Here is a 288,358-nt window from a genome sequence, read left to right as displayed (position 1 = left end):
AACCTCCCTCCAGCCTGAAAGTTCACATTTCAGCATGGCTCATTGTAGTCTCCCCTTTAACCAGGTCCTTATCCAGATAGGTAAGGACCTGTACAGCCTTGAAAAATGCCAGTCAGGAGGGAGTGAGATGTGGGTCTCTGCCTAAGAGAGGTGATGGCTGAGTAGCCAGGAACCTATAGTGGGTGCCCATGGTGGACCACAGAGTGGAAAATACAGGTGCAGTTGACCTGAACTGTCACGTATAAATTTTAAAAACTGTTTTACAAATAACCCTTTTAGAGACTAGTATTATTTTCCTATTCAGTAATAGGCAAATATTGGTTTGATCCCAAAGTTAACATCAAAATCCAAATGTCACCAATAACCTGGAGTTTTGATTTGTATGAATCACTAGTAGCAAGGGCTCCATCCAGTAGCATATGGTTATTATATCTCATTTTCCTTGGGGCTGCCCAGGTATACAGTCCAGTCCTTGTGTTGGCAAAATTTCCATTCAAGTGAATGGTAGTTTTGCCTAAACAAAGGACTTATGGATTGGGGTACGAAAGGCTCTGAGATAATGTATCACAATAAAACAGTGTTAAAGTCTGATAGATTTGTAAACACTCGTATATGTTTCATTTTGGGAAGAAACATTTGGCATTCTCAGCACCCCTATTCAGAACTCCAGACTAATTCTCTATTATGTACAGTGATGTTTTTAATGGATTTCAGAAACTAGGACGTGGACCTTGAGAGTTTATAAAGACACAAACTGTAAGCACTATCAAAATTACAGCAATTAGCAAACAATTACCATATGCTGGTATCTGAAGTACCACAGTCTTTCTCTATCCTGGAACAGGTAATTAGTGGGGAATCTGTGGAGTTTATTTTGGCAGCTGACTTAAAAGAAGACCTTGGTAGTCTTTTATCTGGGATAAGATTAGAAAGGTCTATAGTCTAAGCGTAAAAGTGACAAACCTAGTAGGTCCCCCAGTGTTGCCTCCAAGTATGTGTCTTCTTCCACTCTATATGGAGCCACATAATGTTTCAAACTTCTTGGGAAAAGTGACTGGACAGTACGCGACTCATTTTCAGGGCACTCAGAGCTCCAGCTGAAGTTAACAAGAGTGGCGAGTGCTGAAAATCAAGCCTTTAGAGGCTATAAATGCAAAAGCCCTTACCCAAATCTCATTTTTACCTTTATTTCTGACATGAACTTTAATGGATCCAAAACACCACATTGTTGGAGCATTAGAATGACCCTTCCACACATACTAGACTTCAAGCATTTTAATAAGTGTAAATTCTTATGATGTTTTCTTGCTTGGATGTGTTTTTAATAAGTTTTCTTTAAGAGCCATATCTGTACCCTTCTGACACTGAATATTTGCATTACTCTGTGTGTGGTCCCACTGAATGGATTAAATTGCATCCCAAAGACTCAGCCAATAGCAAGGGACAGCACCTTGCCACTTCACCTCCAGAGCATCCGAAAGAAGGAACTGTGGCCCAGTGAGCCACAATTTCTTCCTTTCTTCCCCCTTGCTGATAGTAATTTCCTACTAGCCCATACCAACAGCAAATTCCTACCACTATACCCATCCCTAAGCCTGCACAACTTCCCCAATTCTCTCCCAATCCCTGCCCACATAGTTTGGAGAGCTGGGGATGGGCAATGGAGGATGGATCAATTGATGATTATCTGTTCTGTTAAATTTCCTCTGAAGCACCCGGCATTAGCCACTGTTGGAAGATAGGATACTGGGCTAGATGGACCATTGGTCTGACTCAGTATGGCCATTCTTATGTACAAAGCATTCCTCTCTGCATATTCAGACCCTAGTGCAGGAAGGATGTCCAAGTTCATAAGACATAGAGGAAAACGTATGCCCCTTCATGAGACATCCTGCGTAAGTCAAAACGTAGTCCAGTGAAACTATTCACAGATTAAAGGTACTACTTAGTCTGAGTTAGGATGCCAGAATCTAGTCCTCAGACTGAGTTTCTAGGGGCAGAGCATGTTTTCTATTGCATCTTGTCCAGTGTTAATCACATTTCTAGTTCTTAACAATTAATAATAACTTGGTAAAGTAGTTGAAAGTCATTATTAAGGAAAAGAGGAAGTAGACAATCATGAACTGCTCACATATTCCAAAATGTATACTGACTGTGGTAATTAAGAATGCAGAAGATGTTAAGATTATGATATTACTTGTACTAAGGGGTGATCAGATTTTGTTGGAGGGGGAGGCAGTGCTTTGTTTTGATTTGGAACAAGCACATATTATCAATTTTTAGGCTAGCTACTGGTGTATCTTAAAAATACAGAGACAGAAGTGTGATAGACTAATCCAGATTCTACAAAAGACATGCCACAATAGCATATTCAAAGTGCACAGAAAAATGAACGTGAGCAGTGCAATTAAAAGACAGCATTTTTAGAATTGTTAATTGTATGGTAATTGGAAGTCAAAGCAGAGTCTATTTAAAAATCCAAGAAGTCTATTAGGAGTCCACAGAACCAACAGCATGTCAACAAAAATTAGAAAAGGAGACCAGATTTTAATTGTAAATGGGATACTAATCATCAGCAGTAAAGTTTCCCAAGTGTAAGTCAGAGGTAGTTGTTTGACATTTTACATTTTATTCTTCATTTTAAAAAAAGCACACAAGTGGCCTGCTGATGGGCAGGTTTCTGTTAATTGGTAGCTAATATACAGTGAACCCAGATAAGGTAAGAACAAATAGGGCCAAATTTTCAGTGTGGCCTTTGATTGCGTACATCCAAATGCTATAATCAGGGACATCATTGCATATTGCATGAGTTTGGAAGCATGCAGTCAGAAGCCCTTATTAAATCCAGGTGCAGATTTTTAACCCACACCCCACCCCAAGAGCCATAGGCAGGGACTAATGTATTGTGTAACACACTGGACCTTAGGTTCCACAATGAGAAAGTCTTCTTTTTAGTTAACTTTCAGATATTCATCTAGGTAAGGTGCAGACTCAGAAATGATTTAAGGTTGTCAGATTAGGCAAGAATACATTCCTGCATTACAAAAGTGTTCAGAATAATGACGTTTCTTGGTAAAGGTTACCATATGAGCACTTTGTATACCACATTAGTCTTCTGTAATAATCACCTCAATAAAGATGTTGCTTCTCAGCTGCTAACGTATTTTCGGCACACGTAATGACTTCCCATGTGGTTATCAGCAGGGTTTGAACCCAGGACCTTCAACGCTATGGCACAGACTACTGCCACTTCAACCAAGTGAACAATTCCATTAACTTACAACAGTAGCAAGCTGCTAGCTTTGATATTGGTTAACATTAACTAAAACCCACTTTGCCGTTCTAGGCAGCTGGCTGGGGATGATTCTTAACCCGTTTTTTTCTTCTACTTGGCAGGTCCTAGTTTAACCTGTGAACCAGGAGCATCTTTTGTGGGTGTGCAGTCCTTAAAAGGTTATTCCCAAGCTGCTTGTCAGTTTGCTGGAGAGAACTGACCCTTCTCTAGACCTCATGTAGGGGCCAGGGCCGGCTCTACGGGTTTTCCCACCCCAAGCTGTGAAAAAACCTCTCACCGCCGAATTGACACCGCGGATGGCAGGGGAGAGAGAAACTGTTGCTGAATTGCTGCCACCACTGGCGGAGCAGAGAAGCTGCTGCCGAATTGCCGCTGCCGTGGAAACTCTGCCGCCCCTTTCTGACTGCCGCCCTGAGCACCTGCTTGGAACACTGGTGCCTGGAGCCGGCCCTGGTACGGACTAAGCATATCATTTCTTCCTCATTGTCAGACCCAGTGCCTGGTCAGGGCAGTTTGGGACTTCGGCTCTGAGTAGAGGGCAGAGGTTGAGACAGGTACTTAGGGCTCACACCGCTGACCCTTAGGAAGAAATCCTTATCAGATTCACTTAGGCTTATGTCCATCCAGACAATCCAGCTCCAGTAGGCTCAGACCTCAGAGGCTGCAGGGCTGAGAATTTGTTCCTGCACCTGGAAAATCTAGCCAGACCATGAAGCTTCAGCAGACTTCACACCACAAAGCCATAAATGGTAAGGATTGCACCACCAAACACTTACATAGCTAGCCACACATTTTTTTCTAAGGCGGCGTTATAGCTCTTGCTTCTGCAGCTTGGCTGATGTACCATCAAAGTAGTGTATATGGATCATTCATTTGCTCAGCTTCCATTTGGCTGCACAGATCCATCTACCTATATTGAGCCTATTCACAAACATTTGGGCAAAAGGGATTGTAATGCTGATGGTTCTGGGGGAAGGAAGGCTGTTAGCAGCCACAGAGATTGCACCTACATCCTCTAGATTTTAGTACTTGAGCTTCTACTGCCTGAGCTAAAAGACCAACCTGTTTCAGCCAAGGTTGTAGCAAGCACATCAATCTCGTAAGACAGAGCACCACGTCACCTGGTCATGGCTTATTTACTCCCCATAGCTGGGTGAAGTGCACGGCAAGCCTCAGATGTTTCCCAGTTCAATTCCCCATGCAGAACACCACCACCCTGTACGTGTAGTTGGCAGCAGGATCTAACTTGGCACCTCAAGATCTTAATGCATGAGCCTCTATTGCATAAACTAAAAGACACAGCTCTCTCAGCCAAGAGTGTAGCAGACTCATCAACCTCTTTGTGGCTGAGCCATCACTAGATGGATACATCATGCCAAGTGGGTGTGGTTTTTGGATTTTGTTCCCTATGAACATTTGAGGAATGGCTGGCCTTCATACAAATAGCTATCTTCACATGCTAACAAAGGAATATGTGCGCAAACAATAATCATCATATTCAATATCTGCTATTTATCATTTGTACCTCTCCTGTCCAAAATGTTTGAGTCATGTAATCATGAGACATAGGTGACCAGTCACACAGCACATATAGTGAATAGTCAAAGGCAAGCCTTACAGATCATGAACACATTTGAAAGCCACTGCCTAACACAACTGAGCACTGATCCTGGACGGAGGTTCCTAGGCATTACAGTAGTACAAAGGATGATAATAGACGTCAGGATTGGCTTGAGAACAAGTCTGCAGACCAAAAAAAGGACTGCATTCATCAAATAACTGATTCCAAATGAAAAATTGGAATCGGTCGCACTATCCTTTTTGTAATTGGCTTGTTTGTATAAGTGAGATATGTTTGCTTTCTTATTTCAAGTAAATTCTCTTAATAAAGTGAGTTATAGAGAAGTGAATACAATATTTCAAACATGTGAGGAATGGGTTCAAGATGTAGACCTTTAAAATGTAATACTAATTTTGAATACTTCATACTTAAACCAAAATTTTAAAAGATGGGTGCCTAAAGCTAGGCTCTTAGGTTCTGGTTTAGACACCTAAATATGTGACCTTATTCGTATAGGTGCTGAGTATCCTACAGCTCCCAAATGAAATCAGTAGGAGCCGGTAGGTGCTCAGTACATTTGAAGATAAGTCAAAAAAATTGGTTTAGGAGCCTAACTTTAGGTTCCCATTTTGAAAATCTTATCCTGAGTAAACGTCTGGAAACTGGCTGTGACCTAAAATGTAAGATCTAAAGAGTGCAAAACCCTGACCAGATTTCTAAGGCATGAGTACCCATGTCAAAACTAGCAAGAGAGAACAGAACAGCAGTAGAGCAAATGGAATGAACCAGTTCTAAGAGATAAGGCTGATGGAATCCAGTGCGGTTCTAATATATCCTAATCTACGCAGTCATAGAAATGAGGTGCTGTAAGGAATGTTTGTGATCACATGTGTCAAAAGCACAATACATACTGAGTCACACAGGAAAGCTGCCATGTATTAAGAAGAAATTGTATGACTATAAATAGCCCTATAAAACCAGATCAGGGCAGAATGCAATAAGAGATATTTGTGTGGATGCTTCCTTCACAATATATAAAACTAACACACCATCTGTTTCTTTGGCTAATAGTGATAAGAATCTGTGATTCAGTTTAAAAGGTGACTTTCAAAAATATTTAGAAGGAGGAAATGTCTTTGAGAGCTAGTGTCTATCTTCCAGAGTTATTAAATTTGCTATGTTAGGCTGTTGCATGGCCTCCACAGTCATCCAAAGAGGCAAATGTTTCCCAGAATTCCTAGGGAAAGCTGACATACTGGACTAATCTTTAATTTATTGATGTACTACTTCGCTGAGAGATGTAGTATATCAATAAATGGCTTTAGTTAAGAAGCTCAGGGCTAAGAAGAAGTGGTAGGAGCTTGCAAAAGTACATCAGGACTTGCAGAAAATAAAATCAAGAGCTGGTGGGAGAAAACTGATGTCTGAGAAGGACACAAGACCAAACAAATAGCACAAACTTTTCAGATCCACAATAATGGTTTTCTATAAGCCAGTGCTGTTGGGAATTTAAAACGTTACATTCTTTCATTCTTTTACATCCTTATCAATTGTCCTGCTGCTGCGAAAATATTATCATGGATTAATTAACAAGCCAACTGTTGTCACACCACAAAACAGGAAATAACTGCAGCACCAAGGACAATGTGGTGTGGTTAATGGTAGCTATTTAATGGTGGCCATTGGTGCATTACTCAATTGTTAACATCACGCCACAATTGGCAGCACTTAGCAGCACCCTTGTTTGACTTGGTAACTGGCTCGGCAGAAAGGGCAAAGGTTAAGAGCAAATCTGAGCTCACATATTTGAGCACATAGGACAATACTTGTGATTACACTGTTGTCCCTTCATTTAAAAAAAAAAGTAGTGAGGGGCAAAAATAGATGAAAATTCAGAGATGCATCCACAGAAACAATAGGAAAAGGCAAATGCTAGGGTGACAAGGACTGTTCAAGGGCTTACATCTTTGCATTAACCTGAATTGTCATGAAACTCAGGAGACAGTCAGGATACATTGAGGAACCCAGTGCCACAGCAGCAGTTGTGGGACTCAGGACACCAGCTAATTATTGTGCAAATCAACAAAGGACACATAGTAATGCATAGGATGGCCAAGGACATATCTATCCTGTGCACAAACGTGGGGAAGGGGCTGTCATGAGTCGATAGCATTGGTCTGTGTTTTCTGGGGAAGTCAGTTTAACTTCCCTCAGAATAGTACACACACAGAGGTCAACAGAATGGCTTAGCACTGGGATGGTCCATAGTTGCCAACAGGCCAAAAATTTTACCAAAGACACTTCTCAAAATAAGGCAGAAGTCTGGAGGCCATCAGGCTCCCACCCACAGTATGGTCTTATATTCACCCTGGGAAATTTTAGGTTATTATCTGAGAAAGGTGAGAAAAAAATAAACAGAGAAGAATGACCTAAAATTCCTCCACAATGGGCATAGACTGTCCAGACTCCTGGCTTATTTGAAAAAAAATAATGCCCCCTCATCTCCTGTGATGACTCTCATGCTTTCCATGGCTCCTGCTATGCCCTTTATGATTTTTTGAATTTCCCCTTGCATTCTTCCCTATTACACATAGCTTCTTCCCCCAGAACTAACCACTTGCTGGATGCTCAATGGACTCTCTCCCTGCCCCTTAAAGTTCCTTCTCTATTAGCAGCCAACTTCAGGTTGCCTCCAAAACAACAATTCCAAACGCATCAGCCAAGTGGGAAAGATTGTATGTTTGTCCCTACATGCCCCTTAAAAAAGGCTTGGCAGTGTGCCCTTGCAATATAGCTGGAGTGAGGAAGGCTCATCCATGGTAACTGCTACTGGTGCAAATTCTGACACACACTGTTTACACTCCAATGATTTCTTGAGCCCAGATATGATCATTTAAAAATTCCTTGGTAGGTGCATTTTACAGGCTATGCACATCTTGACAAATGCAACTCACTTGCTCCCAGTTGCATTCTCCTTTGAAAATACTCAGCAGATGCAAACTCCGCTTATGCATAACTGGTTTCAGAGTAACAGCCGTGTTAGTCTGTATTTGCAAAAAGAAAAGGAGTACTTGTGGCACCTTAGAGACTATAGTATTACTATATTATATTATTACTACATTATTGCGAATACAGACTAACACGGCTGTTACTCTGAAACCTGTCATTATCCAAGGCACTGCATTTAGCCATATGGAATGGAAAGTTAAATTGGTTAGTCTCTAAGGTGCCACAAGTACTCCTTTTCTTTATGCATAACTGTTATTGCCCATACTACAACCTGAATTAGTGTTGCAAATTCTTTGAAAATGTAGCCCTACATGGGCATGGACAGTGGACTTCCCTTTTCACCCCATGGGTGGTCCGTCCATAACAAGACTGAGGCAATTGGTAAGACAGGAAGCTTGCTGTTAAAACAACACAAAGCAGCATGTGGAAGCTTGCTACTTTATGTTGTACTTGCCCTGTGGATAAAAAAGTACTTTGAGCTCCCAAGCTATCATACACCTTTCTTAAGTACTAAATTCATTTTAATTGTATCTGAACTCATTTTATCACTTTAAATCATTCCAACAATTAACATGTAGTGCTAATTTGTACTAACTATAGGTTCTTCACAATAGAGCCCCAACCTGGTACTTACTCAGATAAAAGTGCCCCTAAAGCCAATGAGAGATTTGCCTGAGTAATGAGTATCAGACTAGGGTCTAGGTTAATAAAATCATTGCTGAAGAAAGACGACAATAACCAAGTAGATACAGCACTCCTGTTAGCTCCCTGTCAGAAGATTAAATATTTTATACCGTAGGTCTTTTAATAAAGCCCCCTAGCTTATAATTTTTTCTGTAAAACAATCACAGGTTTAATTTGGCTTTTAAAAGAACAACAAAGAGGAAACTTTCAGCATCAGAGCCGTTTCTGAAAGGTATATTAAACAGAACAAATCTGAATCTTTCTAGTTCAGCCTTGACTGGGGATCTGATTCCAAATCAGCAAGTATTTCAGAGAACTCATATTCTGCTATTTCCTCCAAATGTTATGGTTTTAATCTCAGATTCCTCCACTAGCCTCTTCTATCCCCTACTCCTTGCTTCTCACTTGCGGTCAGTGTTTCTGTCTGATTCCATTCACAGACAACACTTGAGAAGTTTCAAGTCTGTGTTGAGATTTCTCAGTACAGCCTCAAAGCCAGAAGTCTTAATATAACCTGGAATCCGAGCAAAGGCAGCTGTGAGTGATTGCAAGAGAAAAAAGCACTGACTGTGAGCACTGAGGACTCATTATATATTTTATAGTTGGTGTGCTAACCACAGCTGTAGTAAAAAGTGACCTGCAAAGAGGAGGAAAATGGGTTTGTATCTTTATTTGCTTCTTTATGGTGTGCAAAGTAGGCCTGAAAATCTTCTATGTTATTTAAATTTGCAGAGTGGGGGAGAGGTCTTCTTATTTTTTACATTAGAAATGGAGCCATGTTTTTCCGGGAAGACTTTATGAATGACTGAAGAGCTAGTAGGTCACAGGTTCCAAAGAAGTGAAATTGAGCAATTAAGAGTGAGAAGGATTTTTAGTCAGACTATTTCAAGTGTTTTAGTTTTCTGTTTTTATTAAAAGCTATTTACCATGACTTAAGTGCCTGATGAAAAGTTGGGAGAAAAGATCTCTTTGTTAAAGCGTTGTTCAATTAAGTGCTGAGAACTATGCCACTGTTCTACATAGGCCTTCTAAGGAAACTCCAGCACAAATTAGGATTTTATACTACTGACATTTTTAAGAACGAGCAAAATAATATGGGAGGAATAAGAAAAACCAAGATTTTCCATTTATTCTTTATACTCTATACATCATAAAGAAGACCACAACCTTGCTCTTTCCATTTTGCAGGTCGCCTTTAAGGATGCCAAAACATTTCCATTTAAAACGCCCGGTTTTCAATCACTCATCATTTTTTGAAGGGAGCAGGTAGAATTTTTCCAGGCTTTGTCTGCTGAGAAGTGAAAGTCTGAGCAAAGCCCATTCTGATTTTTTGTGACAAGGTTAGTGGAAAACAATATATTTTCCCTATTATAAAAATAAATAAATAATGGGACCTTTATTTTTGGAACAGCTCTACCACTGAAATGACTGGGAAAGAAAGCCAAAATCCAGAGTCCTGCTTGAGAAGTGCCTATGAGTGTCTGCTGAGAAATGGTGGAAATTTGAATAATACTGCACATATACTGCGTGAGCAGTAAATGTTTAACAACAATAGTGATCTGCCAGCATTCAGTAAGGTAGGATGCACTGTGCATCCCGGCCAGTGAATGTCCGCATCCCCTGAAGTCACAAAAGGAGTGGGCCAGGGCTCAGAGTGATGTGCTTTAAGTAACCCAGACACAGACAGGCTGTCTTGAGGAAGGTAGCTCAATGTTGTGGACATTCATTATTTTGCCTCTCTGCTCAGGCTGTCTACAAAGGTTCCAGTTCTTATTCGGGCTTTTGTTTTTTTATTATATGGAAACTAGTCCAGTTTGAGTTGACCCAAGGAGGGGAGTAGATGGCTCAGATATTTGGTAAAAGCCCATAGAACATTTTGTGTGGTGGGTCCTGGTTACATCCAGTCCACATAGACAGTCAGTGAATGATATCAACTATTTTATAGATGTTTAGCAGCTTTACAAAATGAGTAGGTGATGGTCTCAGTGGTCCCAGTTCCTTCTGGAGACACCTGAGTGTCCATATATTAAAATGCCACCCCATTTTGTGGTCACAGCAAGAGAGGCCAAAGACTGAAGGGGATTAAACAATGAGCTTTCTTTGGAGCTAGAAGTGGTCTCTTCATGTCAAAGTTGAGGTACATCTCCAGAGTATTGAACATAAGAATGGCCATACTGGGTCAGACCAATCCTCCATCTAGCCCAGTATCCTGTCTTCTGACAGTATCCAGTGCCAGATGCTTCAGCAGGAATGAACAGAACAGGGCAATTAGTAAGTAATCCACTCTCTGTCGGCCCCTCCCAGCTTCTGGCAGTCAAAGGCTTAGGGACCCAGAGCATGAGGTTGCGTCTCTGACCATCTTACCTAATAGCCATTGATGGACCTATTCTCCAGGAACTTATTTAATTCTTTTTTTAACCCAGTTATACTTTTGGCCATCACAACATCCCCTGGCAACACATTCCACAGGTTGACTGTGCGTTGTGACCAGAAGTACTTCCTTTCGTTTGTCTTAAACCTGCTGCCTATTAATTTTATTGGGTGACCCCTGGATCTTGCGTTATTTGAAGGGATAAAGAACACTTCTTTATTCATTTTCTCCACACCATCTGCAAATTTAAATAATAATTTTAAATTCAAATTTCAAGTCCATCGTATTCCCCCTTAGTTGTCTCTTTTCTAAGATGAACAGTCCTGGTCTTTTTAAACTCTCCTTATATGGAAACTGTTCCATATCCTTAATATTTTTTGTAGCCTTTCTCTGTACTTTTTGAATTCTAATATATCTTTTTTGAAATGGGGCAACCAGAACTGCATGTAGTACTCAAGGTGTGGGTGTACCATGGATTTATATGGTGTCATTCTGATATTTACTGTTTTCTTATATATCCCTTTCCTAATGTAGTGCCAATCTTTAAAAAAGGGAAGAAGGAGGATCCTGGGAACTACAGGCCAGTCAGCCTCACTTCAGTCCCTGGAAAAATCATGGAGCAGGTCCTCAAAGAATCAATCCTGAAGCACTTGCATGAGAGGAAAGTGATCAGGAACAGCCAGCATGGATTCACCAAGGGAAGGTCATGCCTGACTAATCTAATCGCCTTTTATGATGAGATTACTGGTTCTGTGGATGAAGGGAAAGCAGTGGATGTATTGTTTCTTGACTTTAGCAAAGCTTTTGACACGGTCTCCCACAGTATTCTTGTCAGCAAGTTAAGGAAGTATGGGCTGGATGAATGCACTACAAGGTGGGTAGAAAGCTGGCTAGATTGTCGGGCTCAACGGGTAGTGATCAATGGCTCCGTATCTAGTTGGCAGCCGGTATCAAGTGGAGTACCCCAAGGGTCGGTCCTGGGGCCGGTTTTGTTCAATATCTTCATAAATGATCTGGAGGATGGTGTGGATTGCACTCTCAGCAAATTTGCGGATGGAGGAGGAGTGGTAGATACGCTGGGATAAACTGGGAGGAGTGGTAGATACGCTGGAGGGGAGGGATAGGATACAGAAAGACCTAGACAAATTGGAGGATTGGGCCAAAAGAAATCTGATGAGGTTCAATAAGGATAAGTGCAGGGTCCTGCACTTAGGACGGAAGAACCCAATGCACAGCTACAGACTAGGGACCGAATGGCTAGGCAGCAGTTCTGCGGAAAAGGACCTAGGGGTGACAGTGGACGAGAAGCTGGATATGAGTCAGCAGTGTGCCCTTGTTGCCAAGAAGGCCAATGGCATTTTGGGATGTATAAGTAGGGGCATAGCGAGCAGATCGAGGGACGTGATCATTCCCCTCTATTCGACATTGGTGAGGCCTCATCTGGAGTACTGTGTCCAGTTTTGGGCCCCACACTTCAAGAAGGATGTGGATAAATTGGAGAGAGTCCAGTGAAGGGCAACAAAAATGATTAGGGGACTGGAACACATGAGTTATGAGGAGAGGCTGAGGGAGCTGGGATTGTTTAGCCTGCAGAAGAGAAGAATGAGGGGGGATCTGATAGCTGCTTTCAACTACCTGAAAGGGGGTTCCAAAGAGGATGGCTCTAGACTGTTCTCAATGGTAGCAGATGACAGAACGAGGAGTAATGGTCTCAAGTTGCAGTGGGGGAGGTTTAGATTGGATATTAGGAAAAACTTTTTCACTAAGAGGGTGGTGAAACACTGGAATGCGTTACCTAGGGAGGTGGTAGAATCTCCTTCCTTAGAGGTTTTTAAGGTCAGGCTTGACAAAGCCCTGGCTGGGATGATTTAACTGGGAATTGGTCCTGCTTTGAGCAGGGGGTTGGACTAGATGACCTTCTGGGGTCCCTTCCAACCCTGATATTCTATGATTCTATGATTCTAATGAGTCCTGACATTCTGTTAGCTTTTTTGACTGCTGCTGCACATTGAGCAGCTGTGTTCAGAGAACTAGCCACAATGACTCCAAGATCTCTTTTTTGGGTGGTAACAGCTAATTTTGACCCCATCATTTTGTATGCATAGTTGGGATTATATTTTCCAATATGCAATACTTGCATTTATCAACATTAAATTTCATCTGCCATTTTGTTGCCCAGTCACCCGGTTTTGTAAGATTCCTTTGTAAATTTTCACAGTCAGCTTTGGACTTAACTCTCCTGAGTAATTCTGTATCATCTGCAAACTTTGCCACCTCACTGTTTACCCCTTTGTCCTGGTCACTGATGAATATGTTGACCAGAACTAGTCTAGTGCAGATCCTTGGGGGAACCCGCTATTTACCCCTCCATTGTGAAAACTGACCATTTATTCCTATCCTTTGTTTTGTGTCTTTTAACTAGTAACTGATCCAGGAGAGGACCTTCTTCGTTATCCCATTACTGCTTAGTTTGCTTAAGAGCGTTTGGTGAGGGACCTTGTCCAAGGCTTTCTGAAAGTCCAAGTACACTATATGCATTGACTCGTCCTTGTCCACCCCTGTAGACCCACACTCAAAGAATTCTAATAGTTTAGTGAGGTATGATTTTCCTTTACAAAAGCCATGTCAACACTTCCCCAGCAAATTATGTTCATCTATGTATCTGATAATTCTCCACATCATCTGCAAATTTAAATAATAATTTTAAATTCAAATTTCAAGTCCATCGTATTCCCCCTTAGTTGTCTCTTTTCTACAGTTTCAACCAATTTGCCCATTCCTGAAGTTAGGCTTACTACTCTGTAATTGCCAGGATCACTTCTGGAGCCTTTTTTAAAAATCGGTGTTACATTAGCTATCCTCGTTATTGTGGGGAGACTTATACTGCTTGGGCTGTACTGTTCTCGGGCTGTCAATATCACATGCTTTTCAAATTCTAAAAATGTTACACTATAAATATACTTATATATTTTTGCAGTAGGAGCTGGAGTTTTTACAATTATTTCTCTCTTATGTGGAACATGCTTCCTACTTATTCAGAATTCTCAGCCTGGTTCAGTAATTAAAGAAGTTAAAAGGTTTTTTGGGGAAGAGGGGGTTGTTTTGTTTTCAGGAGGAGGGATTTCTGTTGAGTTTGCTTTTAATCACTGATACTTTATATTGCTATATGGTACAGTCTCTTGCTCTACAACATTGCCAGGAATTATGCTTTGTTGGCTCGATTCTTTGTCCCCATTTTTAAGACAGAACTAGATGAAGGCAACCAAACAACCATCAGATGGCAACTCGTTCAGAAAAAAAGCAAATCTGGTCAGTCTTGAGTCAGAAGCGTAAAGCTCTCTGGCCCACAGCTTCAAAAGTATTTAGATGCCTAATTCCCATGGAAGTTGGGTGCCTAAACACCTTTGAGGATCCGCAGTCTTGAGCACAAGGGGCCAAATCCTAGTCCCACAAGCAAAGTAAATCTGTGTCCCCAAGGCTGTCCCAAGCTATTCTGGGGCCCTACGCAGCCCCCCCTCCATGGGGGGAGAGGGGCAGGCCTCTGCAGGGGGGGCGGAGCTGGCTTGGGGGCGCAAGGGGGAACCACTCCCCAGCACTCACCTGCAGCACGGCTGGGGCCGGGTTGCTGCACTTCCCGCCACAGGTGAGTGCAGGCCCAGCCCTGCCGCAGAGCTCAGGGGAGTGGGGGTGGGGCTGGAGCGGAGCAGGGGCGGGAAGAGGCGGGGCGGGGTGGAGCAGAGGCGGGGGCCTGGGGAAGAGCCAGAGCAGGGGCTGGAGCAGCACGCAGCTGTGGAGGGCACCCGGAAATTTGGTGCCCCAAATTTTCTGGTGTCCTATGCAACTGTGTACTTTGCATATGGGTAAGGACGGCCCTGTTTGTCCCTTTCACCTCCTACCTGTAAGTAGGAAAGAGGGAACCAGCACAACTATGCTCCATAGCTATGTGCTATGGGCAGGAGTGGAACTTGTAGCCTTTTGCACCTACTTCATGCAGTTTTTGTGAGCTGGTCGTTCTGTGCTTTGTGCCATATCTCCATTCCAGCTTGAAAAATCCCTTGACAGTCATGTGCAGACAGCCAGGGTGCAGCTTGGGTCCATGGCACACAGAGAAGGGTGGACATTTGCTCAATGTCTCTGTTGACTGTCCCCTTTCATAAATAAAAAAAAAGTGTTTCCATTATATGTTGGTCCATATTATAGGTGAGGAGCTGCTTATTATCAAGACTACCCTACATGTCCCATTATAAGACACTGTTTTCAGTTGCTTATAACTTTGCCAAACTTTAACCATTTGGACTAAAATGTTCCACGATGGGTGTCTGCCTTTGGCTGATTATGAATTATGAATTATTAATTATTATTTTAACCAAAACAGTTCCATTGTTCCAAGAATGACAGGGAAAAATATGTTTTGCCCATGTTAAAAAATATTGGCAACTTTTTCTTTGAAATGTTCCAGCATTTCTGTGGTTTGGAGCATGGACTTGACCTTTGTGTCAAAGATGCACATTTTGCCTTCCCCATAAAAATCCCCCAAATGCAGCAAAGTTATAAGCCTTTGCAAAATTGCAGTTCATACATGCTCTGTAGAGACTTGCTAGACCATAGCTGCTAAAATCTCCAAAGATTCCACCCTCACTGAGCATACTATTTATTAAAGCTGGAAGAGCACAAGTCCATGGGGCCGGATGCACTGCATCCGAGAGTGCTAAAGGAGTTGGTGGATGTGATTGCAGAGCCATTGGCCATTATCTTTGAAAACTCATGGCGATTGGGGGAGGTCCCGGACAACTGGAAAAAGGCTAATTAGTGCCCATATTTAAAAAAGGGAAGAAGGAGGATCCTGGGATCTACAGGCCAGTCAGCCTCACCTCAGTCCCTGGAAAAATCATGGAGCAGTTCCTCAAGGAATCAATTCTGAAGCACTTAGAGGAGAGGAAAGTGATCAGGAACAGTTAGCACGGATTCATCAAGGGCAAGTCATGCCTGACTAATCTAATTGCCTTCTATGACGAGATAACTGGCTCTGTGGATGAGGGGAAAGCAGTGGATGTGTTGTTTCTTGACTTTAGCAAAGCTTTTGACATGGTCTCCCATAGTTTTCTTGCCAGTAAGTTAAAGAAGTATGGGCTGGATGAATGGACTATAAGGTGGATAGAAAACTGGCTAGATTATCGGGCTCAATGGGTAGTGATCAATGGCTCCATGTCTAGCTGGCAGCCGGTATCAAGTGGAGTGCCCCAAGGGTCGGTCCTCGGGCCGGTTTTGTTCAATATCTTCCTTATGATCTGGAGGATGGTGTGGATTGCACCCTCAGCAAGTTTGCAGATGACACTAAACTGGGAGGAGAGGTAGATACACTGGAGGGTAGGGATAGGATACAGAGGGACCTAGACAAATTAGAGGATCGGGCCAAAAGAAATCTGATGAGGTTCAACAAGGACAAATGCAGAGTCCTGCACTTAGGACGGAAGAACCCAATGCACAGCTACAGACTAGGGACCGAATGGCTAGGCAGCAGTTCTGCGGAAAAGGACCTAGGGGTTACAGTGGACGAGAAGCTGGATATGAGTCAACAGTGTGCCCTTGTTTCCAACAAGGCCAATGGCATTTTGAGCTGTATAAGTAGGGGCATTGCCAGCAGATCGAGGGACATGATCATTCCCCTCTGTTCGACATTGGTGAGGCCTCATCTGGAGTACTGTGTCCAGTTTTGGGCCCCGCACTACAAGAAGGATGTGGAAAAATTGGAAAATGTCCAGCGGAGGGCAACAAAAATGATTAGGGGACTGGAACACATGACTTATGAGGAGAGGCTGAGGAAACTGGGATTGTTTAGTCTGCGGAAGAGAAGAATGAGGGGGGATTTGATAGCTGCTTTCAACTATCTGAAAGGGGGTTCCAAAGAGGATGGCTCTAGACTGTTCTCAGTGGTAGCGGATGACAGAACGAGGAGTAATGGTCTCAAGTTGCAGTGGGGGAGGTTTAGGTTGGATATTAGGAAAAACTTTTTCACTAGGAAGGTGGTGAAATACTGGAATGCGTTACCTAGGGAGGTGGTGGAATCTCCTTCCTTAGAAGTTTTTAAGGTCAGGCGTGACAAAGCCCTGGCTGGGATAATTTAGTTGGGGATTGGTCCTGCTTTGAGAAGGGGGTTGGACTAGATGACCTCCTGAGGTCCCTTCCAACCTTGATATTCTATAATTCTACTCAAGTGTCTCACAGCTCCTAGTGCTGACCAGACTGAGCATGTGCCAAACTCACAGAGCAACTGAGTATGCCCCAGCTCAGAGCTACAGAGAGCTCAGTAGGACTTTCCCTGTAATTTGTGAGACTGGGAACTGGAATGTAGAGCAGAGAGTCGTGCTCTCAATGACCCATCACCCTGCTGGCACCCAGGCAGCTGTGCCATAATGCATATGCACGGGGGGCCCAAATTAAAAAAAAAATTATTTCTAGGGTGACCTAGACAGGCCAGGACAGTCCCTTTTTTAAGCCCTGTCCTGGCCATCCTGACTTTTTGGCAAAAGTGAGCATTTGCCAAAAAGCAGGGTGCAGAGAAATGTGCAGGGTGGGGACAAGTGGTGACACAGCCCCGCACAGGTGTGGCAGGGGGTTTCAGGTGAGCAGCTGGAGCCAGACCAGCATCGGGGGTGGGGGGGCCTCAGGCTAGCCCCACATGGTGTCCCATTTTCTCTTTGGGAAATATGGTCACCCTATTTATTTCTCAACTTCTGAGTGCTTGACTTTGCAACTTAATAATCTTCTTTTAATGTAGTTTTTTGTGTGTAACAGTATTTATTCTGTATTACATTAACATCTAGAGCAGGGGCGGACAAACTTTTTGGCCTGAGGGCCATACCAGGTTTCCGAAATTGTATGGAGGGCCGGTTAGCCAGGCGTGGCCCAACCCCTGCCCCCTATCCTACCCCCCCCCCCGCTTCTTGTCCCGTGACAGCCCTCCCAGGACCCTTGCCCCATCCACACACACCCCGCTCCCTGTCTCCTGACCGCCCCCGGACCCCCTGCCCCAACTGCCCCCCCCACCCCATCCAAACCTCCCTCTCCTTTCTGATGGCCCCCCCGGGACCTCTGCCCCCATTCAACCCCCCTGTTCCCCACCCTCTGACCACCTCAACCCCTATCCACACCCCCGCCCTCTGACCACCACCCCAGACTCCCCTGCCCTGTATCCAACCCCACTGCTCCCTGCCCCCTTACCGCGCTGCCTGGACCATCAGTGGCTGCCGGCGCTACAGCCGCACCGCCCAGAGCACCAGGACAGGCAGCCGCGCCGCCCGGCTGGAGCCAGCCATGCCACCGCGCAGCACAGAGCATTGGGTCGGGTCGCGGTCTGCAGCTGTGCTGCCCAGCAAGAACTCTCAGCTCACTGCACTGCCGGTGCAATGCTTTGGGTGGAGGCTGAAGGGGAGGGGGAACAGCAAGGGAAGGGTCGGGGGCTAGCCTCCTGGGCCAGGAGCTCAGGGGCCAGGCAGGAGGGTCCCGCGGGCTGGTTGTGGCCCACGGGCCGTAGTTTGCCCACCTCTGGCCTAGATGGTAAGTTTTCTCCTGGTTTCTTTCTTGCATCTGGGCATACTTCAAAGATGGATTTAATATTGATATTTTTGTAACTGAGACACATCAAACCAAATCTGATGATGATGGATAGGGCATGGCCTAAGCCTAGAGTATTCAAAAGGAAACAAATCAGAAGGAAACCTTGTTGAAGCTCTTCTTTCAGTGTGTTCATTTCTGCAGCTGTAAAGTAGGTTAACGAACTAACTGAACCTATGACCTAGCAGTTTGTCAGTGGAGATGAGGTGGATGAGATGGAAGTAGAGCAAAACCTGAAAGTTAAACTTGAAATTATATTAACGATGATAATACTTTGCATTCCTATCGTGCTTTTATTTTTTTAACCCCTGGCTCTCAATGTCCTTTAAATCCCGGTGGCATGGAAAAGTATTATCCTCCTCATTTTTCAGATGAGGAAACCGAAGTGCCCAGAACTTCTGGTACTTGCTCAAATATACATAGGCAGTCAGTGGCAAAAAAGGGGACCACAACCCAGACATCATTGTAACCCACTGTTGAGTTACGCATCTCTCTCCCTCCCCACCTGCAGCTGATGCACAGAGGATAGCAACCTGCTACTGCTCCCTGCTAATGGCCTTTCACTCCAGTGGTAGAAGTTTGCACTACAGCACCAACCATCCCAGGATTCAAGCCCTGCCATCAGCTTGTGGTGCAGGTTGTTACCTGATCATCAGAGTCACATTTTAAGTGGGAGCGTGTGAAACAAAAGTCTTTCCCCCAAGCCAAGAGTGATCAGGAAAAACATCCAGGGTGTTCTACAGGAGCCATGCAGTGGAGTTCCAGGAATAGCTCGTTAAAGAGCTGACTTAGTAACTGGTGCAGGTTTTCTCTTGAGGGGCTCGAGGGAAGGATCTTCTTATGTTCCTTTTGAAGGAGGAACAAAATTCTAAATAATGTTAAGAACATTTAGGTGTCCCCATTAGAAAATGAGGAGTGAAGTATTTAAGCGTCCCGCTTCAGTGCTTTGTATATCGAGGAGGAAGAGAGTTGGGATTGTTTTTTGGAAGACAGTTATTCAATACTCTTACGCTAACAGCTTGCTGTTCCAGAGAAAATCTTGGGAGACAGGAGAAGATGCAGAAAGACCAGCAGCGAGTGTGCTCGCAACAGGCTACTTACGTCTTGCTGACAGTTTTTTGGAAAAGCAAAAGACTATCAGGGGTTAGAATGTCATCAGCTATTTCTGTTTGTTTATTTATTTATTTATTTGTTTTCATTTTTGCATTTTGAACAAGGAGAGAGAATAACAGGGTCTCGTTATATACTACATTTTTAGTGCTGTCATGTCCTCAACTCAGGCTAACCATTAACAAGAGCAGTGTGCATAAATTCCCTTCCCTGTACCACACTCAAACTCTGCTCTTCTACAAGAGACACTGTTGCTGGGAGGCGCGTATTATTGGCGGGGTGGGGTGGCGGGGGGATAGTGGCAGTTTTTCCAGGGGAGAGATGATATGAGTTTGCCCCCCCCCATTTGATTGGCATTGACTGACCTCCCATTGACCTTGTTGCGGAGTTGCAGACCCACCGCTGAGATATACAAAGTCACCCTTCAAAATAAGACCACTTGAACACTGTTTGGAGAAGATCTCTGGAGGGAAAAAAATCACTGCTTGTCAGATTTTAACATTTTACAAACTTGCTAGAACAAAAAGAGAGGGAGTGTGTCAGGCTGGTTTTTGTTTCCAAGCTCAACATGTATTATTTCTTAGTTAGCTTTTTAGTGTAAACTTAAAAAGAAAACAGTATTTTTCCAAAAATGAGATGGAAATTCCAGAGAAACCGAGGAATCATTTAGTCATTGATAGCACTCAGCAAAACGGAGCATTCTTTTAAACTTAAATTTTTGCAACAGAGTTCACAGAATCACTTGTCCTTACACAAAGTCTGGACAGACATGCTGACTGATCATTTTTTTCCCATACTGCCCAAGATAAATTTGTTCACTCATTGAAGCCAATTGGAGCTCTGTCACGCTGAATTTGGTCCTCTGTATCTTAAAGCATCAGTTTCTCCCTTCCATAATAGTAGACCAGTATTCCCTGAATGACTGTCTCTTTTTAAACACCTGTTCTAGACAGCTTTATATGAAAATGTATTATTTTATAATACCTTTGAATAGTTCCCCTCCCCCTCATTTCACACACACCCTGATTCACTTTTCTGATAGCCAGGGACAAAGTGAGACAAATGTACTGAGCATATAGATGCCCAGGAAATAGTTTCTATAGCAACAGCAACTCCATTAAAGCATTCTGAACTTTCTTCCTACTCATGATATTTTAAGGTTGCAAATATTACAATTATTGATACCAGACAAACTCGATGCCCTTTAGACAGCTCTCTGCCCTACTCATACACTGAGGCAAATTCTGCTTATTTACAGCACTGTCAATTCAAAGTCCATTGATTGTAGTTGACAGCAGCATACTGAGAGCAGAATTTGATCCCTTGCTTCTGAACTATAAGACATCAAGTTACAGTTAGACTATTGTTAGAACAACACTTCTTTGCAGTGCCAAGGATGGCTGCTGTTTCTGGTGTTGCAGCGAGGTTGCAATGTATGTGTAGTGTGCAAATATTACAGCGAAATTTAGTGGACCAGATATAAGACTGCTTTGTAAGCAGTTACCCTACTCTGTCTGCAATTTCTCTTGTTCACTGAGAGCCTACATTCTTTTCAAGCATCTCAGGCCATTTCTATGGGGGTGTCATAAATATAAAGGGAAGGGTAACCACCTTTCTGTATGCAGTGCTACAAAATCCCTCCTGGCCAGAGGCAACATCCTGTTACCTGTAAAGGGTTAAGAAGCTCAGCTAACCTGGCTGGCACCTGACCCAAAGGACCAATAAGGAGACAAGATACTTTCAAATCTTGGAAGCGGGGGAAGGCGTTTGTTTGTGCTCTTTGTTTACGTGGTTGTTCTCTCTTGGGACTGAGAGAGGCCAGACAGAAATCCATCTTCTCCAACCCATCCTAATCCAAGTCTCCAATATTACAGCCAGTATAGGTAAGCCAGGCAAGGCGGATTAGTTTATCTTTTGTTTTATGTGAATTTTCCCTGTGTTAAGAGGGCGGTTTATTCCTGTTTTCTGTAACTTTAAGGTTTTGCCCAGAAGGGGATCCTCTGTGTTTTGACTCTGAATACCCTGTAAAGTATTTTCCATCCGGATTTTACAGAGATGATTTTTACCTTTCTTTTTTTTAAATAAAATCCTTCTTTTAAGAAACTGACTGATTTTTCCATTGTTCCAAGACCCAGGGGTTTGGGTCTTTGATGATTTTGTAACCAATTGGTTAGGATATTATTCTCAAGCCTCCCCAGGAAAGGGAGTGTGTAAGGCGTGGGGGGATATTTTGCGGGAAGACATCTCCAAGTGGTCTCTTTCGCTGTTCTTTGTTTAAAACGCTTGGTGGTGGCAGCATACTGTTCAAGGACAAGGCAAAGTTTGTACCTTGGGGAAGTTTTTAACCTAAGCTGGTAAGAATAAGCTTAGGGCATCTTTCATGCGGGTCCCCCCATCTGTACCCTAGAGTTCAGAGTGGGGAAGGAACCCTGACAGGGGATATCTACTTCTGCCACCTGCAAATGTTCATTTGCAATGTTAAGGAGCTAGAGGAAGGAGAATTATTAAAGGTGATAACTAGGAATAGTGACAATTAAACTCTAAAAAGGAAAATTTAAGCTGAAATATCAGGAAAAAGTTCCCCAAAATTGAGAGCTAATAGGTCATGAAAGATTCCCAAGGAGAAATGGTAGAAATCTCATCACTTGGGACATTTAAAATCAGATTTGATAAAAAATACCAGTAAATATACAAGAGGGAACAATTCTGCCTGGGTGGGAGCATGGGGCAGTAGATTAGAACAAGCCAAGCAATATATTACGTCTTGGGGTCCTGTGATTTACTAAAAGGCTAATGTTATTTGAAAATGCCCCATACTCCAGCCTGAATCTTCTAAGGAAAAAGAAAGAATGGGCATTTGTGTAACTTAATATCTTACATTTGCTTACCATGGGTTTTTATTTAAATACTTTATTGTTCCACCTGTTTAGTAGCTGTACTGTATACGACAGACTAATAAACACAAAATAATACAAAAATGGGTACTTTATGTGGCATCCTCCTCCTTCAAAATCTTGCAGATGTTTGGGTCCCAGTGATATTTCTTACAGGATGAAGTTTGCAACTGCTATAATTAAGCAATACAGTACCATTAAGTCACTCGAGAGGAAATTAGGAACTAAACTAGCGCTATGTGCCCAAGAAGCCAAGCTTGTGAGCTGAGATCTTTATTCAGTACATGAAAGTCTGCTCCTTTCAAGTTTATTTTAAGATAGAAGGTGTTACTCCTATTACACACCATCAGAAGATGTAAAAAGTGAATTAAATCAGTATTCAATGTTTATTTTACATGTAAGTTGGGATCCTAAATTGTGGGAAAAGATGTTTTTTGTCAACAGTGCTCTCTGTTTTGGTATAAGTTTTTAGCGGGCAGGAGAAATGTGCAGATTTGCAGTTTTTCCAGGGATTTGGATGTATTCCACTGAATCAGCACTGAGTTAAAAGAAAAAGATCTTAGTCCTTCTTATTGCAATAAGAACCGGATAAAGGTAATGTCACTTCTCTGAGTTGTGCTTGCAAAACTCCATCTAGAGAGATGCAGTTAGACCAAAACAATCACAGTACGCTATGTGGAAATGATATATGATAGCATATGGACTCCCAGTACCCTGCATAGAACACTGATACGAATACTCTTTATAAAAGTCAGTTTCACCAGCAAATATTCCAACAGGGTCAGACGTGTTGTATCTAATGGAACCAATGACTGTCTTACAGATACCACGGAATGATGAGATCTCGGATAATCCACTATCACAAGTGCCTCACATCAGAGAGACTGCTAGACCATATGGAGATTTACAAAGCCAAGAAAAGCTGTTCTGATTACTGTTTCTTCACCTTTGATTTCATCTGCTTTAAGATAAAGGGGGTAGCCCACCGTCACACAGACCTGTCTATTCACTCCCCTCTGCTTCATATCAACAGTACAGCATCCCTGCTATATGACCATTTTCCACCTTATCCACTGCCTGTATCTCCTTCAAGGTTTTTGTTTTGCTTTGGTTTTGGCTGACACTGGGCCATTTGTCAAATGAAGCTTTGACTTTGAAGATGTTTCTGTCCCTCAAAAGTCACACACTATTTTGGCAGACTCCAAGAAGTCTTTGAAGACATTGACTTGTCAAAAAGTATTGAATTTCCTCTCTTCGTTTCAGATGAGCTGCCTTTACTCAGCTCTGTACTGAAACGTCAACAAGATATTGATGTTGTATGTTTTCAATTTAGCCGTTAGACTAATCTTTCTGCACTTGAATTGCTGCTTCAATGAATTGCTCTTCTCCCCAATCCTGACATGTGTCTCCCCTGATCTCACAATCTGCTGCGTTTTGGCAGCCCTAGTAGATGAAGTTTTCTATTCTTCCAGTTTCTCTTCTACCCATATTGCTCTTTTTCCCTCCAATTATCTAGCTTTAATCAGTTTTGATCTGGTAGGACTTACAGGGAGGGGATGTTATCAGTTGTCCTGTAACTGCAAAGCCAATAAATTATTCCATTTTAATCTAAGTAATTCCAAATTTTTTTTATTTAACCATCCGCTGCCTTTGTCATAGACCACTCATTAACACACCATAACAAGACAATAGTTTACAGGATGCACCTCATTGGCTTACTGGTCCTGAGATCAGACTTCAAGCTTGCTCTATTTTAGTAGTAGTAGTAGCACCTAGAGGACCTAATTCAGATTGTTCCATTGTGTTCAGTCCTGAAGACCTTGCCATCTAAATTGACAAGACCGATGAAGGGTGGCAGAAAGGGAGTATTGTTTCCCCCACTTTACAGAGGGGAAACGGAGGCACCAACAGATTAAGTGAGTTGCTCAGGACCACACAATGAATCTGTAACAGAGCTAGGGATGGAACCCATGTTTCCTAAGTCTCAGTGCAGTCCCTTAATCACAAGGCCACCCTTCCTCTCATCTTAGAGGGTATATTCATTTCAACTTCAAAAGAAAATAAAAACGTGTTGCTCATATTCTGCCATGCATGAGAGAATACAAACTACTGATTTTTTTGGGGGGGTGGGGAGGAACGTAGATTAATCACATCAGTGATTGGAATGCCAGACACCGCTCAGAGATTCTCGAAAGGCCCAGATCTGCTTTGGGTCTTTGCAAATTCTCTGCAAGAAAAAAAAAAGGCGTCTGTTTGTCAGCTGCCTCCGTGATTGTGTTCAATATGAGTACACAAGGATGGTTTATTTTCGTGAGGCAATTTCTGTGTTGCTATGACTTCCCTAATCTTCAGTCCATAAATCATTTGAGTCAACAACACACGAACAAGCTGAATTCCAGAGGAAATTTCTCCAAGGCTACTTTTTTTCATCTTTCTATCTCCATTCAGAACTCAAGAGGTTCTGCCTACATGGGGTGTCACCATCAGCGAAAGCTTCTGAACGTTTCCCAGATATCGCCTTAAATCATATCATTAAGTGAAGATTTTAAGTGAATCAGGAATAGTGCTCTGTGGTCAGATTAATCTTTTCATTCTGTTCCCTCTTGACCCTTACATGAGGATCCTTCTGTTGACAAGAGGATCTCAGTTTCTCTTCCCACTTCAAAAGCCTTCCTCCTAGCAACAGGAAAACTATTGACATGCAGAGGCTTTTAAGGCAGCCCAAGGCTGTGCTGTCTTGAATGTCAAAAGGGGTATGGATCACAACTACAAATCAACCGTCATTTTAGTTAATAATATATTTCCTAGTGGTCTCAATCTAGTCTGGGTTGTACACTTGCCCATATATGCTCCAGGGCTTTAAGTAAAATGGCTGGCCAGTGCCAATAACTCTGGGATTGTGCAAACATGCACCAGCTTCATATCACAACTTAAAGTACAGTTATCTCGGGGCAAAGTGGGAGGTCAGAGGGAACAGGTTATAGGAATCAAAAGGTGGTGGGGGAAAGAGCATGCAGAGATTTAACACAGTGATCTGTGAAGTGGGCCTAATTATCTATAGCCTTACACCTTCTGTGCCATCGACAGTTGTTCAAAGTGAGTTCAAATCACCTGTAAAATAGTACCATATCAGAAGAGTATGGTTTTATGCTCACTTTGCCCAAGTGTGTATGATTATACAAGGTATAGGGAAGTGAATAATCAGGCCCAGTATAAATACCTAGCTACGTGATGGACTGAGGTGCAGAAAGTCTGGTTCAAGGCTGCCAGTTACACTTTCGAATTCCTCCATGCTCTCTGGTGTGGATTATATATTGCCATTTTATCATTTACATTCCCAGAAAAGAGATCTCTTTTATCTGTACACAATGTGTAAATTGGCAGGAAGGGACTGTGTCTGATGATTAGAGTGTGGGATTGAGAGTCAGGACTCTTAGAATTTGTGGTTGGCTCTGCCACAGATTCACTGCGTGATCTTGGCTCTCTGCACTTTACCTGTCTGTAAAATGGTGTTACAACTACTCATTGGGAAGCCTAATAAATAACATTTTTCTAGATAAAGTGGATCATGTTTTACTTTTGTTCCCAATAGTTTTGGTAGAAAATACTCTGTAGATATAATGACAGGTTTCAGAGGAGCAACCGTGTTAGTCTGTATCCGCAAAAAGAACAGGGGTACTTGTGGCTTCTTAGAGACTAACAAATTTATTTGAGCATAAGCTTTCATGAGCTACAGCTCACTTCATCAGATGCATTCAGTGGAAAATACAGTGGGGAGATTTATATACACAGAGAACATGAAACAATGGGTGTTACCATACACACTGTAACGAGAGTGATCAGGTAAGGTGAGCTATTACCAGCGGGGGTGGGGGGGGGGAACTTTTGTAGTGATAATCAAGGTGGGCCATTTCCAGCAGTTGACAAGAACGTCCGAGGAAGGGGGGGGGGAATAAACATAGGGAAATAGTTTTACTTTGTGTAATGACCCATCCACTCCCAGTCTTTATTCAAGCCTAAGTTAATTGTATCCAGTTTGCAAATTAATTCCAATTCAGCAGTCTCTCCTTGGAGTCTCTCTCTGGAGTCAGAGGCTCATTCACCTGCGCATCTATCAATGTGATATATGCCATCATGTGCCAGCAATGCCCCTCTGCCATGTACATTGGCCAAACCGGACAGTCTCTACGTAAAAGAATAAATGGACACAAATCAGACGTCAAGAATTATAACATTCAAAAACCAGTCGAACACTTCAATCTTTTTGGTCACTCGATTACAGACTTAAAAGTGGCAATTCTTCAACAAAATAACTTCAAAAACAGACTCCAATAAGAGACGGCTGAATTGGAATTAATTTGCAAACTGGATACAATTAACATAGGCTTGAATAAAGACTGGGAGTGGATGGGTCATTACACAAAATAAAAGTATTTCCCCATGTTTATTCTCCCCCTTCCCCCCCCCCCCCCCACTGTTCCTCAGACGTTCTTGTCAACTTCTGGAAATGGCCCACCTTGATTATACTACAAAAGGTTTTTTCCCCCCTGCTCTCCTGCTGGTAATAGTTCACCTTACCTCATCACTCTCGTTACAGTCTGTATGGTAACACCCATTGTTTCATGTTCTCTGTGTAAATAAATCTTCCCACTGATGAAGTGAGCTGCAGCTCATGAAAGCTTATGCTCAAATAAATTGGTTAGTCTCCAAGGTGCCACAAGTACTCCTTTTCTTTTTGCGAATACAGACTAACATGGCTGTTACTCTGAAACCTGACCTACACTGGATCCCCAGTTACTCATATTACAGGACCAGACCTGTCCATTTTCTTAGCAGCCTGTTAAAGCTTTGGTGCAGCAGGCAACAGCCTCAGAGGTGATGTTTGAAAGCTTTTGTTTTCTCCTACTCTGCTTGCATCCATGGCTCAAAAGTCCCTTCATTCTCTGGTATAAATTCTTGTTTTTCTTCAACATGGCTTCAGCCTTCCCATTCAGAGGTGTAGAGACTTTCCGGTTTGTCAGTTTTAGTGAGAATTTGCTCACGTATCCTTGAGAGATTATTCACTTCATTCTTGTCACGGAGAGGAATTCCCCATGCATGACAGTTCCAAGGACAGTAACACGGTGGAGACCAATGTTGCAGACGCTCTAGTTTTTAAAAAGCCACAAAACACCAATCTCTGGTTTGGATTTACTTTTAGGCTTAGATCCACTTTACTTCCTTTATTACATTGCTATCCTTCTTTAACATATGAGATGATCTCGCAGGTCAAATGTTCTTTAAACTATCATCTGACGTTCGTGCATCTCCTGTTGACTACACCCAATGGCAGAATTCGGTGCCACATTTATTATCTTCCTCCTTTGCCCACATATTAAACTGTTGAGCAGTTGTGAAATAAAGGTCCAACATTTTCAAGGTGCTTTATGAAAGTGAGTAAGCATTACTAGTTCCACTTTACACATGGGGAACCAAGAGGTTAAGGTGCTTAGCTGAGGCCATACGACAAGCCTGCGGGAGGGCTGGAGCTAGAACCCACATCTGGCGCCCCGTCCTGTGCTACAACCATTAGATCGCCATCAAGTCTACATATTACACAAGTGTGAGTAGGAAAAGTGAAGATCCAGGCCCAGATCCTCAAAGGAATTTAGGTTCAGGAAGCTAGGAGCCTAAATACCTCTGAGGATCTGGACCTCAGCCCTTAAATGTTAACCTTGCAGGTCACAACAATGTTCTTGGAATCAGATGATTCTTCAGTACTGTCACAAGTTCTCTCTCTCTTCATTCACGAATATGAGACTGCATTGATTGAGTTGCTCATTATGATTTTGGGAAGATATTTCATTGAAACTTTCTTTTACTAGAGTCATCATTCTGTTTCTCTGAAAATGTCCCAATAGAATCACCTCTTTTGCATATGGTAAGTCTTCTGTTGCAGGAAACTTTGCAGCTAAGCTCAAACAGAGTTCTGTGCAGCCTCTCCTAGGGAGTCAGTATAAAAGAAAATGTAAACAGAATTATAATATTTAGACAGACTTCCTGCATCAGTAAAACTAAGGAAGAAATTAAGATTTAGATAAAAAGGTCTAACATTAACAATATTGTTTTGCAAAAAGAAAAGGAGTACTTGTGGCAACCAATTTATTTGAGCATAAGCTTTCGTGAGCTACAAGTGAGCTGTAGCTCATGAAAGCTTATGCTCAAATAAATTGGTTAGTCTCTAAGGTGCCACGAGTCCTCCTTTTCTTTTTGCGAATACAGACTAACACGGCTGTTACTCTGAAATATCGTTTTGGAGCACTCTGTGTACTTTGTACATCTTATATACCCTTTCCTTGATCTCTCTCACCTACTTCCTGATTCCCCAAGCTTCTGCCTCCCCCACCAAAATACGCAGTTTAAAAGCAAATTATCTCCTGCCAGAGAAATGACAACGGATACATTCACAACACCCCCCAACAAATAATATCACAACATTGTGATAAAAGACATGCATAATGATCAGCTTCAGAAAAGTCTAAATAAAAGTATTTTTCTACTTTAAAACAAACTGTCCAACCTTTAGGCTAGACATGTAAAATATTTAGTTTATTGTTTCTGTAAGTAATATAGACTTTGATCTGCTCCACCACCAGTTTGGCACTGATATAATTCCATTCAGGTGAAAAATGAAAAAAAAAACTCTCACAAAAAATTCATATGTTGTATAGATTTTTTAAATAATTTTCTATTAAATGTTTATCCAAAAAATTGTTTATTTTCTGTTTTCAAAATGAATTTTCAAAAATGAAAATTTTAACATTTTTTTTAAAACCACCATGTGATTAAGAACAATTCATTCATTTTTGAGTGTCTTATTTCAAAACTAGAAAATAAGCAAAGAAATGATGAAAAAAAACTAAAAATCAAGAAACTTTTTTATTCTAATTTTTAAAATGAACAATACGCTAAATGAAAATTTGATAAAAATGATAATTTTTTAAATAAAATTTTGCCCAACACTGTTAAAACCAACTGTGACTTTCCCCTCTGGTGTTATCCGGACCTGTGCTCTGGTAGGTCACTACAAACCTTGACTCTGGGAGCCAGCCTTAGACTGCTCTGCTGTGAGGACTCCCACTCCTGGGCTGTTCACACACAGCCTCTGGCATGTAAGCTGCTCCCAGCTACTTGCAACTGAATGATGCTAGCCAATATCTCTGGTCCCAGACACAACCCTAGGAACCTCCGTCTTGAAGGGTCCAGTTATGCCTGCTGGACGCTATAAACTTATATGAGTTTGTCAATTTAACAAAGAAATTGATATGTACCAGGCTTGTTATCCCAAGGAGAGTCTCTGACACACTTCAAATCAAATGCACTGCTTCAGGTAGAATAAACAAACAGATTTATAAACCATAAAGATAGATTTTAAGTAATTATAAGTCAAAAGAAAAATCCGATTTGATCAAATGAAATAAAAGCAAAACGCATTCTAAGCTGATCTCAACACTTTCAGTGTCTTTACAAACTTAGATGCTTCTCACCACAGGCTGGCTTCTTGTCCTTCAGCCAGAATCTCCCCTTTGATCAGCACTTCAGTCGCTTGGTGTGGTGTCTGTAGATTTAGGTGGAAGAGAGAGGATGAGCATGGCAAATGTCTCTCCCTTTTATCATATCCTTTCTTCCCTCTTGGCTTTGCCCCTCATCCTTCAGAGTCAGGTGAGCATTACTTCATCGCAGTTCCAAACTGACCAAAGGAAGGGGGGTGACTCCCTCAAGAGTCCAACAGATTCTTTTGTTGCTGTCTAGGCCAGCGTCCTTTATTCCTGTGAGGCTGGGCTGGGTTTGTCCCATACATGCCCTGATGAGGTGTGAACTGCCTCTCAGCTCTTGGAGAGTTTTTGCCTGGACTTATTTTAAGCCATGAGGATACATTTTCAGCCTCATAACTATATACATGAAATTACAACCTATAACATTACTATAACTATACTGTAACAATAATGCTCAGTGCATCATAAGCCTTCTGAAGACACCCGACATGACAAACTTTGCATTGGATACCACACAATCATTTTACAAGGATGAACGTGGGGGTGCTGTGTGTTCCTCTGAGGTACACCAACATTTTTAAATGAAAATATTGACAAATAAAAAAGACATTTTACAACAAAAAATTATTCAAAAAACTTTCAGCCAGCTCTCCTAAGTACTGATTTACACTGGTGTAAGTAAAATCAGACCCACAGCCACTGAAAGTTTGATTCACATAGAAAGTTAGGGTTGGAAGGGACCTCAGTAGGTCATCTAGTCCAACCCCCTGCTTGAAGGGGCACCAATCCCCAATTTTTGCCCCAGATCCCTAAATGGCCCCCTCAAGGATTGAACTCACAACCCTGGGTTTAGGAGGCCAATGCTCAAACCACTGAGCTAGATTCCTTTACAGCAGTAGTTATCCTTATTCAAGCTAATGTGGCTTTTTAGTATTTGTTGTTTACACAATCCTATTAGGTGTACACAGTGATTTACTGTTGGTCAAATGTGCCCACGAACAACTATGAGCAACCATTGAAATCAGTAGCATGATTACTTAGGGTAGTAAAGTTAAGCGTGTGTGCGTTTGCCTGAGGGCCCACTTCAGGAAAGCATATTCTCAACAAAAGTTAAGTCTTAAGCTTAACTTTAGACACATGTTATAATGAAATTTAAGCACATGCCTAAAGGTAAGCACATACTGAAGTGTGTGTTGAATTGGGGCCCAAATAGCAGTAGATGGCACAATATACCATACAAATAGTATGGCTTAAAAAACAATTGCTGTGAAGGCTAACAGAGAGTGGTGAGCAATCACTGGCTTATAAAGTGTCTTTAACTGTATCAAAAATTTGTATAAACTAAACATAAGCACTGGAAACAATGGGCCTGATCCAAAGTTCATGCAAGTCAGTTGGAGGACTCCCACTAAATTTAAATGAGCTCTAAATTAGCAACTAAAAAAACCAAACACTGAAAACAATATTAAAAGTACTAAGAGAATTACAGATCTGAAGATTGAATGGAAAGGCATTCCACCAGCTGGGAGCCAAAATCAAGAAAGCTCTGGCCTTGGATGTCATGCAGGATTCAGGTGGCATAATATGAAGTAGTTATCAAACATGCCCTTTGGTTGTACAACAGAATGACACACACATGCTTCACAAAGAATGACAGTGTTCTGCTCGGTATGCTCCAAAATTCCTTGCATGCCTATACAGTCCTAATAAAAGCAGTCTCCAATCTGCTTTTTTAAAAAGCTATCCATGCATCAAGAATAGTTTCTGTTATTAGGTATGCCAACTTTCTAAAGGCTCAAAAACCAAACACCCCTGCCCTGCTCTTTCCCCGAGGCCCCACCCCTGCCCTGCCCCTTCTCTGAGGCCCCGCCCCTGCTCACTCCATTTCCCCTCCCTCCATCACTCTCTCTCCCCCACCCTCACTCATTTTCACTGGGCTGGGGCAGGGGGCTGGGTGCAGGAGGGGGTAAGGGCTCCAGCTGGGGATGAGGGCTCTGGGGTGAGGCCAGAGATGAGGGGTTTGGGGTGCAGGAGAGGGCTCTGGGCTGGGAAGGAGGTTGGGATGCGGGGGAGGGGTGTTGGGCTCCAGGCTGGGGGTGAAGACTCTGGGTGGGGCCAGAAATGAGGGGTTCAGGGTGCGGGAGAGTGCTCTGGACTGGGGCAGTGGGTTGGAGTGTGCGGGGTGTGGGCTCCAGCTGAGGGTGTGGGCTCTGGGGTGGGGCCATGGATGAGGGATTTGGCGTGAAGGAGCTGGCTCAGGGCCAGGGCAGGGGATTGGGGTGTAGGAGGCATGGGGTGCGGGCTCTGGGAGGGAGTTTGGGTGTGGAAGGGGACTCAGGGCTGAGGCAGGGGATTGGGGTGCGAGAGGGGAGTCGGGGTCCCAGCAGTGCTTAGTCCCAGCAGCTGCCAGGTCCCTGCAGCCCTTAGGTGCATGGGTGGCCAGGGAGGCTCTGTGCACTGCCCTCGCGCCCACAGGCGCCACCCCCACAGCTCCCATTGGTCACAGTTCCTGGCCAATGGGAGCTGCAGAGCTGGCACTCTGGGCGGAGGCAGCATGCGGAGCCTTGCTGGCTGCCCATGTGCCATGGAGCCACAAGGACCTGGCAGCCACTTTCAGGAGCTGCACGGAGGTAGGGAAGGCAGGGAGCCTGCCTTAGCCCCAGGCCCCTGCTGCACCGCTGACCAGACTTTTAACAGCCCCATCGGTAGTGCCAACTGGAGCCACCATGGTCCCTTTTCGACCAGGCGTTCCGGTCGAAAACTGGATGCCTGGAAGCCCTAACTGTTATTGATTGTTTACAGGGTACCGTAAGTATACATGGCACTTCCCAAAACCTATAATTATGACAAAGGCCCATATTTCTAAAGGTATTTAGGCGTTCCTATGCTCAGTGTTGCAATCCCTGACTGGTTTAGGAGCCAAAATCTCATTTTTCAGAACTGATTTAGGCACTTAGGAGCCTAAATCCATCAATTGTCAATGGAATTTTGGCTCCTAAATGCCAAAATCCCTTTTGAAAATGAAATTTAGGCTCCCAAATCAGTTAGGTGTTGCAACGCTGAACACAACAATACCTAAATACCTTTAAAATCTGGGCCAACATCCCTGACCCACAAAGCTTGGCCACACAAATTCAGTACACAAGATGAAAAAACACAGAATTCAAATGGCAGAGGCAGTGGGGAACCTGGGCCAGATTCTGGGTTGCACTTTTCATGCAGCACACTACAAAAAGCAGAACCAGGGAAGAAGGGACCATAGCTGGCTTTACACTGCCTTTGTGCAGCCCCTGCTAAGTTAGAGCAGCAGCCATGTGTTGCCCCTGTGCAGGAGGAATTCCCCTGCTGGCTGCTTCGTTCACTTTACAGCCCTGGTCACTGCTGGAGTGGTATCAAGGGGGCATGGCTGGGGCCAGAACCTTGCCCATTGTTGGTGATTAGTTCACTGCAGGAAATAAATGGCATTTAAAGGATTGGAATACTTGTGGCATCTTAGAGACTAACCAATTTATTTGAGCATAAGCTTTCGTGAGCTACAGCTCACTTCATCAGATGCATACTGTGGAAAATACAGAAGATGTTTGTTTTTATACACACAAATCATGAAAAAATGGGTGTTTATCACTACAAAAGGTTTTCTCTTCCCCCACCCCACTCTTCTGCTGGTAATAGCTTATGTAAAGTGATCACTCTCCTTACAATGTGTATGATAATCAAGGTGGGCCATTTCCAGCACAAATCCAGGGTTTAACAAGAACTTCTGAGGAAGGGGTGGGGGGGCGGTTAGGAAAACAAGGGGAAATAGGTTACCTTGCATAATGACTTAGCCACTCCCAGTCTCTATTCAAGCCTAAGTTAATTGTATCCAATTTGCAAACGAATTCCAATTCAGCAGTCTCTCGCTGGAATCTGGATCTGAAGTTTTTCTGTTGTAATATCGCAGCTTTCATGTCTGTAATCGCATGACCAGAGAGATTGAAGTGTTCTCCGACTGGTTTATGAATGTTATAATTCTTGACATCTGATTTGTGTCCATTTATTCTTTTACGGAGAGACTGTCCAGTTTGACCAATGTACATGGCAGAGGGGCATTGCTGGCACATGATGGCATATATCACATTGGTAAATGTGCAGGTGAACGAGCCTCTGACAGTGTGGCTGATGTTATTAGGCCCTGCGATGGTGTCCCCTGAATAGATATGTGGGCACAGTTGGCAACGGGCTTTGTTGCAAGGATAGGGTTCCTGGGTTAGTGGTTCTGTTGTGCGGTATGTGGTTGCTGGTGAGTATTCGCTTCAGGTTGGGGGGCTGTCTGTAGGCAAGGACTGGCCTGTCTCCCAAGATTTGTGAGAGCGATGGGTCATCCTTCAGGATAGGTTGTAGATCCTTGATGATGCGTTGGAGGGGTTTTAGTTGGGGGCTGAAGGTGATGGCTAGTGGTGTTCTGTTATTTTCTTTGTTAGGCCTGTCCTGTAGTAGGTGACTTCTGGGAACTCTTCTGGCTCTATCAATCTGTTTCTTCACTTCCGCAGGTGGGTATTGTAGTTGTAAGAATGCTTGATAGAGATCTTGTAGATGTTTGTCTCTGTCTGAAGGGTTGGAGCAAATGCGGTTGTATCGCAGACCTTGGCTGTAGACGATGGATCGTGTGGTGTGGTCAGGGTGAAAGCTGGAGGCATGTAGGTAGGAATAGCGGTCAGTAGATTTCTGGTATAGGGTGGTGTTTATGTGACCATCGTTTATTAGCACTGTAGTGTCCAGGAAGTGGATCTCTTATGTGAACTGGACCAGGCTGAGGTTGACGGTGGGATGGAAATTGTTGAAATCATGGTGGAATTCCTCAAGAGCTTCTTTTCCATGGGTCCAGATGATGAAGATGTCATCAATATAGCGCAAGTAGAGTAGGGGCGTTAGGGGACGAGAGCTGAGGAAGCGTTGTTCTAAGTCAGCCATAAAAATGTTGGCATACAATATTGTTAACCTATCCAACTATACTCTTAGCCCAGCAGAAGCAGCTGTCCTATCTCGGGGCCTCTCCTTCTGCCCCTCCACCCCCATGAACATGATACAGTTCTGTGGTGACCTAGAATCCTATTTTCGACGTCTCTGACTCAAGGAATATTTCCAACACACCTCTGAACAACATACTAATCCACAGAGACCTCCCTACCAACTCTACAAAAAGAAGGATTCTAGGTGGACTCCTCCTGAAGGTCGAGACAGCAGACTCGACTTCTACACAGAGTGCTTCTGCCGACGTGCACGGGCTGAAATTGTGGAAAAGCAGCATCACTTTCCCCACAACCTCAGCCATGCAGGATACAATGCCATCCACAGCCTCAGAAACAACTCTGACATCATAATCAAAAAGGCTGACAAAGGACGTGCTGTTGTCATCATGAATAGGTCGGAATATGAACAAGAGGCTGCTCGGCAGCTCTCCAACACCACTTTCTACAAGCCATTACCCTCTGATCCCACTGAGAGTTACCAAAAGAAACTACAGCATTTGCTCAAGAAACTCCCTGAAAAAGCACAAGATCAAATCCGCACAGACACACCCCTGGAATCCCGACCTGGGATATTCTATCTACTACCCAAGATCCATAAACCTGGAAATCCTGGGTGCCCCATCATCTCAGGCATTGGCACCCTGACAGCAGGATAGTCTGGCTATGTGGACTCCCTCCTCAGGCCCTACGCTACCAGCATTCCCAGCTATCTTCGAGACACCACTGACTTCCTGAGGAAACTACAATCCATCGGTGATCTTCCTGATAACACCATCCTGGCCACTATGGATGTAGAAGCCCTCTACACCAACATTCCACACAAAGATGGACTACAAGCCGTCAAGAACACTATCCCCGATAATGTCACGGCTAACCTGGTGGCTGAACTTTGTGATTTTGTCCTTACCCATAACTATTTTACATTTGGAGACAATGTATACCTTCAAATCAGCTGCACTGCTATGGGTACCCGCATGGCCCCACAGTATGCCAACATTTTTAGGGCTGACTTAGAACAACGCTTCCTCAGCTCTCATCCCCTAACGCCCCTACTCTACTTGCACTATATTGATGACATCATCATCATCTGGACCCACGGAAAAGAAGCTCTTGAGGAATTCCACCATGATTTCAACAATTTCCATCCCACCATCAACCTCAGCCTGGTCCTGTCTACACAAGAGATCCACTTCCTGGACACTACAGTGCTAATAAACGATGGTCACATAACCACCACCCTATACCGGAAACTTACTGACCGCTATTCCTACCTACATGCCTCCAGCTTTCACCCTGACCACACCACACGATCCATCGTCTACCGCCAAGGTCTGCGATACAACCGCATTTGCTCCAACCCCTCAGACAAAGACAAACACCTACAAGATCTCTATCAAGCATTCTTACAACTACAATACCCACCTGCGGAAGTGAAGAAACAGATTGATAGAGCCAGAAGAGTTCCCAGAAGTCACCTACTACAGGACAGGCCTAACAAAGAAAATAACAGAACACCACTAGCCGTCACCTTCAGCCCCCAACTAAAACCCCTCCAACGCATTATCAAGGATCTACAACCTATCCTGAAGCATGACCCATCGCTCTCACAAATCTTGGGAGACAGGCCAGTCCTTGCCTACAGACAGCCCCCTAACCTGAAGCGAATACTCACCAGCAATCACATACCACACAACAGAACCACTAACCCAGGAACCTATCCTTGCAACAAAGCCCGTTGCCAACTGTGCCCACATACCTATTCAGGGAACACCATCACAGGACCTAATAACATCAGCCACACTATCAGAGGCTCGTTCACCTGCATATCTACCAATGTGATATATGCCATCATGTGCCAGCAATGCCCCTCTGCCATGTACATTGGTCAAACTGGACAGTCTCTCCGTAAAAGAATAAATGGACACAAATCAGATGTCAAGAATTATAACATTCATAAACCAGTCGGAGAACACTTCAATCTCTCTGGTCATGCGATTACAAACAGAAAACCTTCAGATCCAGATTCCAGCAAGATACTGCTGAATTGGAATTTGTTTGCAAATTGGATACAATTAACTTAGGCTTGAATAGAGACTGGGAGTGGCTAAGTCATTATGCAAGGTAACCTATTTCCCCTTGTTTTCCTAACCGCCCCTCCCACCCTTCCTCAGAAGTTCTTGTTAAACCCTGGATTTGTGCTGGAAATGGCCCACCTTGATTATCATACACATTGTAAGGAGAGTGATCACTTTAGATAAGCTATTACCAACAGGAGAGTGGGTTTGTGGGGGGGGGGGGAGGAGAAAACCTGGATTTGTGCTGGAAATGGCCCACCTTGTATATCATACACATTGTAAGGAGAGTGTAAATGGCCCACCTTGATTATCATACACATTGTAAGGAGAGTGATCACTTTAGATAAGCTATTACCAACAGGAGAGTGGGTTTGTGGGGGGGGGGAGGAGAAAACCTGGATTTGTGCTGGAAATGGCCCACCTTGTATATCATACACATTCTAATGAGAGTGTAAATGGCCCACCTTGATTATCATACACATTGTAAGGAGAGTGATCACTTTAGATAAGCTATTACCAACAGGAGAGTGGGTTTGTGGGGGGGGGGAGGAGAAAACCTGGATTTGTGCTGGAAATGGCCCACCTTGTATATCATACACATTCTAATGAGAGTGTAAATGGCCCACCTTGATTATCATACACATTGTAAGGAGAGTGATCACTTTACATAAGCTATTACCAGCAGGAGAGTGGGGTGGGGGGAGAGAAAACCTTTTGTAGTGATAAACACCCATTTTTTCATGATTTGTGTGTATAAAAACAAACATCTTCTGTATTTTCCACGGTATGCATCCGATGAAGTGAGCTGTAACTCACGAAAGCTTATGCTCAAATAAATTGGTTAGTCTCTAAGGTGCCACAAGTACTCCTTTTCTTTTTGAGAATACAGACTAACACGGCTGTTACTCTGAAATCTGTCATTATTTAAAGGATTGTACTGCTCAACAGCTTTATTGCTTAAGCAGTCTCTAACAGATGACTCTGCTGCAGGCTGCAGGACAGGTAGTAACTCTACCGAAGACAGTTAAACAATGCCAGTGTGAAACTGGTCCAGGGCCTTGCTGTCCAAAAGGTCAAACATTGTTCCAGAATGCTCAGAAGGCTGAAGCTTCACCTGCACTGAGTTTAAACTCTAACCCACCCTCCCGTTCCCGATCTTGGCCAGAGACCATAACCTGCTTCTCTAACCAATTAGGCTGGCTGCAGCAGCCATTTGTTGCCTCATCTCTTCCCTTCCCTTCTCTTCTCTTCCCTTCCTTCCCTGGGGAGAAACAGGTGGCATAGGACTCCTCTCTGTCAGTGGGAATCCTCTGCTACCCATTTAAGCCAGCAAACCAGCCAGATCCTGGGAGAGATTGAGCACCCCGCCTTTTTAAAGTAACACCTTCAAAGACGTGCCATTTTCAAAAGTGATTGAGGAACCCAGCCTCTTCAATGTGACTTAGGCTGAAAATTAGAATCATAGAACCACAGGGTTAGAAGGGACCACAAGGGTCATCTAGTTTAACCCTCTGCCAAGCTGCAGCATTTGTTGTGTCCAAAATTCCATCCTAGCTATCTGCAGTCTCACTGCAAAACTCTGGTTAGTCATAAGGCACTACCACACAAGGCACTTTACCCTTCAGATTGGGAGGGGCATTGCCAGATTTCTGCTGAACTGCACTATTTCAGCTTTGTTTCACTCGGAGGCCCATTGGTCCTCACAAAAAGTAAATTCAGATGGTGCGAGAGAAACTAAAGAGCAGATGGCAGGCAATAGTCTGTAGAGGAAAATACAATAATTCATTCTAGTCTAGAAGGAAAAATACTGGTATAGGATTTGGCAAATAGAATTGCGGTAAACTAGGACAATTAACTTCTGTGTGGACCAATTTTGGGGAAACTGGAATAAAGATTTTTTTTTAAAGATCATTAGTGGAATCCTACCATTCCCTAGCTGGCTGCTGCACCTGGAGAAACTTCCTGATATTAAAGATAATCACTTAGTCTCCTGGAGAATGAGAGTACTGAGAGTGAGGCCTTGTATAACCTTAGCAAACTGAAATCAATCTCTCAAGTAATGGTTTTCCTAACTCTCCACTTTTGGTCCTCTCCAACTCAGAGTGCCTCTTTAAACCAATGTAAGAGGATATCATATCTAAGTCCCGTAGGACAGGCATTTCATAAATGTATTTGTAATTAAAAATTTGTCCAGATTTTATAAAAGCCTGTGGCATAGCCCTACCCCCACCCAAATGACTATAGGAATGATTACGTCACATACTGGTTTTACAACTGATGTAACTACATTCACTTCAGTGGAAGTTGTGTGCGCTCAGCGCTTCTGAAAACCAAGCCATCTTTTTTTAGATGCCTACATATGGAATTAGGTGTGTAACTTTACACGACCCAGTTTCAAGATTTAGGGCCATTCTGTTTTCAATCTGAATGAACACATTCTAAAATAATGGAAATAGACTATGTGTTGAATGATGTCCTTTGCCCATAGCTGAGGTCCTGGATTTAAGCGCCTACTAATGTACATTTTTTGATGTAGCCAAGTGTTGTAGGATTCAATGGTCAAAAAAGTCGATTTTCATTCACTGTTTGACTTCCCTTCATGAAGTCCCGTGATGGCTCAACCCTGCCATAATTCAAACACGAACTATTCCCCCCCCCACACACACACACACACAAAAACTTCATTCAGATGAGCTTAAAGCTGCAGGTGTATAATATATTGTATATTGGCTCTGCACAGCTCCAGGAAGCAGCCGGCATGTCCAGCCCCTGATGGAGCCCACATCCCCCCCAGCTGGAGCCCACACCCCCTCCCACACCCTAACCTCTGCCCCAGCCCAGTGAAAGTGACTGAGGGTGGGGGAGAGCAAGCGACCGACGGAGGGGGGATGGAATGAGCAGGGGTGGGGCCTCAGGGCAGGGGTGGGGCAAGCATATTTGGTTTTGTGCAATTAGAAAGTTGGCAACCCTAATTAAACTTTTGGGCACTCAATAAATAAATAAATACTATGGTATACTCTGCCACTGCTTAGGGCAGCAGAGGGAAGACCAGACTCCCAGCTGCTAGCAAATGCATGTGTGAACCCAGACTTGCCTGATTTTGAGAATCTACCACCATTGTGGAAAGGAAGTGGGGGCAGATGTTAGTTGGTACCCTCAGTGGCAATCTCTCCTCCTACTGCAGTCTCTCTAACCTTTCCCCAGCCAGCAGGCCAGAGCCTGGGAGAGAGAAGCTCCTGTTCCCTCAGAATGTCCCTCCTACATCCACCTAGTCTGGCTTCATTTCATGCACGCAGCTTCACTAGTGGGCAGTATATAACCCTTAAAATATGTCACTGTTAAAGGTCCGCTGCTGCCTGTGGGAAGTCTTGAAAAAATATTCTTCCGAGAAGCAATTTTGCTCCCATATCATATTAGCTGTATTTCCTGTCTGTGAGTGCTGTTCACAAGGATATTGACATATACATTCCTGTTTGTTTTGTTGAAATCCTCTCCTGTTGCTACTTTTTCCCCCATCTGAACTCACTAGATGAACAACTTGCACTGAACAGTGCATGTGACTAATTTACTTTTCACAAACAAACAATCTATGAATGGACTTCCGTTTTTTAAACTTTGTTCATTATCAGCATTCTTTGCCAAACTCTTTCTCATGATATTTCAGCCTACAGATTGCTTCCAATCTGTTTGTTATTATTTAATTTTGCTTTTGTTCTTCTAATTTGTGTCAATGGCTCCTGGAGTTCTGAATAGGCAGCCCTTCGTATCATTGCATAAATCTAAAGAAAAATTATTATTTATTTGCACAGTGGTAGTGCCTAGGAGTCCTAGCCATGGACCAGGACCCCATTGTGTTAGGTCTTGTGCCAGCATAGAGCAAGAAGACAGTTCCTACACCAAGGAGTTTACAATCTAAGTATAAGGCAAGAGACAGCAGATGGATACAGAGAGACAGGGAAGCACAAGGAAACAGTGAGACAATATTGGTGGCATTCTGCCTAAGGCACATTGCGCATACACTCAGAAGAACCACCACACCAGCAGCCTAACCGCTGTCAAGTTCTTTTGTAGGTCTCATGGCAAAGGAGACTTTTAAGGGGGGGGAAGTGGAAAAGAACAGGTAGCTTATATAAATAAATAAAATAAATATTGCTATGAGTATAATTCATTACTCATCTTATGTGACTGGTCACCTAAATCACATGGTACTGGTTTGTGCACCCAAGACCTTTCCAAATGGCCATGGAAACACTTCTCACATCAACTCACAAGCCAAAAAAAAAAAAAAAAAACCCGACAAATATTTCTGATACTCTTTAACAATTTTTAGAATAATATTTGCAGAAAGTGAAAAAGGATACAAATATAATCAAAGCAAATGTGCAAGGATTTTTGCTCAAAGGAAGTTTTTAGAAACAATTTTGCAGTATTTGCTCACCACTCATTCTCATAGCAGCCCTGATGTCACAGAAGGCTGTGGCTGTACCTCCTGTTAAAAAAGCAAAGTGTCTGTTTTCATACAAAATATCCTCAGCAACAAAGACAGTTTAAGGAAAGGTTCTGAACACATAGAAAAATGTTTTCCATAACTTTCTAAGAAGCGGCAATTCAATATATAAAATCCAACTTCAGCAGAAGGAGACCAGAACATATAATATGCGGCTGTTGGGATTATATAATGGAGAAGCTCGCATTGATTTTTTTATGAAGTATTGAATCCTGGAGATTTTAAAATTAGGCACTGAGGTTGACCCAGTTTGGGTGGAAAAAGCTTATAGAATCCCAGGAAAGAACACAGCCCAAGGAAAAGTCTCTGGAGATACAGTTATTTTTAACCTTTCAGACCTTCACGGCAAAGAGTGAATTCTGAAAACTGAGAGTACAAAAGAGAGATTTAGTTTAGGAATGTTAGAATCCTTTCCCCTCAGAACTGCCCTGGCACAGAACTTGTAAGGCAAACTTTACTTCAGATTAAGCAGGAATTTTTGGACTATGAGATCAAAGATGCCATTTTATTCCCAGCAAAACAGTGTGAGAGACCAAAGTAAAATGGATGTCATGGGCCATGGCTCAGCTGACAAATAGCTGGACCAGATCAAGAATACAAAGATAGAAGGTAAAAAACAATGATCTAAGATCAAGACATTTGAGATGAAAAAGTCTTCAGTTGAGATTGTAATCGAATTTGCCTTCAACCAATTGCATGTTACAGCTTTTTTTAATATATGTAAAAAGCCCAATGGCTAGAGAGATTTCATGATACCTGTTGGAGAGCATTTCAGATACATTGGTGGAGCAATACTAAACAGACTTCCCAATATTAACGGGGAGATAGGGTGCTTACACTGGTACCTGATCTTATCATATTGCCACAAATATTTTCACTTGCTGTGCGAAATGCCAGGAGAGTGGAGTATGAATTGTTTTGATGTCTATATAAGGTACCTGACTCTTATGGGGTGTGATCCTCACTCTCACTTTGGCTCCTTCATGCCAGGTTAAAGGACTGGAGTTGTTAAAAGGCTCTAAAAGCCCTTGATCTGGCCCCGGGTGGGGGTTCTCCCAACACAGCACTGTAGAAGACAGACATAAGGTTGCCTTCTGAGGGCCTCCTCAAGCACCCTGGCATAGGTAGAGCCGAGGCAAGGGAGATGTGTCTCCCCTTAGGCTGTAAGTGTTGTGCTGCACCATCACAGAATCTCATCCACAGATTTTAAGTCGGCCTTCCCTTTGGTGGGTACAGCAACTTTGCAGTACAGGGCTTTGTATTACTTCCACTGGCATGTCCAATTGCAACTAGGAAAAGTACACCTGGGTAATGAGTTCTTACCTTGTGTGTTCCTCTCTGAGTCTCTCTTGCACCGTGCCCCTTAGGAAGTGGGCAGATTGTAATATTAGTACACAGCATAAGAGCGGCTGTGCTGCGTAGAAAAAGAGCCTGTATCACAAAGCTTTGCATAATAATCTCTGTGGTAAAACCGGGGGTGTATTTGTGAGAAGAATCGCTGCTATTATTTATTCATATTACGATCATTCCTAGAGGCTCCGCCCCTTTGGGCTGGACATGGTGTGAACACATATTAAGAAATAGTCCTCACTCCAAAGAGCTTATAACCTAAAGAGACGAGGCAGAGTGGGTGTGAGGGGAAACAATCACAGCAGGTTAAGGGCAGAGGTACTGAACAAACAAGTCTCCTGTGTCCCAGTCCAGTGCCCTGTCCACTGGACTATGCTGCCTTCCAAATAATATAGCCAGTGTTTCAGCTTTAAAAATCAATAAATAACTAACGTTAACCCATGAAACCCTCACCTGTAACTGCTGAAGAAGCATATAGAGCCTAAGTAAGCCACCATGCAGTATCTATATAACTCATTCTCTCTTCGTCTGTCCCCACCTCTGCCATTTGTCCTCCTTGTTCTGTTTTCTTTACACTTAGATTGTAATCTCTTGAATGCAGGAACCAGCGCTTCTCTGTGTTCTGTGCAGTACCTAGCACAAATTGGGGTGCTTCGAAAGCAACGCATGATGTCTCAACATTAGGTCTGTCAAGCAATTTAAAAAATTAATTGCGATTGATCGCACTGTTAAACAAGAATAGAATACCATTTATTTAAATATTTTCGGATGTTTTCTACAGTTTCAAATATACTGATTTCAATTACAACACAGAATACAAAGTGTACAGTGCTCACTTTATATTTATTTTTGATTACAAATATTAGCACTGTAAGAAACAAAAGAAATAGTATATTTCAATTCACCTAATATAAGTACAGTAACTCCTCACTTAACGTCGTCCCGGTTAATGTTGTTCTGTTGCTGATCAATTAGAGAACATGCTCGTTTAAAGTTGTGCAATGCTTCCTTATAACCATATTTGGTAACCACCTGAATTGTCCACTGCTTGCAGAAAGAGCAGCCGTTGGAGCTAGCTGGTGGGGGCTTGGAACCCGGGTGGACTGGCAGCCCCACCATCAGCTCCCCTAAGTTCCCTGTGCGCAGCCACTCAGCAGGCTATCAATTGCCGGCAGTTCAGCTGTCCCTCCCCCCCACTGCCCTGTGCTGCTCCTGCCCTCCGCCTTGGAGCTGCTCCCGGGAACCCCCTTCTTGCTGTGCAAGGGGGTGGGGGAAGAGGGGTGCTAATGTCAAGGTGTCCCCTCCCCCTGCTCCTGCCCCCCACTGCTGTACCCTATCTCCCCAGAGCAGGAAGGGACAGGGCTCAGGACTGAGGGAGCTTGCTGGCAGCAGCTGCTGTCTCAACTTGCTGATCTACTTAAAAAGGCAGTGTACTTAGAGTGGGGTCAGTGTACTTAAGGGGCAATGCGTGTCTCTCTCATGCACAGGGTGTGTGTCTCTGTCTTTCTCTGCCATGCTGTCTCCCCTCCCTCCATTCCTGCTGCCTTGTAGAGTGTGAGGCTACATTAACAGCAATGTGTTAACCCTTGAGGGCTCAGCCAAGTGCTAGTTCATCATTTAGCAGTAAGGCATTCCCTGGGAAATATCCCACCTTCTTCCACCCTCTGACTTCACCACCTCAACCAAGCTTCACAATCATCATTGCTGTGTACAGTATTAAATTGTTTAAAACTTATACTGTGTATATGTGTGTATATATATATATATATATATATATATATACATATATATACACACACACACACACACACACATATACACAGTATAAGTGTAACCCTTCTGCCCGTCAGAGTTGGCAGCAACAAGGGCCGGGTTCAATATCTAGGGGTTCCATTCCAATAACACAATGCAAACCGGCTCGAGCCCCCACCCAGTGACCTGGGACAAATATATACCACCCCCGCTGGGCACCTCCAAGAGGCAATACTTCCCCTCTCGCAAGCACAGAGTCTGAGTGTAGCAAAAGTCTTTTAATAACAGAGAGAAACAATGTGGCATTATGTTGGGGAAACACCACCAACAGGATTCATAACACAACCCATGAGCAAAAACAACCCCACCCCAGGCAAATTGGGGCATGCCCTTTTCCCTTTGGTTCTTGAGTCCAGCAACCCCAAATCACCCAAAGTCCCAAAAGTCCAATGCCCCAAAAGTCTCTGTCCCTGGTCAGGGCAGCCCCAGAGTTCAAAAGTTTATCGGCGGAGCTTTACCTCCCAACCTGGGTGGAAATGGGACGGGGGTAAGAGGCACCTTACGTGATCTGAAGCTGACCGCTCCATAGCGGCGCTCCACTCCGCCAGCCGCCCCACGAACTCCTTCGCTCAGCTGCGCTCCGCTCAGCCACATGAACTCCTTCACTCAGCTCCACGGCCCACAAGCAGCTCCTGCCATCCACACACTGCTCCGCGTCGAACTGCTTCACCAGCCGTCCCGCAAACTGCTCCACAATATATCTTCAGGCTCCCCCACTACTTAACACAACACTCAGTGATTTCAGCTCTTAGGTGAATTCAGCTTATAGTAGGGGAGCCCCAGTGCTGGTGCACTGTCAGCCCAAAGTGAGCTCAGCAGCCTATAACTAGACTTCTAATGAAATCAAAATTAGCTCTGATATTCCACAGTGGAGAGAGGAGGAAGTGCAATCAGCATGTAAGGCCCTCACCAAGGGGCCCATGCCACCAAGTATTAATACTTGTCCCCAGCCTCTCTCCATTCACACAGTTTTGGAACCCATGACCCTTGCCTAGCGAGTGCTACTTAGTGGATGGTGAATCCCTCCATTATAACAAAAGGCCACGTACAGTTCCAAGCACAGTTCCCATAATCAGGGTAATAATTTATTCTTCCTGCCCCAATAACAGAGACACTGGGGATCTCACAGCAGCCAAAGTGACCATTTGGGCAGCTATGGTCTCATTCTAGGCGTGGTGGGTGTGCCTATGCAAATGAGATCAGCCCCTGAAGTTCTTTTCCACAACTTGCCACACCTCACCACCAGATGTCAGGGTGGAGCTCATCCTGACACTGCTTACATCAGTTTTAAACAATTTAATACTGTATTAATAGACACACATTGCCCCTTTAAGTATATATATAAAATAGTCTTTTGTCTGGTGAAAAAAATTTCCCTGGAACCTTACCCCCCTCATTTACATTAATTTTTATGGGGAAATTGGATTCCCTTAACATTGTTTCGCTTAAAGTAGCATTTTTCAGGAACATAACTACAACGTTAAGTGAAGAGTTACTGTACTGTAGTGCAGTCTCTTTGTCATGAAAGTTGAACTTACAAATGTAGAATTATGTACAAAAAAACTGCATTCAAAAATAGAACAATGTAAAACTTTAAAGCTGACAAGTCCACTTGGTCCTACTTCAGCCAAATCAATCAGACAACAGGTTTTGTTACATTTGCAGAAGATAATGCTGCCCGCTTCTTGTTTACAATGTCACCTGAAAGTGAGAACAGGTGTTTGCATGGCACTGTTGTAACCAGCGTTGCAAGGTATTTGCATGCCATATGGGCTAAAGATTCATATGTCCCTTCATGCTTCAACCACCATTCCAGAATACATGCGTCCATGCTGATGACGAGTTCTGATCGATAATGATCCAAAGCAGATTGGACCGACGCATGTTCATTTTCATCATCTGAGTCAGATGCCACCAGCAGAAGGTTAGTTTTCTTTTTTGGTGGTTCGGGTTCTGTAGTTTCTGCATCAAAATGTTGCTCTTTTAAGACTTCTGAAAGCATGCTCCACACCTCGTCCCTCTCAGATTTTGGAAGGCACTTCAGATTCTTAAACCTTGGGTCGAGTGCTGTAGCTATCTTTAGAAATCTCACATTGATGCCTTCTTTGTGTTTTGTCAAATCTGCAATGACAGTGTTCGTAAATCAAACAACCTGTGCTGGGTCATCATCTGAGACTTCTATAACATGAAATATATGGCAGAATGCATAAAACAGAGCAGGGGACGTACAATTCTCCCCCAAGGAGTTCAGTCAAATTTAAGTAACATACTAATTTTTTAACATTATCAGCTTGGAAGCATGTCTTCTGGAATGGTAGCTGAAGCATGAAGGGGTATACGAATGTTTAGCATATCTGGCACGTAAATACCTTGCAATGCCGGCTACACATGCCATGCAAAAGCCTATTCTCACTTTCAGGTGACATTGTAAATAAGAAGCAGGCAGCAGTATCTTCCATAAATGTAAACAAACTTGTTTGTCTTAGCGATCGGCTGAAGTAGGACTGAATGGACTTGTAGGCTCTAAAGTTTTACATTGTTTTATTTTTGAATGCAGTTATGTAACAAAAAAAAAAAATCTACATTTGTAAGTTACACTTTCATGATAGAGATTGCACTACAGTACTTGTATGAGGCGAATTGAAAAATAATATTTCTTTTATCATTTTTACAGTGCAAATATTTGTAATAAAAACAAATATAAAGTGAGCACTGTACACTTTGTATTCTGTGCTGTAATAGAAATCAATATATTTGAAAATGTAGAAAAACATCCAAAAATATTTAATAAATTTCAATTGGTATTAAGGGTGCAACTAATCGCAATTAATTGTTTTAATCGCAGTTAATTTTTTTGAGTTAATCGCGTGAGTTAACTGTGATTAATCAACAGCCCTATTCAACATATATATAATATTCCCAAGGGAGTCCTGCGGGCAACATAATTTGGCTTTGCAGAGGTTGATCTAAAACAATATTTGGGCCTGCTATTGTATTTTCTGCCCTCAGAGAACAACTTAGTCCTTATCATGATGGCATCACTTCACAACCATTATCTAATTAATCCTCACAAAACCTCTACAAAGTCGCTAAAGGCCTGATCTACAGCCCATGGAAGTCAATGAGTGCAGGTCCCAGGTATGAAACATTGACTTCCCATTTTATAGATGGGAAACTGATGCAAAGAGGTTAAGTGACTTGTCCGAGAGCACACATGAAGCCACTGTCAGAGCTGGGATTAGCATTCTGATTCCCCCACCCTGTGCACTGGCAACTGGACCATGGCTCTCTCCATATTAAATTGAACAAGAATCATCCTGGTTTGGTGTCTTAGAAATTAAAATACAGATATCATGAAAATTATAATACCTAGCTCTTGTATAGCTCTTTTCCTCCATTGATCTCAAAGTGCAACATTCATGAAACAGAGAAAATTGCAATCCTTTTAATACCCAATCCCACCTGATACCCAAACTCATTCCATTGAAGATATTTGGAAGACTATCATGATACACACCACATGACCACAAAAACGAGCTTGGGCAGATTTCATTTGGAGGCATGAAAAGGAATCAAGTTGCATTGATCTACAACCTCACACTCACCTCTTGCAAAAAGAACAAGGCATTTATCACCTTTTAAAAATCCAGGCTAGGTTTAGTCTTTTTGTTGCATAAATCAGTCTCTCAGAATAACCTGAGAGTTGTGAATAAAGAAAAACTTTGGTGTGTTTATTTAGAGAATCTAACCCCTTGAAGCCAGAGTATACACGAACGCATTTTACATTAGTGGGCGGCATCAGAAAATCCTGATTTTTAGAGCCAAGGGGGTAATTAATATCAGATCATGTTTGCAAAATGGTTGTGTTTATGTGGGAACGAGGACTAAGAGCTAACTTGTAGGGTTTGATGTATTCAACTTTGCTGTGGAGCTAGAGCTGGCTAAAGAGTGAAATACTGAAAATAAGGGACAGGAGGTAGGATTTCTATGGCTAGAAAATGCATTGCTACTGAAGGAGGTGTCAGCCTTGGTGCTCTGCTCTTTCCCTAGGGATCTTGTATTCATAGAGGAATGGTAGGTAGAAGCTAGAAAATGGTTCATGGTTTTTTGCTTTTGTGACCTTCAGGAGTCCCATGAAGCAGCTACATTTGTCTACTATGATTCTTTCCTAGAGTGTCACCTTACAGTATGCTGTTTTCCAAGTCTGCATGCTTATTGTCCAGCCAACATCAATATATGCTCAGAATATATTTCTTTTCTCACACGTAACTGGAAAAGTGGTTGCTTGGGTATGAACAATGTGCATTGCCATACTGTATAGGCATGGGGAAAACCCAGCCTTCTGTGTGATCTGATTCAGACACTGAAGAAAGTACTCTCAACAAGGCATTGCTCTGAACTGAAACATGCCTCTGTTTATATCTCCTAAAGTTTATAACAAACTGAACTAGGAACCTCAACTCAACTTCCTAACACCAAACATTAGGTTAAGAGCTGCTCAGTCCTTGTTTCAGAGGACCAGTTGTGCTTGGAATACAGAAGTGCCTGCCTTTAGTGCCTCTGTCCCTCAGAAATACACCCATCGCTGCCTTCTTACCCAGTCCAATCCTGGTGATGCCATCCTCCACAGACCCCATTCCTAAAGGAAACATCTGCTTCCATTCCCTGGAGCCCACAGCCTTGCCTCCCTTGTCTCTCTCCACATACTGCCAGTGTTCCCAGGAAAACACACCCTCAGCTCCAAATCTATCCCTTCTCAGTTACACTCTTCAGGAATAACTCTATCCCCTCAAGTCCCTCCTCCATCTGCCACTATTCCCCAGCACTGCCCCCCAAATCAATTAAAGCCTTTTACTGAGCCCCCACAATCTCCCTGAAATTAATTGCTGCCACCCCTACTTCTTTTTGTGGGGCTGCTGCTGCCCCTCTTCCTAGTGATCTCTGTCCCAGGCGCCCCAGCTCCTTCTCAACTAGCTGCTGTGCTGTTTGATTGGTCCCACCCCCCGCCCCCACCATGAAGACTACATGGCTCCAAGCCCTGTGTGCTCTCTCAGTACCTGCTCCACCCTTCTTAACATGGATACCATCAGAGGCCACAGCGTTGGATAGCTCTGTTTTAGTGGTACACGTTGGAATGATTATTGGGTTAAACAAACAAACCAGATGGGTGTTCCTAAGTGTTCAATGAGTGTCAGGTTTTTCCATATAAAAAAGGAACAAATAAGATAACAATAGTATTCAGTATTTATGAAGGGCCAGTTTAGTAAGTCTTGGGGCATCCAAAGCTACCAGACACATCCCCTGGGTGATGGGTGGAGGAGCATCCACACGTGGACAGCTCCAAATAATGAAGAAGGAGCGATGAATTTAAGATTGTGCATGGGGCTGGTAATCCTACCTCATAAAACAAACTTACTACAGAAATGAATAGTCAGAGCCATATCATTATGCAGCAGGCTTGAACAAGAGACCAGCTTTGGGACAAATGACAGGCAACCCCCTAAGAAAGCCCAGGTCCTGAGAAGTCCCTAGCTCAAATCCAGATCAACAATAAAAATTGGATTTTGGAATTTGAGAATAATGTATGAAGCTACTAAAACTGCTCAAGTAATTACCATCTTGATGTCCTTGGAATCAGTGAATGTAGATTGTAGTTCATTTGAACCTGTCACTTTAGAGAAACAAATAAGACCATCATTTAGTCCAGGAATGTGGATAATAGACATGAAGCTGGTGTAGCATTGGAATCAGTCAAGCAAAGAATTATTAGAATTTGCTTTCAGATTAGAGTCTTCAAACTAACAGTCATACCATACTATGCATGAACCATCGAAAAGATCAATGAGGAAAAATTATTTTTATGATTTATAAAAGGATGCATTAACCAAGGTCCCAAAACACAATATCGGGACTATGAGTGATTTTAACACAAAGGCAGGCAGTAAGAATGATGGGCTGGATAAAGTTATGGGCAAGTGCATCAGGGGGTTGGAAATGAACCAAAATGGTGAACAATTAGTAGAATTTGAAGTGTGAACAATCTAGTGATAGGTGGAACAATATTTTCTCATAAAGTGAAATGGAACTCCCCAGATGGTAGAAGAGCCAGATAGATCTTTTCTGCATTACAAGAATGCTTCTCAGCTTGCTGGCAGATGTATGTTTGTACAGGAGAGCAGATGTGGCCAGTGACCATAACCTTTGTATAGCCAAATTGAAGATTAAGTTAAAGAGGATGAAGAAAGCTAAAAAGACCATGCATCAATAGTGCACAATTAAAACTCCCAAACACAAAAAGTGCTTTTCAGCTTAAACTGAAGAACAGGTTTGGTGTTCTAATGGAGTTAACTGAAGAAATCCAAGACATTGATATTCCGTGGGAAAATACCAGAGAGTGCTATCTAGAAAGGGCAAAGACAGTTCTTATAACAAAGAAATCTAAAATGGAAGAACGGATTAGCGGTGCTACCTGGGAAGCCATGGAATAGAGAAGATGCGTAAAGCAAAACTCATGAATGCTAGGACATGTGAAGAGACAAGCAAGTATGAGCTCAAGACAGAGAGGTAAAAAGAAGGGCTAGAGATAAAAGGACATATGTTGATAGAAAATGTCAAGAGGCTAAATATGCCAGCCAAAGAGGTGACCTTATAGCTTTGTATTAGACAATAAAACAGATAACTGGAAACTCTGGCAGTATTGAAGGCCCTATTAAAGATGAAAAAAGAAAGACGCTTAGTACAGAAGAAGAACAAAGGAAAAGATGGGTAGAACATTTTCAGGCTGTTTTAAATAGACCAAGCCCAACCAAACTACTAGAAGTACATGATGAAGACCTATCACTAGATCTTGAGACTGATGTAGTAATTACAATGGAAGAAGTTAGAAAAGCTATCAGTAAACTCAAAAAAGGATAACATTACTGGAGAGATGCTTAAAGCAAATGATGAAAGAGTCCTCCAGACTTTCCCTGTGTTTTTGGATAGACTATGGAATGAAGAAAAAACCTAACCTAGTGGAAGAGAGGCCTGACAGTAAAATTGCCAAAGAAAGGGGACTTCACCAACTGCAAAAATTGGAGAGGAATTGGTGCCTGGGAAAATCATGTGCAACATCATCCTGGAACAGATCAAGAAAATTAATTATAGAGTGGCTTCGGAAGGGTTAAAAATAGAACATTTCAGCTAAATCGTGGCAGGAGCCTGGTACTGTCATGAGCAAGGAATGCACCTACATCCCCCAGCTTTATCCTCCCCTGCCCCACATTTCAATGGAAAGGGGTGGTTGGCAGGATGTTTTTTGTGAGGGAGTATCCACACTGAAATTTACTCTGCCCCATGCCCACACCTGTACTCTTAGCTGGAATTTCAGGGATATTTGGTGGAGGGAGAGGACTGAAGGCAAGAGGTAGTCTGGCAAAAGGCCTACCTGCCCTCTAGCGCCCTTTTTGCCAAATATAGCTCTGCAGCACTCTGCCTCAATTTCTCCTTCTTTCAGGGCCCCTTAACAACTCCACACAGTCCAAAGGTATAAGACAAAATCCCTTTTTGGGAGTTCTCCTTTATAAAGTCTAAATTAAGTTGAAATAAAATCTCTTCCACCCAGATTCAAAATAATCCTTCAATGCCTACCTGGCAGGTAGCCTCCCCTCAGGTTACACAGCACTCCTTTCTTGGGGCCTGTGTTTCTGGGCTTTCAGCAGCAGTTTCCCCAACTTTTTCCTTCAGGAACATTTTCATCAGCTCTCTATGTAATATTTTTCCTTACCTCCCTGGACTGAGAGAGGTCCACAACTAGCAGCCTTTCCCCTGATGCTGTCTCCCCCTCTTTATAGGGCCTAGGTGCCTTCCCTTAAGCCCAGTTGGGCAGCAGGTAATTATTCACAGGTGCACTAGTCCCAGCTCCCTCATAAAGGAGCCATTTACCCTATATCAGTCATATATGGGATTTGTTGTTATATTGGGCAAGCATTATTGTGGATCATGTGGTTAGCCCAGTTCATATGATACGTATTGTGAATTTTATGTTTTATTGGTTACCTTAAAATGAATAAAAGTACCTTGATCCAGAGATCTGTGTTTAACTTATAAACTAAAATAAATAAATGATCTGTAAGTGAGAAACTAATTATGCCAACTTCTAACCACTGGAAACCAAACAACCTTGATTGACTATGTCACATAGGAAAGTTAATTTCACATGAGCAGGCTTCTCTGAGGAAAGTGAACAACGAAAACCATTTTGTTGTATCTTCTGACAAAACAAGAACATCGGCGATGTCCGTAGAGAAGTTCACTCTTTAAATCATGCCAGAAGGAAAATGATACCAAAATGAACTGTCGACTGATGCAAAAGATACAGCACAAGCTGGACAAAACACACACAAAAAGTAGAATTAAAACAAGCTATACGTTAAGACAATAAGGAGAAAATTGCATAAACTAGAATACATTCTCCTTGAAAGGGATGCAAAATGAATGGTAAGGTACTATATGCAGGGTGATCGTATTTCCCTATGATGAATACGGGACACCTGTTAAAATTACTTGTATTCAAGCGAGTTCAACAGCAATCAATCAGAAGTACGCAGTACAAACATTCAACTTAACATCAAATTGACTGAGCCCCTTTTAAAAAGAAATACTGCGTAGTTCGATTCTTTTTATTTACCTTCTTATCTTTAAAGCTGTTGGGTTCACACAGGGAGGGGTGACACACACACACACACTCCTGTACACCTCTCTCACACAGAGGGTGTGATCAACCAACCAACTCTACCCTCCCTGCCCAGTGCTCTCCGTCTTCCATGCCTCGCTGCGCCCTCAGGATGGACCTCCCTCTTCTGGTACCCTGGTATCATGTCTTCCTGAGGCAACACAAGGGGGATGAGAGGGGACAAGCAGGGTCCCCCCTCCCCCCCAATTTCTGCCAGGGTTCACACCAGAATGTGGCCAGCAGTAGCCTTTCAGCACAGTGTGGGAGGGAAGGGATGGGAGCTGCTTCCAGTCGCAGGGGAGGATGGGGGGAAGGGATGACCTGGCCTGTGTCTTTACAGAGCTCATCTCTTCTTTTCCTCCCCCCTCCTCCCTTCCCTCCGTGGGTGGAAGCAGCTTGTTACGTCCTGCTCGCACAGTGTTGAAAGGCTGCTAACACCTCCAGGCTGCTGCTGGCCACCCACGTAGCCCAGCTGCCTCCTGTTTCCCACACCCACTCGTCCAACTACAGCGCAGACAGGAAGGGGTTAAGTTGAAGGATGCATTGTCCACTAGGGCCCAGGGAACCTGACTACAGGGGTTTCAGCGAACCCTGCCAGAGAGGTGGCTTCACAGAGGAGGGTGCCTAGGGGACGGAGCAGCTCCCTGGGGCCAGGACCTAGGGCAGGGGGCTGGGCACTGAAGAGATTGCTGAGCCCTTGCCCTGGGGGCTGCTGTGGAGCCTGCAGATTCAAGGCATGAACAGGCTGGAAATCGTTCCCCCCGACCCCCGCCACTCCAGAGCTTAGCTGAGGGATGGAGAGGCTGTCCCATGCCCGCGCTGTGTGGGGCTTTAGCACATGCAGGGCTCAGCTCCTCCTGGCCAGAGCCCCGGGCTGGAGGGTCTTGGGCTTTGCCATGGCACTGGCCCAGCCAGAGGCAGTGGGGGAAGGAAGGAGCCCGCCGGCCAGGCTGTCAGGGGCTGGTTCTCCGCACAGTGGGGATATGGGGGAGCAGCGGGGCTGGGGAGGCGAAGGGGCAAAGCAGGGAGAGGACAGCAAGAGGGGAGCACGTAAAGGGAAGATGAATGAGCAGCAGAGGCCACGTGTAACTGGCCGCCGCCTGGCGCCCGCCTGCACTCACCAGCCACTGCAGCTGAAAGCACGCAGCCAGCGCCAGCCCGAAGCGAGACAGGGGGCAGAGCCCTGCTGGCCAAGAGCCGGCCCGTAGCAGGGGCTAGGCTGACTGACCAGCAGAGGAGCAGCCAGCCCCATGCACTGCATCTTCGCCCTGCCACCAGCCTTGCACACCACCCCCCAACATCAGCCACTAGACCCCACCCCCGCACTTGGGGGAGTGCGGCTGGCGAGCAGGGATCTGGCCAGTAGCAGGACCTGCCAGTATTGATGGGAGGGAGATAGAAAATATGGGAAAATTTGCCCATTCTAAAGAAAAATCCAGGACACCCGCAGCAGGGCCAGCTCCAGGCACCAGCTTTCCAGGCAGGTGCTTGGGGTGGCAACTAGAATGGGGCGGCAGTCCCTGTTTGGCAGTCCATGGTTGCAACTCCGCTGCTCTTGGCGCGGCGGCAATTCGGCAGCGGCTCCTGCTTTGGGTGGCAAAATTGGTAGAGCCGCCCCTGACCTGCAGGAGGGCTTAAGTATGGGACTGTCCCTTTAAAAACAGGACATCTGGTCATCCTAACTATATGACATTGTGCAGAATTGGGACTTTTGAGGCCATATGGAGCAACAATGGAATTTTTCAAGACTGTCAGATTCACCAGAACAGTCCTTCTCCATGACAAAGTAATGATGACATTCACATCTGCCATTGTACATGTGCTCCTGTGAATATAAGGCAACGTTTGACTTGTCAGTGGAGATATGTGATTGCTAAGACTGATTAAAGATTTCCAGTTCCCTGTTGGGAATCCATTTGCAGGCCTGAAAACAGCCATCTACCAGCAGTCAAAACCACAAAGGACGTAGCAAAGGCGTCCAACTTTGCCACATTTTTTGCTCTGCCTTTACATTACTTGGTCCTGGGAGTACATGGATGTCTGAGAGGAGAGGACAAAAGTGCAAATTACTGCCAAGCTGGTTAGTAATTTGCTACACTTGGATGAACTAGTCCTCTGGTACAGAGAAGGTAAGAAAACCTTGTGAGAAGTATTTACAGCTGATATCCCTCTCCATGAACATTCATTATTTTTTTATATGCTATCTCATGGCAAGACAAATATTTCATCTGAGCTGAGGAAATGGCCTTGGGAGCAAACAGATAAGGGCAGTTACCTAGGCTCTCCAATAAAAAGAGCTAGCTCTCAAAGGATCTACATCAATAAGGGGAGCCGGGAAGGGGGGGGAAGAACAAAAAACCCAGACACACAGATCAGAGTTGAACACCTTGGAGATTGACATCTGATCCACATAGCGATTTGACAAGAAGGTATCTCAAAAAGTAGGGCCGTAACCAGTGTTTAGAAAGATACTGTAAGACGCGGTGGCACTTGGTTATACTGTACTTCATGAAAAGGAGCACAGCAACAATCTGAAGACTGTGTGCTGAGAATCAGCGATCAAAAGAGCAACCTATACAATTGCATATCTACATTTTTCTCTAGACTTAAAATTAGCTGAAAACAACAAGGAGCTGGTGAACCCTAATGTACCGCAATCTCATAAAAATAAAACGGGTACTTCCACTACTTAACCCGCCCCAACAAATTATCTTTTTCTATTAAATATCTCCAATGGGCCTATTCAGAGTTGCCAGTGTTCTAGTCCTGGCAACACCCTCCTGAAGTAGGAAATTAGAAGTTATGCAGTGTAAAATTAACTTTTAGCTGAAGTAAAAATGATAAAAAAGAAACTATTTTTTAAAAAGGCCCCATAGTGTGCTTCACCTACACTGATTGCTTTAAACAAAAAACGCCAAGTCAAGCAAACACGATGCACTGTTCTGAAGATTTCACAAACTGTAATAGCTTTGGTTAAACTAACAAAAGAGTGAGCTAATATGTTTCTATAATATTTTATGAAGCTGCTGACATTCTTCATTTCTGATGAACAAACGGTAAAGCAGTATCAGCAGCTTAGAAAAAGGTTTGGGTTGTTTTGTTTTTTATTTGCTGGGCACTGAAAAAGAAAAGACCTACTTAAAAATGATTAAATCCCAGCCATGTGTAAATCACACATTCTGTTAAAATAATCTAATATTTTTCTTGTAAAAGGATATTTTTTCTCTTTTTTCAGGGAAGTTTGTCTGTGGTCAAAAGAAAGAGGCACCAAACATGGAGTAGAACACGGGTAGGCAACCTGAGGCACGCAAGCTGATTTTCAGTGGCACTCACACTGCCCGGGTCCTGGCCACCAGTCCGGGGGGCTCTGCATTTTAATTTAATTTTAAATTAATCTTCTTAAACATTTTGAAAACCTTATTTACTTTACATACAACAATAGTTTAGTTATATATTATAGACTTATAGAAAGAGACCTTCCAGAAACGTTAACATGTATTACTGGCACGTGAAACCTTAAATTAGAGTGAATAAATGAAGACTCGGCACACCACTTCCGAAAGGTTGCCACCCCCTGGATTAGAGCTTTTCCTCTCTTCCTGATTAAATTAAAAGTAGATGTTTTGTTTGCATTTAAATGGTCCCAATCAGGAGCTGGAAACTCTTCCCGGCTACACACCCCTCCCTTCTCATCCCCATCCTTACAGGCTCAATTCCTGCAAGGTGCTGTGCACCCTGACACTTTAATCACATGAGTAGTCCTGTTGAAGTTAATGGAACTATTCGAAGGCTTGCTGGTCTGGGGCCAGCATGCTGGGCACCTTGAAGACTGGAGTCCTATGTGGGCCATAGAGGAGAGGGGGAAGGAAGTAGCTCTGGCAGTACGTGCCTCTCTCTGTGAGAGACCATAGAATGGAATCATAGAATACCAGGGTTGGAAGGGACCTCAGGAGGTCATCTAGTCCAACCCCCTGCTCAGAGCAGGACCAACACCAACTCCAACCATGGAAGCCTCTCTATGTGATCACTGCATTGTGAGTTCTGAAGAGCAAAAGCTGAGATAGTGGCTGCTGTAGGTGGCATGTTACTCCTCCAAACAGCCCGATCCAACAGCGACTAAAATCAATAGGGGTATTTTCACTGACTACAGTGAGCATTGGATGAAGCCCTAAACTAGCATGTGTGCCCCCACAGTGGCCTTGGCAAACAGCAACATGAATCCTCAGTAATCTACTGCCCACCACCTAAAAAACAAAACAAAACCTCCCACCCACAAAAAGCTGCAGTTTCCAGGGCCCGCAATGATCAGAGATTGAAATTAAGCAAAGTAAAGACAATCTGTACATTTTTAGCATGCTTCTCCAAAATGCTAGAGTTGGAAGGGTAATCATATACTTAAGAAATACTTAAATTTATCATACAAAACTAATGAGTTTTTGTAAAGTTTGAATCAAATATAAACTTACATGTTTATACACATACCCACATCCACATTACAGATTTCGCTTTTATAGATTTACCTCAAATCTGTACTTTATCATAAAAGCCACAAAATATGTAAGGATTTCATGTTCAGAAATGGATAAGAATTGCCATACTGGTTCAGGTTTCAGAGTAACAGACGTGTTAGTCTGTATTCGCAAAAAGAAAAGGAGGACTTGTGGCACTTTAGAGACTAACCAATTTATTTGAGCATAAGCTTTCATGAGCTACAGCTCACTTCATCAGATGCATACTGTGGAAAATACAGAAGATGTACCAGACATGTCAAAAGAAGATGAAGAAAAAATAAAAAGTAACCCAAACCCACAATGGACAATGAGGGAAGTTTCTTCTTAACCCTAGTGGGTTAGTTGTTGGCTTCTTACTACAGAACATGAGGCTGTATATCCTTCTAAATAAACTGTTTCATCTGATCTAATGTAACTGGGGATGTTCTGATCCATATAAAAATCTAATTTTTTTTTAAACCTACTAAGCCTCTGGCCTCAGTGATATATTGTGGATTGTGCAGTTATGCATTTCCTATTATCAGTTTTAAATGAGTTGCCTTTCAGTTCCATTGCTTTTCAGTTCCATTGACTATTCCTCTCGTTCTTGCATTATCAGAAAAAAATGACTAGGAATGCTCAATTTACTTTCTCTATTCTATTTATAATTTTATGTACCTCTATCATATGCTTTTCCCCTCTGAACTAAAACAGTCCCACTCTTTTCAATATCTCCTTATATTGAAGTTTTTTCCATACCGCTAATCACTTGTTGCTCACGTCTGGACCCCCTCCTATTTCTACTATCCCTTTTTTGGTGATCAGAACTGACACAGCATTCCAGGTAAAGACAGAAAATTTAATATAATGGCAATCCCCTTCTTGACATTTTGTTTGCTTTTTGACCCTGGCTGCATATTGAAAAGGTTTTCATTGAACTGTGCACAAAGGGTATACCTACACAGCAACTAGACACCGACAGCTGCCTATGCCAGCTGACTTGGGGTTGCGGGGCTTGGGCTGCGGGGCTGTTTCACTGCTGTATAGACTTCTGGGTACGGGCTGGAGCCCAGGCTCTAAGACCCTGCAAGGTGGAAGGGTCCCAGAACTCAGGCTCCAGCCTGAGCCCAAAGGTCCACACTGCCCCGCAGCCCAAGCCTCACAACCCTGAGTCAGCTGGCACAGGCCTGCCACAGGTTTTTCTTTGCTGGGTAGACATACCCAAAGAGGTCTAGGTCTTTCTCCTGAGCAGTTAATTTAGAATCCAATGTTATGTATGGGTAGTCATAATAAATATCAATTAGTTATTTATCCACTACATTGCTGAAACATTCAAAGAATTCTAGGGAGGGAGGCACAATTTTCCTTTACAGAAAACACACTTGCTTAGCATATCATATTCATCCAAGTATTGTATAATTCTATTTTTAAATTACTACTTCAGCCAATTTGCCTGGTACTATAGTAAGGTTTATTGGTTTGTATTTCACAAGATCAGGCCTCCAGTCTTCTGGCACAGTTGCTGATGTTAATGAGAGAGCATATAAAAAGCAGCTCACAGACACTTTATTCTCAAGTTCCTTCTGAACTATTGAATGAATTCCATGTGGTCCCGGTCACTTGTTACTCTTTAATTCATCTAGTTTATTCCAACAGCTTTTTTTTTTTTTTTTTTTTTTTTAACACCTCAACGTCTAGTATTGCCTCACCCTGAAGATCACCTGAAAGTAGTGGGTAATTCCTCAACATCTTCTGTGGTGAAAACTGTAGAGAAGCTAAAGGATATTTTTTTGCATCCGTGTCCTTAACCCTCTTTACAGGAGCATCATCTATTTAGAAGTCACATCTACATGATTTAATGAACTTTTACTACAAGTAAGTTTCAGAGTAGCAGCCATGTTAGTCTGTAATTAGTTAGTCTCTAAAGTGCCACTAGTACTCCTTTTCTTTTTATTACAAGTAATATCTGAAATTACTTTAACAGAAAGCCTTAAGAGCAAAAATATATATTTCTCTATTTTTTCAGTTTGTTTCCTTTGTTTATTTGACATAACTTTGTATATGGTCAGTTTCACCATTTTTCTCCCAAACAATTAGTCAATTGTCTGTTTTTGAGAGTCTCTCACACAGCAACAGGGGAGAGAAAACCATTTAAAAAAAAAAAAAGAAGAGGAAAATGGTTGTTCAAATCAATCAATCACAGAAACTGTCCATGGACTAATGTGGTATCCAAAACTGCTTTTAACCTCATTAATTGTCCTCTTTACTCTCAGGACATATTCTTTCACAGGCTTCCTGCATCTGATAAATTCATGATTTTTATTTTTCAAGTGGATGTTCATATTCCTTATCAGCCCTCATATTTTCAACAATCCATTCTACATCCAAGCTTAAGATCCTTTCTGTTGGCTTTACATGGGTTGGATTTCCATTTACTGAAGGATACCTGGTTCAAATAACCTCTTGCTCTTGCACCTTGCCATTTTGTCTCCTTCCCCCTCTCTGCCCTATACCTGGCATGTCTGCTTCTTTTTTGGTTTAGGGGGATGTGAATAATGTATAGGTATAATTTAAATGGGAATACTAACTTTTACGGGAAACTACCTCCTCTCAAGTTGTTCTTCTAATGTGGTACCAGAGGAATAAAGTAATTTTTGTCACCACCAATTAAAAACTTTTACGAAACAGGACCGTTATAAAACAATTAAACCTTGCAAATGCACTAGTCTCTAGGAGGGAAACCCTGGAGGAAATTCTGCTTATTAAAATTGCAATTTTAGTTTCCATTAAAAAGGAGAATAAGACAACAGAAGATGGGTTGGCAAGACAAATTATTTCTTAATGTCAGTTGAGCTTATTTCAAATGAGATAACGTATCTTTACCAGGTTGGGTTCAGCACATTTTTTGTCTCTTCAACTCATTTATCTAATTCAGTCATCTTGATTATAGCCTCATGGACCTTCATTTTCAGAGGAAGAATTTTGTAACAAACAGCCTACACAACATGCTGATTACTGAACAGTTAATTCTAATTAACTTGGCTATGGCAAGAGAATTTTGATAAAGTCCTAGAATGCAAATATATTTTGGTTATCCCGGACCAACGTCTATAAAATAAAAACTCACAGCAAAGTCTCCAGATGAGACATCAGAGTGATAGAAATCTAATTTAAAGAAACAAATGAGCAAATTAAAATCACAAATAATTTATTCTTCCTTTAGAGTTGATGGAGTACAGTTTTAAATAGCAATGAAGTACACAGTGGTGGAAAATTGGCACAGAACCTACAAGCATTTCATTCATAATAATGCTCCTCATGCGTTATCTGTTCAAACCTTGATGTGCATTTTCTACTGATCAACTTTAAGCTTAAAAAAAAAAAAAGTTCTCCCTTTAAAAACAATGGACAAATTGAAAATTTTGATTTTCGTGTATGTTTTGCTCATTCAAATACTATGTATTACAATTGCTTTCTCCCTGTTAAAACATCATGGCCAACTGTGAAAAAAATATTATTTTATCCCTGGGCTAATTTTATTTTTAAGTTACGTCCTTCATAAAGGTTGCCAAGAAGTCCTGAATGCATGTATTCTTGCACAACAGAATATCCCTTCACATATCTGAACTACAGTCACAGGATGGTCTCAAAACCAATTTGCCTACTACGCTATTGATCAGCGGGCTGCTCTATCTCACATGCAACATTATAAGCATCAATGCAGTTCACAACAAAATTTGGCATTTACCTCACCAGCAGGTTTATATGTGATAATCTAAAACATACCTTGGTCTCATATTAACTAGTAAGAAAAATGGATACACACAAAAAATGCCCCCTTTCTAAAGGTATTAATTCCCAGATAAGAAAGTTTAGATAGAGGTTTACAAATTCTTCTATGCTAGTTTGTTACATACAAATTATCCAACTAAAGGTTAAAATACACTACACAAATACAGTTTGACCTGTCTTCAGTATTAGTTTTTTTAATTCTTTGCATATTCAAACCAGGTAAAATTAACATTGTCATGTTCTTTGTTACTGCAATTAGAAAGGGATTACAGCTTGGTTTATGTTAAGCTGTGACAAAACAACCTACAGTTTCAACAATTTTTCTGGGTGCTAAACCATGTTGCAAAAAATTGTCAAACTACGTTAGAAACCATCTTTACAAAAATGCTTCACTCAGAAAAATTGGAAAGCTTAAAAAATTAATTCTTTGCACAAGACTATATCATACTGTTCTTGATTACCTTCCTGTTTAGGTAACTGGGATTCAATTCTTTGTACACGAGCCTATCGGTAATGTACAGTATACTATGTCTTTATTCACCTTTATTATACACCATTTTGAGACCAACACAATCAAGCATTTACCATGCCCCCATCCATATTAATAGCAGATTTTTGATCCTGCCCAGTGAGTAGTGTACTGTCTTGCATATTCACCACATGAAAAACGTAATATACAAAATATTGCTGCTGTAAAAAGTGTACATTTCCCCCTTCCCCTTACAAAAGAATCTGTGGAAAAAATATTAAATTCCCATAACCTTCATAAACATACAAAGCTTTTCACGCCTTTCAGTCTGTAACAGTCTGTTTGATGCACAGTTCCGAACTCAATGAAAACTGGTTATGTCAATGCATTTTCTGTCCAATATTGCCATCTAGAGTATAGATGTGAAATCAGAGTTTTTGAGAGGCTACAGCCTTTTATAACTAGCCCATAAAGACTGGATATTGTAAAACAGCCATTTATCCACAATATTTTTCCAAAAGCTAGATGGAATGGGAGATTCTCTTCACAGGGAGATGTCCACAGTGCTGAGGAGACAATATGGCTGCTAATAGATACTGGAATGTAAGTACTTTTTCACTGCTGATAGTTTCCATATTGCCCCTAAAAGATAAATTTAAAAATATGATTAGATAATGATTTTTTTATATATAGTAAAAGTTGAAACAAGGCAGTATCCAAAAAAGTCATGCCACTAAGAATCCAACACACTTGAAAACATTCATTTTTATTCATATACATGGGACAGTGTTTCATCTCAGAAGTTCTCTAAATTAGTCTGTAAATTACACTGCTGATTATATGTTTATGGCCTGGAGTTTAATTCTGTCTGAACAATTTTTCTTGAATTGGTATTGGTAATTAATAAAAGATTAAATAAAAGAGATTATGGTAAAACTGTCTCTAACAAAGAATACAATAGAACGGTTGAATACTAAACTGGAATTTGAGCAGCACTGAAAGAATTAAATTACATACAAAAGCACAGAAATTCAAAGTTAAGGTATCCACTCAGCCTTTAACTCATAAGTACTGTCCACATATTTTCAGAGCACCATAGAATAGACTAACACATGTAGTTCAAAAATCTGTGTGATCCAAGGCACATCTAGGCAACCATTAAGATGTAGATGGCCAACTTGTCCTATGGGAATCATAGAATTGCAGGACTAGGTTTTATCTAGACCATCCCTGACAGGTATTTGTCTAACCTGCTCTTAAAAATCACCAATGATGGAGATTCCACAACCTCCCTGGGCAATTTATTCCAGTGCTTAAGCACCCTGAGAGTTAGGAAGTTTTTCCTAATGTCCAACCTAAACTGCCCTTGCTGCAGTTTAAGCTCATTGCTTCTTGTCCTACCCTCAGAGGTTAAGGAGAACAATTTTTCTCCCTCCTCCTTGTAACACCCTTTTATGTACTTGAAAACTTATGTCCCCTCTCAAGGCAGGTCTACACCAGAAGCACTACATTGGCGCTGTGGGAAGACACTCTATGCCAACAGGAGAGCACTCTCCCATCAGCATAATTACTCCACCTGTACGAGAGGTGGAATCTACGTCAGCAGGAGATCATCTCCCACTGACACAGTGCTAGAGTGGACAGCGCTTAGTTCGCTGTAACTTGAGTCACTCGAGGGGGGTGTTTTTTTCACACCCCGGAACAATATAAATTACATCAACTTAAGCGGTAGCGTAGACCTGCCCTCAGTCTTCTCTTCTCCAGACTAAATAAACCCAATATTTTTCAATCTTCCCTCATAGGTCATGTTTTCTAGACCTTTAATCATTTTTGTTGCTCTTCTCTGGACTTTTTTGAATTTGTCCACATCTTTCCTGCAATGTGGTGCCCAGAACTGGACATAATACTCCAGTTGAGGCCTAATCAGCATGGAGTAGAGTGGAAAAATTATTTCTTGTGTCTTGCTTATAACAGCCCTGCTAATACATACTTAATCCACAGATTTGATGCATATGATGCATAGAAATACTGGCCTCATTACTCTCCTCCAATTCCTCTGATCTTTTCTGATATATCTGGGGTGAACGGCAAAGGTTGGAGCAGAGACATCAGTACATGCTTCTCATGATCATACATAGGCTCGCTGCAGGTACACAATGGGGTTCAGGATTTGCAGAAAACAAGGGGGCATGTTTGGGAATGACCACTCTACACAGCACAGTCACCCCTCAATCCCACCAAGGTAATGCAGCATAAAACACTTCTGATAATGCCAGCATTACCTTAGATTGTTTCTCTCACCATAAAGCACTGCTCACCCACAGGAGGTGGTTTTCAGGGCAGCTGCCAAAAATAGCACAGTTCCTAGGGGAGCAGTGCTACTGGGGAGAACAGGGAAAGTCTTCCACAAATGGATTCCCCTTGGAACTTGGATTATTCAAGAAACTGGAGGACTAGAACCTTTGCAGAGGGAGAGAAGTTATCCCTGGCCCACACCAGAATGATTTGTAAGAAATTCAGCAAATAAAAACTTCTTTTCCCCTCTGTTCCCCCTCACTCTCTCAAAGCATTTTTCTACGCCTACTTCTTGCATTTGGAACTATGGCCCTTCGTACACTAAACTATTTTTTAAGACTCGGGGCTAAAAAGTTGTTGCACTTCTCGAGTTTAACAAGGTTTTGTTGCTTTCCCCCGCCCCCTTTTAACATATGTGTGTACAGAGAGAAATCTGTTCTCCCTGAAGGTACTCTAACCACAGTTACTCATGGGAAATATGTTTTTCTTGTTCAAAGTCTAAATAGTCTTGTTCAAAGTTGCTTGTGGACAAATTATTAAGATTTTATTGTTAAAAAATCCTAGCTGTGTAGTAATATATATTCACTCATAATGTCCAGCTTCCTTATGCCCAGGAGAGTAAAGGCCTCTATTTTAATAAAGTTTACAATATAACATTCAGAGAGATACTAGGCAACATTTGCTGTTTTGTAGCTTGTAACACATAAAGGAGAAAATCCTCTGCTCTATGTCTAATCTTAATAACTAGGCACATGTACAAGGAACAGAGAGGAAGAAATCAATTCTCCCTTCTCCATGGCCATTAAACAGCTGCTGAGCCACTCTGGTCCAATGGCTGGAATAGCCTCTACAGGCTCTTACTCAGTTTCCTGGGGATCCTCAGGCTCTGCCCTCCCCGTACACTGCCATGCCGGGAACCAGTACAAACTGAGGATTCCAGTCTGCATGGGTCCCTCCCAACAACTACGCAGCAGAATTACACTGCTTGGGCAGGCTAGTTGCCCTTTGTAGCTGCCAAGAAGGGTGGCTGGATTTGCCCCTAAGGGAATGCTTTAAAAAAAAAAAAAAAAGAAAAGAAAAAAAAGGCATTCAGCCACGTTCAATACAGAGCAATAATAAAATGTGACCCTGCAAGATGCTTAGTACCCTCAACTTCCACTGAAGTCACTCTCATCACTAGGCTAAAATGATTCACATTAATTTTGATACAGTGGTGAGCTGTTTATAACACAGTAGCTTTGCAAAGTTTAGTATTGTCTGGCCAAATCAGAAAAGAATGATATAGACTAATCAACTCTCCCAGCTGCATGTGAATAATTCCAATGGAAATAAAAAGCAATGAGAGTTACATATATCCATCCAGGGGAGACAATACCCCAACATTCATTAATAAAACAGTAAAATTAACACACAAGAATTAGTAGATTTTACTAAACAAAGTTGTACCTGGTCATATCCATAAGGCCTCTGTTGTGGTGGCTGTGGTGGTCCAGGCTGTGTGGGCCTATAAGCTGCATACTGCTGGCCTTGCCCTTGTGGATAGTTAGGATACTGAGGTCCTGGACCACTCTGTGAAGGACCTGCAAATCATTAAGACAAATAAAAAAAGGGAGGGGTGAAGAAAAGAATGGTAAAAATATTGCATTGTGCAACTAGGAACACACCAAGGAAATACCACCATTACTTAACAAGCTTAAAGTAGGTAACCACATACATACGGCAAATACAGAGAGTTACATTCTTTGGTGCCTGCCACTGGATCCCCTGAAGACCAGACAGAGCCATAAAGTTCTACAACTGGTGAAGGGGTGCTTGCTCTTACACAAACAGGCAGATCTGTTTCTGGAGCAAAATGTGACTTGCGTAGACAGAAATTTGATTCAGTGCTGACAAGTGCACATTTTACCTAATCACTGAGCAGCCATCAGATGGTAACAAATTTGGTAACTTTGGATCTGTGAGAGGTTCAAAGTGATGATCTAGAGGATAAAATCTCCATATTCCATTACCATTCTCTTCAGGCATCACATCCACCTGAACTATGCTGCCTCAGTTCTCTGTGCTTCTCCTGGTGTGGGACAGAGCCTTGAGGATTCATAATAATTACTGGGACGCTGATTGCAAATAATTGATTTTTTGCAAATTAATGAGTAAGCAGATAAATATTAAGTAAAGCACGGATACTACATCCCAAAATGTACTTTGTTCATCTCACAAACGTAGTTCAGTTTTATTTATGATAATTCTTTACAGTTTACTAGTAAATGTTCATAAGAGATTTTGTAAAAAAGAATTAAATATATTAATTTAAGACGTCATTATCTACTTAAGAAACTAATCGAAAAGTGAGCTAGTTTGGGTGTGCAAATCATGGTGTGTGTGTGGATAAGCAGTTCTATCATATTTGTTTCACCTCTTTCTTCTAATGTTTTTATTCTGAACCCCAGATTTTCAAAATGAGTGTATGGAAAAAATGAGTCAAATTTGTCAGATTTTATTTATTTGCTTTTTTAATGCTCTGGGTACACATGAGAATATTTCAAAACTATAACACTCCAGTCCCAACTTCAAAAAGAAACTCTCCCAAATCTAACTAGATCCTTTACAAAGCACTACCACGAACCCAACTAGGTCAGATCTGAAACTAGTATTTACACGCACAATCATGATTGCATACACAATCTCACATACAAATTATGGAACTGGTTTTCACGGTCAATTTTTGAGAGGATGTTTATTTTAAGATGAATGTGTAACTTTTTACAGTACGAAAGCAAGGACAATTTAAAATGTGTAGTATGCTCTGTTCTGATTCAAAATCTGCAGGAAAAAAACACATGCACTCTGTGCTCCTTGTTATGAATCCAAGCGGTTAACAGTCCTAACAATAATAATGTGGTTTTCCAATGCTACCATACATTAGTGTGGGGAAATTCTTAGTACTAGCACAAAATTATCTCTTAAGACTACAGCTGTGCAAGTATTTTTTGTTACAGTAGTGGTACAAATATCATCAGAGAAAGCAAGAACTTAATGATCCAAGCTCAACTCTAGTACATAAATGTTAGGTGAGAGTCTATGCTGAGTGTCTAAGAGGTGCAACACAGAACTGGAAGCCCAGCAGCACAGGGAATTAAGACGGCTTTATGGGGTTAAGATAGCTATTTTTGTGCTCTCCTGATCCTAGGCTCCTGTATGGACTGGAAAGGCCCTCAGTATAACTTAGCTCTGGGACCGGCCTAAGTTACATATACCTCTCCTATGGGCCGCAACACAGTCTAGAACCTCTGCAGTGCTATGTGCTGCCCCAATATCCCCCTCCTGGCCACAGCTCCACCCCCTCAGGAAGCTGTATTCTGCAATTTCTGTGCTGGGGGACTCTTCCCCCAGCTGAATACAGGGATTTTAGGGCCCCTTTATATTGGTCCAGCCATTTCACCCACCATAAAGGGGCTTAAGCAGAGATGAGGATCTCACTCATAGTCTTCCTTGTGAGAACTAGCTTGTTGTCAGCTACTTACCATAACCCTGCTGTTGTCCTGGATAACCTTGCTGGCCTGTGTACTGCTGCTGTTGTGGAGGGTAACCCTGCTGCTGAGGAGGTCCTTGATATGCATCTTGCTGCTGACCATACTGCGAGTTTCCTGCAAAACGGTTGCAAGAAAAAAAAACAATTAAAGATGTTTACTACACTTCTATTTCTCTCTAAGATGGACAGCCAACAACACATGAACAAAATGAAAATGCAATCTTGATTTCAAAAACTTAATAAAACAAAGAAAACTCAAACCAAAAAGAAGGAATTCGGCCAAACAAACTGCAGTTAAAGCCAAGTTTGCAAGGTTGAACTGCAGCTTTTTCAGCATCTCTGCCAAACAACCAGTATATTTACTGGAACATCACAGTCATAAGATCATGACTATGCTAAATAAAATAAAAAAAGACAAAATTAAAGACATCTACGAGAGCACAGACTAGCTACACAAGATCAGCAAGCTGTTTCCTAATGGCACTATATTTATATATATACATATATATATATACATATACACACACACACACACACAAAAAAAAATATATATACACAAGTGAACCAATGGATTTATGTTTAAATAAAAAATTTCCATTGGAAAAAAAAGTTCTCTAACAGTGTTTTAGTCATTTTACTGTTGTTAGAAATGGCAAATTATGGTTATATATTTTAGATGTTTGCAAGAAATTATTTTGAATGCTTCAAGTTCCCTGCAATTTTCAAGACAGCCAGCAACTAGTATTCTACAAGAGCTTTGCATGGGTATAAATTGTTTTGTGCACGAATTTTCGTTCCCATAGGTGGTGGGGGAGGGAAGGGAATGTATGTGCGTATGTGTGTGAAGGTATATAGATACCTCCTTCGTAGTAATGTTGTGAGGAATCCTCATAAGGCCTATCGTAGCCTTGTTCAGGATACGACGGTTGCTGATAACCGTAATCATTATGACCTACATCAATTCGACAAGAGACAGGAAGAAACGTTAATGGCCTCTGAGTGAAAACCCTAAAAATATTTCATCTTTCAGAAAAATCAAAAAAAAGTCAACTGGAAATACATAAAAAAGATTTTTCAATTGTATTAGCCAAAGATTTACCAATATGATTTCCTTTCATATTGAATTAACATGTGACAGGGAACAAAAGCTTAATGCACTAGTTTTAGCAACATCATAGGCAGGGATGGTCTTAACCTTCTGATAATCTTTGTTGGTGGGAAAAAGTACTTTATCTTTTATTTTAAAAAAATGAAAGCATTTAGGCCTTTCACATGTAAATAACCTGAATTAAATTAGAATGAACAAAGGACGCAATTATCATACTTTGTCTAACACCTGTTTGGCTGATCTCCAATTCAAAAGCATATGCTAAAAGTAGTGTGAAATATAACAAAGCTCAATGAAGTTATGAATCACATATTTTTATAGCAAATTTTGCTCAGAAGTGTCAAAAGAAAAACTTCTCAAGGCTGATTTTTTCCCCCACAAACATCATTCCTAGCAATCTTAAGACGACATTTTCCCTGGAGAATCTCATTCATCAGCACAATCATTAAAAAAGAAGCTTCAATTTCAGAGGCTATGGGTCCCTCTGGCTTAGGAACCAAAACATGAGAAAAATACCCTACCTGTTTGTTGTTTTAAGACCCAATATATTTCTCCTGCAGATTACTAAAATGTACTACCATCATAGTGTCCTCTTGCGAAACTCAAGTCATGAGAACAAGCTTTCATTTTGTTAAAATTTTAGCACAAATTTTATCAAAGTGCCTAAATAAGGCAGAGAGCAAGAAGTTCTAAAAATAAATGGTCTTTGGTACAAATGAAGAACTAAACACAAACGTCTTAAAAACTGACTCTGACGCTCCTACATCATTATTAGTATACATTTTTATAGATTATTATTTTAACATATCCACTGCTGTTTAACAATAATACTTGCTGAAGTTAACAGAATATGGTGGATCCTTGTAAATTCATCTGTACTGATAATGTTCAACTGAATGCATTAAATGCATTAAATGCATGAATTACCTTTAACTATTTGAAAGTTATGCAGCTAACTCTTTTGGACAGAGTAAATGAGATCATGTGTATAACACAATATAAGTTCCAGAACTAAGACTGTATGATATGATTTAACATAGCTTGTGAAATATCTTTGAATGTACACAAATGAAAATCAGATGCCCACGCCTATATACAATAGCTTTAGCCCTGGCTAAAATATTGATTTTTAAAAATTAAAACTTTAAATTCAAATAAATAATTCATTTCAATAAGTGTTTACAAATTTTGCTCTGAAAAGCTGATAGGATTTGAGGTTTATTGAGCTATGAATGTTTTTAAAATTGTTACTATTACCATGTTCCTTGGACTTCGCAAAACACACCATTAAGTGGCAAGCAGGCTATCACAATAGCTATGAGTCAGCCAGTATTTTTCCACAAATACAGTTTGTTCACCCAACCTCTCCCTAAGCAAAACCAAAACAAATTAAAAAAGGAACCCCATCTTCTAACTTACAGTATAATCCTGATTCCCCTTGTTCAAATACACTATATACAGATCTCTTACTTCAAAGAGGAAAAAGGACTGATTTGTGTAATGTTAATGTAGAGTCTGATCTGAAGGCATTGAGGGAATTCCACAGGACCATGCCTTTCAACAAACAAGCTCCTCAGGGCTGGGACTATCTTATGCCTTTATCAAGCAGTATGTATGCTTAAGGCCCACACCACAGCAGCAACAAAACATTTGTGCAATTTGTTCTTAAAATCAAAAATAAATTATGTTATAGGATAAGATCATAAAAAAAACAAAACATTGTGCTTATAAGCAAGTTTTTTTATTTCTGTATTCTAGCTATAAAAATATATACTCTGTCTCTTTGTACACATACAGTATCATAAAGCAGATGTATAACATGACTGCTTTAATTCAGATCAGTTATTATACATACACAGAAGAACCCTCCATACTTGTAGCTAAATGAGAGGATTCTCATTATAGAATATGAAAGCCAATATTAGGGTGTCAAAATAAAAGTATTACAAATGATGTACTTTGAGCAAGCTGTAAAATTAGTTCTCTTTAGCATCTTAAATTATAGTAACAATTCTGAATTTAGAAGCTTTTATAAATACAAGATCTGTTATGGTGATCAGTTACTAACTATTTTCACCCCATTCTATAGTTTTTGAGTAGCTGTCTACATTGATATTGGGCAGGTATAGAAAATGGGAAAGTTAACATTATGAGAGATTACCATCAGGGTAATATTGCTGGTTCATGCCTTCTGGAGGACCTTGTCCACCATGACTGTATTGGTCCCCATAATAGTCTTCCTGGCCTGAGTACTGCTGTGGTGGGCCTGAAAAACCACAACCAGTCAATACATAAGTATCTTGTTTTTTCTGTTAACAAGCTTGCTAATTTCTGGTTTTAGTATGAGAAATGTTTCTCAAATGTACTCCCCACCCACGCTGTTGCATTTCAGACAACATATTTCATCTACTTGCTTGGCTGCACTAGACTCCATAGCATATACAGTAGAACCTCAGAGTTACGAACACCTCAAGAATGGAGGTTGTTCGTAACTCTGAACAAAACATTATGGTTCTTTCAAACGTTTACAACTGAACATTGACTTAATACAGCTTTGAAACTTTACTATGCAGAAGAAAAATGCTGCTTTCCCTTTATTTTTTAGTAGTTTAATGTTTAACACAGTAGTGTACCGTATTTGGCTCTGCTGCTATCTGATTGTGTACTTCTGGTTCTAATTGACCTGTGTGATTGACTGGTCAGTTCGTAACTCTGAGGTTCTACTGTATGTGACTCTAGCTCAGAGTTCATTTTAAGAACACATGTAAAACAGCAACAGCACTAAGCTATGCATCAAGAAAAATACAGACTATCTTTTAAAGAGGACTGCAGTTAAGAAAAAAATTACAAGACTGTGGAATATAATTATATTTTCTCTCACTTTCCTCTAGTGGTTGAGCAATTTTAGAACCAAATGGGTTATTTAATTATTTTCCAAACATATCAAACTTTTGTGACAACAAACTGAATTCTACTTCTTCATACAGCAGGTTCTCTGGGGTGTAAACTCTTTGGACACTCTTTTTATTCAGAAATGAGCTTGAAACAAAAGAGATATAAATTTCAAAATTCATGTCCAAACTAGTAGCTTTTCTGCTGCAAGAGCTACGTTTAAGAAGGAGGAAAAAATATACTGGAGACAAAGAAACCTGAAATTGTGCACATAGCAATTTCGTTCAAATATGATGTAGACAAAAAACTATTTACAAAAATTGCCAAGATCGTTATTTAAACTAATCTGAGAAGTTCAATGTAGAGTCTTACCTTGCTGTGGTGGCCTATACGGAGGAATCTGTCTCTGACTCATCATGTGATTTCCTTGGTTAACTTGGCCCATCATTCCCATTGGTGGCTGCTGGCCCTGGTAATGTTGCCCACCTCCCTGTGGCATACTATATTGCTGGGAAGGAGGTGGCTGCTGGTGCATCATTGGACCTGTAGAGGGGGGAAAAAAGCAACTATAATGTCTTTTCTAAATCGTGATCTGTATTAAAATACTTTAAAACAACGTAACAAATCAAATCTTAAACTATTAATAACCAAATCCACACATATATGTCAAAAGCAGTACCATCTAGCATTGCTTAATTCTGGAGTTATGCAAGCTGAGGTAATTAATTCAGTCACGAATTTACAGAACAGAACTTCTCCAAAAGGATGAAGATGGTTGCAAGAAGGTGTTACAGCTTTTTAAAAACAAAACAAAACAATGGGCATGTTGTATTTTTCATTCCTATTTTCCTCATGCTCAAAGTTAATGGAACCATTTCCACTCCATTTCCATTCTGGATCAGACCAAAGGTCCATCTAGCCAAAATCTTGTCTTCAGACACTGGCCAATGCCAGATGCTTGAAAGGGAATGAATAGAACAGCGAAATCATCAAGTGATCCATCCCATAATCCAGTCCCAGCAACTGGCAGTCAGAGGCTAGGGAAACCCAGAGCATGGGGAGGCATCATTGAAATTCATGGACCTACCCTTCATGAAATTATTTAAGTCTTTTTAATCCAATTATAGCTCTGGCCTTCATAACAACCCTTGGCAACAAATTCCACAGGTTGACTGTGCATTGTATGAAATACTTCCTTTTGTTTGTTTTAAACTTGCTGCCTATTAATTTCATCGGGTGACCTCTGGTTCTTGTATGAAGTGAAGAGGTAAATACATTTCCTTATTCACTTTCTCCACACCATTCATGATTTTATAAATCTCTATCATATCTCCCCCTTAGTTGTCTCTTTTCCAAGCTGAATAGTCCAAGTCTTTTTAATCTTTCCTTATATGGAAGCTGTTCCATACCCTTAATCCTTTTTGCTGCCCTTCTCTACACCTTTTCCATTTCTAATGTACCTTTTTTTAGATTGGGGCAACCAGAACTGCACAGAGGACTCAAGGGGTGGGTGTACCATGGATTTATATAGTGGCATAATGATATTTTCTGTCTTATTATCTATCCCATTCCTAATGCTTCCTAACATTCTGTTAGCATTTTTGACTGCCACTGCACACTGAGCAGATGTTTTCAGAGAACTATCCACAATGACTCCAAGATCTCTTTCTTGAGTGGTAACAGCTAATTTAGACCCCATCATACTGTATGTATAATTGGGATGTTTTCTAACGTGCATTACTTTGCATTTATCACCACTGAATTTAATCTGCAAGAAATGCATAATTCTCATGCAACTGTAACTACAGAGGTCACTTTGTTCCTACTACAATATTCTCAGATTAAAACTACACTGCAGTTAAGATTGGAAGTACACATCAGTAATTACATATATTTTTTTAAATGTATGTTACTTAGATTAAAAGCTGTCTAGAGCCAGGATAGTATTTTCGTTACATGTCTAGCCCAATGGGGTTCTAGTCCATGACTGGGCCACCAAGGCACTACCACAATACAAATAAATAATAAAAATAAGTTTAATTATCCTAAAACAAAAGCATTATAAACTCAGAAAATTCAGAGACAAGGCTAAATTTATAACAGCATTCAAACAACCTTAACTCTGCCCTGTACTGACAACCATATGATTGTGATTATAGATTAGATTAAACTACTTTTTAAAGAAATATTAGAATCCCTTCTCCCTTCATGGTGTCATCACAGGGAGGTTAAGGTATCAGATTTCACTAAATCTTAACAAGAGGTAAAATGTGAAGAGTCTACGTTATTCCACTATTAAGATCATTAGGGCAAGAAAAGTCCAACAAGGTGCTAAATTGTTTGTATGTCTGTTTCTTTTCTAAATCCTGATCTGTATTAAAATCCTTTAAAACAGCATAACAAATCAAAACTTAAACTATTAAAAATAATTTTTTCTTTTCTTTTTTTTAAATGGTCAGGTGCTAAACTAGGAGCAGAAAGTATCATAGCAGAAATTTAATGGCAGAAAACTAGCTAAAAGCAGCCAATTTTGAGGATAGACTTATAAGAGGAATATTACATGGTAACATTCAAGAAAGTTAAATCAAATTAACTGAAGGTGTGATTGTAAAGTGCATTAAACCTCTGTATGCACGCTCTCATTCAGAAGTGGACAGACTTCAGTTTAGTTTAAACAAATTGTAATTAAATTAATTAAGAGCACAGTAAGAGGGAGGCTGTTCTAAGTGTGTTAGTGGGGGAGGTAGCCAAAAAGTTCTCAACAAGAGGAGGCAAAAAAGCAGCATTAAGGAGAAAACAGATGTTCCACATTTTCTTTTGAAGATAATATAGGCCATTAATTAAGACCACAGAATTAAAAATCCTGCTTCTGTTCTCTAGTATGACAATTTCTATGTTCCAATTTTAAAGTACTGAATAAAAGTGTTAAAATGAAGATGCTGAAATTATTTTTCACTTAACTGAAATTGTATTTCATATTCTGGATTTTCCAAACAATTGGACAATTCAGACCATTCCACTTGACTACAGCTCTGTCTGAAAGTACTGAGAACAAGAACAGTCTTAAAGAAATAAAAACTAGTTGCCATAACATTCCTAGATCTCAGGAAAGCTTGTTAATTAACAATATTAATATTAGTCACAATACAATGTGATAAAATGTGTTGGCTCCCCATGGTGCAATGTAGAGGTTTTCTATTTGCTTTTTAAATTAGAACTTCATTAATGCTTTGTAAAGCCACAATGAGAATCCACTACTCTGCATCAGCCTAACTGTGTATTATGTTAATAACAAAGCACTTGGCTTCTTTCCAGTTTGATCCAAGTCTCCTTTATAAGGATGGCACCAAGAAGATGAACCATGAGTTCTATCAGTTTCCAGAATGGAACCATTTCATGCAGCAGGTTGGGGAGGTGTAGTTTTTGTTTGTTTTTTAGAAGGGTTGGAGGGTGGGGTCCAGTAGTGGTTTTTTGTTTGTTTGTTTTTCGGTTACAGTTTTATGCCATATTTAGTTTCATACTTAGAATACAAAACTGAATAAGACTATAACAAAAAAACAACCCCCACTCTGCAAAAAACAAACTAAAATATTAGATGACAGGACTCCCTTTTTGATCTGGTTTGTTGTTGTTATTGTTATTAATGATTTATTTACAGCCCATCTGATGGTTTGCTGCTCTAGAACATATTCCAATGACTGTGAATTGTTCATTTTGGAAGAGAGGCCCAGAATGGGAATGTCTGTGAGGACTACTGCTGACAGAGGAAGAAGATTGCAGGAGAGTTCCATTAGTATGTTATACGTTAATTCTCAACTATAGGAAAACTTGAGAATTTTTGAAGGAATAGTTAAAGATGCAGTCATGCTGAAGTTTACTGCCACCCAATGCTGAAATGGTCTCATCTATAGTTGCAGATAAGAGGTTACATCATGGAAGAGGCCACAAGATTCCTCTGTGTAAAGCAAATCACGCTTATCTTTGCGGGCTCACTTTCAGGAAAAGTATGTCTTCGCAAATGTCCACAAATCTTTCCCCTGGAGGGAAAGACATGGCTTTTATTGAGTCCAGGATAGCTTTAACAAATATTATTATCTGAGTGGAAAACAGGGTAAATATTCTGCAGTTTATACTCCAGTGACAGAGCCAGAAGAGTACCCCGAAGTTACCTACTACAGGACTGGCCCAACAAAGAAAATAACAGAACGCCACTAGCCGTCACCTTCAGCCCCCAACTAAAACCTCTCCAGAGCATCATCAAGGATCTACAACCTATCCTGAAGGACGACCCATCACTCTCACAGATCTTGGGAGACAGGCCAGTCCTTGCTTACAGACAGCCCCCCAACCTGAAGCAAATACTCATCGGCAACCACACAACAAAAACACTAACCCAGGAACTATCCTTGCAACAAAGCCCGTTGCCAACTCTGTCCACATATCTATTCAGGGACACCATCATAGGGCCTAATCACATCAGCCACACTATCACAGCCTCGTTCACCTGCACAGCTACCAATGTGATATATGCCATCATGTGCCAGCAATGCCCCTCTGCCATGTACATTGGGCAAACCGGACAGTCTCTACGTAAAAGAATAAATGGACACAAATCAGATGTCAAGAATTATAACATTCAAAAACCAGTCGGAGAACACATCAATCTCTCTGGTCACTCGATTAAAGACCTAAAAGTCACAATTCTTCAACAAAAAAACTTCAAAAACAGACTCCAACGAGAGACTGCTGACTTGGAATTAATTTGCAAACTGGACACCATTAAATTAGGCTTGAATACAGACTGGGAGTGAATGTGTCATTACATAAAGTAAAACTATTTCCCCATGTTTATTTCCCCCCCTACCGTTCCTCACACATTCTTGTCAACTGCTGGACATGGCCCACCTTGATTATCATTACAAGAGGTTTTTTTTCTCTCCTGCTAGTAATAGCTCACCTTACCTGATCACTCTCGTTACAGTGTGTATGGTAACACCCATTGTTTCATGTCCTCTGTGTATATACAATCTTCCCACTGTATTTTCCACTGCATGCATCCGATGAAGTGAGCTGTAGCTCACGAAAGCTTAAGCTCAAATAAATTAGTTAATCTCTAAGGTGCCACAAGTACTCCTTTAAAATAAAGAGTACTTGGTCACAAAGCTGGAACCGACAGCTAGCTATGATGGGCTGATAACTGGTGAGAAGAATTCCTATAACACAGGAGCTCTGCAGGAGCTGCTGCAGCATTTAGGAACCCCAATGAAGCATACAACATTTAACTGCTAATGTCTTCTAGGATCTTGGCAGCTTAGAAACTCCACAGGTGACTGGAAGCCCAGACAAATGATAAACAGACAAAACTTCATACCTTTTGCAAGCCTTGCTCATGTTACAGGGAAAACTTAAAAGATTCTTCAGCAGGATCTCTAACCCTTTAATATGCCAAGGGAGCAATCTGTTATTCCTAATAAACCAGAAATATCTTTCCAATATGTATCACTAATTGAAAAATAGCAGAAGGAACTAACGCTTTACAAGGCCTTCACCTTGCAAACTAGATTTGAAGTTTCTAGGCCTCCTCATTTTTGAGAGGACATTTAAGAAACTAAAATAATAATTTGCCAGATGGGCAAAACACCTAATATTTCTAATTCAAAGCAGTTCAACTATTTAAACCTTTGCATTTGACAAGTAAGATGTGGCATCTGTTGAAAGCAGACTCTGTTCACAATCAGCCATGCCTTTATTTCGTCAAGGTATAATTCCTATAGGTAACTACCCTTTAAAACCATCTGAAATTGAAGTCAGTATAAAATGAAATGCATAAGTTTAAGATGTTGCGTTTTTTTTTTTTTTACTTATGAATTCCAAATGGTTGGGTCTTGGTTATATTTGAGACTGTCTTGCCTTGTGTGTTCCACCATGGCAATAGCAATCAGCACAGGTGTTCAAACTAACAGCCCTCTGTTTAAATGGGAAGGGGCTGGTAGCAGGGCATTCAGAGTGAAGGGTCCTCAACAACTGAAATCACTTCTTCCCTAGTGCCTGAACTGTGTGACAATCAGCACCCTATGTTAGGCTCATTTATCTTTCCAAAAAGAAAAGGAGTACTTGTGGCACCTTAGAGACTAACCAATTTATTTGAGCATAAGCTTTCGTGAGCTACAGCTCACTTTATCGGATGCATACTGTGGAAAGTATAGAAGATCTTTATATACACACAAAGCATGAAAAAAATGGGTGTTTACCACTACAAAAGGTTTTCTCTCCCCCCACCCCACTCTCCTGCTGGTAATAGCTTATCTAAAGTGATCTCTCTCCTTACAATGTGTATGATAATCAAGTTGGGCCATTTCCAGCACAAATCCAGGTTTTCTCCCCCGCCCCACAAATCCACTCTCCTGTTGGTAATAGCTTATCTAAAGTGATCACTCTCCTTACAATGTGCCACAAGTACTCCTTTTCTTTTTGCGAATACAGACTAACACGGCTGTTACTCTGAAATTTATCTTTCCAGTCTTTTACTGACTGGGTAGGAGACTGCTGTTTAGGATTTTGGAGTATACGGAAAAGGAGAAGTTTGCTTCACTGGAGTTAGTGGTGTTTGTGATCTCTTACATATTTGTTTGTAACTACTGTACAGTGGCCAGAAGTCTGGAAGGATATTTTATATATTTAAATAAATAAAAATGTCTTTAAAATCTTACCATCAGGTTCAGCAAACAGTCCTGCAATGAGCCCTCAACAACTGGAAAGGCAAACATGACATCCAGAGCTATACTTCGGCTGTTTAACTGGGTAGACAACATGTGTCTAACGTTTAGTATATGGAGACTAGTGAGTCAGAGATACTTGGCTCACATCTCAGCTTGGGCAGGGGAATGGGGTCTACCAAAGTGGTCTGCAGAGGGACATGAAAAACAGGATTCCTGAGAAGGCTGTGTTATTTATTTTGTCCTTTTTTGTTAAAACATAGAATCATAGAATATCAGGGTTGGAAGGGACCTCAGGAGGTCATCTAGTCCAACCCCCTGCTCAGAGCAGGACCGATCCCCAATTAAATCAAAGTACTTGAGTTCGATAGTTTGTCACCATAATGCAGGAAGGTCAATTCTGTTCAATCTACATAAGGAAGTCGTTTCTAAGTAACTAGAGACTTCGGTTTGTTGAAAAATTCTGCTTACAGCAGTCTCCAGATAGCAAAAATGTCTTGTTAAAATTGGCAAAATATCTTATTCGATATACTGTACCAATAAACTTGTAGGATTTTATACCAAAAAAAAAAAAGGGGGGGGGGGAGACAAAGGGTTTTTGTTCCACATTCGCTCAGCCACTTTACATTCCCATATTCTTCATAAAGGTTGGCTAATATTCCTTGCTGTTTTCTCAGAGTGGTACAACAGCTTCAATATGAGAGTCACCTGTGGAACTTATTAACACTCATTTTCCAAAACCCAAGACGACTAAAATTTTCAGTTGTAACAGGACTGACCTTGTAAAATAATCTTGTGAAGGCACTAGATTTTCATGCAAGGCATTCCTTCAGCAGGTGTCTTATAAATTAGTGCAAGTCAATGATTAATACAGTGGATACTGATAACAAATCACATTACTGGACTTGTTGCCATACTAAAAAGTTTTTTCATTCCTATCCTACTAATACCATCACTCAAATGATAACTTCTGTATGACTTCATACTAGTAACTGCGTACACAGAAAAAGTGTTAAAAAAATATTAATGTTGCAGATTCAGCACTCAAAAGTTAGCAAGTGCCATAATTAAAGGTTACCTATATGCAGCCTTAATTTAGCCCCTGAGCATATGCATCCCCTTTTAATTACATGATCACATGCATTTTTCCACAAGACCACTTCCTCATTCAGTGCACAGGATGGACAGTACTCACTGAACAAGCAGCTATACCATAATACAAGGGTGGCCAACGTGTGGCTCCAGAGCCACATGCAGCTCTTCGAAGTTAATATGCGGCTCCGTGTACAGGCACCGACTCTGGGGCTGGAGCTATAGGTGCCAACTTTCCAATGTGCCGGGGGGTGCTCACTGCTCAACCCCTGGCTCAGCCACAGGCCCTGCCCCCACCCACCCCTTCCTGCCCCCTCCCCTGAGCCTGCCCTGCCCTCGTTCCTCCCCCTCCCCCCAGCACACCACAAAACAGCTGATTGGGAGGTGCAGGGAGGGAGGGGGAGGCGCTGATCAACGGGGCTGCCAGTGGGTGGGAGGCGCTGGGAGCAGGGGGAGCTAATGGGGGGCTGCTGACATATTACTGTGGCTCTTTGGCAATGTACATTGGTAAATTCTGGCTCCTTCTCAGGTTCAGGGTGGCCACCCCAGCCATAATATTTTATCATCATAGTTCAGTGTGTGGCTCATGCCTTATTTCCACCACATTATTCAAACCCTGCCCTGAAGACTGAATTATTAATTTCTTCATGAGTTTTTCTATGGAACACATTACTTATATAGTATCTGACCCTTTCACAAACATTAATGAGTTTATTTTCACAACATCCCTGAGGTGAGATGGTATTATTATCTCAATTTTGCAGATACTAGGGGACAGAGGCATGGAGTGATTAAAGTCAAAAATATCCACTAATTTTGGGTGCTCTATTTCATAGATTCCACAGCCAGAAGGGACCATTGTGATAATCTAGTCTGACCTCCAACATAACACAAGCCACAGAACTCCCCTGATTTAATGCTTGTTTGAACTAGTGCTTATCTTTTGAAAAGCATCCAATCTTGATCTTAAAGTTGCCAGTAATAAAGAATCCACCACAACCCTTGGTAAGTTGTTCCAATAGTTTTTTATCCTCACTCTTAAAAATGTGTGCCTTATTTCCGGTCTGAATTTGTGTACCTTCAACTTCCAGACACTGGATCTTGTTATAACTTTGTCTGCTAGACTGAAGAACCAGTTATCAAAATTTTTCCCCCCCATGTAGGTATCAAATGTGATCAAGTCACTCCTTAACCTTCTGTCTGTTAATAGATTGAGTGCCTTAAGTTTATAAGGCATGTTTTCTAATCCTTTATTCATTCTTATGGCTCTTCTCTGAACCCGCTCCAATTTATCAATATCCTTCTTGAACTGTGGACATCAGAAATGAACACAGTATTCCAGTAGCAGTTGCGCTGATGTGAAATACAGAGGTAATATAACCTCCGTAATCCTACTTCAGAAATTGAATTAGCTCTTTTGATCACAGCATTGCACTGGGAGTCCCTGTCCAGCTGACAGAGCCTCCATCCTGTAAGTATGGCCTACCTTCTTTTTTCCTAGATGTATAACTTTACATTTGGCCATATTAAAAAGCATATATGGTTTACTTGTTCCCAGCTTAACACACAATCCAGATTGCTTTGGATCAGTGGCATGTCCTCTTCATTTTTTTACCATTCCCCCAAATCTTTGTGTCATCTACAAACTTCATCAGTGATGATTTTGTGTTTTCTTCAAGGTCACTGATAAAATGTTAAACAGCGTAGGCCCCGAATCGCTCCCTGAAGGACTCCTCTAGAAACACACATGCTTGATGATTCCCTGTTTACAATTACATTTTGAGAACTGTCAGACAGACAGTTTAAAATCCATTTAATGTGTGACCTGTTGATCATTTCTAGTTTTTTAATCAAAACATTATGTGGTATGAAGTCAAAATCTAAGTATATTACATCAATACATTTATCCTTATGAATCAAACTTGTAATCTCATCAAAAAAAGATACCAAGTTAATTGGAGAGGATCTATTTTCCATAAAACCATGTTGATTTGCATTAATTATATTTCCCTCTTTTAATTCTTTATTAATCTAATCCCATATTAGCTGTTTCGTTATGCTGCCTGGGATCAATGTCAGAGTGACAGGCCTATAATTAACCAAAGTCATCCCATTTACCCTTTTTCAATATTGTTTCAACATTTGCTTTCTTCATCTTCTGTAAATTCCCCAATTTTCCAAGAGTTAACCAAAATCAACATTAACTGTCTAGAGAGTTCCATGGCCAGCTGTGTGATACTAGCAGTGTTACCAGCTCCACCAGTATAATTGTCTCAGCAACAGTTCCTGCTCCACAGTGAAGCAAAGTAATGATTTCTTTAGATGCTGCTCCATCCTCTCTTTGAAAATCCATTAAAGTACTAACAACAAAAAAAATGAGGAGTACTCGTGGCACCTTAGAGACTAACAAATTTATCTGGGCATAAGCTTTCGTGGGCTAAAACGCACTTCATCGGATACTTGCAGTGGAAAATACAGTAGGAACATACACATACACAGAGAACATGAAAAAATGGGTGTTGCCATTCCAACTGTAACGAGACTAATCAATTAAGGTGGGCTATTATCAGCTGGAGAAAAAAAAACTTTTGTAGTGATAATCAGGATGGCCCATTTCAAAGAGTTGACAGGTGTGAGTAACAGTAAGGGGAAAAGTAGCATGGGGAAATAGTTTTTAGTGAGTGTAATGACTCATCCACTCCCAGTCTTTATTCAAGGCTAATTTAATGATGTCCAGTTTGCAGATTAATTCCAGTTCTGCTGTTTCTTGTTGGAGTCTGTTTCTGAAGTTTTTTTGTTGGAGAATTGCGACATTTAGGTCTGTAATTGAGTGTCCAGGGAGGCTGAAGTGTTCTCCAACTGGTTTTTGAATGTTATAATTCTTGACATCTGATTTGTGTCCATTTATTCTTTTATGTAAAGACTGTACGGTTTAGCCAATCTACATGGCAGGGGGCATTGCTGGCACATGATGGCATATATCACATTGGCAGATGTACGGTGAACGAGGCTGTGATAGTGTGGCTGATGTGATTAGGTCCTATGATGGTGTCCCTTGAATAGATATGTGGACACAGTTGGCAACGGGCTTTGTTGCAAGGATAGGTTCCTGGGTTAGTGTTTTTGTTGTGCGGTTGCTGGCGAGTATTTGCTTCAGGTTGGGGGGCTGTCTGTAAGTGAGGACTGGCCTGTCTCCCAAGATCTGTGAGAGTGAGGGATCGTCCCCAGGATAGGTTGTAGATCTTTGATGATGTGCTTGTGAGGTTTTAGTTGGGGGCTGAAGGTGATGGCTAGTGGTGTTCTGTTATTTTCTTTGTTGGGCCTGTCCTGTAGTAGGTGACTTCTGGGAACTCTTCTGGCTCTGTCAATCTGTTTCTTCACTTCAGCAGGTGGGTATTGTAGTTGTAAGAATGCTTGATAGAGATCTTGTAGATGTTTGTCTCTGTCTGAGGGGTTGGAGCAAAGGCGGTTGTATCTTAGAGCTTGGCTGTAGACAATGGATCGTGTGGTGTGGTCTGGATGAAAGCTGGAGGCATGTAGGTAAGTATAGCGGTCAGTAGGTTTCCAGTATAGGGTGGTGTTTATGTGACCATCGCCTATTAGCACTGTAGTGTCCAGAAAGTGGATCTCTTGTGTGGACTGGTCCAGGCTGAGGTTAATGGTGAGATGGAAATTGTTGAAATCATGGTGGAATTCCTCAAGGGCTTTTTTCCATGGGTCCAGATGATGAAGATGTCATCAGTGTAGCGCAAGTAGAGTAGGGGCGTCTCGTCCCCTAACGAGACGCCCCACTCTACTCTGAAGTTGATCGGTTACTTACAAAATACACCGATTTTTGCAGACATTTAGTTTAATTCTTTCCCTGTATTTACTTCTACCTACATCATTTACTTTCCTTATTAAGAGTCAAGTCTTCATAATTAAGGTAAACCTCAGCTGCAGTATGCCCAATACTTTTCTAAAATGATTCACAAATGTTATAAAAAAAATGCTCCCAGACCCACTGCCTAACAAACACACAAAATTTAACAACTTACAGCCAAAGGTATATTTGCTCCGATTTGCAATCACAGCCATGTTTCTAGTGTACTTTTTCTTAACTACCAGATTTCTTAGAGCTGTGTAACTACGACTGTGGCTAATCTCAGAATCATCAGTTTTCTTGCTTTTGCTAACAGTAACTAAACTCGTGGTTGGACTGTCTTCTGTACTAACACTGACTGGATCTTCCTGTTGATTTGAACCTCTAGCTGACCTAATAAAAATAAAAAGGATTCCTTCACGGACAGACAGACAGACAGACAGATGTGCAACAAAACATGGAACAAAAGACAATATTGGAAAGAAAAACTCAATCTCAATTCACACTACAGTATTATGTATATTAGTAACCAAAGAGAAACTCTGCCAAAATAAAAAACATTTTCTCTCACAGCAGATGAAGTAAAGGGAGCCCCACACATATTCTTTAGTTGACTTGTTTGACATACAATCCAGATAGATAGATAACAAACATGTTTTAATTACTGCATTTACATTTTGGATTCCATAGTTTGGCTTTTAGAGGACAGTGTATTCAAATCAAATGCAGTAAGACTTTACAACCAGCAAGCGGTGTTCTGCCCTGTCTGTTAAGAGCATGTGTGTGAATACATAGCATAGAGACAAGTTAATAGTTTTGTCCATTGTGGTAGTATGATATTTTTATACTGCAGTGTATTTGGCACTAACACAAGGACCACACCGCCAACAGGATAGAGCATCTCTGCTGTTTATTCTGGATAAATATCTTCGATACAGAATTAATTCTGAATTGTTACTTTATGCATAAAGACATCATCAGAAAATACTATGTAGAAACAGATTTTGTCTGGGACTGAAATTCTATTCCTAATACAAAAGAAACAGGTATTCCAAATTAAAAACATATGTGTGATAGAGAACAGAGATACATATGTATACATAATATTAGATAGTCTCCTATATATGTTTACTGGGACTATCTAATCTTAATTACTCAATTAATCCATGAGATTGAAGAGTGATTTGTGTATCAATACTTAAAAAGAAAAATGTATTGTTTTACCACAGTAAATTTCTACAGGAGATACACACAGCAATGTAGTAACTCTCTTATATCACGATCTTCACTAAATGCAGAATGTTACATAAATAACACTACAAAAAAGACATAGGTTCCCTTCAGATCTGACAAAAGCAGATATTTCCAGTGGTTCACACTATGTCTGAATGTGGCCCAATGACTGAAAACAATTAAGTGACTAAAAGGCAGGAGAAGAGACAAAGGGTGGGATCCACAAAGGTACTTAGGTGCCTCATGCCCATTTTTAGGACCATTGCGATCCAGAAAACTCCAGCTCCGCTGCTGTCTAACTTCATAAGTGCTTAAACTCACTTGGCACCTAAGCTTTTGCCTCTGGACATGAGAACTGGAGCCTCACTCCTGAGCACCTATCTCCTCCACAACTGCCCACTCTAGGCAACCAGATGCCTATCTCCCACCTAAGAGTGAGAATAATTCACAAACCAGAAAGACAGGCGTTCAGCCATCTAAGCTTAAAGAAGGGGCCCTATTCATTAGGTAGCATCTGAGCACATCTACTGGATCAGCCCCCTCAGGCTAGTTTACACAATATAGCCTAGGGGAAAGGGGAAGAGAAAGAAAAGGAGGACCTCCCTTATAACCTTTAGCCAAGTGGACAGGGTATTCACCCAAGATGTGGGAGAACCCCCAGTTCAAGACCCCGTCCTCATGAAGGGGTAAAGGAATTCAAACAGGGACTGGCCACCTCTCAAGTGAGTACTCTAACCACTAGGATACAGAATCATTCTAACTCTATCTCTGGCTCAATTAATATTTAACTATTCAATGTTTCATTGAAGTGGACCAACTTCAACAGGAGAAATTGAGGGACACCCATATCAGACCATTTCCACAGCCTATCGGTTAGGGCACTCAACTGATAGATGATCGACCCAGTTCAAATTACTTCTCCTCCTCAGGCGCCTATCTCCAAGAAAGGAAAGGGGCTTAGCATACACCGCTCTGGTCAGCATCTCCCATGGGCTACCTTAGGCAGTTCCCCAGCTAGCGTGCTGGCTTTTGTGGATCATGTTCTTAGGTGCCTACTTCTCCCCATTCATTGTTTAGGTAGTCTTTGTGCCTAACTCAACCTTTGTGGACCCCAGTGGTTCTAATGATTTTCTAGGTGCCTAAAAGTTAGGTGCTGTGGTGCTCAGCATTGCTACACCTAAGTCCCCTCATGGATCCCACCCAAAGATCCTTAGGGACAGAAAGATAAATATATTTAGAGAAGGAAACACTTTAACTTGGAATAAAGGCTTTTTTCCACCTTTAAAGGCTTACGTAAGAGGCCTCGTTTTCTAGGTGACTCCCACTTAATAGGAATTAAATTTCATTTACCTTGGTTTGGTTGCATGTTTATATTTGGTCTGGGGCCATAGTTGCTCATGGGCTGTCCTTGGCTCAGAGTCATCTGATTCTGCACTGGCATGCTTTGTGAAGATGGCACTGAGTGATTATAACCGCCCATGGACCCATGGCTACTTGAAGACATGTTCATGGAACTGTTTGTCATACTGAGTTGATTAGGCCCAGGTCCTTGCATAGGCATATGGTTAGGTCCTTTGGAAAGAAAAAACATGTTACGTTAAGTACCATTAAACAATCAACAGCAGTCACACTCAGTCACAACACTAATTATATTATGTACTTTTATTAAATCAGGGGGTTGGCTTATGATTTCTTGACTGGATTAAATCATAAAACAGAGTTTGCAATTGTCATTAAGTTTAGTTCCATTATGACTTTACATTATCTCTTATAGAGTAGCTGAAACTTTTAAAATAAAAGTTGCAAACCATCATTCAGCCTTTCTTAAATCCATACTCTGTACAAAGCTTGCCTTTTAGCACTTAGCTCACATACACCTAGATTTCAACACCCCCCTTATTTATCAGTGCAACAGTAGGTTCAAGAGCCTGGCTCTACAGATTTTAATGTATTCATACTAGTCAACCTAGATATTCTTTTGAAACTGGTATTTAATACTTGGGAAATAATAACAAGTACTGAACTTCAGACAGTGCAAAGAAACACCCCCCCACACACACACATAATTATAACCATATTTAACATTAGGTTCTAACATCAACTACAGCCAAAAGCTTACAAATATATTTACAGATTACAGAAAAAAACAGTTAACCTCTCACCATTGCTCCCAGTGAAGACCCAAAGGATGAACAACCTGGTCACACACCCATATGGCCAGTTATACCTCTTCACCCTTTACTCCTCCCTTCCTGGCAAGACAGGTTGGAGTTTGATTGATCTCTTGATTATACCCACTCTCAATGGATATTTTAAAAAAAGTGTATAAGCATGACTGCTTGATAAACTATCTATTCTTTTAGCTGGGAGATGTGAATTGAAGCCCCTTTTCCGTCAATATGAATATCAGCTGTTCACATACTAAATATTTATTTTTTTGTAACTGGAAATTGCTTCTATAAAAGGAATTTTTTTTTTTGCCTCTCTATGGTGGCAGTGGAATACAATTTTATTTTGTACAGCTTTTTTCATATAGGCTTTATCCCCAAAAACTTTACACAGTATTAAATAATATAGTTATAAAGTTAAAATGAAAAAATAAAAGCAGAGAGAGAAAATCAGGCAAGGGAGAAAATTTTCTGATCAGATATGAGGGTCGAGAAGGTAGTGAAATCAGGAAGGCTTATGTAAATGACAGACATCCTAAGAGGGAAGTACTATATGACATGCGGTACCTCAAAGTACCCCCTGTAACCCTCATATTCATCATTTGTGTATGGTTGTGATATTTCATACAAAGCATGACATGTAAGACACCATATGAAAGGTCATGATCTGCTGAAACCCACTCTTCTGTCAAAATATGTATATTGTTAATGTGTGTGATATTATGAGATTTTTCTTTATGGTTGTTATTGAAATATGTTTTGAGTTTGGAAGTCGCCCATTGCTAGCTCTCCAGTGATAGCAAAGGAGGTGATCCACACACAGAAAGGCGTTAAACAACCATTGATCAGCAGAGGAGTTGTAAACAAGACATTTACAATTCTGTAACAGAGGTGCATAAGCACTACACAATGGGAATTGCTCAACTCTATGACTCAGTTGCACAAGACCACACCAGGTGAACTGCTCAACTCTGTGACTCAGCAAGGCCCACCAGGACATTTAGGCCAGTATTTTTCAGGCACATGGACAGAGTATAAGATAAGGGGCAGTGGCATCATGCAATTACCTCTCTCCTCCCCCACCTACGCTGAAGGCAACAATGCTGGGAAGACAAAGACTTGAACTGAAGAGACTGGTCCCAGGCTGAGAAGGAAAGTCAGCCTGTGTATTAAGAACTATAACCTACCTGCAACATCCAGTAGGGTGAGAAAAGCTGTTTGATTCACCTCTGGTTTAGCCTAAAAGAGGCTTTAGGCTGCATGTTTACTTTTTATTTTCTTAAGGTAACTCTCTCTTACTTTTATGCCTACCATTTATAATCACTTAAAATCTATCTTTCTGTAGTTAATAAACTTATTTTAATGTTTTATCCTTACTAGGGAGCTTGTCTAAAGTGCTTGGGGAATCTGTTCAGGTTACAAAGGCTGGTGGCATGTCCATTTTCCTTTGATGAAGTGGCAAATTAATTAATAAGTTTACACTGTTCAAAAGGAGGTCTTGAGCAGTGCAAGACAGTATATTTCTGGGGTGCAAGGCTGGGGGCTTAAGAGACTAGCTGGTGTTTCCATGCATATAGATCATGAGTGGTTTGGAGAGCACTCAAATTGGCTTGACGTGCCTCTGCATGCTGGTGGCTGAGTGATAACGGCAGCTGGAGGGGTTTGCTGCTTGTCACTAGCAAAGCATTGTGAGAGACAGCCCAGGCTGGAGAGTTTAGGGGGCACAGCAGTCCTACAGTTGCAAGGAACTTGTCACAGGAAGGAAGTCTATCATACTACCAGTAGCAAAATTATGTGATGGGGCAAAGAGGCCAACACTACACAAGCTGAGTGGGGAGTGTAGAAATGATAGGTCTATTAATAGGCTACATCATGGCTAAGTAGGCGTAAAGCTTTCATTGTGAAATAGGCTGCATAAATGATATAAAACAGAAGGCAATTCTGAAATGGATCCTAAAAGAAACATGGAACTAGTGGAGCAGTATGAGGACAAAGCAATTTGGTTGTATTTTTCTGTAGGTTTGAAAAGAATCATATCAGCATTCTATATGTCTGGAGAGCCAGGTCTTGGCCAAGGAAAAACAGCTGCAATATTCAAAGTCAGAAGAAATTAAGGCATAGATAAGGATTTTAGATGAGGCAGTGGTATACACCAGAGGTTCTCAAACTGTGGTCCGTGGACCACCAGTAGTCTGCAAGCCTCCATTCAGGTGGTCTGCGGATAGTTCCCTCTAAGGTGCACGCCTGGGCGGCTGCACACAAGAAAATGAAGGGCCACCCACCTAATTAGTGAAGCCGTGCAGGCCTTGGTCCACTAATTAGGTGCCTGGACCCTGGAGAAGACACACATGTAAGGTGAGGTGGTGGCCTTGGGGGGAATGGGGGATAGGTGTGAGGGGGCAGTGGGGTAAGAAGAGGGGGAAATTTAGGACATGTAGGGCTGTGGCGACTTATAAATCCATGGTACACCCACACCTTGAATACTGCACGCAGTTCTGGTCACCCCATCTCGAAAAAGATATAATTAGAATTGGGAAAAGCACAGAAAAGGACAACAAACATGATGAAAGGTATGGAACAGCTTGAATATGAGGATATATTTAAAAGACTGGAATCGTTCAGCTTAGAAAAGAGACAACTAAGGGAGGAAATGAGTGAGGTCTATAAAATCATGAATGGCATGGAGAAAATGGAGGAGGAAGTGTTATTTACCCCCCTTCAAATAACACAAGGATGAGGGTCATCCAATGAAATTAATAGACAGCAGATTTAAAACAAATATAAGGAAGTACTTTTTCACCCAACACACGTGGAACTCAATGCCAGAGGATGTTCTGAAGGCCAAAAGTATATGTGGGCTCCAAAAAGAATTAGGTAAGTTCATGGAGGATAAATCCATCTAAGGAGCGCACCTGGGCGGCTGCATACAAGAGAATGAACGGCCACTCACCCAATTAGTGAAGCCATGCAGGCGTGGCTCCACTAATTAGGTGCCTGGGCCCTGGAGAAGATGAACATGTAAGGTGAGGTGGTGGCCGTGGGGGGAACAGGGGATAGGTGGGAGGGGGCAGTGGGGTGAGAAGAGGGAGTGGGGGGAATTTGGGATGTGCAGGGCTGCGGCGGTCAGAGAAAAAGGTGACTCTCCCCAGTTCTAGGGCTGCGGCTGCTGGGGAAAGATGGCCTTCCTTCCCAGCCTCAGCTCTGTGGCGGGGGAAGATACCCCCCTCCTTCCCAGCTCCAGCTCGGGGGCTGCTGCAGCAGGGGAGAGGGGGAGAGACCCCGCCCTGCTCCTTCCCAGCACCAGCTTGGGGGCTGCCACAGTGGGGGAAGAGAGGACACATCCATTGCGTTAGAAAGATAAGACTAATGATATGAGTTGTGTCCTTTTATTTGTAGAACAAAAAAAAGTTAACTATTAGTAAGGTTTTTTCTATATAGCGCTTTTATCCAAAGCGCTTTACAATAGTTAGCTAACGGTACAAATAACATTTGGAAAGATCATTAAGTGGTCCGCCGAGACCCTCAGCAATTTTCAAGTGGTCCGCGAAAAAGAAAGTTTGATAGCCACTGTTATACACAGCTTACAGAGGCAGTTATTGGAGGATTTGCAAACAACAAGTTGTATTAGAAAAAAATGAAGGTCAAGAATCATACACAAACAAAAAAGCCAAACGGGAAGAAAACTCATCCTTGAGGTGAGCTTGTTGCCTGGTTGGTTGGGGGTTTTTGTGTGCTTGCTTGATTGCCATGTGCCTGCTTGATTGAAGTTTTATAGTGTGTTCTGTTTGGGGGAGCTCTGTGCTGAGCCAAGCGGCCTGCTAGCCTAGGCAAGGCTGAAAGCTTCCTAACAAAGCTCTAGCCTGCTCTCCTTTGATCCCTAATCCCTTAAGGATCCCTTGACAAGGGGGCCAGGGATAACTGAGGGAGAACAGGAGTTTAAAAAGCCAGCTCCTATATGACCAGAGGAGCTAGCAAACAGGGGAGTTTAGAGAGGGAGCATGAGAGCCAGATACACTTAATGACCATTCTCTAAACTTAAGCCAATAAACGTCCCCCTCAAAAAAACAAAAACCAACCAACCAAAAACCTCTGCAAGAGTAAAAATAATGCAGACAGATGTCCAGCAGCAAAGTAGAGGCTATTCTGTTTACTGCACTGAATGCAGCATGTATAATTACCTGCCTTGTGGGCAGGGGGTATATGTGTGCACGCAGTGCAAGTAACTCATGGTCCTCAGACACGAAATACAAGACCTTGAGATCACAGTGGCTGAATTGGAGGAGCTACGGGAGACAGAAAGGTATATAGCCAAAACTTTCTGGGACAAGGTAGTGTGATCCCACCCCCACTCTGACAGCCTCTGTGCTGTTGAGAAGGATGAAATTCTCAACAAAGGAGAGCATCAAGCTGGAGCAGAGGGAAACAAACCTATAGTTGGGACCCTCCTTCCAGATGGAGTCATGATATCCTATTGCACAGAGGCTACCTCTCCAGAGGAGGGAATCCCTGTTTTTTGGAAGAGACAGGTAATAGTAATGGGGGATTTAATTATTAGAAATATTGATAGCTGGGTTTGTGATCACTGGGAGAACCACACGGTAAATTACCTGACAAGTGCGAAGGCTGAAGACCTCTTGAGACCTCTATACAGATTTGTGTGCAGTGCTGGGAAAGACCAGGTGGTTGTGATACATATAGGTACCAAAGACATAGGGGAAAGTAGGAAAGAGGTCCTGGAGACCAAATTTAGACTGCTAGGAAAGACATTAAAGTCCAGGATTTCCATGGTAGCATTCTTTGAAATGCACCAGTTCCACGCACAGGGCCAGTTAGACAGGCAGAACTGCAGGGTCTCAATGTATGGATGAGACATGGTGTTGGGGGGAGGGACATAGGAACTGGGGCATCTTTTTGGAACAAAGAATGATATTAAGGAAGGATGGGCTCCACTTAAAACAAAACCATAGTGCTAGCTGGTAAAATGAAAAGGTCATGGAGGAGTTTTAAACTAAAGGCTAGGAGAAAGCCGACAGCCACAGAGGACAACACAGTTCAGACAGACACATCCCATGGGGGAGGATTTATTAAAGTGGATACACTCTGTATCCTAGTAAAGAGGGGAGGATAGAAGGTGATAAAGTACATGTAGGAACTGAAGAAAAACAGTCAAACAAAGGAGAGTCCCATTCAATTACATCATAGGAAAGAAGAGAACTAAATACTGACAAATTTTATAAGTGCTTGTATACAAATGCTAGAAGTCTAATTACTAAGATGGGTGAACTTGAGAGTCTAATATTAAATGAGGATACTGATATAACAGGCATCACAGCAACATGGTGGAACAATGATAATCAACACAAGGGTACAAAACATATAGGAATGACAGAATAGGTCATGCTAGTGAAGGAGTGGCACAATATGTGAAAGAAAGCAAAAATCAATATTGGAAAAATATCTTAAATGAACCAAACAGTACCACAGAATCTCTTTGGATTGAAATTCCATGCTTGAAAATGAGAGTATAGAGTAGGAATATACTACTGATCACCTGACCAGGATGGTGTCACTGCTTGTGAAATACTTAGGGAGAGTGGAGAGGCTATAAAAATAAAAAACCCAATAATCATGGGGGATTTAACTATCCCCATATTAACTGGGTACATGTCACCTGAGGACTGGATGCAAAGATAAAATTTCTAGACACCATTAATGACTGCTTCTTGGAGAAGCTAGCCCTGGGACCCACAAAGGGAGAGGCAAGTCTTGATTTAGTCCTAAACAGTGTGGATACCAAATCAATGATTTTTTTTTAAAAATTGCAAAAGAATCAGATTTTTTTTTAATTTAAATTGGATTTTTTTGATAAAATGCTTTTTGAGGAAAAAACCTATCTAAAGGTAGTGTGACAAAGTTCCTCCTCTACCTTGGTGGGTCTTGCGCTTATTGGCAGATTTGCTCACCTTGGAGCTTCACAGCAGCCCTCAGCTTAGCAGTTTTTCTGAACCCACAGTCCAGGTTGACTCCTCCTATGTCTGACCAGGAGTTGGGAGGATTTGGGGGTAACCCGGGCCCGCCCTCTATTCCGGGTTCCAGCCCAGGGCCCTGTGGAATGCAGCTGTCTAGAGTGCCTCCTGGAACAGCTGTGTCACAGCTACAACTCCCTGGGCTACTTCTCCATGGCCTCCTCCCAACATAGGACCTTCCTCTTGGTGTCTGATAATGCTTGTACACCTCAGTCCTCCAACAGTCCATGTTCTCACTCTCAGCTCCTAGTGCCTCTTGCTCCCAGCTCCTCACACACACACCACAAACTGAAGTGAGCTCCTTTTTAAAACCCAGGTGCCCTGATTAGCCTGCCTTAATTGATTCTAGCAGCTTCTTGATTGGCTGCAGGTGTTCTAATCAGCCTGTCTTAATTGTCTCCAGAACGTTCCTGATTGTTCTGGAACCTTCCCTGTTACCTTACCCAGGGAAAAGGGACCTACTTAACCTGGGGCTAATATATCTGCCTTCTATTACTCTCCTGTAGCCATCTGGCCCGATCCAGTCACAGTAGTTTTCATTAAGATACATTATAGCTCAAAGATATCTCATCATGGAATAGGAATTATAAATTCTAATTCTATAATATGAGACAATATAGTCATGTAATGTTCAAGAAAAGTTTTGTAAATGAGTTCCAATAGTTCATGGATTAGAGACCCAATCTTATGGGGTTCCAGGGGCTTCTGTATAGATTATTTAGGTTAATCTTTCTATCTACCCAATGGGACTCAGTGCTCAGTCTAGAAGATATCATCAGAGATGTTCAATTTTGCAGTTCTCAAACTGTGGATTTGTGTCTCCAAAGATAACATGCTTGTTAACAGCAAAAATGTTTTTAAATATATAAATAATATACAGAGGAGAGAAATAACAGACCTCAATCCTATTGTTCCTCTGCAAATTTGTGTACACAGAATCAAACCCTTACCTCTCTCTAAAAGTACAAAAAGTTTCAAAAAGTTCAATGACTAGCAGATTGTTGGGGGCGGAACAGATCTGGACAAGGAGAAGAAGTCTGGAGATAAATGTGAGAAGGGAGGGACAGGCAGTAGAAACAAAAGTGAAACTGCTTGAGCAGCATATTCCAGAAGTCTTGAGGTCTTTCTGAGTGTAACCTTCATTGATTTGAGATCTACCGAACCATTCTCTCACTGGAAGGGAAAACCTATAATGGCAGCAGGCCGTGAAAGAGACCCAGTTTGGGAATATTTTAATGAAGTTCCTCTACCTGTGGGTAAAACAGGCATGTGTGCAAAATGCAAACAGTGCAACAAAGAAATGCAAGGCCTGGTCACCCGAATGAAACAACAACAAGAGAAGCTGCATTCAACGTGATGAAAGGAACATGTCTGAACATGCAGGATCTTCAGGTTGGTAAACTTCTTTATTTCATACTTCTTTCTTAAGGAGTGCCTGTCTTCCTTCTGGACTATTCTTGAATTTTCATATTTGAGCAAAAAATATAGTTGTTACTCTATGGTACTATGATTTAAGATGCAGTTGTGATAAAAAATAAATAGCTGAAATAGGTAGATCTTTTTACAATTTCACCTTTAAAGTAGTACTGAGTGTCAGTGAATGCAAGGAGAATGCTAAATGAGAGTATGGTAATAATAATTAAATAACTGCATTGACTTATTTTGTTTAGGAGAATCCATCCTCAACATACGGGATTCTGAAGACTATCCACCTTCAAGATCACCATCATTTTCTATAGTTTCAGAGTTATCTGCCAATGATAGTGTTTCAGTCACATCATATATGTCACATAGATATACTGTGGCTATCACCTGTGGCAAAAAGAAGAAAAAAAAACGCCATCATCCAGAAACAACCATAGATATGTTTGTGATAAGAATCTGCAGATTACAAAAACAGGTAATTGATGAAAAAATTGCCGTTTGTTTATGAAACAAACTCTCCTTTTCCATACGATTGAGAACCCACACTTCATTAACATGGTTCAGTCATTAAGACCCAGATACAATCCACCCAACAGAGCAGATGTCGCAGGCAAACTGCTGGATAAAGTGTATGAAAGAGAAATTGAGCAGTGTGCAAAAGGTCTAGAGGGTGAAATTGTTAACCTGAATCTTGATGTGTGGAGCAATGTCCACAATGATCCTGGTGTATGTGCTTGTGTGACAACAGAAGAGAGGAATGTCTTTACAATTGATACATCAGGAATGCACACACAGCAGAATACTTACAAGTAGTAGTAGTAAAAGCTATAACAAACTGTGAAAAAAAATTCAAATGTATAGTACACAGCTTGGTCACAGACTATGCTGCAAACGTATCCAAGATGAGAAGAAATTTAGAAGAGAGTCCCACGCTAATAACATACGGTTGCAGTACTCATTTGATGCACTTCCTAGGCAAAGACTTCAGTGTTCCAGAAACAAAGGCTAATACTGTTGAAATTGCAAAATACTTCCATAACCACCACTTTGCAGCAGCTGCTCTGAAAAAAGTGGGAGGAACCAAGTAAACTCTCCCACAAGACATGCGATGGAACTCAGTAGTGGACTGTTTTGAGCACTACATCAAGAACTAGCCTAATCTGATGAGAGTTTGTGAACAAAATTGTGAAAAAACAGATGGCACTGTCACAGTCAAAGTTCTTAACATTAGGCTTAAGAGAAATGTTGAACACATGCTGAGTACCCTAAAGCCTATTTCTGTAGCCTTGAACAAAATGCAGGGAAATAGCTGTTTTATTGCTGACGCTGTTGAAATTTGGAAGGAACTCAGTGAGATCTTAAAAAGAGAAATATGCAATGAGAGAGTTAAATTACAAGCATTTAAAAAATGAATGGGACAAGCACCGTCTCCAGATCATTTTCTTGCATATATTCTCAATACTCAGTACCAGGGTCAAACCTTAACTGCTGAAGAAAAGGAGTTGGCTATGACAAGGACATCCAGCCATCATCCCTCCATAATGCCAACCATAATAAACTTCAGAGCTAAGGGTGAACCATTCAAGAAATATATGTTTGCTGATGATGTTTCAAAGAAAGTCACACCAGTGAACTGGTGCAAGTCACTTAAGCACTTGGATTCAGAGACTGCTGAAGTGATAATCTCACTTTATATCAGCAGGAGCTTCTTCTGTCGGTATAGAAAGAATATTTTCTTCCTTTGAACTAATTCATTCCAAATTGAGAAACTGTTTGGGACCTGAAAAAGCAGGAAAACTTGTTTTTCTTTTCCAAATTATGAACAAACAGGAATATGAAGGTGAAGACGACTGAATTAGCTGCAGAAGCCAATATTTTAAGTTTCTCATGTTGACCTGGCTGACACAGTCGATTTAATTTTTTTTTTTAATATTTCATTTAACTATTTTAGTTAAAAACAATTTTAACAAAAACAAACCTGATATTAAAAAACTTGAATGTTTAACTAAATTCAAAAATTCATATGCTTGTTTTGTTAAAATATGTTTGCTGTTGAAGAAAAAAATCCAAAATACATAACGTTGTTTTACTTAAATAAAACAATTTAAATGTCTGTCTGGTGATGTTCTCCTCCTGATACAGCATGGCAAGAAAATCCTCCAAATATTAATGATTAACCTGTTCAATTGGAGATAGTTCACTGCCCAATGACTTCATAAATATCTGCTTCAATTACCTTTGGTAAATGAAATAACCAAACAATCATTCATTTTCTGATATAGCTATAAAACTAATCTGAAAACTTTTCAAAATAAATCACTTTAAAAATGTATAGTGTGTACCTTCTAAAAATGAAACCTACATCCATCTCTGAGTTGTGAAGAATATGTATTAACCTTATAACAACCAACAAGAATGCACTTTTATGTAGAAATCCATGATTAAATCGAGTCTTCCTGACTAGTGATTTAAATCATGATTTAAATCAATTTAAATCAAATCCACCCTGGTCCTAAGTGGCACACAGGATCTGGTCCAAGAGGTGAATATAGCTCAACCGCTTAGTAATAGTGAACATAATGTAACTAAATTTAACATCCTTGGGGCACTGGATACCAAAGAAACCCACCACAGTAGCATTTAATTTCAAAAATGTAATCTATATAAAAATGGGGAGGCTAGTTAAACGGAAATTAAAAGGAACAGTCACAAGAATGAAATGCTTGCAAGCTGCATGGAAACTACTTAAAACACCTAAACAAAGGTTCAAACAATATGTATACCCCAAATAAAAAAACCCAGTAAGAGGGCCAAAAAAAATGCCACCTTGGCTAAACAGTAGAATAAAAAGAGGTGATTAGTGACAAAAGGGCATCTTTATAAACAGGAAGGCCCATTTGCAAGACTGGTCAATATGATCATTATCACCTGTTGCTTATCAATACAGTCTGCCAAATTTTCTCAGACCGTAACATGGTCATCCATGCTTTTGTGAGATACAGGCTCAACTCGTGTAACTTCTTCAAACTGGTCTTCCATGAGACTGGATCCAGAGAAAGTTGGTTATGACCGCCTTCTGTGATCACAGGACAACAGTGCCAGTTTGTCAAATAATACAATTAAGGGCCTCTATAGTAAATAAAGCCTTTTGTTATCTAGGTCACAAGTTTCTGAGCAATCATCTTTTGCCTGATTTCCTTGGTCAGCAGTTATGATAATCAGGGAATTGGTCTACAGGAAGCCCTTTGGTTTGTTCAGCACTGACCATCGTTGGGCAGGTCTTTTTCTAACACAGGACCCTGGCTGTGGAAGACCTTTCCAATAGTAGGCCTTCCTGAATCCATAAGTTGGTGTTTTAAGGGCATTAATTCTATTTACTTCAGGTAGGTCTATTCTTGATCATTTTCCCCACAGCTCCCTTGGTTTTGCATGTTATTAAATGTGTACTGTATTTGGACTAATTATGTCTTCTTATATTTTTAAAATTTTGGTTTTGGCTTCTATTACAAAGTGTTTATTGGGATCTGTGACAGTTCAAACCAGGGTACTGCGATAGGCTCTGCTGGACTGATTGAGGAGCGAGACCTGAGATAGGGCTGCAGATCGAGGGACCTTACAGAGGGCACTGAGATAGGCCCCTGTTGGACTTCTATCCCAGAAGGGGTTTGGGTGTTTTGTTCTTTGTGTTTTGTTGTTACTGTGTTTTGGGTTTTGTTGTTTTTTTTTTTATAATCTCACATAAAGACAATGTGACTTGGCCAGAGGTCTGAGTCACTGAAGACCCACCACAAACAGTGCAGGCATTAGTACCGAGACAGGGGAGCTCATGAAAGGTGAGTGTGACCTCATTACAGGTACTTATTCTGAGATATCTAAATATATAAACACATACACAAAATAAAATAACTGACTGCAAGCATATATTTCAATTACTAAAGGTCTGAATATAGGGAACCTTCCAGAGTCTTTCAAAAAAACGAAATTTGCTACATTTCAAAGTTGTACATTTAATATGATTTTTTCCCCTTCTTTCTCCAAGGTGTAGGAAAAGATATACAATGGATTCAGTGTCAACCCCAATATCAGAAAATGACCCATCGTAAACTGTCTCTGTTTACCTTCACATTCTCAATCTTAAACAGAGAGGAGAAGGAGCAGATAGATGTATATTTTAAAAAAAGAATACGTTGTGGTAGAGGGTAAATTAAACTTGGTTAGTAACCATATTTAAATATTCTCTCCATTTGGAGAATACCCAAACAAAATTTATTTACCTTTCACATATTTTCATAAGAACTCTTTTTGTAGTCTACCTAACTGACAAAAGATGTACCTTTTTAAGCACATTAACTTTCTCCCCCTTCGTTCTGCAGTGAAGTGTCAATGCTCACATTGTGACAATGATCTTTTCCAAGGAAACAGATTACTATCATAAACACAATATTATGACTTTACTAGAGGCTCAAGAGACAGAATTGTGAAGGACAATGCCATTTTCAATGTGAGCAGATGGAAGCTAGGAGAGGCAGGAAACTCCCCACTGAGAATCCCTTGGTTCCATGTAGGAAGTGAACATCATCATTTTTGACGAAGCAAAAGAGATCTCTTCCGCCAAATGCAGCCTGTGCTACAAATAGATGATTTAACTAAATTCTGCTCCACCCATATGACACGCCACTAAAGGACTGCTTCTCCCTCTCTAGAGGCTAGCCAGCCACTTTTCTCAAAAAGAAATCTAATCACTATCCGATCATTTGAAACCTAGAGTTGAGGGGAAGCTAGGGACTTGTTAGTCTGATAGGAGCTGGAGCAATCACAAGATTTTTACCCTCATGTTTTAAATTCTATTCAATTTATTTATATATCTGTAGAGTTTATCCATGTGCTTGTTTGAGAGGGGTGAGTCTACAGGGAACCTTTGACAGCAGCTTCCTTTCTCTGGAAGGATCATCATCTTAGAGCTTTGGTCTGAAGAGCTCACTTGTACCCACTGTGGGGAGAACTGAACAAAAGAAATCCTGGGAATGTAGTTTTTAAGTTAAAAGCTAAACTATGAGAAACAGGCACTAAGACTTTATGAGACTAAATTCTGGGACGCTGATTCCCTATTAAGAAGTAAGCTTTTCCACAACTCTCTCCATTCTGATCTTACTGCTAACAGGAGCACTTATCTCTGTAGCCAGGACCAGGGCAGTCTGGAATTTTACCATCTTATTTCATTGCTTTGTTTTTCTACTTCTTGAGTACAGACTTTTTGTTTGTTTGGGGTTTTTTTTGCAATTAAATGACTTTAAATTCACATCTGAAACAATAATCTTCAAGGAATTTCTTCACAAATTCCTTAATATTCAGTGTCTTCAATAATAAATGGAATATAGAAAATTAGTGGAAATTAGATTATTTTCTATAAAGTGCTCTATTTGTAAAGCTTACCCCAGTTTGAAGCATTCTCTCTAAGTTATATTTACTTTATTACTCTCTCGTTATTTAGCTGTGATGATTTTAGAGTCTCTCCTTTATGGAAGGATTTGTATTTCTTCAGCCACAGGCCAATAGCTTTCCCCAATAAGCCTTCTAAAGCCAACTGTAGGGCACGGTTTCAGACAGACTAAATTTAGCCAGTTCTGTTCATCAGAGGAATGCTGTATGTCAGCTACATCAAAGCCCAAGGGCAGCCTGATAAACACTGAATACAGGTCACGTAGCTCTGTAGCTAACAAACTCTAAGAGAGCTTGTACTCGGGGGCATTCAAAGCAGTTTTGTCATCAACAATCTAGTATCCCTTGAGCCCCCATGTCGTTTCAGTTGCTAAGCAACACTGGTGTTAATGTCTTAGAGGAGAAAAACTTACCAGGCATCTGGCCGTTCATCTGGCTCTGCATGTGTGGTGCAGGAGGGCCCCCACCTACCATACCATCTGAAGACATGTTGTGAGAACGTGGAGGTGGGGGAGGGCCACTCTGACTCATCCCTCCTGGACCCATAGGCATATTCTGTGTGGGTGGCTGAAAGGAGACAGTTTAGTCAAACAAGAGAAGCATTTAGTCTGACAAAAATATTATATGTACATATGGTACAACAGTTGCCTATATTGTTAAGTGGGGTATGAAGGAAAGCATTGTGAAAAGCATTTCTTGTCTCTTCTGATACATTTAACTCCTCTTAATATTAATTTTAGTAAAACATTTAATATTTTACATAATGTATTACATTAATTTTGCATAATGTATTAGACACACAGCATCTTTCAGCATGGCTATTAAATAAAATACAAATCAATGCTTCATTAAAAAAATTATTTCAGAACAGTTTAAGATTGCTTAAAAAAAAAATTAACCCCCTACCCATCCACCCCAAAAAAGAGCATTTTAAAGAACCACCCCTTTATATCTGCTCTTTCAAAGCAACATTTGTGTGGTATAAAAATAAACATTCTATGATCTTCTCTCACCAACAGTTCCTGGTGCATCCACTGCTGCTAACAGTCTTTGCACCAGTAAAAAAGTAGTTACAAAAAGAAAGAACCCCTAAATGCTGAAAGCATGCCAAAAATCTGCACTATTACAGAGGAGAACTGTGACTGTTAGAAGGTCTGAGATCCCTTCTTTTCTATCCCCCTGAAGGTTCATAATTTTGTGCTGAACACCCCCTACAGGCTGGAAGCACATTAGTGCTGCTCTCCAAAGGTCCAGAGACAGCTGCCTAGAAAGGATGTTTATGGCAAATTTCCTAATGAAATTGTGAGGAAAATAGCTGAATAACCTTGAGAGTTCAAAGAGGGAAAGCAAGAAAAACAATATACATGAGCAGGAATTTACCACTGGATTTCTACTCAGAAGGATGTATGGGGGTACAGAAACTGCTGCTAGCTAGCTTCACTGTCCCATGCAACCCTCAGGAGACAATACTAGCCCCTTTGCACACCTCAGCCAAATGCTTTCTGTGGGATAAAAATGCTCTCTACTATGAGAGAGCTAAGATTCTCTCATCTGGGGCTCCTCAGACAACCACCACGATACCCCATGCAGGTGACCATGCTCCGGAGCATCCTCTCCTGTGACACATATGTGGTTATTTTGCCAGATTCCCTTTTACAGAAAAAGATAAGATGACCAATGGGTGACCTCCTGTGGGTTAATTCCCCTGCAGCCCTGTCCTTCCCTTCACTATGTCTATTCATTGGGGGTTCAGAAGAAGATAAAGCTGGAAGTGACCACTGTCTTAAAAAAATGGATGTAAGTAGCCACCCCTCATTTTTCAGAGGAGAGGGCATTTAGTTTCTTGACAATTTCTTTAGGAAGTCTGCTAAAATTCTTCTTTCTGGTCAGCTGTCTCTACACCCTTGGTGGCCAGCACCAATGTACTTCCAGTAAGCAAGAGGAAGAAAAAAGCAGTGAAGGAGATGGCTTCCCTACTAAAACCCTTCTCCATCCTCTATCATGACAAAGAACTTATCTCTCACTGCAGCAAAAACAGCAGGAAATGGAGGGGGTAAAGAGTGGAAGGCAGCTACCATTCTACAGCAGAACCTCAGGGTTACAAATACTAGAGTTACAAACTGACCAGTCAACCACACACCTCATTTGGAACTGGAAGAACACAATCAGGCAGCAGCAGCAACCAAAAAAAGCAAGTACAGCACAGTTAAATGTATACTATTAAAATCAAAAGGGAAAGCAGCATTTTTCTTCTGCATAGTAAAGTTTCCAAGCTGTATTAAGTCAATGTTCAGTTGTAAACTTTTGAAAGAACAACCATAATGTTTTGTTCTGAGTTACGAACATTTTAGAGTTATGAACAATCTCCATTCCCGAGCTGTTTGTAACGCTGAGGTTCTACTGTACTTGATCTTCCTCCTCTGTTAAAGGAGAGGGAGGAGGTCCAACTCTTGCTTCCTTCTACTTCAAGAGGCTGATCCTTCCTCACTAGGGTTGTGGGACTCTTTTTGAATTGAGCAAACTAGCTCAAAAATATCTGTAAATAGACACAAGCTAAGAAAACTCAAGATTTTATTTCTCATTTTATTTTAGGTGGATTGCTTTTTTGGAATATGTGGAGTACCAATATAGGGTCAATGGCATATCATAATACAGGCAGAATTCTCTCAGGGCAGAGGCCAAAGAACCACACAAGTTGGGAAGAACTAACAATCTATGTCATTTTTTTTCTTGTTAACACTTTCCCAGATAAAGATTAACTTTGCTAATGATTTACAGTTGGATTTAGAAAGATTGAGAAAAGGTTAATGTTTACACAGCACTTTCACGATGAAGACGATCATCAAGTTTCAGCTGTAATTAAGAGTGAAGTGGTGAAATCCTTGTGGCGGTATTTGCAATAAAGCTAAAATACAACAATAGCCAAAGAGGTTTGCATACCCCTAAGCAAGAAAAAAAACTAACAGGAAGTCAAGGGGGAAAAAATATGGCTAAATCACACAGTTCCCAAGGCTATCTGAGCCAAACAGGGACAATACTCCAGAAAATGGAAATCCTACTTTAGTGAAGCTAACAGAAAAGATCATAAACACAGACAGCTTAAAATGTAAGATATAAACTAGAATGGTTAGGAGAGAATTTGAGCAAATAATCAAGGACACAAAAACGTAAATTATATTTGAAACAGGACTAACTGTGAATTAGTGGGTCCACTGAGAGTTACCAGGAAGTTAAGGGATCAATTAAGGAAAATAAAGACATGGCTTCTCTGCAAACTGATTTCTTTGCAAAGTCTCTATCATAAAAGACACTGGGGAAAATGCACCTCAGGCCCATTATTTTCAAAAGAAAACAATAAGATACTGTCAGAAACGGAGTTGCCAGGAGGAGGTGCTAGAGAAAAATTGCTAAATTAAAGTGCAATACCAGAACTAGATGACACTCATCCAACAGTTCCGAAGACAGTTAAGAATAAAGTGTCAAAGTTGTTAACATAAGCAACCTCTCATTACAGTAAACTACTCTGTCAGAGGACTGAAGGGTAACAAATGTTATGCCTATCCTCAAAAAAGGCAGTGTAGCTGATCTAGGAATTACAGACCAGTGAGCTTTATATATAATATCAGGTAAACTGACTGAAATAATTAAAAACTGAATTATAAAACACCGAGATGGACACAGGATAAGGACAAATTAGTACAGCTTCTAAAGAGGGAAATCATGTCTATCTAATCTATTAGAAATCTCTGAATGTGTCAATAAAAAAAGTGAATAAAGGAGAACTAACTGACTCAGCTTATTTAGAATTTCAAAAAGCCTTCGCAATGTCCCTCATAAGGGTCTACTGAGGAAACTAAGTAGTGCTGATGTGCATGCTGTCATGGATCAGAAGTTGGTTAAGAGAACAGAAATATTTAATAAATTTAAACATGGAAAAAGGCTACTAATGTGATGCACCAAGGTTCTGTAGAAGAACTGGTGTTTCATATATTTATTAATGTACTGAAAAAGTAGGCACATAGCTGACAATTTGCAGATGATACAAAATATTTACATTATTCAACTCCAGAGAGGACTGTGAGAAAGGAATAAGCAATATGATGGCAGATTAAGTTCAATATTGATAAAAATAAGATAAACGTACATTGGAAGGAATGATTTGAACAACTCATAAATATTGCAGGGTTCTAACTTTCCTGTAACTACTAACAAAAAAGACCTGGATATCACTGTAGATAGCACATTGAAAAAGCTCAAAATGCAGAGGCAATCATAAAACAAGAAAAGAAAAATGTTCAGTGTATGAAGAATGGGATAAGAAAATATAATGCCATTATATTTATAAATGATCAGTTCAGTACCATGTTCAGTTTTGGTCACCCCATCCCAAAAAGATAAAAGAGAAACAGAAGCACTTCAGAGACAGGCATCAGATGATTAGAGACCTGGACAGTCTTTCATATAAGAGGTTGAAAAGACTGATACTCTATTTGTCTCCTCTCAAAAATTAACACGGGGATATGATAGCAATACAACCTCATGAATGGTATAGAGCAGTTAAATTAGGAACTCCAATTTACCCTTTCACAGCAAAAAACAAGGGGACTTTCAATGAAACCGAATGGAAACAAATATATAACTGATAAGAGGAAATTCCTTTTTATACAACACACAAACTGACCAAGGAATTCACTGACAAAGTTTTAGGAACAAGATGTAAGTAGGATTCAAATAATTACATATGTATATGGACAATGATAACACACAGTTACATTAGACGGGATATAAACCCTCATACTGCAGGGCATAAGTCAACCACTCATTGATGGGGATTAGAAAGAAATTCCCCCTACATATATAATTATCCACTATGGTGTTTCTAGCACCTTCCTCTGGAGCATCTGGCACTGGCCACTATCAGAGGAAGGATACTGAATTAGATGGACTACTGGTTTGACCTAATATAGCAAACTCCACGTTCCTATACGTGATACTACAAATAGTGGGACCTTATTCAACAGGTAGCCCATCACTTTCCAGCCTGCTTCAGTAATAATTTAACCAGCCAACAGATTAATAGAATTATAGAATTGTTGGACTGGAAGGGACCTCAAAAGATCATATAGTCCAGTCCCATGCATTCATGGCAGAACTAAGTATTATCTAGAGACCATCCCTGAGAGAGGTGTTTGTCTAACCTGCTCTTTAAAATCTCCAGTGGAGATTCCACAACATCACTGAGCAATTTATTCCAGTGCATAACCACCCTGACAGTTAGGAATTTTTTCCTAATGGCCAACCTAAGTGGCCCTTTCTGCAATTTAAGCCCATAGCTTCTTGTCCTAGCCTCAGAAGTTAAGGAGAATAATTTTTCTCCCTCCTCCTTGTAATAACCTTTATGTACTTGAAAACTGTTATCATGTTCTCTTTGTCTTCTCTTCTCCAGACTAAACAAACCCAGTTTTTTCAATCTTCCCTCATAGGTCACGTTTTCTAGACCTTTAATAATTTTTTTTGCTCTTCTCTGGAATTTCTCCACCTCTTTCCTGAAATGTGGTACCCAGAACTGGACACAATACTCCAGCTGAGGTGTAATCAGCATGGAGTAGAGCAGAAGAATTACTTCTCTTGTCTTCCAATACTCCTGCTAATACATCTCAGAATGATGTTTGCTCTTGTTGCAACATTGTTTACTACTGACTCATATTTAGCTTGTCATCCACTATGACCCCCGGATCTCTTTCTGCAGTACTCCTTCCTAGAAAGTCATTTATTTTTGTATGTGTGCAACTGACTGTTCCTTCCTTCTATTAAGTATTAAACCTTTTTGCTTAATATTAAGCTATAACGTTCTGTTTTTTAAAACCAGATGAAATCTAGATCAATGACCTCAATATTTCTTTCATAAATTAGATCAACCATAAGCATCATGACCACTTCGAGTAAGAGACACTAAAACACCAAACAGAAAGAACTTAAATACAAACTGACTTCATATTACTGAAAGGCTAAAACATTAAACATCTTCCAAGTTAAATTTTTTCTTTGAAAAGCAGACTGGCCCCAATGTGATGCCCAGTCAATCTAATACTTAGTGTAGAAGATCAGATCTGGAGAGAATAAGGATGAAGGCTGGTTGGCATGGAAGGATTTTTTCAGGATTAAATGCAGAAGGGAATTAGAGTCCATGTTGATTTTTTTTCCAGTTAGAAACTGGAATCTATTAAATTATATAATAACAGTAAATTAGGGAAGCCAAAAGTCATTCTGAGCTGTGCACTCACGCCAACAGTCATGCAGCACTTTTCAAAGTTGTAGTGAGGTTTTCTTCAGGGTTTTAATACAGGACAGAAGCAAAGCAGCAAACAAATGCAAGTCTGGAATTTTCTACTACAACCCTGACTCATATCAATCAAAATTACTATAGCCTTCCTGCTGTCAGTAAAGGACAAAATACTTGTTTGCAGAGTATTGACAAAGTTAAACAGGACTGAGATATAAGACCAAGTATAGCAGAAACTCTGGAAGCGTTAAAACATGTAGGAGAGGAAGTAAGCATTGGTAAATCCTGCTAAAACACTTTACTGCTAATCGGTAGGGAATGCAAAAGCATATTTTAAAGTATGCTTTGGAAACCTTGTTTTTCCTGTAATCATTTTAGGGTTTATTATTATTGTTTGATATGCAATGTAAACAAATGTTCCCCCACCCTCCTATGGGCAGAAGAGAAATGGAACTAAATCAGGATTTAATAATGTGTGTTCAGGTCTCTGAAGCACAATTCTCTGTAATATAAGATTTCCCATCCTATGAACTACCCTAACCTGCAGTCTATTGCTAATATCGCAGCCTCTGTCTATTCTATTGATAGGTGGCAATGGCATCTGCAGAGCACTTACTGAGGTGAGAGAGTGGGAAATAAGATAACAAAAGGGCTGAACTTCTGAGATTTAAATAAGCAAAAATGTGAAAAATGTAAATATAGTTATGTTTATTCTGCTACTTTCAAAGAAAAACAGCGGAAGTGTTAGGAAAAAAAACAGCATCCATTTTTTCAGAATGTGATTTTTTTTTCCCCATATAAAAAAGTATGTGTGACCACATGTAGCTGCGAAAATAAAGTTTAATTACAAGTGTAATTTATCATCACACTGCTGCTGATAATCTTACTGAAATGCGATATTAGTGGCAAGTAAGTCCAAAGGAATGACTACCACTTTCCAGCCTGATTTTATATTAATACTTTTAATATTAAAAGAGAACTTTGATTTAAATATTTGGATAGAATGTTCAACATGTACACAGTAAAATATTTCATCATTAAAATCAGCTGACCAACCAGAAGAACTGTATTAGAATACTTTTAATGTTTGTAGCGCAACCAGTTCTGCTGTAAAAAACAATACGAAATCAGGATAACAACTGGTTTATGATTATATTTTAAGCGCTAATCTGCTGTTAGATGCAGCTCTTATGAATAAAATGTATACAGGATATTTAAACTTCCTTTAAGGCAATTCTATTGCTACAGACAATAAGTGAACTTAAGGCACACTTGAGATTCAGAGCTGGATGGGTATATAGGGTACTGTGAAAAATGGGTGGATCACTTTCTTTTTAAAAAACTGATCTTGTCCACCTAGAATAAACCTGTTTTTAAAAAGGCTTTCTTCAAGACCCATGTAACCTTAGAACAGGTACCTTCTGCTCTCCAACTGTGTAGTTCCTTCTTCTTGGGGTATCAAGGAGACTATTGCTCAGGTTAAGGCCTGGTCTATGCATGTTTTGTTCAGCATGGGGCTGATGGTCAGTTGTTTGGGGGGAAAGCATGTGGATGTTCAAAAAAAAAAAAAAAAAAAAAATCAAATCCCATCCCTAACCAAAGCAGCTTTGCCACTAAAAGTCCTACTGTAGAGGCAGTTATACCAGCAAAGAAGCTGTTGAGCCAGTACAACTCATTTCTTTGAGGGAACTGGCATAAGCTATAACAAAAAATGTTCTTTCACTAGTGTATGATGCTACTCCCCTGGGAGGGTTTGCTTGTGTAGATATACTGGCATACCTCTTATAGCGTACGTAAGGTCTAAGATAGCCGCAGAAATAGATTTATTATAGAAATGTTTTGATGGTATTGTGCAGGACTCCGTGATTACTAATGAAGAATTTGACATCACATAGGCCAGAGCACGAAGACAAGATTTAAGAGAGTGGTTTAGAATCTTAGTGATTAGAGAAAACAAGGGTCTCTGAAGCAGAATGGACAAACTGGTGAATACTGGGTGTCCACGGTACTCCTGAGCTAACTCATAGGCTGGATGATGAAGGTTTGAGTTTTTAGAAACACAGCAGGCCCAATTCTCCACTTTATACCAGTGTAACTACACTAGTACCAAAAGAGACATACCAGCATAAAACTGGTATAGCACAGCAGATAATCAGGCACGAAATGGTAAAATGAGGGGCCCACTAAACTCAGTTTACAGCAGTGGTCTCCAGCTTTAAGAATAAGATCACTTTTTGAATTTAAGTGCAACCCAGGGTCTACCTCAAAGAAAATGTAGAAATAACCATAATCACACAAACCCAAACACCCTTGTCCCACCCATTCTCAGGCTCTGCTTTGCTCCCTCCATCCCTCTCCCTCTGTCACTTGCTCTCCCCCACTCTCACTCACTTTCACCATTCTGGTGCAGGGGGTTGGGGTGCGGGCTCTGGGATAGGGCTGAGGGGTTCAGGTGCAAGAGGGGGTTCAGGGTGCAGGCTCTGGGAGAGAGTTTGGGTGCAGGAGGGGGCTCAGGACTGGGGAGGGGGTTAGGGTGGAGGCTCTGGGAGGGGGCTCAGGGCTGGGACAGGGGGTTGCGGTGCAGGAGGGTTCCGGGTACGGGTTCTGGCTGGGCACCGCTTACCTCAGGCACCTCCCGGGCGGCGACACAGTGGGGCTAAGGTAGCTCCCTGCCTGCCCGGGCCCCACGCTGCTCCCAGAAGCATCCGGTACATCCAGCAGCGGCTCCTGGGGGAGTGAGGGGCAGGCGGCTCTGGGTGCTGCTCCCGTCTGCAGGCACCGTCCCTACAGCTCCATTGACCAAGGTTCCCTGTTTTCGGCCAATGGGAGCTGTGAAGGTAGTGCCTGAAGGCAAGGGCAGCACGCAGAGACACCCTGCCCCCTTCTCCCCCCGAGCCACAGGGGGACATGCCAGCCACTTCCAGGAGCGGTGCGGGGCCGGGGCAGGCAGGGAGCCTGCCTTAGCCCTGCTCTGCCGCCACACTGTTAACAGCCAATCTCCCAGTTTGACTGCAGGAGGGTTAGCAACTCTACGCGATTGACTGGTTGACTATGGAGCATGTGACGATCTCAGTCTACCGGTTGGTGACCACTGCTTTATAGGAATCTTTAATCTTGCCTAGAGGCTTCCTGTTTTTGTTTTTTAAAGTCTTTCAAAAGTCCTTTACTGCTCATAGATTCATTTTTTGTCTTGACATGACAGAAGTTTTGCTGTTTGCTGGGATTAACAGCTGAAGTATTCTCCCTCCGCACTCAGCCAAAGGAATCTGACCATCTGTTTGTAATGGAATAGTGCTCTTTTGGAAAACATACCCAAATCATACACTTAAATATGAAGTCATATTTAACTATAGTTTTTGACCCTACAAAGAGTGTAAATAAGTCATACAGCATCAGAAACATGAAATATATGGAAAAATTACTAAAGGTTATCTCCTGCTGCTTTTAGACCAGGATCAGCTAGCCATTGCAAACACACTGGTCCCTCACCAGGATTTAATACAATTGGACCATAGGCTGCTGCTCTGATGATTAAAGGATATAGCTAGCAGTTCCAGTCGTATCTAGACACAAGTCAGTATTAACAATGAGCAATTGTGTGTCATAAACAAAAGACTTGAAATGTGGTAATCCACCTGGAGAGATCCTGGCTATCATGCTGTGCAAAATAAATACAAGTGCTCTTGATGAGATCCCTTCTAAACACATGGGGAATTCAAATTCAGTCTCTGCTCTTACAAAATGCTTGCATTACTACAGCAGCACCTTGAATGTGCCAGAATTATCATCCTCTACCTTATCAAGATAAATTTGACTGCTAAGAAGAGATAGTCTGTATAAAGAGGCTTACCCCTAAGTTTCCCTGCTCACTGGGAGCTTTGAGTGAAGAATCTGAGCATCATACATGGTTTAATCCTTCCTCAGGTCTCAGGGAAAGCTAACTGACTTCTTAATTAGCATTATATGGATAATTATACAGCATCAACAGATATACAACATGATGCTTGATTACTGAAATATCCTCCAAGAAAGGCTGCTCCCTCACTTGCTTGTTCAGAATACATCAGGAACACTACTTTGTTTGGAGCTATCCTGATATTTTGCCCATTCTCCTTTTTTAACACCATCTGTTGCTAAATAGCAGCATCTAACTTGGCACTGTGGGTTTTTAAAGCATTTACACAATATTGGTACTTCTATGTTTAAGAACTGCTCCTTGGACTTTGTACTGATGCAAGTACATTCACCCACCACCATCCATCATAGTAATACATAGGTACATTGAAACCCCTTTCCTTACTTTTTCATAATACGACCTCATGTTTTGTGCAGGTTATATTTTATGAATGTTACTGTTATATATCATTTGTTTCATTTTATTATCCAGCGTTCTTCCTACTGAGTTATTGCATTCCCTCTAGTAAATTTTTTTTAAAAGTGTAAAAGGTTATTTACACTGCTCTTAGAAAAGCTTTCTAACAGAGACAGAGAGAGTTAATAAAAACACCTATTGGAAATTGTGGCCTGTCTTCTGACTCAACAGTGAATACCCAGGGAGAGAAGCCATGAACCACACCATTACCCCCTTTGTTCTCAGCTATTTGTAAGCTGAATGAACGGGGTAGAACCAGTGAATTTTATGACTTCTTAAAGTATTTTATAAAAAGCTGATAGCCTCTGGTATAGTGTTGCTTTGGCAGAAGCTAACATACCTTATCCATTTCTGTTTTTAAACCATACATATCAACATCTACCCTCCTATAATCAAGACTGCTAGTCACAGCACAGACACAAACCCAATGAAATTTATGCTATACTACCTAGAATATTATCAGACCTTACTAGCTAGGTAGGGTCAGATCTGGTTATTGCTTATTTAAGGTTGCGTTTTTAAAACTATATTTCAGGTTTTGTTCCTTAACTGATTAGATCTTTACAACTCAATACAATTATTAGAATCTAATAGTTTACTAACTGTAGTCTTCTTTTCAGAATCCTAACATGCTCTTTATAAAGCAGTAGTCTTAAAACTACAACTTGACTAGTATGTGCAAGTTAAACAATTTCCACATTCAATTTAAATACAGAATTTTCAGTGAGCAGAATTTTATTCATCCCATTCTGTCCTAAAATGTTGGAGTCCTGCTATGTATGGATACATTTTATGCAAAAAGTTGGTATATTTAAATTTCAGATGAAGCACCTCCTAGAGATGCCTGAGATCCTTCTGCCTGAAGAAGAACTATATGAATATAAGATTGCATTATATTAACACTTGCTTTTAGAACCAAAGCATTCTTGCCTATGAAAGGACTACATACATATCTGACTGCCACAGCTTTTTATCCAATATAACAATCATTAATTTGAGCTGAGAAACTTTAACAGTTTATAGAGGTGCTATTTGTAGCCTTAGTAGTTTCTCCTCTTGAAGAAGTTATGTTAGAAGCAACTGGTATTTCAGTGACTGCTGTTGCGGTCTAGATTTTTGGACAAAGAAAACCACCACTCTACATTCAAAAAGCCTTTTGCACTTATATAACAGCAGTGATTCTGTACTGCTGTTCTTTCATAAGCAGAATTCCATATTTGATTAAGTTTCATGCATGAAATGATTACACATCACATCCTCCAAAAATGTGTTAGCTTCAGGAGTCAAGTTACTCATGCTTCCACAACACACATCTTTTTCTTAGGGTTTTATTAAAGCTCTTTCCACCATGTGATATGGGATGAGGAAGATAAAAACCTTGAAACTAACTAAAATCCATTTCTTGCCACTTTAGAAATTCAAATACCTTCTATTTGAGGAAAGGTGTCACTCCAAATGCAGAATATATAGTTTATCTTCTACTTCATTAAAGGGACTGATGTTATGGCAGTTTTAAAACTGGGCAGGTGCACGCTGCTTTGGTAAGTATGCAATGAAGTGAAATTCCCTGAATAGAAGAGGAAAGGGGCAATGACTACGTGTGCTAGGAACTCTGGCTCTGTGTTCTACTTTCCAGATTGTCTACAAACAATTAGGGAAAGGGCTGCACCTAAAAGTTTGAGAAAAAAGAAGGAGCAGAAGAAGAGTTCCATTAATTTTTTTCAAGGAGCTGAACAGTCAGATTTTGACAAAGACAAGAAGTTTGTTTTTTTGTAAACTCTCTACCCCCGTGGTCTCCAACTTTGACATGCCCAAGATCACTTTGAATCTAAGGGCAACCCAGGATCTACCCCACCCCTTCCCCAAGGCCCCACCGATTCCTCAAAGCCCCGCCGCACTTACTCCATTCCCGCCCTCCCGCTCTGTTGCTTGTTCTCCCCCATCCTCACTCACTTTCACCGGACTGGGGTAGTGAGTTGGGAGGGGGTGCAGGCTCTGGACTGGGGCTGAGAGGTTTGCAGTCTAGGAGTGGGCTCTGGGCTGAGCCTGGGGCAGGGGTGCAGGTGAGGGGTGCAAGCTCTGCTCTAGGAGGGAGTTTGGGTCGAGCAGAGTGTTGGGGTGCGGGAGGGGATATGGGGTGCTGGCTCTGGGAGGGGGCTCAGGGCTGTGGTGCAGCCTCCCACCGAGCAGCACTTACCTCTGGTGGCTCCCGGTCGACAGCGGGCACAGCGAGGCTAAGGCAGACTCCCTGCATACACTGGCCCACACTGCTACTGGAAGGGGCCAGTGTGCCCCTGTGCAGGGGGTATGTTGCTCTGCACACTGTCCCGCTCTGCAAGCACCGCCCCTGCAGCTCTCCTGGCCAATGGGAGCTATGGGGGCAGTGCTTGCAGGCAGGGGCAGCGTACAGAGGGAGACCCCTGACCCAGGGCCACAATGTCAGCTTCTGGGAGCAGTGTGGGGCTGGGGTAGGCAGGAAATCTATCTTAGCACCGCCAGAGATCGCAATCAACTGGGAGATCTTCTAGGATCAACCAGTTGATCACGATTGACAGTTGGTGACCAATGCTCTCACTCTTATTAGGTTTTTAAGAGATGCAGCTAGGGATCATTTCAGTATCTCTCTGTCCCCCACTCACTTATCTCCTACAGCCAAGCTGGGTTACCTCATCATTGCTTGTCACTCAGCTTTCCACCTGCCCTTCTTCCTATCTTGGGAAGGAAATCGCAATCTTGGGCCTCTGTTCATAGATCCACATTCCAATGTAAGACCCCATCCCACTCTTTACACATGCCTCCCACACCCCATGTGGTGCTGGACTACACAGCCATATTACTGTCCACCACTGTCCAGGAAATAGAGGAGGATCCCTTTAAGTGTCCAGGCGAAAGGCAGCAGAGTCCAGAGGTCAATTGTACCATGCTTGATGACCCCAAAGTCAAGTGGAAGGGATATCCAAGAGTGGCCCCACACTTAGAAGCATTGCTACTCCTTCCTCCATCAGATCAAGGGGCTGGGGTGGGGGCGAGGGGAGAGAAGAGTGGGTTCCACATGAGGGGTTTCCTTTCCTACTTCTGCCTTGCTGTTGTGAGCAATGGAAGTTTCATGCCACTGATATCATTGTCATTTAATAATTCAGCATTTTATGATGTTTGCAAAGATGCTAGGGGCCTTGATAGGTCACCACCACTTCCCCTGACCTCTGTATCTGCACCTCCTGATCCACAGCCAGCAAAAAAGTGTTACTTCACCCCCTTTGCTCCCCTTAGTAGAAGTTCCTCCCCCATTCCAGGAGCACCACTCCTTCACCACACTCTCCTAAGAGATAAGGGTGGTAGATCCACACCTACACCAGAGTCTGTTCCTGGATGGGAGACCAAGAAAAAAATTTTAAAAAATAAATAAAAAAGTGTGAAATACATGTCTTGTGTCAAACTACAGCTGCTTGATTCTTTGAAAGCCTTCCCAGCTTTTCTGGCTAAAGTTATTGCCTCCCCTTTTCAATTTGGGACTATTTAGTTCTTAAAAATTAAAAAAAACCAACCAGGGCTCTCAAGCAATTAAAAAAGTTAATCGTGATTAATCGCACTGTTAAACAATAATGGAATACCATTTAATTATTTTTGGATATTTTCCACATTTTCAAATATACTGATTTCAATTATAACAGAATACAAAGTGTACACTGCTCACTTTTAGACTTATTTTTGGATTACAAATCTTTGCACTGTAAAAAACAAAATAGTATTTTTCAATTCACCTAATACAAGTACTGTAGTGAATCTCTTTATCATGAAAGTTGAACTTACAAATGTAGAATTATGTACAAAAAATAACCATTCAAAAATAAAACAATTTAAAACTTTAGAGCCTGCAAGTCCACTCAGTCCTATTTCTTGTTCATCCAGTCAAGTTTGTTTACATTTGCAGGAGATAATGCTGCCCGTTTCTTGTTCGCAATGTCACTTGAAAGTGAGAACAAGTATTTGCATAGCACTGTTGTAGCTGGCATCACAAGATATTTACATGCCATATGCGCTAAAATTCATATGTCCCTTCATGCTTCAACCACCATTCCAGAAGACATGATGAATTCTGCTTGATAAGAATCCAAAGCAGTGCAGACCGACGCATGTTCGTTTTCAGCATCTGAGTCAGATGCCACCAGCAGAAGGCTGATTTTCTTTTTTTGGTGGTTCAGGTTCTGTAGTTTCTGCATCTTTTAAGATGCTCTTTTAAGACATCTGAAAGCATGCACCACACCTCGTCCCTCTCATATTTTGGAAGGCACTTCAGATTCTTAAACCTTGGGTCGAGAGCTGTAGCTATCTTTAAAAATCTTCTTTGTGTTTTGTCAGATCTGCAGCAAAAATGTTCTTAAAATGAACCACATGTGCTGAGTCATCATCTCAGACTACTATAACATGAAATATATGGCAGAATGCAGGTAAAAGGAGTTCAGTCACAAATTTAATTAATGCATTATTTTTTTAACGAGCATCATCAGCACGGAAGCACGTCTCTGGAATGGTGGCCAAAGCATGAAGAGGCATACAAATGTTTAGCATATCTGGTATGTAAATACCTTGCAATGCCGGCTACACAAGTGCCATGCAAATGCCTGTTCTCACTTTCTGGTGACATTGTAAATAACAAGTGTGCAGCATTATCTCCTGTAACAAACTTGTTTGTCTTAGCGATTGGCTGAACGAGAAGTGGAACTGAGTGGACTTGTAGGCGCTAAAGTTTTGCATTGTTTTGTTTTTAAGTGCAGTTATGTAACAACAAAAAAATCCATACTTGTAATTTGCACTTTCACGATAAAGAGATTGCACTACAGTGCTTGTACGAGGTGAACTGAAAAATACTGTTTCTTTTGTTTATCATTTTTACAGTGCAAATATTTGTAATAAAAAATATAAAGTGAGCAGCATACACTTTGTATTCTGTGTTTTAATTGAAATCAATATATTTGAAAACGTAGAAAAAGTCCAAAAGTATTTAATAAAATTTCAATTCGTATTCTATTGTTTAACAGTGAGATTAACCTATGATTAATATTTTTAATCGCAATTAATTGTGTTAATCATGTGAGTTAACTGCAACTAATCAGTCCTAAAAACAACCACCTTATTCAGCATCAGACATATTTGTAAAAACTTTAATTTTAAATATTGAGTGAACTCTTTTCCATTATCTGGTCAAGTTACCACACAGCAAACCAAACCCTTGAAGATTTGGCTGAAAACTTAAATCTACTTATTGGAGAATGAACTTACATTTGTTTTTACAGAATCAAATTAAATATAGACAGTTTTTTAAAAATGGCAACCAAGAAGTTGTTTTTTTCCCCTAAGTGTAGCAGTCATAAAAAGAAAAAAACCATTAGCTAGAAATTGGCACATTGTGGAAGCTTCCACACACATCATTAGAAATGAACCTCAGTCCTGACCTGCAAACCCCCTCTTATCTCAGTCCTCTTTCTTGAGTGCACACCACCACCACATCCAGTTGTGCAAACAGGGAAGTGTCCACTAGGGACCAGGATTAGGTCAAACTCATTTCCACTTGTGACCAGAACCAAGTTACCAATCTACAATAGGTCTCCAGAAATGAAGGGGGTTAACGCATTAATCTTCTCCTACACACAGACCTCATAATTAGAGTGGCTCTAGTCAGGCTAAAATTTTACCTTTCCAATAGGGTATTACAAGGGTAGCTTTACGAAAAAAAGCCTAGAGAGGCACTGGTTTGAGTTGAACACAACTCAACCCTTTAGGTACTCAATTATAGGGATGCTTCTCTATGGGAGCACACTTCCCCAGAGCCTGAAGAAATAATAGTTTATATATTTTCACCAACTAAAACTGTATCTGGCAAGGGATGTGTGTTTACCTTTGTGTTACAGAAGTAAAAAAACATACTGGAAAAAGCTTCAACTGTATATTAATTTCAAAGAGTTACATTACCAGAAATGCAGTGAACCCCCTGCAGTATTCACAATGACTTAATAAGACTTTTTGATTGGGGCTATGTTATGTGGAAGCCTGGCATGGAAAGTTAAGAGGTAGCAGGCTACTATATTATTATCATCATCAACATTCTTCTCCTTTCCCTTACTATGGCAGAAGTCAGGTCAGTTAATCATGGCTAGACTGAAGAGCAGACAAGAAGAGTTAACACTTCAACTGAAAAAAGTTGCAAGTGTATATACTCACAGGAGTTAAAACAATATAAAAATGATGTTCAATTAACAGAGTTAGAAACTGAAGCACTGAACATCCAGGAAATGGCAAAGTTAAAGTAGCCTAGGCAATCTTCGTTGACTCCTGTGTGTTGCCATGATATGGTCTAGTTACATAATCACATACTGGCCCAAAAAGGCATCAGGTTGCCAGTCTGCCCCAGCTTCAGTCCTGGAGTAGGATAGAGCCAGCTGGGGGCTGACAACTTACAACAGCCGAGATTGCAGAGAGCAACACACTCTAGAAATGAACATTCCCCCACCTCCACAAAAAAAAGGCTGGAGGACCACTGGTGTAAGAACCAGCTACATTAGCTGGATAACTACTCTCCTACTTCAGGAATCCTGACTTGAGGAGATACAGGGGCTTTCCACTGAGTTACACAAGGGGCATCTGGGTGCTATTTTTATCACAACACCAATCTTTCTTTAGCTAGCATAAAGTGTGAGCAAAGGGACACCAGCAGCGTTAGGTATTGGTCCCAAGGAGCTATGTGAAAAGACTTTAATCTTCCCAGCCAGGGGGTACTGAACTCAACTGTTCAAATCTTTGGGCCATCTCCAATTACCTTCTCACAGTATCAAGAGCCCACATGAAAACAACTGCCTCAGTTTATAGTGTTTTACAAAGGTACTTACTGCTGGTAGTAGAGACTGCATGTTTTGATTGGAGTCTGCTATAGTAGCTAGGTAGACCAAGTTTGTATGCAACATCTGCTGATACCTATCAAAATGAACAGAGCAAGACAAGTCCAAAAAAAAAAAAAAAAGCTAAGGACACAATATTTAAATTCACCTCCTTTTAATTTACATACATAGGCACAGTGAACTCTGATTTCAGTACATCAAGAAATTATGGGGATAGTTATAGCAATCCCAAACTGTCCACATTTTCCTTCCCGCCATGTTTTGGCAATTCCCTTGCAAAAGTACTGGAACCACTCAGGCACATTCTCCTAGTAACTATGACAGAAGCAGCAACAGAGTGACCCTGTTCTTGTCTGTTTCATGTCCTGCTCCAGTTGAGTGACCTGGGAAATGTGTTGTGTATGAGCCCCTACATGACTATTTGATGCTGCCTGAAGCAGGTATTAGTGACAGACAGCTCATTTCTCTCTCCTTCTCATGCACCCAGCGGCAAAAGATCATACCTATATAGCAATCATATAATCAGAATAAGCAGCATATAATCAGGGCCCCATGTATTCCACAATTGCAAAATTTACCACAGAATTCAATCCTTGCTGCAGAATAGTGCTCTAGTATCTTAACTTCCTTTTCTTAAAGGAAAATTACATTTCTAATCTTGGTTACAAAAATAATCTGGTCATGCTTTCAAGGTTATAAGCCAATATCTACTGGAGTCTGCAAAAAACCCTCAAAGATGGCTCGTAGAGGTGGACAACCTCAGTCATCTCACTCAGGACCCCATGGCTAAAAGACCCTGGAATTTGGCAATTTTCCAAGATACCACAGAATTTAGCATTTTGCTGCAGAATTCATTGTTCAAGAGGAATAAGAATGAAGTGTATTTAATGGTGATACAATAAATTAACATTGAGATAGAATTTAGCCCATTGTGACACAGAGCACAGAAGCCTTGTACAGAGTTCAGAGTAACAGCTGTGTTAGTCTATATTCGCAAAAAGAAAAGGAGTACTTGTGGCACCTTAGAGACCAACCAGTTTATTTGAGCATAAGCTTTCGTGAGCTACAGCTCACTTCATCGGATGCATACTGTGGAAAGTGTAGAAGATATTATATACACACAAAGCATGAAAAAATACCTCCTCCCACCCCACACTCCTGCTGGTAATAGCTTATCTAAAGTGATCACTCTCCTTACAATGTGTATGATAATCAAGGTGGGCAATTTCCAGCACAAATCCAGGGTTTAACAAGAGCGTCGAGGGGGGGAAAAGGGGGAGGTAGGAAAAAACAAGGGGAGATAGGCTACCTTGCATAATGACTAAGCCACTCCCAGTCTATAATCAAGCCTAAGTTAATTGTATCCAATTTGCAAATGAATTCCAATTCAGCAGTTTCTCGCTGGAGTCTGGATTTGAAATTTTTTTGTTGTAAAATAGTGACTTTCATGTCTGTAATCGCGCAACCAGAAAGATTGAAGTGTTCTCCGACTGGTTGATGAATGTTATAATTCTTGACATCTGATTTGTGTCCATTTATTCTTTTACGGAGAGACTGTCCAGTTTGACCAATGTACATGGCAGAGGGGCATTGCTGGCACATGATGGCATATATCACATTGGTGGATGTGCAGGTGAACGACGTATACCTTCAGATCAGCAGCACTGCTATGGGTACCCGCATGGCCACACAGTATGCCAACATTTTTATGGCTGATTTAGAACAAAGCTTCCTCAGCTCTCGTCCCCTAACGCCCCTACTCTACTTGCGCTATATTGATGACATCTTCATCATCTGGACCCATGGAAAAGAAGTCCTTGAGGAATTCCACCGTGATTTCAACAATTTCCATCCCATCATTAACCTCAGCCTGGTCCTGTCCACACAAGAGATCCACTTCCTGGACACTACAGTGCTAATAAATGATGGTCACATAAACACCACCCTATACCGGAAACCTACTGACCGCTATTCCTTCCTACATGCCTCCAGCTTTCACCCTGACCACACCACACGATCCATCGTCTACAGCCAAGCTCTGCGATACAACCGCCTTTGCTCCACCCCCTCAGACAGAGACAGACACCTACAAGATCTCTATCAAGCATTCTTACAACTACAATACCCACCTGCGGAAGTGAAGAAATGGATTGATAGAGCCAGAAGAGTTCCCAGAAGTCACCTACTACAGGACAGGCCTAACAAAGAAAATAACAGAACGCCACTAGCCATCACCTTCAGCCCCCAACTAAAACCCCTCCAACGCATTATCAAGGATCTACAACCTATCCTGAAGGATGACCCTCTCACAAATCTTGGGAGACAGGCTAGTCCTTGCCTACAGACAGCCCCCCAACCTGAAGTGAATACTCACCAGCAACCACATACCACACAACAGAACCACTAACCCAGGAACCTATCCTTGCAACAAAGCCCGTTGCCAACTGTGCCCACATATCTATTCAGGGGACACCATCACAGGGCCTAATAACATCAGCCACACTATCAGAGGCTCGTTCACCTGCATATCTACCAATGTGATATATGCCATCATGTGCCAGCAATGCCCCTCTGCCATGTACATTGGTCAAACTGGACAGTCTCTACGTAAAAAAGAGTAAATGGACACAAATCAGAGGTCAAGAATTATAACATTCATAAACCAGTCGGAGAACACTTCAATCTCTCTGGTCACGCGATTACAGACATGAAAGTCGCTATTTTACAACAAAAAATCTTCAAATCCAGACTCCACCGAGAAACTGCTGAATTGGAATTCATTTGCAAATTGGATACAATTAACTTAGGCTTGAATAGAGACTGGGAGTGGGTTAGTCATTATGCAAGGTAGCCTACCCCCCCTCCTCCCTCCCCAGACGTTCTTGTTAAACCCTGGATTTGTGCTGGAAATTGCCCACCTTGATTATCATACACAATGTAAGGAGAGTAGTCACTTTGGATAAGCTATTACCAACAGGAGAGTGGGGTGGGAGGAGGTATTTTTTCATGCTTTGTGTGTATATAATAAGATCTTCTACACTTTCCACAGTATGCATCCGATGAAGTGAGCTGTAGCTCACGAAAGCTTATGCTCAAATAAATTGGTTAGTCTCTGAGGTGCCACAAGTACTCCTTTTCTTCTTGTACGGAGTGTTTCCCCAGTAGTCAAGAAGACAGAGTGAAAATCAGAAGTAAATTTCACACTTAAAGTTTACATGTAGAGGTACAGGCATAATCCTTTTTTGGGAAGGTGCTCACCTGGGGATGTGGAGCAATCCAGACAGGAAAGGAAGCTGGCCTACTCGCAGGAACCGGATCATGACCACACTATGCCCTTCACTCATGGCCTAGCCATGCTTGCAAGTACCATTATGTTAATGCATTCAGATTTGTGTTGGAATGCTTCTAATTGAAAGATCAGCATTGGCTCACTCTAGAGGATGATGCATCCAACCCTTCCTCACCAAACATCAGACTTGTCATGATACATGGCCTTTCAGAAGAGATTTGGGATAGGTGGAGGAGTACGAAGTTCTTGGATATGTCCGCAAACAGAGCCTTCAAAGTAGTATCAGCTCCTCTCCCTACTACTCTGAATTACTAAGGAAGGCTTGAAGCATGTAATCTAACTCCTCCCCAAAGTAATCAAAGCACTGACACACAACAGAAAAGTCTATACATTTTTATTATTAAATCCCTTAATTTTTACCCTACATTACTGCGAGTGTATACTAATTAATTAGAACCAGCCTTCCAATATTTCTAGAGAAGGAAATTTTAATGATGTTCATATACTCCTTTAAAGTCAAAGGTGCACTATTATTAGCAGTGTTTTTGTATGTTCGCTAGCACAATTCTCCAATGAGCCGATCTAAACAGTTTGGGTTTCCAGTTAAATTACTGATATCACCAGGTACAAAATACATTTAGATTAAAATCTTACTGCGAGCATTCTGAGGTCTTTCCTTTGTTCTGATAGTCCATTATACACTGAATAAGATGGTTATTTTCATCCAACATCTGAAATAATAAAACAGAAGTCAGGAATAAGTTTCATACCCTTTTGATGTAAGTGAACTAAAAGGGAGACCAATCTCTGCCATCCACATCACATCACCATTGAAAAAGTGCTTTTAAAAAACTTTTTTCTTATTTTGTTTTGAACAGACGTCATTTGTAGAACTTTTACCTCCTCCTCCTATTTTAATTCTCTATTTGTTTTATGGCTTTTAGTTTAGGGTTTTGGATTTAAGTCACTGCTATAGTTAACACTGCAAAAACATTTTCTTTCTAATTCCTATTCTTCCCTTGCCACAATTTCCTACAAGTTTCCAAAAGTTTCATTTTCCAAGTTTGGTCTCTGCACAGAAATTTGTTTTAAATAGCTTAAACAAAAAAGTTTCCCCTCCCCTACTATGAAATGCTAGTGATCTGAAAAGAATATCAATAGCTATGGGCAGAAAATGGAACTTTACTTTGAAACAGACCTCACTGCCTTTTAAAATTAGACTTGATTAATGTATGAGCTTTTAGCACACTTGCACTCTGTGAGTATAGAAAAATTGTATCAACTCTTCTCTATCACATTTTAGAAGTATTCAATTTGTGAATACATGTGTAGCTAACTTATTTTTTAGTAAAAAAAAAAAAAAAAATTTAGTCACAAAAATGAAAGAGGCACACTTCCTAATTTTCCACAAAATGGGTTTCTCGTAAACTTCTTACCGTGTCCAAGACATCATTTTTGGAGGTATCTACAGGCAAATAGATGTTTATCCCAAAACCAGAGAAAAGCCACTGCCAGAGATTCCATTGATACCATTAAGGACTTAGCGATTATCGATTTTACGTGAAAGGTGCTCAGATACTAGTGATGGGTAGTACTATAAGACCCTAAAATAGATTTTTGAAACATTTCCTATGTAAAGAATATTGAACGTGTACAATTAAGCAAACAAAAGTCAAGGAATGACCGTTAAAATTGCATGTGCAACCTTAACCGTGCCAGTGTTAGAATTCTGTATTTATACACAAACTATTTTGCAGATACAAGATATACTGAGGCCATGTCTACAGGACAGATCTTACAGTGACACAGCTGTACCGCTCCATCTGCGCTGCTGTAAGATCTCCCATGTAGTGGCTCTATGCCGATGGGAGAGCTCTCTCCTGACTGTATAATTAAACCATCCCCCACGAGCAGCAGTAGCTATGTAGGCATGAGAAGAGAGTGTCTCCTGCCAACACAGTGCTGTCCACATCAGCGTTTTTGTCGGTGAAACTTATGATGGTTTTTTACACCCCAATCGACAAAAGTTTTACCGACAAAAGTGCTAGTACGGCCATAACCTTAAATATACGTATCTTACTCCCCCCCAACTCTTGTTTACTTACACAAGCACATACCAAGGTAGGGGCAGTGCCTAAAACAGTACCTAGAGAAACACCCCGAGTCCCAAGCCTCTACTCAAACCATAATCCCACTTCGTTAATGTGCAAGATTTTTTTAAAAAATTAATAAAACTAGATTTGGAAGCTGCAGTTTTGACTTATCTCATCAATAAACACTAGACAAAGACCAAAGTTATAAAAGATTACTTATCCAAAAAGGTGAAGTATGACAATTAACTAATGAATACGTCTCATGTATAGAGTTAGCTGTCTAACATATTACCCCAATTAGAGAAACGTGGTATTGGGGGGGTGGGGGGGCGGGAGAGAGGAAGGGATATATTTTATTGGACCAACTTCTCCTGGTGAGAGAGACAAGCTTTCAAGGCATAGAGAGCTCTTTTTCACATCTGGGAAAGGTACTTCCACCCCCCACTCCTGCACCCCCAGCCCCTCCACAGTCCCACCCCCCACGGGCCCCTCCACAGTCCCCCCTCATCCCCACACGCTCTCGCCCCCAGCGCCACAGCCTTGCCCTTTACCCTCTGCCCGCAAGCGCAGCGCGTCCCCAGCCCCGGCCAGTCGCCGCCCCCCGGCCGGGCCGGAAGCAGCCCCGAGTCCGGCCTGGCCCCTCCCTCACCTTCTGGATGGCGGCCGGCGTGATCTCGCCCTTCCCCCGCTGCCTCGGGGCCGCGAATGCCACCGACATGTCGGGTCCCTGCGCGGAGGAGGCTCCAGAGCCCTGGCCGCGGACGAAGCAGCGGCGGGAGGAGGCAGCGATCCGAGAAGAACATCCACCACCGCGAGGGGGACGGGGCGTGACGGCTCGTGGGGCCATCCCATCCCGGTCGCGAAGAGGGGGAGATAAGCCTCCCTGCCACTGCCCCCCCTTCCTCCGACCGCGGGTGGCAGCCCCAGCAACACTGGGACCCCATCGCTCCGCTTAGCGAGAAGCAGCTCCACTGACAGGGAGCGCCCTCTTGGCTGCTTTAAACGCGTCCTCTTCGTTACACATTCCGTTCCCCCCCCTTGAGCGAATATGGTACATTCCTACCCAGAGCTCTCAGCCTGAGACAGGCTGTAAGTGGTGTGGCTGGGAGCAGGGGGAAGTGCTCACTTTACAGGGGAAAGCGGCGAGTCCCACCCTGCCCCCAGCCTTGGTTGCGCCCACTCATTGCGCTCCCGGCCGGGGCAGCGAGGGGGAGGAGTCTTGGGAGGCGCGTGATCCTGCCTTTCGCATCTGCTCCGCCTCTCGTTCAGCCCCCGGGGAGAGCTCCGGCGACTCCGCTGCTGCGGGGTCAAGGCCGCGTTAAAGAACCCGGCTGGGAAGCTGCAGCTGTGACACTTCAACATGTGCAGGGACACAGATGGCTTTATTCTGGAACTGACTTGCCAGAACCGATACACAAAACGTGTCAAGGAACAACCCGAAATGGAATTAGATTACATTGCCAAATCCCTCAGAACACCTTGGGCTGCCTCAAATGAAACAGCTTGGTTTTGTGTCTTTACCTGTTAGCTTAGCCAAGTGCACTACCACCCAGTGCTGCTTTACTGCTGAAGCAGGACCAACACTTGCTAAAACTAGTTTAGTTTAATGCGCTGCAGAAAAAAATTACTAATTAAAACTCTTAGCCCTGATTCTGCAATTATACCTATGTTTGAAAGTCCCCCAAAATAAACCAATCTATAAAGTAAGATGATTCTTTTCTAGATTACCAGGAAAGAAAGGATGCAAAGATTGTAGGCACAAGTATAAGATGCTAGTTGCAAATGAGAGAAGAGAATTTCCAACCTACAAATTTAAGAAATAGTTTCTTTTTAAGTCCACTGCTGTTTGGGGAGGAGATAGTCTTAGGCCATATCTATACACAGCTGCACCAGTACAGCTACACCGCTGCAGTGTGTATGGTGAAGATGCTCGATGCTGGCAGGAGAGAGCTCTCTCGTCAGCATAAAAAAACCCACCTCCAAGAGTGGCATAAGCTACGTCAGCAAGAGAGCTGTACACACAAACTCATGTTAGTATAACTTATGTTGCTCGGGGGGGGGGGGGGGGGGTAGAATAGTCACACATTTTAGTGCAGACATAGCCTTAGACTGTCATTCTCACAGGCCTGTTCTTCCTTACCTATTGCATTGTGGTGTTGTGTTGGGAGCTCGTCACATGGTTTCTTTGGTATGGTTTTGGTCTGTGTCCTTTGATGGGTGACAATACACAATAGCACACCAAGAAGTACAAGCAAGTCTGCTCCCAGACATTGATTATTGCTCTCCTTCAGCTGGTTGCTGGCTCAGATCCTTGGCTCACTGCTCAGACCACTCTCCTCAAGCGCTATCCCCACTGATTCTCAGGAGCAGCCTGGCCATCATGCAGGCGTGCTGTTTACCGCCTACCAACCTATTCTCACCTTCTCAGTCCTACTCTGGGTTGGCCTCTTTCCTCAGCTTCTGTTTTCGCAGGATTTAACTGTAACTACCCATCAGGTCCTTTTCCCTATTTTTTTCCTCCACAGCCAGTTCCCAGCAGCTTACAGGCATCAGTCTATCACATTTCCTTACCACCCCACCATCTCTCTCACTGTGCCTGATTCTCTCTGCTCCCATCAGAAAGGGATTCTCTTTTCAGCTTATACAGTGCCTTCTATTGACTTGATACTGATCTGGCTTGCTGCCCTTTCCAGAAAAACCTTTGGCTCAGTCCTTTCACTCCAGGTCATCCTAAGGAGGGAGAGTAGTGCCTATTAATGATTCAGCAGCTTCATTACATATCTATGTTTTTGTGTGTCACTCAGCTCCATGGTATCTTTTTAGTTTCCTTCCCCCTCTCCCGCTCAGTTTTATTATTATTGTGGGAAAGCAAAAATCAGAAGACAACCTCCCTCTTTTGACATTTTGTTCTGAAGGTGGTAAGAGCGATAATTATACTGATGTATTCTGGGAGTGAGTTCTACACTTATGGGATAACTGCCAAGATAGTGCAATGCCCAGATTGACTTCAGGTTTAGAGTAGTGATACCTCAGTGGTTCAGGAGCCAAATTAGCAATCAACATTACCCAAAAGAACCACAGCAGTGTGAACTTTTTGTTTCATTTACTATAATATTATATATTCATATGTAAACAGTATGACTGGGGAAATATTTATATATAAAAATAAAATTCTCACAGCAAAATGACTGACCAAGTATTATTTTATCAACTACAATTGGTTAATAACATAGTAAAAGTATCTAATTGGTTAATTAATAACCAAAATTAACCAAAACACACATTAACCAAACACACAGTATTTTAATATCACATGCTGAAAAGAGCCACAGGAGATGCATTAAAGAGCCACTTATGGCTCTGGAGCCTCAATCTGAGTATCACTGGTTTAGAGAGTCCATACCTGAAAAACTCTAAAGGTCATGAGTGCATAGAGCACAGTGGCCAAATCAGATTCTGAAAGAAGAGAGTGCAGTCACCTAGCCAGCTGTAAATGGAAAAGTTTTGTTTTTTAAAGCAGCTGCAGTTATTTGGGACTAAAAAATAATAATAAGGCATTCAGGAGGATCCCAAGTCAGCAGGCTATCCTGACAATTGAAGTGCCGAGGCCCTTGACAGATGTTATAGACACTGACAAGTATTCAAAGTGCTTTCTTCTACCCGCACCCATAACCTGCTTCAGGGCCTACTGCAAGATTCTTCTGTGCCTTTTTAACTGAGCACCACCTCCCAGGGCTTTCTACCTAGAAACACTTTTTCTTCAGCAAGTTCCCTCTGGCCTACCCAGGACTCTAGCAACCTCTCCCAGGGAACTTCCTACTGCTTTTGCTCCCTCTTCCTTAGTGACTGCTGACTTTTATAGCCCTAGGTGCTGCCCTGCCCTCTTAATTGGCCAAACTGGGAGTTCTTGTTCTAGCAGTGGGGCCTAGACCTGCTTCTTTTAAAAGGGCCAGCCACCCTGTGACAATGTTTGATGTTGAAGTGCCAAGGTAGATACCATCCACATACTGGTCACTTTGAACGTATGCTGTCACCTCCTATCCTCCCATGCTTTGATATAAGTTATGAAGAAGATGTGGGGGAGGGGACTGAGCCTTAAGGAATTCCTCAAGTGAAGACCCAAGATGCAAGTAGTTGCTCATCACAAACCTCTGAGACTGGTCCAAAATAAAGTATTGGAACCATTTCAGTGCAGAGAGGTCCATGAATAAGAGTTCATGCAACCAGCAAACACTTTGTCCCCCACTGCTGACAGTTTTACAATAAAACTATCTGTACCCCTTTCTCTAGGATAGTTTTACATTCACAATGTTAATGTCAAGGTTGCTGAAGGGTTTCCTCATTCATTAACAACAATTGCATCTGATCCAACAGTAAGTTTATGGAAAACACCATTTTAACATGGAGAAATATTACACACCAACTATATTTAAATAATGGCACAAGCTCACACAGGCAAGGAAACAGCTACAATGGAAGTGTACAACATGTCTCAGAACACATAACCACAACAGGGGGTCTCCTTTATGTCTTTCTTAATGTGCTGCAATATGCCTTGGTTTTGGAGGACATATGGTACATTTTCTCCTTAATTGTGCATTTCTTTGCTTTTGCGAATTAGTCACAACCTTAACATTATTTAATTGTAATTTTGATACATAAGTCTAGATCACCACCAAGTGTTTCAAACAGCAAACAAACATTTGATCCTGCTCTTTCCACCACCTCTCTTCCAGCTCCACTTTTGAGAGTTTATTCCCTTTATTGTTAAGAGGATTTTGAGGTTTTACATATTTTGGGTGAAGGAGATGGACCACTTATTATAAGGTACTTTGCTCCCTGTCTTTCACTCCTCTTCCCAGAGCCTGGAGGAGAGAGGCTGTTCTCTGGAGGCAAGTCTCAAGGACAACAAAGAGAAAGCTTCTTATTGAGATGAAGTCAACAGTAGGTCAGGAATGATTAGCCCCTTCATGATTGCACCCAAACACCTCATTACATTGTAATTGATTCATTTTACTTTTGGAGAAACAGAAACCTATAATCTATGCTGATTCCGGCAATGAGTCCAGTCTCCCAACAACAATAGTGCCTGCCAAGGATTCTCCTGAAAAAAAGACTGCAATATCCTGCCCTCTGTATTAGCTCTATTTCAAGAGCTTACCCAGAACAAAAGAGGAGCCAGACTAGAAAAGGGACCAGGAAAAATTCTCTTTCATATTAAGGCAAACATAAAGCTGGTTGGTCATTGTAACACCCTCATTTTCAAGGTTATCAGGCTGACAATCAGAGTTAGCCAAAGAGAATTTCAAGGTGATTCCACCAGCTTGTGTCTACTTTGACATAACTGGATGGGCCGGAAATAGGTAATTAGGGGTTTGTTCTCTAGATTTTGTTTTGGTAACTTGGGTCATTTAGATCTTTCTAATAGAGCAAGAGGTTGTGTTTGAGGCCTTCTTCAGGTGAGACTATTTTCTCATCCCATTAAGAAAGATTTTAAAACACACAATAATACCACAGAACAACAGCTGCAAATTCTAAGGGAGTGATATAAATTAAGCAGCAAGTTTTGGTAACTGTGAAAGAAAAAGAAAAATACAGAAAGATCTTTAGTGTTTCCCCAGTCTAACTGGGTTAGGCTGTGATCCTGCTGTGATGGGTTCAGTCACAGATACCCCTCTTGGGACTGTCACTGGACATGCTGGAATTACCTCTGAGCCAATTTTCCCTGCTAGGTTGGGGCTCCAGTACCCTGCCTTGTTGACCCAGACATGCTAGCCTGCTGCAACACAACCCTAGGGTCTGAACCACGCCCCCAAACCTGCAGGCTTTAACTAAAAACCACTCAGCAGGTTACCTATCTCCAGCACCCAGATACCCAGTTCCCAATGGGATCCAAACCCCAAATAAATCCGTTTTACTCTGTATAAAGCTAACACAGGGTAAACTAATGAATTATCTGCCCTCTAGAACACTGATAGAGAGATATGCACAGCTGTTTGCTCCCCCAGGTATTAATCACTCTGGGTTAATTAATAAACAAAAGTGATTTTATTAAGTATAAAAAGTAGGATTTAAGTGGTTTCAAGTAATAACAGACAGAACAAAGTAAGTCACCAAGCAAAATAAAGAAAAAACACACAAGCTTAAGCCTAATACATTAAGAAACCGTTTACAGGTAAAATCTCACCTTCAGAGATGTTCCGTTAAGCTTCTTTCACAGACTAGACTCGTTCCTAGTCTGGGCCCAATCCTTTCCCCTGGTACAGTCCTTGTTAGTTCCAGCTCAGGTGCTAACTAGGGGATTTCTCATGACTGGCAGCCCCTTTGTTCTGTTCCACCCCCTTTTATAGCTTTGGCACAAGGCGAGAATCGTTTGTCTCTCTGGACCTCACTATGACAAAGTGGGACTGTTCTTAATGTTTCCTCTGAAAAGTGTGGGGGTGCCTCAATTTCCCCTATGCAGTTCTTAAGTATCTAGGTGGTGGGATAAGGGTGTATGATCAATGCAGAGCCCTAGAGGGCAGGTGTGTGCAGGGGTCTGGACACAGAGAATGGCCGACACCCTGTTTCCTGGCAACTGATGGCCTGGGCCCTTCCCCCCTACAAGGTGAGAGCTAAAGGGTTGGAGAACAAAGGAATCAGGTGACCTCCTGGCCCGGGAAAGGGGAAAGCCTAGAGGAGGAGGGGCTGGAGGGAGTTTCAGTTTGGGGCTGGCTGGGACATGGAGTGAAGGGCAGACGTGGTTGTCTGGCTCACTGCCCCCCAAAATGGACTCAGCTGAGGGGTCCTGTTCTCTGCACCTGCAAGCTCTGTTTTAGACCATGTTCCTGTCGTCTAATAAACTTCTGTTTTACTGGCTGGCTGAGAGTCACGTCTGACTGCGGAGTTGGGGTGCAGGACCCTCTGGCTTCCCCCAACGAATCCGCCTGTTCCCTTCCTGGGCTTTAGCTGAATCCAGAACAAACTCTGAGACAACTGCACTACCCTCAACCATCACAGGTTGAAAGGCCCCTTCTGTCTGCTCCACAGACAAAGAAGAGCCGGACACACTTTCTCCTTTCCCAGACACACAGCTTGGGATCTCATTCCCCTTGTCCCAGCACACAAGGCTGGTCACAGACAACTGCTTAGAGATCAGGGTAGCTCCCTCCACAGGCAAGTCAATACCCCTGACAGACACAGGCACATTTCCTTCATTGTCACACTTCTCCACCCAGGTAATAGGTAAGGTACAGGGACACTCATCTTCCACTCTCCTCGCCTTCCCACACTGCTGACTAGACAAAGCCATCAGTTCACAAGGCTGCCTAGGCTCATCCAAACTTTCCTTACCAAGCATCTTGCCACTCCCAACAGATACCCTGCCCTGCCTGTGTCTCCCCCCACTCAGCTGGGGTCTCAGCTCCCACTGTGCTCAGCGCTGCCCTTGCTGTCCCAGTGGGGGTAGGCAGCGAGCTCGCTGCTTTCCTCACTGCATCAGAGCCAGCCTGAGCCCCCTCTCCGGTGTGCATGGGGGCAGGGAGCCTCAGGGGTCTGGTTACAGGCAGGGAGGTACCCTGAGCCTAGCAGCTCCTCCCTGCTGCCAGCCAGGTCATCTGCATTTTCACTGACCATTTCCCTCTCCACTGATTGGTTCCCTGGATTCATATTCAAACCCTTGGCAGTTACTGGAGCAGGGCCTGGATCCTGTCCCAAAGAGACAAAGTCAACTCACAACAGGGTCTCGCAGCTGGTATCCTGGAGCACCACAACGACCAGCTAGCCCAACCCCTCCTGTGACTGCACAAAGATCTGGGCCATAGGCAGGGCGGGGGGCTTCGTTCCTGGGACCCTCACCCAGCTCACACAGCCCCTCAGCCTCTGAGGCTGCAACACCCAGGGCCTGACAACAGTCCTCTCTGTCCCAGGTTCTCGCCACCCCAGGAATGTCTCCCCATTGACCATCACCTTCCGCTCCCACTGGAGGTCCGAGGGGCCTGACCCCAGGAAACTCCACACAGACATATAGGTTAGGACCAGGAGTGGGAGCCTGTCCACCTCCCCACCCATCTGGCTGATGGAGTCTGTGGCCTTGGGACCCAGCAAGGGAGCTAGACACCGGGGCTTTTCCACAGGGTCCCCCTGGTTCAAATCGCCAGCCTGCTCAAAGGCAGTGAGGTGGGCATCCACCTTAACCAAAGTTAAGGTTATCCTCCTCCTTAACCAAGGGCAGCAATTTAGTCTCGAGGTTCCCTGCAGAACTGGCATCCCGGGGTCTATCCCCACTCACCCCTGGGAGGTCCCCTATGCCTCTCCGCTCCACCATCGCCAGTTCATGCAGCTGCTGCTTCTGCAGCTCTTTCTCGGGCTCTCGCCGTCTCTCACAGTCCTCTTGCTCTCTCGGACTCAGCTCCAATCCCATCCATCTCTGATCCCCGGATGGGGAACCCAATCATGAAGACCCTCATCTGGTCTGGGACAGGAGTCTTGGCGATGTCTGGCTACCACTCCAGCTGCTCCCAGATCCTGCTATAGCCCCATTTGGGGTCAGAAATCTGTTCCTTAGAGTGGTCGTCCTCCTCCTCCAGCTGCACGATTAACTGTGCTTTGGTGAACTTTCCAATGCTCAACCCTTCCTTTCTGCACAGGGTTACAATGTCCTTCTTAAGGAGACGGTGACAGGCCATCACTCCGCTCTTCCCAAGTTGTTGTGGATTCACAGGCCTGTGTGCTTTCAGCTCCCCACAGTTTCCAGGGAGAATCCCTAGTGTGCCAGCCCTTCTCGAGGTCACCACCTCTTTGCCAGGGTCGAGCTGCAGACTCCTCCGCCCCTGGGACCGCTCGCTGCAATCCCCTGGGGGACCCTGTTACTGCAAAAGTCCTTCACTCTGGTCACACACTCCCAGGGGTTAACCGCCTCCCGACACCACTCCTCTCTGAGCCTTCAGCACGCCTGGTCCTCGTCAATCCCCCTTCGTTTTACTGCTCCCCAGTCACTTACTGCAGGAAGTGCCATCCATGGAGTGCAGTAGATCCCACCGCTACCACCAGTTGTCACGGAGTCCCTGGGCGATGCTCTGGAACTGCTCCCCATGAAGCCAGTCAGGACTCTGGGGAGTCTCCTCTCTGTGAGCAGCCTGTCTTCAGGACACACAGCTCACACAGCTTCCACCTTCCTGGGTCTGACCTCGGAGCATTCAGCATCCTCTGCCCCTCCGTGCACTTCCCCCAGCGAGTCCACCCAGGCGGCGTCTTGGGGAAGCCAGAGGGTCCTGCACCCCAACTCCGCAGTCAGATGTGACTCTCAGCCAGCCAGTAAAACAGAGGTTTATTAGATGACAGGAACATTGTCTAAAACAGAGCTTGCAGGTGCAGAGAACAGGACCCCTCAGCTGGGTCCATTTTGGGGGGCAGTGAGCCAGACAACCACGTCTGCCCTTCACTCCATGTCCCAGCCAGCCCCAAACTGAAACTCCCTCCAGCCCCTCCTCCTCTAGGCTTTCCCCTTTCCCGGGCCAGGAGGTCACCTGATTCCTTTGTTCTCCAACCCTTTAGCTCTCACCTTGCAGGGGGGAAGGGCCCAGGCCATCAGTTGCCAGGAAACAGGGTGTCAGCCTTTCTCTGTGTCCAGACCCCTGCACACACCTGCCCTCTAGGGCTCTGCAATGATCATACACCCTTACCCCACCACCTAGATACTTAAGAACTGCACAGGGGAAACTGAGGCACCCCCACACTATTCAAAGGAAACATTAAGAACAGTCACACTCACCCCTCCTTCTAAATGGAAAAATACCAGATTATAAGCTTTGTAATGATACCTTACAAGACACCTTTTGCATAAAGCATATTCCAGTTACATCATATTTACACTTATAAGCATATTTCCATAAACATATGGAGTGCAACGTCACACCTGCAACTAGATCTGCTGATGCAGTGAACTCACTGGGGTTCCTCACAGGTGGATAGGTCCATGCTAGTGAATCCAGTTGTAAAGTAGTAGATGGTAGTAAAATAACAAATGGTGCGGAGAAAGTGAATAAGGAAATGTTATTTACTCCTTCACATAACACAAGAACCAGAGGTCACCCAATGAAGTTAATAGGTAGCAGGTTTAAGACAAATAAAAAGAAGTACTTTTGCACACAAAACACAGTCCACCTGTGGAACTCATTGCCAAAGGATGTTGTGAAGGCCAAAATGATAACCGGATTCAAAAAAGAATTAGATAAGTTCATAGAGAATAGGTCCATCAATGGGTATTAGCCAGGGTTGTCAGGGATGCATCCCCATGCTCTAGGTATTCCTAGCCGCTGACTGCCAAAAGATGGGATTGGATGACAGGGTATGGATCATTTGATAAATGCCCTGTTCTGTTCATTCCCTCTGAAGTACCTACCATTGGCCACTGTCAGAAGGCATGATAGTGGGCTAGATGGACCATTGGTCTGAGCCAGTATGGCCATTCTTATAGGGCCTGCTTTTTGACTTTTGCTTACTTGAACAGTTGAATTTTAAACATAAGTCAAGTTCTGTTTCTTTAATTAAAAACTTTCCTTTGTTAAACATATATATTGTGCTGTAGGACAGGCTGCCACCCACGTATCTCCAGGTCTGTTTTTCTCTTTCAGTGGCCCCAGTAATTCTATTCAAACACTGCAAGTATAAATAGCCCATAGGGTTCATTACAAAAAATAAAAATAAAATAAAAAAAAGCCCTGTGCACATACACAATAACTATAATTCAGAATTCTCCAACACAGACCAGGTAGTACATTCAATCTTTAAAGTCTGCACAATCCATCAACACATTAAATACAACTCTCTCTTTCGACTCCCTGGGACATCTCACGATGTGTCACTCCAAGCCCTCCAGCTGGGGCAATTCTCCATCCTGTTACATTCTCACATTTGGTTCTAGTGACCCAGAGACTTGGGCAGGCTCATCCCTCCCCAGACTTCAGCTCTCTCTGCTTCAGCTCAGACCAGGGGTGAAAGTGGGCCGGTGAGGTGTACTGGTAAGAAGTCGGTACCGGCCCATACGCAGCCCACGTTAAAGCGCTGCCACGGCAGCGCTTTCACATTGCTGCCCCCTTTGCCTCCTCTATCAGCGGCCCTGATAGAGGAGGCAGCACTTTAACATCATTGCCCCTTTTGCCGCCCCCTCCCCAGCCATCAACACTGGGGGAGAGGCAAAAGGGGCAGCTGCCCCGGGGCCGGCGATTTAAAATGGCCCCGAGGTGCCGGCTGCCGCCATCACTACCACAGCAGCAGCTGGAGCGCCAGGCCCTTTTAAATCACTGCCGGAGCCCGGGCAGTGGGGACCAGACAGCACGGATGGGCTGGCTGGGGAAGGCTGACCTCCCAGACCCGCCCCTTCTGCCTGAGGCCCCGCCCCTTCTGAGGGCCAGAGCCGGCCCCCATACCGGTAAGAATTTAATATTACTTTCACCCTTGCCTCAGAGATCCCCCTCTGCAGCTCTCAGCCCTCTCTAGAAAATGGCTGTCAGGTCAGGAAAGTTTGTAGGTGACACCCACCCCACTTGCCAACACCTGCCTGCCTTCACCAGCCTGATCTGGCTCTGCTGCCCAACTAGGGAAACATTCAGTGCTCCCTCCTTCAGGTATATCCCTCCCTGCAGCTCTCAGCCCATGTCTTCTGCTAAGCACACTGTACTTCTCTAAAAAACCCCAGCTTGCTCCCTGAACTCTAGTTCTGCACTCTATAGTCATCCTGTTCTCTCTCATTTATAACTCTTAGGGGCAGACCCATCCTCCTTATTCCATAAAACTAGAGAGGACTTGGACTGGAACAGGAGCGCTGGGCCCAATTTCATTTAAGGGGCTAGCTACCCCGTTACCGAGCACTACATTGGCTGGGGGAATGCCTTCAACTGTGATGTGGTTTGACTCTTATGGTGCTTTTTACTTCATAAAAGAAATTCTATCAAGAGGGGAAAGTTGTTTTGAACTTGTTCTATTTATTGACTTGTTACTTCTTGCCTGGTTCTTTCAATTTTGACATTTATGCCGTGCATCGGCCATTGTGTGGCATATTAATAAAGAGTAACACTTGAAATATGAGCGTCTATGTCCTGATATAAAATGAACTACGCAAACAATATTGCACATTACAAAGATATTGGTGTCTACACCATCTTCCAGAGAGACAGTAACAAAACCAGAGAAAATCATTGTGATGCTAAATTTTGATTCTAGTATCTGACATGTTAGTTTGCAAATATAAATACTTAGAATAAGAAATGCATGTCATGTTCAACAGTCAGCACAAATGGGAACAAGCAGGGCTGCAACTGTGAGAAAATCTTTCAGAGCCTTGATTTTATTCTTCAAAGGGGAATCTCCTGCTAGTAGGAATGTATGCTATAAATAATAAAAAAAAAAATAACACTGTCTAATCTAACTCCCCTTAGAGCTGAAAGTTCTATAAAACTTCCTAAAGGTTAACAGTTTCTTTCAGGACAAGTAAGGCAAAGTATTACAGTGCAGTGACTTTTTCACTTCTGTGTGTCAATACAGCAGATCAGAACAGGTACACATGGGATGGCATCTGCTACCAAGTACTGCTGTAGCAAGGTCTTGGTGACTTGCTTCCTCCTTTGAAAAACAATAACGCTGTCACGGAGAAGCCTTTTCTGCAGAGATGGCCTCAGGCACCCTTTCCCCTTTATGAGCTATCATTGGCCTTCTGAAGAATCATCACCATTAACCAGAGAGGAACAAACTTTAAATTACCACAGGACGTGATTCCTGCTTTGCCAACACTCATCAGCAATATGCAACAGCAAGATGGAGTCAGAATGATACCAGATACAAGTTTTCTGTCAGAGGGCCTGATCCTGAATGCAGAGCATCTGTAACTCCCACTAAAACTGAGTATCACCATCCCCAAAAACACTATGATTAAGATTGAGAAAGGGAGCACAGCCCATTTCTTGTGATCTTATGAGTATTGGTAAAAATTAAAAATTCACAAAGCTTTTATGCCGGTTTGTACTGTCTTACAGGGAAATCTCCCAGGAAGCCTCAGGACTTAGAGACCCCAAAACCCATCCATTAACTGGGAGATAAAAACACATCCCATTGATCTAGGAGTCTGAGTTTTTACTGTCGGGGGTTCAGATCCAACAGAACTTGGATCCAAAGATGTATCCTGGGGGAGGAGCATGACCACTGGAGAAGCATGGGACCAGGAGGCACAGGAGGTGTAGGCACCTTTGGTGGTTCTGTCCACCCTCTGTTGTTTCTTGAGTTTGAATTTAGCATGTTATTGTGTTATGCATTATGAGGCATGATCTGAGATGCCCCATAATGCATAGCATGTTAGCATATCAGATTCAAACATTAGAGGTAGCAAATGACAGGAGGGCAATGTATGAGGCCTACCTTTGAAGAACCAAAGCGTCACAACTTGAAGCAGCTGCAGTGACACTTCTAACCCCCTTATCCGAGGAAAAAAATATTGTCCCCCACACCCGTGAGCTCTATAAATGGTAGTGGTGATGACTGGATAGAGCATGAGCGCCCACTTGCCTCCCAATATGAGGCTGCTTTCATGGTTTAACTCTATCCTATTTGTTTGACCTTTTGGTTTTCTACTCTTCAATCCACTTTATTATTTATATTCTCTTTATATTACTTCTATTTTAATCTCAGAAGGATAATCAGAGCTGTATAGTATTTTGGGTATTTTCACACTGTGCTCTTTGGTTATGGAACTTTATTTATATACTACAATCTAAGAATCACCATATATTATTTTTTGGAGAGGATCTTCAAGAAATCTATGTCATTTGATAATAAATGACCAGTAATAAATGGTACAATGAAACACAAAAACAAGGAATACATAGCTATGTTTGACCAAAAATAGATTGCAGAGTTGATTTTATCAGCATTAATAATCATTGGTGCCATTTCTCTTATATAGTGCCTTGGTGACAAAAAAGCACAGAAAAGAAACAATATATTAATAATTCTGCAGATATGCTCTGAGTATTACTGTTCTTGAAAGCAGTTTGGAAAATCCTGCTCTGTAACTAAAATCTTGAAATGCTGAATGTACATTTATTATTTTCCATTTTAGAAGTCTGTAGATCACTTTATTTCCCATTTTCATTATTTATACAAAATTCTCAGTATTAATTATTATGAACCTGATCCTGCAACCAGATCTGCAAAGATGGATAAAATTGCACAATTAGAGTATAAAATGTTATCATTAGTTATAAGTGACTGAAAATAGAGGAATTTATGAAGGATTATAACAGGGATCCTTTCCTTCTCAGCCCTCCCTATACACAATATCCAGAGGTTCACTCTCAACCTGAATCTAGAAGTGCAATATATTAACATGTAACAAGCTTTAAAAAGGAACCACAAAAGACTTACATAGGATAATCATATCCCATCAAAATCAGTGCTGTGCCCCTTGTCCTTGACCTAGCCTGTGATAACCCACCCATTTAGTCCCAGCAAGTGATGAGATGGTATGAGGATGAAGTCATTTAAGTCAATGGGACTCCACCAGGGCATAGGATTCACTGAAGGATTGAAGTCAAAGATTCTGAAAATGCAAACACTTGTGCCTGTGCTTAACTTTACTGCTAGCTGTAGTCCTGTTTTCAGTGGTAGTGAAGTTAAGCTCATGCATAAGTGTTTGCAGGATCAGGGCCAAAGTTAGTAAAAATAGCTAGAATGTTTACAAAATTCTCTTTTCCTTTCTCTGGCCCAAGTTTCCAGCCTGGACTGCACAAATACTTCTAATAGGCAAGCAGGTGAAATGGTGGGCTTTCTAAAAGATGCCACACAAAAACAAGTTTAAATATTTTTTCTTTTCAAGCAATGTCTTCTTTAAAATAATAATGTAGTACTTTTTATCTTTAGATCTCAAAGTGCTTTACAAGATAGGTCAGTACCATTATCCCCATTTCACAGGTGGAGAAATTGAGACACAGAGAAGTGAAGTGACTTGCCCAAGGTCACCAAGCAGGTCAGTGGCAGAACCAGGAATTGAACCAAGGTCTCCTAAATCCCAGTCTGGTGCCCTTGTTTGCAGATTTTCAAGTAACACTATCAAAGTGTCAATGCAGAAATTGGCCTCAATCCTACAACTGGAAAAACAGGGCTCCCTATGGGCACGGGGCTCAGACTCTGCAGTTCCAGCTGGAGGACTAGGGTAGTGCCAGTAGGTTTCGGGAATTGTAGGAGGAGGTGTTTCCTTGTATATGGTACTTGTGCATCTGGGAAAGCTACAGACAGGAGCATTGCAGTGGGGAATTTGGGATACATTTCTTAACTTCATTCAAATGCATGGGACTACGGAGGAATAGACAACTTTTTTAATGGGGAGGGAGACTCTAGAGTTAAAAAGGAACAGAACGGCTGCTGAATATCACTCTAATGAGGAGCCAAAGTTGGTCAGGTGATAGCTTTCATCATTGGCCCTTTGGCTGGAGAGCAAGCCAAGCCTTCAGGCTGCCCAGGGCTCTTCCTGGGGTGACCAATCACAGCTATTCCCTGTCTCTCTGATCTCCTGGGGCCAGCCCTGCTCTAACAACCCTGCAGCTTTTGTCCTATGACTACACGGGTCCACTTGTAATGAAGTGACACTAGTTTCCAGTCTCCCCCACAGTGTTTCCTTTGCTGGTTTGTGCAGTCCCGAATGCCTGGGGGCTCTCGGCTCTCCAGGCCTGTGGGCGAGGAGAGAGCTCTGAGGAGGGAAAGGCTCGTTTACTTTCCAAAGAGCCGGGGCCTGTGCCCTCCCCCTGAAGACAAACTGCGGCCCTGGCAGAGTCAGGCCGTCTAAGCGTGAGGGCTGGCTCCAGCAGTGAGCCTGCCTGCGCCCCCCGCGCCCGGCCAGCGCCCAGAGCGCCTCTCCCGGCCGCTGGCGCGCTCCCTAGGCAGCCGCCTGCCGGCCGGCCCCACAACAGCAGCCAGCCAGCCCGGAGCAGCAGGTGCGCGGAGCCGGAGCGGGAGCGGCGGCCGGGGCGTCCCCAGCACGCCGCAGGAGGAGCATGGCTGCCCGCTATGACCGCGCCATCACCGTGTTCTCCCCGGACGGGCACCTCTTCCAAGTGGAGTACGCCCAGGAGGCCGTGAAGAAGGGCTCCACGGCTGTGAGTGCGCCCTGGGCAGCCGGTCCCCGCGGCAGCGCCCGCCCTGCCTCCCCGGCGCCTTCTCGCTGGGCTGCCAGCGGGGAAGAGAGAGCCCCGTGGCAACTGACCTGCCCCCAGAGTGAGGGTGGGGAAGGAAAGGAGGCTCCCCAGAGACCCCTATGGGGAGGAGCTGGAGAAAAGAGAAACTCTCCTCCTCTGGGGAGGGGGCCAGAAGAGAGAGACTCCCCCACGGTGGAGCTGGGGTACGGAGAGACTCCCCCACGGGGGAGGCTGGAGAGGGAGAGACTCCCCCATAGGGGGCTGTGATAGAGGAGACTCTTCCAGGGGCCAGCAGAGGGAGCGACTCCCTAGGGTGGGGGGTGGACAGAGAGGGAGCGACTCCCTAGGGTGGGGGGTGGACAGAGAGGGAGAGACTTCCCCGGGGTGGGGCTGGGCTAGAGAGAGACTCCCTTGTCAGGGAGAGTTATGGTTTTGTACGCCCATTGGAGCAACACGACACACATTGGTGGTGGGACCGGCTGCCCCCAGTACATACCAAGAGACTGCCCCAAACTATAAGGAGAAAGGAGCTGGAGGCTCCCTCCTGGCATCAGGTTTTGAGTCTCACTGTCGCTGCTTGGGATGGAGGATGTTGTTGGGGTGTGTTTCAAAGTGACATTTACCTTTAGGAGCCTTGTGCCATTTAAAAAACAAATCAACAAAGGCCTCTCTCCATCCAGTTTTCCTCAGAGCTCGTGATGCCAGCTCTGGTTGGTTTGCTGCAGAAAGGGAGAGTTTTTTAATAGAAGCCAGTAACTTCACGGCACTGACCCCCACTAAAAATGAAGGAAGGTGCCTCTACGGATGTAGTAAACTAGGAGATGCCCAAACTGTTTAGCTGTGGGACCCATGTGGGCAATTTGCCAGGAGCCCAAGTGGCACCCCAAATATGCATAAAACAGAGCAGACAGCCAGGTTGTCTGTAATATGCAGAGGTGTGGCCTGCAGGGTTGATTGGTTTTAGCATGCTATCCTCTGGCTTGATTTGTGTCGTGGCATTGAGTATATAGACATACGGGAGATCCAGGCTTAGGTAATGACAAGAAAATGTTGATTCAGGTATCCCACTCGCAGAATAGGTGACTCCTTGCCTAGTTCATGACTGCCTAGAAGGAACTGCTTACACACTTACAGGGCTAGATGTGATCATGCAGAAAAGTCACAGAGATATCAAGCTCTAAAAGAGACAGACATCCTATAGTGTACTCACAAATAGAACTTCACTACAATCTAACCTGTTGCCACTTGCATCAAGATAGAAAATTGCATGTTAGAACTTGTAGTTTTCAGGTTGCACATGTGTATTAAGTCTACGTTGTAGAATCATGTGACACACATTTTAACCACCATGCAAAAAGAGTTAGTTAAAAAATGTGGAAAAAAATAAAACATTTTAGTGTTTTCTTTGTTTAAAGAAACTGCAGTTTTTTTCTGCTAGCCCCCATGTTTAGATCCATTCTGTAAGAAAATTTAAAGTATGGCTCTACTCTGAACAATTATTCTGTAAAACTACCATTGTGACGTTCTGTAATTGTCTGTCTCTCATGCACTTCTATCTAGTATTTGCTGAACTTACAAGTAAAACAGTTATTTTTCTTATTGCCAGCTCTGGAAGCTTAGTCTGAAAGTCAAGTTGGGTTCTTTCTGGATATCATATTATCACCAGTTTAAAAATTCTGCAATTAGAGCTTGATTAGTTATTTTGTTCATGTGGATGGCAAGGTAGGATCATGCTCAAGTTACTTGCACACCTATAGTAACTCAGCTGTACTAGCAGGAGTAAAAAAAGTAGTATTTTTATCAGTAATGTAAATAGATATAACTGAGGAAGAAGACGACCTTTAACGTAATCATTTTTTTTACCATAACTGCACTGTAATAATTTTTTCGATTTGTAGGGAAAAACCTTTTTGTGACCCAAATAACATCTATATCAAAATAGAATTCTTTTTATCACCCAGTGTTTAGAAAATTGTGTTTGTGCACGCACACATGTGTGTGCGCACACACACACAAAGTCCTTAATCCTCGAACAAGTTGTGCACAAGTAGATCTCACTGACATGGATGCAGGGGTCTGCTTGCATAGAACAATTTGAAGGACTTGGATCTTTAAATCAAGAATAAAAGGTGTAATGAGAAGATGGAAATGTCATAAGAAATCATCTATAGAAAACTCTCAACTAATTAAAATGTCTTGGGAAGCTGCAACAAATAGAATTGATGGACATACTGTCACTTTTTAAAGGATAGGCATTTTACAGTGTGTATTTTTAAGATGCAGTGAAGGTATGAGACCACTGAGTATATCTTTCCTCAACATTCTAAAACTCCAGCTTATACCTTCATATTTTTGTAATGCTTCCTACGTTTGTTATTGTGACCTTTTACCTCATGTGAAATTGAGCTATATTTGTGTCTAAGGGTGACACAAAATGTCAGGAGAAGCTTGTCATTGGTTAGAATGCAGCAAAGGTTTAGTTTTGGGAAGGTGATGGGGGATGATATTGAAATGCTTGTCACTACTGAGTTGTGTAATGTAAGGGACATGAGGTTTGGGGGCACTTTGCACTCTGAGCTGCTTTTCTTGGGTGCCAGTGGGAGAAGGGAGCTTCTGGGATTGAGGCATCTCCATGATTTCTGCTTGCCTTTCCCCACCCCACCTCCTCCAAAAAAAAGAAAGTAGAGCATATTTCTTCTGTTTGTTTGCCCTCCCCTGCTGGGGGAGTGGTACTGGTTTTTGGAAGCTCTGTCTTGGAGGAGTGATGTCTTTGAGCTCTTTGACTCTATCTTGGGACCTAGCAGCTCCTAAACTCTGTTCCTCTGCACACCCTACTCTGTCTTTAATTCATGTTCACCTTTAGATACTCCTGGGGGAATTCTGCACCACTGCACGTGTGCAGAATTCATTTCCCCGCAGATATCTTTGCTTTCTCGCAGAAAAGTGATTTTCTGACAGGGAAGCAAAGGGAAGCTGCAAGAGCAATCATGCACCACTCCCTAGCTTTGCAGGTACATCATTTCAGGTACCCGGAAAAGCCAGTGAAGCGGTAAATCACCACAGGTCTGGAGACACCCCAGCTTCTAATCCTGGCTGGGCTGGAGGCAGTAGAGAACGGGATTTCCTCTTCCCCTGCAAGAAGTCGCTAGGGCTGCGTCAGACCTACCCCCAGAAGCCTCCCCCAGCTGCAGGAAGTTCAGCATCCTCCCCTGCTTCCTGCCCCCATTGCTCCTCAGCTGTGTGTGGAGGGGTCACTGTACAGGGAGCTGCTCCCCCATCTGCCCAAGCCCCATGCATCCAGACCTCCCATACCCAGACACTCCCACCAAGCCTCACCCCATACACCCAGAACCCCCCAGCCCTCCATACCCAAACCCCACCTCATTGAACCTCAACCCCTGCACCCGGATCCCCCGTACCCAAACCCCACTGCTTCTGGACCCCCCATCCCTGCACCCAGACCACCCCCCACTGAGCTCCCTGCACTCAAACCCCACTCTGAGGAGCCCCACCTCCCTGCACCACCCTGAGCCCCCACATCCAGACTGTCACCCCACCGACCCCCAACTAGATGCACCCAGACCCCACCAAGCCTCACTCCCCCAGCACTGGGATTCCCCTGCTGAGATCCCCACACCCAGACCCTTCTGCTGAGCCCCAACCACTTTCACCTGGAAGCCCCTGCAGAGTCCCATTGCCCCTGCACCTGGAACCGCCCTAACGAACCTCTGTGCATCCAGATCCCCCCACACCTAGATCCCCCACTGAACTGCCTGTACCCAGATTATCCCACAGAGAATCCTCTCACCCCACACCTGGATCCCCTCACACTGAGCCCCTGCACACTTGGATCCTGCCTGGTTGAACCTGCCTGCCCCATGCCTGGCGCAAAGGGACAGGCCCCTAGGGTATTTCTGGGGCAGGCCCAGCCTTGTGCTGTGTCAGATTCAGGTGCAGCCTGAGTCCTGGGAGTGGGGAAACTGAAGGCTGATTTCTCACCTTCATGCAGTCAGTGGCCTGTGCTCCCACCTGCCATGCTGGAGCCTCTGCATTTATTTATCGACAAATAAAACTTGCAGAATTTTACAGTATTGCGTGCAGAATTTTTAATTTTTTGGCACAGAATGCCCTCTGGAGTATTTAGAGCACTTGGAATTCTGACAGTGATTCAGTCATCCAGGGAATAAGTTCTGATTAGAATGGGGAGAAAATACCCAGTAATAAATAAAAGAAAGATAGAAACAAAGCTCTCACTCGATACGGAGATATTGAAAATTGTCTCCGCTATTACAATAATGTCAGCCTTTGTTGCCCATCTCTCCCATTCTGCCCTTTATGCATGGTTGGAGCTTCCTGTGAACATCCACAAAGAATATCTTTATCCTTTTAAAAACCCCTCCTTAAAACTCTCTTTTGCCATGATGCCTACAAAACAATCTTGACATCAGTTAGGCAGCTGGTGTGCTGATACTACAGGTTGTCATGCTGCCCAATATTGTCTCATTGGTTCCTTCTGCTCCTCTGTCTGTCTCACGGTATTCACCTCTTGTAACTTATACTTAGATTGTAAATTCTTTGGACAGTGATTGTCTTTTTGTTCTGTGATTGTACAGCACCTACTACAGTGAAATGCTGGTCTGTAACTGGGACTCTTGGATGCAACTGCAATACAAATAATAAATAAGACATCCACAGTTTCTTAGTATGGCAGCATACCCACCGTACCATCTTCATTTCTAACAGAGAGTCAAATATTACTGTTTTTTACTTATTGAGTACCATCGCTGTGGAGACTGTAACAGTCTAAGGGTATGTCCACACTATGAAATTAGGTCGAATTTATAGAAGTCGAATTTTTAGAAAGAGATTTTATACAGTTGATTGTGTGTGTCCCCACTTAAAACCATTAAGTCAGCGGAGTGCGTCCACAGTACCAAGGCTAGCGTCGACTTCTGGAGTGTTGCACTGTGGGTAGCTATCCCACAGTTCCCGCAGTCTCTGCCGCCCATTGGAATTCTGGGTTGAGATTCCAATGCCTGATGAAGCAAAAAACATTGTCGCGGGTGGTTCTGGGTACATGGCGTCAGGCCCCCATTCCCTCTCTCCCTCCGTGAAAGCAACGGCAGACAATCGTTTTGCGCCTTTTTTAATGGGTTACCTGTGCAGACACCATACCACGGCAAGCATGGAGCTCGCTCAGCTCACCGTATGTCTCCTGGGTGTTGGCAGACGTGGGACTGCATTGCTACCCAGCAGCAGCTCATTGCCTTGTGGCAGGAGATAGTGCAGTACGACTCATAGCCATCCTCATCATCTCCTGGGTGCTCTGGCCGGCCTTGGTCAGGTCAGTTGGGGTGCCTGGGCAGACATGGGTGCTCCTGGCAGATCTCGGTGAGGTCTGTCGGGCGTGCGTGGGCGGACATGGGTGCTCTTATTCAGCAAAGAATTAGGCATATACATAATTTCATTCTCATAGCTTTGGGGCTTAAACGTAAAGTGTCATTCTTACCCTAAGTATCATAATATCTTCATTATATTGTTAATGATGAAAAATGTTTCTAAGGTTAATTATTTTTTTATGATGACTTAACAGGTTGGAATTCGAGGGCTGGACATAGTTGTATTGGGGGTAGAGAGAAAGTCTGTTGCCAAACTTCAGGAAGAAAGAACTGTGAGAAAGATTTGTGCACTTGATGATCATGTCTGCATGGCTTTTGCAGGTATTGGTTATAGAGTTATTGCTCTGTGGAGCATCTTATTGCAGATATATGTTGTGCAAGAAGCCTTTAAAGACCTGTTCCTGGATTTAAGAAAAAATATTACTGAGGTGGTCAGGATAGTTCAGGAGACTGGTAAGGCTTTTGCTTTTACATCATAGGTTTGAATGTAGTGAACAGAAATCACTGCCTAATGAAGTTTTTTTTTCAGTGGCTGGTGGGAAATAATTTGGTCTTTAGAAAATTCTGAACATTTAGGGATTTTTGATTGACGCTTTCCTTTTTTTTCCCTCTTGTTCAGGTAGATATGTAGATCGTTAGCAGTGATGTGGCCAGTTGGAGCAGCAAGCTGCCTGTAGGCTGGCTGCACTAGCCTTAAACAGACCAAGGGAGAAGAGAACACTGTACCTGTGACTCCATCCCCAGAAAAAGAAATTGGGTTAATATTGGGGAAAACCCCATCAATATGGGGGAGACATTATGGGACTGGAAAAGCACACCTATCCCATTCTTCTTTCCAGGGGCAGACACAGTGATCACTTTCTGAGGGTAGGGAGAGAAATACCCTCCCATGCATGAGACAGCAACGGGGGGGAAGGTGCACGTGTGAACACCTGTTGCCCGCCCCCCCCACTCCACCAAGGACTAGCTTGGGGGACATTTAGACAAACATCCCCCTTCAGAAAAGGTTGGGGGAAGAAGAACTCAGCGGTTTGTTTACATGTTTGCAGCTTCCCATTCCCTCCCTATTATTGCTTGCAGGGAGAGAGAAGAGAGGGGACCACAGAGAGACCCTGGAACCCCTCTTTTTAGGCTGTGGTGGTGCTCCTTTCAGCTCTCCCTTCCCTTGTTTATTTTAGGGCTACTGTAGCTTCTATAGCCTGCTCCTGCTAGGCCTGAGTGCCTCTGCTGATTATGTATGAATCTGCCTGAACAGGGGTGAGACTTCTGCCTGCAGAATAGAAGGAAAAGGAAAGGATTAGTTAGGGGTCCTTAAAATTTCAAAACACATGCACGCGCATGCATGTACATACACAGAGCATAATTAGTCATTTACACATCCTAGCCCTTACTGTTATAAAAAGTGATAAATGAATAAAACTGCTAGGGTTTTTATGGAAGATTCAGCAAGAACTCCTTAAGATGTCCATTTGCCTCAATAGCTCTTTAGTGCCCACCTTGCTGCACCATTTTTTGTATGAGAAAAGAAGAAGTGTAATGTAATTAGGTCCTGAAACACTTGTGCATGTGTTTAATATTAAGCACACAAGTGCCCTCATTGACTGTGTTTGCAGGATTGAGGTCTGAGAGATTAGAGTGGAAAGACATTTTGAAGAGGACATAAGGGTGTATTTTATTCTAGAAGAAGGTGTAACAAGTTTTGGTTGTCACTTGACCCACTTGATAATTTAAAGATACACTGTCAATTTAAATTTAGCTTCTGTCTCAAAATGTCTTGCCTACTACTGTTACAGGCAACATGGAAGATTATTATAACTAAAGAAAGTAGAGAACAATATTTTTTTATCTTTATTTTTTCTTTCCTTCTCAGTTTGTTTGCTTTTGTGCAATTGACCATACTCTTTGAATGGTCAGTTTGCCTTCTGTAGTCAGTCTCAGAAAGAGGAAAATGACTTTCACAAGGCAAGAGGGAGAAAAAAAAGTAATTCTTCTTAAATGATACATGTATTGTTTCATAAAGAAAGAATATTCACTGTGTTGTAACATATTTGATAATTATGATTATGTAGGTCTGACTGCTGATGCTAGAATAATAATTAACAGAGCCCGTGTGGAGTGTCAAAGCCATAAACTTACTGTTGAGGATCCAGTCACAGTAGAATATATAACACGCTATATAGCATCTTTAAAGCAAGTAAGTATCTTACTTAGTGTTGTTAGTTTTCTGTAGGGACCTTTAGATAACACTATTTAAAAACAAACAAGCTGCTTCTATTTCACAGCAGTAGAAATAGAAGCCAGGTGTGAGTTTGCCAGTAAAAATGGGAGCCTGGTTAAATTTTCTATCACTGGACTTTTAAGAATGCAAATAGTGTTTGAAAGAAGTAGTACTAGTATTTTCCACAAGAAAATAGTTTCCATAATTAGCTTTTCTGTTTGGCGGACCACCTGCAAATATTGCTCCTGCTCTACTCTCATGTGCTGTAGTCCCTTTCATACATTTCCTACCTTATTTGGAAATGAAAATATATTATTGTATAACAAAAGTTAAGATAAAACAAATTTAAAAAAGCTTTTTTCAGATCAGTACTAGATAGTGTGAAGTGCTAAATTTAATGCAGATCCTTAATCTCAGAATGTCCTTCTTTCTTCATATTAGTGGAACAGTTAGGAATAGTCTAATCAATCATATGTCTATGGGGAGATGATTGTTGAAATCTGCTAATAACAGTACCCTGCACCCTGTTTGCAATAGCTTCATATGTAAAAATATTTAAGCAATATGTTTATTTTTAAATTCCTACAATTAGTTTAGACCTTGTTGAGAATAGTGTACTTCGTGTCTCACTAAAAGCCAAATTCTGCCGTCAGTTACTCCTGTGCAAACTTCACTAGGGTTGTGCCAGTATAACACAGAGCAGAATTTAATCCCAGAATATTTAGGAATTGCATTCTCCCAGTGGTATGTTGTTATTAATAATCAGTTATAGGTTAAATTGCTGTGTAGAGTCTTTTCAGTTTTATGCTGTTTCATATGTACTAGACTGATAACATTCCATGAAGGTAAAAATGTTAAAACTTTACATCTTGTTCATAGCGCTATACACAGAGCAATGGACGTAGACCTTTTGGTATTTCTGCCTTGATTGTGGGCTTTGATGATGATGGTAGTCCCAGATTGTATCAGACAGACCCATCTGGTACATATCATTCTTGGAAGGTAAGCTCCAACTTAATTCATAAATTGTATTATCTTAGTGCAAATATTTGCATAGGCAGTGTATCTCAATGAAGTCTGATGTTGCATGTTGTACTATGGATTCACATAAACAAAGAATCTGTTCCATGCTTTCAGAAGGCTAGTTACAGTTGTTTGAGCACCAAAGCTAATTGTGGGTACGTTTACACTGGAATAAAAGACCCACAGCCCAGTCATGGTTGACCCAGGTCAGCTGACTTGTTGCAGGGCTAAAAATTGCTGTGTACATGTTCAGGCTCAGGCTGGAGCCAGAACTCTGGGCCCCTCCCTCCTCGCAGGGTCCCAGAGCTTGGTCTCCATCCCAAGCCCAAACATCTGCATAGCCCCACGGCCCAAGGCAGACGAACTGGGCTGGCTGTGGGTGTTGAATTACTGTATAGATGTAGCCTTAGCCTTATAGTTAAAGAATTAGTGAATCCACAGCAAAAATAAGAAAATAAATTTAAAATATATACAACAGCAAACATATTGCATGGTGATTGTGTGTTCGGTGTCATCGATTATGAAGAGAGAACCTCTCCACAGTGAATGTTGAAACCAGATTCCATTATAAAGCCCTATTTCAAACTCCCCCTCTCCTTTTAAACTTTCCCATGGGAAAACGGAGGCATGGCCTGAAAATTACCATATCTACTCTGAGAGCAAAAGAGCATACAGGAGAGATATTTAAAGACAGTGGGTCCAACCTTATGAGTTACGGGTCATTTAAAAACTACCTTACTTTAAATTTTATTTGTCTCCCTTTTGCTCAAAAACAGCTTGTTACTACTCTTTCAACCTTTCTATTTCCATTTATAGGCATCACCTAGCCCCTTCTTAGCTGGGTCTGATAATTGCACAGGACTGCTGGCCCCAAGCCCTTAAATGGGGAGACCACCCTGTTATAGCAAGGAAGTCCTAGCGTGGTCAATTTATGGAAAAGGGGGTTCTGGCGTGAAAAAGCTTGAGAACCACTGTTCTAATATTTTCATGTCCTCAGGTGTTACAAGACCTAGGACCACTAACGATATTTTCAAAGTGCTTCAAATTAACAAAGTTTATTATGCTGTTTTGTCGTCTTTCCTTAAAAACATAAAGGCCTGGAAATCTTGAAAATGTTGTTGTATTCCACATGGAAGCAGTGAAATAAAGTCTTTTCTGCCAATATTGCAAAACCCAAATCACATGTTACATAACGATAGTGGGGGAATTGCCAAATCAGTATCGTGTGAGAAATGTGTGGAGACCAAATGAGTTTGATTTGGTAAAACAAATTAATGTACATCATGGTGAGATACATAACTGTGTGTCTTCTACAGGCAAATGTAATTGGTCGCAATGCTAAAACTGTGCGTGAATTTTTGGAGAAGAATTACACAGAAGAAGCTATAGCAACTGACAAAGAAGCTATCAAATTAGCAATAAGAGCTTTGCTAGAAGTATGTAATCCAGTAGAATGCATACAATAAATGCTTTCAGAAAAGCTTGTTTTTCTTCGTTTTGTAACGTACTTGTAATGATGTTTTTGTTGTATACTAGGTTGTCCAATCTGGTGGAAAAAACATTGAACTTGCAATAATAAGGAGAAACCAACCACTGCAGGTATGAGTTATTGATTACATAGACATAAAATGATGATTTCTATACAGAATCTTCTGACAAAAATTATTCCAGTTTACATCTGTGCATTTCAACTGGATGTATAAAGTGTCCCTAACATCTGGTAAAACAATATTATGTGACTTCTGTTGTGTCTCTGTAGATTGATTCTGTGAGCTATGTAGTAACTGCTGATAATTTATATTGTACTATAAGAAGCTGTGTTGGGAACATTCAGTGCAGGAAACTGTTCTGGGAACATATAAAAACATACTTTTCTGGTTTTTGTGTGGGAGACATTATCACGTAGCTTACATGGCGAGACTCATAGTAAATTTTGATATTGTACAGTTCTAAAGAAGCATTTTTGCAATTTAATATTTCTGGCAAACATTTTGTGACCCTTTTTGTAGCTGCTATTACAGTGGAAAAGACAGACACCAGGCATGACAATTAAAAAATAAGATTTCCATAGAGTATTTCCCTTCTTTTGGAATAAACAACTCCATTCTTCTTCATATATTACCCGCATAATAGATAAGTGTACATAATCTCTTTAAGCAATTTTAACTGTTTGAGTTGTCTGGAATTTTAGTAAGATGTGATATTTAGTACTTAGTCCCAAATGACAGAATTTCTTTGGAATATTGTAACACTTCATTATTTCTGCTGCATCTGAAAGAAGTCCAGTTCTAGAATAAATTCTTGGCAAGATTGTCAAAAGATTTTGACTTTTAAAGATAAATGGTGGTATACACACTCTTAGAATAAACACATCTTCTACAAACTGCATTCATCATTACACCCTTAGCAGTGTATCACCACTTCCTGCAGTAACACCCACATCCTGTAGACTCAAGTTCAGTAAACCTTTACGTCCATACATTGCTGTCGTGAATTCTGTATGCACAGGGTGAATCGAATGATGAATTGTCAATTGAAGATAGCTGGCTAGAATTTTAGCCAAAATTACATATGTGCTTTATCGAAGATAGAGTGATAGGAAAGACACCCTGTTAGGATAGGTTTATTTCTGTGAAGCCCTGGAGAGGTGGAGGTGATAGAATTATAGAATTTAAGGTCAGAAGGGACCATTATGATCGTCTAGTCTGACCTCCTGCACAATGCAGGCCACAGAATCTCACTCATCCACTCCTGTAACAAACCCCTAACTTACGTCTGAACTACTGAAGTCCTCAATTCGTGGTTTAAGGACTTCAAGGTGCAGAGAATCCTCCAGCAAGTGACCGGTGCCCCATGCTGCAGAGGAAGGGAAAACCCCCCCAGGGCCTCTGCCAATCTGCCCCGGTGAAAAATTCCTTCCCAACCCTAAATATGGTGATCAGCTAAACCCTGAGCATGTGGGCAAGACTCACCAGACAGACACCCAGGAAAGAATTCTCTGTAGTAACTCAGATCCCACCCCATCTAACATCCCATCACAGGACATTGGGCATATCTACTGCTAATAGTTGAAGATCAATTAATTGCCAAAATTAGGCTATTCCGTCATATCATCCCCTCCATAAACTTATCAAGCTTAAGTCTTGAAGCCAGATATGTCTTTTGCCTCCACTGCTTCCCTTGGAAGGCTGTTCCAGAACTTCACTCCTCTGATGGTTAGAAACCTTTGTCTGATTTCAAGTCTAAACTTCCTGATGGCCAGTTTATATCCATTTGTTGTTGTGTCCACATTGGTACTGAGCTTAAATAATTCTCCCTCCATGGTATTTATCCCTCTGATATATTTATAGAGAGCAATCATATCTCCTCTCAGCCTTCTTTTGGTTAGGCTAAACAAGCCAAACTCTTTGTCTCCTTTCATAAGACAGGTCTTCCATTCCTCGGATCATGCTAGTAGCCCTTCTCTGTACCTGTTCCAGTTTGAATTCATCCTTCTTAAACATGGGAGACGAGAAAGTGCATCAACTCAGCAGGAGCTCCCCAGGACACTTACTTCTGGGAATGCAGGGGAAATGAGGACACTGCCTAACCCTTTGAAAGAGCAGGGCATGTACTTCATAGATCAGGGGCAGCCAAACTGTGGCTCATGAGCCATGTGCGACTCTTTTACAGTTAAAGTGCGGCTCGCGGAGCCCCCTAAGTCCCCCCATTCTCCACCTATGGGGTGATGGATTATGGGCTTCTCCCCAGCTGGGGGTCTTGGGGCTTCAGCCCTGTGAAGCGTACCTGCCATGGCTCGGGGCTTCAGCAGGAGCAAGGCTGAAGCCCCAAGCCCCATCAGGTGCCTCATGCAGGACTAAAGCCCTGAGCACCAGCAGTTGCTCCCCGGCTCTCGAACTTCTGAAGATCGTCATATGTGGCTGGGAGGGTCAGTAAGTCTGGCCATCTCTGTCATAGATAAAAGTGGCCCTTAGTATTCTTCCGTCTGTTATGAGGGTGGTAGAGGCACCCTCGCATAGACATTTTTTCTCCCAGTCCATAAACATGGCTTTAATTCTTATATTCGCTATTTTCTTTCAGTGATATTATATGGATTTCTAACACTTGTAACCAATCTGAAGGTTTGGGTAACAACATATTTATAAAGAACTAAGAGGGTTATTAGATAAACCATTTGCCTTTAATTTCTGGTAAGAGTCTATTAGGATTTGGTTCCAGCTGGAGGTCTGAGTGAGTGTCCACAAAACTCATTTAAATTGCTAGTGGACAGCCCAATAAAATGAAATCCTCACACACAATTTGACAGAATTGCCAACACACAATTTGACAGAATTGCCAGTCTGTACTGAAGAAGCCTAGGTTCATGCCAGTATAGTCACTAAATTGCCTTCTGCCATTAAAGTTGTTACTAGAGTAGCTCATGGTACAGCTATCTCATAATATCTGGCCTGTGAATTAACTTATAAGGAAAATAATCATCCCTGGCAGTCTCTTAATCTGCCAGGTTTATAAATGCAAATCTGTATAAACACACACCTTGACTTCAAAAAATTAACACAGGTTTGGTTCTCTCAATTTGTGTCTCAGGTGGGAGCTTTTGAAACTTTTTTTTTCAACGCTTCAGGAGTAAGTTTTGGAGCTGTGAAATGTAATTGAATCTGTGGATTAAAAAAGTGTAGATGGAATCCATATTAGTTACACTTTATACAATTCTTTGTCCTATGTTCCATTTCAGATTTTTAGTGCAAAGGACATTGAATCACAAGTTGCAGAAATAGAGAAGGAAAAAGAAGACTCTGAAAAGAAAAAGAAGAAAAGTATTTAAATCCCAGATAAATGCTGATGGCTGTTTATTAAAATGTTTCTGAAGTTTTAACAAATACTAGCTGACCACAATATTTACAGCTGCTGAATAAACTTGTCTCTTTCATTATCAAATACTCTAGTTTTCTGAATCCTGTCACAATTACAAATGTGCTGGTCCTAATGTGCTTGTATTTACTATTGTGTACAAACAGGCAGGTATTTGCACCTTACCATTCCTCCATTTATTTATTGTTTACATATTCAGCATTAAAAGGCATTGTCAAACTTCCTGTAAGCAAATTATCTCCAAACTATAGGTGAATCTCTGTACAAGATATAAAAGGTTTCCAAGTGTTCAATTTTTTCTTATGTAACTTTTTGCAAGTTTGACAAGTTTGTGTTTACATAGTATTACTGTTACATATGGAATGCAAATTAAGAATTCAATAAAGTTCTGATTTATGTTTCGACTGTTTAATTTATTGTGTTGCATTTTCCAAAGCATGTTGCACTGCTAGTCTTTCTCTATTGTAGATGGCACAACACATTGAATTGCACCACTGTTTGAATGATAGAAACACCTTTCTCCTATTAGTGGATTGTACAAGATAGTGCATGGTATTTTTCTTAATGTGTTTGTATTATATTCAGCTTTCAAAATTTTAACTGACAAAGCCTATCATTTATTGGACCAACTTCTGTTCTCCAACAGAAGTTGGTCCAATAAAAGATATTACCACACCCATCTTGTCTGCCTAATATCCTGGGACTGATATGGCTACAATTGTACTGCATACAAAGCCTATCATGTTAGTACTCCACTAAATATATTTGTCGCACAGTTAAACATTTTAGTGCAGTGCACCCCTTCTCAGGGGTATTTTTTAATTGAATCTCTCCTACCCTTGCAGCCTTTCAGTTGCCTAGTTTCTCTCTCCCTACCCATTATTATTTTTCTTCCTCTCTCTTCCTTCCTTTATCTTATCTCTCCCTCAGTTTCTCTCTTTACTTCAACAATCCTATTCTCATTCTTCTCCTGCACTCTAACTCCAACCAGTTAGGTTCCCATGACCTTGCCACCTCACCGGGCCACTTTAGGGGCTGTATTGGCTGGTTATGGGTCTCTGGTGCAGCAAGAATTGCAGATATACCTCCAGGGAGGCTTTCTGCTGGTAAGAGCAAGCTGCCCTGAGATACATCTATCTTACCTCATGACTAAATCAAGCTCCTGATGATTATTATTGGTAACTAAATATTTTCTAGCAAGCTCTTTAGAATATACTTTTTACCATGCATTCTTGTTGTATTTTTAGACATTTTATATTAATGTAAAGTTTCATTGTATTATGCTGTTCTTTTATTCTGATATTTATGAAGATAATATGTAAATTTAAAATATTGTTTGATGTCTACAAGCCTGAATGCTCAGAAGAGAGGTCCACCCATATAAAAGGTCAGCTAGCACAAGAGGACAGAGGAGGAGATGCAGGTGAGGGGGTATTTGTGACATCAGGTGTGAATTTCAAAAATGCATCTACAACTGCACACCTAATATGCTAGTGTGATTACTGAGGTTGTGCACGAATAGCCAGTTATGCACCCAATTGGCCATTTGCATCAGTAAATACATGATTTGCAGTTACAGTTGTAACTGCATCTTCATTGCTTACTCTCTTCTCTCACTCTTCTCCTTTCCAGACTAAATAGTCCTAGTTTTTTTTCTCTGTTTATATAGCACCTCCTTTTCCTTCCTGACTCTTACTGCTTTGCTTGCTGTCTCTTGGCAATTCATCCTGAAGAGCTCAAGTTCTCTGGTGTGAAGTTATGCTGCCAGTTTAATGCATTTGGAATGCTGATAAATCTAGTCACAATCATTTAATTCTTTCCATGAGAATATAATTTGAATTTAACTAGTGAGATTGATTCCTCAAATTCATTTCCAATTGTTGCAATTATGTGAATGAATAAAATGGTCAGCAAGTCTCCCTCATTTGAGATGAATTTTAAGGCAAGTATTCAAAGTTTCTCACTCTGACAAAGAATTCCTGTGTTCAATTAAAATTATAAAATGTAACTTTGTTTTCAAAGGGTCACTGTCAGATTAAAAATCTTACTTAAAATCATTTCCTTACCAGCGTTATAACCCCTTAGATTATTACTGAAATAATTTTAAGAATCTAGATTCCATACTCCTTACTATTCTGGATTACTTTTGCATTTCTTTCAGCTTGGTCAGTGGAGATTGGCTAATTAAACTATTGTTTGTTATAACTGAAATATTATCCATAAACCCAAGGATTAAATGACTAGCCAAGGTGAAAAACTGTTCCCCTACTCCCCTTGCAATTTAATGGAATAATCCAATTGTGTACTCTTCACAGATTGTTAACTCTCTCGTTACATTAAAAAAAAAACTTCCTAAATCTTTTTTTTTTCCCTTCTGGAGTTCTCTCACTGTCTCCAGTCCCAATCATGCTATATTGTCATCAGTGTCACTTCCTCCATTACTTTCACTATCATCAGGTACTTCTCTCTCTCTCATACTTCATTGTGTTCTCTATTTCCCTTTTTTCTCCTTTCAAAAACTCTCTCTCATATTCATCTCTCCGCTTCACCCATCCATATCCACCTACTTCATTCTGGTCCATTCAGATATGGGTCTTTGGTAAAATTTCAAACATTTAATGGAGGATTAATCCTTCTAGCCAAAGAATGGTAGGTTGACCCTAAGGTACAGAGGCAATGTCTAAGTGACAAGCCTGCTCCACTGCGCACCTAAATTGCTGGAAAAGTAGATGTTACCCATGGACACTACCTGATGGTCTACTTTTTGTATCTACCTCTAGCTAGTCTCAGGTCACTGATAAATATTTATGCCCCACAACCCTTCTCATTGCAGGAAGGCAGAAGAGAATTCCTTCTCTGTTCCCGTCCCACCACAGAATCATTTTGCCATTGGGATGTGGACGGTCTCATGCTACTCTACCTCTCCCCTGGCTCATGTGATGGAAGTGTCTCTGCTACTCAACCTCTCTTTTAGACGACTCCTCTCCAGTGATTAGCGCCAGTGCCAACCTCATGTGCTGTTCAAAGCTTTTTCAATCAGCAATAGAGTGAAATTGTCCAAAGCTCTGAACAGAAATGGTAAAAGTTGCAAAGATTGTAGTTAGGTTTGCCAACCTGCTGCAAGGTGAAAACTATCAGTGTCAGCATGGAGCTGTCCATCTCCATGTTGGGAAAACAATACTGCATCCTTTTACACTCCATTCATGTTTTGCATGGTTTTTGTATCAATCAAGACTAGCATTTGTTTTCATGAAAACTTAGATTCTGTGGATGCTAATAGAAGCTTTTCCAGGCAAGTGCCTACTTGCTGTGTTCAAGATTTTTCATGCCCCGATTAAAGTAATACTTTTCATTTCATTTTCAAGATCTTTACAAAAATGAGAGAGTCTCAACATGGAAATCATACATTTCTGTTTGAAAATATTGCACCTACTATAGTTAAAGGAAACACCTACCATCACCAGGACAGAAGTCAATGAAAAGCATTTTAATAAATTGTTTACGTTGTGCATTTGATAACACTTTACATATGATCAATTTCACTGTTCTGGAAAGTAAGCCTTGATTCTGCAATCACTTATATTTGCACTTAACTTTATATGCATGACTTCCATGGCACTAACTGCTTGCTTAAAGATGATCATATGCATAAAGAAAAGGAGTACTTGTGGCACCTTAGAGACTAACAAATTTATCTACAGCTCACTTTATGCACAAATACATTGGTTAGTCTCTAAGGTGCCACAAGTACTCCTTTTCTTTTTGTGAATACAAACTAACACGGCTGCTACTCTGAAACCTGCATATGCATAAACATTCACAGGATTGGGACTATGGCCCTAATCCTGCAACAATTTCATTTGTCAGCTTCAATTTACCACAGTGATGGAACTACTCACAGTAGTAAAGTATTGTTATTCCTATTAAACAGGCAATGGAAACTGAGGCAGAGACAGAAGAGGCATTCCACTCTGAAAAATTACATTTTGTCTCCTATTGACTTCCATAATAAAATATGCTTAGTTTACATGGGACAATGTTTTCATTTTTTTTCTGTAAATTCAACCTGGGATCTGAAAGTCAAGCTGGGTTCTTTCCTTCTCATTCACCAAAAATAGGCCACATTTTAATCTTAAACATTAGTCCTGTAATGAGGTCAACCCAGGCAATCATTGTGGCATCAAGACCTTAGTTACACCCAGGTGTTCTGGAACAATTTGTATCGTGGGGGTGCTGAAAGCCATTGAACCAAACTGTAAACCCTGTATATGGTTAGCACCCACACTTCCAGCACCTGTGGTTACACTTCTGCAACTATTGTTTTTAAATTGTCCCCTCAATGACACTTCAATTGCTTTTACAGCATTTGCACAGGCATACACGACTGAGGGTGCCTTAGAAGAAATATAATCTAGTTCATTCCCTTTTATCTTTGTTGGTTCTGTAGTGGTAACAACTGTAAAACCTAGTTCCCATTTACTTTGGCGGGAGCAGAGAGGCGCTCACTACCTTGCAGGGTTTTTTTCATCCTATGTGACTTGCCCAAAGACACCCGTGGAATCTGTGCCAGAACGCGATATTGGTTGAAGATGCTCTGAGTCTAGGAGAAAAGGAGTACTTGTGGCACCTTAGAGACTAACCAATTTATTTGAGCATGAGCTTTCGTGAGCTACAGCTCACTTCATCGGATGCATACCGTGGAAACTGCAGCAGACTTTATATACACACAGAGAATATGAAACAATACCTCCTCCCACCCCACTGTCCTGCTGGTAATAGCTTGTCTAAAGTGATCAATCAAGTTGGGCCATTTCCAGCACAAATCCAGGTTTTCTCACCCTCCCCCCTCCCCCCCCCCACAAATTCACTCTCCTGCTGGTGATAGCCCATCCAAAGTGACCACTCTCTTCACAATGTGCATGATAATCAAGTTGGGCCATTTCCTGCACAAATCCAGGTTCTCTCACCCCCTCACCCCCCTCCAAAAACCACACACACAAACTCACTCTCCTGCTGGTAATAGCTCATCCAAAGTGACCACTCTCCCTACAATGTGCATGATAATCAAGGTGGGCCATTTCCAGCACAAATTCAGGTTTTCTCACCCCCCCCCACCCCTATACACACACAAACTCACTCTCCTGCTGGTAATAGCTCATCCAAAGTGACCACTCTCCCTACAATACACTCTCACTTTGGATGAGCTATTACCAGCAGGAGAGTGAGTTTGTGTGTGTGGTTTTTGGGAGGGGGGTGAGAGAACCTGGATTTGTGCAGGAAATGGCCCAACTTGATTATCATGCACATTGTGTAGAGAGTTGTCACTTTGGATGGGCTATCACCAGCAGGAGAGTGAATTGGGGGGGGGGGGTGAGAAAACCTGGATTTGTGCTGGAAATGGCCCAACTTGATGATCACTTTAGATAAGCTATTACCAGCAGGACAGTGGGGTGGGAGGAGGTATTGTTTCATGGTCTCTGTGTGTATATAATGTCTGCTGCAGTTTCCACGGTATGCATCCGATGAAGTGAGCTGTAGCTCACGAAAGCTTATGCTCAAATAAATTGGTTAGTCTCTCAGGTGCCACAAGTCCTCCTTTTCTTTTTGCGAAGACAGACTAACACGGCTGTTACTCTGAAATGAGTCTAGGAGGATGTTTAAATCCCGCCAAATTGTAATGCTTAAAACGCCCTGAAACGCTTCTCTGGCTTTGAGGGTTTGCAAGAAAAAATGCCAAGCGAGCCCCAAAGCTTCGGCCTGACCCCGCGCAGCAGCTTCCCCCGGTGGGAGCTCCCACACCGGCCTCCCGGCTGTTTGGAACGCGGCCCCTTCGACGCCACAAAGCTCCGCCCCATAGGCTCGTTGGGCGCCGCCAATCCGCAGGCAGAGTGCCCGGGGGAAGCCCGGCTGCGGCCCCGCGCGCCTGGAGCGCGTGCGCGGGGGGCTCCGCGTGGCTCTATAAACATGGCTGGGGCCCGCCGCGCGGGGGCGGGTCCAAGTGCCGGGCAGCGGGAGCCCAGGGCGCCGGCGCAGTAGCAGTAGCGTGAGCCGGCTCCCTGTACCCGGCCGCCGCCGCTGGGGGGAGGCCTAGCTCGCCCCACGTGTGCGCAGCCGGCCGGGGACGGATGACCATGTGTTTTCGCCGGTGTGGCAGCGGGAGCCCCCCGGAGCAGCCCGCGCGCCGCGGCGGCGTGTGAGCCCCGGATCCTGCCGCGCCGCGGCGAGACCAGCCTCCCCCCTTCCCGGCTGCTATGCTGTGGGATAACGCGGACGCCCCGGGAAACTCCAACCCTCCCCGCCTTGGTCCCGCTCTCCTCCTCCTCCTCCTCCTCCATGAGCACCTCTGCGGCAGCCCCGGTGCGGGTGATGCCCGCCGGGCACCCTGAGCAGGCAGTGGCGGCTCCTGCAGCGAGCGGGGCCGGTGGGGCTCAGCCGGCACCTGCCCTGCTCTGCTCTCAGAGCACGGTGCCCCCTGCCTCTGTCTCCGCAGCTGGCGCTCCCGCGGGGGCCCAAGCAGTTGCCTTGAGCCACGCAGTGACTAAGGTTCCCATCAGCCTGGTGCCTGCCGTTTCCCAGCAGTCACGGGTGGTGACTGCCCCCGTGGGGACGCTGGTGGCTAAAGTGGCCACTGTCACCGCTGCCCAGCAGCCACCCAAGAACTCTGGGGGGCCTAGGCTGGCTGCTCCGCAGACCGTGGCTCCCAAAGCCCCCCAGACCACTACAATACAACTGCCTGCAAACTTCCAGATCCCACCAGGTGAGTCACCTGCTTTTCTCTTCTACACCCCCTGAAAGGCATCGCACTGCGAAGGGACCGCTTCTGGGCTAGGAGAGCTCGGTGCTGTGTGAAACTTCTCTGGGAAGCTGAGGACAGGCATAATGCAAAGTGCTCCACTTCGAGCCTGAAGTACTGTTATGGGTCCTTCTGTAAGCTCTCAAGTAGGAGGAAATAATCAGGACCCTCTCTCTCTCTCTGTTTATATGTTCTCATGTAGTCACTTAAAAATGCCATATTGGGTCAGACCAATAGTCCCTCTAGCCCAGTATCCTGTCTGCTGACAGTTAGAACCCTGTATGGATACAAAATTTATATCTGTGGATATAAAGCAGATATTTCTGGAGTTGTAGAGCTCTAGCAACAATGAGTGAGACCAGCAGGGCCCTGGCCAGCGACCAGGCCAGGAACTGTAGCGGCAAAAGCTGCAGCAGCATGTCAGGCCACTACTCGCAGGAGCCAGCGCCCAACCCTGGCAGCTCCTCCGGTGTGGTTTTATTGCCCCAATCCCTACCCGCTGGGGCGGGCACCAGGCTCACCGGCAGCTGTCCCTGATCATGCTAAGCTCTGATCATGCTAGTGGTTCTCAACCTGCAGCCTGTGGGCTGCTTGCTGCCCAATCTGCACAGAGCTGCGGCTCATGTGGCATCCTCAGGGCCATACAGGTAGTATTGGATGTGGCCCACAATGGTAAATAGGTTGAGAACTACTGCGCTAGTGTGTGCAAGTGGCTTGCGCACTTCCAGACAGGAGATGCACGCCGCTGCTTGGAAGGGACTCCCGTCCAGGAGAATGCAAGCCATTTGCACACAATAGCATATAAGGGACAGCTGCTGGTAAGCCTGGGGCCCAGTCCAGTGGGTAGGTGGGGGTGGTACAGCCATGCTGGAGGAGCTTCTCTAGGCTAGGTGCTGCTGCGGTTTCTGGCCTGGCTACTGGCCAAAGCCCTGCTGGTCTCACTCATTGTTGCTAGAGCCCTACAACTCCATGGAGATCCACAGCTATCTACATCTACGGATATACATTTTGTATCCGCGCAGGTCCATGCCAGGTGCTTCAGAGAGAATGAACAGAATAGGCAATCATTGACTGATCCATCCCTCTGTTGTCTACTCTCAGCTTCTAGCAATCAGAGGCTAAGGACACCCAGAGCATGGGCTTGCATCCCTGATCATCCTGGCTAATAATCATTGATGGACCTATCTTCCATGAACTTACCTAGTTCTTTTTTGAACTCTTTTACAGTTTTGTCCTTCATAGCTTTCACTGGCAGCGAGTTACACAGGTTGACTCTGTGTTGTGTGAAAAAGTACTTTCCTTGTTACATTTTTTTAACCGCTGCCCATTAATTTCATTGGGTGACACCTCTGGAACTTGTGATGTGTAGGGGTAAATAATGCTTCCTTCTTCACTTTCTCCACACCATTCATGATTTTATCTACCTCTGTCATCTCCATCTTTAGTCCTCTCTTTTCAAAACTGAAAAGTAAGAGTCTTAATCTCTCCTCATATATATGTTCCATACCTTTAATAGTTTTGTTGCCCTTTTCTGTATTTTTTCCAGTTTTTTCAGATGGTGTGACCAGCATTCCAGGTGTGGGGATACCGTGGATTTATATAGTGGCATTGTGATATTTTCTGCTTTATTATCTATCACTTTCCTAATGGTTCCTAACATTCTGTTAGCATTTTTGACTACTGCTGCAAGTTGAGCAGATGTTTTCAGAAAACTATCCACAATGACTCCAAGGTCTCTTTGAGTGGTAACAGCTAATTTAGATCCCATCATTTTGTATGTATGGTTGGGATTGTTTTCCAATGTGCACTAGCTTTCATTTATCAGCACTGAATTTCATCTGCCATTTTGTTGCTTAATCACCCAGTTTTATTAGGTCTTCACAGTCATCTTTGGACTTAACTATCTTGAGTAATTTTGCATTGTCTGCAGACTTTTGCTACCTCACAGTTTACTCCTTTTTTCAGCTCATGTATGAATATGTTGAATAGCACTGGTCTCAGAACAGATCCATGTGGGACATCCCTGTTTGCCTCTCCATTCTGAAAACAGACCATTTCCTCCTTCTTTGTTTCCTACTCTGTCTTTTAACTAGTTACTGATTCATGAGAGGACCCTCCCCTCTTATCCCATGACTGCTTACTTTGATTAAGAGCCTTGTGTGAGGTACCTTGTCAAAGACTTTCTGGAAGTCCAAGTACACTATATGCACTGGATCACCCGTATCCACATGTTTGTTGATCCCTCTCAAAGAATTCTAATAGATTGGTGAAGTGTGATTTCCCTGAACAAAAGCCATGTTGACTCTTCCCCAGTGTGTTCATCTGTGTGTCTGATAATTCTGTTCTTTACTACAGTTTCAACCAAATTGCCTGGTACTGAAGTTAGGCTTACCATCCTTTAATTACCAGGATCCTGTCTGGAGCCTTTTCTAAAAATTGGTGTCACGTTAGCTGTGCTCCAGTTATCTGGTATAGAAGCAGATTTAAATAAGTTACATACCACAGGTAGTTCTGCAATTTTATATTTGAATTTCTTCAGAACTCTTGGGTGAATACCATTTGGTCCTGGTGACTTATTAGTGTTGAATTTATCAATTTCTTCCAGTACTTCCTCTATTGATTCCTCAAACTGGGACAGTTCCTCAGATCTCCTTCACATCTTCTGCAGTAAAGAATTCATTAGCTTGTCTGCAATGGTCTTATCTTCCTTGAGTGCTTCTTTAGCACCTCTATTTTCCAATGGCCCCACTGATTGTTTGGCATTGTTTGGCAGGCTTCCTGTTTCTGATGCACTTAAATTTTTTTGCTGCTGGTTTGTCTTTGCTTGCTCTTCAAATTCTTTTTTGGCCTGCCTAATTATGTTTTTACTCTTGCCAGAGTTTATACTCATCTTGGTTTTCCTCAGTAGGATTTTACTTCCACTTCTTAAAGAAAGCCTCTTTGCTTCTAACCATTTCTTTTACTTTGTTGGTTAGCCATGGTAAAACTCTTTTGGTCCTCTTACTATATTTTTTAATTTGGGCTATAGATTTAATTTGAGACTCTATTATGGCATTTTTAAAAAAGTTTCCATGCAGCTTGCAGGCATTTCACTTTTTTGTGACGACTTTTTGATTTCCGTTTAATTAGCTTTCTCATTTTTCTGTAGTTCCCCTTTCTGAAGTTCAGTGCTATTGTGGTGGGCTTTTTTGGTGTTCCCCTGCCCCATGGGATGTTAAATTTAGTTATATTATGGTCGCTATTACCAGGCAGTTTAGATATAGTCCTCTCTTGGACAAGTTTGTATGGTCCATTTAGGACTAAATCAAGAATTGCCTTTTCCCTTTTGGGTTCCAGGACTAGCTGCTCCAAGAAGCATTCACTTATGATGTCAAGAAACTTTCTCTTCATCCCATTCTGAGGTGACATGTACGCAGTCCCCCATTATTGTTGAGTTTTCTATATTTATAGCCTCTAATCTCCTGGAGCATTTCACAGTCACCATAACATCACCATCCTGGTCAGGTGCTCAGTAGTGTATTCCTACTGCTATATTTTTATTACTCAAGCATGGAATTACTAACCATGGAGGTTCTCTGGTACAGTTTGATTCATTTAAGATTTTTACTGTGTTTTTCTTTGACATTTTATGTCACCACCTCATCAACACGACCTACTCTGTCATTCCTATATAGTTTGTACCCTGGTATTACCATGCCTCACTGATTATCATAATTCCACCAAGTTTCTGTAATGCCTATTGTATCAATATCCTCATTTTAATACCAGGTGCTCAAGTTCATTCCTCTTAGTATTTAGATTTCTAGCATTTGTATACAAGCACTTACAAAATTTGTCAGTATTTGGTTGTGTGCCTTCATGTGATGTAATTGAATGAGACTTTTTTGTTTGACTGTTTCTCTTCAGTTCCTATCTGTACTGTATCAACTTCTATCCTCTCCTCCTGACTAAGATATAGAGAATCCTTGTTAACAGATCCTCCCCAAGGGACGTCTCTGTCTGAATTATGTGATCCTCCACACCTGTTGCCTTTCCCCTGGTCCCTTTTTAAAAAACTCCACTACAGCCTTTTTAATTTTACATGCCAGCAATCTGATTCTGTTTTGGTTTAGGTGGAGTGGATCCTTCCTGTACAGGCTCCTGCTTTCCAAAAAGGTTCCTAATAAAGCTAAACTTCTCCTCCCCCGTTGTCTCATCCATGCATCCATGCCTGTCTAACTGATCCTGCTTGTGGAATTGGAAGCATTTCAGAGAATGCTACCATGGAGGTTCTGGACTTCAGTCTCTTACTTAGAAGCTTAAATTTGGTCTCCAAGACCCCTATACCTTTCCCTAGTCAGCAGTACCTACAAGTACCATGACCACTGGCTACTCCCGAGCACTGCACTCTCTTGATGTCTCAAAACATCTGCAACCCTTGCATCCGGCAGTCAATTCACCATGTGGTTCTCCCGATATCACAAACCCAGCTATCTATGTTTCTAACGATTGAATCCCCCATTATGTTATAGTTGCCTTTTAAAACAAGCATTGGAGTGATTCTGGGAATTGAAGACTAGTAAGCTTTATGTCAGCACCAGGGAATTAATTTAAACTATCATTAAAAATAGAATTATGAAATACCTAAATAAAAGTGATGTGAAAGGAACAAATCAGCATGGCTTTCATAAAGGCAAACTTGTTTCTAGCCTCTTTAGGGTTCTTTAGGCATATCAACAAATAGTGGGTGAAGGAGAATTGGCTGACCTTTATTTGGATTCTCAAATTCTTTGTCAAAGTATCTCTCACCTTGTGACTTAGTTTCCTCTAACGTTTAGTGAGGGGAAAAGTACTGTTTTGGATCAGACATTGACTAAAGTACAAATTCAGTAGGCATAAATGGTCAGCTCACAGCGTGACAAAAGCTTAACAATGTAGGGCTCCCCAAAGTTCTGTACTGGATGAAGAAAGATAGACTTGTGGTTAAGGCATTGAACTAGAAATCAGGAGATCTAGGTTAAATTCCTAGCTGTCCTGTAGACATCCTTTGTGATCTTAGTCAAGTTACTTATACTTAATTGCTCTGCCTAAAGTTTCTTGTAAAATAAGGTTAGTTCCCTACCTCATAGAGGTGTTGTGCAGATAAAATCTATCTGCTTGGATAGATACTGGTGGTGGAGGGGAGAAGAGGAACATCTAGGTTGATCAGCTTTTAATCTACAGTTCAATGTGCAAAAAGGTGGTGAGCAGCCAGGTGGTGATATTGTCAGATGACAGAATTTAGTCCTGAAATGTTGTTTGGTTCTAGCCACCCTCTCCTAAAAAGCATTTAGCAGAAATAGACGGGATTCAGAAACGTATACCAAAAATGACCGGAAGTGTAGAAAGTCTTAATGAAAAGAGATTGAAAGGTTTGGAACATGCAACTTAAGGGGCAGGTGAAGTGGTGATATGATATACAGAAGATTAATCAGGTGCTCCACTCACCGTTCCTCGTAATATTGCAAACAATGGGTTATTCCTCTTATCGGTTCTAAACTTGCTGTTCTGCCTGCCTCATCGCAAGGCTCTGGATTAGATGATCCCTTATGGTCCCTTCCATCCCAACGTTTCTTTGAGTCTGATTCACAAAAAGCTTTTTTTTAACCATCTATTCACTGGAATTCACTGCCACTATATATCGAGCCTGCAAGGGTTTAGTGGGATTCAAGAACTGATGAACACTGATCTAGATTAGATGAAGTTCTTAACATTATAAGGGAAAAAAACCCATCATACTTCTGTTGGAGGTTAACTTATGCCCTGAAAGTTCATACCCCAATTGTAGTGAAAAAAAATTGTATTTCCATGGTTGTCTACCACCAGGAAAATTCCTGTATTAAAAGCATTTGTTACTAACAGTCAGACAGGATACTGGATTAGATGGGTCACTGGTCTGATCCAATATGGTAATTCCTATATTCTTATTACATATCCCCGATTTTCAGAACAAATTCAATATCCTGAAGTGCACTTTATGTATTCTTTTGTATTAAAGTATACTTCACAAAATTTCTGTATGGACCCCTATCAAGTTTTTAAAAACTAGCCTATTTTCATTAGTCAGTTTCACTTTCTGGTTCTCAGACTCTAGCACTGTGGTTCTCAAACTTTTGTACTGGTGACTCCTTTCATATAGCAAGCTTCTGAGTGTGACCCTCCTTGTATGTTAAATGCACATTTTAATATATTTAACATTATTATAAATGCAGGAGGCAAAGCGGGGTTGGGATGGAGGCTGACAGCTCGCAACCCCCCCCCCCCCAATGTAATAACCTCGAGACCCCCAGAGGGGTCCCGATCCCCAGGATGAGAACCCCTGCTGTAGCACAATGATGTGGTGTCCGGGTTGTGAGGACATATTTAAATCATATCCAGCTTTCCATTGAAATGAAACATTGCAGAAGTGTGAGTGTTAGGTTTTGTGAATTCATTTATAAAAAAACTCTAAGTTTTGGCCTCTAATAAGGTCCTTTTACAACATACTGACTTTTGACATGAAGATGGGTTTAAGGAAAAAAAACTGAAGTGCATGCTCACTAGCATTATCATAGTTTGGGAACTTTCATATGAGTTTAAATCTATTCACCTTCCATGTGTTTTTTCATAACTTGTGTATAATCTGTATTGAAGAAGTAGTTTTATAAAAGGATTTTTTCCTATCTGCTTTCTTTCCTACTTAAGTGAAGAAATAGTGCTGAATATGGTATCTATGGAACGAGGCAGATGTCACAAATGCAGCATTACATTGCATCTTCTGTTTGAGCCTGGGATAGGAAAGGGTGAAGCTGAGCTAGGTTTCAGATTGGAGTTTAGAGGTTTTAATATTTTAAAATGTTGCAACTTAACTCCATTTGCTTTTTAAGAGATTTCTTCTGTGCTACCAGTGTACAAAGTTAGTTAAAATTCAAATGTAGAAACATCACTGGATGATGCACTTTGATTATTTTGATCCTTTAAAAAGAGACTCTTACACTTGAGAGGGCTTTATTCTATTTACATGTTTTCTGTCTTATGGATTTCATTCTTAATAATTAGCCAAAAAAGGTAATTCAGGCAGGAAGTTCTAATGCTGAATTGTAGCATTACAACTAGGTAAGTGTTCATACGAATGCCTCAAACAAATGGTTGACTTAACCATGGAGTGTCAACGCTTATATTTGGAAATAAATAGCTACAAAATCAAGCAACAGGCAGAAATGAAAAGTGGTAGGTAAGAGAATGCAATTAGCTTTCAAAATAGTGGTGTTCAATCTGTGGCCCTTGAGAGCAACTATTGAGGAAAATATGCATTTAATTATTAATTAAAAGCATGTTCCCTGTGATTCTGGAAGTGTTTGAATTGGCCCTTTTGCTATGGGGAGAAGTAGGGAGCACCACTTATCACTGGTTTCAGAGTAACAGCCGTGTTAGTCTGTATTCGCAAAAAGAAAAGGAGGACTTGTGGCACCTTAGAGACGAACCAATTTATTTGAGCATGAGCTTTCGTGAGCTACAGCTCACTTCATCGGATGCATACTGTGGAAAGTGTAGAAGATCTTATTATATACACAGAGAATATGAAACAATACTTCCTCCCACCCCACCCTTCCTGCTGGTAATAGCTTATCTAAAGTGATCATCAGGTGGGCCAGTGCTGGAAATGGCCCACCTGATGATCACTTTAGATAAGCTATTACCAGCAGGACAGTGGGGTGGGAGGAGGTATTGTTTCATATTCTCTGAGTATATATAAAGTCTGCTGTAGTTTCCACGGTATGCATCCGATGAAGTGAGCTGTAGCTCACGAAAGCTCATGCTCAAATAAATTGGTTAGTCTCTAAGGTGCCACAAGTACTCCTTTTCTCTTTCCACTTATCACTGTTTGTTTTAAAGCACTTGCAGTGTGAACTGGGTGCACTCTTTAGTAGCAGCTGCCCTTTCCCTGTTGCAGCTGCTGATTAGCTCTCTTGCTGGCTGGCTGCTGCTTTGTGAGCAAAGTGGGAGGAGAGAGTTGCACTGGGCTGTGGGAGTCGCGAGGGAGCAGGATAGGAGCTTGCCTGGCTCTGCCAGAGTCTAGTGGAGCATCTAGAAAAGATGTTTCCTTTCCCCTAAACAGCCATTGTGGGAAGCCCAGGGGAAGAGGAAAAACAGTTACAGGTCACTGACTCTCTGGCCTGGGACAGGTTAGTCAGCCTTGTGCCAGCTGGCGCAAACTCTGCTAAGGACCTTCTAGCTCAGGGGTGGCCAACCTGTGGCTCTTCTAAAGTTAATATACAGCTCCTTGTATACGCACCGACTCCAGGGCTGGGGCCTACAGGTGCCAACTTTCCAGTGTGCCGGGGGTGCTCACTGCTCAACCCCTGGCTCTTCCACCCTGCCCCCTCCCACCCTTCCCCTGAGGCTGCCATGGCTTTGCTCCCCCCCACCCGCCTGAGCCTCCTGCATGCCACGAAGCAACTGATTGGGAAGGAGGGGGAGGTGCTGATCTGCGGGGCTGCTGGTGGGCGGGAGGCGCTGGGAGCGGGGGGTGGGGCTGATGGCTCCTTCTCAGGCTCAGGTTGGCCACCCTGATCTAACAGATAGCCAGAGCACTGTGCACTCAAGCCACTCCCCCCTGTGCTGGAGGTGTATGGGCTGTTGTTAGTTTTACAGCCACTGGAGGAGGTACTGTACAAGAGGGGGGTCCCTAGCAGGCACTTGCAGGTAGGGGACTAGCAGGTTCCTTTTGTGTCACCTGAACCAGAACTGGGCAGAGAAACCTGCTCCAGAGTGTGTATTTTGGCCCCTTCATCTTGAAATATGGTAAACTCTCAGACTGAACAAATTGCTTCCTTAAAGGTAAAAAGAACAGGAATACTTGTGGCGCCTTAGAGACTAACAGTTTTATTTGAGCATAAGCTTTCATGGGCTACAGCTCACTTCATCGGATGCATGCAGTGGAAAATACAGTGGGGAGATTTTATATGCACAGAGAACATAAAACAGTGGGTGTTACCATTCACACTATAAGGAGAGTGATCAGTTAAGGTGAACTATTACCAGCAGAAGAGGGGGAAAAAACCTTTTGTAGTGATGATCAAGATGGGCCATTTCCAGCAGTTCACAAGAATGTGTGACGAACAGTAGGGGGGGAAAATAGACATGGGGAAATAGTTTTACTTTGTGTAATGACACATCCACTCCCAGTCTTTATTCAAGCCTAATTTAATGGTGTCCAGTTTGCAAATTAATTCCAATTCAGCAGTCTCTCGTTGGAGTCTGTTTTCAAAGTTTTTTTGTTGTAATATTGCGACTTTTAGGTCTGTAATAGAGTGACCAGAGAGTGAATTGTTCTCCGACTGGTTTTTGAATGTTATAATTCTTGACATCTGATTTATGTCCATTTATTCTTTTACGTAGAGACTGTCCAGTTTGACCAATGTACATGGCAGAGGGGCATTGCCGGCACATGATGGCATATATCACATTGGTAGATGTGCAGGTGAACGAGGCTCTGATAATGTGGCTGATGTGATTAGGGCCTATGTTGGTGTCCCTTGAATAGATATGTGGACACAGTTGGCAATGGGCTTTGTTGCAAGGATAGGTTCCTGGGTTAGTGGTTCTGTTGTGTAGTGTGTGGTTGCTGGTGAGTATTTGCTTCAGGTTGGGGGGCTGTCTGTAGGCAAGGACTGGCCTGTCTCCCAAGATTTGTGAGAGTGATGGCTCGTCCTTCAGGATAGGTTGTAGATCCTTGATAATGCGTTGGAGAGGCTTTAGTTGGGGGCTGAAAGTGACGGCTAGTGGCGTTCTGTTATTTTCTTTGCTGGACCTGTCCTGTAGTAGGTGACTTTTGGGTACTCTTCTGGCTCTGTCCATCTGTTTCTTCACTTCAGCAGGTGGGTATTGTAGTTGTAAGAATGCTTGATAGAGATCTTGTAGATGTTTGTCTCTGAGGAGTTGGAGCAAATGCGGTTGTATCGTAGAGCCTGGCTGTAGACAATGGATCGTGTGGTGTGGTCTAGATGAAAGCTGGAGGCATGTAGGTAAGTATAGCGGTCAGTAGGTTTCCAGTATAGGGCAGTGTTTATGTGACCATCGCTTATTAGCACTGTAGTGTCCAGGAAGTGGATCTCTTGTGTGGACTGGTCCAGGCTGAGGTTGATGGTAGGGTTTTCATCTTTCATATGAGACTCTTCCTGCTCTGCCTTCTCTTTAAAAAAAGTGAACGTTTTTGAGAGAACTTTACAGTCAATGCAGTCTGCATACAGAACACGAACAGCACGTGCAGTATTTACTTCCCAGCTGTGCAAATATGCCATTGTCCTGATCTGTGTTCATTCGGTCCTTGGCCTATGCTGATATTGCTAATGGTGGTTCAGATTGTGAGAGAGTCCATGACACACAAGACAATCTGTTTGCTGTGGAGTGGACTGACCACTCACTTCAATTTACTGTTAGAAAAGTAGTGGTGATAAATGCTGTGCAGGTGTCAGTGATGGAAATAGTTGAAGGCTGGGTTGAAGATAAGGTTCCTGTTAATATTTTTGATATAGCTCTTATCTTCCAAAATGGCTAGTAGTGTGGACAAGCTTACTCATGGTCTTAGCACATGAGTCTAAAGGGCTACAAAAATAAAAACCAAAAAAAACTCTGGTAACTGACCTCACATTCTGGGGTCCAACACATTTATGGAAGAGAGAAATGACATAGAGCAAAAAGAACAGCAGCAATCATAATTTCAGTACTCTATCTTCCTTTTCCCCATCCCTGTTCTTGGATCTCCTTATATTCTTTTTTGCCCTTTCTGTCACTGTTCATCTTTTCAGTTGTCTATCTTCTACTTCTCATCCTTACTCCGTTTGTCTGGGGGATGTTTTAAAGGCCATTTTTGAAGGGTCACCAGCAGCCAAACAGGTCTGCTTCCCTTATGGAAGGGCAGGGCAGTGAAGTGTGAAATTTGCCTAGATACTGATGAATTCACCTTTATTACTTTATGATATGCTTACATTAGGGATACTCTTCAAAAGCTTACCATTGTTACGAAATCTGGTCTAGCTGTACTGGTGTTAGCAATGTTGTAGTGTACTAGGGCTGCCAGCTACTAGTTTGTTAGATATGTGTCCTGTGAGCAGGGTTAGATGATGCTTAAACCAGTAGCAGCAGCTTGTTTACACTAGGCGTGCTAAAATTGCTCACTCCCATGGAGCTGAACAGGTGTGTTAGCAACCGTGGATAGGTATGCTTTGAAAAACAGCCCTAGTATAGGCAGGGCCCTACTGAGCATAACATGCTTTTCTACTTGCTGCAGAAAGCAAGTGACTAAGATTATGGGAATTTAGTCCGTTTCTCTTTTCATCTGGGTCCTCTACAAAGAACTGTTTTACTTGTTGCTGGCAAGTTCACTGCCACCTAAGGTCTGTACAAGCTGATTGTGGATAACTGTTCAGAAAGCTTAGGCCTTGTCTACACTACACAGTTTTGTCAACAAATCAGTTTTCATAGACAAAACACACTGTACACACTGAAATGCTCCTCTCGCCGATGTAACTCCCTTGCTACGCTGACATAATAAAACCACCTCAACGAGCAGCATAGAGCTTTTTGCGACAGAGCGACCTCACTTAGTTATGTCACCTTAAGTGGCCTCCAGGAGGTGTCCCACAATACCCATCATGACTGCTCTGGTTAGCAGTTAGAACTCTGCTGCCCCGAAGATACACAGGTATGCGCCCCTCCCCTGTTTAGAAGCCAGGGAATTTTTGAAATTTCTCTTCCTGTTTGCTCATGGTGCACAGTTCACACAGCATCTTCCCAGTTGACCGTGTTGGCTTCACACAGCAGACGTGCTTCCGTGTGGAGCACACCAGAGCTGTCTGATCTACTGAGTATATGGGGAGAGGAGGCTGTGCAATCGCAGCTTTGCACCAGCTGTAGAAAATCCAATACTACAGGCTGATTGCATGAAAGGCACATGCAGCTGTGTCATGGTAAAATCAAGGAGCTGAGGCAGGCATACCAGAAGGGAAGGGAGGCCAACCATCGCTCTGGAGCCACACCAAAGACATGCTGCTTCTATACAGAGCGGCCCGCTATCCTTGGTGGCGACCCCACCTCCACCAAGAGTCCTGTGGATACTTTGGGGGACTGGAAGCAGCAGTCAGAGGACTCAACCCCGATGAGGAATTGGTGGACGAGGAGGTGGAACTGGAGGATCATGTGGAGCATAAGGCAAAGTCGTCCAGATGCGTGGCAAGTCAGGACCTCTCTTCCACTCAGGAGGAGTCTAGCCGGTCCCAGCATTCCAGCTCTGGCTTGCAGGATGCAGGAGAGGGGAGCACTGGTAAGTGCTCATTTTGCTTTGATACTGCACAGTGAGAGGAGATTGAGCTCTCATGTATTTTGTTGTATGGTAGAGGAGGGATAAGGGACTGAAATTAATAAAGCCTATCCATCTGCGCAGTGGGGCCACGGCAAAAAATATGTTAATGTACACAGGGATGTCTCTGGAATCCTCCATAGTGATCTCTAGGATACTGTCTTCTAGGAATTCTGCCATCCTCTGCTGAAGGTTCCTTCGGAGAGCTGCCTTGTTTCTCCCCACCGCTATAGGAAACTTCGCTGCACTACCCAGCAATTAGCTCTGCAGGGACCAAAGCGGCACACAGGCGATCAGCCTACAGAGCTGGTCTGAAGCCACACACATGCAGGAGATGCTCCCTTGCATCCTGGGTTACCTGTAGGAGTGAGATCTGGTTCGATTACCCTATCCTATGGAAAAGGGAAGGGTACCAGTATTCAGAATAGGCTCCCTAGCCACTTATAGTAACCCCCTTTGCAAACCAGCCTTTGTCCTGTCTTGCCTTTTCCCCTTTGCCCACCCCCACCATGTGAAGTCACCATAAATGGGACTCATGGTGACCTGTGCTAGCCAAGGGACAGTGAGAAAGAGGTGTATGTAACTTTTCTGATTCACAGCTGTGAGGGCACTCAATACCATCTCTTGATTGCTGCTTTGCCTTCTGCAGATGTGCCCTTGAGAACACACTCCTCCACACCAGTGATGCACCTCCATCAGATAAGGCAGTGACCCAGTAAAGAAGATATGTTTCTCGAAGTGCTGCAGTGAACAGATGCATCACATAGTGAAATGAGCATGGAGAGAGACGACAAATGAAAGACTGAGGCTGGATAGCTGGGAAAGGACATGGGCAGGAGTGGAAGATAAAGCTCCTGGAGGACCATATAGAGATGTTGAAGTCCCTCATTAGCCTGCAATTAGAGCAAATCTGTGCCTGACTCCCCTTCCTGCGACAGTAGAACTCTGGTCCATGCCTTTCCCAAACTCCCCTACCAAATTCGTTGCATGGTCCTGGTCCCTCACAGTACCCTGTGCGCTCCACGCCTAGAGACTGGTTTTCCAATGAAAGATGGAATTACACCCAGCTGTGAGAGCCCTATCTGCGAGACTGTTCCTCACTTTTATGTTCCCTGTTTGTCCAAAAGTTTGTTTTATCCCGTTATTAAACCTGAGTCTTTGAAATAATGAGTCTTTATTTGTGACATACCTATGTCGCTCAGTGCTAACGTTGAAACACAGTGGCTATAGGTAGGAATATTTGCTCCTTGCAATTAATGCTCAAGAAGCAAGCACTACAGGAGTAATTCATGGCGGCAAGTAAACATTGCCTGGCCAAATTCATCACATACAAACACGTTACTGGGAATCATTGTCAAAATGTTCCTTCAAAGCCTCCTTGATTCAAATAGCCTCCCTCTGCACTCCTCTAATTGCCCTTGTATCTGACTGCTCAAAATCAGCAGGCAGCCAGTCAGCAGCCCACCCCTGGAGAAACTTTCCCCCTTTGATTTGCACATATTATGGAGCGCACAGCAGCCCACAATGACCATTTGAATATTTTCCTCATTGAGGTCTAACTGGCCAAAAAGACAGCACCAGAGACCTTTTAATCAGCCAAAAGGCATTCAGCAGTCATTTGGCACCTGCTGAGCCTGTTGAAGCGCTCCTGGCTGCTGTCTAGGTTCCTGGTGTAAGGCTTCATGAGCTGCGGTAGGCGGGGTCTCAAAGTATCACTATGGGCATTTGCACATCCCCCACTGGAATATTCTGGTCTGGGAAGTCCAAGCATGCAGCTTTCTGTACGGTCCAGTGTTCCGAAAGATGCATGCATCATGTACCTTTCCTGACCACTTTGCATTGATATCAGTGAAACAGCCACGGTCATCCACCGGCACCTGCAAGACTATGGAGAAGTAGCCCTTTCGGTTGATGTACTCCGGCACAAGATGGTCTGTGTCCACAGTTGGGTTGTGTGTTCCATCCATCGCCCTACCACAGGCAGGGAATCCCATTGCCTCAAAGCCATCAATTTATTTCATAGACATTACCACGAGTCACTCCATCATAGCAGGAGGCGATTAATGGCCCTGCACGCTTGCATCACCGTGGTGGACTTTCCAGCTCCAAACTGATTTACGACTGACTGGTAGCAGTCTGGCATTGCCAGCTTCCACACAGCATCACTGCTTGTTTTTCCACAGTAAAGGCAGCTCTCATTCCGATATCCTTGCACCACAGTACTGGGGAGAGCTCTGCACACAGTTCCAGGAAGGTGGCTTTGTACATCCAGAAATTCTGCAGCTACTGCTCATCATCCCAGACCTGCATCACAATGTGATCCCAGCACTCAGTGCTTGTTTCCCGAGTCCAGTACCGATGGTCCACCATGGCAAACTGGTCTGTGAATGCCAGCAGCAGTCTTGAATTATTTGTTTCCATGGCATACAGCGGGGCAGGCATCACCAATTCACTCTGTTTCGCAGCTCATGAAATACTGCAGTACCAGCTGCATTGTATTCATAATGTTCACCACCACAATGATCAGCAGCTCAGGATCCATGCTATCATGCAGAGATGGCGGGTGCACAGTTTACAAGGGCTGTTGAAAAAGGTTCAAAATTGAGTAGGAAGCCCATGGAATGATAGGACAGAAAGAACTGCATCATGGGACGGCAAGCATGCGCTGCGATCCGTTCCCAGAGCTCCTAGCAGCAGAGGGTGATGAGTTGCACAGTGGGATAGCTACCCGTAGTGCAGCACTTTGTTGATGCAAGAGCAACAACTGACACAAGGAGCTTTGTGTGGCTGTGCTCCACTAATGTTGTTAAAGCGGCTTATGACTATCAACAAAACTTAAGTCTACTTAACTCTGTAGTGTAGACATGGCCTTAGTGAGGCAAAGTGGGTGGGATATCTTTTATTTGACCAACTTCTGTTGGTGAAAGAGAGCTTACACAGAGCTCTTCAGATCTGGGAAACTTAATCAGAGGGTCACAGCTAAATACAACATGATTGTTTAGCATAAGTAGTTCACACAGGTTCCAAGGGATCATTCAAAGTGAAGTGGCCCATTAACACCCCTTCAGTAGGGGAAGGCTCTGCAGAGGGTGAGGGGGGAGAGGAAATTACCTTACCCACCTTGTCTCTATCCTGGAACTGACACAGCTACAACAACACTGCATACAGAAAGGCTGGCGTGTGAGTGTGGGGTGCGGGGGTGGGTGGCAGGCATGGGATGTGTGACATGTAGAGCTCATAAGCACCTTTGGGATGGAAGGAATTGATATGATCATCCCCAAAAAGCTATTGGCTGCTTCTGGATGTTAAACAGCAACTGCTAAAGCTAGACAAATTTAAAACAGCAAGTCTGGATAACCTGCATCCAAGAGTTTTACAAGAGCTATCTGAGGAGCTTGTTGGACTACTAATGTTGATTTTCAGTATGTCTTCAGTATGTCTGGAAGTTCCAGAAGACTGGAAGAAAGCTGATTTTTGTGCCATGTATTTAAAGAGGGTAAATGGAATGATCCAAGTTGTCATAGGTCTGTCAGTCTGATACAGATCCAGGGCAAAATAATGGAGCAGCTGATACAGGACTCATTATTCAAGAATTAAGGGGGTAATATAATTAATGTCAATCAATATGGGTTTAGGGAAAAAAAGATCCTGTCAGACTACTTGATATCTCTTTTGATTACAAGTTTGGTTGGTTAAGGTAATAGTGTTGATGTAATATACTTGGACTTCTGTAAGGTGTTTGACTTGGTACTGCATGATATTTTGATTTAGAAACAAACTAGAATGATATAAAACTAACATGGCACACATTTAAGTGGATTGAAAACTGACAGGACAGGGAATTATTATTGAACAGGTGTTTTTCCTGTGGAATCCCACAGGGACTGGTTCTGCGCCCTAGGCTATTTAACACTTTTTACCAATGAACCTGGAAGAAAATATAAAATCATCACTGATAAAGCTTGGAGATGACCCAGATATTGGTGGAGTGGTAAAAAAAAAAAATGAAGGTCACTAATACAGTGCAGTCTGGATCCCTTGAGCAGGTAGGCGCAAGCAAACAATACATGCGTTTTAATATAGTTAAATGCACATTTATACACCTAAGAACAAAGAATGTAGGTCATGCTTGCAGGATGTGGGGGGGAGGGGGAGGGGTGTGTGTGTTTCTCTATCTTGGGAGTCAGTGATTCTGGGGGGAAAAAATTGGGCGTCACAGTGGAGAATCAGCTGAACATGAGCTTGCGTGGAGACACTGGCCAAAAGGGCTATTATAATCCTTGAATGCATAAAAAAGGGACTCTGGAATAGGAATAGCATATTAGAATGGGTGCAGTTGGAATCCTGTGTCCAATACTGATGTCCACAATTCAAGAAGAATATTGATAAATTGGAGAGAGTTCAGAGGAGAGTCATGAGAATGATTAAAGGATTAGAAAACATGCCTTATGGACTCGAGTTCACTTTTTTATTTTAGAGAAGATTAAGGGGTGACACTATTCCCAATTTGATTACAATCTGTAAGTAGCTAATGTTTGATAGTGTGCTCTTCAGTCTAGCAGGGAAAGGTATAATGTGATCCAGTAGCTGAAAGTCAAAGATAGGTAAACTCAGACTGGAAATAAGGTCTAAAATTTTAGACCTTGAGGTTAGTTATTGGAACAATTTAGCAAGAATCATGGTGGATTCTCTATCACGGGTGATTTTTACATCTAGATTGGATGTTTATTTCCCAGAGCATTTTCAGAACAATTCTGGGGAAGTTCTATGGCCTGTGCTATACAAGAGACCAGACTAGATCACAATGGTGTCCCTCCTGGCCTCGGACTCTGGACGTTCAGATTTAAAAAAATAGTAAAAATAGACAAGTGCTATGTTCACAGTGCAGTGTAAACCCAGGGTTTGAATTGAGGCTCAAGCCTAATCACCCTTCAATCTACACACACAAATTGTGCTAATCCTGGATTTGGACCCAGGATCTCAGGACCTCACAGTTTGGAGGGTCCAAGCCTGAAACAAGCCAGGACCCAGGGTTCAAGCCCTATTGTTTTGCAGTGTAGTCACAGCCTCACTGGGCTTGTGCTCTGGAATCCGCCAAAAGTATTCCACAGTCCCATGGGATGACTTTCTTTGCCCTCTGGACAGTCAAGTTTGGTGAGCAGTCAAATTTTCCCACATTGCACCATGAACAAAGGACTGGAGTAGCCTCCTTTTGGGAGAGCACTAGGATGTCTGGGATATGGGTAGTTGCACTTAGGCCCACATAATGTAGCCCCAGGTTGGGACCCTAAATTCAGCATTCCTAAACTGGGGTTACAGATGAGTATAAATGCTCAAGCCCTCTAGATTAACAAACCCAGGCTCTGCTAACCCGAGTTCTACTAACCTTGGATTTGCATTGCAGGGTAGACATACCTGAATTGCACTTGGTCAGGAGGTTGACTTTCCTGTTTGAAATAATCCTTCTCTGACCTTGGGACTAGATAACTAGTGAGTCTGTCATCCAATGTACTTTACTTAGCACTTCACCTGAAGTCCATGGAGAATTAAACTGATGCTAAATGGCACCTGCCATTTAGTTAATTAGAAATAATTATATCAGATACCCCATAGTCTCCACTGACCTTTACTTTTTGGGTTCAACTAGGGTTATAGTTTTGCACAGGCGCCAGCTTCCAATTGTTCCAGGGGGTGCTCAACCTCCGCTCAGCCCAGGTTCCTGCCCCCACTTATCCCATCCCCGACCTGCCTCTTTCCATCCCCTCCCCCAAGCGTGCCCTGCCCCGCTCCTCCCCCTACCCCCTCAGCACCAGTACATGCTGCAGAATAGCTGATCGCAGTGGGCAGGAGGTGCTGGGAGGAGGTGGAGGAGTTGATCGGCAGCCACTGGTGGGCAGGAGGTGCTGGGGGGAGCATGGCTGCTGGTGGGTGCTAAGCACCTGCTAGTTTTTTTTCTGTCAGTGCTCCAGCCCTGCCCATTCTCCTCCCCTCTCCCCCGGTGATTTCTTAGAGAGACTTTGGGAAAATTGTCTTTTCCTCTCCCACCCCCACCATCCCACCTTGTCTCATCTCATCTTCCCTAACCCAAAGCTAGAAGGAGGAGACCAGACTGAGACCATCTTCCAGGAGGAAGGCCACCCAGCTGGCCTTGCTCTTGTTTAAGAAGCTGTTACCTCTGAGTGCTGAATATCATCATGACACCCTGTCCTCAGCCCATCTGTGGAGATACCTAGTTGCTAGCATTGAGGAGGCACATAAGATCCTGTTTTGCCTCCCTTTCATGTTACTTTCTTCCCCACTATTTTTCTTCCAATCCTCTTGGATTTTCTCCAAACCCTAAAATCAGTTGCATTGCATCAGCATAGTGTGACTTTGCCCTCTCTAATAAGAAAAGACCCAATCAGATGTCCCTGATTGGAAAAGTGGTCCAGGGTCCAAGCAACAGGTGCCACGATCAATTTGCCAGCCAAAGCATCCATTTGTGACCAGCCTACCATCCAGTGTTCCAAAGACATCGGTAAAAGCCATATTTCCTCCACCATGTTTATTAGAAACAGGAGAAATAAATACCCTTTATGCATCAGGGCTGAATGGATGAAAAGGTTGATTTGGAAATGACACTAATATTTTGCTCCCAAAAGGAGATAATCTTCAAAGGTTTTGATTTAGGTTTGTTTTGCATAATCACTCAACCATAGTTTCAGTTAAAAGGCTTGTTTTAATTTCTTGTGTTTAATCAATAAACTTTCAACTTTAGAATGAACGGATTTTAGTGTTTGCCAAGTAACTGAGTAAAACCAAGGGCTCTGTTTAAAAAATAACCCGAAACCTAATTCACTGTTTAGCGTTCAGAATTTATAAACACCTCTAACATTTTATTAGCCCAAATTAAGCCCCAGTCAGTGCTCTATATAGGGGCTTATCTACATGGGGAAAATGACTGGAATAAGCTATTTCACAATAGCTCCCAATTGGGCATTCAATGCAAATAACACTTCATTCTGGAACAATTTTCCCAGGAAGAGAAGCCCTTAAGCTTTGTCTAGACTAGGATTTAAAAGCATAATGTTAGATTGAGTCACCTAGCTCAATCTAGTTAGCATCTTCAAAAATCCTGGTCAAGACAAAGCAGTTGTCTACTAGCATGTGGGCTCCCTTAGGTTTTCACTTGACAAAGCTCTTAGCATATGCTACAGTACAATTGCTTTATCTTGTCTGGTGTCTTTAAAGATGCTAACTAGAGCTACGTAACTATCTAAAACTGTATAGTGTGCTGGGGAGAATAGAGTCCCTCTCCTGACACATCTTCAAAAACTTTGAGTCACTTTCTTTGTTCTATCCATTGAAATGTCCAAGCTGTACAAATAGAAAAGATCTGTCCTGGGGCTAAGGGGAGCATTACAGTATCTATATTGTAGTGTAGCTATATATAGTGCTGTGTGAATGTGCCACACAGTTGACTTGCTATTCAAAGCAATTAGATTAAAGCGGAAATAAACTATACCGAGTAATACACAGCAGAAAGAAGAACGGGGTGTGGCGTGTGAATTACATGCTTCATGGAGCAGCAGTTTCTTTGAAATTGAAGATGTGGCAACTTTACTTACTAGCAGCCAGCTCAGCCAATAGTAATCTAACAGCAGTTCAAGGAGTCTGACTCCCTCAGCAGCAACTAAGGTCCCAGGAGTACTTGGGCTCAGGTGAATAAATCTCTCACAATTGACTGAGGAGAAATGGTCCAGACAGTATTACTTGAGACTTCAATTATTCAGCTTTCAAGCCAGCAAATCTATCAAGGCTCTACAAGAGTTGGGATGCAGAAGTGCTGACAAAAAGCTGTCTGAGCTATTCAAAGGCTTGGCTCCAAAGCAGAGCAAAATAGGTTCTGTGGCACTCTTCAAATACAGTCTCTGCCCAGAGAGACGTGAAAAGTTAGGCCCAAACACCCTTCACCTTTCTGTAATATAGAACAGGCAAATGTGAACCAAAGCGTAGTCATTTTCCTCAAGACAAATTTTCATATTAAATTGTGGCTTAGTAAATTTCAAATGTCAATGGAAACACAATGCCATCAGTTAAGGTTTGAATGGTAACACCAATTACATTGATTCTTGTTGGATTTTAAATGATAGGCTGTGAGCCACAATATTCTTTGTTTCTAAGGTAAAACAGTTACTTTATTGGTTATGACCAAAGACTGTTCCTCACTAAGTTAGTGTTGCTTAAAACTTGAACAATTACCATCTTTTCTGATAAGAAATGTAAGACTTCTGTGAAATTTGGGTATAAACATGCCTCTAAATAGTAACCTAATGAAAATAACTTTCATATGACGATTAGGCAAACTACTATCACTTCATAAGAAAAGTGAAAATGTAATACTCAGATGAAAAATCTATACCAACACACTGTTGTTTAAGGGCCTAATTCTGGTAGCCGTACTCACATTGAATAGTACACCACAATCTTGGGCACCTCTAAGTATGATGATTGTTTCCACTGATGTGCTTTTGGCCTCACTTGTTTCTTTGAAACTTGCTAGAAAAGGCAGTACATGAAACCTATCTTGCTGTCCAAACATTAACAGCTTTAGCACTTAGTATGTGCCTAAAAAGAGGATCTGTGCATGAGATGTTGTTAATCCTTAACATACGTCCGTTACTGCAAGGTGTTCTAAAGTATAAAATAAGCTTGGTTGACTTCCTGTACCCTACCTTGAGGACCTCCCTTATCCACCCCCTCATCTTGTCTCTGCCTATGCTGGATAGTCAGTCAGTCTGGCCAGCTCGGGTTCAGAACCCTAGTGTAGACAGTCAAAGCTAGTATAAGCAATAATTTTCATCAGTGCATTTTACCCCTACTGGAAACTGATAAGCTGCATAGATGTACCTCACTGTCTGTAGCAGTTTTGCTAGGCAGCTACGCTAGGGCAGCTAAACTAATGGCTATAATTGGGACTGATCTCCAATGTAGATCAGGCCTAATCCTGGTTGCCCCCCTGTCTCTCCTCATAATCTGGCCACTGCTGCTAGTGAAATGAACAAGATAGGTCCATTTCTCAGCTGGGTTGTAGGGAAATTGTTAGTTTTCCTAAGCAGCAGAGTAAAACTAAGCAATAGCAGATGCAAACACAGGAGCTATTCACAAGTGGGGAGGACCCCTAAAAAGGGCTATCGGGGAGGAGAGTAATTGAGAACTCCGTTCCCCAAAGTTAGGTCATAGTGTGAGTAGAGAAATGGGCTCTTCCTTGGAAGTTTTACATTTATTTACTTTTTCTGTATTTGGCACCATTCTGGTACTTGACTAGGGTACAGAGATAGTGCAGTCTGAATAGCAGCATCCCCTATTGAGCTTCTCCCTAATATGTTGGTTTGGGGCTTGCTGTGATATCCCTTCCCATCTTTGGTATCAGCATCCATAGTAAGCATCTGTTCAAGCCCTGATTAATGTATTTTACTTAGTCAGCAGTGTCCTTATAAGACAAAATATAAACCTTAACCTGTGTTGTGCAGGAAATCATACAGCCCATAGCTTCAAAACTTTTATTCAAGTCATATAAACGTTAGGTCTCTTTCAGATGTAATTTGCAGCTTTTGAGTTAATTTCCTTTCCCTTTAAGATACCTTAGCATGTCCTGCCTTTATCCAGTACAGTTTTAAACAGTATAAGTGATCAGGGCTTTTGTTTACTTTTAACCTTTTTTCATAGCTGAAGAGGCTTCAGTATTTGTAGGCTAAATATCAGGGAAATTGTCCTATCTTTGTTTTTGCTAACTTTCAACATATTAATACGCTGTTTGTAATGCCTTAAGCGATTCCTTACTCATTTGAGTGTTTACAGCCTGAGGACTCCGAGAAAATAATGATAGCTGGGATTTTCAAAGGAGTTAGGGGCCCAAACCCTATTGACTTTCAATTGTATTTGAGCCCCTAACTTTCTTAGGCGTCTCTGAAAATTCCATCCCACATTTCTCCTACCCAACTCATTCTTTCAATGAAGGTAAACAAGTAGCTGTTTTCTTATATGTTGTCTTCATCATTCTATGGAAATCAGTTCTATTTTACTCAGAAATGTTCCCCACTCTATTGTAGCACGTATCACAAGAGATGCGCAAAATCCAAATCTTGGTAAGATTATGTAAGTGAAGGAGGAAGAGAGTGACTTTAATGTTTTAAAATATAAGTGTATTTGCTATTATGTTTAGACACATTCACTTATTGGTCTGAGATATGAAAGTCTTTTTAAAAATCTCTCTGCCTTCTTCCGCATTTCAATCAGATGAATTTGATTGGAAAGTGAATATTAATAGAGTTGGCAACAAACTTTTAACTAACAAAAATGCAGGTCTTCTATTGGAATAAATTTAAATGGTCTTGCTTTGAAAGTTAAGCTGCAGTAATTCCTGTTCTATTAGGACAGTTGGGTTGAATTCACACTTCACTGAAGAAATTCTGAATGATTTATTTTGTAGCAGACTGCTTTTTCATTTTCTAAGTATTGGGACTTAGGCTCTTGTGGCAAGGAAAAGTGTTTTTAAAGAAATCATTTTGTTTAAATAGTCAGTATTCAAAATATCCAAAGAGTGACTGTTTTCCTTGACAAGTGTAAATGTGATAACTAAGATACACAGGGACACTCAGGCCTGTATTGTACGTAAAAGTTAGATCGACCTAGCTATGTCAGTCAGGCCTGTGAAAAATTTCCTGCCCTGCGCACTGTGGTTAGGTTGACCTAAGCCCACATGTAGACACAGCTAGGCTGACAGAAGAATTCTTCTATTGACCTAGCAACCGCTTCACAGTGAGGTGAACTAATCCCATCAATGGGAAACGCCTTCTATTGATGCAGAAAGCTTCTTTGCTAGGGCATTAAAGCAGCACGCCTGTTTGCTGTAGCATCTGTGGCGTAGACATAACTTCAGGAAAGTTAAGAGTAAGGCCACGTCTACACTTCCACTTATGTCAGCAAAACTCACATTGCTCAGGGAGCTGGGGAAAAAACACCCCTGAGCAGCATAAGTTTGACTGGCATTAGTGCTCATGTGCACAGCACTATTGTCGGCAGATGTTCTTCTGCCATCATAGTTTTTGCCACTCATTTAGGTGGTTTTATTATGTTGATGGGAGAGCTCTCTCTCATCAGCATAGAGTGGCTACATGAGCGATCTTAGAGGCACACCTGTATCAGTACAGCTGTGCTGCTGTAAGCTTGATAGTGTAGACATGGCCTAAAAGTGTGAAGTTAAGTGCATTTAAACCCCTGTGCAGATTCTTGGATTAAGTGATAGTGAGCTAAGGCCAATTTACTTCTGAAAAAAAAATCCCTGTGTAGATGCTCTCAATGTGCTTTAACTAATGCACTTAAGATGAATTAATTAAAGGTGCTTAACTTTCCCGAGTGCACCATGTAGACAAGACCTTTTCTTTTACTGTATAGAAAGGCATTCAATATTTTAATCTTCCTCACAGATGGTGATACTGGGGTGTCATGGTCCAATATATAATGGTTTTTACCAGCTTTGCGTTTTAAAGAAAGATATGTTTATGGATTGCACTTTAAGAACTTCCCTTGGTTGTGCGCTTTTGGTGGAAATTGCTGTCACTTAAGCCAAGTCGAACTAAACAGCCCAGTGGTGAATTTAGGTAACTTGGTGATAGAGTGGACTCTTCCAGACACTGTGTTTGAGTTTTAGCAGGTCTTAATGTAATCAAGACTAAAAGTATTGACAAAAATCTGTAATAAACTGAGCTAAGTTATTTCTGGCAATTTCTGAGAGTTAGATTAAAGCGCATATTTTAAAAATTATGTGACAGAATACCCAAATTTATTAAACTTAAGCACTTTAAAATTTTGACTGTTTATCTTAAGTTGTCCATCCTGAGAGAAGTGTATGAGACTAAGGCCATGTCTACACTAGCAAGCTTATAATGGCACAGCTGTACCAATACATCTGTGATGCTGTAAGATCGCTTGTATAGCGGCTCTGTATTGACAGGAGAGAGCTCTCCCATCAGCATAATAAAACCACCTCCATGAGCAGCGGTAGCTATGTCGGCAGGAGAATGTTTCCTGCTGACATAGCGCTGTGCACACCGGTGCTTCTGTCGGTGTAACTTAAGTCACTCGGGTGTGAAAAAACACCCTTCAGAGCGTCATAATTTATACTGACAAAAGTGCTAGTGTGGACATACGTCACTTCTCATTCTCTCTGGCATTGCACAAAGGGCTAGTCTCCACTACAGGGAGAACAGCGCTGCTCAATCCATGCAACAGGGGTCTATTTAGCAGGTCTAGTGAAGAGCTGCTAAATCGATGGCAGAGCACTCTCCGATCAACCCCGTTACTCCAGCTCTTTGAGAAGAGTAAGGGAAATTGACCAGAGACAGTCTCCCATCAGCTCAGGGCAGTGAAGACACTGGGATAAGTCGACCTAAGCTATGTAGACTCCAGCTAAGTTATTCACGTAGCTGAGGTAACGTAACTTAGGTCAACTTACCCCAGTAGTGAAGACAAGCCCAAAGTTAAGGTTGCAGACACGATAACCAAATATTTTGTTTGAAGAAACCAAAATCCTTCTTTCCTTTGGAATGTTAAAAGTATGTTAGAAGGAAAAAAATATCCATCTCAAAATGTCTTTAGATTTTGTAATATGGAGTTTTAAGTCTGGGCCAAAACTGATCTGACTGTGTCCCTTTAATGTCTTCCAAATGTAAATATACCAAAGTGAATATATGCAGCAACAGTGAATTTCCTCTATCTACTCGGACATCTTTAATACCAGCAGAATGATTAACTGTAATTGACTGCTTATCGGATATTTTTCCTTCTCATGGAAACTTGTGTATAAATAACTTCACTAATGATGAAATAGGCTTTAGTGAACATCACATTTGGGCCCCAATCCTGCAAACACTTATGCATTTGCTTAGCATTACTCATGTGAGTAGTCCAATTGAAGTCAATGGGACTGGTCATATAAGTGATGTTAGGCATGTGCATAAGTGTTTGAAGGAGCAGGGCCTGGAAGATCAACCGGCTCCAGTCTGCCAAAAGATAATAGTCTGTTAGTATTGCAAACCATGGCTCAATATGGATATGTTGGGTAAGCAGGTAGGTGGCTAGCCTGAGATGCAGCGGGCGCACTTATTTTCAAGTGCTAGCTCAAGGAGAGCTACCATACATATGACTACCCATGCTAGGAATTATACCTCCTGAGTACATATGTCGGGGTCTGGCAGGATTATACTTGGTTGGCTAACCTGAGTCACCATCCAAGTTGTCACAGCCACACTGCTGTATTTAGGCACTAACACACATCTACCTGTGTTGGAAATTACATCTCCCAGCTGTTGTGTAGACTTCCCCTTGTATGTGCAATAGCTGTCAGTTGAAGAAACCGTAGACCCTGACTGGGTTCGTTTTGTGGTTTTGCACATCCTGAGAACTAATACTAGATTGGAAGATGCCTTGAGCGTGGAATAGGTGCTAGAGAAATACAACTATAATGTAGCAGACTTGAACTACAATCTTGTTTAAAAGTACAGGGGCTAGAGAGTGTGAAGTACCTCAAGCAAAAAGTATCATGTTGAGCGGTTCTGGTTTGTATTATGTAACAAATGTAGACTCGCCGCATGCTTGGTTGAGTTGTTTCATATGCTTACTGATCTTTCACTACTATGGAAAGCTCTGGGAAAGACTTCATTATTAAAGATACCTTGAGTAAAATTTTAATGTTCTTTTTAAGAAAAGGTTTTGGATATTGGGAGTTGCTACAGGGAAAGAAATGTATAGGTAAAAAGACAACTCAGAGACAGGAAAGGGGCAAAGAAAGTAGGATGTCTTTTTCCTGAATGTCTAAATAAAATCTGTTTCTGTTTAAAAAAATTTTAAACCCATTTTGAAGAGGTCTTCGGCCAATGGCTGGCTCTTATTGGAAGCGACAATTGCTTTCTAATAAATATCAGTTTGCCTACATATTTCAGTTTCTATTGCAAACTTCCTCTAATCTGTAAGGGCACACTTATGTTCATTATGTTTAATGGTACACTTGTTGGTTCAGGGAATTAAGTGCAAACAAATCTAGAAGAGCTCTTAAGCTCTCCAAGTCAGATAGTTGCACAAGCAAGTGCTGCCAACCAACCCGCTCTGGATTTTCTTCATATTTCTTTAAAAAAAACAAGCAAACAAAACCAATTATCATTGGAAAAGCAAAAAAATCCAATTTTGTGTAATTAAAATCAAAATGTAATATGTGGTGTATTAAATGTGTAGCTCAGTATTGCTATTTGTTGAATGTTGCTGTGACTCTAATAATTAAATAATATTGCTGTCAAGAAACATACATAAAGTGCAAGACAGTCAAGTTAAGACTGCTCTTTGAACCTTAGCCCTTGCATTTCCTTATTCTGACACACTTTGTGGGGATATTGATATCACATTAGCTCAGTTCTTTGCATGTAATATAATTTTTAAAAATTCCTTGGGTACTCTTCAATGCAGTAATTCCTCTTAACAGTCTGTTCCTTTTTCTTGCCAACAGGTACAGTTCTTATCAGAAGTAACAGTGGTCAATTAATGTTAGTATCTCAACAAGCAATAGCTCGAGCACAGAGCCAGTCACAAAATAACACAGGTGCAAGACCATCAATACCTACCAGCACACCCTCAGTCAGAATATGTACTGTACAGGTAAAACTTCTTCAAGCAGCTTGATTTTGCAATAGCTGTACCATATTATGTTTCTTAATGTGATGTATTTATAATGTAGTATTTGCAAGACTTGTAGAAGATTCATTAAACATGGTTTGAAAGTCAGTTTTTCATAAGAACGAATGTCCCTGTGTATTTTGCTTTCATACTTTAAAAACTAGGCTTGGCCAATTTAGATTTTTATCAGTAAACGTCAGTTTCCCCTTACAGGAACAAACTGACTAAAATATTTCTATCAATAATCATCAGAATTTACAGATAGGCAAAGTAAAAAAAAATTCTGTTCTCATTTTAGAGTTTGATTTAAGAATATTTATTTTGTATATTTTGATGTGGTGATGACTGTCTTAATGGTTTATAAAGTTTTCCATTTTGGAATATGTGTCTGTCATTAAATAACTTCCTGACCCCTTATTACCTGACTTCTCTACCCCATAACTTCCTGCAACTGTGAAAATTTAAATTGATGAATGAAAAATTTTAAAAATATCTATTAGTTGAAATTAAAAATAAAAATCTGGTTGTGCAAAGCCTATTTAAAACTTACTCTGCTACTTTGCTCTGGATTGCATAGCTCACGTGATGAGAAGACTTTTATAACAAAATTTTAAAACAATTTAATGTTTAATTGTAACTAAACTAGCATTGATACTGGTTTCCTTTTCCTTTCAATAGACATATTACTTAAATTAGTATTGAATGTGAAAACTCTTCCAATGAAATTCTGTAAAACCTCCTAGGGTTATAATTTTTATAGCACAGCTAGCAAATAGTCTCCAACAGTGGATTTCAGTCTTGCTGTTCTCACACATTGTCCTTCTTAACCAGTGTAATGGCCTCTGTAATTAGCTCGAATGCTGGTTTTGAAAACAAAACTGTTTTGAAATTGTTAATTGTGCAGTTACTAGTTTATATGCTCCTCCCTGATCTGCTGCTTGTTCCTCCTATTTAGCTTATAAACTCTCTGGCAGAGGGCCATCTTGTTGTGTGTGTACAGTGCCTAGCACAATGGCGCTTGTAGGTGTTTCTGCAATACAAACAGAGGGGCATTGCTGTGTATTCTAGGCACACTTACTATGTCTTCAAAACAACAAAAACCCAACCCTGGAATTTAAAAAAGAGAAAGGAAACCCTTTTAATGTTTGTGAAGCACTTGCTTCTGGAAGCACTATATACATGCTAAGTAGTTATATTTTGATTTTAACATCCCTTGCAGTGTTTGCAGCTAAGTTACTGTGGCAGTACCTTCAAATTGGAGAAGACTCACCATTCGCTATCTAAAATTAATAAAATAAAAAAGTAAATGATACAAGGTTTGCATGTGGTTTTTTTTAAAAAAAAAATACTTGATTAGTTGATAAAACTAAGTTTTTCTAAGACTTAAACTCCATATTTAAGCACCTAGGTAGGTGCCCTGAATTTCAGAAGTGCTGAACTTGGAGGCTGATCTTTAGGCACCTTCCTTGGACCGAGTTATTAGTTTAGTGGTTAAGGGGGGAAGCTTTGGATGTGGTATATCTTGATTTTAGGAAGATGTTGGACACAGTCCCACGTGACATTCTTCTATGCAACCTAGGGAAGTGGGGACTAGATGAAATTACTATATGGAGTGTACGCAACTGTTTGAAAGACCCTAGACTCTGACAGCAAACCACTGATAGCTACTCTAAGTGGGGGGTGTACAGAGTAGGGTCTATTCTGTGTCAGGTACTAATCAATATTTTCTTTAATGACTTGAATGATGTAGTGGAGAATGTGCTTATGAAACTTGCAGATGACACCTAACTAGGAGGGGTTGCAAGCACTGTGGAGGATGGGATTAGAATTCAAAATGACCTTGACAAACTGGAGAACTGATCTGAGACCAACAGGGTGAAATTCAATAAAGACAAGTGAAAAGGACTACATTTAGGAAGGAAAAATCCAATGCACAAGTACAAAATGGGGAAATAACTAGGTAGGTGGTAGTACTGCTAAAAAGTTCTGGGAATTATAGTGGATCACAAATTGCATATATGAAACAACATGATGCAATTGTGAAAGGCTGATATTTTGGGATGTGTCAACAACAGTGTTATGTAAGACATGGGAGGTAACTGTCCCGCTCTGTTTGGTACTAGTGATGCTTCAGCTGGAGTACTGTGTACAGCTTTGGGTGCTGCACTTCAAGAAAAATGTGGACAAACTGGAGAGAGTTCAGAGGAGAGCCACAAAAATGAAAGAAGGTGTCAAAAACCTGACCTATGAGGAAAGGTTTAAAAAACTGGGCATGTTTAGTCTTAAGAAGACCGAGGATCTGATAAGGCTGTTATAAAGGGGACTGTGGTCAGTTGTTCTCCATGTCCGTTGAAGGTGGGACAAGAAGTAATGGGTTTAATCTTCAGCAAGGAAGGTTTAGGTTAGATATTAGGAAAAGCTTTTTAACTATAAGGATAATGAATTAAGCACTGGTATAGGCTTCCAAGGGTGGATGTTGCACCCATATCACTGGAGGTTTTTAGGAACAGGTTAGACAAACTGCTATCATTGATGGTCTAGATATACTTCATCCTGCCTCAGCACATGGGGCTGGACTAATTGACCCCGCCCAGTGCTACATTTCTGTGATTCTGTGTAGATCTGAAAATACATAGAATTTTAGCCTTAATGTATGAACCACACAAATATGGACATGTCAAAATGAAGAGTAACCTGAGTGATTCTCTTCGTGACATGGTCACTGTTTGACTAGTTCTGTACTAATCAGCAAACATGCCCAAACTATTTTGTTTACTGTACTGTATCTGCTTACCTTGTTATAACATTGGTAGTTAAATAGGTTTATTTACACCTGCACACTCCTCCCCAAATTCATTTTAAAATTGTTGGATTAAATTAATGCCTTTTTAAAAATGTTTTGCATTGGGCAAGAGTAAGTACTAGTTTAGGTAAATGTTTGTACCTTTATTAATTAGCCTAACTACTATTCTATGCCTCCTGTATCTTAAATGTTCTCTTTCTATTTTAAAGAACACTGGCACCCATTTAGTAAAAAAAGTAGTAACTCCTCCTCTGAAAACAGTATCTCAAGCAACAAATTCAGTTGCATCTACTGATCAAAGAACTGCTATAGTACAGGTATGTCTTTACCTTTTTTTTTAAAGATGGCATTGAGTTCTTTAATATTTTTCAGATAAAAATGAAGATTATATAATGTTTAAAATGTATAATTTTATGGGTTGCTCAAAACAGCTCAGGAGAGCCAATCATCTAGGTTAGAGAGACAAGATGGGAGATTTAATATCAGAGCTTTGTGTAACCTTGAAAGCTTGTGTCTCTTACCAACAGCAGTTGATCCAGTAAGATATTCCTTCACCCACCTTTGTCTCTCTAATATCCTGGGACCAACGTGGCTACAATAATACTATATGATTGTATACGGATTGGCAATTGCTTGTATGTACGATCTGACTTTAAATTCCATAGCTATGTGTTTTTTTTTAATACACTTCCATCTAGATATTGGGATAGAGACAGCTGTGTCAGTGTAGTGTTTCACTATCCACAGCAGTATTGTCTCTGGGCATGCTTTCTTTTTTAAAAGAATCCCATGTACATCCTAGTCTTGCTTTCTGTACAGGGCTACCTGTCTGTTCTTAGGGAGCAAAATACTGGATAAACATTGTATAATACTAGCAAACTAATCCTTTCTGTACTAAAAAAGATTGGTGGCAAAGAAGCCTGGGGGAAGTCTGACATGTTAACCATGTTCTCTTTCCCATCATGAAAAGACAGCATAAAGGGACTTGGCTGTGTCAGGTGGCTCAGAGTCCTGAGCAGGGGCGCTCCCTCCCCACCGGTGGTCAGTTCTTCACTTGGCTGGTCATTAGGAAAGGGACTTCCTAGCCTACAGCAGTAATTAACAAGCTGACTTCTAAAGCTATCCTGCTGACTTCAGATGCCCACGTATATTGGCAACAGATCTGCTTATAACATAAAGAGAGGGTATAGGGGAGAGTCTTCACCCCCCTACAATGAGGAGGAAGCAAGGGGGTGGGGAGAGAGATATGGCAACCACTTTACTTTAAAATTTCCTATTTTATTTATACACATAGGGAACAATGTAAATCTTGCATTCATCAAGAACAGATGTGGGTTTGTTCTTCAGTTTAGGCTAGCACTAGGGAGATGATGTGAAGATAAATCTGTGTAATCTTATGGGTGAAGCTGCTCATTTTAGTCCTTACAGCCCAATCCTCCATCCCATATTTAATTCTGTAGCTGTATATTTGGTAACAAATCTCCCTTTGTTTGCACACACTGTTTTAATTCTGCCATCCTTTTGCAGTTTGCATCTCTCTTCTGTTCAGTTTGTGTCATCAGCCCATTTAAAACCTTAACTGGCCACATTTTTTATAAGAAATACCAAGATGGACACATAACTGTCTTTTACAAAGGGGTGCTTAGAGGTATTTGGTTTAAAAAAAAAAACAAAACCCAAAACTCCTGGTCGTCCTGTGACTAGACAAGAAAGATCACTGTCTGAAGAATAGGTGCTGTGTCTGATACAAAAGCAGCCTTACAGACTTCCAGTTTTCTAAAGGACCAAAGTCTAAACACCACTGCGCTAAAAGGAAAATCAGCCTGCCGTCTCTCAGAAATCCTGAATAGATTAGTGTAGTATAGAGGGGTTCGGCCATCACAGGAGCATTTCCCCCCCTTCTGCTCCTGGCCATGGGGCAGCCAGTGGGGCTTCTAAGCTTGCCTTGAACTGTCTTTGAGGAAGGAAGGAAGGGAGCCCAAGAGGCTTGTTCTGTAGCTATGTTGTATCAACTAGCCAACCCCCCCGAAAATCAGCTTGCTAGCAATAGTATCGACAGCATCAGAAGACCATAGTCAGGAAGTGTTTAAAAAAACAACAACAACAACAACAACAAAAAAGTTAATAGGGAGAGAGACAATGCTCAGCTAGTTTGGTTTAGCTTTTTCCTGTACTAAAACTACTGTAGTAAATAGTGTGTAAAGCTATTGGCACAACATATGCTGCAATAAATATTACCAACTCAGTATTCTGTCCAGTCTGCAGAGGTATTGTTCTTGTTCTTTGATGTTCCAGCTCTTCTTGTTCCTAAAAACCTCAAATCCCGTGCACCCCCTCCCCATCTCAGATTGTGCAGGCTGTTTGTCTCATCCCAGAAGGGACCACAAAGTTGACTATCTCATTAGCATCATGCTGGTGTACTGTCATTTCAAGACAGCAACTGCTCCGCATACAAACCTTTTGCAAATATGCAGGATAAATGCCACTAATACAAGATCTATCATTTATGTGAATTTCTCCATTACTTGGACTGAGAATGAGCATCATGTCAGAGTAGTGGAGAAGGTTGAGAGGCAGGCGATAGACTCTTATTCCCATATATCAGTGTTTCTGGGGAGGGGAAAGGTAGACTTCCTGACCCCCTCTCTTCAGCTTCTAGAACTCTGATCTTGTCTTGACCTATAAATGTATCAGAACGCACAAGATGCACAAGCAACTTTTTTTTAAACCCAAAACATTGCAACTTGACAGTTCTGTACTCTGTTCCTATCAGTCCTCTTCCCGTCCATCTGTTTCTGGGATTCTCTTGCCCAGTTGGCCTCCCTATGGCCATAGATCTGTTGAGCTACATCCTTGGAAGAGACAGCGGTGGCAAAGATCCTGCAGAGAGCTGTTAAAGTGTACTAGCAGCAGGAAGCTAAGCTGGCATGCTTTCTTGAAACTGCTTGCTTCTTCCATATCAGATGGATCAGCTTGTGATGGTTGGCAGCTACCTGGAGACATGCCCACTTGCAACAAAGAAATGAGAAGAGGGATTGAAAGAATGATCACATTTGTCATAAATTTAAATGTTAGTGCTTTTTGATTCTGAAAAGTGTCCTCTTAAAACAGAGCCAATATAGCACCTCCTTACTCAACAGATCTGTACTTGGTATGGTTCCAGTCATACCTGCTTACTTCACTGAAAGATTAGTTTTTACTACTATACTCCTGTGTGCCATTTTAGAGCAAAGACAACTGTGGGTGAGTGAGCTGAATTCTAATCATCTTAACATAGCAGCAAGTGTTAAGTTCTAAGATCTTAAGTAAAAGCTGGCAAATGTATTGTTTTAGTTTTTGCTAGTCAGTCTTTCAGAATGGCATCCCGCTCCCCCAACACAGTCCTAGACTGTTGTATCCTAGACTGTGTAATGTAAGCTTTATACAATCGCACCATCAGCTTGCTCAAAAAAAAAAATTGTTGATTACCCTCACTTATTTTTTAGTCTGGAGAGCTCACAAGCGAAGACTGACCTTCTCCAATATTGATTGGAGAAACAGGGCTGGGGTTTTTCTTCTCTGTTTTGACTAAATAAGATTAATTTGCAGTTACATGAAGCACATAACATTTAATGATTATCGTTGCAAGTTTAGTGTCTGAGGCAGATGTGTTGATGCATATTTATGTCCTGATATGGTTTGACTTGGTGACTTAGGGAAAAATACTGCTTACGCTTTAGGAGTATATGGCATATGTTTGCGAAGTTGAGAAGGTATCAGTAAAACAAGTGTTCATATCTCTTTTCAGCCAGCAGCTGCAACTAACAGTGTTACAACAGTTACTGCTGTTAAACCTCCAGGTACTGGAACACCTGTAAAGCTTCCAGTCACAGGACCTCCTGCACCGTCTGTCTCCCAAAAGGCAATCTCTGTCAAAGCAGAGGGCACAACAGTAGCACAGCCCAACACTTCCACAGTAAGGCAAACAAGTAATTTAAAATATCACTTTCTCTAAGCCGCTGAGGTTCAAAGTCAGTGCAGTGTCTAACTAAGTCTTTCCTTGACTTCCACAACCAGGAAATGCTAGAGAATGTGAAGAAATGCAAGAATTTTCTTGCAACGTTAATAAAGCTGGCATCTAGTGGACCTCAAGCCCCAGAAATGGGACAGAATGTGAAGAATCTGGTACAACATTTATTGGTAAGACTCTTTTTATTCAAAATCTTCTTCTATCAATATTTAATACTTAAGGCATTATATGCAAAGCTCTTTGCAAAGTTAGCTTATTCTAGTGTAGTTGTTTTTTCTAATTATGCATTAAAAATTCATAAATATTACTTAGGTTGTCAAGCACTCTAAAGCTAAGAAATATATGGGAAACCTGAATTCTGGCAACCTTAATTTAGCCCCTTCGTGTATATGCATTATGATTCAGGCTTCAATTACATGATCACATGCTATTTTTTCTACACAGAACCTTTGTCCTATTCAGTGCACAAAGTAATCTGACATGCTAGTATGTGGGATTGAGGGTCGAACTTAATTGGTCTTGGTTTCTCCTGGTAGAAGTCTCCTTGTGGATGGATAGCTCCTCCCCTGAGTCCTCTTGTTCTGTTCTCAGTTGCATTTTCTTTTATTTTCTCATCTTCTGTGATTTTTTTTTTATTTGCAGTTGCTCACTTCTGCTCTTCTCTTGTGATCCCACTTTAGAGACTGCATGCCTCAGTTGGTGGCAATGTACATCTGGTTTACATACCATTGCAACTTAACTGAGTGTCATAGAAGCAGAGAAATCTAGCTTTTGATACTGTTTTATTGAGCCTACAGCCTTGTAAATATGAAGGCAGATGTGAGATACTGCAACTTTATCCACCTACCCTCTTCTTTCTCTACCCCAGCTTTCTTATTGGACTACAAGGCCTGCTTCCAGGCTGGGATAGACTGGGATAATTCTGCTCTTCAGTGGCATCTTGTATACTCGTTAATATGTGCTTAAGATTTTTTTTATCACCTCTCCACGTTTGTGTCTTCAGACTTTTTTTGCAGTATTGCTTAAAAAATTGCTGCTGTTCTGACGCTGGTTACGTTTGTTTGGGGACACAAACAAGGCTTAGGTAAATGTTGTAAAACAAGTGGAGGAAAAGAATAAAAAATTTTATACTAACCTTAACTTTTTAACCTATTCTTAGCTTTTCTTTATTTCTTTTTTTTTTTTTTTAACTATTGTATCTTTGAGATAAAATGGTGCTTAAGACAGCACTTGCAGTAGTGTGTTTGAAGTACTGGTACATCATTCTAAACATGCAGCGTATATATCAGTAACTGGTCTAGCGTAGGCAGTACCTGTCCTGGTTTTCATTGATCTATGCCTAGGGCCCTACTAAGTTCCCGGTCCGTTTTGGTCAATTTCATGGTCATAGGATTTTAAAAATCGTAAATTTCATGATTTCAGCTCTTTAAATCTGAAATTTTATGGTGGTGTAATTGTAGAGGGTCCTGACCCGAAAAGGAGTTGTGAGGAAGTCGCTACAAGGTTATTGTAGGGGGAGTTGCACTATTGCTACCCTTACTTCTGCCCTGCTGCTGGCGGCAGCGCTACCTTCAGAGCTGGGCAGCTGGAGAGTGGCGGCTGCTGCCCAGAAGCTCAGCTCTAAAGTCAGAGCCGCCATCAGCAGGGCAGAAGTAAGGTGTGGTATGCTATTGTCACCCTTGCTTCTGGGCTGCTGCCTGCAGAGGTGGGCTATGAGTCAGCAGCCACTTCTCTCCGGCCACCCAGCGCTGAAGGCAGCAGTGCAGAGGTAAGGGTGGCATGGTATGGTATTACCACCCGTACTTCTGTGCTGCTGCTGGCAGCGGCTATGACTTCAGAGCTGGGCGCCCAGCCAACAACCACTGCTCTCCAGCTGCCTAGCTCTGAAGGCAGCACGGCCACCTGCAGCAGCACAGAAGTAAGGGTGGCAATACTGCGACTCCCCCTAAAATAACCTGGCGATCCCCCTGCAACTCCCTTTTGGGTCAGGACCCTCAGTTTGAGAAATGCTGGTCTACCCCTGTGAAATCTATATAGTATAGGGTAAAAACACACAAAAGACCAGATTTCACGGTCCATGATGTGTGTTTCATGGCCGTGAATTTAGTAGGGCCCTATCTATGCCCAAGCTCAGTGAGACAAAACAAGCAACAGAATGGAATAAAAAGATCTAAATACTAATACTGTCATTTGGTTAGTTGGCCTGTCCACTTTCAGATACCATTAGCTTCAGCAGAATATATAACTGAGCATTATGAGGTTTATTTTTTATATTATGTTTTATAAAGCGTCTCTAAGTACTCTACTTTCATACACTGTATGTTTTACAGGAGAATTACATATAATTATTGAATTATCTTTTTAATTGTGCTTTTTAAGACCTTAGAAGTTGAGTCCATCTTGATCTGTGTGTAGATAAATTACCTTTATTTTACAGAAAATAAGTGTATTAAACAGTATTTTTCACAACACTGATGGTACTCAGAGGGGTCAACATATCTGTAAGTAACATTTCTCTTAGAAAGCACTTGCTGCCTGCTTGTAATGATGCTTGAGCAGTTATTGCTGTTATATAACTGTTCAGAGCTGACATAAAGGAAATTAATTCTGTAATACAGTATTTAATGTATAATACTATAACATCAGTTAGGTTTAAAAACATCACATGAATAAAAGCATTTGGGAATTCAATAACTCCATGCTCCTTGGAATTCCCATGAATCGGGATGCTTTTCTTGCCTTTTTAGGTAGAATTTGAAATTACTCCCATTTATGATTGGATCAACTTCATGTAAAAAGCTTTTCTTCACTTTAGGAAGCAAAAATTGAACCAGAAGAATTTACAAAAAAGCTGTATGTTGAACTCAAGTCTTCTCCGCAACCATATCTAGTTCCTTTCCTCAAGGTAAGTTTGTGTGCTGTTCTGAAGTTTATAGTATACACCTTTTTTAAAATAGGTTTGTCATTCAACATTAGGAGCTAATTTCAAACCCACGTTGCAAAACACTAGTAAATCAAACTTTAGAAAAAGATAGCAGGAAATATGCCACAATATTGTCACTGTCAACCACTTGCTTACTAATCCCTTTCTTTTGGTTGTTACATCTCACTTCCAACATCACAAACTGTAAACTATCTTTTTCCTCCAGTGACCCAACCAACTTTTAGTGTTTGGTCCAAAACTTACACTTTGTGCTTAGTGTTTTTATTTTTGTTTTATAAAATCTAAGATCAATAGAGAGCTTTCAAAAATTAAAAAACAGTTCTAATAAAAAGTTAGTTGTCTAATATTCAGCTGTAGGGCTTGAAATCCATTGCAGTGCTAAGAACCTGATAGTGAAATGAAGTCAATTACTTCTGTTTGCTTCATTGTCTGAGCAGAGAGAAACACAAAAAAACCTGAGGACAAATAGTTACAAATCAGATGGATTTGTAAAATTTTCACTGTTAATCTAAAGTGATGATGACGATAGAGCAATTTTGTTTATAAAACATTTTTAAAGCTGCCATCTTGTGTAGAAAGAAAAGGAGTACTTGTGGCACCTTAGAGACTAACCAATTTATTTGGTCCGATGAAGTGAGCTGTAGTTCACGAAAGCTCATGCTCAAATAAATTGGTTAGTCTCTAAGGTGCCACAAGTACTCCTTTTCTTTTTGCGAATACAGACTAACACGGCTGTTACTCTGAAACCTGTCATCTTGTGTAGGGGCTAGTGCTTGACAGTCTTTTTATGAAATAGTTGTGACTTCGCTGCTATAGAAAGAGTAAGCTACTTTTGTCCCTGCGCACAACTCCCACTATCTTACTGCTGACAGGTAGAGGGATCTCTGTTATAAATGAGTATCAGTAAAGTAAAGAAGTTGCAGAATCGAATTTCAGTGGAGGACGCGGGTTTTGTACTAAAGAAGCCACAACGGAAGTATACAGCCTTTCAGTTCACTTCTCAGAGTGCTTGCAGATCCAGTTTCCAGGGAGTGCGACAATAATACTTGTAGCCAAGAAAGCTAACCTATATAAAACATGCCCTCTTCTTACAGAAATAACTTAGGTCTTCCCAGAATGTGTTTTCAGTGATAGAATTCTTGAATCTGTTGTTATACTTGGCACGAATTTTCGGAGAACCTTATTGCATCTGTTCTAAAACTTAATACCCAGTCAAATGTAGTGAAAGTTGTAATCGGTTCGTTGTAGAGCTGAATAAAGCTGTGTATTTAATTATTTCTGATGGAAAAAGCATAAAGATACTATCATAATATAATGAAATAAGTATTGCTTAGCTTTAGGTGCTATCCACAGTTAAACTATAAGTAAAAACCAGTTTTTAAAAAAATTGCACCAGGAACTGCCCAACCAGCATACTACAACCTAGGAAAAAAAGGTCCATGACAACTCTAACCCCATTCAGCCAATTTGATCGAAAGCCCAATTGCTAATTTTTTATTAGCAGTGAATCGTTCTCCCAAAGGGTTCATTCTGTTATAAAGCAAAGATCTGATTTAAGGACTGAATCCAGTACTTAAACATCTGCACCACTCATGAAAGCATTTGTGTGTATCTGTGTACAGCTGTACACTGAGGCACTCGGGTCCAAATCTACTGTGTGCATGAGACCTCACAGAAATGTACCTGCCTACCTAGTATAGACATAGTACAGAGCAAAGACCTCAAAACCTAGGGGAAAATAGCGAAGTGGCAGAACTGGGTTAGAGAGAATGTGAGAATTGCCATCTGTTTGTCCTGCATATTGTACTACTTTGGCTGCTGGTAATTTGTCAAATATTGAGCTAATACATATCTTTCAGTGGCAACCCTCGAACTCCTTGTCAGTAAGCTTGCCTATTTCAGCCTGGAGTCCGTCAGTATCACTGTACTCTACAGTGCTTAATGCAAAACTTGGCATTTGTGAGCTCTCAGAAATATAATCTGTCATTCCCATTTTTTCTTGTTTTTTGTAACTTTTGCAAAGGCATTTAGGCAGAATAAAGGCTTTCTGCAGTGAATTTACAGTGGGGTTGTAACTTGTCCATTACAGTAAAATATGCTATTACTTCATCTCTATTACTCTTTTTAGAACAGTTTCCTCTTATAGTAGAACCTCAGAGTTATGAACATCTCAGGAATGAAGGTTGTTTGTAATGCTGAACAAAACATGATGGTTCTTTCAAAAGTTTACAACTGAGCATTGACTTAATACAGCTTTGAAACTTTAGTATGCAGAAGAAAAATGCTCCTTTCCCTTTATTTTTTTTAATAGTTTACGTTTAACATAGTTAGTACTGTACTGTATTTGCTTTTTTTGGTCTTGCTGCTGCCTGATTGAGTACTTCTGGTTCTATATGAGGCATGTGGTTGACTGGTCAGTTAGTAACTGAGGTTCTGCTGTATATAAATTCTCACTTCACAGCTTATAAAACGAATGTAGCATAATAACTAGAATGTGCACTTCATTGTTCATTGCATATAGGCTGGTCTATGCTACAAAACTTTTCTTTGTTGAACGCTGTCAAGAAGTGAGTTAGCTGACTTGCCAACCATGACTTTGCAACCAGCGCAGTCCAGGCTTAATGATGTAGATGAAACCCTGAGGACTTCATTACGACTAGCTAACACAGAAGTGGGCAAACTTTTTGGCCTGAGGGCCGCATCGGGTTTCTGAAATTGTATAGAGGGCTGGTTAGGGGAGGCTGTGCCTCCCCAAATAGCCAGGCATGGCCTGGCCCCCGCCCCCTATCTGACACCCCCGCTTCTCACCCCCTGACGGCCCCCTGCCTGCCCTCCGCTGCCCCATCCAATCACCTCTTCTCCTAGACTGCCCCCAGACCCTCTGCCCCTAACTGCCCACCACCACCCCATTCAGCCCCTCCTCTCCTTCCTGACTGCCCTCCCTGGACCCCTGCCCCCATTCAACCCCCATTCCCTGCCCTCTGACCCCTATCCCTGCCCCAGACCACCCCCGAACTCCCCTGCCCTCTGTCCAACCCACTCCCTGCGCTGCCTGGAGCACTGGTGGCTGGCAGCGCGGCTGCACCAGGAGAGGCAGTTGCGCAGCACAGAGCATCGGGCCAGCCGGGCTCTACAGCCCTGCTGCCCGGAGCATTGCGCTGTGCGGTGGTGTGGCTGCTGGGGAGGGTAGGGACCAGGGGACAGCCCCCTGGGCCAGAAGCTCGGGGCTGGGCAGGACTGTCCTGCGGGTCATAGTTTGCCCATCTCTGAGCTAACACAATGCTGAATAAAACTTGATTTGGTGACAAGTACTCAGCAGAATGTGAACTGGCATAATCTAAAGCAGTTCTTAACATTCATGTTCAAACACAGTAAACTTTTGTGTAGATTTGAGCTGTTTCCAGTTTCTTATCTCATTTATTTCAACTGTTACCTTTTTTGTGTTTTTTAGATACAAATATAAGCTTTTAAGTTAGTGTAGAAAGAGATCACAAAAAAGTGTAAAGTATGCCATCACTCTTAAATGAGTAACGTACAAAAAATCTTCATTGCTAACCTGTTTTATTGTTCGGGGCTAGGACAATGGTTGATTCTCAAATCAGTCCTGGTGGATGGGCTTTGCTGCATAAACTTTTGCCTACGGATGTGGTCTCAAGCATGGGAAAACACAGGATTTTTTTTTTTAAATGTTGTATGTTAAACATGTATGTTGGAAAGTCAGAACATTCTTGACTTTAAAAGAAAGAGGTGTTAAAACTAATTATCCAAACAACTCTAACTTTATCCACCCACAGTGCATCTGGCATATGAGCTAACTACATTTTCTCAGCTCAGGTCTTCAGGAAGTCCACAGCTGTAGTGTCTCTAAATCCCAGTATAATGTAACTTTAACTTCTACAAGTTTTACATAGTTTTTAAAAACTATATGGACTGAAAGGTGGGAGTGTCTTTTTGTAGCTATTAATATTAACTCTTAAAAAAAGTGAGTCTATGGCGGGGTTTAAGTAATCAATGAAGAAAACTGTATAGGTCTTTTGGATCATAACATAAGAATGGCCATATTGGGTCAGACCAAAGGTCCATCTAGCCCAGTATCTTGTCTTCCAACAGTGGCAATGCCAGATGACCCAGAGGGAATGAACAGAACAGGTAATCAAGTGATCCATCCCCTGTCTCCCCTTCCCAGCTTCTGGCAAACAGAGGCTAGAGACACCATCCCTGCACATCCTGGTTAATAGCCATTGATGGACCTATGTTCCATGAATTTATCTAATTCTTTTTTGAACCCTGTTATAGTCTTGGCCTTCACAACGTCCTCTGGCAAAGAGTTCCACAGGGTGACTCTGTGTTGTGGGAAAAATACTTCCTTTTGTTTGTTTTAAACCTGCTGTCTATTTCATTTGGTGGCCCCTAGTTCTTGGGTTATGAGAAGGAGTAAATAACACTTCCTTATTTACTTTCTCCACACCTGTCATGATTTTATAAACCTCTATCATTATCCCACCCTTAGTCATCTATTTTCCAAGCTGAAAAGTCCCAGTCTTCTTAATCTCTCCTAATATGGCAGCCGTTCCATCCCGCTAATAATTTTTGTTGCTCTTTTCTGAACCTTTTCCAATTCCAATATATAAATATTTTTTGAGATGGGGCAACCACATCTGCACACAGTATTCAAGATGTGGGCATAGCATGGATTTATATAGAGGCAATATGATATTTTCTGTCTTATCTATCCCTTCCTTAATGATTCCCAACATTGTTTGCTTTTTTGACTGCCACTGCACGTTGAGTGGATGTTTTCAGAGAACTATCCACAATGACTCCAAGATCTTTCTTGAGTGGTAACAGATAATTTAGACCCCATCATTTTATATGTATAGTTGGGATTGTTTTCCAATGTGCATTACTTTGTATTTATCAAATTTGAATTTCATCTGCCATTTTGTTGCCCAGTCACCCAGTTTTGAGAAATCCTTTTGTAGCTCTTTGCGATCTGCCTGGGCCTTAACTATTGCAATTTTGTATCATCTGCAAATTTTGCCACCTCACTGTTTACCCCTTTTTCCAGATCGTTTTTGAATATATTGAATAGGACTTGTCCCAGTACAGACTCCTGGGGACACCACTATTTACCTCTTTCCACTGTGAAAACTGACCATTTATTCCTACCTTTAGTTTCCTATCTTTTAACCTGTTACCGATCCATGAGAGGACCTTCCCCCTTATCCCATGACTGCTTACATTGTTTAAGAGCCTTTGATGAGGGACCTTGTCAAAGGCTTTATGAAAATATAAATACACTATATCCACTGGATCTCCTTCATTCACATGCTTGTTGACCCCTCAAAGAATTCTAGTAGATTGGTGAGGCATGATTTCCCTTTACAAAAACCATGTTGACTATTCCCCAACAAATTATGTTCATCTATGTGTCTGCCAGTTTTGTTCTTTACTATAGTTTCAAGCAGTTGGCCCAGTACTGAATTCAGACTTACTAGCCTGTAATTGCCCGGGTCGCCTCTGGAGCCCTTTTTAAAAATTGGCGTCACGTTAGCTATCCTCCAGTCATTTGGTACAGACGCTGATTTAAATGATAGGTTACATACTACAGTTAGTAGTCCTGCAATTTCACATTTGAGTTCCTTCAGAACTCTTGGGTGAATACCATCTGGTCCTGGTGACTTATTACTGTTTTATTTTATCAGTTTGTTCCAAAACCTCTTATGACACCTCAATCTGGTTCAGTTCCTCAGATTTGTCACCTAAAAAAAAATTCAGGTTTGGCAATTTCCCTCGCATTCTCAACCGTGAAAACCAATGCAAAGAATTCATTTAGTTTCTCCACAATGGCCTTATCATCCTTGAGTGCTCCTTTAGCATCCTAATCATCCAGTGGCCCAACTGGTTGTTTAGCAGGCTTCCTGCTTCTGAGGTACTTAAAAAGTAATAGCAAAAAAAAATTTTTTTTGAGTCCTTGGCTAGCTTTACTTCAAATTCTTTTTTGGCCTTCCTAATTACATTTTTACACTTCATTTGACAGAGTTTTTGCTCCTTTCTATTTTCCTAGCCACTGAAACCTCAAGCAGAGAAGAGCAACAAAAATCAGGTCTAGAAAACGTAACCTATGAGAGAAGATTGAAAAAATTGGGGTTGTTTAGTCTGGAGAAGAGAAGACAAGTTTTCAAGTACATAAAAAGGTTGTTACAAGGAGGAGGGAGAAAAATTGTTCTTAATCTCTGAGGCTAGGACAAGAAGCAATGGGCTTAAATTGCAGCAAGGGTGATTCAGGTTGGACATTAGGAAAAACTTCCTAACTGTCAGAGTGGTTAAGCACTGGAATAAATTGCCGAGGGAGGTTGTGGAATCTCCATCACGGGGGATTTTTAAGAGCAGGTTGGACAAACACCTGTCAGGAATGGTCTCAATAATACTTAGTCCTGCCTTGAGTGCAGGGGACTGGACTAAATGACCCCTCGAGGTCCCTTCCAGTTCTATGAGTCTATGATTGTAGCCACCAAAAGGTGAAAAGTAGCCAGACATCTCAATTTGTTAGCGTAATCCTCTTGTTACAGTTAGGGTTTATCTGTACTTAATTTGCAAATTACCCTACACTATGCTTACAATATACGATCATAATTAAAGCAGCAACCTCCTCTAGTGTGGGTGCAGTTGTACAATAGTGCTTATACCTCTATAGCCCCCCTCAACTGAAAAAAGCTATAACATATAAGGCACCTTTATACAGATGCAATTTCATTTACACTAGTGCTTTTGCCAGTGTAACAAAAAATCAAACCCTTAACTAACCTAAGTAATGTCAATAAGATTTAAGTGTAGACCAGGCCTTAGCCTTGCTCATTGTGAGAGTCTATGCCTTATGATGGGAGGCAAAGCAAATAAACTTAAGGTGCTAAATCTACTAGATGAAGACAGAAATCATACTGAAATATTAAACCTTATTATATGGTAATCATTCTAACAAATAGTAATGTACCTTTGTATTCTAGTTGCACACGCCACTTAAGTGAATGCTTTACAACTGTTTGTTTTTTTGTTTTTTTTTACAGGAAAAATTATTTGTGAGTAGAATAGAGCAAAAGCTTGAATACTTTTTTAACTAAATGATGAAGCTCGCTTATGTGAGAGAGTGGAAGCATATATTAAAATTTGTATAATTAGGTGATCCCTTAGAAAGAGAAACTTCCACTGGCTGCTTTCTTTGAAGTTCTCATTAAAAGTGTGAGAAATTTACTAAGAAGATTTATCAGAATCTAATTTATGAAATCTGAACCAAATACACCAGCCAACAAAGCAGATAATGCATTATTCAGACTAAAAATTAAATGTGTAACTCTAGTAATAAGTAAGGTAAATTTTTTTTGTCTGCTAATTTTGGGGAATAAAGAATAGTAGGGCTATTCCCTTCCAGGATGAAGTTAACTTTATTGGACCCCAAAATTTTATAAATGATTAAAATGTGCTATAAATGTCACTTCATATATGAACAATATCAGAATTGGACTGAATGGGCATATTTCACTACAGGAAGTGTAAAAGTGAATATGAGTGAATCTCCAGGTGATTCTTAGACTTTGTCAGAGAATTTTGCTTCTATATAAGATATTTAATGGAATAAACACAATGCCATAAATAAACTGCTGTTTTTTGAAACAAAGATCAAAAGCAGTGTAATTATATTATTCTCATTGTGAAGCGTGGACTGCAACCTAGTTACTAAATGAAAGGTAACTAGTTTAAAGGAAACTTTAGTTGAATATCAGATGAGCTTTATTCCATGGAGGGAAGCAGTGGATAACTTCGGACTATTGCACATTATATCCTAGTAACTATTGCATTATGCATGCTGTTTTGTTTTGACAGCAGTTGTATGTAATTCTGTATAACAAGCTCATTGTCTTCCTCATGAAACAAGATTAACTTCAAAAAATCAGTTGAAAAGTAATGTAATTCTTAAACGTGCAAAAGGTATTCACAGTATTATGATTGCTGCTGTCTTTCTCTTTTTCTAGAAAAGTATGCTTGCCTTACGGCAGCTAATGCCCAATGCCCAGAGTTTTATCCAGCAGTGTATTCAGCAGCAGGCTACAACACAAGCAGCTGTTTCTACCTGTATCTCTGCAGCACCAACTTCCTCCACAGTAGTGACCACCTCAGCTCTGGCAACAACTTCTCTTCAGCCCATAAAACCAGTCCCTGTTTCTGCAGTGGTCACAGGCTCTCAGACTGTAAAACCTGTCCCCTCCACATTGGTGACAGCAGCAGCAGCTTCCCTCCAGACTGTGAAACCAGTGACAGCCCCTCTTCATCCTGCAAATCCAGTCCCCACATCTGCAGTGGCAACAACCTCTCTCCAGGCTGTGAAACCTGTCTTTGCATCTGCAGTGGCGACCACAACGACAACCCCTCTTCAGCCTGTGAAATCAGTTATTGGGACACCTATCAGTATTAAAATTACCCAGCCGAACTCTATTGTGGCACAGTCAGTTCATGCTCAACAGACAGTTAGAGTGAAACAGCTGGTAAGATTAAACTTCTCTGCCTTTATCTTCAGATCTAAGATTGTGCTTTTTGATCTAAAGTTGTATAAATGTTTAGATAAGTGTATTCCGCCATGAGTTAATGGGCTACTTCAGGTTTCCCTGAGACATTGTTCTGTTATGCTTGATAAATTAAATATATTGCCTCTGAGTATAATGGTTTGCAGCTGTTTTAACATGTAAGGGAGAGCAAGTGTAGTGATGAAGACACCCTACTTCTAATTAATGTTCTAGTTCATAAATCTGGCTGTTGTTGAGTAGTTGTGAACATGAATTTTATTCTGAGCTGAGTGTTTTTCCGTATCTGATCTTGCAAGGTATGCTAATTGCCCCAACTGGATTTGAAGGGATCTCAGCTCCTGACTTCTAATGCTGTCAGGGTTATTCCACAGCAAAAAGAGGGAGAATTTTTTCTTTAGTAGGGGAGGGGGGGAAAAGCCAAGTGTAGGTATAGCTGAACGCCCTAATAGGTGTTCTGCTGAAGATCTCAATCCTGAGGCAGAGACACAGTCTAGAGGTGAGGGAGTCCTGTCTCCATAATGTTAAAGCTTCTGTCCTGGGTTTTTCCTAGGAGTATTGATACTGTGGATTGTAGTGTGGATTCCTGTTCACTGGGAATTGAACTGAAATCTGCAAACTAACTCATGTAGAAGTGCATGGTGGTTTTCAGCACTAAGTGGCTAAACTATTTTAGTAAGCTCCTGTCTCCTAAGGTTTTTTATATTATAAAAGAAACTCAACTAATTATTAAAATGACCAAAGAATAATATTTAAAGAGAGAGTTTCTCTTTATCTCTGAGTTTCTTGTCCTGCTCTGGGTCTTCAACAGTGCATGTTGGGCTTTTTGGTTGTTTTTATAGCAATGTACGTAAACTATCCAGTGTGATATCATTTAAGGAGAAGCTCCCAATATTAACTTTTTCTCAAGAATCTTAACTAAAGAGAAGCCTAAGAAAAATGTGTCACAGGTACCCTAAATACAGGGGCATTTTGAGGCCAATTTAGCTAATTGTTTAGGGCACTCACCTGTGATATAAGACACCCAGGTTCAGTTCCTTCCTCTACTTGATGTGGCACAGGGATTTGAACTTGTCTCCCTCCCTTCCTGGTGAAAGTCCTAACCAGGTGGCTACAATGTATTTGGAAGGGCCGGGGACTGTCTCAATCTCTCCTGTTGAAATTGTTCCACTTCTTACACACTAAATATTTATTGGATCAAGGGGTTGAATTCGGGTGTCCTACTTCCCAGGTGAGTGCCTTAACCAGTGTATAGGCATTATTCATTCTCTCTTCATTCATTCATTAAGTTATCATAACACCCATATGCTTGCTCCTCTCTGCTCCCTCCCCACATTGTTTGCCCAGTAAAAAGTGGGAGAACCATGGCCTCCTGGCCCCCTCACTGTTCTTAGACCCCTATTTCTGGTCAATTGATCCATTCTCTTCTGGTTCTTCTGCCATATCCTGCTGTTTACATCAGCTCTTTTAGATGCAACACTACCCTTCTGATTAACAGGCTTTTTCTGAAGGAAAGGCTTTTTTTACCCCCTTTTTTGTCCTACTATCCACCACTCCTTATGTGCCAGGTTGGGAGGGCTCTTCCGTCTGAGCGTCAATGTCCAGCTTGCTATTTTTAGTGTGCTGGTTTGGGCCTTGCTAACATGAGTCAATCTTCCTGTGCTGGGACATTCACTCCCAGCTGCAGTGTAGACGTACCGTGGAAAAATCTTAGTTTGTACTTGGTCTTATTTGTGGGGGGGGTTTTAATATCACTTCTCCATATCATCTGCAAAGATCTGGATTAGAAGTTGCAAGCCAGATTTCATTGACAACGAAAGCTACACTCACAGAGTAACTAATAAAACTTTTGCTTACTTATGTCAAACTTCATCAGCTGCTCTGAGTGAGAGGAAACAAAGTGATGCGTCTGGAAAACATTTGTATGTGGCTCTGAAAAGTCAAGTCTCATGAATGTGCTGTTAAAGTAGCATCGAAATCACGCTAATTGGGCTTTATTTAAATACCTGTCTAACAAAAACTCCCCTGAAACGAAGACCAATACAATCTATTTGAACATAAGAATTGCCATACTGGGTCAGACCAATTTAATACAGCACAACTCTCCTTTACCATTATTGCTGCAGCACTCACAAGAGGTGCTTATGATTTTTGCTCTTTATCTTGTATAAACTCCAATGCATTCAGTGCAAGTGTTGCTGGATAGTACTTGTCAGTCACAGCAGAAGTATGGACTTGAGGGGCCCTCTAATGTACAAAAAATATGTATTAAAAATCAGGTTATTCAGGGAAAAAAGCATTGTTTTCAGATTTCATCTTTACTAACACTTTCGTAGATGCATATAGTCTTCAGCTGTCTCTGTATAAAGACAATTTAAGAACTAGTTATGAAACCCATTGTCTGCGAATTAAAAAATGCTGGCTTTCTTTTGAGTAGAGTGTGATAGTTTGAATCCATATAGCAACAAGTTCAATCTTCTATTGATAGCCCTTAATGCCAGTTTCATTTATCAAAGAGTTAAAGCCTTTAGTGCAGTGAATTATATGGTATTAGGAAACTGTTCTGATACAGCAATTGGAAATAGGCAACATGGCTAGGGGTGAAATGTCTGTTGTCCAAACCATTTTAACACTCCAAACAAGTCAGTGTTGCTAAGTACAAATGTGAACAACTGGTAGGTTTACTTGTCCTGTCAAGACAAAAAGTATATTTGAAGTTTCATGAGCATGATGTATTTCTTAAAGTGAAAACTAGACATGCATGCATGTCCCCCAGCAGTTTTGGTTGAATGAGCATGTTGATAGGATTTATGTCTCTCTATATTTAGCTCTTTCCATGTTTGATATTGGATATACTGTTTCCAGGTAGTCCAGCAGCCATCAGGAGGCATTGTTAAACAAGTGGCCACACTTCCACAAACAGCAACACTGACTCTCCAGAAACCTGGCGAAAAAAGGATGCCATTAAACGCACTAATTCAGACTAATCAGTTTCCTGCAGGTAGGGCTGGACTTCTGTATTTTGGGGGTTTGTTGTTTTGTTTTGTTTTAAACAGGGAGATGGGAAAATGCTTCATTGTAGCATTAGATATTGTGGCAGAATGACACTGAAGGGACAAGGGGAATAATGTATTCAAACCAGTCAGTTAAGGTAAAATTATATGGGTGTCTTTGGAAGTTGCTTGGAACTGTATACTCTCAGAGCCTTGGGAGTACTCTGTCCATCACCTTGCCTGCTGAGAAAACATTTAACTTAAAAGATAAATAGTTTTACTATTTTGAGTACTCTAAGTATGCTCATTCCAGCAAATTGATTGTTTCCTTAAGTTCTCTTTTTGGCACTTCATGATATTAAGTGAGACGTCTACTGGTACAAGTTAATTTAACGTATAATTCAGTACATTTTCGTTTGTCTCAGCTAACTCATTCCTGTAGTGGGATATGTGACCTGCGTAGGTTAGCAATAAGATAGTGAAACTATTTCATTAAGAGGAAAAAAAATATATTAATTTGTTAGCCTTGCAAAATATGTAGAATGTAGTACTTTTGAGTGTCTGGTTTCCAAATGGATATAATTGGTTCTTCAGCCTGCAACAAAGACTTTTGTTTAGAATATGTACAGAATAAGCAGTCATCTATCTTGGGTTTTGTTTTTCGTTGTGGCATGTTGATGTTTTTTTAGGTTCCTTTCTGAAACAAATTACACTGCCAGGAAACAAAATTCTGTCGCTTCAAGCATCTCCTGTTCAGAAAAATAAAATAAAAGAGAATGGAACAACATCCTTCAGGTAAAAATAAACAAAGTCGGAAGTTTGTGTGGCTGTAGGAAACAGGACTTCAACAAAAGGAACAGACAGCAGTATAGATATGGAGAATGATGCCTCAATAAATAATTTAGAGACTTCTGATGGATCTCTTAATGATGCGGTGGGGGGAAGAACCTAAAAACATTGACCTGAAAATTGAGAGACTTGGATTAATTGTATGGGAATTGTACTGTTGGGTCTGGGGTTTTATCAGCATTCTGTTTACCATAGTGTTGACCTCATAACTTTGTGTATTAATGATGATGCTTTTATAGTGAGGAGGCATGTCAATGCTTTGCCCTATGAGATCAGCATTAAGTAGCTTGTCGCACTGTTATCTTTTTTATCAGAAACCCTAGTTGGGGTTAAACTAAAAATGACCTCTGCTCAGTCCAAACAGCCAGATGCCGCTGAACTGTAATTTGGGCTGTACTGGAACCTTCTAATACAGCTGGGAGCTTTTAAGGAATCTTTTATTACCTCCTCTTAGCTATTTGCTCCTTTTAGGTAGAGGTAAAAGTCTCCGGCTAAAGCTCTGACTGTGGTGGCCAGCAAAATACCAGCCCTTTAGATCACTAGAATTCTTAAAGATTTTAGTCCCAGTAACTCATTAAATTTCAGAACTTCAAAATCATTTTTCCTCTTGAAAAGTGAGTGTTGGAACAGAGATGGAGACTACCAAAAGCAGTTCGACTTCCAACTTAAATCAGACTTGAACCTTGGCTTCAAGAGGGGCTGCAGGAGGCTTCTTATGCTGCCATTCCTGCCCATTCGATTATTGTAGGTGCAAGGTGCCGGGGGGAAGCTGACTGGTCTCTCATGGCTAGGACTCTCCTCTGCCCTGTGGGGACCACAGCCTTGTCTGCATCTTGTGTCTGCAGGGATCAGATGTCGCCAGCCTGGTGGCAGTGCAGGGACAGCCTTGCTCCCTCCCTCCCATGACAGCAGGTCTGCAGGGGGCTTGCCACGCTGCCATGAGAGCCATTCAATGTCAGGGTGGCCTCCCCCGTGGCCGAGAGTCTCTGCTCTATTATCCGAATACCTTCCTTGTTCCGCATGCTGGGATTCAGTTAATGAGGAGGTTTAGATAATAGGATTTCAGAAAATTGTGAGCATACAGTATATGCCCGTGGCCCCTGTTTTTACAATAGATGCCATGGAACAATTGAGTGCCTTGGAACTACTGCACACATTTTTCAAGAAAACACCTGAGAAATATTTCTTTACCAGTTGAAATAATCTCCAGTTCTAATGTTGGCACTTCCCTTTTCTTTGTTTCCTATTGATCATCCCGGCCACTAAAAAGCTCTTACAGAATTGAAAAATATATATAATACAAATGGCTCTTCAGGTATTTATAACTATATTAACCATAGACCACTGCAGAAATACAGTCCTCCCCAAATACTTAAGTGAAAAGATGGACCTTGCCACTTGTCTGAAAGACTAACAAATTTGGGCCCTATCAGACAAAGGGTAGGAGCAAGAAACCACTGTTGAGGGGTATTCACAGAACGCATTGCTGACAGCTGTTGCATCTGTTGGTGGTCTCACTCTGATGTCTGAGTGCTGGTAGAATTCTTTCTCACTCTTCAGGTTGCTTCCTTCTCTATACCAAGCTTATCAGTCTCACCTTGATAGAATTTAAAGGCCATACGTTTATTCCGATTAGTAGCCCAGGGTCAATATAATATAGGATAGATTTAAGTGTTCCTTTCTAGCCTTCTCTTCTCCCTTCAGTAAAATGGAGTAAATAAAAGACTGAATAAAACAGTCAAACACCAGAGGGTGCCAGAGACTCACTTTTCATCTGATACTATATATTCATATTCACATAGTGAAGTACATCTATGTTACATGACTTTCATTCCCATTTAACAAATGTTGTGAGAATCTCAGCTTCAAGTAGAGATAAGCAGAGAACAAGGTGTATGTTCATTCCTCTGCCCCCATGAACTTGTAGACTGATATCTTTAGCCATGTACTGCTGACTGGTAAAAGGGCTTTTTCGCAGGGATTCAACACAATACCTAGTATAAAAGTGTTAAGAGAAATTACTGTGGAAAAGTATTGTTGTTTTATATATAGATGTTGTCATGCAAGTCTTTCAGTATAACCACTACATGGAATAACTTGAAAATTCTTCAGGGTGATAGCCAGAATCTAACTTCTGTTAGCAATATTGTGAGAGTGCCTTTAACTTTCAACTGGAGTTCATTACATAGTGCCCTACTTGAAATAAATTAATTGAATGTATCATAGAAACTAGTAATTGTTAGGGCTATTTAGAGAAATGGATTTTTGCAGGTTGAAATCAATACATTAGTAGAGCTACACTACATGAGGAAAAGCATGTTATAATTTAGCCACATATTCTGTCAGTTCCTTACTTGAGCACTAAACTACAAGTTAGGTGAGAGAGTCCTTTGGACTAAGTAGTATGAAATGATACTGGAGATGCACGTTTTTCCTTAGAACTCATCCTTGAAGGATCTAAGCATCAAATTTCAGCATGAACTTCTGTTAAGTCCTCTGGTGGCTTAGTGTATACGTTGTATTAATAGGTACACTGACTACATATCCCCCTTTACAGGCTGATCCATGGTAGTAGATGTAATTATACCACAGTGGGATCACAGCAGCCAAAGATTCTGTGGTCATTAGGAAGAGGGGAATTGGAGTGTACTTGTGAAGATCAATTAGTACTCAATTACCAGGCATTGAAGGCCTAATTTGCACACTTCCTGAAAGATTAAGAATTCTATTCTGCTAATACATTATGAATACACTCTTGAAATTGCTCAACAGCTACTGGGGAGTAGAGGCAGGAAACATCAGTGGTGACTAGTTTTAAATCATTACTGGTCACTAACTGTTCTGATAATCGTGGGCTTTAGCCCTTGTCTTAGTACATTGAATTGGAGTACAAGTCTGTCAGCCACTTAAGAATAAATTAAATGGGTTTGAGTATCTGTTAGCTTCCTTTTCCCTCAACATATTATATAGAAACTGCCTAGCTGGAAAAGTAGACAAATGAAAAGGGACAGAAACTGCTCTGAATACTGAAGATACAGTAGAACTTCAGATTTATGAACTGACCAGTCAGCTACAGACCTCATTTGGAATCCAAAGTATGCAATCAGGCAGCAGCAGAGACAAAAAAAGCAAATACAATCCAGTACCGTGTTAAATGTAAATTTAAAAAAAGGGGAAGTTTAAAAAAATAAATTTTTGGCAAGGTAAGGAAACTGTTTCTGTGCTCAGAGTAGCAGCCGTGTTAGTCTGTATCTGCAAAAAGAAAAGGAGTACTTGTGGCACCTTAGAGACTAACAAATTTATTTGAGCATAACCTTTCGTGAATCCGACGAAGTGAGCTGTAGCTCATGAAAGCTTATGCTCAAATTTGTTAGTCTCTAAGGTGCCACAAGTACTCCTTTTCTTTTTGTTTCTGTGCTTGTTTCATTTAAATTTTGATAGTTAAAAGCAGCATTTTTCTTCTGCAAAGTAAAGTTTCAAAGCTGTATTAAGTCAATGTTCAGTTGCAAACTTTTGAAAGAACAATCAGTGTTTTGTCCAGAGTTACAAACATTTCAGAGTTACAAACAACCTCCATTCCAAAGGTGTTCATAACTCTTAGGTTCTGCTGTAGTAGACTGTTTGCCCACTGATGAATAGGGATGATTATATACAGGTAGTTTACACTTGTGTATAAAACTGGTCAGCAATACAAAAGTCTCTTTCAGGATGTGATGGAAAGAACAGAATAACAATTGGCTTTCTTTTTGGTAGAGACGAAGATGACATCAATGATGTGACTTCTATGGCTGGGGTCAACCTGAGTGAAGAGAATGCATGCATATTGGCAACAAATTCTGAAGTGGTCGGTACACTGATCCGATCTTGTGCAGATGAACCATTTCTCTCTTCAGAGGCTTTGCAAAAGAAGATCTTAGACATAGGTGAGATCAAAGCATCCGTAAATGATATTCTGGACTCAATGATTGCATCGAACAATTTTCACTCTTTTAAAAAATGAAATTAGAATGTACTGTAATCTCTTACTGAGTTCATAAATCTCTATTTAGTCTGGAAAACAAGACAGCTATACTTCTTTATTTGAACTTCCAATCAGGAAATCAGTCCTAAACATTTTTGAGTGTGTCTTAAAAATAAAACTTTGTAAGATAACCCAAAGAAAAGATGCTCCAACAGCAACAAAGACATGAACAGAAGCTGTGAACCTTTTTAATTATGTTTGTGACCTGTAATAGGTACTGCACAGTATCAATTACCCACAGGCATATTGGAACAGGGTGTTGGTTAGTCAGCTTTCTACCGATGCAACCCATAACATAGGGAAGTATAATAATAGTAGAATAATTGCCTTCCTTCCCCCAACCCAGTGGCAGCTCTCAAGCTCTGAAATCTCACTATTAAATATGCACTTCTTACACAAGTGTTACAGATTCTGCTCATATGATCAGAAGTAAACCCAGGCCAGCCTATACACAGGAAACAATCTGTTTAGTAAGAAGGTGACATTCCAACATATTCCTTTTTCAGTGTCTTCAGGGCTCCTGATAATCTTGAAAGCTGTTTCAGGAGTAGCAATCTTGTTGGCATGCGTTGATGCTCAAAACTACTGCTTTCCCTTGAGACCTATTTTTCAGACCATTTTTGTTTCAATGCCTGCAAGAACTCAGCTCACATTTTAAAGAGCTGGGCTGAGGGCAGATGGGGCAAAACTATGTATTTTTATTTATGTATTTATGAATAATATTGGGAGCATATACCAAGAATGCACATATTTAAAAACTTGATTGTATCTCTCCCCCAACCTCAGGCGGTCAGTTTAGTGGGTCTAGTGAAGACCCTCCAAATTGACAGTGGATTGCTCTCCAGTTGACCCCTATACTTCTACCCTGATGAGAAGAGTAAGGTAAGTCGACGGGAGAGTTTCTCCTGTCGACACCACCCCTCTACCCCCCCGTGGTGTAGACCCCACAGTAACTCGACCTAAGGTACGTCAACTCCAGCTACGTTATTCACGTAGCTGGAGTTGCGTAGCATAGGTAGTGTAGACGTAGCCTAAGTGTTAGATCGCTCTCTGCTCTCTACAGCAAACACACATGTGTACAGCACCTAGCAGAATGAGGTCCTAATCATGATCATCACTATTGGATGCTCTTATAAATTGATAAGATAGATTTTTTTATTTAAAAAAGTGGTTTCCTTGTTCCTTTTTCATTGCTTAGTCTCTACCTGCTTGGGTTGCCTTAATCGAACACTAAGGTTTTACAGTAAACACTGTCAGGCAATAACATTGTATGTGTGTCCATAACTCTCATGTGTTACAGAAATCCAATTACATGGTTATACTATTTCTCAATGTAATCAGACAACATTTCTGTACCCTTAGTCATCTATGTAATACCTTCTTCTGATACTATGTGATATGGTTAGCCAGAATTCGTGCAAGTGTTCTGTGTAAAGTATACTTAGTGTGGAAATTCTGTTTACAAAAGAAAATAGAAAATCTAGCTGTTAACTATAAAGTCTAGTTTTTAACTTGTCTCATCCCTGAAATGTATGTAAGGAAAGCAATGCTGCTAATTAAAAAGAAAATATGTAATACATAGGTAGTGACAATTTAATAAGTATCTTGGAAGCAATGCTCCTATGAGTCAATAATGAGATATTGTCATAATGGGGCAGTAAAACTGGAAGGAAACTTTTTTCTTATTTGAAACATAGTACGTTAATGTGTTAAAAGTCAGTTTTATTATGCAAGATGTAAACAAAGGGGCACAGTTAAGGCTGAAGGTGTAAAACTTTGGTATTTCCTGACTTGAGTGTTTAACCATGTAATTTTAACATGATAGCTTTACTTTATGGAGTGTATCTTCTAGTTCGTATTACACAATTTAGGTTGGGAGGGCAAGGGAAATATAGCAAGCACTGGTAATTGGACTAGTTTAAAAAGTAAATAGAAAGCTAAAGAATAATTGTTTCAAGTGGCTTGTAATTTCAAGTATTTCAGTATATATTTTTCACCTCCTCCTTCAGTGGGCTAGCTTTTGAAAGCTGTCTGAACTAAAATAATGTTGTCCCAAAATAAGCTACTGTCTAAAACTGGGCTCCTAGTACTTACTAACTTATGATCAAAAATGTTCATGCAGTTTGATCTTACATATAACATCATCATAGGCCCTTTGTGAGTACATAAACAATAAGGACCTATATTATCTGGGTGCTACCATTAAATGACAATAAATAAAGGCATGCAAAACAGGTGATTATTTCAGAGTATATGCTACATTCTTAGCACTTCACTTTTTAGTGAGTAATACCATATTACATTTTAAATGAATACTAGTCTGTGCAGGGAGAGGGCAAGAAAATTAAAACTTTGTCTTGACACTGATACCAGCATTGGTTATCAGTAGCTAAACTGTGCTGTCTATTTAAAAAGAAGTTGGGTTGTCCAGGTACCTACCTGTAGATGAATTGACATGTTGATTGTGTCAACCACAGGAATACTTCTCTTTGGCTATCTGCAACTGTGAGAAGGTTGCAGAGGTGACACTTAGCCTCGGGTGTACAGCCCAAGCAGCTTTGCTCAAAGCTGTCTCCCTTTTTGATAGCGGCTGTTGAAATATGGAGAGAGGCAGTAGGGCTCATAAGGGAACCGGGAGAGGAGTGGCAGTTTGAGAGAACAGGTCAGAGGCGATGGCATTATGACCCCAATTGGACGAGATATATATATATTTCTCAAGTTACTACCTAGGGAGTCCTAGGTTAATTTGGTATATACTGTTTGGTCAGAGGTAGATGAGAGGAGGCTCTTATGCCTGGAGTACATTGCAAAAAAAAATCATTGAAATAAATGTCATGAGTTGTTAACAAGCAGTGTCTAACAGGGCAAAATGCAATCCTCTATTTTTTTAATTACTGAAATTAACAGAATATGGCACTAATTTCTACAGCTACCCTTTCTCCCCCCCCGAACATACGGCTTGATTTGTGTTCTTATTAACTTTGTCCTATAAATGACCTTGCAAGGAGAATGATTCTAGAGGCTAAGTGAAACAATGTCTATATTTTCTGAAGCTCCAGGCTAAGTTTTATTAATGTAATGTCTAAGATCTTTGAAGTTGTGACTTTACCAGGAAAATCATAATCTCCAAACCTTTATTCGTAATGGGTATGACTTCCAGGGGGAACAGAATACCTGCTGTGCTAATTATTTCAATTATCAGCTACTCCGAAAACACGTAATGGATTTTCTCTGCTTCCACAGGTAAAAGGCATGACATTATGGAACCTAACTCTGATGTTGTGAACTTGATCTCCCATGCTACACAGGAGAGATTACGAGGGCTCCTAGAAAAGCTGACTGTAATTGCTCAGCATCGAATGACAACCTATAAGGTAAAAGGAATTATTAAGCAATAATTATTTGCATTAAAGTTTGTTCTCTTCTGCAGCCTTAAAGGTAAACTTTCTCTCTGTATAAACACGCACATGCTGTATGTAAATTTTTAATCTGGCCCAAGACTATTTTCCAGGTTTGCTACTGTTAATGGTGGCTTACAGTTAATCCTGATGTTTCCCGTTTGACATCTTTGCTATGTGCACTAAAAGTTAAAATATGGTTAAACAAAAAAACCCTGGTTCAAACGTTTCATGGAAATGGTAATTTTAATGCCAGTGCCTTTCTCATGGCACTTGACCATTGTACTGTTTCCAAAAACGAAATGCTTTTCACATGGCTACTTGGTCTGCATTGACTTCAGTGGCGCTAACGCTTGCAAAGCCGTCAAGCAGGGTTGGATTGGCCAGAAGAACTTTCATTACTGGTTGTGATGCGTGAGCTTGAAAGAACGGAGCTTGGCTTTCTGATCTCTGCTTGTTTGAAGGGCTGGCAGTTGCTTGTAAATTGGACTTACTTCATAAGGAAGTAATTGAAAGACCACAAACATGGATCCTCCAGTACACATTTTAGATTAAAACCACTGAAAACACCCTTGCAGTGCTAGGATCCTGCCATTTATGTGGTTGCCAAATTGATAGAATGGTTTACGAATGAAGCTGCATGTGGGAAGAAAGTTTCGCTAGTTATTAACTAACAGGACTGTGACAGGGTATACCAGGCCTTTTAGACCCCTTCCTTTGAGGCGCTATACCCTGCCCCAGGAAAGGAGCAGTAAAGGTGTGTCCTCTAGGCTTGGCTAGAAAGGCTGCAGGGAAGCACCCAATCAGAGCACAGCAAGCTCAGCTGAAAGGAACTGCGGGGTTTGAGCTAATCAGTTCTTGGCTGGTACCAGAGGAGTAAGGAGGGGTGCTCCTGGCTGGTGGTTGGTGGCATTGGCATTCAGTGAGGAAGCAGAAGGGTTGAGAACTTCAGCCCTGAGGTAAGGGTAAAGAGGAAGGGGCTACGTGGTTACAGACCCAGGGAATGCAGCAGCAGTCGCAGCTATTAAAGGAAACAGCACATGGCTGCTATTTATACAGGTCCTGGTTTGGGATCCAGAGTAGTGGATGAGTCCGTCCCCCTCCCACCATGCCCCCCAAAGCCATGAGAAGGAGACAAGTTTAGTTTAGAAGCTTGAGCCCAGGCTCAGGGACAGGGCTGAAGACCCTGCAGAGAGCCAACCATTTGTTGGACTTTGTTACCCCGAAGGGGACTGAACTTGAAGGAGTGATGGGGCTTCAGAGCTGGGGCAATAAGAACTGATAAAGGCAAAGAGTCTCCAGGGAGACTGCTGTGTACCAGGGCACTCCCTGTGACCTGGGGGCACTGCTCTATACCAGAGCAGACACAGACTAAAGCTAGCCCAGAAGGGACTGAGAACTGGGCCCAGAGGCAGGACTAAAGACATTAATAAGGGCACAGGGACAGCCCCTGTTAGACCTCTTACCCCAGAATGGATTCATCCATCCATCCAACTATTACCTGAGTGACTTAGCTAGAGGGCTGAGCCACTGAAAACCTGCCTGAGGGCCACAGCCAACAGGGGATGCTGTCAGCAAAGAAAGGAAAGAGTGCAGGATTGCTCCCATCTGACAGCAGGTGCTCACAAGAGCTCACACTGTCACAAGGAGCTTTTTACTAATCTATAAAATGTATTTAAAAATTAAACATGGAAGAGGCAATATCAGAGAATGGGAAATGCAGTACCTGGCAGTGTCTGCGTAATAGTGTCTGAAGCAACTGGGACGTGCAGCTCCAACCCAGAAAGATGACATGGAACGAAATCCGATCTGAAAATAGTGTACCAACTCCCAATGAGAAGAGCCTCTGGAAGTCAGCAAAGTTTGACATCTCTGTATCCCAACCAAAGACTTGGAAATTAGAAGCCTTTCTTGCACAAATGAAGTGAAGCAGATGCTGAAAGCTTGCAGAAACATTGGAAAGCTATGCCTTTAGCATCCTGTAAAGACAAAAGACAGCAAAGGGCAATTTCTGAACAACAGTCTTAATGTGGCACATAGACTTCTGACTGCCTTTGTCATAATGGAATGGGAACCAATAGATTTGTCAAATCGCTGCCAGAAGCTAAGGGCATGGCTACACTGGAAACTTCAAAGCGCTTTCGCAGGAGCGCTCTTGCGGCAGCACTTTGAAGCGTGAGTGTGGTCGCGCGTGAGCGCTGGGAGAGAGCTTTCCCAGCGCTCCTGGTAATCCACCTCCCCAGGGGGATTAGCTCTGAGTGCTGAGAGCACAGCTGCGCTGAAGGGGATGCCTTTCTCACCCCTGAGCTAGCAAGTTAGAGCGCTTTAAAATGTAAGTGTAGCCAAGCCCTAAAATAGAAAGATTATAATATTTCATCAGATGTCCCATTTCCTCAAAACGGCTGTAGCAATTCACAATCATGTGTATAGTCTTAAGCAAAAATGCAGGCCCTGAAAAATAAGACTTTTAGACACCTGTTTTTGCATAGGTAGTGTTTTTCTTGTATGAACTTCCTCTGTAACGTGTGTCTATAAAAAAAAAAAAAAAAAAAAAAAAAATTGGGGCTTTTCATAATGTAACTAGGAATATACGTTTTTTTTAAGTGTGATAAATTTACATCACAAACATAAAAAGTAAATAACAGTGTAGGTTTATGTGGCCCCAGTGTAATTCTCCTTCCCTTCTTCTCCCCTAGGGCCGGATATCTAGGGCTAGGTATTAATTTGCAACATGGGAATTCATTCCTATTTTGCATGTGTTCCACCAGCCAGGTGAGCATTCACAAATTCAGGCTTGCATGTGCAAAAGAGCTAGATTTCAAATCTGTGTATCTACAGCAGGATATGAGATACACCAGGTAACTCTTCAAGGATTACACTTTAAGTAAAATAACTTCCACCCATACTGTACAATAGGAGTGGTGAAAATGGGGGGAAAATCCTCTTGGGAGTTGAGTCAGGCCAAAAGCAAGTAATTCTTCCCCTTGCTGGATAGAGAAGTAAATACTACAAAGAGCAACATGCATAGTGTTTTTGTTCTAGTCCTTCTAAAGAAACAGTCTATACAGTAAAATCTGCATTTGAGTCCACTATGAAATTCTGCATCTTGTCAGCTAGTCACTAATACAACTTTTTCAATGCATCTTTTATTAAAGTAACTGACTTAAAATGTGCTCTATTGTTCTCATATTCTCAAAAGTAAGGAAACTGATGTTGAAGCTTCCGTAACCTCTTTAACTTTAGCTCTGTTGTGCGTAGTCATTACAACACATGTGAATCATAGATAAGTCTAGTTATGCTATGAAGTTACGAAGTTGTTTCAGCTGTTATAACTGGTAGTTAATGCAGATCAATAAAGGAGGAGGAGTGAGTCAATCTTGGCAGCTATCTTCTTGGGTGTTGATGTTATTTGATGATGCAGTTTTATAATGGATTGTAGCAATAGGAAGACCACAAGAATGAAACAATAAAAGAACTCTGTATGAGAGGAGTTTGTGTCCCCAAATAAGCCTATTGCTAGGCAAAGTGTGTGTTTAATTTTGGTATGGGCATGTTCCTGGCCCTCTCCATCCAAATTCTGCATCCTGATAGAAATTGGAATGGACTTTAAGTTCTGAAAAAGTAGACCTGCCTGTCCATCGTTATTAGTTCTTTGAGGGAGTCAACAAAATAGCTCAAGGAGAGCAGTAGATATGACTGCATTTCAAAAAGCCTTTGATAGTTGCCACAAAAGCTTCTTGTTGTAGGTATTCATGTAGTCAAGGTATACAAGAGAAGGAATAAATGGTCAGTTTCTACATGGAAAGAGGTTAATAGTAAAGTATCTAAGCTATGTCTTCAAAGAAAAGTTTTCAGTGTATTGAATGAGATGGAAGAAGTTGTGAATAGTGAGGCAGATGACACGATTTCGGGTTGGCCAAAGCTAAAGGATTGTAAGGTATTTCAAGAGTCCCAACGGTCTTAAGCAATTAGACAACACAGTGACAAAATATTCTTCAACACAGTGAAAAAATATTCTTGTGCTTTTCTGCATTGAAACATAAGAGTGGTTCAAATTTTTCCTACATGTTGATGGGCTTTGTGTAAGGGAGAGACTTCTAGGTGTCATTGTGGATGGATCACTGTGGAACACCAGTCAAAGCAAATGAGATGTTAGGCTGCATTGTGGAGGCATATCTAGCAACTCCGTAAAGTTGAATGTTTCTGCATAAACCAAGGGTTCAACCCTTTTTCTATGTATCCTCCCCCAAACTACTGTGCTGACTTGTAACTTCTCAGAAAATTTCATTATGTACTCAGCAAGTTTCCTAATCTGTTCGGGAGTTAAAACTAAGTAGGTCCTTTAAGCTATTTAGTACCTACTATCAGCCTTTTTTGTGCCCAATAATCTCAGTAATTGAACACGCTCTTCAAACTTCCCATACAGTTAAAACTCACTGAAATTTTGTTCATGTTCTACATTTGAGTATTTGTTTAGGATTAGTGATCAGTTTTCCCTCTGCCTCTCTGCAGAGGCAGAAGGATGCAGTGGTGTACTACAGGGAATTCCATGGAGAGGTGCTCTTTCAAAGTGGCCAGCATCTCAACCAGACTGAGTGTCCCTGCTGTTTGATGGCATATGGGGCCACCATCTTTCCTGAGCAACAGTAGCTTTAGTCCTGTTGAGAACAAGGAGAGATGGTGGCCATTTTCAAAGGGGGCTTTAACTAATAACCATTAGAACATTCTGCAGCCTGCTCTGCCTAAATGACAGGGGTGGCCCTTATTATGTGCAGTTCAATGCTCCCTCCACTTAGTGATCCCTTTTTTTGGTGTGTTTTTGGACTGAGCTAGAAAGAACTATCTACTCCTCAAGAGGTCTCTATTTTTTCTTTGTTCCCCCGATTTGGGGGGAATTCTTGGTAGGAGTTGGCATACTAAACCACACCTGCTTTAGTCAGAGTTCCCATTCATTCATAACAGCACGGTAATTGAGTAAGAAAACAGGAAGTCATACTTGCTTTTGAACTTGCTGCCAGGTATTTTCCCACTGAAGACATGCCTCATAATCCTCTATAATCTAGCTGCTGCAGAGACACTTCATTAGAGTATGTGGAAATAACTTCATGTATACGGATACATGTAAAATTAAGGTAAAATATTTACAGAGTTATATACACTTTAGCCAACATATTAGACTAATGTGCACCAATGCCCTTTTAAGACTCCATGCATTGCCAAAAAAAAAAAGTGGGAAGGGAATTGATGGTTTCAGTTGGGGGATGAACTGTAAAAATCCCATGTATGTAAGCTTAAATTCTAAAGTGCAGTTCTAGTCTGAAAACATTCTTGGAGTGTCACTTGGGGGGATTCTGTGTTTGCCTTTCAATTACTTCCAGGGCAAACATGCTCAGTTTTAAAACAAAAGGACATTTTTTTGAACTGCCAGCCATGCAAACTCAACCTGACATATGAATCCAGCTTTCTGTCTTATGATATGCAATAATAGATTATGCAGACCAGATTGTACCCTCAGTTACACCTGTGCATCTCAGTGTCTTTGCTGGAATTGCACAGGTGTAGCTCAGGGCACAGTTTAATCCTGTATTGGAAATTTAACAATTATGTTAGCCCATGACTGTGAACAGAATCTTGCTCTCACGTAGCGGTATTGGTTCTGCAGTATGAACAGGAGTAAAATATATAGTTTTATCACTGTAAAACAAGTGTATATGATGCCAAATGTTCACAGGGAGCAGATCTGTTGAGTTAACATGTTCAGTTTTTACATATTCCATATTTAACTGAAATTTAAAACTAAACAATTGAAAAAATAGTTCCTGCCTTACTTCAAAGACCTAATTTTGGAGTCCTGTTTCCTCTGTGAAAGTTGAGGATGATGCTGTTACCTATTGAAGTGGTGTAAGAAATCTCTATTCCCTGCACCACTAACGCTTTAAATCTTGCATTTGGGAACTTCAGATTGCATGTCTGACATTCCAGACTGGTAAAAGGTCTTAAGTATTTTAACTTCACACAGCCTCTTTACCTGCCATTCAAAGCAATACTGCAACATGGTGGATTCTAGGTTGCTACTTCAAAACAAATTCTACTAATATACCAATACTTACTTTCAGGATAGTGCACGTCCTGTGGGGAATGGTACAAGACCTAGAACCATAGCAAAACTGAATAGGGCAGAGGAGAAAGGGATTCAAGGGTGTACCTTAGGATTTCTGACTTTGATTGCAAGCTCTTTGGGGGGCAGGAACTGTTACCTTGTGTTTCTAGGATGCCTCACACAGTGGGAGCCTGGTCTCTGATTGGGCTCCTGGGGCAATACCATAATATAAAGAACTCTTAGAAGGGGGCTCAAGCTGCATATAAGGGGAAGAGAAAACTATTGGTTAAGAATTCTGCATTAGTAGAGGGTTGAGTCATGCAGATTTTAAGATATCTTTGTGCCCACTAGTTCTATACTTTTTCCATTTTAAGTTGTTGTTTGGCACTGGATTCTTTCTGTGGAATGTGTAAACTAAAATGCTAAAGATGGAACTTAAACCAGTTACTGCTCACATGTTTGAGTTTATCCTTGCCCCATAAACTTATTGTGTATGCTGTAAAGTATTTGGGGGTACTCTTTTGAAAGACACCATATACAAAAGAATGTGGTATGGTGGTATAGCTTCATCCTGCCCCAAGTGATTTTGTAGCTCAACAATGATGATTAAAATACAAAGCCAATCCCAAAATATTTGCCTAACAAGACTACATCATAAACACACCACAGGGGATAACATTAGGGGCAGGGGCAGCCTGCGGAAAGAAGGGGTGAATGTTCCAGGAACCATGTGAGAAAAGGACAAAAAGACAAGAACAGATCTGTAGTAGGAGTATTTTTAAAAAAAGAACATGGGAATGGGTTGGGCTGGGCTGGGCTAGTGGCAACTTAAAGTGGTGAGGGAGGAGAAAAGGATGACATAGGTCCCAAGGTTTCAGTTTCTCTGAGATAAGAGGAAAAAGTGTACCACCAGTAAGAGGAGACACTCAAGTAACTTACCTAGAACAAATGAAAAAGTCCACTTTGGTCTTGTCTACATATTTTCTGGATCGTACATGGCATATTAAATATAAAATTTAAAGAATTAGAGCAAAAATATAATGAAAATAGCCTTCCATACCCTGCATATTTAAATTAGGTTTTACCTTTTTATATCTAGAAAGGATAAAAGTATGTTCCATTCAAAGAACTCAAGGAGAGGAGCAATGATGGTGTTTACCATTAGTGTACACTAAGGGTCCTCAAAAAGAAAAGGAGTACTTGTGACTAACACGGCTGCTACTCTGAAACCTGTCACTAAGGTCCCTTACTTAGAGCCCTGCGCGGATAGAAATTTGTATCCACATCCTAGCCGCAATCCACAAAAATGATCTGCAGATATCTGCCTGTGAAGATACATATGGATATAAAGCAGATATCCATGTATTTGCAGACTCTACCTATACTCCCTTTCACGCACAAATGTACCCTAGTTACCGTTCGCATTAATGGGAGCTGTTAATCCACCAAGGTGAAAATATATTCCTAAAACTATAATGAACAGTGCTAATGTGCACTCATTCTCAATCTAAGTATCTTTTAGCTGGTTCTGGAAAAAATTTAGTCCCCTCTTCCATCCCCTTTGGAAATACCAGTAAGGCTTAATTCACATTCTGGAATGACTAGCTGAAACAATGCTGCAACATTTAAATTATTATATTTTGCCAGCAGCGTGAAATATAGTTCCTATTTCTACGATGGTTTTCTTAAGTAGGTGGTAAAAATGGATCTCATGTATCCTAGTTGTATAACATTTTGACTTTTTTTAAAAAAAAAGTTTGCTCAGTAAGAAAATGTTTTGTATGTGTGGTTTTTCCCCCTTAGGTGTAAACTGGCAGTTTCAAATCACATATATCTAAAACCTAAGTTTGTCAGACAGTGAATAGGGAGTCAAATGGAGGTACTGGATGCTAATGGCAGATGGCTGTTAAGTAGATGAATAGACAGACCTCAAGGAAGATACTATAATTGGAGAGGAGACATGCAAATAGATTCTCTTGTAAGCAGAATTGTATGGAAAGTACTTACAATGATCAGCTTTGAAAAAGAGAATTTTGTACAATGCAGCTTCTTTCCAATAAGTTTTTATTTGACCTAGGATAGGTTTTTAGCAATGTATAAAAACTTGACCACCTCTAATAATTTCTTTGCAGGAGAGTAATAAATATATCACATCTAGTGACACCAGAGCACAACTTAGATTTCTTGAGAAACTGGATCACATGGAAAAACAGAGAAAGGATGAAGAGGAACGAGAAATGCTTTTACGAGCAGCCAAGGTAAGAAACATCTTATTGTTGGCCACCCAAAAAAATAACTGTCTTTTGAACACCAGACATTCAGTGATGCCTGTCTCATTATATTAAACTTCTCAATCTCTGATTTTGCTATTATAACATGTAAGTATATGTTAGCATGGCCTATGCCATGCAGAAAAGGTGTTCTTATTGGGTTTTTGCTTCTCTTAGAGATGGATGTTTAGCTCACGTGCAAGCCATGGGGTAAATCTCTGTTGCCATCTCCCTGCATATCTACTGTCCAGTCCACTAGGTCTCCATTTGTTTTTTTGGCGCTAAAAGTGAGGAGTCCTAATCTTCCAGAAATAAATGCAAAACCAAAATATGCTCATCAAACATAGTATGATGATTGTTGATACAGAAATAAAAATAAATCTTTATTCCTTAAAGTTGAAAGCTTGTTACTTAAAGGCCATGTTTTGGTGCATTCAGTCCTGCTGGTAAACATAAAACCATATTTATTCTGTATTCTTAATCTGACCTTCTGTCTTTGTTTCTGGATCCAATTTGCTTGCCTTTGTCAATATTCTACATGGTGCCTCGTCAAAATGTTTGTCCCCACTGTTTCTGCTGGTGCTCTAGAGGTGTGATGCTTGGCAAGCTGTGTGTGTTGCAAACCAGTCAGTCCAATATGTGACCCACTTCTGGCCTCTGCTCTATTGGTTAAAATTGTTGGCTGAGCATAAACAAAACATGTAAATGCTGCACTACTGAGTGTGACTGTATGGTCTTGGTTCAGTTTGATTAAGTGTGTGTGTTTGTTTTTTAAGAACTGATAAAAGTCTGGGGCCCATATTCTAGAATCACTTGGGTGGGTATGGAATCTTGATTTACAAGGATCTCACTGTACTTAAACAAGAACAATTGCTTCTTCTCTACTTCCTGTCCTTTTAAGTGTCTGCTGCTGACATGAACAACATCATGCCTAGACTGGACCTGACTGACAGCGTTAGCATCATTTTCAGTTTAAGCTTCCTCCAGGCTAGAACAGAGGCAGCCAGGCCCAGATGAAGAGGAGGGAGGCTTGGGGGAGGAGGGAGAAGCCAATCTGGATTGAGGCGTTCACCCCTGGAGCTAAGACATTCAATCACAAGAGAAAATTGTCACTTATTAAATATTTAACGGATGCTGCGGTGTTTAGATGCTAGTAATTTGTTAAATTTTTCTCTTCCTTTAATAGAGTCGTTCCAATAAAGAAGATCCAGAACAGCTGCGATTAAAGCAGAAAGCTAAAGAGGTAGGACTTTCAAGTTACCATGTTTGCCTTTGTGTTTTGAGGAAAGGTTGGCAGCCCTCCCCTGGCAATTAGGTCAGGGTTTATTTTGCTGTTGCATAGCATTTGCAGGGGCCTTGGGGAAGGACAGGAACTGCTGCAGGCAAGGGCAGTACTTTAAATGAGGTCAATGAATTATGAGCTCTTTTTACCATTTAATTTTCATAGTTTAGGCCTGTCTAGAAATGGTTCTTTGTAAACTACAGCCATACACTTAGTAGGAATATAATGTGGGATTAGAGGGGAAAAAAAAGAAACTTTGAGATTTAGCATCTGGGACTGTACAATAGGCTACATTTTTCCAGGGTAATTGTTCGTTTTGTAAATCTGATACTGCTTATAATTCTTTGGCTGGGAGGCGGTACTGGGATTTAGTTTTAAATGGAAAACGCCTCTGGCTTTTAATTTTCTGGGCCCAGCAGTTTTCTGTTCTGGAATGGAGCCCTTGTTTCACACAGTTCATGTTTCGCTGCAGGGGTTTTAGTTTATAGCTTAGACTGGTTAAGCTTTTACTCCCAGAGGCCTCTGCATAGCAACTGTAGAAATCAACAAATAAGTTCATTTATGTCTGCAGCCTCCTCTCAGTAGCTGACTTTTTACATTTCCCAATATCCATTTCCTGACTCTTCTAGCCTGAGAGAAAAAAGCTCCACTAATTGGAGCTTATTTTAATTGAGCCTTAATATTGGATCTCACTGGAGTTGCCCCCAGAGCTACTGGGAACAGAATGAAATGAAAGTACCTAAGGTTGGGGGGAGGGGAGGGAGCGTGTGTGTGTGTGTGTGTGTGTGTGTGTGAAATTTTTCACTTGACCTACAGATTCTTTTCCCTGCTGAATAAATCATCAAGCCTGTTCACATTTCTGATTAAGGATCTGACAGCAGATGATAATAAAGACAATTGAGGTGTGAGACGTGTGATACAGAGCTGAAGAAATTGGTTTCTATAGTTACATGACTGATTTCATGCAATTTTTAAGGATCTTTGTGCTAAATGAGAGTGATTTTTCTGAGCAACCTTTTTCTTTAACTGTGCCTTTTGAACTATGAAATTTGTTGTTGCTTAACATTGCTGCACTTGGCTCCTAGGTGCCAGCAGCACTAGCAGGTTATTTATGAACGCTTTAAAGGTCCTTATTGTTTGGATTCATGTAGGAGCTGAGGCAAAACAAATGGAAATCCAGTAAAATAGTCCTAAAATCAATGTTCTGGATTTCCACCAAAGTAGAAAGAGAAATATATAAAATGAGAGAAGGGAGGAAGGGCAGAAGGGAGAACTTGCTTTTATTATGTGGGTTTTTTTCATCTTGTGCTAAAAATATTGTCAAGCTTACAATTTGCAAGTGGGAGTGTTGCCTAAATACTCTCTCCAAATTGATTCTCATGTCACTGAGATTGCAGCAAATGTACCTCTTCAAATGTTTGTGTGGTTGCATCCTGATTTCCATTATCTATCTTTTGTAGATAACTTCTAGCACATAGTGCTTTATTGGTTTTTAGGGAGACTTTAATGCAGCATTGCAACCTAAAGTACCCTGTATGTAAGAAATTTATATAGTTCCTGGCCTCCTTTCCTTCAAACAATGTTGTACAAGAACCTGTAAATCCTAAACTACAATAGGAAATTGGAATCTAAGAAATTAGATTGCATTATTAGTCCTAAATATTTTGTTAAGTCATTTTAGAGAGAGAACTGATCAGTAAACCAGCAAGAAGGCACGTTGGTGGAGAAGACACTCCACCTGAATTTAGTGTTCAGCCCTTCCTTAATTTGAGTTCATGTCCTTTAGACCTCTCCTTTGTATTAGTTTAAACAGCCTTTGTACCATCTGTCCCATATTTCCATCAAATTTGTACACCCCACTGAATGCTCCTTCTAATTACCTCTCCATCAAAAGAATCCAGGGATAGGTTTGCCTTTGAATAATAGAGATCTTTGCATCAGTATGTGATTCTCTTTGCCTGCTGCTCTATCATTTCAATGTCCTTTTAAAGAATGAGTTAAGTAGAGCTTCATAAGATTCCAAATGTAGCTTGCTAATGCAACCTAATGAGGTAGGATATTTTTCTCTTAACAGTTCCATTCTGGGGCTGAGAGTTGCATTGAGCCCAAATCCAACTGGTCCGTTCTGACACTTCTTCACTGAAAGCTTGAAGAGGGCTGAATGTTTGCATATATTTTTTTTTTTGATGCAAACACAAATGGAATCTAAGAGCAGGGAGAAATCAACAAATATCCTATGGTACTGACAGGTTTTTTTGGTGGTAATTCAGGATTAAAATTTGAAAAGGCTCATTATCTCCAAGACAGCCTTTTTGCCTGTCAAACCCTGAGTGAAGCCTGACCCCAAACACATGAGCATCTGTGGGGCTGTGGGCAAGGATACTGTTGTTTCCAGGTCAGTCTTTCCAATAAGGAGAAGTCATGGTGGCTACCCAGAACTGTTCACAGCAGGAGCAATTCCTAGGTCTCTGGATCACAGATAACCATTAAAAAGCTGAAGTTTGTAATAGAAGGTGTCCTGCAGGAAAAAACCCTGCAGCATTGGAAGACTTCAACATTCCTTTTAAGCAGTAAGAAGAGCAATGCCCCTCTGCCATGTACATTGGCCAAACCAGACAGTCTGTATGCAAAAGAATAAATGGACACAAATCTGACATCAGGAATTATAACACTCAAAAACCATTAGGAGAACACTTCAACCTCTCTGGCCACTCAGTAAAAGATTTAAAGGTGGCAATTTTGCAACAGAAAAGCTTCAGAAACAGACTCCAATGAGAAACTTCTGAGCTTGAATTCATATACAAACTAGATACCATTAACTTGGGTTTGAAACTATTTCCCCATGTTAAGTATCCTCACACCACCTTCTCAGCTGTCTAAATGGGCCATCTTGATTATCACTACAAAAGTTTTTTCTCCTGCTGATAATAGCTTATCTTAATTAGCCTCTTACTCCACCTTTTCATATTCTCTGTGTGTGTGTGTGTATATATATATCTTCTTACTATATGTGCCATTCTATGCATCCGATGAAGTGGGCTGTAGCCCACGAAAGCTTATGCTCAGATAAATTTGTTAGTCTCTAAGGTGCCACAAGTACTCCTTTTCTTTTTGCGGATACAGGCTAACACAGCTGCTACTCTGAAACCTTTTAAGCAGTGTTTCCTGAAGAGTGGGGTGCAAAAGACCAGCAGGGTGAGGAGGGGCAGGGAACAGACAGACCTTTCAATTGTTCTCCAGAGTTTCAGCTTTCAGTTAGGGTACCTTTTTTTTTTTAAACTGTTGTGGAGGCAGAGACATCTTTTAAATTGGGAGCTCTTGCCAATGTTTCCAGAGAACCTGAAACAGTAGCACTGAGATGTGTACTGCCCTAAATTTCAAAGGGGAATGCTAACTTGGATGTCAGTGATTCTTTAAATGTCAAGTGTTTTAACTATTTACTGCTCATCCAAGCATGGAAGAAAGGAGGAAGGATCAAACCATGAAGAGCTACAAAATAAAAATGGAAGGGCGTAAAAAATACAGCTCAATTTCCTTCCATTAAAGGTCTAAACCGTGGGTGGTAAGCCTCTAACACACGAGGGATTTGAAAATGAGACTAGCCATGCAACCCATCCTGAAGGGGGGTTCAGTTTTCCCAAAGGTTGGTAAACCATTTGTAGAGGACTGGACTTAAGAACTTTGATTTTGGAAGCCTTAGAAATGGAGACATAATAAAAGACTTTGTCAAACAATTTAGACACATGGGCCAAGACTTTCAAAATGGCCAGTCACTTTGGGTACTTCAGTTTTTGATGCTTAACTTGAGGCACCTTAAGGAGCCCTATTTTTTTAAGGAAGTACTCAGCACCAGTCCAACTGAAAAATCACACTCTTTTTAATGTGACGGAAGTTGGGTACCCAAAATAGCTAGGTTTCAGAGTAGCAGCCGTGTTAGTCTGTATTCGCAAAAAGAAAAGGAGTACTTGTGGCACCTTAGAGAGTAACCAATTTATTTGAGCATAAGGTTTCGTGAGCTACAGCTCACTTCATCGGATGCATAAAGTGGAAAATACAGTGAGGAGATTTATATACACACAGACCATGAAAAAATGAGTGTTTATCATACACACTGTAAGGAGAGTGATCACTTAAGATGAGCTATTACCAGCAGGAGAGTGGGGTGGGGGGAGAGAAAACCTTTTGAAGTGATAATCAAGGTGGGCCATTTCCAGCACGTTTCCAGGAGTTAACAAGAATGTCTGAGGAAAGGGGGGGGGAAAGAGGAATAAACAAGGGGAAATAGTTTTACTTTGTATAATGACTCAACCACTCCCAGTCTCTATTCAAGCCTAAGTTAATTGTATCCAATTTACAAATTAATTCCAATTTAGCAGTCTCTCGTTGGAGTCTGTTTTCAAAGTTTTTTTGTTGAAGAATAGTCACTTTTAGATCAGAAATCGAGTGACCAGAGAGATTGAAGTGTTCTCCGACTGGTTTATAAATGTTATAATTCTTGACATCTGATTTGTGTCCATTTATTCTTTTACGTAGAGACTGTCCAGTTTGACCAATGTACATGGCAGAGGGGCATTGCTGGCACACGATGGCATATATCACATTGGTAGATGTGCAGGTGAACGAGCCTCTGATAGTGTGGCTGATGTTATTAGGCCCTGTGAGGGTGTCCCCTGAATAGATATGTGGGCATGGCATGGCCCCACAGTATGCCAACATTTTTATGGCTGACTTAGAACAACGCTTCCTCAGCTCTCGTCCTCTAATGCCCCTACTCTACTTGCGCTATATTGATGACATCTTCATCATTTGGACCCATGGAAAAGAAGCCCTTGAGGAATTCCACCATGATTTCAACAATTTCCATCTCACCATTAACCTCAGCCTGGACCAGTCCACACAAGAGACCACTTCCTGGACACTATTGTGCTAATAAGCGATGGTCACATAAACACCACTCTATATCGGAAACCTACTGACCGCTATTCCTACCTACATGCCTCCAGCTTTGTAGTCACCCTGACCACACCACACGATCCATTGTCTACAGCCAAGCTCTACGATACAAACGCATTTGCTCCAACCCCTCAGACAGAGTCAAACACCTACAAGATCTCTATCAAGCATTCTTACAACTACAATACCCACCTGCTGAAGTGAAGAAACAGATTGACAGAGCCAGAAGAGTACCCAGAAGTCACCTACTACAGGACAGGCCCAACAAAGAAAATAGCAGAATGCCACTAGCCGTCACCTTCAGCGCCCAACTAAAATCTCTCCAACGCATTAGCAAGGATCTACAACCTATCCTGAAGGACGGCCCATCGCTCTCTCAAATCTTGGGAGACAGGCCAGTCCTTGCCTACAGACAGCCCCCCAACCTGAAGCAAATACTCACCAGCAGCCACACAACAGAACCACTAACCCAGGAACCTATCCTTGCAACAAAGCCGTTTTGCCAGCTGTGCCCACATATATCTATTCAGGGGACACCATCATAAGGCCTAATCACACCAGCCACACTATCAGAGGATCATATCCCCCTCCACCCCCACCCCCCGTTCCTCAGACGTTCTTGTTAACTCCTGGAAATATGCTAGAAATGGCCCACCTTGATTATCACTTCAAAAGGTTTTCTCTCCCCCCACCCCACTTTCCTGCTGGTAATAGCTTATCTTAAGTGATCACTCTCCTTACAGTGTGTATGATAAACACCCATTTTTTCGTGGTCTGTGTATATAAATCTCCTCACTGTATTTTCCACTTTATGCATCCGATGAAGTAAGCTGTAGCTCACGAAAGCTTATGCTCAAATAAATTGGTTAGTCTCTAAGGTGTCACAAGTACTCCTTTTCTTTTTCCAAAATAGCTAGTCACTTTTGACCATCTTGGCCACAGTGTCTGTATTTCATAAATGACATGTCTCCTGTTATAAACAATGTATAAGTCTACAGTTTAGTGATGGGTATTTTTAGTAAGTCATGGACGGGTCATGGGCCATAAACAAATTTATGGCCCTGTGACCAGTCCATGACTTGTACTATATACCCCTGACTAAATCTTAGCTGGGGTGGAGGGGTGCTGCTCTGGGGGCCACTCCAGTAGCGGTTGGTGTGGTTGTCCCCGGGGCCAGCTGCTTGGGTGGCCCTGGGTCAGCCACACATCACAGAGCCCTAACAATGTATCATACTTCTGCTTTGCACTCTTCATTCATTAAACGCTACCCCTCCCATTTTTTCTCCTCTTACCACCCTCAATTCTGTCCTCCCCTTCTAGACAGTTGCATTGCAGCCTCCTCTTTGTTTTATATAATACCAACCTGCTGCCTTTCTGTAAACTTATACCTGCCATCTGTCCATTATTCTAGGGATTGCTAATTGTGGAGGGAGGGGGTGTGTCTTAACTTTTTTGTCACAGTGGTCTTGCACTTATTGGCGGATTTGCTCACCTTAGAGCTTCATGGCAGCCCTCAGTTTGGCCATTTTCGTCAACCCAGTGTCTGACCAGGAGTTGGGAGGTTTGGGGGATCCCGGGCCCGCCCTCTACTCCGGGTTCCAGCCCAGGGCCCTGTGGAATGCGGCTGTCTAGAGTGCCTCCTGGAACAGCTGTGCGACAGCTACAACTCCCTGGGCTACTTCCCCATGGCCTCCTCCCAACACCTTCTTTATCCTCATCATAGGACCTTCCTCCTGGTGTCTGATAATGCTTGGACTCTTCAGTCCTCCAACAATATGCGTTCTCACTCTGAGCTCCTAGCACCGCTTGCTCCCAGCTCCTTACACGTGCACCACAAACTTTTTAAACCCAGGTGCCGTGATTAGCCTGCCTTAATTGATTCTAGCAGCTTCTTGATTGGCTGCAGGTGTTCTAATCAGCCTGTCTGTCTTAATCATCTCCAGAAAGTTCCTGTTTGTTCTTGAACCTTCCCTGTTACCTTACACAGGGGAAAGGGACCTACTTAGCCTGGGGCTAATATATCTGCCTTCTATTACTCTCCTGTAGCCAAACGGCCCGACCCTGTCACAAGACATATAAATTCAGGGTTAGCGCTCATCCAACAGCTGGCTGCAACATTTTTGTAAAACTGTTTTATTGTAAGTGCATCCAGAGACTTGGGCAATGGACATATGCTTTTGTAAAGAGATTATAAATAGTTTCCCTGATCTTTTCGGTCTAACCTCACTCCTCAATCTTCTGTACATTAACAGCCACCTATTTGCCCCTGTTCTGTCTACCTAGTCCACACTAAATTTGAATCTTTATTTACTTCCCTGCTTCACTCAAATCTGTCAGCAAATTATCACCTACAGAAAGTACGCATTCCTTTCTAGACTGCTATTGGGCACGCCTCAAGCTATTCCTTTATCCATTCAAGAATTTTGTGCTTTCTACTATACTTACTAACCTTCTATGTTAGTATTTTGTGTAATAGCATTCCCAAAGCTTGGGTAAATTGTTCATGGCTTTCCCTCTCATCTGTTATTTCAGGCTTATGGGATATAAACCTCCTTTTTGTGAATCTGTGATGCTTGTTCTTTGAACCTTAACATTCTAGTTATTTTCTGGCACTCCCCATTCTATTCTAGTTTAATTTTTTAGTTTAACTATTTAGTTTTCACTTTAGGGGGGGGAAAAAAGTTTATGTGCAAGTAACTTTGTATCTTCCCCAGATGGCGTATGTTCTTAAATATCAGTGTGCTGACTTGTCTCTAGTCCGCTAACGCCTTCTATTCCAGTATGACTTAAATAGATGTACTAGGAGTAGGAATATAATATGGGATGAGCAAGCATGAGCTGCACGTGAACGGAAAATTCCAGCGGATTTGTCGTATGTGGTGCTCATTGTGCATCTGAATCTAAAATAGCATCTTTCAAGCTTCCCTTTCTCTCACCTCTTTTCTGAAATCTTGTGTGTGCGCCATGGGACCTTGGAAACTGTATTTTTTTAATTCAGGGGTTCTGCTTTTAATAGTATGTCCCACATTTTAGTGTCTCGGGGGCCATCTCTCCGGCATTTGTGTTTGCATGGACTGTCTCCTCACCCTGTTTGGTTCAACCTAAAATCACTGTGGCAGCTACTGCACCTTTTTCAGAGAAATGGTGGTAGGAGAAGATCTAATTTATTTTAGCAGTTACTAATATTTGCATGTGTCATAGTTTCAAAACTAGTCTCACTGTATTTCCACTTCCCTTCTGGAGCTCTGTTCCTTTTATCCTCACCCCACCCCTTGCTCTACAGATACTCTGGTTATCTGTTCCCCTTCTACAGATTCATTCCTCCCATTTAAAAAAAAGGTTTCCCAGTTTCCTGATTATCTTCCCTGCTCCATGGTTTTCCTCTTCCCATGCACGTATTGCCCTGTTTTTTAGTTCTCTGTTCTTCCATGCATTCCTTTTCCCAGTGGTGACTCTAGTCCTCAGGGTAGCTCATATTTCCTCTTCACTGCCACCTCTTATGTAGTAGTAACCTGTGGAAGAGGCAGATAGGAGCTGGAAACAAGTTGAAGACATCACAATCATAGAATATCAGAGTTGGAAGGGACGTCAGGAGGTCACCTAGTCCCACCCCCTGCTCAAAGCAGGACCAATCCCCAACTAAATCATCCCACCCAGGGCTTTGTCAAGCCTGACCTTAAAAACCTCAAAGAAGGAGATTCCACCACCTCCCTAGGTAATGCATTCCAGTGCTTCACCACCCTCCTAGTGAAAATCTTTCTTAATATCCAACCAAAACCTCCCCCACTGCAACTTGAGACCATTACTCCTCGTTCTGTCATCTGCTACCACTGAGAACAGTCTAGAGCCATCCTCTTTGGAACCCCCTTTCAGGTAGTTGAAAGCAGCTATCAAATCCCGCCTCATTCTTCTCTTCTGCAGACTAAACAATCCCAGTTCCCTCAGCCTCTCCTCATAAGTCATGTGTTCCAGTCCCCTAATAATTTTTGTTGCCTTCCCCTGGACATTTTCCAGTTTTTCCACATCCTTCTTGTAATGTGGGGCCCAAAACTAGACACAGTACTCCAGATGAGGCCTCACCAATCTGAAATAGAGGGGAACCATCACGTCCCTCGATCTGCTGGCAGTGCCCCTACTTATACATCCCAAAATGCCATTGGCCTTCTTGGCAACAGCTGCACACTGTTGACTCCTATCCAGCTTCTCATCCACTGTAACCCCAAGGTCCTTTTCTGCAGAACTGCTGCCTAGCCATTCGGTCCCTAGTCTGTAGCGTGCATGGGATTCTTCCGTCCTAAGTGCAGGACTCTGCACTTGTCCTTGTTGAACCTCATTAGATTTCTTTTGGCCCAATCCTCTAATTTGTCTAGGTCCCTCTGTATCCTATCCCTACCCTCCAGCATATCTACCTCTCCTCCAGTTTAGTGTCATCTGCAGACTTGCTGAAGGTGCAATCCACACCATTCTCCAGAACATTAAGGAAGATGCTGAACAAAACTGGCCCCAGGACTGACCCTTGGGGCACTCCGCTTGATACCAACTGCCAACTAGGCATGGAGCCATTGATCACCACCCGTTCAGCCCAATGATCTAGCCAGCTTTCTATCCACCTTATAGTCCATTCATCCAGCCCATACTTCTTTAACTTGCTGGCAAGAATACTGTGGGAGACCATGTCAAAAGCTTTGCTAAAGTCAAGGAACAACACGTTCACTGCTTTCCCCTCATCCACAAAGCCATTTATCTCTTCATAGAAGGCAATTAGATTAGTCAGACATGACTTGCCTTTGGTGAATCCATGCTGACTGTTCCTGATCACTTTCCTCTCCTCCAAGTCCTTCAGAATTGATTGCTTGAGGACCTGCTCCATGATTTTTTCAGGGACTGAGGTGAGGCTGACTGGCCTGTAGTTCTCCAGATCCTCCTCCTTCCCTTTTTTAAAGATTGGCACTACATTAGCCTTTTTCCAGTCATCCGGGACCTCCCCCAGTCGGCATGAGTTTTCAAAGGTGATAGCCAATGGCTCTGCAATCACATCCGCCCACTCCTTTAGCACTCTCGGGCGCAGTGCATCCGGCCCCGTGGGCTTGTGCATGTCCAGCTTTTCTAAATAGTCCCGAACCACTTCTTTCTCCACAGAGGGTTGGTCACCTCCTTCCCATGCTGTGCTGCCCAGTGCAGTAGTCTGGGAGTGCCCTTGTTCGTGAAGACAAAGGCAAAAAAATCATTGAGTACATTAGCTTTTTCCACATCCTCTGTCACTAGGTTGCCTCCCTCATTCAGTAAGGGGCCCACGCTTTCCTTGACTTTCTTCTTGTAGCTAACATACCTGAAGAAACCCTTCTTTTTACTCTTAACATCTCTTGCTAGCTGCAACTCCAAGTGTGATTTGGCCTTCCTGATTTCACTCCTGCATCCCTGAGCAATATTTTTATACTCCTTCCTGGTCATTTGTCCAATCTTCCACTTCTTGTAAGCTTCTTTTTTGTGTTTAAGATCCACAAGATTTCACTGTTAAGCCAAGCTGGTTGCCTGCCATATTTACTGTTCTTTCTACACATCAGGATGGTTTGTCCCTGTAACCTCAATAAGGATTCTTTAAAATACAGCCATCTCTCCTGGACTCCTTTCCCCCTCATATTGTTCTCCCAGGGGATCCTGCCCATCATTTCCCTGAGGTTTTCAAAGTCTGCTTTTCTGAAGTCCAGGGTCCGTATTCTGCTGCTCTCCTTTCTTCCTTGTGTCGTCAACCAGCTGTCTGATCTTCCAGTAGCAGCTGGTCTATGGCATTAGTCATTTGAACCATTGCTTTAGTCATTTGGTTATGTGATCTGGACTTCAGCATTTCTTCCACCCCCCCCAAGAAGTCGGATATCTTTGTGTTGAAGCAAATTTGACTGTTAAACAAAAATTAAAGTGCTCACACTTTAATTTTGAAACAAATGAAAGCTCTTATAAGAGGGCAGTGCAGGGCACGTACGACAGAGGATGTTGGAGAGCTATTATTTCAGGTAATAAAGACGAGGTACAGTAAAATACTGAGGTGCTGGCACAGAGTGATAACCACATGGGGGGTGTACATCCTAGTGTTCTGCAGCAGCTTAGGAATGAAGCTGCTGAGCCACTATGTGGAATACCGTATGAAAATCAGCTCTCCTGAAGGACTGAAAGGTAGCAAATGTTGTACCTACCTTTTTTAAAAGCCTGAAGGGGAATCGTTTAGGGTCTTTTTGGGTTATCAAGAAGTCACCCTTAGTTTCCTTAACAGGCTCTTCTGGGCATGTCTACACTGCAATTAAACACCCACGATTGACCTATGTCAGCTGATGCAGGCTCGGGGCCGTTTAATTGCAGTGTAGATGTTTGGGATCAGTTTGGAGTCTGGGTTCTGGGACTCCATAAGGGGGGAGTATCCTTGGGCTTGGGCCTGAACCCAAATGTCTACACCACAATTAAACAGCCCCTTAGCCTGAGCCCAAGTCATCCACAAGCGTGTTGTTGCATTGTAGCTATACCCTAAGTAATTACAGGCTAGGAGGTAAAGTGTACTGCTATAGATTATAAACTTGTGAAGAGTGAGAAATTAGTAAGAATAGATAGATTTCAACATAGCAAAAGGTTTAAAAATGGAAATACCCAAAATTCTATATTAGGACCAATGTTTAATGTATTTAATTGGTGAAAGGAAGTAAAAAGTGAGATGGCAAAACTTGCAGAGCACAGTTTAGCTATCTCAAGATGTGATAAGACTTGAGGGACTTAACCAGGGTAAGTAACTGGGCAGCATGATGGCAGATGAAAATCATACAAGGTGTAATGCACATTGGAAGGAACTACTGATACTCATTGCTGGCTTTTAAGTTAACTAGACTCTCAAGAACAGGACCTCCCCATTATTGCAGGCTTGCAGGCAGCTAAACGCAAGCTACTGCTGACTACTCAACAGCAGTCAAAAGCAAACAATATTCAATGTAAAAAGAATGAGAAGTATTGAATATATTATGGCATTCTATAATACGCCATCATATGGAATGCAGTTTTCAGTCTGGCCACCCGTCTCTCAAAATGTATAGCATAAATAAGAGTTCAGGGATGGATGCTACAAATAGCTAGTGAGAAACTTGTGTGAGAAGACACCGACAAATTGTATAGCGATGACATGATAGAAGTTTACAGTATGAATAGTATGGCAAAGGTAAATTATGTGCTCCGATTTACACTCGGAAACAATGGCACATCCGTAACTTTGAAATACAACATTAAAATTGATAAAGAAATACTCTTATGCACAACACCTAATCAACCTGTGGAACTCAATACAAAAAGATATTTGAGGCCAAGAGTTTAGTAGGATTCAGAAAAGGATTAGACAAGTTCTTTTCTGTAAGGGATCTAAATCCTCAGACGTTGGGGCATAAGCCAACCACTGATTTGGCAAGAAAATCCCTCTGTACAGGTTTTTGTGTAACTGTCTCACACTTTGTTTTGAAACATCTGGTTATAGCCACTGTCAGGATAGTGGATTAGACATGTGGCCTGGTAGGGCAAATCTTAGATAGTATTTACTTTAGACTTCTTTGCCACTGAACCTATGCCTGTGAAATATTTTTTTTTAAAATCCACAATATAATCTAATGCAACTTTATGTAATAGTTTTTTAAAGAGCTACACACCAAGCCTCTTCAGACCCTATACTGCCTGCTCTCTTGTATTTAACTTTAAAATACATTTTAAAAGCCAGTAGAAACAAATTGTATGGCTAATTAAAGCTTTCAGTTAGAAAGGATGTAAGGGGGTAGAGGGAGAAATTGCATCATAGGCAAATACATTAGTCTCAAAATCTTAAAATTCCACCTCTCCTGCTGGAAAAAATATGGCATTCACCCTGCAGGTCAGAAAACTGCCTATAAAACAAACGAAATGTAAAGACTCCAATGCTCAATGGGTTAGGTTTGCTGAGAGCTGGTGTAAGGTCATGAGGAGGCAGAGTAAAACAAAAATTTAAAATAGGAACATGCTTGGTATGCAGCAAAAGGGAATGGAGAAGGTAGGTAGATATCTTAGAGCAGAAGGCAATAAAGAAGAGCATTCAAGAGAAGGGGTAAAAAGCTTCTGAAAACTTGATGCATGAAAGGTAAAAGGAGATTAAACACCTTACATCCCTCAGCTTTTATGTGAAGCAAGTTAGAATATATAGATAAAAAGAAATGAGAAAGAGAGATGCAAGTAATTTCAGTATCTAGAATAAACAGTACAGGTTAAAAAAAATGACAGTTAAAATTTAGAATTTCAAGATGTACAGCCAATGTACAGCGATGGAAAAGACTTAAAAGGAGAACTGAATCCTTTTTAAATTAGTAGAAAAACTAAATGATCTTTTAAGTAAACTCTTTTGTGATTACCTGTTTTGTTATAATTTCTCTTTATTCTGTAAACTGAAACAGTCCTCTCCACCTTGTTCTGTCTCTTTCATATGCCTTTGTCTGCCATCTCCTTTTTCCTCAAGCCTTCTACGTATTTTTGTTCATCCACGTTACTGCTTTTATTACTCTGAACGTATTTTTATTGCTGAATAGCATGCATAACCCTTGGGCATACATTAACTTGTCTTTCAGCCCTCCCCAGTTTCCTTTGCTGCCAGTTTCCCTCTGATGCTTTAAATCGTTTGATATAGCTTATCTTTTCCCCATGTTCTTCTAAACTTGGTGTGCTGAAGTTATCCCTCTTTTGCTAATTACTAAACCCATCTATGTAAGGGCCACTCTTGGTCGATCCCACACCTGTACATTTCCAGTCATTTTTCTTAAATCACTCCAAACCAAGCCCAGAGTTGTTCCTTGTATAGCTTCCTTTCCATACTGTTCTGTTTGCATCCAAACAGTTGCATACTCCTTACTACCTAGTCTCAAAGATTTAATTTCTTTATATTGCTCCTTCTATTCAGTCCACATCATAGGCGTGGTCTACACTATGGGGGGGATCGATCTAAGATATGCAACTTCAGCTACGAGAATAGCGTAGCTGAAGTCGACGTATCTTAGATCGACTTAGAATCAGTTACTTCGCGTCCTCGCGGCGCAGGATCGACGGCCGCCGCTCCCTCGTCGACTCCGCTTCCGCCTCTCACCCTGGTGGAGTTCCGGAGTCGACAGCAGACCGATCGTGGATCGATTTATCTGGTCTACACTAGATGAGATAAATCGATCCCCGATAGATCGATCACTACCTGCCGATACGGTGGGTAGTGTAGACGTTGCCATAGTGTTCCTTAGCACTTGATTTTTCCATTTCTATTTCTTCTTCCATAGTTGTGTATAAGGGTATTTTTCATGGTATGTGGGTGTCACATTTTCTGTATGTACTTTGTCATGCTGTACTCATGCAGAGTTGAGCATTTGGATTGACCTTTCTGCTAGGATACCTGCCATCTGCCAAAGTGCTGCCTCTTTTCTTCCCATAACCGAAGCCTATTTGCTACCCTGCTGTCTACCCCAGTGGTTCTCAACCAGGGATCTGGGGCCCCTGGGGGGCCACGAGCAGGTTTCAGAGGGTCGTCAAGCAGGGCCAGCATTAGACTTGCTGGGCCCAGAGCAGAAAGCCAGAACCCCACCACATGAAGCCTGACCAACGTAGTTTTGCGGGGGCATCTGTGTCATGGGGCACCAGGCAATTGCCATGCTTCGTACCCCTTAACTCCGGCCCTGTCATTTGTATGTAGAAAACCAGTTGTGGCACAGGTGGGCTGTGACGTTTTATAGCATGTTGGTTGGGGGGCCCTCAGAAAGAAAAAAGGTTGAGAATCCCTGGTCTACCCTATGCTCTTCCCACCTGCTCCTCTTATATACTTTGCCTCTTCTGCAAAACTGTCCTAAATGTTGGATAGCATAGGAAAAACCGGGCTCCTGAGAAAAGTAAAATTGCTCTCTGGATCCTCAAAACACATCGTCTTCCTCTTCCCCTGTCACTTTCCCAAGATAACGTCACACCTGTGTGTGTATTATCAAAATGCAAGTTCTCTTCCTACCAAAGTAATTGTAAACACAATAAATATTGAGTTAAATAGCTCCTTTTCTTATACAGTTGAGGCAACATGACCTAGTTCAATAAAATAAATCACGTACTAGAGACATGACACACCAATCTGTGAGTTAGTTAAAAGTACAGTCCACTAACAGTACACGGAGTTTCTTTCCCTTCCAGTTTCCCAGATAGATTTTCATGAACACTACAACAAACTGTTTTTCCTTAGCACATAACTATCCACGTTCACCCAGTGTGAAATAGGGCTCTGATTAGTCCCATTATGAAGTACTTCAAAGGCAACTGTTCACCTCAGACCATCTTGTCTGAATTATTAAACAATTAAACTCATGCTCATAAGACCCTGGATATGTTGCTTGGAAGGCAGTGTGACTTGAAGCAGTTACTGAGTTCTGTTTAGTGGGTGCAGGCTGGAAGCTTCATGAAGAGCCATTTCCTTTTGTCAGGTTTAAGGAAATGACTTCATACTACTCTGGTTATCCTGCCCAATGGGACAATGATGGTATCTGCCTCTGGAAACCAATGGCCCTGCTTTTTTGCTTATGAGATGAGTAATATATTTCCTTTTTGCTTTCTGTAATTACCAAAACCAACAAACCAACCTGTTGGGTAATAACAAAGAGAAAAAATTGTCTCCTTGGTCAGGCATCTAACTGTGGCTAGCAGATCTAGGACTGATGGGAGACCACTGGTAAGCAACCTGCTCTAATCACCACTGTGACCAAAGATCTCAATCTTGGGAATGCTTTGCTTAGCAACCTAAATTGCTTTTTCACCAGTCTGGAGTCTCATAGCTGAAATATTGCTGGTCTTTTCATACGTTAAACTTTATTTTTAAAAGGTATTGTCAATAGAAATGTAGTCAGTTTAATATTGGATAGAGGTTTTGCATATTTTACTGAAAAGTGGAGAATAAGACTTCACAAGAGTGAGAAAAATAATTTCCATGAGCTGGAAAGGTAATATTTTTATTAGTAGAGAAACTGAGTGGAGAAGAGAGAGGTCAATTTTAAAAGCTTTCATTTTATGTGATTACAGCTATACTGCAAATGCCATTTCACTATAAGGAAGGACTAAAAAAAGTACCTTTTTTTATTTGTGCTGCAGGTCAGATTAACTAAAATGGTTATTGTCACCCTAGAAGTTCCTGACTGCTGCAAGACCAGACTTTAAAACCCAGTTTTATTATTAAAAAGGCCAGCAGCAACAAAGACTATTTTGCAACTTGTGAGATGCTTTCACAGCAATTTGATCTTTGTGTACAGGATTTTAGAAATCTTTGTACTGTAATTCTTAGAGTGAAAGTAAAGCTCCAAGGGAGGAAAATGTGCATGAACGCTGTGGTTTGCTTCTGGTCCAAAGGCTGCTCCCTTTATGCTGTTTTGAGACATAAATTTTGAGTAGCATTTACAAAATCCTCATTCTTCGTGGAGTGGCATAATGGCAGCAGCATCTTCTATGTCAGTGGCTGAAGCGTAGGTCAGGATAGGAGAGGGAGCTTGCTAGTTTTGGTGGCTGTCGTGGACATTATTGTGGTGGTGCATTATCCATTTCCTGGTAATGGGATACAACAAGATGAAGAGATAATTTGAAAGGAGTTCATATCCTCCATAGCCTAGAAAACAATGTATAAGTGTTCAGGGTGTGGCACTGAGTAAGGGCACAAGCCCTCATTTTAATTTAAATGGGATAGGAAGAGGTTCTATTGATAGAAAAATAGAGGGTCCGTGGAAAATATTTGAAATACTAAATGCAACTTCCTGCCTTTTAAAAGATTTAAAGACACTTCAAAAGATTAGCATGGCATGATGTCTGTATTTTGAGAGGGGTCTGGGATGTATTTAGAAGAGGCAGGAGGACAGGGAAGGTAGTGGAGAATGAGATTAGAGGGCATCTCTTAAGAAGTGGATTTGGGAGGAGTGGGTTAGTTGAGACACTGCCTCTTCCTCATTCAGAGCTGTTGACTTCTAACCATTCCTTGTGAAAGTCTGGTAGTCTAAGAAATCCTTCAGCCAAGCACCAGCTCCTTCTGTAGCTTCCACATACACTACTTCTGAGTCTTCACTACCCAAGAGGAGTTCTTACTCTGCTTTATGCTGCACTGTAAACCCTGTTCCATTTCTCCCCTTCCTTCACTTTTCTGATAACTCAAGGATATACTACAAAAATATCTGTTTGAAAAGAAAAATCTAACTCAGATGTTTTTCTGACATTGTTCCTGACCACTGTATCACAGGAATAATAAACTAGCGATTGTTCACTGGCATGTCTCAATACCATCTTCCTGCCTAATGTCTCATGAGACCTCCTGTTCCCATTCTGCTTTCACTGCTGTCACAAGTATTGTACATTTATAAAAACTAAATACATTTCAATCAGATCTTTTTAATTGACTCACCAGTATGTTGAGCTGGGCTGCTAGCATGGTGCTCTTCATTAATATTTCCTTCAGTCCCTTACAAGGATTATGGGTGTTTATACTGGAAGTTCACATTTGGCATTGTATTTCACAATTGGTGTTTCTTTGTACTAGAACACAACTTTGTCACTTCCAGAAAATAGCCAGAATGAGACTTGTTCTTCAAATCCTGGCCTGGTTTTGTTGGTCCCATGGTGGAAGATGTGTTGTGGACCGAGTGTAGATGGATGAAGTGGCAGAAAGCATCTCAACTCCCCTTTTCATATATGGGTGGGCCCCGCAACAATTGGCTTTAGAAAGTGGTGCTGGGAGAGGTTGGGTAGCCAAGGATGCATCAATTCACCATGTTAAAGAAATTCACCTTCTGCTGAACCTGCTTTCCCAACAGTAACGGGGCAATAATAGCAGCACCTGCCCTCCCTCTCAGGGAATTCCCAATCCCTCCAGCCAAAGTGAAGGGAGATTAGCTGGTGTAGGGAGGTGTGACTATCGGCCAAGCTGGCAAAAGGTGTATCTGTCTCTTGGGATAATTGATAAATGTCTCTTCTCAACTCCATGGAGTAAATTCCACTAAAGAGTTAATGCACTGTACAGAATTCAGCAGCCTCTGTTTTCACCAGTAGCCAGTTGGGTGATCACATCACCTTTGACTGGCTCTCAGTTAAATCAGTATCAGTTTGTCATACTTTGTGTCACTGGCTCTTGTTTTATCATTACCATGGCTGCCTATCAAGGTAAAAGTTGGCAGCCCACTTATTTTGTCCAAATTTAATAATCTTAAATCTGTGAGAAGGGTCAATACATTTTTCTGTTGCTGTGAGACTCAGTTCCTGCTTGTCTTGTGGTCATCAGCTTATGTCCACTATTATTTGACTTTAAAACAGAAACACCTTTGAAAATCTGGCCACTTATTGGAGGGCCGAACTATAAACTAAGGCTTTGATCCTGCAATGAGCTGTGCAGAGGTGCACCCACACAAATCTCAATTAGGATCAGCATCTTGGACTCCCTGACTTTAGGCACCATCTTTGGAAATAAGGTCCATTGCTTTTAACTGGCTATCTGTTGATGAAAGCAACTATATACTGGTCTATCTGCACTTACCTGTCTTTTTGCTGTATTGTAACAGCCATAAAACTAAAAACCATGCTCTTGGAGTTTGTGAAGTACAGTGTGGCACCTCGGTATGAAAAACACTGGTACAAAAATGTATTGATAGGAATGTGGTTAAAACAAGGGATATACAATTCTGTGAAATTCAGCTCAGATTATTGCCCACAAATTTGGATGTTTTTGGAACACCCTAGGTCTAGAAACTTGGGCTTGAAAATCCAACAGCTGACTGTCAAAGAACCTTGGCTTTTAATTGCTTCTAATGAATCCAGGAAGTGGTTAAACTTCAAATAAAAATGAAAATTATTGAATATTTTTAAACCTTGAGGTTTGGCTGAACTTCTAAGTGAAGGTCCAATTTAGTTACTTTGATCTAAATTGTTTTTTTCCTCTCCAGCTTAGAGTAAGTTATTCTTGACTTCAGAAAGTATTTTCTACATCTACCTCTTTATTTTTAAAAATTGTTCTTTCCAAAACACACATCACAAATATTAAGTTTTTATATAAGGCAGCTGTAGGTAACTTAAGAAATTGAAAAACTTTGCTGGTAACATAGGTTACCCACTTCCTTAAACACTTGAAAAGTTAGTCTACACTACTAAAAAATGGAAACAAAGCATGCAAAATGCAAGTTCTGAAGAACAAACTATTACATTTAACAAGAAAATAGAAATAAAAAATATGTAAGTGTGATAATGGTAGCTAATGCTGTAGAAACATTGTTTAACTTCTCTGAGCAGATAAGGTGAGCTGCAAAAAATCTTTTTAAAATTTGGATTAGTCTCTTCGTACATTGTGTGAATGACTTGGGGTTTTAAACTGTAACCTTAGTAACATTAGGAACGTCAAGTCTGTGTTTTGCTGGGGAAAAGGGGTCTAAGCATATTGATCTTCCGCCTTAAGTGCTAGGGCAGGAACATTGAATTTGTGACACATCACTTTTTTCAAAATGAAAGTGATAAGCTGCCAAAGGCTTTTAGGGTAAACAAAATTTAAGTTTTTTAATGTATTTAAAAAAACAAAAACAAAAACTCCAACCAACCAGGGATTGCATTTTAAACACAGCTTTCTGCCTTTGTACATAAAGAACCATAAGCCTAATTTCTTCTTTGAGTAGTGTCTCTCTATGCGTGCTCCACTTCCAGTGCTTATGCACCTCTCAAGCCCTTGATGGTGATTTCTAGCTAGCAGTGCCCGTGCCCTGAGCAAGCACCCTCTGCTTCCTCATGGCAGACACTGAGTCTATACAGGGGTGCATATGTGAACTGTCCTCAGTGTCTGACATATATAACACCTGAAGTATGCTTATCATCATGGGTACAGTTGTCTCCAGCCATGGCAATCTCAGCTATGGTGAAACTACTGGGGTCCTTTCTGTTACTGCAGGAGTTCTGATACTCGAGGGACCTCTCGGTGTTGGATGAACTGGAGTTTCCATTGCTGTCCAGGTACCAAGCATGTCTCAGTGCAGAGACCTTGGTCTCTGAGTGGCCACTCCATGGAACACAACTCTCATCCATCCTCAATGACTGCCTCCTTATGGGAAGATGTAGAGGAAGAAGAGGACTTCCAATTGGTCTCCTTGAGTGTCTTGCGGGGGGGGTGATGTTCTCCTACATACCCCTTCAGGAACCCACCCTCGCTCAGGGAGGACTTTGCAGCTCACCAAGGATGGTGGAACCAACCTTGTTCCCGCCCCATACACACACACACAATACCCATATTGAGACACATGGGCTGCCTGTTGGCAACAATTCAACGGACTACTGGTACTGTCCCTCCAGGAGGCCAGGGTTTCTCTCTCCCCTTGCATGACAGGAGGAGGCATTTGAGGAGCAGGAGGCTAGGGCAGATGAGGAAGTCACCCATGAGACCACAATTTCATCGTAGTTGCTGGATGAGGCTGTTATGCCTCCCCCACTTTCCATTGCCAACAACTTCATGCTGTTCCAGGGCCTCATTAGAAGAGTAGCTGATGCTCTGCAGATCCCTCTGGAGGAGGTCAAAGATCAGCAGCACAAGCTCCTGGATGTTTTGTAGTTAGCATCCCTCTGGAAGGTGTTGCCATCTATTAATGAGGCTCTTCTGGATCCGGCTAAGATGATATGGCAGATACTGGCCACTAAGAACGTAAGAATGGCAATACTGGGTCAGACTAAAGCTCCATCTAGCCCAGTAGCCTGTCTTCTGCCAGTGACCACCAACATGCAAAAGGGTGGATAAGTACTAGTACATGCCTTCTAAGGATTCTGACTACTTATTTTCTCGTCTCCACCTAACTCCCTAGTGGTGGATGCAGTGAACGAATGGTGTAAGCCACATTTTGAGACCTACCCTGATGACAAACACCAAAAGCAACTGGGTCTTTTTGAAAAGTCCTATTGTCTGTGACCATGCAGTTCTGGATTGTGAACTGTCAGGCAATCATGGCCAAATACAACTTGACTAATTATAACAAGCTCATGGCCTTTATTGAACAGCTGCCACATGACTGCAGGAAGCAGTTCTGGTCCACTGTTGTGGAGGCTCAGCTATTGGCCTGAACAGCTCTTCAAGCATCCGTAGATGCTGTGGACATTGCTGCCAGATGGATCTCCACAGTGGTAGCTATGTGCAGAGTGTTTTGGCTCCAACTTTCGGAGTTTCTGAGAGGTTCAGAATCCTATAGCGGATTCCCCTTTGATGGTCGTAAGCTTTTATCTGGGACCATGAATGACTCCCTGCATATGCTGAAGGACTACAGGACTGCCCTATGTTCCATAGGCATGCACATGAAATGTTTCAGTAGGTCAGAGACTGCCCAGAGGTCACACCCTGTTCAGTTCTTGGGGTATTGCAGATCCATGGAGAACCTCTCCCTCCCTCCCTCCCTCCTCCCCCCGAAAGAGACAGGTTTCAGAGGAAGAAGGTGGCCCAGCCACCCTCCATGGCCACCCAGGCATCTCATAAACCACTCCCCTGCCCTGTGCCTCATGAGCATCTACTAAGGCAAGAGGGGGACTCTCTTCTCCAGCTAGGAGTAATACAATCTGTCCCTTCCTAATAGGGAAGTAGTTCTACTTTTCCTAGTACCAAAGGAGGATGAAGATTGGAGACTGATCTTAAATCTAAGACCGCTGAACAAGTTGGTGAAACGTCAAAAGTTTAGGATGGTGACTCTAGCAACTATAATTCCTTTGCCACAGGAAGGGGATTGGATTTCATCCCTTGACCTACACAATACCTACTTCCATATAACTATACACCTATTGTACAGGAAATACCTATGATTCACTATAGTCCAAGATTACTTCCAGTATCAAGTGCTTCCCTTCAGCCTGTCTTCAGCTCCAAAGGTGTTTTTGAAGGTTCTAGCAGTAGATGGTGACTTACCTTTGACAGGCAGTGATTCTTGTCTTCCTGTACCTTGACCTCTGGCTGCTCCAAGGGTGCTCTTTTGAGGCAGGGTTATCACCCACTCAGAAGGCCGTTGGTGTGTTCCAAGAGTTGGGCCTACAGCTGAAATCAAAGAAATCCATGTTAGTATTGGTGCAAAGGATAACGTTTTATAGGGGCATACTTGGACTCTGTGACAGCCAGAGCATATCTCCCTTTAGACAGATTTGTGATCCTGTCAAGAATGGTAGGAACAATTCAGGGCAGCCTTTGGACCTCAGTAAGCAACTGTCTTCAACTCCTTGGCCAGATGATAGTGTGCACCTTTGTGACCCATCATGTAAGGCTACGCTTCCACTGCTTCCAAGGTTGGTTGAGAACTGCCTATTCTCTGACCAGACCACCTTGGATAGGTGATGGTCCGCTTGCACGTGAATAACTCCCTAAACTGGTGGAAGGAGCAACTCCATGTCTCTGCAGGCATCCTTTTCTGCCAACCCACCCCAACCCTATTAGGGTAGGGAGCCCACTTTGACACCCCCTGGTTCAGGGCAGATGGACAGTCCATGAAAGCTATCTCCAAATCAACTTTTTGGAGCACAGGGCCATTAGGAACGCTGCCCTCCATCAGGACAGAACGATCAGGGTCATATTGGACATCATGTCCGGCATGTTTTTAAATCAGCAAGAGGAGCAAGATGAAAATCCAAGGTATCTACCAGTATGTTTTTCCACAACGTAATAGTTCTCAGTTGGAATCCTATTTCCGTAACCTGGGTGTTAGAAAGTCAAAGCCCTTCTATCTGGATAGGACTAAGTGGTTTAGGAAATCGCCTACACTTCATATCTTTCGCAGATAGATCAAATGGGCTCCTATTTCTGCTCAAAGACACCTGATATCCTTTTGAAAGTCTCTCTACCTGTTAGGAGTCTGTGGGTGCTCAGCCCTCCTTTTCCCCTGCCACCTCCCCAGATCAGAAAGCGCATTCAGCCAGTTTGCAGGCAACATCTAGGGCATTTTTGAAGGATGTTCCCATATCGGAGATACATAGCGCCACTTCAGTCCATACGTTTTCAAAGCATTATGCCCTGCGTCATTCCATCAGATCTGCTGTGGCACTTGGCTCTGCAGTATTGTCTTCAATTCTGGACCCTGATCCGAAGCTCCCTTCTCCTTGGGATACTGCTTGGAAGTCATCTGAAGTGGAGCACCCCAAAGGGACACTATTCAAAGATGAAGGAAATGTTACTTACCCTGTGCAGCATCTGTAGTTCTGTAAGATGTGTGTTCCTATGGGTGCTCCACTACCCACCCTTCCTCCTTTCTGCTTCAGATGTTCCTTAGGGAATGACTGAGTAGAGAAGGAACTGAGGGCAGTTTGTCCGTGCACCCCAATATCGCCTCACTGTCTGCCATGAGGAGGCATAAGGTGCAGGCGCAGATCAAACAGGTACTGCTAGCTAGAAATCTCTAATCATGTGCACCTCGTGAGCCCTTGAAATGGCATACCCATAAGGGAGCACAGCTGGAACTACAGTTACTGCACAGGGTGAGTAATATTTCCTTTTTATTTCGTTGCAGATCACTTCATACCTTTCCAGTAGGACTAAATGACCAATAAGAGAGCAGAATTTTGCTGCCAATTCAGATGTCAGAGTTTTTGCTGGCATACTAAGCTCCCATTTTAAGGAGCCTCCTTCTTTTTAACAAGATATTAAAGTTAAAGAAGTGGGAGAAAGCAAAAGTGTTCAACTGTGCGGCAAGCGCAATAAATGCTCTTTTTGTAGTTAGACAGCAAAATGTGAGCAGACTGCAAGAAGTTTCAGTGAAATTTTGTGAGATGAGGAAAAAGTGTAGCTGCTTTCCTTGCATGCTGTGGTTGAACTGAGCCGTCAAAAATTCTGTGAGGAATTCAACTTCGGCTGAAAATTTCTTATGCTTTGAAAGAAAGTGTTACCATTTTAATATAAAAAACTGTAGCTGTAGCTGATGACTAGAACATCAAATGCATGGGCTTCACATTCAGGGAACATTTTGAACACTGAGATGGAGAATAATTTCCTTTCTGCTTTGCCTTTTTGCTATAAACGGTATTCCTTCGCCAAGGGTGTGGGGGATACTTACAGACTCCCCCTCTGTTTTCTTGAGTCATTCCACCATCCTATAGACAACATAAGAATATTTCAACATACTTGGAAAGCAGCTGTAGTTGCCCTGCTGTATGAAACTTTGTTTTATTTTTAGAAACTGCTGGTGATTTTTAGTGGTAGCATGACAGTGTATTTAAAAACCTTATTAGTCCTCATTTTGACTAAACTAATCCAACCAGCTAATCATGGAATCAGTTCTCTAAGTCTTGACTTATTTTGAAGGAATTCTTTTCTTAATGAACAACTGAAAATAAGTATCTGGAGTGTTAGACGTCTCAAATACAAATTCTAAAAAACCCCAGACATTTTTAAAAAAGTTAACTAATAGAGAATTGAAGTGCTACCTGCATGCTATTAAACCTCAGTAGCCTGAAAATTCCTGTGATCCAAGTATTCTGTCCCCATGACATTCAGAGTAGTCAGGGCACAAGGCCTTGGTTCACAAAATTAAGCTTCAGATAATTGACGTCAAGATGAATATAGTCAAATACAGATCATGTTTCAGAATTTCTCACTTGTTCATATGGAAATAGGATGACCAGATAGCAAGTGTAAAAAATCAGGACAGAGGGTGTGGGGTATTAGGTGCTTATATGAAGGGGAGGAAAACAAAAAACAAAAAAAACCCTGAATATCGGGACTGTCCCTATAAAATCAGGACATCTGGTCACCCTAAATGGAAACAACCTGTGAAACTGAGTACAGTGTGACCAGTTCTCAATATCGAGAACCTTCAACTCTCAAAATTTTAATTTTTCGCCATTTAAACTGGTTCTGAGCCAAAACTTTTCTTGTCTCACTAATCAATAAATAGCAAAATTCACTAAAGTTGAAGATCAACAGAGATATCTCTGGTAGTATTGTTGATCCTAGGTGCTGTCTTCCCAAAACACATGAACCTAAGGACAATGCCATGGCATATGTGGTGGGGTTAGCATTTGCTGGGCTCCTAAAATGACTAATGTGGCGGTGGGCCTAACTACCGGAATTGTAAGTTCTGAAAAGCCATAGTCTCTTGTATGATGCAGATTTTATAATCTACGTAAAAGACAAGATCAGATGATTGAAGCTGAATGAACAGAACTGGCCCTTCAGTATACCATATATCATATGCTTTTGTTTTTTAAATTAGATGCAACAGTTGGAGCTGGCACAGATGCAACAAAGAGAAGCCAATCTCACAGCTTTGGCAGCGATTGGGCCAAGGAAAAAAAGACCACTGGATTCACCAAACCTTGGATCTGGGCTTGAGGTATTGAATTGTCCTGCATGCGTTTGTTCCATTTTAATATTGAATTATCTTCTTTACCTTTTGGAACAAAAGGAGGGAAGCCCTCCCTGAGGCTTGTTGAATATTGTAGGGAAAACAAATATTTAATGACTAAAGAAATACTAAAAGCTTTAGTTTTGGTGAACTGAAATTAGTTGAATCTGGTTACTAATAATGTGTATTGATGAGTGATGCTATGATTTAGTCATGGGTATTTTTAGTAAAAGCCATGGACAGGTCACAGGCAATAAACAAAAATTCACGGCCCGTGACCTGTCCATGACTTAATCACAGGTATTTTTAGTATAAATCTTAAGGGGGGGTGGGCAAATATGGGGTGCGCTGCTGGGGGAGGCACAACCGGGGGCCATGGCCAGCGGCGGCTCCAGACGGCCAGCCGGGGGCCACAGGCCGGGGCCAGCTCCTTGGGCAGCCCTGGGGTCAGCCACACTGGCTGCTGCAGAAGTCACGGAATCCGTGACTTCCGTGACCGACACAGAGCCCTATTGATGAGCATGCTGTATAAAAGGAGTGCTGTATTTACAAGACATAATCAAAAGAATGATGAAAGTCTCTACTTAATCTTTGAGAGGAAACCTCCACAACCTCAGTGGTGTGTTACAGCAGCGTAACTGTTTCTGTGGCTGAGACAGACGACTAGTTGCCTAGCTTCCCCAAAGGGGAAGAGAATCTGACCCAGAGGGATAAACAGCTGTTGAGGTGGTCTCTGGAAGACAAAACTAGCCTCCACTGCCCACAAAAAGTAGTTGAGGCATCTACTTTTAATCCTAGTTGTCCTAGAATAACCGAGGGTCCTTGGTACGCAAGCTATGCTCCCCAGTGGGTCAGGACAGAGGGTTCAAGTAATGTCCTCCTGACCCAGGTGCCCTTGTCTAAACACACAAGTTGTACCACTTTAACTCTCACAGAAGTACAGAAAGGGGGTTAAGCAAAACCCGTATAAGGCATCTGCATCCATACTAGGGGTTGTACTGCTAACTGTTTCATTACAAAATCACACCCCATACCAATGTAGTTATACCTATACAAAATCTGTGTAGACCAGGCCAAAGTCATAGAATCATAGAATATCAGGGTTGGAAGGGACCCCAGAAGGTCATCTAGTCCAACCCCCTGCTCAAAGCAAGACCAATTCCCAGTTAAATCATCCCAGCCAGGGCTTTGTCAAGCCTGACCTTAAAAACCTCTAAGGAAGGAGATTCTACCACCTCCCTAGGTAACGCATTCCAGTGTTTCACCACCCTCTTAGTGAAAAAGTTTTTCCTAATATCCAATCTAAACCTTCCCCACTGCAACTTGAGACCATTACTCCTCGTTCTGTCATCTGCTACCATTGAGAACAGTCTAGAGCCATCCTCTTTGGAACCCCCTTTCAGGTAGTTGAAAGCAGCTATCAAATCCCCCCTCATTCTTCTCTTCTGCAGGCTAAACAATCCCAGCTCCCTCAGCCTCTCCTCATAACTCGTGTGTTCCAGTCCCCTAATCATTTTTGTTGCCCTTCGCTGGACTCTCTCCAATTTATCCACATCCTTCTTGAAGTGTGGGGCCCAAAACTGGACACAGTACTCCAGATGAGGCCTCACCAATGTCGAATAGAGGGGAACGATCACGTCCCTCGATCTGCTCGCTATGCCCCTACTTATACATCCCAAAATGCCATTGGCCTTCTTGGCAACAAGGGCACATTGCTGACTCATATCCAGCTTCTCGTCCACTGTCACCCCTAGGTCCTTTTCCGCAGAACTGCTGCCTAGCCATTCGGTCCCTAGTCTGTAGCTGTGCATTGGGTTCTTCCATCCTAAGTGCAGGACCCTGCACTTATCCTTATTGAACCTCATCAGATTTCTTTCGGCCCAATCCTCCAATTGGTCTAGGTCCTTCTGTATCCTATCCCTCCCCTCCAGCGTATCTACCACTCCTCCCAGTTTAGTATCATCCGCAAATTTGCTGAGAGTGCAATCCACACCATCCTCCAGATCATTTATGAAGATATTGAACAAAACCGGCCCCAGGACCGACCCTTGGGGTACTCTACTTGATACCGGCTGCCAACTAGATATGGAGCCATTGATCACTACCCGTTGAGCCCGACAATCTAGCCAGCTTTCTACCCACCTTGTAGTGCATTCATCCAGCCCATACTTCCTTAACTTGCTGACAAGAATACTGTGGGAGACTGTGTCAAAAGCTTTGCTAAAGTCAAGAAACAATACATCCACTGCTTTCCCTTCATCCACAGAACCAGTAATCTCATCATAAAAGGCGATTAGATTAGTCAGGCATGACCTTCCCTTGGTGAATCCATGCTGGCTGTTCCTGATCACTTTCCTCTCATGCAAGTGCTTCAGGATTGATTCTTTGAGGACCTGCTCCATGATTTTTCCAGGGACTGAAGTGAGGCTGACTGGCCTGTAGTTCCCAGGATCCTCCTTCTTCCCTTTTTTAAAGATTGGCACTACATTAGCCTTTTTCCAGTCATCCGGGACTTCCCCGGTTCGCCACGAGTTTTCAAAGATAATGGCCAATGGCTCTGCAATCACAGCCGCCAATTCCTTCAGCACTCTCGGATGCAACTCGTCCGGCCCCATGGACTTGTGCACGTCCAGCTTTTCTAAATAGTCCCTAACCACCTCTATCTCCACAGAGGGCTGGCCATCTCTTCCCCTTTAGTCCTTTAACATGGTTTGTGGCAGGGTGCTCCTGAAGGAGTCTAGAATCTCCAGTAAGGTGGTCTTGACCATGCTAACCCCTTGAAAGAGGAATACTTTTGTTTTAGAGTGTGGATTGTTCCCCTTACATAGGGCATAGAGATTCTTTCAGCTACACCAGAATCTGCTTTCTTAAACTTCGAGCAGCTGGCTTTCATCAAAAGCCTAATCTCTGCACTAGAGCCCTTGGTTGCCTAGTAGAGGGGTGAGACAACGTGGGATCCTCTCCGCAGTGTCACGTTATCTAAAGCCACTTCCTCTGCCCTGAGTTCCACAGTGTCTTCAAAGGGAGTCGGAACATGGCTTGTATAAATCTCAGTGGGAGCGAGTCTCCCAGAACAGGTAGTCAGACTCACGCCAGTGGGGCTCAAGCTATGACACTAAAAATATCAGTGTGGCGCTTACGGCTCAGGCTTTCACCCCTCCTAACCCCGAGGCTTGAGAGCTAAAGCTCCACCCAAAGCCTCTCAGCCCCTGCTGCGATTTTTAGCGTGATTGCTCAAGCCCCGCTAGCACAAACAAGGCTAGCTCCCAGCTGCAGTTTAGATGTACCTAGTATGAGTCTCTTTTTAACACACCGTCTGTTCCTCTCCCTGAGGTGGCTTGAGTAGCTATCTCTTTGGCAAAGAGAGTAGTGTGTGAGTGGTCCTATAGTCTTGTGTTGTTGACTTTCCCATAATAACATGATCCTTGGCTTCTGTCCTAGTTTTTATCAAAAATCCTGACATCCCACTCCTTTCCTAACCATGATATTCTACCCTTCCCTCCCCCCCATCCAAGCTTCTACTCCAGTCTTGTTCAAGTTTTTCCTTCCTGTAACACCTGTCATCTCACAGGACCTTTGAGGTGCTCTTGGATTAGAAACATTGAGCAGAAGAGATTCCTTTTTTCATTCTCTTCCACAGTTCAGGGAAAGAGCTCAAGGTGGCAGGATGCACCCTGGCCATATGAATTGTGTTGGATATCTAAGACTTACGAGGCTGCCAAACTTCTCTCCAGGAAGACTTAAAGCCACTACACTAGAGATGTGGCCACCTCTTAGTCTGGACATGGGAAGAACCATCAGATGAAATTTGCAAATATGTCACTTGGAATTCCTTGCACTTGCTCACTAGGCCCCAACATTGGTTGAACATGCAGACATCTGCAGACAAACCTTTGAGTAGAATGTTAGAGCATAGGAAATTCTTTTTTGTCAAGGTCCCAATTTTTCGGTCAATGTATACTCAAGGTCCAGACTCCAGAGAAGAAGAAAGTAAAAATAACAATGATGTTAGATAGATAAATAAATAAAAAGATTTCGGGGGCTGTTCAAAAGTGTCTAGCAGTCCAGATTTGGCCCATGGTCTGCCTATTGACTACCCCGGTATAGAGAGTACACTTATAAATTTTGCAGACGATACCAAGCTGGGAAGGGTTGCAAGTAGAGCATTCTGCAGATGCAAAACTTTTTATCCACATCTGATCTGCATAAATTGTCCTCTGATATCTGCAGCTATCAATGGATTTGCAGGGCTCGGCTAACACCTCCACAGATCACCTCACACCAGTGACGCAGGGCTGTGCCAAACCCCCAACTGCCTCCCACTTCTCCCCAGAGACCTCCCATAACCCGCTCTGCCCCCATCATACTTCCTTCCCCTCTCTGGGTGGAGGCTACATCCTGGGTCCTCGTGTGCAGCACCGCCCCCCCAATGTGGGGGCTCGGACGCTCCTACGCAGCTGCAGTGGTTCTAAAACATGCTGCATTTGGCTCACTGCATAGGAGCACAGAGTCACACTCCCTTCTGGGAGTTGCAATTTACCTTCACTATCTGAGCAAGCTGTGGACTACAACTCCCAGAATGCCCAGCAAGCTGCTGCTGCTGCTTGATTCAGAGAGCGGAGCTGAAGCCTGGGTAACAGCCACTTCATTCCGGTGAGTGTGTTGCAGAGCCCTGTGTGGATACAAAATTTGTATCTGCATCTGAGCTATGATCCACAAAAATGGTTTGCAGATATCTACATCCATGGATGGGGATATAAAGTAAATATCTGTGGATTTGCAGTACAGAAAGGGATCTGGGGCTTATATGGATTACAAGCTACATATGAGTCAACAGTGTAACACTGTTGCACAAAAAAGCAAACCTCATTCTGGGATGCGTTAGCAAGAGTGTGGTAAGCAAGACAGAAGTAATTCTTCCACTCTGCTCTGTGCTGATAAGGCCTTGTCAAGGTTCCTCCCCCACTCTGAACTCTAGGGTACAGATGTGGGGACCTGCATGAAAAACCTCCTAAGCTTATCTTTACCAGCTTAGGTCAAAACTTCCCCAAGGTACAAAATATTACCCCCGTTATCCTTAGACTGGCCGCTACCACCACCAAACTAATACTGGTTACTGGGGAAGAGCTGTTTGGACGCGTCCTTCCCCCCAAAATACTTCCCAAAACCTTGCACCCCACTTCCTGGACAAGGTTTGGTAAAAAGCCTCACCAATTTGCCTAGGTGACTACAGACCCAGACCCTTGGATCTTAAGAACAATGAACAATCCTCCCAACACTTGCACCCCCCCTTTCCTGGGAAATGTTGGATAAAAAGCCTCACCAATTTGCATAGGTGACCACAAACCCAAACCCTTGGATCTGAGAACAATGAAAAAGCATTCAGTGTTTTACAAGAAGACTTTTAATAAAAAATAGAAGTAAATAGAAATAAAGAAATCCCCCCTGTAAAATCAGGATGGTATATATCTTACAGGGTAATTAGATTCAAAAACATAGAGAACCCCTCTAGGCAAAACCTTAAGTTACAAAAAAGATACACAGACAGAAATAGTTATTCTATTCAGCACAATTCTTTTCTCAGCCATTTAAAGAAATCATAATCTAACACATACCTAGCTAGATTACTTACTAAAAGTTCTAAGACTCCATTCCTGTTCTGTCCCCGGCCAAGACGACTACAGACAGACACCCAAACCCTTTGTTTCTCTCCCTCCTCCCAGCTTTTGAAAGTATCTTGTCTCCTCATTGGTCATTTTGGTCAGGTGCCAGCGAGGTTACCTTTAGCTTCTTAACCCTTTACAGGTGAGAGGAGCTTTCCCCTGGCCAGGAGGGATTTCAAAGGGGTTTACCCTTCCCTTTATATTTATGACAGGCCTCAACCGGAGTATTGTGTCCAGTTTTGGGAGCCACATTGCAGGAAAGATGTGAACAAACTAGAGGGAGTCAATAGGACAGCACAAAAATGATTAAAGGTCTAGAAAACATGACTTATGAGGAAAGATTGAAAAAAATGGGTTTGTTTAGTCTAGAGACGAGAACACTGAGGGGGAACATGAGTTTTCAAGTACATAAAAGGTTGTCACGAGGAGGAGGGTGAAAAATTCTACTCAGCCTCTGAGCATAGGACAAGAATCAATGAGCTTAAATTGCAGCAGGGAGGTTTAGGTTGGATATTAGGAAAAACTTCCTAACTGTCAGGATAGTTAAGCAGTGAAACAAGTTGCCTAGGAGGTTGTGGAATCTCACTGGAGATTTTTAAGAATAGGTTAGACTAACATGTCAGGAATGGTCTGGTTATTACATATTTCTGCCCTGAGTGCAGGGGACGGGACTAGATGACCTATTGAAGTCCCTTCCCTTCCTACAATTCTGTGATTCCAAACTGAGACATACATGGAAAGAGCCTATATCTTTCCACTTACCGGCCTAATTTCTGCAGCTGGGTCAGTGCTGTGGCGACTCCCATCCCTTAGGCCTTTCTTAGTCCAGCTTTTGACAAGAGACTGTCCTTGGGGAAGTAAAGCAGGTGAACAGTCTCCTAGGTCAGAAAGAATCAAATTGGAGAAGCAAAGGAGGGAGACCTAGCAAATAGGAGACTCCTCTATGATCCTCGTTTGCCATACTGCCCCTCAGAGCAAGTGAGGTGGAGGAACCCAACTCAACCTGGCCACAGGATATGTATTAAGAACTATCATCCTTTTGAGTGGGTACATTTTATGTTCCTTGGAATCTTCAATACATCAATAGGGACCTTTATTCTGCGTGTAGAAATGAGCTTGTTATCTGCCGTTTTTATGTAACAACACTGGAAAACTTGAAAACATGAGCCTGGCATTAGAATAACTTTCCTCATCTCTCCTTCCCTTCCCACCAAGCTTTTTTTTGTTAATCATTCTTGTTTTTTTAACAGTGCCTTTGATAAGGAAAGGATATATAACACAAGACTGCAGTTGCTAACCCTCTTTTGGCATAAGAGGCTGTGTAATGGCTTCCTGTTACATACTTCAGCTGTCACTCATTCTGTGGCATGTCCATTATTTCCTTTATTAAAAATTCTGTAGCTCTGTGGCAAATAAGTACAGCAGAGAATAGTGTGATATTGCAGTGTGTAGTACTTTTTAAAAAAGGAGTTTGGCTGTGAACTTAAACTGACACAAACCTGGTAGCATTTATCGTAAGTTCCATTGGAAATGCACATTCATAAATTTAACTTTTGGTGTGTGTTGTATTGATCTCAGGTCATCTCTAGTTGGACCAGCATCTAAATCCTAGCATGCTGATTAGTAAAGGATGTCATGAAGGTAATTTCACATGTAAAAAAGTTCTTGAATGCAACTCTGCATTTCCATGTGTGGTATTGTTGTTGTCTTGGAAACAGAGGAGTTGTCTAAGAATACCTAATTCTTTGTAAAACCTTTTTTGATGCTTTGTTCCATTTCACAGTAGATATGTTGTGAATGTAACCTCTTCTTTGTTTTTCTCTGGGAACTTCTGAACCGATGTTCTTCAAGTGATTTCTCATGAGCATTCCAGTAGGTGTGTGCGCACGTCGCATGCACGATCGCTGGAAGCTTTTCCCTAGCGATACCCATCGGGTCAGCTGTGGAGACCCCTAGAGTGGCGCCTTCATGGCGGTGTATATATGTCCCTGCCGACTTGCCACCTGCTCGGTTCCTTCTTACCGCCTGTGACGGTCGTTGGAACAGCTTAGTCTCTTGCTTTTGCAAGTGCCTTACCTAGTGGTTCCCTTGTTTCTGTGTAAATAGTTGTAGATTAGTTTAGCTTACTTTGGGGGGTTTCCCCCCTGTTCTGCTCTCCCCGGCGCCGGGGCATGCCTTGGTCACAGGGGTTTAAAGTGTGCAAAAGGTGTGCAAAACCTATGCCAACAAGTGATCCGCTAGCCACCTGTCTCAAGTGCCTCGGGGAGGGCCACCAGACAGATAAGTGCGCTATTTGCAGGAGCTTCAGACCCAGGACTAAGAGGGAGTGGGACTATCGCCTGAAGCTCCTCTTGATGGAGTTGGCCCTTCAGCCACAGTCTGAGCCGACACCAGCATCCTCAGTATGGGATGTCCCAGCACTGAGGAAGGACTCTGCCAGGGAGCACCGGCACCACTTCCCGGCCCGCAAGGCCAGTTCACAGTCCCTGGTACTGCATAAGAACAAGAAACCAGAGAGGAGATATTCCCCTGTCAGGAAGCCGAGTGGGGATTCCAGTGGGGTGCGTCCTCCAGTGGGACACCCTCGGTCTGGTCCCCAAGAACTGGTGCCGTTGACTCCTGCCCCAGGCGCAGAGCCATTGAGTCCAGCAAGAACGGACTCTCCTACCCGTGAAAATTTGGAGGAAGAGCTTGACCTCCCCTCCACTCCGAACACATATGAGGCAGCTCGAGACCTCATTGATATGATGGCGCAGTACCCAGCTTCGCAAACTCACGCGCTGGTGATGGCACTGACTGTGATGTTGTGCCCACGGGCGATTACGACACCAGTCACGACGCTGATGGCAGCAGCGCTGGCTCCAATGGCGGCAGTGCCATTGATTCATCATCAGGGGAAGCCCATGATGTTGTGGCGCCGGTCTCAGTCTCCCCAGTACTGCTCCCCGGCACCATTGGGCTCCGCTCCCCCATGGTCAGGTACAGAATACTAGTCAGTCAGTCACAGAATAGTCTGTGTCCCGACGCAACCACTACCGGTTCCAGCACCGATCCCGGCACCGTAGGCCAGCGGGACAACCGGCACCAGTCGCCACTTGGCCACCCCAGTGGCAGGGCCCAGTGCAATGGCCTTTTTGGACCCCCTAGGCCTACCACCAGGCTCAAGATCAGGGATCTAGGCTGGTATCGGTGGTATCGGCCCCTGGTGCACCTACATCGGCGACGTTGATGGCACACTACGCCCCTAGGGCCCCTGAGGATCCTTTATGGGACAGGGCTGTTGAGTGGCTGCAGACCAGCACGGCTCCTCCTCCGCTGACGTCGGTAGCACCTGAAACTCTGGTCTCGGGGTGCTCCAAGGTACCTGACCTGGCCTCCCAAGAACCCGAGGGGCAGAAAGACCTTGTCCCGGGGACCTCTTCGCCAGACGAGGCGGTGGCAGGCACCTCCACCACTCTACCACCAATGGATATCAAAGGCCACCAGGACCTGCTTATGAGGGTAGCAGTTACCCTCGACCTCCAGGCAGAGGAGGTTATGGAGGACTCAGATCCGATGGTGGACATCCTCACCCCCGAGGGTCCTTCCAGAGTAGCTTTGCCCCTCATAAGGACAATTCGGCACACCACAAAGGTGCTCTGGCAAACCCCAGCCTCTATTATCACCAATGGCTAAAGGGGTCAAGAGACGCTACTTTGTGCTGCAAAAGGGCTATGAGCACCTGTTTACCCACCCCCAACTGGGGACTCTGGTGGTTGATGCGGCAAAACACAAGGAGCGGCAGGGTGAACCAGGCCCCGCACCTAAGTCACCTGACGCCAAGAAGCTGGATCTCTTTGGCCGTAAAGTCTATTCGACTGGGGGGCTCCAGCTTCGGGTAGCGAATCAGCAGGCAGTGCTTAGCCGATACGCTTTTAATTCCTGGAGCTCGTTGGCTAAATTCCAGAAATTAATCGTGGCTGATTCTTGCAGGGAGTTTGGCGCTCTCCTTGAGGAGGGCAGAATTGTCTCTAGGACCACCCTCCAGGCAGCCCTGGACACAGCGGACTCTGCAGCTAGAACCATGGTCACCGCCATCGCTATGAGGTGCAGTGCGTAGCTTCAGATTTTGAGAATCCCACCTGAGGTCCAAAACACAATACAGGATCTCCCCTTTGACTGTGAGGGCCTGTTTACTCGAAATACGAACACGCGCCTGCATAGCCTGAAGGACTCGCAGGCAACTCTGAAGTCTCTCGGTTGCACACCCCAGTGCCTCAAAGAAATCCCTTTATACCTCAGCCCCTGTCCTGTTTTTACCCGGGGCCCCCGAGGCAGGATCCACCTAGGAGGAGAGGCAGAAATAACAGGAGGCGCCCACCACAATCCTCCTCGGGCCAAGGAAACCAAATAGCACCCCGGCCCCAAACCCAACTTTTGAAGATGCACATGAGGACAGTACACCAGTCACCTTCTTGGATCCTTCCCCCCCGTCCCCCTTTGTGAATCAGCTCTCCCACTTCTACTGTGCTTGGTCTCAGATCATGTCAGACCTCTGGGTCCTCTGCACGGTGGAGGCGGGATATTCTATCCAGTTCTGTTCCCTCCCACCCTCCCACTCCCCTTCCCCGTACCTCTTCAGAGACCCCTCTCACGAGCAACTCCTTTTACAAGAGGTACAATCACTCCTAGCTTTAGGGGCAAGAGAGGAGGTTCCTCAAGAATTCAGGGGCAAGAAGTTCTACTCCTGCTATTTCCTCATCCCCAAGGGCCGGCTTTGGCCTATCCTGGACCTATGAGACCTCAACACATATAAAAAAGGTGAAGCTTCGCATGGTCTCTCTGGCTGCCATCATTGCCTCCCTGGATCCGGGAGACTGGTACGCCACCCTCGACTTGAAGGACGCATACTTTCACATTGCTATTATTCCAACCCACAGACACTTTCGCAGATTCGTGGTCAGTGGCCAGCACTACCAGTTCAGGGCGCTCCCATTTGGCCTTTCAGCGGCCTCACGGGAGTTCACCAAGTGTATGCCGGTAGTAGCAGCCTTCCTCCACAGGCACCAGGTGCAGGTGTTCCCATATTTACAGGATTGGCTCATCAAGGCAGAGTCCCCAAGCAGAGGTGGTGAAGCATGTATTCCTGGCCCCGGCTACGTTTCACAGGTTGGGACTTGTATTGAATGAGCTCAAGTCCACATTGACCCCCACACAAAGAATAGAGTACGTCGGCACTCTCTTGGACTCCAAGCACACAAGGGCATTCCTTCCGGAACTGCATTTCAGAGCGCTCACGGACATTATCCAGACCCTCCTCCGCTTCCCCACAACTACAGACAGGAATTGTATGAGACTACTGGGGCACATCGTGGCCTGTACATACATGGTACAGCATGCCAGGCTGCACCTTCAGTCCCTCCAGATGTGGTTAGCACAGGTGTACAGACTAGGTAGGGACCCATTGGACTCAATAGTGACCCTCCCACCTCAAATGCTCCACTCTCTCCAATGGTGGCTGCAACCACAGCTGGTTTGTGCGGGAGTACCCTTCGCAAAATCCCAACCCACGCTTTCCCTTGTCTCAGACGCCTCGGTGCTCGGTTGGGGAGCACATCTGGACAATGTCAGAACGCAGGGCCTCTGGTCCCATGCAGAGCTATCGCTGCTCATCAACTTGAGGGAACTGAGGGTGGTTCGCCTGGCATGCCAAGTGTTTCAGGCCTGTCTTCAGGGCATGTGCGTAACAGTGCTCACAGACAATACTTCAGCAATGTCCTATATAAACAAACAGGGTAGTGCTCATTCCTCTCCCCTCTGTCGGGAAGCTCTCACTCTGTGGGACTTTTGTATTGCCCACTCCATACACCTGCAGGCATCGCACCTTCCGGGGGTGCAGAACGAGCTGGCAGACCGCCTCAGTCGCTCGTTCCATGGACATGAGTGGTCCCTCAGACCGGACATCGCTCACTCAATTTTCCAGAGGTGGGGCTCTCCCCACATGGACCTGTTTGTGACGCGGAGCAACAGGAAGTGTTAGGGATTCTGCTCCTTCCTGAACCACAGCCCAGGCTCCACCATGGACACCTTTCACCTGTCATGGACGGGTCACCTGCTGTACGCGTTCCCGCCATTCCCCCTCATACAAAGGGTGCTCCTCAAGACTCTTCAAGACAGGGCTTCCTTAATCCTCATAGCACCAGCATGGCCCCGCCAGCACTGGTTCACCATGTTACTGAACCTCTCAGTGGACAGACCAATAGCGCTTCCTCTCTGTGCAACCCTAATCTCACAGAACCACAGCCATCTATTGCACCCAACCTGGAGTCATTCCACCTCATGGCGTGGAAGCTCCATGGCTGAATCCTCTTGAGCTTCAGTGCTCCCGTTCGGTTAGGGAGGTCCTGTTGGGGAGTAGGAAACCTCCACTTGAGCCACATACCTGGCTAAGTGAAAGCATTTCTCCATTTGGCCTAGACAAAAGGGAACTGAGCCACAATCAGCCCCAATTCCCCTTATTTTGGACTATCTTTTAGATCTCAAGCACCAAGCGTTAGCAATATCATCCCTAAGGGTACACTTCGCAGCCATTTCGGCCTTTCACCCGGGAACGGCGAGGGGATCAGTGTTTGATAATCCCATGGTGAGCAGGTTTCTTAAGGGCCTCGACAGGCTTTATCCTCCAATATGTCGGCCCATCCCCCCCGGGACCTCAGCCTGGTCCTGTCCTCAGTCATGGGGCCCCCCTTTGAACTATCTGGCTATCTGCCCCCTCTCCTACGTTTCCTAGAAGGTGGCTTTCCTGGTGGCTATAACCTCCGCTAGAAGGGTATGCGAACTCAGAGCACTGACCTTTGAACCACCTCACACAGTATTTTGTAAAGACAAGGTGCAGCTACGCCCCCACCCTGCGTTCCTGCCTAAGATTGTCTCTGTTTCATGCGAACGAGGACATATTTTTACCTGTGTTCTTCCCTAAACCCCATGCCACTCACAGGGAGCGCATGTTCTGTTCATTGGACGTTAGACGGGCCTTAGCAGTTTACATTGAACACACACAGCCGTTTCGTAAGTCACCACAACACGCTATTGCAGAAAGAATGAGGGGGCTCCCGATCTTATCACAGCACATCTAGTCATGTATCACGTCCTGCATCAGGACTTGCTATGACCCGGTGAAAGTTCCAGCCCCGCCGATAACGGCGCACTCTACCAGAGCGCAGGCGGCATCCGCAGCTTTCCTGGCGCAGGTCCCTATTCAGGACATCTGCAAAGTGGCAACCTGGTCTTCAGTCCACACCTTCATTTCCCACTATGCCATTACCTGGCAGGCGAGGGATGATGCTGGGTTTGGCAGGGCAGTCCTGCACTCAGCAGTTAGGTGAACTCCGAGCCCTCCCCCAGGGTAACTGCTTGGAAGTCACCTATTGGAATGCACATGAGCAATCACTCGAAGAAAAAAAATGGTTACATACCTCTTGCAACTGTGGCTCTTCGAGATGTGTTGCTCATGTCCATTCCAAATCCCACCCGCCTTCCCACTGTCGGAGTATTCCGGCAAGAAGGAACTGAGCAGGCAGCGTGTCGGCAGGGACATATATACACCGCCATGAAGGCACCACTCTAGGGGTCTCCACGGCCGACCCGACAGGTACCGCTAGGGAAAAGCTTCCGGCAACTGCAGTGCACGCACCTATTGGAATGGACATGAGCAACACATCTTGAAGAACAACAGTTACGAGAGGTAAGTAACCGTTTTTTCTAAGATGTCTGAACAAAATTTAGTGACTGTATATTTGGTATTGAAAAAATTAAAAATTGGTCTGAGTCCCATTTAATATTGCTAGAAGTAGAATACCCATAATTCATTGATAACGTGACAAAACATGCTAAGCAATAAATAGCCTTTCTTCAGAGGCTGTTGTCACTGGAGTCTCAATCATAGTCGACATATGAGTCAGCTTGTTTCAGTGCATCTTGTGCAACTGTAAACCAATGAGGAATCCACAGATGTGTCCGCCCGTTGGGCAGATATGGCCACGTGTTTTTGCCACAGCCTGATTTCTTCGCTCACACTTCTCTTCAGCTTTTTCTGTTCTGTTATTCTCAATGTCTTAACCGCAGACCAACAGGTCTGCCTCCATCCCGATCTATCGCAGCAGCAAGTTCCCATGTATTCAGTTAGACTTGGCCAGCTTTTAGGTGAGCTTTGAGAGTGTCCTAATGTCGTTTTTGTCAGCCTCCCAGCATACATGCTCTCATTTTCAACAGTCCATAAAATATGCTTTGGGAAGTTGTGAACCATCCATACATAAGAGATGACCACCCAGCCTGTATGACTAGGGATTCACCATTAGTCATTCAGCACCACTCCAGGACTTCCATGTTTTGGTCTCCTGTCCGACCACTTGATGGTACAGATGAGATGCAGACAGGGCATTTGAAAACGCTCTAGTTCTATCAAGTGCATGTGATAGTGTCCATGTTTCACAGCTGTAGAAAAGAGTGCTGAATACGTTGCTCAATAGACGCTGATTTTGGTGTGAAGTCAACCAAAGGCATTTAGAAATGCACTGTGATTTCATCATTGATCACGGCATTATTAGATCAAGTGCTGCCAAGATAGCAATATTTTTCTACTGCTTTAAGCATTGTCATCAATTGTGATTTCGGGGACAGAATATTTTTCTTTTTTTTTCTGGAGCAGGCTAGTAAAGCACTTCGGTTTCCTTGAGGCGGATAGTGTTCAAATCGCTTGGCTGATCTAGAAAAGCAGTCGATTAGATATTGCATCTTCACAGATATGCGGTACGAGTGCACAGTCATCAGCCAAGAGGAACTCCGTAATGAGCAAATCAATCAGCTTAGTATGAGCATGAAGATGGAGATTGAAGATGCTGTATAGAATTGCATATAAATACCCCCATCTCAGTCTCTGAAAGAATCTCTAGCAGCATAATCTCAAAGAGAATAGTAAATAGTGTAGATGCGAACACAGCCCTGTTTAACACCATTTGTGGCAGGGAGGCTCTGAAGCACCATTTTCTAGCACTATATACTTAGCATGCCATCATGGAATGAGCACACGCTGGTGATGAAATTGTGCAATGAATTCAAATTGATGAAAGCAAGTACAAATGTGGCTTTAGGCCCATACACATTTGGCATCTTTAAAATCATCTTTTTGGGCAACTTGTCTGAGTAATTTAATTTAAACTCATATAGTATAATTATTCATTTTGTATTGCAAATATAGGAAGTGTTATAGTCCATCTTAAATGCCAGAATTTCCTGGTTTATAGCAGCTAGGAATAAGTCTGTCCCCAATACTCCTGTATCCATTTTCAATACCTGAGTTGTGTGATGGAAGGATTTTTCTTGCATTCTAGTTACCCTTTGTGCAATTCAGTTAGATATATAGTGTTAATTGTAGTGTTAGGTTTTCTTTAAAGTCACTTTTACCATGAATGTTCAAGTTGCATCAGGTAACATTTTGTACACAACATTTGGGGCATTCAGCTGTGCTCCAGCATAGCTTAAAATAAGAGAATGAGATGTTGGTATGTTTAATTTTTCTGGTTCCTCATATTATAATTCAGTATTTAAAAAATAAATGGAAGTGTTTCAGGCCATTAGTCAGTAATGTAAACTAAAGCTCTAGGGTATTTAGGGAAGGAGGAGAGAAATTATTAGTTTTCAAATGTGTTGAAGTGAAATGTTTCACGTACATAAATTAATGTTTTTCATTCAAATCTACCTTCACTGGCCAAAGAAACCTAACAAGCACTGGCAGAGGGCAACTTAACACAATAGACTGTAACGGTTCCAGTCACTCCTCCAAAATCACAATAAGTGAAAGGCTAAAATCTATCTTATAACGTGTGCAGTGTGTCCCTTCCTTACTCTGCTTCCCACAAGTGGGTCTGCACCTTTGATCATGATGGCTCCTCACCTGAGAATATTCTTCCTCATCCTCTATGCCGATAATCTCTCATCTGATTCCTCCTCAAGACTCTCATTCCAGTACTAGTTACTCACTCCTGTGTGCTGGTCAGTTTTGCACTCTAAATATTTTAAAGACAAAATAATATTGTGAATTATTTTAAAGAAATATTAAAATTTCAGGGAACAAAATTGGACAAATCAGCTGGGGACTAAGATACTGACACAAGTATATATGATCTACTGTTAGAACCTTTGTCTCTGTTAAAGCCCCATTACCCTTTGTCATCCCCAGCTTTTATGTCTGAATTAAATTGTAAACTCCTCTAGGCAACGACATACCCCTTCCTTTGTTCTCTAAAGCACCATGGACATCTGTGCCACAGTATACAGTAAACTGCGTGCTATAATGGCTATTGATGATGGATACATGCCACTACTTTTCACAGGGTTATGGCTATGGAAAAATCAATGGAGATTGTCAAGCTGACTGTTAAGGCTAACATTTCCAGGTCTAGCATCTACATAGATGTCAATATAAAGAAGAATTATCTTTTGTTCTTGTTTGAGATGCTTGTTATATTCTCTTTACCAGGATCAAACATCAGCATTCAAAATGAATTTGGGTTTAAGCCTTTGTAAAAGAATCTGGTTATCATGATAATACATGCCAGTTGCAAGTTGCATTCCAAGGATCATCAGAAATTCTTTTCAGTTGTACGCTTTTATATCTTCATTAATTTCTGTGGAGTCTAGTCACTCAGTACACTTTGCATGGACATTGTGCAGGGGAGGCCTTGAGACTTTAATTCTGTAGATTTTTTTTGCTACATTTCCAAAAAAAGGGGGGACAAATGTTAAAGAATTGTAAGATGGGGACACTTTAAAAAATGTATTTGACAAGGATGTTTTTGAAATTCTCGCTAAAAGGAGAGAATGCTAACTTTTGTGAGGAAGAACACTTTGAGCCACAAATTCTCTCCCTAATTTTTCTGATTATGTATCATGGTTTTGTATTGGTGCATGATGAGCCATATAAACTGTTACCTATGATGACACACTCAAGTGTCACCATCATCTAAAATGGAGGCGCTCTCATATGGGGGTGAAACAGTTGTAGTGAAAAGTATCCTTTTTCAAAACATAGTTCTTAAAAGTTCCCAAATCAAATGCAGGGAAGTACAAAACCACAGCTTCTAAATAAGTGCTTATAAAATTTGTTTCCATTGTACAAGATTCTAGCTCTTGCAAATCTATTGCAGTTTTACAAAAAGAAAAGGAGGACTAGTGGCACCTTAGAGACTAACCAATTTATTTGAGCATAAGCTTGCGTGAGCTACAGCTCACTTCATCGGATGCATCTGATGAAGTGAGCTGTAGCTCACGAAAGCTTATGCTCAAATTGGTTTGTCTCTAAGGTGCCACTAGTACTCCTTTTCTTTTTGCGAATACAGACTAACATGGCTGCTACTCTGAAACCTATTGCAGTTTTAGAAATTAATAGCACCGTACCTATATGCAGTATAATATAAAAATTTGGAATATAATGTGTGCATTACATTTGAAACTAAATATGCATTCATAGCAATTTCTTAGTCTTCAACTTCTGAAGAGAATTTCAGACTATTGTACTATGTGCAGGAAAGATTGATCAGAAATTTACATTAATGTAGTTTTGGGGAACGTAAGAAATAAAATTGATATGTCTAACCTTTCTTACTTTCTGACCCACATTACTACATTAGCAATTTAGAAATAAAGCCACATATGCTAGCCCAGGAGTGCTGTAGGTGTTATCTTTTCATACACTTGCTTTTATGTTAGTGACATTTGTATTGACTGACTTGCTGTTCTCATTGTAGTATCAAGTTTTTGTTAATAGTTCTTGGCTTTTGCAATGGATTGAAGAAACACCAGGATTCTAGGTATGGCTTGGAGAATAGTTGTTCTGTCTGCAGTAGTAGTGTACCGTTTTAGTAGTAAATAACAGGTGCCTTGGCTTACAGTAAAACTGGAAATGTAGACTCCCACCAGTATTGTCTGTAGATAGGTTCTTGACAGTCACGCAGATCCACTAACTTAGCTGCGTAGATACTCTGCTCTAGGAAAGCTGAGTATTTCTTAAGTCTGCATGTGCAGAAGTGGAACATCGGCGTTAACATGGAAGCGGTATGTCTACTGTCTATTTTATGTGTGCTTGCACTACATGCTAAATGTATCTCATTCTGTGAGCCCCTATATAGTATATTGCATCATCAGTGCTTGTGGTTGCATTACTGAAGCCAAAAACTAAATTGACTGCTCCCTGTCTTTCACCCCTTGGATATTCTTGTCTCTACCCTACACTGGATGGCTATTCAATTTTAAAAGATGCAGCACCACTGAGGTAAAATGATATTCTGGCTATTCAGTGTTTCCTGATCTGTTGTCTGTCTTAGATTGAGAATTCTTTGGCAGAGATTCTGGATAACACTTTGAAAAACACTTAAGACCTATTCTCAAAAATAATTTTAGGTACTTTAGGGTCTGTCTCATTGAAAGTCAATGGAATTTAGGTCAAGACACTTTTTGAAAATGGGACTTAAGTGCTTTGCAAAACGTTACCCAAAATCTCTGCCAAAAAATTCTCACTCCAAGGCAGTGTTCTGTTTTCAAGTGTCTTGGGACCTAAATTCCACTGATTTTAAATGAGACTTAAGAGCCTAGGTGTCTAAATCACTTTGTTAAATGGCACTTTGATCTTTTTCAGATATTTCCATTTATCTCCTCCATGATTTGTATAGCACAGAGCACTCTGATGGTGCTTTGTAAATAACAAATGCTGTAGCTTGTGTGGTGAGATCATAGTGCACAGCCTTGCAAATACCTTGACTTCTGCAGGACCCCAACTCCAGCCCATAGAAGTTTGACAACATGGCTAGTAAGCAAGATGAGACACAGGAAGGGATTTAGGATCCAAGGTAACAACAGCACTTGTAATAAATCACATGGCTTCCATTATCCAGCTCATGCTAAATTATGGGCATGAGTCTCCTTCATTTCTAAAGAGTGAAGAATCCATACCAAAAATCCAGTATTCCCAAACTGCTGGACTTTCTCCAGCGTGGTCTAGACCCTAAATATCATCTCTGCAGATACCTCTAAGTCCTTGGAAGATCTTCCCCTCATATTCAAATCCCTGTGAGCGGCTGCTTTTTCAACACCAGCACCCAGACCCACAACATTAGAGGGTGAGGAGACAAAACCTGAAACATACAGATGGATGGATTAAGATCTTTGTTTATCTAATTCAAAATCCCTGTACCAGAAAGAATCAGGGTTCACAAAGCCTGTTCTGTGGCACCTTCTTGAGTAGAAATGGCATTGGTCACCACAGATGTATGCAGGGCTTCAACTCAGTTATCCGTTTAGATGTTTATAAAACACTGTAAGCTAGATCTTGTTCCCCCAGAGATGAATCCTTTGGACAAAGTACGGAACAGAATGGTCCCTAAATAAGCCAGCAGTTCCTTCCAAGTACAGGTAGGTGGGGGGAGTGTATTTCATTTCTCCATACTGCATACTGTCCCATTTGTCACAAATTGAGGGCAAAGTCAGGATCTAGGAAGGTAAATGGTTACCAGATATTTTTCTGTTCTAGAACTGGAATCCCTTCTAGTCTGATCAGGCTGATTGAGTGAGTTCTCCTGTCTATCTTACGAGCACCATTTTTGACAGGATTTCTAGCAGCATTTTAATTTGATACAACTATCAGCAGTACTAAATATTCAAATGTATCTACAGCTTTGGAAGTGCTCACGTAGGGGCACTGGAAGGAGCAGGGATAAGCACCTGAGCAACAAGTCTTTCCTGCCCCACATCACTGCCAAAAGAGACCCCTACCCCTTAGGGAGGTGATCGTGGAAATGGCCTAGCATAGAAGGGAAATAATTAAGTAGGACTTCCTATTTTTCAGAGTTTAATGTGTATCATAGGTTTTTTAATGTTTGGGTGTTAGCTGTAGTAGGTGTAAGAACCTTTTCAGTCTTAATTTTCCCTTAGGGCTTGTCTACACTGGCAAGTTTTGTCGCCAAAACTGCCTTTTGGTGACGAAACAGCAAGAGCGTACACAATGCAATGGGACTTTTGTCATGAAAAACGCCCAGTTTTGGCGACAAAAAACTTCCACCCCTATGAGAGACTTTTGTCTTTTTTCCTCCCTTTATTGTCGACAGAGCCAGTGTAGACACTGCTGATTATTTTGTCGACAGAACTGGCTTCTGCCAGTATCCCACAATGCCTGTCCTGATTGCTCTGCTCAGTGTTCTCTGCTGCCCTGCAGGCATGCGTCCCTCCCCTTTCAAAGCTCCAGGAAGTATCTGTCTGCTGCTCCCTTTGGAGAACAAACAGAGCAAATAATTGGAAGGCTCCTGCTCTGCTGCTGTTCCTAGTGCAGGGCAGCAGGCAGATGGCCGCTGCAGGGGGAGGAGGACAGACGGCTGTGCTGCTTTGCTGTTCCCCAGCAAGGAGAGCTCACAGAGCTGCTCATGATGCGGCTCTCTGCAGCTGCGGGGGCTGTGGGAGAACTCTGAGAGAATCCAAGATGCACAGGGATCAGCTCTTCCTTCCCACAATGCGGCACTGTGGGCTACATACCCACGATGCATTGCTCATCCTGTCGATGATGGTGTCCCCAATGTGGACATGATCTGTGGACAGAGGGAGCAAGTGTGTTCACCCTTTGGCAATTTTTGTTTTGTCGACTTTTGGGTGTCGACATAAGTTTTGTCAACAAAACTTGGTAGTTTAGACAAGCTCTTAGTGAAGTATTCTTGTGTGGGTATACATAGTTCATCAACTCAAATATTGGATTAAGATGCAACTATATTTAAATCTGAACTAAATTCAGATCACTGGTTTAATAGGAGATGAGAACTGGGTTGCTGCTGCTTTGTATATCATGTGATGTACCCAGTTTCCAAGCTATCCGTCTGCCAGCTGCTTGATGCCATTCATTAGTACACATTAATGCAGCTGAAACAGTTTCTTAAAAACTGCTGAGCATGTGACTTTGAAAGCGGTCACTTTAAGTTGGGTGTGGACTTCTAACACGTGCAAGTAGATGTTCTGGAGAACTGAGCCAGTATGCAGATACTGTTATTACAGAAGTGCATGTTAAGGGTGTTTCTCCGCTTCCTTGTATTATGGATTATATCTGATGTTCCCCAAAACTCATGCTTCAGGTTTTCAGTTGGCCACCTGCAGAGGTCAGGAAGGGATTCCCCCTCATGACGTATTCTAGGAAAGTTTCATCTCCTTCCTCTAAAGCATCAGAAATGGGCCATGCATGGAGATGGGACATCGGGAGGGGTGGGCCAGTGTGCTGAGGCGGCACTGAGCATTCTCTCTTGTTCTTGGCTGGTTGGGGCTCTCCTGCTCAGAGTCTAACTGATTTCCGTATGTGAGCTTGGGAAGGAATTTTCTTCGAGGTCGAATTAGCAGAGATTGAGGGGTGGAGGGGAAGGTGTTGCCCTCCTCTGCAGTATGTGGGCAGAAGTCATTTGCCAGGTTTATCTGGAACTATCTCACTTAATCATTTCCCTGACATTGCAGGGGTGTTGAGCACTCGTGCACCTCGGTCCCACCTATTCTCTACCTGTGGCACACAGTAATTGGTCTAATGCGGGATGTAATACTTGTGACTGATTTTAGTTTTTGCGTTTAGCATGCAGGTGCTAGGTGGTGTTGGTGGCCTGAGTTGTGCCGGGGGTCAGACTAGATGAGCTGGTCTTAAACGTCAGTAGCTGTAAACTCTAACTACTGATGTCCTTTAAACTTGAATGGTTTTTTTAACACACATGCATTTCGCATATACAGACCCTTAAAACCACCAGACAACTCAAGATTTCATGCCCTAGTCTTAACTCACCTGTCCAGCTGAGGTGCAGTATATTGCAGTCATAAAAAGGAGACCGTGAAACAAAGAACATTATACTTTGCTGCAAGACCCAAGCACACCGCTGTCAGTTAAGACTGTAGTTTCAGTTTCAGCTCTGAATTTCCTAACAGTTGTCAGGTTAGGCCATACTCTTGACATAATATTTTACCATGCAAGTAGACAAAGATATTCGAGGCTGCCATTTATATATTTAAGGAATGCAGCTCATTGGCCCATAGTGTGTTCTCTGTGTATAGAGATTAACTTAATTCTTTTCTTATGTGTGAAATATATCTGCAATTTAAATGACTAATTGCACTGTAGCTTTAGGCTGAACTTATTGGTAACACATAAATGTTGATGACATGTGACGGGTCAAGAGATTTATAATGTAGTTGACAATATATTGCTTAAAATGATGTGGCAAAGAGCCAGAAAACTTCATCTTAATAATTGTCTATTAACTAACATGACACATTTGTACAGTATTCATTACCTCCAGGTACAGATTAGGCATCTGATGTAGCCATAGAAAGGGACATGCGTACATGAATCTTGAGCATAACAGTGAATAAACTGACATTACATTTGCAGTAATTTTGTTTCAATATGTAAAACATGTTGTTGCCTGTACTTGAAAGGACTTGTAAAAGTGTCACAATGAAATCTGAGAGGGAAAATGTAGCTCAATATTTTGTTCTGTTCTGTAGATCTTTGACAGTGTAGTGAAGCTCCTTTTTAAACAAAAGATAACATCATAAATATACATGGTTGTTTTTAGCTGCATGAGAAACAGCCTGGAAATAGAGATCTAAGCTTGACTTCAACTTGATCTACACTCAAGGTCTATAACTGTCTCCTTTTTAAACAAGTTTATATTTTAAAAAAATCAGTTTTTAATACATTAAATACAGTTTGAGAGAGCATTCTAGCCAGTTTTGTGGACACAAGGACTATTAGCAAACCAAGATTTATCAGAGTAGGGCACAATGAAGCAGAATTGCTGTAATTGACTTTGGTGTCACTGAGAAGCATGGATTTGTTTCACTTTCTATGGGCTACACTGTGATCCTTTGTCATTTTGGAGAGGACTGGCAGGAATAGTCCCAATGACTTACAATGGGCTAGATTGTGCAAGCTTTATTTGATTATTTTTTTAATGTAAAAGTGGCTGACTTTTGGTAGTGTTTCTCCTTTACATTTAGATAATGAACTATTTAACCAACAGTTCAACCAACCTGTCTTTTTATATGGCCTTCATCCCTGTAGTATCTGAGCACCTAACAATCATTAATGGATTGTATCCTCTCAACAGCCTGGCAGGTTAGAGAAGTGCTATCTGCATTTTACAGATAGGGATCTTAGACACAGTGTCCATTATAAATGACTTGCCTGTGGTCACATATGAAGTCTGTGACTGTACTGGGAATTGCACCCAGATTGAAATCCCAGTCCAGTGCCCTATCCTAACTATCTATATAGGATGTATTATGAACAGCAGCTATATCAGATCTGTATTTGTGTAGCTCTTGTAACTTAACTGTCTTATGTCTCTGCTGCTCCTACACAGTAGAGTTACTGTGAACATATAGAAAAGTTCTAAAGAATCTTTTGAAACCTGCACATACATAAATAGCTACGAATGGTTAAATTTTTAAATAATCTTATCAACTAGTTATTTTTAAACCTGAGCTGGAATTCTGTGTGGAAAGGGTCACTGAGGTAAGTGAGCGTTTGATCAGGTCCTGAGCAGGTAGCTCTGAACACTAACACTATTAACAGTACTTTGGAGCCACATATTCCAGAAGTCTGTAGTCTTACCATTTAAATTGGTTACACTTACTTTCACTTAAGATCTTGGAGACTGAATCGCTTAAAATGGAGATAATTACAGTACAAACTTTGGTATTCTTACTTCATAATCGCCACCACTGTAGTGTCAAACTCTTCACTCATGCCTTTTGAGGTACAATTCAAGTACTGAACTGTTGGCTCATAACAAATGCCAGAGAAAGCTCTGGGTTCACTGGAGACTTTCAAACCAATAGTTCTTAAGAAAAATCTAACGAGTGGTAGATGTGACTGATTTATAGGTCAGTAAAAGTTTTTATTTGGAACCCTAAAATCTTATGGAACAGTTTGTTCTCTTCACTCTGTACCAAAATCATCCTGGCAGTAGTAATTATATGCTTTCTGACTTATCACATGGTGTCTTACGATAAGTTCACTGGTACATAAAGGATTCTTATTCTTACAGAAAGAAGGCAAGATGAAGGGTTGTCTACTTGATACCTTAAATATAAAACTTTCAGCCGGTGCCTGCAGCCAGATTTATGGAAGATAGGAGAGATTCCAGAGGACTGGAAAAGGGCAAATATAGTACCCATCTAGAAAAAGGGGAATAAGGACAACCCAGGGAATTACAGACCAGTCATCTTAACTTCAATACCCGGAAGGATAATGGAGCAAATAATCGAGCAATCAATTTGCAAACACCTAGAAGATAAGCAACAGCCTGGGTTTGTCAAGAATAAATCATGTCAAACCAACCTTATATCCTTCTTTGAGAGGGTATCTAGCCTTGTGGATAGGGGGAGCGGTAGATGTGGTGTATCTTTGATTTATTAAGGCTTTTGATATGGTCTCACATGACCTTCTCATAAACTAGGGAAGTATAATCTAGATGGCTCCACTAGAAGGTGTGTGCATAACTGGTTGGAAAAACGTTCCCAGAGAGTAGTTATCAGTGGTTCACTGTCAAACTGAAAGTGCATAATCAAGTGGGTTCCTGCAGAGATTGGTCCTGGGTCCCGTTCTGTTCAATATCTTCACAAATAATTTTAGATAATTTGCAGATGATACAGAGCTGGAAGGATTGCAAGCGCTTTGGAAGATAGGATTAAAATTCAAAATGATCTGGAGAAATAGTCTGAAGTAAATGCAAATTATTCTACTTAGAAAGGAATAATCAATGGAACACATACAAAATAGGAAATGACTGTCTAGGAAGGAGTACTGCAGAAAGGGATATGGGGGTTATAGTGGATCACAAGCTAAATGAGTCACCAGTGTCTCAGTGTTGCCAAAAAAGCAAAAATCATTCTGGGATGTATCAGGAGGAGTGTGGTCAGCAAGACACAAGAAGTAATTCTTCCACTCTGTGGTGGTAAGGCCTCAATTGGAGTATTGTCTAGTTCTGAGCACCGTATTTCAGGAAAGATGTGGACAAATTGGAGAAAGTCAAGAGGAGCAACAAAAATTATTAAAAATTTAGAAAACATGACTTATGAGGAAAGATTGAAAAAAATGGGTTTGTTTGGTCTGGAGATCAGAAGACTGAGGGGGGCCATAAGTTTTCAAGTACATAAAAGGTTGTTACAGGGAGGAGGAGGGTGAAAAATTGTACTCAGCCTCTGAGGATAGGACAAGAAGCAATGGCTTAAAATTGCAGCAAAGGAGATTTAAGTTAATGTTAGGAAAAACTTCCCAACTGTCAGGGTAGTTAAGCACTAGAACAAATTGCCTAGGGAAGTTGTGAAATCTCCGTCACTGAAGGGTTTTAAGAACAGGTTAGACAAACACCTTCAGTAATGGGCTAGTTATTACTTAGTCCTGTCTTGAATGCAGAGGACTGGACTATATGACCTATTGTGGTCCCTTTCAGTCCTACAATTCTCTGTGACTATAGTCACAAAGACTCAGCTGGTCACTGACTGTGTGGTTTCCTTCTATCTGGATACAAGCAGTGCTGCTCCAGTTTTCATTTCAGATAAATTCCGTAAAGAGTCATAATTCTTTAACAAACTATTACATATAGGATATGGTAGTAGATGTAGTGTGGTAATTCTCTAATTATAACTGCCTTGTGGAGACTAATGCACACTCTCTTGGATCTGCTAGCTTATGTCTATCTTCCTCTGGTTTCAATACCTCATGCTATAATTGTTCCCAACATATGGATATGGCCACATGTCTGTCCTTTGCGTACCCCAGTAGGTATTTTGATGGGGGGTGTCTCCCTCTCCTGCAATTTTCAGATTAGCAATTGGAGAGTTCCTGTAAGGTGACATCAAAGCTGCCCTAAGGCAGTAGCTTGAGGATTTCCAGATTCTTGTGAAATCTTCAAAAGCTATGAAGCTGGACAGCCCTGGGCCCCTTTCCCCCTCTGCCACCCCAGTGTAGAGAACATCAGGGAGCAGCTATGGGAAAAGCCAGAATGTGTCTCTGTGTTAGCAAGTTCTCCATAGTTGCAGTCTACCAGCTATTTCTTCAAGTGTTAATTCCACCACAGGAGTGGAGGTGAGAGAGAGGTTTGGGGCTTTGAGAAAATGACTCTGGCCTGTCTGGCGATCAGGCCGTCTGTATAAGGAACTGGTTATCCTTTACCCTCAATAGATCTGCTGCTGCCCACAGCAGGGATCTTACTCTGTTAGGCTCGATCTTCAAGTTAGAGGAGGGAGTGAGTTTGTTTTGCGCTTTTTTAAGAAAAATTCATTTAATGGGGTTTCTTAACTATTCCACTAACTGATTTCAAAGCCGACTTCCTCATCTGTTCAAACTGCCTGGTGCTTCGTCATTCTGTCTCAAACCTCTCTTCACTTGAGATTACACCTTTGACTAGATAACTCTCCATTTGTGCTTCGCATTGGTAAAAATGCAAATACTTGGAGTGGGAGGGAAGGGCAGTTATTCAGCTGGCCTTGCTTGTGACTCTCATTCACTTTAAGCATCCCACCTTTTTACTATGTTGAGGAGAGAAATTGTCAATAGATTTAGGTGAAATCGTAATTGTTCAAAAACTTGTCCATATGCAGTGGGTACATATCGCTTTATATTTTTTATGAAATCACATTTGCATTGATTAAAAGCTCTTCTGAAGGGAAAGGTGCTTGTATTTCCCACCATCCAGGGGAGTTCGGTCTCCTCTGTGGATACTGCTGAGCCATTTTTGATTTGCATTGATATAATTCTTCCAATAACATGTCATCTTAAACATTTTCTCAGAAAAGAGAGAGGCTGGGTTCGCTGGTTAGGGCACTGGCCTGGGAGTCAGAAATCTTGGGTTCTGTTACGTATTCTGCCACTGACCTGCTTTGACTTTGGGCAGTCATTTCACTTGTACATACCTCTGCTTCCTCTCCCACCTTGTTGTTGTCATAGACCCCACCCCGGAGAGGTTAGTCTTCCACGGTCCATGTTTGGGGCCTAGTAGAATGGCGCCCTGATCTTAGTTAGATCTGTTGCTGTAAGACAGAAGATAGGTGGGAATTCCCTATAGAAGGGATTTATATCCTCTTTTTAAACTGTTCTGTTTGGTTAAGTTTCTTAGCATGGCATACATACCATTTCTAGAGTGAGTGGAGGAAGTACGAGATGGAAGAGGACACATCCTTCCTGTTTGAAAACTACCACTAATGCAGACTCCAAGACAGAGTTCAGGCTGGTGCCTGCAGGGCTGATATGTCTTACCTGTTTGCAGGTAAGCTCTGCAAAGCAGAGGCGGGAGCAGGTGTGCAGGCATCTAGGGTTGGGAGGGGAAAGACCAGGAAGGAGGGTGGGTCAGTAACTGCCAGCCAATGTCCAAATAGGGCTCGCACCAATCCTGACAAGAGGCATCTTAATCTTCTCCCTCACAGAGCAGCAGTAGAGGATTCTTCTGGCAGTTACTCTGCAGAGAGCACTTTCCGTAGAGTGTCACCTACAGATATGGCTCTAAGTATCAAAAATCCACGTAGTCTTGACTCCAGGTCTTTGGCATTAGCAGTGAATTGTGCCAGTTTTCTTTTGTTCTTGACAGATGCAGACACATTGCTGCAATTAGCTATTCTCGGTGCACAATTTGAGCACGAACTTGTAGGCGCAGAATACCAGTTTTTCTGAGGTACCAAAAACACAGATGTTTTGCTTTGAAAGCAATACTCTTAGAGGTAAAAAGTGTCAGTACAGACACTTCCCTTTTTTCCTCACTTGCTCCCCGGTTTAAATCAAAATATGAAAGCACAAAAAGTTGCTGCGGGTGGGGAAGGGCAAACCAAGAGGGAACTGGAGTGCTGCGTATCTGAGGTTTTGCTAGTATGTGCTCTGCAGCTAACTTGTACTTTAAAGGAGGTTTCTATCTGCTGTAGCCTCAAAGCAACACCGCATTCCATGGTAGGTGTCATTCCAAACAGATTCATTCCTTTTGCAGAACCAACAGTTACCTCTTCAGAGATGTGAGTGGCCTGACCCAAATTGCCTGTTAAAGCACAGTAACAGACTAAATATGACTTAAGCCCATATTTGTAAAGGTATTTAATCTCTTAAGACCCAAAATCTCATTGGCAATCAACATAATTTAAACTAAGTGCCTAAATCCCATTTGAAAATGAGATTTAGGCTCCTAAATCAGTTAAGCGCTGCAGTGTTGAGTGCAGCAATGCCTAATTACCTTTTAAAAATCTGGGCTTTGATCTGTTTCTTTTCAAATAAACATGCAGTGGCCTGAACTTTCCTGGAAGTGAATTTGGGGAACCTAGTGGCTGTTCCTTTGGATATGTTCAGTAGCCATTTGAAAGGCCACAAGAATTTTGTACTCAAGTAGCTTATTGATAAAGATTTGTATAATAGATGACAGCTGTCTTATGAAGTTGGAAGTGTGAATTTACTGTCTTAATAGACTACAGTCTATTATGAGCTTGTTTTTGTCTGATTACATTCTTTTGTAATGCAATTTCCCAGTTGCAGGGTGCACTAGATATGATTTCCAAGGACTCCAGACTTTAAGAATAAACTAAATTTATAACTCTTTTCAAAAAGATGAAAAACAAAACTCCTTGAACCTAGACAGGTTAGCTCTCCCGCTTCCTTATAACAGCTTGCAATATTGACAGCTCTCAAACAGAGGTTGGCGATTTGAGATGTATGCCCCGTTTTTCCAAGGGAATGAATAAGATAGAGAGGATGTATGTGTTTATTTTTTAAAGGTAAGACTTCACATCTAGAGAGAATGTTTTCACCTCCATGAAGTTCTTTGAATTATAAAGGACATTGCTGTTGGGTTACTGAAAATCCCCGGGGGTTTGTTTCATTTATAACATTGCCTTGAGCCTTCTGCTGCATCCTGTTGGATTGACCTCCTTTTCAACTCTGTGCTGGCAGCTGCACTGCAGAGCTATCTTTTCCCTGGATCCTTCAGGGTTGTCATATGACAAACTTGAACTGTGACCCTTTTGTGTCTTACCAGGCCAGCAATGCCCTCTTTATGCTACGTGGCCAGCAGTCTTCCCCACACACACGTTTGTTCCAAGCCATTTAACAACGTGACAGTTTCAAATGATGGCATTTCATAGTTTTTAATAGTAATGACTGTAAAACAAATGAAACCATGCTTAATTCTGTGCATGTTGCTAGTAAGAAATACTGCTTAATTTTCTGCAAATCATTGTCTAATATCTAGTGAAAGTACCTTTTAATGTATTTTAGCTTATAAATTTAAATGTTCTTTAATGTAAAGTCTCTCCTTATGGCATAAATATCTAATTCATTGCTGTGGACTGTCCTTCACTGGCTTGTTTTTAATCAGTTATTTTTAAGCCAAGGTGATAAAGCCCCATTTTGGGGAAGTTTCACAGAGACTGTTAGGATAAGGATTGACAATACTTAAGATTGCATCCAAGTAACACCACCTCCAAGTGGAATTGATGCTGGTGGGCATCGCCTGGTTGAAGTTAAAGTCTGAGCACTTGTATTTGTACAAATTGCATTCATTACCAAGAAGCCTGCAGTAGTGATAAGAGACTGGCTGTATAGTATAGATTGGCTCCAAGATAAGTAGCCAGTCAATTGTGTAGCTCATAGTAATCTTCCTTTTTTTTTCTATTAATTAATCTCTGTTCGTTTCAAAATGGGGGCTGGCTGCGTACATATGTTCTTGCTAACATCCTGAATGTACGACAGCTAATCATAATTTCCCCTCTTAATTTGATTTTCATATCCAGATAAACCTGCTGATTGGGAGATGGATAGACTGCATATTCAAGGAATGTCTTCCCAGCATTTAGATACTCTGGCTGTGTGGTTTTTTGTGTCTTGAATGATAGGATCTCCGGGATTATTTTAAACACTTTTTGACAAATGACTGTACATGAATGGTTATACTGTTCCAGTTCCTCTTTGCTGTGTTTACCATGTGTTAATACTTGAGTCCATTCTCAGACACAGCTGTCTTTGTGAGAAGACCAAATCTGAAGCAGAAGAGTGGTTGTGGGTGGGAATGAGGGCTTCACTGTGTCTTTACCCAAAATAGTGTATTCCTATGGTATTCTCTGCCATACATACCCATTCTTTTGTGTACAGCAGCTTGGAAATTTTCTGACAAAACAGAAAATGTTGGTTCAGTGAACCCAAAATGTTTTGCAAACATGGTTCGGGTTGTGGAATTTTGTTGAATCACAGGCAAGGTTCATTCTGACAGAACTCTGGCTGGCAGGGATGCTAGGAAGCCTGGGCTTCCATGGTCTTTGGCAGGCCAGTTATGCTGATAGATTGGGGGAGCCTGAAGCTTAAGGGGACCTGTTGTTCCCTGCCCTGGAAATCAGCTGCTATTCAGTGGTGATCAACCGTGAAACTGACAAACATCTTAATTTCACTCCAGCTGTCAAGGAACTGTGTGGATGGGTGGGTGGGGGTCTTGTTTTTGGAAACACCATGTTTCAGCTTGTCCAAAATAAAAGAAATTTGGAATGTTTGGTTTATAGCAGATGTTAAAGAAACTTAGTTTTGGTCCTGATTAGACCAAAACCAAATTTTAAAATGTCAGTTTCTTGCAAACCAAAATTTCAGAGTTTTCCTCAACTCTGCTATTGTGTAATTAGGTGGCTTTCAGCATGGTTTTTGTCTGTAAAAGCACTCACTGATCTGTATCTGTAGTGAAAATGCAATTAATCGTAGTGTTTAGAGTGATATATTTTCTTCCAATTGTTGAAATAGCCAATTAAAATGGCAGACAGTAATTAAATTGCAAAAGATAAATTGTCATAGGTTATGTAGAAATGGGATTTATGGATTGCAGGTTTCTCGCTTACAAAAACATACATAAAGCTGAATATCAACATGCTAGATTTTGTCTGCCTTTACATGACTTCAGCAGTCTAGCCCATTCAGAATAAAGTGACATGTATTTTGAAAAATAATTCATTTTAACTTTCTCTTTTCTCTCTTCTCCCCAACCCTGTTTAGGGCTTGAATGGCAGTGCAGTTGCTTCTGGATCATCTGGTGTTAGTCTTACAAAACAGTTGTTTCGTCCAAGAATAACACGTGTCTGTCTCAGGGACTTGATATTCTGCATGGAACAAGAGAGGGAGATGAAGCGTTCTCTAGCCTTGTACCGTGCTCTTCTCAAGTGATGATTCAAATCTTGCATTTCATTTCTTGCTGTCTACTGCCAAAGAAAACACTGAAGCATTGTTGCACTGTCCTGAAATTCAATTTGTGGGAAATAATCCGTTATAAGGATATCTTTTGTTTACAGATACACATTTGTATTAAATACCTAATTTAGCACCTGGAGGGTTTTTTAAAAATTAATCAAATTCGAGTTAAACCAATCTGTAAAACAGTGAAGACACCGAGCACACAAGTACTCAGCCCACCTGCATGCATTTAACTCTTGCAGACTAAAGACTTAAGATGTATACCAAGTTATCTACGTCACTTGCTTCAGTACTCCAAAGCCTTCCTCCAATCCACCCTTATTTAGGAAAACAAATTTCAAGGCACTACATAGCCTGGTGAATGTATCTAATCATGAGCCAGCAATCAATCAACATACTAGTGTATTGCCTACCTGACTCGGCATCTCTTTACATTTCCTAGTTTTGGAATTAGTTGCTGTAACTATTTCTAAAAGCCAGTTTTCAAGGAATGACGGAGCAAGCAAAGGGATGTATGAAGCAAGCTCACTTTTCCTTATTGCCTCCAAAGGAAGACTCAGCCAAGAGGAATGTGAGTATAAATGCACAAGCTCCTGCCACGAGGTTCACAGCCTATGGTTTGGATAGTGTGAGCTTCAGTGTGGAGGAAACCTGGACCTAGCTAGTGAAAGACCAGAATGAGAAAAGGAGCCTAAAAAGGAATGGGGAAACTAGATCTGGTAGATTTTCCTTGGCTAGTCATCTAAACTAGCAGTAAGTTCAATTAAACCTTGAACAGAAAAATTGAACAGTCAAAAGCAGCCTGCACTGGCTTTCTGCAGAAAAGGCTATTTAAAATGTTAAATATTCTTAGACTATACAGTCAGAAAATAGTTCCTTTTTTAAGAGGGAGGGTAGCATCTGCAAGGTGCAACGCTTTCATTGCTTTATTGAGAATGTAAATTTAACTGATGTGCAGATGCTACAGCAAAGATGTGCAGAATATATTAGTGATCAGGGGATTGTCTCAAAAATGTAAACTAAATGGTTTAACCGGTTGTGTAATTCCCATTCAGTGAAGGTGACTCCAGTTTCTTAGTACTGTTGGAATAGTTTCTTTTCTGCATTTGATGATCCAGTGAAAGCTGCCTTGTTGGAGAAGGGAAAATCCCTTCCTCCTACTGCATCACATACCCCATGACACAGCACTGTATAGCATGGCTGTCTGACACAACTAGCAGGGAAGGCAGGGGCTGTGTATTGAATGCCTTCCTGCTGAAATTTAAGGAAAAGGCTTCCTACAGTTATTTGGCATGCTCAAGTGAAAAAAAATGACACTTAACCATATGCTCGATCACTAGGACCACTGCAGACCCTTACCAAATACAGTATGTTTCGAATCAGTCATGTTTTTGTGTTGGGACAATAGTAAACAGTTAGTAAATTGCTGTAAATTATTTGTGTACATATAGCGTATATATAAAAAGCAGTACTTTTGACAATGAAGCTGTAGTTTGCAAGATATTGGTGGCATCAGGCAAAATTGTTTTGTATAATTAAATGCTTAGCTTTACTTTTTACGTAAAGTGCAGCATTTTTCCATATTTGTGTACTGTATCTTATTGACCAGATGTTTAAAATTATTTTAAATACTGCATTAAAGCAATTATTTTATTAAAAATAATAGTGGGTAACTTTACTCCATCTCATGCTAGGAAATACGCAATCTTCAGTGTTTTTGAAAATTGATGCTTCAGAAATGAATGAGAAGAGATGCAGTTATCTCTTAATCATGGTAATCACACCAGAGTTATATGTACAGGAAGCTGTGGTTTGCTTTATTTTAAATATTTTGATTGGTTAAACACATGCCCATTGAAGTCTGTATTTATACAAAAATTAAGAACAAAATCAGCAAGGAACTCCTTAATAGAAATAGCCCAAAATATTACAATTGAAATGTAAAATATTTGTTGACCTTCAGAATATAAACCCATAGCTGTGCTAGGTTAATGTAGTATTTAATCAAGAGCAAAAGCTTTTTTTAAATCTGAACAGGCTTTAATTTTTTTATTGTTGGTGTGTCTGTATATTTCCTTCATAAAGTAGAACACATGGGAGCTTAAGGTCCTGATATAAAACCCATTGGAGTCAATGGGTCTCTCTCCATTGTCTTCAGTTGGTTTTAGATAGGGCCTTAAATGATTTAAATATATGCATTTTGGGCCAGGGAGCTCAACATCCTTACCTTGGCCTATATCAGTAACCTTTACTTTGATTTTTAAGACTTCCTTTTATATCTGAAAGAGATGCAACTCAGGGTAATTTTCTCTAATCTTTGGCAGTTTATTATTATGAAGGATGTTGATACTTATGGATGACCAGTTTACTAACTTAATGCTGGGAACATACGACGACAATATAATTGTCTAGAATATGCATAGGTTATAATATCTTTAAGTGAATTGTATGTCCATATAATGGACCCCTTAAACATTGTCCAGGTCATGGTATGATTGCAACACTCACAGAGTACAGTGCCATTCATTTCTAGTACTTAGATTCGTCACCTACAAAGATGTACGTTACAAACTGTTCACGTACTTCTCTAAACAGTTAAGTTCCTACACAGTTACAGTTCTTGCACATTGACTTACACAATAGTTAAATCTGTTTGGAGTGAATCTGACACCTCATCTGTTTCTCAGTAACTTGAAAGCCAATTCATATTGGTTTACTTCCAAAATCTGTCAGTTATGTTTTGAGTTGTTTGGTGTGACAGCTTTAATAATTAAAGTTGTTTGTATAGGTTCCTTACTTGTACTCCCACAAGTTGGAAAGGGCTGTGTATTTTATAAATGAATAGATACTGTGTGTGTGTGTGTGTGTGTGCGCGCGAGAGAGAGAGAGACGGCTCAGACCTGAATAATGTGGAGTGAGTACCTTTTGAAAAGAAAAATCTCTGGTGCAATTACTGAATTATAGCCATTCCCAAGTGTGGAAACTAATAATCTTGCCAATAAGAATAGGGAGAAGATAGAGAAAGGGGAGGAATTCCCGTAGAGCTGTGTGAGATTGTGTTTTAATACATTAAATCTTTTGACATCTTGTGAATAGTGATTGGTTGGGGATGGGGTAACTTATAAAAGCAATTCAGCTGAGTTGTTACTTCTACACAGTGTGCTGAATTGTGCAGGGAAGAGATTCTTTTGAAAAACAGTTGATCATTTTGGAATTGTCAAGAAGGACAATAGTAAAAGTAAAGGCATAATTCTAAGGAAGGAAAATAGTTCGCTAGAGCTGCTCTTTGCTCTGTCTTAAGTCACTTTGATTTTATTGAAGTATGTTCTCTTGCATTCTCGCACCACTATGCGTCTTCTAGAATTCTTTCAGGCTAATTTGCAGGTTAGGTGTTTAATTGAACAGACTCAATTTAATTGTCCATCAGAGGAAGAAATGTATGAAAACTTCACTTTGTCCACCTCAGATCTTTCCTACATGATTCTTTAATGTTTTGAAAAACCTGTTGTTCTTCACCCTCTCCTTTGTCCCATCCTAAATTAGTGCCTGAGGAACACCAAAAGTGTGAATCTGCTTGGGCTGCATCTTGGTGACACTCTTCCATGTCCCAGTGCATCAGTTGAAATTAGCAGTAGAACCTCAATTACGAACTGACCAGTCAGCCACACATCTCATTTGGAACCAGAACACAATCAGGCAGCAGCAGAGACCAAAAAAAAAAGCAGCAAATACAGCACAATACTGTATTAAATGTAATCTACTAAAAAAAAAAGGGAAAGTTTAAATAAAAGATTTGACAAGGTCAGGAAACTTTTTGTGCTTGTTTCGTTTAAATTGAGATGGTTAAAAGCAGCATTTTTCTTCTGCATAGTAAAGTTTCCAAGCTGTATTAAGCCAATGTTCAGCTGTCAACTTTTGAAAGAACCACCATAATGTTTTGTTCAGAGTTACGAACAACCTCCATTCCTCAGGTGTTCATAACTCTGAGGTTCTCCTGTGTTTTCAGTGTCAGGAGCAAGGCTGAGCTCTCCTTCCCCCATCCCCTTTTTTTTTTCTTTTTTTCCTGTGGCTCAGTGTTTGATCCAGGCAGAGTGACTATAGCTCTCTAATGCAGAGGAAGGAGGGTAGGCAGAAGATCTGTAGCTGCAACATGTCCATATTTAGCTTCCTTTGAACTTTAGTTGTATACTAACCTAAAAGCAGTGTAAACCCCTGCTCTGTAGAGGGGAGGAGTTGGGGAGGATGTTCTGAAAGGAATCTTCTTGAGTGTTTGACCAGTCCACTCCAGAGCATTTTTGCAGCTGCTGAAGTCCAATCAGAATTTCTAATTTTTCTCCAGCCACTCAGGTCCTTGTATGAAACCAGGATACCCAGTATGAGTAGGATGTAATTAGCCTAAAATAGCTGCAGGGCCAGTTTGAGTTTTGCAACCCTTTCCAAAGCAGAGAAAATGCCCTGGGCATAGGTAGGTGAAGGCTCATTGGGGATGTGCAGCAGGTTTCCCCTTCCTTTGTGTCATCTGAGTGGTGCAAATGGGCAAGCAGAGCACAGCCTCTACCCTGACCGTAGCATCTAGCCCCATCTCCTTTCTGAAAAAAATATATTCGGTCCTTCAACTGAAAGGGTTGGACACTACTGTTCCCACTGAGAAAGCAAGGAAGGGAGCTACGGTCTTGTGTAGGTCTAAACTGGCTGACCCAGTCATATAGTATCGCATCGAAAACTGATAGTGCCATTTCCTGTAGCAGCCAGTGATAAGGACACTTTCTGGTTTCCACTGACTTGGAAACTGCTTATCTATATCTGCTCATGGCATGACTGGTGTTTCAGATTCATAACCTCCAGCTCGGAGATCTGTCAGTCATTAGAACTCCTGGTTGATGGCAACACTCCAGAGGCTGGGATAAGGGCAGTGGGAGTTCTCTGTCAAGGGGTACCTACTGGGGCCAGTTAAGATACTCTTGCCTAACTTTGCTTTTGATGTGTAAGGATGGCCCTGTTACCTAGCAGCTGTGAAAGGGTTGAAAGGACATTTTGGCTTTTGGGAGGATAGAGGGAGACCCCTGAACTGCAGTGTTACCAACCCCAAATGTTCAAAAAGCCTAACCCCAAAAAACCATGTCCCAGTATGCATGAGTTTTTTTAAAGACTCCAGTGTGGGGTAAGTTTTTTTATTTTATTTTTAAATTTCCCTTTTGCATCCCTGCCTGTCAATTGGTGTGGCCAACTCTCCTGAGTTTATGGAGTAAGATAACTTTGGCTCTTGCAGCAGGGGCTCTGGCTGGAATCTAAATGTGAGCAGAGTAGATTTGTGTAAAATGCTGCCTGCTTCTTCCCCACTCCCAAAATTCTGATTAACTATTTCTGTGCCACCTCTAACCCCACCTCTTCTCCACTGCAGCCCTGGGCAATCTTCATGCCTCTCCCAGGCCTGAGAGGACAGCTACACCAGTTTCCTTGCCCCTTCCCTGGCCTAGTGCAGACGGAAGCTCCACCCCACCCCCCTTTTCCCAGGCCTGGGGTTGCAGGGTGAGGTGGCAGCAACAGCAGCAGTGCTGGGCTCTTTCCTCCTCTCCTTTCTGCTCGAGGCATGAGGGAGTGCTGCTTGCTTCCTGCAGCAGCCCTGATTGACTGGCTGCCTTCCCCACTTCTTAGGGAAGAGCAGACAGCTGGGTGTTCCCCTAGGCAGGGCTGAAATTCATGTGAGGGTTATAGCTTCTCCAGGGTGAGAGTGGTTATAGCAGGAGTTAAAAATCATGTTACTCAATCAAATGTGGGTTTGACAATACTACATCCAGGCCTGTATGCAGCTGATTTATTCCTAGCTGAATGGCTTAAAACTTGTCTCCCTTTCCTCTGCACTCTAAGGGAGGAGAAGACCCACCTGGCCTGATCTCAAGTGGGCTGCTTCAAGGAGGGTGGGGAATGGTTTAGGGGGCTCAAGTCCCCTCTTCGCCTAATGAAGAGCAGGACCTTAAATGCTGTCAGGGTGGAGCAATGGAGTAGGGTTGCAGTTTGTCCATTCTGTATAGACAACTAAAGAGGGAGTGGGCTAGTGGGTGAGAGCCCTCCCCTAGGAGGTGAGAGACCCTGCATGCATTAATAATTTATATATAGTGGAACAGCCCTGAGTGAGAGGGGCCAGGACCCTGACTGAAGAAAGGTGAAACCCAGATCTCTGATACCACAGGGGCATGCTCTAGCCCCTGGGCTAAAGGTTACAAGCGCGAGGTCTCACTCCTTTTCACTACAGCCTGACTACTTAAATATTTATGCTGGGTGCTCTCTTGTGATGCTGTAGTTGAGTGAGTAGGACATGGATCTGCATGCCTGGGGGAGGTGGGACAG

At 42.0% G+C, this 288,358-nt stretch overlaps 3 protein-coding genes across 8 annotated transcripts; 2 read left to right on the top strand and 1 right to left on the bottom strand.

The window, feature by feature from the left end:
- Nucleotides 1–61,223: 61,223 nt before the first annotated feature.
- Nucleotides 61,224–123,854, bottom strand: SS18 (SS18 subunit of BAF chromatin remodeling complex). Of its 5 annotated transcripts, none has more exons than XM_084620508.1 (11): nucleotides 123,658–123,854; nucleotides 121,570–121,646; nucleotides 117,618–117,702; nucleotides 100,492–100,645; nucleotides 86,371–86,592; nucleotides 72,490–72,660; nucleotides 71,387–71,491; nucleotides 68,977–69,069; nucleotides 68,110–68,232; nucleotides 66,035–66,168; nucleotides 61,224–62,935 (listed from the first exon to the last, which is right to left on the bottom strand). In XM_084620508.1, exons 1-11 carry the CDS (start codon nucleotides 123,724–123,726, stop codon nucleotides 62,909–62,911), a joined length of 1,260 nt encoding a protein of 419 aa, XP_084476634.1. In that variant the 5' UTR covers nucleotides 123,727–123,854; the 3' UTR covers nucleotides 61,224–62,908. The 5 variants fall into 5 exon arrangements, with proteins under 5 accessions (XP_084476634.1, XP_084476636.1, XP_084476635.1 ...); XM_084620510.1 differs by lacking the exon at nucleotides 123,658–123,854 and adding an exon at nucleotides 123,560–123,590; XM_084620509.1 differs by lacking the exon at nucleotides 68,977–69,069 and having other exon boundaries at nucleotides 123,658–123,853.
- A 14,818-nt stretch (nucleotides 123,855–138,672) lies between these two features.
- PSMA8 (proteasome 20S subunit alpha 8) lies at nucleotides 138,673–152,962 on the top strand. 2 transcript variants are annotated; one of them, XM_084621674.1, is made up of 7 exons: nucleotides 138,679–139,129; nucleotides 144,762–144,888; nucleotides 146,637–146,761; nucleotides 147,665–147,787; nucleotides 149,125–149,244; nucleotides 149,345–149,407; nucleotides 152,544–152,962. In XM_084621674.1, exons 1-7 carry the CDS (start codon nucleotides 139,028–139,030, stop codon nucleotides 152,631–152,633), a joined length of 750 nt encoding a protein of 249 aa, XP_084477800.1. In that variant the 5' UTR covers nucleotides 138,679–139,027; the 3' UTR covers nucleotides 152,634–152,962. The 2 variants fall into 2 exon arrangements, with proteins under 2 accessions (XP_084477801.1, XP_084477800.1); XM_084621675.1 differs by lacking the exon at nucleotides 149,125–149,244 and having other exon boundaries at nucleotides 138,673–139,129.
- A 5,703-nt stretch (nucleotides 152,963–158,665) lies between these two features.
- On the top strand, nucleotides 158,666–283,610 carry TAF4B (TATA-box binding protein associated factor 4b). The gene is made up of 15 exons (XM_084618565.1): nucleotides 158,666–159,437; nucleotides 186,371–186,519; nucleotides 189,550–189,657; nucleotides 193,128–193,295; nucleotides 193,397–193,519; nucleotides 196,165–196,254; nucleotides 204,324–204,833; nucleotides 207,735–207,870; nucleotides 208,552–208,657; nucleotides 212,465–212,634; nucleotides 215,976–216,106; nucleotides 224,363–224,488; nucleotides 225,687–225,743; nucleotides 250,967–251,086; nucleotides 281,816–283,610. The coding sequence occupies exons 1-15, from the start codon at nucleotides 159,014–159,016 to the stop codon at nucleotides 281,981–281,983; spliced, it is 2,586 nt and encodes an 861-aa protein (XP_084474691.1). The 5' UTR covers nucleotides 158,666–159,013; the 3' UTR covers nucleotides 281,984–283,610.
- The last annotated feature ends 4,748 nt before the right edge of the window (nucleotides 283,611–288,358 follow it).

Source organism: Lepidochelys olivacea (genome assembly GCF_965140295.1).
Source record: "Lepidochelys olivacea isolate rLepOli2 genome assembly, chromosome: 2".
NCBI lineage: Eukaryota > Metazoa > Chordata > Testudines > Cheloniidae > Lepidochelys > Lepidochelys olivacea.
This window is presented reverse-complemented; position numbering and strand designations above follow the sequence as displayed.

Coding starts and splice junctions, on each gene's coding strand:
- SS18 (XM_084620508.1), bottom strand. CDS start 123,726: ATGTCGGTGGCATTCGCGGCCCCGAGGCAGCGGGGGAAGGGCGAGATC. Junction 72,661..86,370: donor AAACATGCAACCAAACCAAG/GTAAATGAAATT, acceptor CCCCCTCTACAG/GTCCAATGATGCACCAGCAG. Junction 66,169..68,109: donor AGGACAACAGCAGGGTTATG/GTAAGTAGCTGA, acceptor AATGATTTGCAG/GTCCTTCACAGAGTGGTCCA.
- TAF4B (XM_084618565.1), top strand. CDS start 159,014: ATGAGCACCTCTGCGGCAGCCCCGGTGCGGGTGATGCCCGCCGGGCAC. Junction 196,255..204,323: donor ATCTAGTTCCTTTCCTCAAG/GTAAGTTTGTGT, acceptor CTCTTTTTCTAG/AAAAGTATGCTTGCCTTACG. Junction 212,635..215,975: donor AAAGAAGATCTTAGACATAG/GTGAGATCAAAG, acceptor CTGCTTCCACAG/GTAAAAGGCATGACATTATG.
- PSMA8 (XM_084621674.1), top strand. CDS start 139,028: ATGGCTGCCCGCTATGACCGCGCCATCACCGTGTTCTCCCCGGACGGG. Junction 144,889..146,636: donor TGTCTGCATGGCTTTTGCAG/GTATTGGTTATA, acceptor ATGATTATGTAG/GTCTGACTGCTGATGCTAGA. Junction 149,408..152,543: donor GGAGAAACCAACCACTGCAG/GTATGAGTTATT, acceptor GTTCCATTTCAG/ATTTTTAGTGCAAAGGACAT.